The following is a 222538-nucleotide window of genomic DNA, read 5'->3' as shown; positions in this document are numbered from 1 at the left end:
AAAAATAAAGCGAACTAATTGTGATGGTAATTGTTATAAATTGAATATTTTTTATAGAAAATTTAATATTGAATTAGGTTAAAATAATTTCTTAACGTTCAAAGAGACAGCAAATAATCCTTGTATTTGTTGAAGAGGGAATTAAACCTGGATCGCTTGGGGGTGTCGCTTCATTTACATTGAAATACAAGGTTACTTAGATGTACATATATATCGATTATTACAAAATATTGTGTGATGTGGAAAGCGTATCATAGCAACGACGATTGATATCAGTTAGATATAATCTATTTATAATATAAATGTTTAAAATATATAACGCAATGAGTTCATTGTAATTGAAATGCCAGTCAGGAACTGTTTTATGCAGATTTATTAAAGGAAAATTTTGTTCAAATTAAGTCATCTTAGTTATAGAGTTACAAAGCAATTGAATTATTTAGAATGTTTTTTTTTTATTTTTTATTATGGACAAATCACATCTGATTGAGTTGCAGCAGATTGCGTTTTTTCATATCCATAATAACATCTCATAGCCGCTAATAACTTCCATATTTAGAAATACAAACAAACAACATGCTTATTACAGCGGCTATGTCTTCGTCGTATGTAAAAAGTGATTAATTTACAAGATTACATAAAATAATATTCCGGTTTTATCTGTATAAAATAATAATTTGTAATTTTTTTTTGAAACATTTACGTGTTTACTAAATAAAAGTTCTATTGTCATTTTATAGTTACTCAATGCATATTCTTATTCATGACAGAAGAGCGAAAATCGCCGACGAACACAGGACTTACTGCAGTTATAAATTGGCGGTTAATACCTTTCACAACAGTAGCGATACATAAATGTAAAAGTATCCAAGTCAAATAACACGATAACTTGTAAACCTACACTAATTGCTAATTCCGCGCGGGCGGAACTACGCAAACAGATAGATGTTTTTTATGCGTCTTCAACATTCATGTTACGTTATAAGTATTTTAATCTCCTGTAGAAATCTCTTTCAAGTCCAGCATGCTCAACTTGTTTGAAATTGAAAAACAAATTATTAACAGTTACCGAACCTTCTAAATATCCTTAGGAAAATTAACAATTAATTTGGGTAATACGTACAGATATTTTTACGCATATATTTAAGATTATGAATGGCAAATCTTACAAAAAAAAAAACAATTGAATTCAAATGATTTCACTTAAATAATTTTCTTGATTTACTTTGCACATTCTTTCAGAGCCGCTTTTTAAAACGAGTTACAGTTAGTTAAAGACTTACTTTCCAATGAGTTTTACTTTTGGCTAAAACTATAAAATCGAGCGTTAAATATCACGAACAAGCGTGAGCACAAACATGTAAAATCGATGCTCACTCTCGTGCGTACTGGACACGGATGTATATGATTGCCAACTTAATAACTCTATATCTGAAGATTACTAGTGAGTTTTCTTATTAATCATAAAATGCCATACCAACGAGGCAGTTACACAACAGATCAAACCAACACTAAACCTTCATACAGTATTATCAATCCCATAAAACGTCGACAGTGATTTTTTAAAATAAATTTCAACTATATAACATCGCAACCCGATTATGTCAAAGGAATTAACGACATATTAAAAAAAGAAAGAAATTAATGAGTTACTTTAAACAAATAAACTTTATAGCGGACTATTAAAATCTATTCCGACACCTTCGAGATCACGAATCGAGATAAAATATGAGTTATAATTATTCTGGTTTCGAATTAGTTTTTTTTTTTTTTTTTACTACGATGACGATGAAATATAGATGACATTCGATTTTGATGTTAATTACGTACGAGTTTATAAGATAAAACAGTACCACTTTATTATTTATTCGAAGTGCTAATAAGAAATTGTCAAGGAATTTAATCCGAGACGTCTATGATTGATACTACAGATTATACATAAAATATAGATTTATAAAAAGCTGTTTGTTTGGTTTCCTTTGATTCATTAAAATAACTTTAATTTTGCAATTTCTTTACATTGTCACATCTTATATACATAAAGCCATTTTTGTCCCAGTGATTACGGGACGATAGTTGCACATAAAAAATCGGTTACGGTCTCATTTTGAAGAGCTCCAGCCGTAGATTTAAAGAGATTTCTTGATTGCAATTTACTAAATTGTTACGAGTTAACGAACTACTACGACATACGTTGTTCTTTGTTTTGTGTTTTAATAAAAAATATTTAATAACTCTAAACTACCATAAGTATCGAAATTCCTAAAGAACCTATTGAATAAACGCTAAGTTTCGCGTATAAGTACTAGTATGTACTTATACGTGCCACTCCAGCAATAGCAATAAAGTTTTAAAATTTATAAATAAATTCAAAGGAGTCTTGGCTAATTAAGAAACAGTCTCTAAATGGGGACATGACCAGAAAAAAGTTGCATATCGCACTCTGGGACTTGGTAAACTGAAGATAAGAGTACTGGGAAACTGCTGGATTCGATGACCGAGCGGAGTTGCCCTGATTATCAGACCAATAAATTCATCATTATGACGGACACTTCGGACATTTAGAAAAACGTAAATAGGATTCGTTGAACTATTGGACACGACACATTACTAGACGTTCTGTCACGATTTCAGTGTATTTGCGGAACGGGTATTTTTAGCACACTCATCAAATTTAGTATGTGCCAAATTATCTTGGGTGCTTGGTGTATACATTGAAAAATCACCAATAACTATAGGCGGGATCAAATACGAACTCTTAGTCGTAATATTTGGAAATATTAAATTAAATTACAAATTTAATTATTTTCAATGAATTGTACTTTCAACGACTGCCATATCCATATTAACTTTTCTTCGAAATCCGCCTTTTGTACTCGTATTATTATTAAATGTGTTTTATTATATTTTAACACCACTTACCTCTATGTTATATTAGTAATTATCTAAATAAATATATATGCTTAATTGAATTATTATTTTTTTATGTACGTATGTGCCGAGTGTTGCTCACAATATTATAATTCCAAGACACTTGAAAAGATAGTAAAGACGAGACTGAAATAAGAAACTTATCTAAGCAAGAAAGAGAAAGAAATTATTTTGTTACTATTAACACATTAAATAAACTACAAATTTTGAACAACAAAAACGTCACAAATGTTCATAAAAAATATTAATTTATTTATCTTGACAAAGACTTCCAAAAAACAAAACAAATTAAACTTTTAAAAATGGAATGTTTTAGTTTTACGTTTTTACTAACTATAAAATTTAAAAAAATGTATACTTACGTACTGTTGTGTTCGGCAACGGGCGTGCGACATGCAGAAAATAAACACAGTATTAGTTCATTAACACGGTAACTTTCATGTTTATAAAAAATATATCCACAAACGAAACAGCATTCGAAACACAGCGTTACATGTGTTAACATAATACTATCCATTAAACTGATTTTAATCATTCCTTATCTGTGGTTACAGTGTTTTAAAACACTAGTCGTCAACCGCCACTTCGCGTGGAGTTGCCGCTTTAAATATGATTAATATGTAAACGTACTTAGGTCATTATTTAAACTAAAGTAATTATTACTAAACTTACATCCTATACTAGTACTAGGGGTAATTTTGAAAGTAAAAACTAAATGAAAAGTTCTTTTCGCTTTATATATAATAATCTATGCACATTTAAATGTATTTATGCCATGAACAGCAAATATTATATTCGCTGCAGAAGGAAGAATATGTACATATTTACATCGACATTTTCAACCAACTTGTAAGCCAATATGGCTCATTGGTTCGAGTCAATATTAACAGATATATAATAGGGAGTTCAAATACGCAATACTGATATATGAGATTGACAAGTGAATTTTAAATTCATCTCTTGCACAGCGGTAATACTGTGGTCTATACCTTATTCTTAAGAGAAGAAAATTACTAAGAATTGGGTTTTTAAGGACTAATATGTAGATAGATGTTATTATATTATATTACAGAGTAGGCAGCTGTTTCGTTGTCACCTATGCAATATATTTTCGGTTATCCAATGGATTTAATTATTGCTTAGCATAGCAATGTGTTATGTAAATCAAGTGTTTGATATGCTGAAGAATGACGGAGTGATGACAACCTTAAGATTAAGTCTTATATTCAATCGTAATTAAACACTTAGCATCATACTGAACAGAGAAACACGCAACGTGTGTTAGACTAAATCCTATATTTAATCAGACGGACCAACATGTGAACCTAGAATTATATTTATATTTTAAACATTAGCCTAAACAACGTCAGTGTTAAAGTTTATTATAATAATAACGATAAAACCTTTTCGTATTAAAATGATCGCTTTCTAAACATTCGAAATAAGAAAAAAAAAACTATTTTTGTGTAACTTTGATCTCGCTAAGGTATTTCTTTCCGAACACTATTTGGCATCTCAATATATTTATATTATGAAAATAAAATATACACACACATCATGATATAAGAAACTGACTGCTTTGCGTATACACATAGTTATACAAATCGGTCTGTTGATATAATAGGCCACCTGATGGTAAGTGGTCACCACCGCACATAATAATCGACGCTATAAGAAATATTAACCATTTATCACGCTAATGCAAAGACTAAGTATTGCTGTTTGGCGGTAGAATATCTGATTAGTGGATAATACCTATAAATTAGCCGAGATGGCCCAGTGGTTAGAACGCGTGCATCTTAACCGATGATTTCAGGTTCAAACCCAGGCAGGCACCACTGAATTTTCATGCGCTTAATTTGTGTTTATAATTCATCTCGTGCTCGGCGGTGAAGGAAAACATCGTGAGGAAATCTGCATGTGTCTAATTTCAACGAAATTCTGCCACATGTGTATTCCACCAACCCGCATTGGAGCAGCGCGGTGGAATATGCTCCAACCCTTCTACAGGCTGCTAAAGTAAAAATGTAATGGATAATACCTACCTAGACAGGCTTGCACAAAGCTTTACCACCTAGTTATTATATAACAATATATTATAGAATATTAAACAATGATTAAACAATAATACTAATAATTTTGCATTCTGTTTACAATAAATTTCCTTGCTTAATTTGAATAATGCAATCTAAGACATAAAAACGATATAAAACGGTTTACATTAAAAGTCTCTTAACATGGAAACACCATATTAAACTTTACCAAGTTCACTCTAAATCCTAAACACATTCGCAGTTTATCGTTAGACGTGTCAAGTATCGAACACCTGCCTACAAGTTCACCCCAATAAAGATAGGTATCATTTTTAACCTAAACTTTAACGCCTCGTATTCTAGTTTACGAAGTTTATTATTTGTAATGCTTATAACCAAATGTTTGTGACATCTGCTATTAAAATATCTACCAGTTTTTAATTAGTCAAATAAGCCAAGAATAATTAATAGGGCGGATGAAATATTACTTTCACTGAATGACGTAGTTCAATCTATATATATAATCACTGTACAGTCTGTCCCAACTTTTATAATTGTAAAAATAATATAAAAATAGAATATTTTTGTTTAGGTCTATATACGATGTTAAGATTTCATATTTATGAATTCGTTCCTTTCATTAAGTGTGTTTATCCTAAGTAAGTAGTTTGACGAAAACTTTTCAAAGATTATGTTAAAAACTATAAATTTAAGACACCCTTAGAAGTTATAAAAATTCGTGTTACCCGTTTGTAATCCTTAAAATACTTCAAAACGAAAATCTTGGACAACGTTTCCGGGTCAGACGGCAGCCGAATTCTCTAATTTATCGCTCGCTAACCTAATAAATTTACTGCGGGATTACTTGGCTTTTGCACAAAGCAAGCTTTATAATTTGTACGATATAAATCTTTACTTTTAAATAAAAACGCTTAGACAAATTTCAAAGAGGCCTACCGTGGGATGTTTGTAACGAGATAAGAGACACCTACTACTCGTACTAAACCGTACCCACTATTAATAAAAATTGACATTGATGTGAGATTAGTATATAAAAATATTAAAGTATGTAAGAAGGCTTGAAGCCTTATCGACGTAGGTACTTGTGCGAGTAATGTATTTGTAGTCATTAATATTATATATTCAATGGAAATTATCCTATTATTGAGAGACACTTGAAAATGTAGTAAAGACAAAACTACAGACAGTACTACAGAAATAAGAAACTTATCTAAGCAAGAAAGAGAAAGCAAATACTTTTGTTACTAATAACACATTAAATAAACTACAAATTTTGAATAACAGAAACGGCAGAAATGTACCTAAAAAAGATTAATTTATTTATCTCGACAACGACTACGAAAAAAAAAAAACAAATTATATTTTTAAAAATGGAACCTTTTAGTTACACATTTTTACTAACTATGAAATTCAAAAAATGTGACCAGTGGACACTTATATCTTTAACGATGATTACGTGCTCAGTTCCGGGCAAGCACTGCGACATGTGCTTAAGTAATTCAGAAACATGTGTATTTTCCCGCATTGAATTTTCATTTCAAAGGAACTACGTTAAGACATTTAGATGTGATTCTTTAAATAAATCATTACCTACATTTATTTCAATGCAGATGAAAATATAATCAAATATAATATCTCAATAGAATCCCTAAAGAACTAAATCGAATATTACATCTTTTTTTTTTAAACTAACATCCAACAATAGTCAAGTGAAAACGCACTAAAGTAACAGAATCACGTATATCGAACAAGTTTTTAGAGTCAATAAAACTATCCGACTTCCGTCCCACATATGACATAAAGTGTAAATTTTGTACAGGTTATTTTATTTTAGGTTCTTAAAGAGCAATGTTGTGTTCAGACAGGATGCAAGTTCAATGTTAACTCGAGTCGATGCCGGAGCGTTTTTGGAAATTCGTTAGGAATTCAGTTATGGCGACGAATTTGCCTTTCGTGGTTCCATTGTTGGCCGGTTAATTGTTTTCGCTTAGATGTTAATTCCTTAAAAGCAATATTTGAAACGAATTTGCTTAACGATATTAGACCTAATCGTAAAACTATTACAACTGACAGACATTCTTTCATATAACATTCTGACATATCACCTACATCGAGTTTTGAGTCCAAAAAACTAAACATACCATTCGCCTATAATTCTAAAATCCTTATTCAACTTAATTATAAGTTAGCGTGGGTAAGTGAAACATTAATAAAGAATGATAAATTACATTCACGACATTATATAGCTGACATACAGGATATATAAAAATAATTGTGTAAATATATATGTCTCTGCGTGTGTTATTTAATAATTAAAATTAGTAAGGAAATAAGTATTTAGGTAAAAATGACATTCTGCTTTGGATCTGATTATCTAACTTATGGAGGTTCTCTTAAGCACATGTGCCTCAGTGCATTTCCCGGAAATGGACACGTAGCCGTTGTTAAAGATCCAAGTGTTATGTACTTTAGGTAAGGTTGTGAACTGTTGATAATACAGTTTAAACGATTTAACTAGATACGTAACCTTCGCAACTAGGCCTGATTTCTGCCATCGCATTTGTTATAGGGTACGTGTATGGATTGTTTTTAATTAATCCCTTTAAATTAAACTTTTTTTTTAATTTGTGTTTTTGGTATTATTTCTTTTATTATTATATCAACATTTAGAGCAGTTGTCATTCTTATTTCAAATCAGTATTCTACAAAATGATTTGTTTAGTACCAAATCCGATTTATTTCAATAAATTTAAATCACTTAAAATCAGTAATCCTACATTATAGCCATAGGCATTCGTGTTATACGATTTTAATTCATCACTTACAAACTATACACTTATTAAAAAAATATAAGCCCGCGTCGTGTACTAAAATTATCAATGAAACTGTTATTTATATGACGTTTAAAAACAAATAATTCTTCGTATTTAAAGCCGTAGTTCAGTAGTATCAAGGTACATAAATAAATAATAATATAATAAATATTGGACAACATCACATACATTACTCTGATCCCAATGTAAGTAGCTAAAGCACTTGTGTTATGGAAAATCAGAAGTAACGACGGTACCACATACACCCAGACCCAAGACAACATAGAAAACTAATGAACTTTTTTCTACATCGACTCGGCCGAGAATCGAACCCAGGACCTCGGAGTGGCGTACCCATGAAAACCGGTGTACACACTACTCGACCACGGAGGTCGTCATAAGACATAAGACATTCAAAGCTATTATTTTCTAAATTCTAATTGAATATTAGTAAGTGTTTAGATGAATTCATCGACTTAATACAACTTTGTTTATTTAAAGAAAGAATAGAAGCCATTGAGGATGTAGTTAAAGTAATTTAAACAAGCACGCCATACCATACATTCAATACTTTTTCTGCGCAATTACGCGTCAGTGTGACCAGGTGTCGTGGAGCAATTTGTTCCAGTGTGAACAACTTCCTACCTCGGGCATATTGATTGCATTTGCTTGTATGTCAATTAGTATAACCGGGACGATGCGTCTTCAGCGCTAATTATCATCTTGTCAGTATATAGTTATGTCAGAGTGACAGGAAATTGATATGCGTATCGGATTTGATCGCGATTAAAATGAGACGACATAAGCCCTGATCTATGAGTATAGATTCGCCGTTTCGCTTAAATTAAACTAATAGATAAATTTCTAGTACTACCTATCGCATTGATTATAATACTACGTTGTGTTCATTATTCAAACACAGTGACAATATATCTACGATACAATTTGTAAGTTAATTTTTGGTTCGATATTTGTACTGTTTTAATTTTATTTAATTTCTTAGTCAATTAATTGATGATTAAATGAGTTTAATGTTATTTATTATATAAAAAAGCAGCTGACTGACAATGAGTCCGTAATTTTAATCCGATCCGATTGTATTCTTTTTTAGGTATATAAATAAATACGTCTCATCAAGATAATGCAGATTTGAGAGAAATTATGCCACGTGTGTAACAACCAACTCGTATTGGAGTTCCTCAAATAAGCTCCAAAGCCTCGTAAAGAAGTGGAGGCCTTTATCTAGAAGTGAAACATAAAATATTACCATAATGTGCTGACTTTAAAGTCGACTTTAATCATGCTGGTTTCATTAAAAAGTCATTACTTAATTGAAAATATATCTACTAGTAATTTTTAAAACACATCTATTAGTTTAAGTAATACCTCTAATAACTTTTTATCTTCGTCAGAATTTTTAACATTTATAAGCGTATCTTAATTCCAAATTATATATTTTTACAAAGGATACATAACATAATAACATAATATAATCAGCCTGTAAATATCCCACTGCTGGGCTAAGGCCTCCTCTCCCGTTGAGGAGAAGGCATGGAGCATATTCCACCACGCTGCTCCAATGCGGGTTGGTGGAATACACATGTGGCAGAATTTCGTTGAAATTAGACACATGCAGGTTTCCTCACGATGTTTTCCTTCACCGCCGAGCACGAGATGAATTATAAACAAATTAAGCACATGTAAATTCAGTGGTGCCTGCCTGGGTTTGAACCCGAAATCATCGGTTAAGATGCACGCGTTCTAACCACTGGGCAATCTCGACTCCTTTACAAGGGATACACTTGGAAAATTCTTAACGATATAACACCCCGCCTAGTTGCTTCCACTGGTGACAGGAGGGATGATTAATTCTTCGGACAGATAATCGGAATAGTGATTCAATGGGGAAATGCTAGTATTATCTTTTATATCATATTAATTAAGTAATCAATGTAATCAATTATTATAAATTAATAATATGCTAATGTCCTACGGCTGTGCTAAAGACCTTCTTCTTGTGCGGAGAACATTGCTTATTGCACCACGCTGCTTCGATAAGGATTGTGCACGTGTGATAATTTTATCCAACGTGCAGATTTCCTTACGAATTGATCCTTGCGCACAAGACACGAGATGAGAATTCAGTAGCGCTAGCCCGGGTTTGATCCTGCAATCTTCCTAACAGCTGTACTATAAATATATGCTACATATATTATATATGTATATACTATAAATAACACATGGTCCGTCTGAGTAAGCTATTAAACTAAGTACATTGATACTATATACTATCGCCGACGAGTTCGTTGCTGTTCCGGTATGAAGGTTGTATGAGCGAGTGTAATTATACGCCCGAGCGACAAAACATCTTCAGACGTGTCTAACGAACAGGTGATAGTTCTATCTAGTTGACACAAAAAATAAATATACTTACACCCTAGACGCCAGGATTCGACCGCATTCGACGGTGCATGAAAGAGAAAAACACATAAATTACTAAGATGGTAATTTTTTTCTAAACCATATATACATGCACAACTTTTCCATGTATTATATAGTAAAAGTTCTATGTATAATGGTTTAGTAAAATTTCCGTTTAGGAATAACAAGGAAAAAAATTTTGCCCCGTTTACTGATCTACTAATCTTGTAGGTATTTCACTAGAAGTAATGATACAGATGTACATCGAATCAGAATACACCCAAGTATGTATAAATATACTTGTCATAAAATTAGTCGCCATCGTCTAGCTTATAATCCAATTAGGCTTTATTTAACGCAACTTTCACTACGAACTGTCGGGTAAATATTCCGGTTATACAATCGAGTTAATAGGTTGGAAACCCGAGGCATTAATTATGATGAGATAAACATTGCGGAGAAGCAAAAAAAACCAACGCAGGTTCATTTTTTTTACTTATCTACATATATTTATATTAGGAATCTTTGCAGAACGCATTCTTACACACGTTGGTCTAGTGGCTAACTTAAGCATATTGCCGTCGGTCCCGTGGTTCCCGTGTTCAAATCCAGGGTCAAGCCAAGTGTCCTGCACCTGAACTCTCTCATCGGATTATGAAAGATCTTGGTCACTAGAATATTTGCTACGCAGTTGGCTTTGAGTATGGTCACATTTCCCAAATTCGCCTTGGAGTACATCATCATTGTCGAACGCGCTTATCTTGGAAAACATCAGCCCGATTTGTACTTTTTTGCATTTAATATAGTCCATCTATTGATGTAGGCTATGAGGCTATAAACTTTACTGCGACCCTAATGAATAGAGCATTAACCGTGAACATCAACTAATATGCTAAGCTAGATTATGTGTTTTGGAGTATATATTATAACTATATACTTGTATACTGTACACTGAATATAGTGACTGTTTTATAACTAAAATTGGCGATTCAATCTCAAGCTCTTAATAACATTTTTAATACATATAAGAATGTGGTCCATTCGTCTCTTTACGAGATACTTCAAGTTTATATTTTTTAAAGTGATATAAATTTAAAAAAATCGTCGATTTACCCATCTTCCCATGTGTTTTAGCATCTAAATTCTTACCGTGAAGGGATCCTGAAACGAGAAAAAAACATATAAATAAAAAATTTAAGTTTGACAAAGAATATTTAGTCACACGATGGATTTTAAAAAAATAAATATATTGCTCAGGCGTACACATTTTACAATATTGATACATTGAGATATATTATAATATTTTAGCTTTTAAATTAATTTAGCAATTAATTTGATATTTTATAAATATTCAAAAATGTCTTGCATAACGTCACAATATTTAAACGACTTACACGGTTTACAGACGGTCAAATACTAACTCAGCTACAGTAGTTGAGTTAGTATTAAATTTATTCAATGTCAATAATAATTTTGAATAATTAAATTAATATTGTTTTCATTATTTTTGAATACTCACATAATAGAACAGACACATTGAAACATATCACACACAACATAGTTACGTCACTCATATTGTTCTGATTGGTGACTGGAGTGCTGGTTACATATATATTGCGCACAGAGAACCGAAATCACGACTCAACTTCAACGGGGAAATGCTGCTAACATACTACCATACACGGTCATCACTAGCTTTAGTAAAATAGGTTTGACTTTCATACACTGACGGATTCGCCGTGTGAGCAGGTGTTAGATATGCGTATTTTTCTATACTTCTGACTCATTATAAAATGTTGCATACACGATCTATAGATACCACGTTATAGCGTAACAAACGAACTTATTAATTTATAATATTCTTTAGTATTAAATAATCAATGTAAAAAAAAACATGAACATTTTTAAAAAACAAATCAAATCAAACATATTTTATTCAAATAAACTTTACAACAAAGCGTTTTTGAATTGTCAATATTTCAACATTAACACCGTTCCGGAAAGCAGCCTCTAGCTAGAACAAAACGGCAAGAAACTTGCATAGGTACTCTTTTCAAATGAATATATTTAAAATTATAAAAGATATGTTTATCTACGTACTAATCAAACCGATACATTTGAAATTATAACAATACTTTTTTGATGAGCATACCCATTGCCATATGAGGCATTTCATCCGAGTAAGGTATTCAATCTTCTATCCAATTTATAAAGATGGTAAGTAATGGACATAAAAATCTATACTTTCTGCAAATCTTTGTAATTAGTTTAAACATCGATTGAATAAATATCACAATTATATCTTCGTAACGTCACAATAATTTATTTTTCGTAAATAATTGTGTGCCTATATAAAATCAGACAATATCGTACATTATAAACGAGGGGACGTAATTCATCCCGCTAATACTTTTATGTTTGAATAATTTAAAACATAAAAAGCTTTTTTAGTAACCAAAGCTATTTAAAACGACCTACTCGACTCGACGCTTCCAACACAAAAAACGACCAAAGAGACCGGATAGAGAAACGCAAAAAATAATAGGGACATTAGCACTTTACCTTTCCCCTTCGAAATAAAAACAAAACCTCTATGACCATTAAACCCTGAGCATCCCCATAACGTACCGAGCTCTCACTGAATCGCGTACTAAACTGTAAAAAAAATAATTTGACAAAAAGTCAAGACTCATTCCCATGGACAGAACGTTCGGCTACGTTTTAATACACCCATAATCTTCGATCGATGGAAATGAAATATGTAATGCGGCTAATAGGCTCCGACGTAGCTTCCTCAGCGGTCGAACCAATTTCGCCGATGGTAATACCTTTAATAATCCTATCATCGCCGTGCCGCATGTATGCGATGTAATGACCGCTATTGACGCCAATAATGCCAGTAATGCACCTTAATTCAATAAATCTATTTGAGTTCCGGTCGTGATCGTTTTAATTTAAAAAATTAAAGACGTGAATCATGAACAATTTTCTGGTGCAATTTAAAAATGTATCACGATTTGTATATAGGACGAATAACAGTCAGCATGGGAATCGTCGTCTAATCTCGTTAAGAAATTCAATTCGTACTCAAATAAATAAACGAATAGGAGATCCGAACGATTAATCTCAATCATAAAGCCGCGGAACAGTAAATAATTAGTCATCGAATGTCGTTACGAGTAATGCGTGTCGCCCGTGTAAATGATACTTTCGTATGAATATGAGCGTGGTGAATGAGGATTTCTAAAATAAGAGGTAATTTATTATAGAGAGCGTTGCAGGCAGTGACGCAAACACTCGTCGACAGATATTAAGTGTTAGAACACTGCATCAAAACGGAGCGAACTCGATACATTCGGAGATATCGTCTCTTTTGCGTGTGGCGTCCATTCGAAACTAGTTCATACATCAACCCGTTGACAAATAACTTCTCATTATTCTTACTCTCACTCTAGCTCCGTTAATATTAATACTCGATTTTCACTGTTCCATCGATGTGTTACAGATCGATAATCTATATAACGTTTTTGATAGATCGTTCGCGCGTAAAACTGTAAAAAAACACGTCCTCACTTCGATGTTTTAATCTCGCATTAAAGGCTCATAATTACGTCGTGTAGATCGGGTAGATAATTGTTTTTTTCGTGCCACGACTAAACATTGTGAATTTAATTGCGGGCCTGTTAGCGCGCACCCCGAGGACGTGTCGTTAATAGTGCGTTGTCTCTTCATTTTGTTTGAACGTTCACTGACTCTGTTATTTCGGAGCGACTAATAAATTGCGCGATGACAGGAGTCAGCTGCTCAAACGCCTCTGCACTCTTGCGTCCGTGTCTCATTCCTCACGTTCTACTCCTAAATTCTCTTATTTTATCAACGCTACGTTCAATTTTCGTTTCGTTCTCTCGCAATTCTATTTGTTTGCGTTAACGTTATAGTTGCGATCCGGTGATTCTGGTTCGCGAGTTTTCGCCTCACGATTCCTACATTACAGTTCTTCTAAAAAATAAGAACGGCACAAAAGTGAAGTTTATTATTTCAATATATTAATGTCGCCGCTGGCATTTTATATGTCTATCGTATGTTTACAATAAATCGATTTTTATTACTTGTTTTACATTTGAAATATTAATGGTCTTACAATTGATTAGCAGGTGCTCGTTCGGTATAATTTATATTACAGGCGGACGATTATTATGTTCTGTTACGCAAAGTCATGTTTCGCCAGTAGGCCTATCGTAGATCTGTGTGAAACGGCTTCGAAAATAATTCGAGTATTTTATTGAAATTGCTGTAACACCGGAGACAAGAAATGCATTGAATAGTTTATGCGGTTATAAATAAAACGTCGGTCCGGCTAGGATCGAAAGAAGATTTATACGGCTCGAAGTCGGAAAGCGCTTGACAATTGGCTCGGCACAAGTGCTCTTTGATTGACGCTCTCGACTCAGTCGTCTGTCATTGAAGTCGTAAATATTTATGCAATTAGGTCCATCTCAAACACAACTAGTTAATTAGATGCGACATATAATTTATGCAATCCTACTTATACAGCTATAGCAAAGTAAACTTGCTCCGACATGTCAATACGTAATATTCTACACATCCAGTTCAACGACCCGTTAGATTACGATCCCAAATATAATCTTAACACACACAAATATAAATGATATAAGCGTTTATACATCCGACATACAAACCAATAATGAACGCATTCGATTCGATAAAGCTTGAGATAACCAATACGTTTCCTTAAAAAAGGACAAAGAGGTGCGATATAAATCAGAGATATACGTATTTCTTTTTACTATCGTTAATTACAGAAGGGTATATATAAATAAGGGACGCGCCCATTGACGCGGCTCGAGGCGATCGCTGCGGCGCGCCGTGTCGCTACAAGAAAATGCACTTATGTGCCGCTCTGTGAAAAACTGTTTTCGACCGCTGTCGTCGGTTAGTTGCGCCAAGATCTGAGCTTAGAGTCATCGCCTTGGAGGTTACGAATGTAACCGACGTACCTGATTTAATAAATACAGGTCGGAGGAACATTAACTTTTCCGGCATTAGTTGTTTATACGTCGTGACGTCAAACTGACATTTCTTTTACGTTTGTTTTAGTTTTAAGTATTGCTTTAGACGTTGGGCGACATGTGGTCCGCGGTGGTCTGAGTAAAGATGTGACAGACGACGGTTATATCTTTATTTGGTACGAGGATCGACATAAATAAATAAATCGAAAGTCCATTCATAAAGACGTTAGAACGATACCGTTTCACTTTGTTAACAATTTTAATAACTCTATTGATACATCTATTATATTTAAAGTCAATTGTCGATACTATTAATATCGATTGTAAACATTTTAAAGTAATAGGTAATTCATATCACTCTACTCTTAAGTTTGGATCTTATTCCAGCACGTTTCAGAAACCGGTTAGCGGATAAAGAGATAAATTAAAAACACACAAACAAGGTAAATGATAACTTGATTACTTTGCGTGATAGTAGTTTAAACCTGGTTAGGGTTTAAACTACTATTTCTAACCACTGAGCCTACGCGGCTCAAACAGATTAAGTCATTTTTCTACCAATAATAAAAAAAACCATTAAAACACAACTATTGCATAAATAGCTTAAATACGTCGCGTGTGAAATCAATCTTGCAGACATTCGAGATACCGTACAATTATTAAATACAACTTAAATAAAATTAATACAAGAGTCCGCATCTTCCGAATACTACGAAGGACGATCCTCATATATTCGATCAAAAATTCGACCCATAAACCCGTCAGCGGGTGCATAAAAACAAACAGAAGTCAGTTTATTAATACAAATAAATTGTCTGAGCAGGAATGAATATCGATAAATTGAAAAGGTAAAACATATCATCGATTATAAGCAGCTGGCGGGCATTATGCAAAACGGAACAATTCAATGGCGGTAGCGGTTGTAATTGAAAACTATGCCTCGATACCTCGATTCCTCGATACCACGTCCCTTCCGCGCGTTCCGACCCGTTACCCCGTTTTTTCTCGATCTTGTCCCGTAATCGATTTTATCAATCGTTTATATTTTGACAGTCTTATGCATTTGTTATGTAATATGACATTTAAATCTATAATTTACAATCTGTATCAGATATGTTTATTGTATATATATAAAAGTTTTTTACGTCAGAAACGATATATCAATTATTTTTTCATAAATATTGATTGTGAAAATGAAACTAAGAAACTTGTAATCCATAATACTGAAGATATTAATTATTATTATCATAAACCAACAATAACCTCCTACCTGTTTGTTTAAGCTAATTTTCCATACACAATACACGGCTTGAGCCAAAGTTAGAGACTTGGTCGAAACTTGGCAATTTACATAAATCTAAAACTTCCTGACAAAGGCCTTATTAAAATCTCCGAAAGAACTTTAATTTGACTTGGCAGCATCATCGTTAATCTTCGCGGCACAACTTTTAACTTATAATACTAACAATATCTCAAGTTAATATTTCGAAGATAAATCTTGAGATACGTAGAAAGAAAAATCACATGATGATTAAAAATTAAAAAGCGTATTTCTTCAAATCAAACAAATTTTTTTTTTTTTCGTTTTTATTTACTATTCATTTACGCTTAACTTTTATTGTCAGTTAAATATTCTTATTATTTTATGACAGTATACTTCGCTAAATGTGTCTGAATTACTTTTTCATAGTTTTCTAATAATCAACTCTTAAATTTTATGGGTCAATGGCCAATACGTTGATACATAGTTTTTTAAATACCTTTGACCAGTAAATATTTAATCAGGCATCAAAGCAATCCTATTGAACTCGACTGCATTGAAACTCCATCAATGGAGAATTGATTGCGTAATGTGTAGATTGATGGATTGATGAAACTCATCAAAAAATATCTAGATATTTCGCCGTGTACTGACGACGCGATTAAGATAATTTAATTATGTACGTATGACTATTATAATATTTTTTGAGAATAGATGTTCCAATTAATTTTGTACGTTAAATAAAGAGGAAAAATTATAATAAAAGTAATTGTCCCAAAACTGGGCTAACGTCTCCTCTCCTTTCCACAAACACAAGTTAAGCACTTAAAAAAATCAGAAAACGTAGCTCAGATATGAACTCGTAATCTTCGATTGTGTTCTAACATCTGAGCCATGCCCGCTCCGTTACCGGCACATATGTATATTTATTTTTGAATTTATTATAAAAACGTAAAAGTAACTTCGTTTGCAATTAATGCAAATTAACCACGTATCGAAATAGATGAGACAATTGTTCGCCTGTTTACCCCATCTGTAGTTAATTTTATGTAATCAATTGATTGTCGCACTTAACCCGTCCCACAGTGGTTGAACGTAAATCTTTCTAAAGGGGCGTGTTCAAGACTAGATAAAACCGCTGCGGTGTTTAATAAGGACGCGTTTTGTTTTGAGAAAAGGAAATAGCTATATGTTTTTTTGTTATATTGTTTACGAAAATATTTAAAATATTTGAACACATATAACATAAATACTCGTCTATTTAACCGCGAATCGCACTAAAGTTTATTAAATTATAAAAAAAAATGTTTTTTCTAAAGCTTATGACACATAATTCATTTCGACGCTGCATGATATAAGTTTCTGAGTTATATGGTGAAAACAGCTAAAGCTGATAGCAGGAAATAAATATATGTATATTCATTTAATAACAATCAAATTTTATTATTACAAATGTTAATATTTTTATTTGCCACACAAACAGCGTTTCCGTCGCGGTAATAATTACTTTTGTGTACATAACATAATCTTTTATTGGACGGACGGTCCGTTTCGCAAATAAAAGTCCGATTCGAGTTTTCGTGATAGCGGTTATCTTTCATCTCGCTTGTCTTTGCATTTGCTTAAACAAATAGAGGCCTCGTCGGGTAGGCAGGTCCTAATTAAAAACTATATTCAGCCGTCGTATATTACACAGATGGTGGCCTCGAGCCCTTACTCACTCAGCCCGGCCACCTCCCAGTCGTTTAAGTGTTTATAGCTTCACTGTGCTACAGTTCCTTAGAAGCATTTTACGCGACCGCATAATGAATCAACCGCCTTTTTTATTTTCATAGATTGCCATCCGAATTCGTTATAATTAATATGTAAAACGCGTTACAAAAAAAAATACGCTATGTTTATTCATCATAGAAGCTAAACTTTCTCCGCTCCGAACTCAATATAACACAAGTCATTAAAACACTCGACGTACTAACGAGATAACAGGCCCGTGATATTTCATTCATAATCAGAAGCCAATTAAAGAACAAATTACAAATAGAATCAAACAACACAAAAATAATAACAAACAATATCGAATTGAATGTCCGATCGGTGGGTAATTAGAAACAATTGGAGATGCTGAAATATTGATGGGAGATGGCATCCGAGTCTTGTTTATACTGCCCGTCCCACCTCGTACTAAAAATGCGATCATATCTTTTATAATATAATGGGTTGCCGTGGCGGCACCTCCGCCGATAATTGTATAGAATATTGACGATGCGCCCTGTCTTTGCCCGACAAATTATGAACAATATTTAATTTAGTCAATTTGATTATAAATAGTTCGATGTCTCCTTATTATTATTAATAACACCTATTATAAAACTAAAATAGACTACAAATCAAATTAATATCGCGAGGTGAATTTTGATAATTTAATAAAAGGATTAAGTTAGGACAATTGATTTGTATCAAACTGTATTATAGTGTAGTTGTACGAAGGACGATAAGTATATTTTTTTTTTCTGTACAAACAAACACATCGATAACAATTTAATTATTAGTATGCATAGATGTAAGGATAAAACTCATATTGAATCGGGCCGTGGTGCCCGCCCGGCTTGATAAAGCTTAAATCAACACTCGAAGGAATTACAGCCGAGACACACTTCATCACGGATGCGACTAGTGATTAACTATCGCCGCCCTCTGGATCCGCTCCACGGGACCAGCTCGACACACCCAGCCATTCTCCGATTGTAACGACACGAAATGTTGGAACCCCGATTTAATTACGCCGTGCGAATTTTCGATTCATGTTTATCAACGTTATTTTATTCGAGAGATTTTACATTTTTTAAGTACGTTTGAAAATTAAACAAATTTGTTCTGTATTCGCCCATTATAATAATTAAATACTTTATTCGATCACTTTTGATAATTATTCATTAAGAGTATGATACAGACCGTAACTTCGTATAAAATCAACATGGCGGTCAATTGCTATAGTTATATTTTTAAATTTATATTTCGCTACAGGCCAAGTGGGATTGATGGTAAGTTTTAATGTTTATATTCGCCAACTAAACAACCACCAACTTAGCTCCTAAGACGTCCGTTATGCCTGTACACTGGCTCACTCACCTTCAAAACGGAACACAACAGAGCTAATCATTGCTGCTTGACGGTAGAATATACGCTGAGTGGCTACAATTTAGAACGGCTTGAACAACCAACCACAAAATTTATACCACCATCGAAAGTACCTTCTACCTAACCTAATTTATTTTATTCTTTCATTCAAACAATATAGTAAAGGCAATGAACAATGTTAATTAAGTACTTATTTCCGTAAATACAAAAGAAAAAATTTAAGACAAATTTTGTCTCAATATTGAAGGTTTTTTTTTTTATATATATAAACAATACTCTTTGCTAGAACTCAAAGCGGCATCATCAAGTAAATATGGTGTATTTGTACTATAATGATATTATTTTCATAGTGATTTAATATGACCGAATAATACTGAGTTTGGAGAATCGAACGTACGACTTATGTTATAATATGTGCAAAAGAGAGACGTCTGAAGAGTCTGAGCAATTGTCTAGTTCATTAAGAGTATCGGTTCAATTACTGACACAATCGACATGATGTCTTGGGTCAATTATTTGATAGACAGAGACCAACACTTGACACATATGAATATTTAGCGTTTTCAAATCAAACTGTCCAAATTTAGTATTTTTTTTTTATGATATCGGTAGGCGGACGACCGAATGGGCATCCTGGTGATAAGTGGACACCAGCGCTAAATATTAACCATCCCTAACGTCACAATGCGCCACCAACCTTGGGAATTAAGATGTTATGTCCCTTGTGCCTGTACTTACATTGGCTCACTCACCCTTCAAACCGGAACCCAACAATACTGAGTACTGCTGTTTGCTGGTAGAATATCTGATGAGTGAGTGGTACCTACACAGACGAGCTCGTACAAAGCCCTACCACCAAGAGAAAGTCCGTATTCCTAACATATAATAGTTAAAAAAAGTAACAGCCTGTTAATGTATCTTCTTTTGACGAGAAGGTTTGGGGCTTATTCCACCACGCTATCCCGATGCGGCTTGATGGCTACACATATATACAATTTTCATCCTACACACGGCTTCCCCACGATGTTTTCCTTCACCACCGAGATAAATTAAAATACAAATTAAACGAATAATGATGATGAAAATGTAAGCTCGGATTTGAACCTGCGATCTTCGGTTAAGGACGACGGTATTCTAGCCTTGGTCGTCTCGATATTAACGAAATATTATATAAAAATAAGAAATAAAACATGTACAATAAAAATTAGACATTGTTTTCAACTCGTCCTCCGATCGAAAACTTCGATACTGGAACACCTCGGAGATCCGATCCATTGTTACTGATGAATTGACGAGACGACATTTGAATTGATATTTGTCAAGAATTGACAGACGCGTGTCAAATAATATGACACAGAATATAACATATAAAGTAGAAGTACCGTTTAACGGTTGAAATAATTAAACATTAATTCCTAATTTAATTCAATATTTATTTGTAGACGTTCAGTATTCGAATAAGTAATTAATGTGTCAGGTAAGATTATGATTCGTTTTAATTATTTTATTTATTTTTGAATTATTTCAATTTATTATATAAGCAACATTGGTCGTGGTAATGTGTTGCATACATGGCAACACTCTCTTACACAAAACGGTAATAACCAATATATTTGTAGCGCTATTTTTTTTATATAATTTATAACCTATGGGTAATAAATTAGTGGTCTAAGGACATTGGCTCCGTTAGAAAAGATACCATTCTTTGCATCGCCAATGCGCCACCAACTACGATGGTATTCCCCTTGTGCCTGTAGTTATATTGACTCAAGAACCCTTCAAACCGGAACAAAATAATACTAAGTGTTGCTGTTAGGCAGTATAACATCTGATGACTTTGTGATATCTACCCATACAAGTTTACACAAAGTCCTACCATCGCGTTAAATATCTTCGTTTGATTTACAGAAGTATGGACATAATAAATTACTTAGACAGAGAGAAAAATATATTTTCTATCGAAAATGATAAAACTTCGAGGATTCTACATTAAACAGATCCAGATTTTGAAACCGTAATACAATTCGACGAAGACATGCCTATTGGTATTCTGACAAACTTTCGGACAAGACAATTCGTTTTAAAATTTGATTAATTAAAAGTTCCTGCAAAAATAAAGATCTTAAAGCAAGGGTTGCGGATTTCTTTTGTATCTTATAAAGCGAAGTTTTTCACTGAAACAATGCTCCAAATCCGCGGTGAAGTTTCGCGATAACGTACACGCCGCAGGCGCGGAGATCATCAACGATACCTCTTATAAACTTTAATCTTTTCAGTAAATACATGAAGGGGTATAACCCTGAAATACTGGAAAAGTATTTGAAAATAACCGCGATGATTTACTCTTAGAAGATTTGATTTCTTTTCAATGTACAAACGATTTAAAGAGTACGAAGTTTGAAATAGTATCATTGGTTTGAGTTTATTTTTAAATGGTTAAAATTTTATTTTCTTAATTATTGGAATATTGTCTTAAATGGATGATAAAATACATTTCATTATTATGATATTTCATTGAATCGAAATGTATGAATGAATTATCGTTATAAAATGACACATACTGTTAGGAGCTATGTATACCTAGTCTGCAATGTTCTAATATGTTTTTTCATAATGACAGTTTTCGACGGAATACGTGGCCATAGATATAAATAATATTTTTAAATCCGACCGCCTCTCGCGGCTAGCTTACAACATCGGACATCGATTTCATACGCCGTTCGGTCCGACAAATGGTAATTGTTTACTGACAAGACATTGACCGTAGCATCCCTAAGTGTGGAAATTAAATGCAGTGTTGACACTGTCTTGCCTAAAAAACGTAAAGCGGTCCTGTGGCTAAATATTTCCGGTCGGAATATGAGAATGAGGGAACATAGAGTGCGTTTGTTTTTGCGCACAAAAGTGTGCGCTATTATATTTTAGGAGCTGAGGGCTAATTTCTTTTTAGGACATAAGTAGTGGCAGAAATCTTTCAAGAAGATAACAACATCGTTTTGAAGAAATGTGTAACGTCGCCTCCAAGCAGTCTCTTTACTTATACTTATTAAAAGTATTATATATTTGTCTTTAAAAAAACGCAGATGTTATTCTCATAATTGGCGAAATTTATAAATTGAAAAGGTAGGTATATATTGTAATTTATCATAAGATAAACAATTTATAATATAATAATTTCTTAACTGATTTCTTGTATAGTTGAAATATGTTTGATAATTATTATAAAAGGGCACGAGTAGGCGTAGATCATCGAACACAGATAAAATTATTAAAATATAATACTGGCATCTTCGTTATCCTACAATTACACTTTTATTTTAAATTATTAAAAAAGAAGTGTTCCATTAAATATATATTGACTTCCGTATTGAAAATAGCGTACCCAAAAATGACTCTTTTTTTTTTTTATAACCGACACCGTTTAAAATTCGAACATGTTTCGAAATTAATTTCAAAATGTAAGAGAACGTGTTCGTTATAAAATAATATTGGAACTAAAATAGCTACAGCAATCTTCTGAGCCGGAACCTCGAGAGATTATCCGCCGTCGGATGTAACAATGGGTTAACATGGCAAAACAATGGACTGTCTTGTTTGAAAATTATTAAAATTTTATTATGATACTAATATAGTGATTTAATTAACGGCGTACCGAATATTACCTTAAGATAGTTTCGTCGTTTGAACATATAATTATTGTATTTCTTTTATAATATGTTTTGAGTTAAACATTAATACATTATACCATACCAGCATTAGTAAAGAGACTTTTGCGTATTTCGTGATCGTGATTATAATAAGTTACAATAACAAAAAACCAAATTACAAACACAGCTAATAAATAACACACACATGGAAATAACCTTTAATATCAATAATACAACACAAACGAACCTGCTTTATATAACAAATACGTTATGAGCGGAAAAAAAAAAACTAGTGCAACTCAACAAAACAACACAAATGCGTAATTAATTAGTTTTACGTATTAATATGTTGCAATATAACTCGGCATAATATCTTCATCTGATCACGCTAACGAATAGTATAGCCACACATATAATAATGAATATTTCGATTAACGCGGCAACCGTTCTATTAATGCTATATGATAGCAAAAATCTTATCGAAGAGATTACAATCAGAGACTTAGATATCTCAAGCGTATATTTACTCATATAACATACAATATACGAGCCGTTAACACTTATATACGATACACTAAGTACATGTACTTAATGCAGAAACGCTGTCTATAGAGATGTGTATCCACATTTATACACTTGGGAACATTGAGTATCAGAAATGGCATCGAACTTTACTTTAGCTGTCTCTCTTGTTGAAAGGCTGATTCGTATCAGCCTTTCAACAAGAGAGACATAGTTACATAGTTAAATGGATCGCAGTATGGTCGAGCGTAAATCAAAGTAAAATACAATAGTAATGTTCAGCGGTACCTACCGCTTATTAGTACCTAGTAGTTAGTGGGTGGAGCCTACTCACACAAACAGCACTATAAAAAATATATATACCGTAGTTGAGCTAATCAGAAGTTACTCATCTTCTTCTATTCTAGGATGGTAAAGCAGTCGCTACCTTGTTTCACGTGTTTTCGCTAATATCTTATTATATTTAAAAATATATATAATATATATGTGTGTTTTGAAAATCGTATATGCTTACAATAACTGGTATAAAAGCATTAATACTTCCAAGTAATTATGTTGCGAAGTTCGTCAATATTTTTCAAATTCAAATCGTTCCTTTATTATGTACTGAGTGGCTTACCCGCGAAACTTCGCACTTATTCAAAAGATTTTTTTTAGGAATTTCGAAACGTATGACAGGTTTTGTTTTGATTTCATTTAATTGTAAACTGCAAGTCCCTCATACTATACTCTTTCCTTATACAGCCGTAGTACCGTTCTCTAACCGACCAGTAACTATTCTCAGCTCTCTAAAATTAATTCTTTGTTAAATTGTAACAGTAAATTTTAATCAAGAATCCTCTTTATTTTTCTACACATCTACGACTCGAGCTCTTCAAAATGAGACCATAACCGTTTTTTTATGTGCAACTACCGTCCCGTAATCACTGGGACAAAAATTACGCTATTAATATATAAGATTTGTTTGCCAGATGCAAACATCCATATGCTATTAGATACCAATTCAACGATACCGTGTTCCGTGTCCGTGCCGTAATGAGGCCGCCGTACCGCGAATTCGGTACCGCCGTGGGCAAATTCCCGATGCTCGCACCTACCGCTGCAAGCGGCCTTTGCCAATTAGCCTTAAAATAATGTACTTGTTTTATATTTCCACCAGAGTGCGGCGTGTTCATCCCCGTACGCCCGGGGAGGTCATGCCGCTGCCCTCTCGTTTAAACACAGAAGTACCACGAGTACGTAATATAATTACAAAGGGACACGCTTGAACTTCGGTTACCGGTGTGCAACGTTTTGTGTGTAAAATGATCCCCATAATAATCTAGTGGAAGCGCGTTCATTAGTGTGTAGTATTGTCCCGGGTCGCGGCTATTGTTTGCTTAACGATGTCGGGACTTTAATTTACATTGTTATTAACTTATTGTATAAACATCTTAGCTAATTTAAGTGGCTTGTTTATCGAGAAACTTTGATATTCTCGTTATATTATACGATGTTAAATATGATTACGAGTTATCCTACGAAAATAGTCAAACGTTTTTATCGTTCGATAAATTTCCAAAATCATAAAACACTCTTAATGATTATCAAACGGCAAACACGACGCGACGTTGCATACTTTTAATACGCATTAAACGACTCCAGCCTATTTAAACTACAAATAACACAACCGCTCTGAAGATTTAAGTAAGCCTGAATAAATAATCAATTTAGCCCGGCCCGCGTGGCTTCTGATAGATAGCCACAATAGCGAGCGGATGATATATACGGCGTGCCGCGACGATAAATATTCCGAGACAAATGCTTAGAGCGTCTCCGGAGAGTTGCGGTGACACTAAATTTAAAAGCTTCAATTGTACAGAAATAACCGAAACACGGTTAAGATCTTTCGAAAACAAATCGTGTATCGGGCGTTCGACGACAATTGTGATTGACTGCGCAAGTGAACGTCACTAATATAAACAAATTAATAGGGTGCCAGTCTACCCGCGGTGGCGGATATAATTTAGACCGCTTTGACGTACGAGTGCGGCGAATGAGCGACAGCATTCTCTACAGGCTTTAAGAAAAAATAATTATTTGACGAGCTAGCTGTAAATCAGAGCCGCCTTACGCTCAGTTTCGACTTTATAACATACGTATCCTGTCTCGCCGTGGTGTCACGATTATTATGAAGGAAATATAACTCTTGCGTGATAATTTTTATGAATCCGAGTCATATTTTATTATACTAAATAGTTTTATTGTTTTATGAAATCGAATAACGTTTTGTGTTATTTTTATGCAACCGACTTTTAGTCTACATTATCTACGGCCATTAACATGTTACATGTGTTTAGGGGCGCCTTATCAGAACGGGGGCAATTTTAAGAATGAGTGTGCCTATAAATAAAGGAGTCTTTACATTAATTATGAGCTTAATTATGTTTGAATCCCTTTGATTTACAAGCCGCTCATTGCCGCCGCAAACGAATTGTAGTGGCTTAACCGAGTCTCGCGCTGCCTACGCTTCGTGGTTATAATTATTTTTGTCTTGACTGTACCGAACAACGGATATAGACAGAGATGAAAGTGAATTCAGACGTGACGACGCCTGTACCATTTGCAAGGATTAGCTCAGAGCGTTCAAAAAAACACGTGTCGTATAGTGCTCTCAGTAGCTCGCGTACACGTGCACAACATTTTAAATGGCAATATAAATATATTCCATTTTTAAATTACTAATATACCCCATTCGCATTGTAAATTCGAAATGATAGATGTTTCGTAAGAAATTATTTTCTAATTCGTGAAATATTTAGATATATTTCAATAACATGATAATGTTTTACGAATTCCAGACGGTAAAATATATGGGAAACATATCCAAAACGCGGGCTGTTCGCGGATTGCCCGGGGCGGGCGCGTGTACGCCGCAAGTGCCACGTACCAATATGATACACCCTCGTGTACCACATTGCAATATAAAATTCACTTTGAATCTATAATTTTCACTATTTTAGTTTGAAAATAAAAACTAATTCTTTACGATAGAAAAAAATATATTGCACAAAAAAAATTAACAAAATTTCGTTTCCGTGAAAAATATTTCAGAAATTTTGACATGTCATATGATATAGAAATATTTCTATAAAACAAAAAGAAATCCTAATTGTACATTACAGTTCAATTAGTATTTTAACTAAATCGTCCAAGAAAAGTTTAGGACTTTATTTATTATAAGCTACAGCTATTAGTCAGTAGCTTGTTAACCAAAATTTTATCTATTGATGCCAAGCCAAGCCCATTCACCATCTACGAAATAGACCGTTGGTAGCAACACGCCATCGATCATGGAGAGATGGGCGCAATCCTGAATGCGCTAAGGACAATCGAGCGTCCGGCCTAGCTGTGCCAGTATTTAGAAACAATAGCTGCGCACTGCAATTAGTTTATCGGATAGATGCTGGTCGAATGTGTCGTAAATCTACCCTCGCCACCAGGCGCTGTACGGGACGCCGTATGGAACCCGGTCGGTTAATTAATGTGCCGCGGTGAACTGGGGATTCGGTAGTCCCCAGCCGGCTTGCGTAAATTTTGCACCCATCTCCCTGATGTACGATAGCTCGATTCTGCCAAATTAAAACTCGACGCCTAAACACGCTGTCGGAGTATTTCGGGTCGGGTTAATTGGGTATCCTTTACGATTTCTGCCACTTCATGTAAATGTGTGTGTAAAATTGAAATTCAGTACTGTTTACTATATTTTTGAATCTAGTTTTTTTGTAAAAAACATGTAAAGCTTAACATCGGTCTCGTGCCATCGTTTTGGAAATCATCTGACCTAAATCAAAATAAGTATTTCTTAGTAATTATATCGCAGAAATTGTATTTATCAGCTAGATACAGCTCCGTAAACTGTAATATCTATGCACCAACCTCAATATCAAATATGTAAATGAATATCACTGTTACTAACATGACAACGCTGAGCCGCTATTTAAATTATCATAAGATTGTAATCAGTTGAAGTATTCAATGAAGATTCAATAAATATCGCAAAATATCCTGGTTATAAAACGTCATAATATTTAATAAGTAAATATATATTAAAATCTTAAGTCGTACGGAAGTTTATCGCATAATAAGTTTTATGGTCAGTTATTATGACCCAAATTCGAGCTGGGTTGAGGTTAGCATGTATTAGTCGACGGTAGTTTGTCATGCGATCACAAATCGTTTGAGTGACGGCTCGTCCGCCCTCATTATCCCTTTCTTCGTGTATATAAAGCAGCTTGCTTTCATGTTTTGCAATAACAAACCCAGCTTTATATCAATATCTACTTGGTGTAAATTTTCCTTAGCTGTTTCTTTATACAATTGCATATTTAATACTATTTATGCTAATTTTAAATTGAATAAAATTTTCTAGGTATATGTTCATTAAACTAATAATAAATCAATATTGACATCGATTAAATCAACCTTGTGTTATAAACGAATGCGGTAAACGATACTAATAATTTAAAACGCGTTAAGGTTAAAAAAGATGTTTCTAGAATTTTAACGGCCAATGCTAATTTGCACGAAACACAAATCCAAAGTCGACTCGAACTGTATTTATCCCCCATTCCGAAGTGACAAGCAAGCACCGAAGGCCGGAGTTACACCCACATGAAAATCCTTTCGGAAAGAACATAAATCGGACACAACAAGCGTACTCCTTTTTTTATCCTGGAAAAAAATCGTTGGAAATTCAAACATTTAGAACAGGTTTCTTGCCACCTTTAACTGCATAAAATCTTATGGACATTATAAAAATATGAGAACGCTTCGAAAGAATCGTTCAGTTCAAAACTTTGACAGTCATGTTTTCGAACGCATCTAAGCTTGTTCCGAAGCTGTGAGGTTATCAAGATGCACTCTCGTAATTCTCGTGTCAAATCGCGCTAAAAGTACTGACATTTGTTGTTTAGTTACAATTATTACAACGAAATATACTTAACACGTATTCTTAATTTAAATAATAATAATACTATTATAAAATTATTATTAAAACGCTACAAATATATCGTCCAACGAATCATCTCCCAAGTAGAAAAAATGAATAAATCGGAGTCATGACAAAAAAAAAGAAACGAAGGAAATAACGAATAGTCTTCAGAACGGAACCTCAAAACAAATACAAGGGTCGGTGACTATTAAACGGTCATAATAAAAGCAACAATAGCTTCAAATAAATAAGTTTCAATCGGCCACTGCCAACACCTCGACGTTGGCGCCAGAAACTAAATTACGAAGGCAATGAGAACGCTAACCTGTCTATTCTCAAATTTGATTGTAGCTAACATAACACACCCATGAACTCTTTAATAAAACGTCGGTATAAAAACAAAACTCGGCATATATGATTAGGTCGATACACGGGTAAGGTAGAGCCACTAAACAAACAACTATTACAATATTGCATAGTCACCGTGTTGGAAATCACTTATTGTGGCAATGACTTGCACTCACGCGCAAGTGCCTTATGCTACGCGCCTAGATCGTGTCCGAGACCCCCCGTTTAAACGGATACGTAATCTAGTTTCATTGTTTTACAATTTGTTTTATTTTATTCTTATTCTTGTCAATGTTTAAGTGATAGCCACTTTGTTTTATATACAAAAAAAATATATTAATCTGGTGTCAAATGTTTGTTGGTGTCGTTTTTCGTTAAAACCAAATTGGTTTGTATAAAACTGCTTATTATAATATAAGCTTAGTCTATCTATCTGTTTGAATTCAATAAACAATATATTTCGTTGAACGCATATAGCAGTTAAATGAAATTGACTTAAAAAAGTGATCGCTTAAATAGCTACGAAATACAATTCTCAACTTCTTAATAGCATATTTTTTTCGGGCTGTGTCAAACACATAAACATCGAGAGCCGAGTCAAATGAGGCGCGTAAATCTCATGTTGCATCGACTTGGCGCCGGCAATATTCGAAGAGTTAGCACAGCCATTGTAAACGACAAAAAATCTACAACAATACAACAAAGTTCGGGCCGTGCTCGACTACCCGGGGTAACAGGCGAGCGGAACAAAAGGGCTCAGCTTCGGAATCAGATTTTAAATGGCTGTTTTTATACATTTTCATGGAACTTTGACGAGAGATCTATGGTGTTATAAAGATTCATATTTTCGTCATTGATTATTCAAATATAACTTTCTAATCATTTAATAATAAATCTATACAACCTCTTTATTATCTAATGACGGTAAAAACAGATAAAATAATAAATGTTCGAGGCGGCAATGTTTATAGTAAATAATCCTACAATATTAAAAACAATAATTATGTTGAAACGGTCTTATGCTGACATTAAACGAGTACGGTAATTGGTCATTTTAGTATTAAAATATATAAATCATAAAGGAAAATGACTGTCTTAATTAGAGCAAAAGATGTCAGCGGTGTGGATGCGTGCAGCGTGCAGAAATAAATCACAGCATAAACTGCTTACCGCGACGAAACTCCCACAGTCGACTGGGCGTTAATAGCGCGTGCAGCCGAAATATTAGACGAATGTTTGGAAATAATTTTTTACTTTGAAATCGTATCCCGGCGTCTAAGCGAGGCCACGTGTGTAAAAATGGCCAAAATGTTATTCATATTAACACGAACTTCGGGTGAGACTAATTGGATTGTAATATAGCGGAGGTTTAATGCCGGCTAGACTTCTCTGTGGCCTAGCGTTTGGATATATTTTTTTACATTCCTGATTTAAAAGTACAAATAATTCATTGTCTTCTTTTCGCATTTCATACCAATCTAAATGTTTTATATACTAAGTCTGTGTAGTAATTTTATTTAATTGGAGGGTTTCAACGTTTGAAATCTCTATATATTAATTTATGTATTACGTAGAGAAGACGTTTGGAAAGATACCATTACTGTTAATCAGGGTTCGCGGATATATATCACGATGTATATCAATTGATTTTTTCCTATCTTCTGAACAACACTCATAGATCTATGCTTAAGGCCTGACTCTGAATGATTACTTTTTATGATTAGTCGATTACAAATTAATATTAAAATAAAATTAGTTGATTTATCTCACAAACAAATGAAGATATAATAATAAAAGTTACTTGTTTTTTAAGTGTTCATTAAAAATTTCTTTCTCGAATGACGACCTCCGTGGTCGAGTGGTGTGTACACCGGTTTTCATGGGTACGCCACTCCGAGGTCCCGGGTTCGATTCCCGGCCGAGTCGATGTAGAAAAAGTTCATTAGTTTTCTATATTTAGTCTTGGGTCTGGGTGTATGTGGTACCGTCGTTACTTCTGATTTTCCATAACACAAGTGCTTTAGCTACTTACATTGGGATCAAAGTAATGTATGTGATGTTATCCAATATAATAATTATTATAATTATTAAAGAATGTATTTAACATTTAATATATATAATGAACAAAATTGATCAAACACAAATTGAAGAAACATTGAATTGAAGAATAGATAGACTCTAATTCCTTTGTTACCTTTTTTTAATAAAAAAATGTGGTATTTCGACACTTGTATTATTTTACAAATTCCTTTCACATTTTTAAGTGTTTTTCTAATTATAGTTTTTTTAATTATATTTTCGGATTTTTGATATTTATTATAAAAATCGGATATTATCGAGCCCTGCTGTTAATCGAAAACTTATTATAAATATCAAATTGTTGTAATTTCTTATAGCCTTTGATTAAATTAAATTTTACGTATATCAATAATTCTAATATGAATTAATAAACAAACTAAACAATGGTCTAACTTTTGATAATTTAGAAGCTCTGTTACGGTTAGCACATAAATATTAGTTTTAATTGCAAATGTTCTAATTAATTCAATTTTTCACTGATTACCGAGTGTCTGAACATATTCGCAACATAAATTTTCATTGTTATGTTATTTTTAATGATTACTACGTTCGCGATAATTGAATTTTTTAACTTATATGCGATTTCATGATCAGTACACCGATAGGGTTGTAACTAGTGAAAGCGACGATATGATTAAATTATATAATAAATATTTTACAAATAGGGATCACATATAAAATATATTATTTTTATAGTCTAAAGCTTGTGATACGATATACCAAACTTAACGTCATACATAACAATCCAACAGATTATTATTATTTATGGCTTATTTAGGAAATAAGCAAATCGTCAATACGAATTCAGATTCTAACTTTTATTCGCAATATTCAGTCGTATAATATCAACAATAGCGTGAATTTTAAATTTAGAATACGAGTACCTAAATGGGGAAATATTCTAGAACCACCTTCTTTTACCGTTTTAAAAACACAGAAGTATATATACTGTTATACAACTGAGGTGCAATCGATAAAATTCAAATCAATGTATAAGCACTTACAACTTTTTAATAAAAAATATTATTCATTTGTAATGGTAGCCCTAGTCTAACCCTAAACGGACAGTCGTAAATCACAAATAATAACAAGAGGCTCTCCAACGGTTTATTGACTAAACAAACCTTCATCAACACAATTACATGGCCGTTAAGGAATAATTAAATAAACCCGATTCATCCTTTAAAACATCGACAAATCAAATACGATTTTTTTTTTTACGAATTGCCGTCTATAAAAACGACCATGGTCATTACCACTGAGTCAGACGCAGCAAAAAGATTTTATCTTTAATCGTGTTATCTTATTTGTAATATGAGAGTATTTTGTTTCAAGGGTAAGGTTGAAAAAATCGCAATATATCCTTATCTAGAATGGATTCATTTCACATTCCTGAACATTTTTCTATTTTACCTGTTACAAATATTTTTATTTTTTTTTATGTCAAAACACCACGGATGCGCGATCGTTAAACAAGACGTGCTGTTGAAATATATGTTCATTTACTAAAATGTTTTTAGTGAAAGAAGAAAATGATAATTTTTATTATTGACGACACCGCGAAGCGAAATTTTCGCTTTTAGTCCAAATGTAAAATTTGTTACGAACGAACACACGTTGTCAATTAATATGATGTTGGTAATGAAAGAGCGCACAATAAATATTTATAAATATTTTGCCGCTACGACGTATATTGCCGAGAAGTAGCGGCTTCGTTTGTCAACACAAAAATCATTTTTCATAAAGCTATTTTTTTATGTCATTTTCATTTTTATCAACAAATGTCATATATATTCAATCTAATAACGCAAGCCAATGGATTATAAGCAGTTTTAAACATTAAATTCGAATAGCAAAGCATTGGATAAAAATGATAATCGATCAATTCGAAAAGTCGAACATCGATAATTTAAAGAATTCCAAAGACTCGGAAACGGAGCCGGGCGTCCCCGCGGGCGGTCTTTAGTCAATTAATAAATATCAGAGCTCTTTAGATAGGAAGCAACGACGACATATTTAAGTGTCTCATTTCTGAGAGATACAAGCGGATCATATAATAAAAAATGTAGCAGGGACACGCACACAAAGACATTTCCACAAATCGATAATTCTATCATCGAGTAGGGCAAATACGAAAATAATCATCAAAGTGTTTTTTATTGGAGAGACGACAAATGTCAACCATCGTGCCTTAGTAGCAAACATGTGTTACATACTGTCTGACAATATTTACTGTTGCTTTATTAGTCGGATAAGAGAAAATGAAAACAACCGCACGAAATTTCAAAGCAGATGTTATAACCAATAGACTCGGCGACGGACTAATTGGAGACAAATTTGAAATAATACGGTGGATAATAATTAACTGGTCTTAGTTGCTCTAACATAAAGGTGAAGCTGGAACAAATGTTTTATATACCATAAAGCAAAAATTCCTACGTTTCGACAAAGAAAATGTATTAGTTACGACATTTTTTAAGTAAACACAGTGTTCTATAATACAATTTAAATTTAAAATTCGTTACCACTTTACTTTGCTCTATCCGACGAATCGTATTACTTTCGAGTTTAATGACTCTTAAAATACTAGTTATATAATAACTCGTATTAAGTCAGACGGCTATTATATATTTGCAGATACTAAAACATTTATAAAAAAGAATAGCATAAAAACAAAAACCAAGATAAGAAATCGCAGGAAGACGTTTTTATAAATCAACTTCACTCAAATAGCGAGTGCGCTAAGGGACAATCTCGGATCACTCTCATTAACTTTACTTAACAACAATTCACATATCCTCAAGGATGCCAATAAAATTCAAATCCAATTGCTCCGGGACTTGATTTACAACGAATCAATAAAAGAGAACGCTATCACCACAGATTTTATTGCGTATACAATAAAAGTAATGCACTCGAACCCTGGCCTAAATGCTCAAATGAAGACCTTAAGCAAACGTAAATTATAATGGATAATGGATGTATCTGATAAACAGTCATAAATACTGTTCTATTTAATAAAGAACTTAATAGTGATACTTAATAATTTAAACGTACTTAGAGCTGATATACTTGATGGATCGAATGAAAAACGAACAGAACGAAACTCTATTAACAATATCGAAGATAATAAATGAGGAAGTAACAATAAATAATTTCGAGAAAACTTGACCCCCGTGGTTATAGTTAAAACAAATGTAAATCGGGCCATCGATCAGCAAGGAATTAGCGATACTCAAGTTATATGACATCTATATATCAAGTGCGCGTAAGCATAAACAATAGTTGAAAAAAAGGGACTTGAGATATGGCTCGTAAAATAAAACAAGGGACGTCCGGAGATACGTCAAGATAGCATGCGGGGGGCGCGGGCCGGCGCCGAGACCTTCCCAATTAGACGCACACCTTTTGGACACATGCTCTGGTTCGGCGCTAACTAACGCCTAACAACTCAGGATGAGACCACTACATCCGTTAACGTTTATCACCTTTTTTCTGGAAATCTCTCCCGTTCTTTTATTTTTTTTTGTTTGTTTGCGCTACACTGACGCAAATTTTAAGTGGTTACTTGTTGATGTTTAATTTTTGGATACACATAAGTGACAGTTATGAATTCCTATTTTAATAAAAGATACCTCGATTTTGTATCATTGCTCAGTAAATTATTGTAACACGTCTATGTTTAATATATTTTATTAATCATAAATATTAACAAATAAGTTTGGATATAACTGATTACTACACTTATTTAAGATCATAAACAGCTATTTGATGTAACTGGATGGTATCATTTAAAACAAATGGAGAAATTTAATAAAACACCAAAAAGCGGATTTCATCGAATGAATGCAGTAAATTCTAGTGGTCTGGTAATATAAAGCTAACGAGCTTACCTTAGTACGAACAAGTTTAGAGTTTTCTTTGCACATTTTGGCAAGGGTGTGGTACTCGCCCCTCGCTGCGCAAAGTATCCACTGCTTCTGCTTCGAATCTAATGGTCCCGTTTCTTTGTGTTCCAGCTGTAACAAATAGATAGTCACATCCTGCGCATGTTGTACAACGATTTCAACTCTTAAAACTTATAATTTTTCATTATCCGAATATTCGTTGAGATTGAAGATATCTATGGTATTAAAAACTAATTCGGTAGATAATTTTTCAATACATTAATTACATATGTTTTATATCTATGATACACACCTACTGTCTGACATATGACATATAAAAACAAAATTTTGTTTAAAGTTTCGCGTAGAAAGACTTGTTTTAATCTTTAAACCCAAATATTAATTTCGAAACACAATTATTAGCTTCTGCTCTAAAAAGCGTATTTCAGGAAGTCAATTTTAATCCGTAAACATTTTCAAGTGTTAATATTCAATCTTCTTATATAGCGTGAGTGAATGTTATTAATTCTATTTGTTGGTTTGTTCTGTTACTGAAATGAAAGAACATTTTTACACGAATGTTACACTAATGTTAGCTATTTATTTTAACGCTAAAGAAATATGCTTTAAACAATCTTTTCTTTTTGTAATTATTAGGTTAACAGAGAAAATGAAGTTATTAATATAACTTTTAAGCGATATTGTTTTGTTTTGTTTTTGGTAAGCTAAAATTATTACACGTGGTGACATGTTCATATGACAAGTATTCAGTGTTGGACTGGATGAGAATATTTTAACTACAGACGATATTTCTGGCGCTTTGAATGTATGTTTATTAAAAGGGACTGTCCTGGCTGACTATCAACGCAGTGCCTAAACTATAGTAGAGAATTGATTTTTGGAGAATTAAAAAAGGTTTTAGCTGAATTCTGAATTTGAATTGATGGTGCACTCGCATCTTCAACTTTAAGGAGTCGCTCGGTTTTTGTTAATAATATTTAAGCGGGCTTCCAAATGGGCCACTTCATGGTCACTGGTTACCACATGCCATAGATATTAGCTATAAAAAATGGTAGCCCTACACACTGCCAATACTTCACCAACCTTGGGAACTAAGAAACTCTCCCACCCTTCAAACCACAACACATCAATAGTATTGCTGTTTGGCGGTAGAATATATTATATATTCTGGGTGGTACCAATCCAGACGGGCTTGCACAAAGCCCTAACACCAAGTTAAGTGTTATTTAGTTGAACAAAAAATTAACATGGTCATATAAATTTGAGGCAATGGAAAAGCGTGTCGCCCCGAAAAAAACACTTATATTAGTGTTTCATTATGTTTCCGTGCGAAATCGCGACATTATTTTATTTTATTATTATATAAATACATTCGTTATGTACTTACCGATACTCTATCTTCTTCGTCGACACTCTGAAAATAATAAAACCGATTATTAGGGACACAATAACATAATTTATTAAGAAAAAAAAAACGCTTAAGAATTTCTTAACGCGTAACGTATTTCGTATTTACTGTTATATAATTCTATAATATTCACTTGGTGGTAGGGCTTTGTGCAAGCCCGTCTGGGTAGGTACCACCCACTCATCAGATATTCTACCGCCAAATAACAGTACTCTGTATTGTTGTGTTCCGGTTAGAAGGGTGAGTGAGCCAGTGTAATCACAGGCACAAGGGACATAACATCTTAGTTCCCAATGTTGGTGGCGCATAGGTGATGTAAGGAATGGTTAATATTTCTTACAGCGCCTTTGTCTATGGGCGGTGGTGACCACTTACCATCAGGTGGCCCATATGCTCGTCCGCCAATCAATGCCATAAAAAAAAAGTCTTTAAATATTGCAGAATACTAAACATTTAAACTTTTTACATATTCTTTTCACAAAACTCAAAGACAATCAAATAAATGAAATAAACTCACTGCGCTGAAAACAAAAGATTAGGATTATAAATAAAGACGATATTTACATACATAATAAATATCTTAAAGACACATATAAATTAATCGGAACCTAATATTTCAAAATTAATAAATGAGTACTTATATTGTGAAAATAATATTTTGAATTAATGGTCAATAAATTCGAATTCTCCCGTCTTCAGGCTTGCGTTGCGATTGAAGCAGAGGACGTATAGTCACAAAGACCTTAACTTGAGAAATTTGACTATAGATTTTATTGTGAATGCTTTAAAGTACAAATTTAAACGTGAGTTGATTGATATAGCTACATTTGGTTGTGCGAGTCCGGGCGTGCGTTGCTCAGCATGACCACTTTACCACCTGTCGTTACATATTTATGTCTACACTATTGCCCTCACTGTTAGGGACTTCAATATTGACAAGATAACATCCTTAATGTGATGTGTTTGATTTAATAAGAAGATTAAGTTTGTACGTTGCCGGTTTTTTGGGTTCTGCGATAACGACAATTAACGACGAAGTAATACTGTCAATTCTCTTTGAGACTACTATCAATTATGATTTCTTAAGACTTTTTAAATTTGTGATACAATTGTTTATGTAATTTACAATAAAGAATCATAAAAATGATTACGTTAGCTGCAATATAATTAGTTAGGTATTCTAGTATAAAATTTTCACAAGGACTAGAATAGTTTTGATCGTATTGGTCTTACTTGAGAAATTTTATGCGCGTGCGTAAACTGAGATTGCTTCAATAAATGGTTACAAGACTGATTTGTAGCACCTACATAACAGCTCACTACGTACCGTGCTATCATACAACAAATCTAGCCGATTAACGAATAAATCAGGATTATACAACGTTGCAATTAAACGCTACTATTAATTTATCTACGATAAATTACACACAAAAACCTGTAAATTAGATTAGAATTTACACAGTATAATGTAAAATTACTCGAAATATGCAATAAATCTACATAACAAAAAATTCATACATAAACATATCGAACAGTTACATTTCATAAAATTAATTGAAAAATATTCAAGAATAATGATCGACATCATTTTATAAGGTGGGAATTAGAGTTGAATTGTAAATATAGAACTACATACATAATGTAAATGACAAAGTGTGGTGACTTAAAATTTACGAGAGAAAGAAACTCGAATGTATTGAAAGGAGTCAAGAGACGCCAGTGCGTCGCCGTAGGGACCCGGCGTGCGTGCCTCGCCGCAGGACGCCGGCCGCATCAGGGTGTGCGAAGCCACATTATGGTGGCGACGGCACGGTACGATCGATACACATCATGCCATCCAGCGTTGCTCATTATAATAGCTGACTTGTCGCCGCTGGAAATTTGTTTATCGGGATTTATTGGCAATACGTAACCAAAATTTTATGTGACTGTGATAGACTTCGTGAAGTGTTTGCAATTGAAGATCCACAGGCGAAGTACTACTTATTGACATTTAATTGCGTGGTAAAAGAAAACGATTGAGTTAACATATTTACAACTTACAGATTTTGTTGAAAATATTTTCTGCATTAGTAAGATTAATTTAAGGAATACTTTTAAAGTGATTTACTCTTTTAAATAATTCCAGTAATTAGTCATAACATGAGCGCGTTAAAGAAGAAACGATCTTACGTTGCTGACGTCTGACGTCGACGACGTATAAGAACAAGATAAGCTAAAACAACATTCATTCGACTAATCGCGAAACTATCAAAAGTAAGGGCTCATAACATTGATTTTGTTGAACATGTCTCATTATAGATAAAAAGAGACCAAATCCTCGCAAAGATAAGCACATGAAAAGGTTTGCAAACCACAAAAAATACATCGTTTTGAAAAAAAAAAACAAAAACAAACTTTCTTGTGCGGTACTTGGCATCAATCATCGTACAAGTATGGCGAAACATTTTTTCGTTTCACCCGATGCGAAAAGATCGATGTTGGAATTCAATTGTATTTCACGCCAAGCGTATTACATCTTTTATCTTTCAATAGCAGCTAATTCGCCCGTTCCTATTTCCATCGCATCGACAAGGCTCGTTGATTGTGGCATCCGCGTTGTTGATGGCTGCAAGTGATTCTCAGAGCCGAATAGCAGAGAGAGAACAATGAAATCGGTCATATTTTCCTGCCAGCTCGCAGCGGACCGTGAGCGCTTATCTCTCGGATCGTGCATAACAACTACCATGAGTTTGTTCAAAACGATGACGGCGTTACTTAAAAGGATGCTTATTTTCGCCAACCTCTTAATGCCTTTAATTATATAGTTTACTAATTAATTTAAGAATAATCAATAAGAATGATCAAATAAACCTACAATAAGTTTTACTTCATCTTTTAATTTAGTTTATTTTTTCTTTATTTTTTAATCTGTTACAATTTTGACAACTGGGCATATTAAAATGTATGCCCACAAGTAAGTCATTGCTACAAAGAAACAGATTATGTTAAATAAAATCAATATGATAATTAAATCCGATTGAAATTAAGTCATTGTAAGTCGTTTTTTGTTGTCATCAAGCTTGTTCGGATTCCTCAAAAAGAGGATAAAATTTGCAAACATTTAATCGTATTAACTGACTCAAAATTAAACATGAGACGTGATGACGGTGGCAATAAAAAGGTCCACTAAGTGCTAAGACACTAAAAACAAATTGAATTTCACGTTTAGCACTCACTTAGCAGAAGCTTTAAAACCGTAAGATTAAACTAGCTACTTTTAAAATAACTATCAAAGTTTTCGATTAGATAGTCAATGCTTAAGAATATATCTAGAGTACTAGTAGTAGTAAATTTGTCTATTTTAAGTAATGTCAATGTCGCTTCCTTGATGAACGTCAAATGGGAAAGTAATTTAAGAAAATGTGGAGTTCGAAATTGTTGTTTTCCATACAGGACATAAACATTTACTTGTACCTACATCATATCTCATTCGTGAAAAAGAATAACTTCTCAGTTTTTTGTCGGTTCTTCTCGGTAGAATTTACATTCCGAACCGACGGTGTCCTTACGTTTATATTAATTCTTTATGACGACAATTCAAAAGTTCTTATAACAGATTACTCGAAAAAAAGAATATTTTGATTTTAGATCGCAGATTTTCGGAAAAACCGACAGGAGAGCTTTTTGTTGCCCATCTGGGTGGGTATTAACTACTCATCAGTTAATCTATCGCCGAACAGCGTTACTCTGTATTGCTGTGTTTCGGTTTGAATGATGATGGAACTGGAGTAATTACAAGTAAGTACAAAGGACATAACATCTCAGTTCATCATGGTTAGCGGTGCATTGACAAAACGGAATACGGATCCAGAACGGTTAATATTTTTTACAATGTCTATGTAAAGTTGGGCCCATTTACCATCAGGTGGCTAATTTGCCCTTCTGTCTATTTTAAATAAAAAAAAAAATAGCAATAACTATTCCTAAAGTTCAAAAAGCCCTAAACACCCATGTGGTCAATGTGCATGACCTTTTCGAAACACTAATGGGCCACGTGCGTGAGGAGTCACACGACAATAACTGTGTTCAGACAATTTACCAGTCACGAGCCGCTATTCAATACACTATGCATCATGAATAATGATTGTAATATTGACTTTAAACAGTGTAATATTGATAGCGCAATATTCATTTGGGACGTTACTCCGGTCATGCAATTTCATTAAACTAAATTGTAATCCCTAGCTATCAGTGTCCAAATCAAATCAAAGTACATTGACAAACAGAGGAGACTATCAATTAGAATTAGAAAAACTAGTATAAATATTAATTCATTGTAATTTAATTACCCTTTAAGCAACAATGTAGTTGATATTTCACTTGTCGCTCATTCAAAGGAAGCGGATAAAAAATTAAAGTTTTACTCTCAGATCTTAAAGTATCCTTTTATAGCAGAGTGAAAAAAGACTGCACTTTCATAAAATCTTTGTGGATTAATTTTTCTAGAGTATTCCAATTGAAGAGCGGAAGCGACCGTCGACAGTCTATTTCAGTTTTGATTTATGTGTCAGGATCTCGCTCGGCCGGGTGGCAATGTGGCATATTAGTGAGAAACGGATTGTTTATAATTTATTAGCTTCCGCGTCAAACGTAAGTGAATATCGATATACCGAAACTCGTGTCGATCTTGTTTGAACGTTTGTAAGTGCTGCACTAATTGTTAGAAAGCCTGATTATTATTAACGTTTATTTATCATCGGATGACAGACATACTGATTAAATATTGCTACTGGAATCGTGTATATTTTAGATACGGTGTAAAGTTTAGAATAGTTTAGTTTTAGCATCGGTATGTTGACGCAAACAAAAATGTGTTTTTACAGCGGGTTAATGCATGCCCTCATCCTCTTAATAGGCTACATCGTGGCGTACGTTGTATAAAGCAATTGTAAAGTCCATTAGGTGCTGGAGGCGTACGCGACGCGGCCTAATATTTGTCATTAGGAGCTTTTGTTGTTTGCTTTGTAAGCTACCCTCACAGGGGGTGTTCCACTCGTACGAGCCAAAATTATTTATTATATAAAATTTTTGTTTTCGCAATGAACATCCCTCTTCGGTTATTTTTAAATGTGCCCTTTGGGTGTAGTCATGTATTATTTAGCGCTCTATGGGCTAGCTTAATGTTTATGATATTGTAAAGCCACAATTTGTCACGTTTTTAATAGAATATCGTATAAACAAGATAATATTCTCGTTTCCGGAGTGCCTTTCGAATATCGTTCGAGGCGTGTATTTAGCAATTTAGTTCACCTTTCCGATATCCCGGCGCGATCACGAAAAATGAACTGTCGATAATAATCAAATTCACGTCATTTTGACCGCCAAAGGGTCATGACGAAGGTTTTACAATTCAATTAGCTGCTCCAGGTGTCGACGGAGAGGCAACGTTAACCACAACGCAACATTTTATTATTCAAAAGAGTTTTATTAGAACAGATAACGATATTCATAGTTTTATTTTAATAATTTACAGTTGCCCTTTGCAGTTGCTCAAAGCCTGAATATTATTTAATATTTATAAGGGGCCATCTTGATAATGGAATGTTTAGAGACGACTAATAGTGAAACAACAGTGTCATCGAGTACAAATTATGATGTAGTTTACAATAATAATGGAATTATCCGCGTAATTATAGATTATACGCGACTCGAAACACAAGTTAATTTTAAAATAACCGAACGCGTTAAATTATAAATGCTTGAAATAAATAGTGAACGAAACGAGAATACGGATCGATACATTTAAATAATGAGCACCAATTATACAACGACAGATGAGTTATAAACACGTAAGTCTTAAGGCAACTAATCAAGTATTTAATAAAAAAAAAAAAACAATATTCCCATCGAAATAGCACGCTAACTTTGTTCAAAACAATTCTACTCATCGGATCGACGAACAAGTTACGACGTTGAATCATAAAACAGACAAAGTTTATCGCGAACACAATGTCACTTATCACGTCGTTATGCCTTAAATTATTCGACCACAGCCGGCTAACAGGTGCTCTGACCCTCGACTGAAGTCCCCAAAATATCTATAATTACCTCACTCGGGTAATAATTAGGTAAGTAAATAGTATAGTATAAGTAACAAGGTGCCCAATTTAACTGACGATTAGTGACTTTGAATTGGAAACATCTTGACTTCTGGATCACGGAAGGGTTTTGATTCTTGACTTAAGGCGTTAGAAGACAATCATATCGTTATACTAGTCGTCGCCCGGGTCTCCGCTCGTATTTTAGAGTATCGGTTGTCAGACGTTAGGCATAAGCTCGACTTGCTTCATATCACAGTTCATCAAATTCGGTTCAGTGACCGTGAGCAACAGACAGACAGACAGAGAGACAGAGCTGCTTTCGTATTTAAAATATTAGTATAAATTACTATATTGTTTTATCGATTGCATGTGCAACTACGTACTTCGTTAGAAGTAAAACTAACTACAGATTTTAATTTATTCTTCTGAGTAAAACCTAATTCTGTTTCGGTATTAGCATTCAATTTATGTACATATGTAATTGGACGAAATACTTAAGCTCATAAGTCTTATATATAATTAAGTATATTTTGATTTGTTTTAGCGATTAAAGTAATCGAATTGATCAATTGAAAACCGGTACTTATTATGATATTTGATTTCCTATAATTAAAAGAGACACGATAAATAATACATATATTGCATATGTATTTTATTAATTATAAATTAATATTAAACAAATTTCTAAACATGTTACTCTAAGGTTTTAATAGATATGCCTGTTAAAATTGTTATGTATTTTGTTAGTATGTAAAACATTGTGTTTTTATACGATCAATTAATATTTCGATTATTGGATGTTAATTTGACTAATTTGCGATAGCCTATCAGAAGCGTTCGCCAATCACAGCGAGGACTTGATCATAGTTGAGAACGGCTGGATAACGGGAGGCATTCTGGTCTGAGCGCTCAACGAGGACACAACTATAAATTGTTATAATAAATAATTATTAGAGAAAGTAATTACTTTGTTTAAATTGACTGACCTAAGACTCCGTTTATTACTTTGTTACTAATATAAATATCTCAAGAAGAGAAAAGGAATATGAAGAATCCCTTGATTTCTGTAAAACCGAAATCAATTTATAATGTAAAAATGAACTCTATGTACATTCAATGAGAATTCACTTTTCTAGATGTTAAAGAATAGTTAGAAACTATCTAGCAGTATATTATAAGATGAAGCTTTTACGGGTCGCTCAGCAGATGTAACATCATATTTGACGTTTATTGAAAGAATTGAGAAAAGCAATCATTAAATGATTAAATGTTTCTTAATATTATTACTACACACGGAATAAGAGAGCGGTGGCGAAGAGGGAGCATTCCTACATAAGTGAGCGTCATGACTCATGACTATCGGCATTATAAACAGCATTTTTTTCAGTCTGTCATCAAAGCACACCGATATACGTAACACATAAAATATAGTTATGAATAATATTTAGCAATTACTAATATGACTATTCGCGTCTACAATTAAATTGCAATTGTGGTCAGAATGAGGATAACAATATCCCAGGTTCGAACCTGATATTTATACATCGCTTGGCGCCATAAGATAGTAATGTAGAGTTAAATACTTTTTTTATATACCGAAATCGGAGTTTTAATTGTGTCTTTATATGTGCTTGTACATTTTATGGTATGTTTCAAACAGAGTAGTTCAAACATATCGAAATAAATAATATGATAATCATTGAATATTTAAAAAATAAGCACATTATGCTTACGTGATACTCAATAAGACATAATAAAATGTATTTTATTATTAATATTTTTTAATCATTCGTATGAGTGGCAACTCACACAATATACGGTAAACATATGTATAACAGCTCGAGAGATGACATGGCACAGTAATTAGAATTCATTAACCCAGGAACATTGGAAGTCCAGGCTAGAGATTGGCGCTTAAAGAAAAAAGACTCGGATAAAACTTGGTACAGTTTTATCATGTGTATCCAACACACCGCATCGGAACAGCATCACTACACATTATAAAATGAAGTCCTCCCGCCACGTCTGTATGCGATAAACTCAAAACTAACCAAACGGATTTTTATACCGTTTTCACTAATAAATTCAAGCGGAAGGCTAAAGTAAAAAAATATGTATACCCTCATTCTAGCCGTGCGAAGCCGGTTTTGGTAGGTGTTGTGGAAAAAATCAAACCTAGGTACTGTTCAAGAAAGGAGGCCGTTAGCTGTTTTAAGTGAACAACAACTCTAAAATTTCATTTCTTGTTTCTAAATGAAAGTGTATGCAATATATCATTGATGTATAAAATAAAAATTAAAAATCACAACATTTTATTCCAAACTGTCTTTAAAGAGGATCTATTTGAATACTTCTATAGCATAGCAACGAATGCATCCGTCCATTACCTAATTCCGTGAAATGATTATATAATTAGTTCATGGAATATCTACCTACTTATGAACATGTTTGTATTTTTTTAAACTAGTTACAATTAACTTAATAGAATTAAAATTTTTGTTTCGTTTAGCTATTTTACTAAGTTTAATTAGAATAACGACCGTTACATTTCAATTATTATTGCCAATAAACTAATATAGATATAACTCAATACAAGATCATAAAAACGATAAGAATTTTAGTATTCGTATTTGTTAAATCTCTTTCCCAAGTTAATATGATGTAATTATATTTTTGTACAGTAAAATCTACATATATTTCTTCTTTAATCAAAATTCAAGGAATGTTTTGTTTGTAATTTTGATATATCACTAATTAAATCTGTAAAGATTGTGAAGAGTTGAAAAGTAATATGACAATATGCTGACTAGATTTATAATCCCTTATTCCATCTCGATTCTAAATATGCCTTAGCAGTATGTTTACTAATATTTATCTATAATAATTTTTGTTTTAATATATTCATTATGAATTTTAAATTTATGTATGTGTGTGTATATCCAATATCAATTATAACTTTAATTAAATTTGTAAACAAAAATCTACAGAAAATGTCTAGTATGATCAAAGATATATGATGATTCCTATTAGCTCAGCTATATTGAACAAAAAGTTCTTGATTAATATGTCATAATTTATAGTACAATACTATTTCATTTAACTACTTAGATCCATTTAGAGTTTACTTTTAAACATAGACAACGGCTCCATTGGTGTTAAAAGCACCAAATTCACAAATCCATAGTGACTTTCTTATATAATAAGATCTTGAATAATCTAAGATTGTCAAATGTTGTTATTTTAATTTTTTTTATTCACAAAGTATTCTGCAAATGTGAAATATTAAAGAAATGACACATCTGAGATGTTATTTATTTAGCTTTATCCTCTTGTGGGTGGGAATAACCCATATATTAAAACTCAAATGAGTTTATATTTATATTCTTAAGACTTCACCTTTATCTATGAACAATATTACGCATTGCTGTCTGGCAATAAACCATCTGATGTATGAGCGGTACCTACCCAGCGGGGCTTGTTCAACGCCATACCACTAAGTAAAATAACATTACACAATTATTGAAATTAAAATGAAAAAAGTTATAGCCCTTTTTTAATTTTAATATATTTAACGAACCATTGAGCGTTGTTGTAAGCAATTCGTCTTTCTTCATGTTTGTGATATTAATACAGAATAATTAAATTTATTCAATACTGAGATGACAAATACTTAATTATAAATTTTTGTAACTATATCTATATCTATAATTTCAGATAATCTTTTCTTATAAGAAAACTAATAATAAACACAAACATTACATACTTCATTATAAAGGTTTCTCACTATGAAACTCACTACCGCCCATAGACAATGGCAGCACCATAAGCAATATTGACCATTCCATACACTGCCAATGTGCCACCAACCTTGGGAACTAAGATGTTATGTCTCTTTTGCGTGGACAAACCGGAACACAACAATATTGGGTACTGCTGTTTAGCCGTAGGATATCGGATGAGTGGGTGGTACCAACAATGATGGGCTAGCACAAAGCCCTACCACCAAGTATACAATATATACATAACTAACAGTATATGTTATATGAAATAAGTACTAAGAATCAACTTACCAAGTTATTATAGCTGAGTTTTTGAGACTTGATCACATCACTCTCTGATGCCATTCTGTTAAACATTTGCTTCCGCTCCTTAACTGATATTTTTTGTTCACTCTCAATGAGCATGCTCTCACTGCGGGATGAGGTCAATGTTGATGCCTCACTAATATCTGAGGTGTCCTCATTCGGAATAGACATTCTTGTATCTGAATTCAAACTTGGTATACTTGACCTCTTCTCCGTGATCATTCTTTCAGTAGACTTTCTTCTCGGATGTACTTTTGGAGGAATCTCGTCAGTCAATGTGAGACTTTCTTTGCTCTCATTAAGTGGTAGATCTATTGGAGGTTTTTGTGTATGAATTGTTGACGTATCTTGTATGATATTTGCAAGAATACTAAAGTCTTGATTGAGTTGTAGAGGTGGCGGTGGACGATATGGCGGTTGGCTATTATTATCTTCTAGTTCTACACTTTCGTTTGAAGCTGCAGCTGGTGGCTCTGATGTTTTAGTTTCAATAATTTCATCATTTTCCTTTGCACTATTATTCATATATTTCTTTTTCAATATCAACCATTTCTCATTATTTTGATTTTTGATAATAGCCAGTGCGTTGACATGTTTTTTGAATGTATTCCTGGCTTCATCTACAAAGTTATTTAGAATCGAATGTTAAATCAAGGTTTAGAAGAATTTACTTAACAAATACGCTTTTGTTAACCTTGGTAAGATATACTGTATTTCTACTACAATAAGTATGAAATTTGCATAACCTAATTAAAAGTTCAACGTACAGTGTTATCAAATTATTTTCACTCACCTCGCATGTCAGGATTCATTAAAAATACTTTGAAATATTTAACTAATTCATGATTTGTGACTTTGCCGTTGTGAGCCAACATAAACTTCAGTATTTCGTCAAAACTTAATTCAGCCGGAGGCGACATTATACAATTTACATGAATCACAGTAAAAGGTATCAAAACTTTGTGAGCAAAACTGTAAACGTCAAAACAATGTATTGTAGGAGTTTCGTAAACTAGCTGCGTTTCGTTTTACGTTTGACGCGTTGCGAGGAAACAAATTATCGAAATTAGAATTACCATGTATAAGTATTAAAATTGAGAATAAAATAAATCGCAATCAGATTTATTAATATACATATTAAATCAATGTCATTATTTTATTAAATACAAATAAAATATTTAAATAATTAAGTCATACTTATAAAGTTTTTGTTGTAATGGAACGCATTTGGATTAACGGTGCAAGTTGCAGAGTATAATATTATTAAATATTTAAATAAACTTGTAACGATTTTTACGATATTTTGTATATTATATATACCATTATTTTATTATATAATTTATTTTTTATTTTAAATAATTGCGAATTATTACAAAATTATCTAATAGATACCACATTTTCAATGCTTAAGTATCTACTTTGAATTAATTTATAAACTTAAATATGTACATAAAAAAAAAAACAAAATATCTGTAATTGTGAAAAAAATTAACGCTATTGTATCTGAAACGCATATTTCGAAAAGTGTTTACATAAAACATACCTACGGTCTAATATTGAAGGTATCCTCGCCGCCCGCGTTGAATTCTTAATGAAATTCCCAGTAAAACAATATCTTACATGGACACGAATTATCGTGACGAAACGATTTCAATGTAAGCACGTTGTTTATGTGATAGTCTTTGTGTTATTAAAAAATATATCTGTTTGAATTTTCAGATATTTTTGAATTATTTATATATATATTCCAATTATTACAAAAAATAGCCGACGCGGTGTATTTTTAAAACACCAAAAAAATATAGGTAGTTCTGTCTTGTTCGGTGACCGTCTGGAACGCATATGCTGATTGTTTAGTTTTCCGACGTACGGGTCGAAATGCTAAACGTTGTAGCTGATGGTAAAGTCAAAAGCGCTGGGCACCACACCTCTTAATTTTGATCTCATCTGTCATGATGAGTATTAGGTTATATAAGAACAGTACCATCAGTACCTAGATTCAGCCTTTGAACTTGACTTGAAGTCATTTAATAAGAAACACCTTTAAAACTCATTTAGTTTTTATAATTTTAGGCATTTATGAACAATTCATAATTATGCTCATTGTTGAAGGCCTATTGATAATTAGAAACATCCGTTGTCTAAACGCTTTTATTTATTTTTAGTAAATATTGCAAATACATATGTATTGTTGTGATCTAAATCTTAATCGATAAATATATCCTGTTGTGCAATTTATGCGGAAGGCGTAGGTATTCCTAAAACTGACCGAAAATTTTCTGTCGATGCCACCGATTCAGAAACATGTATTTCACCGGGGGCACCCTCTCCTAACTGTTTTTTGTAGATAGCTCACAATAAATATATTTATTAATTTTAAAAATAATATAAATATTGCGTTTTATACTTTCCAATTCGAACTAGTAGATTTAGAAATTGTTTACATCCGTTAGCACTTTACGGGCGATTGAAAAATAAAAAATAACAATTCGTGCGAAGTACAAAGTAACAAAAACTCCAGAGCGACAATAACTTAGATTTAGAGTACATTCGATTTTTTTTATTTAATAATAGCGAAATCTGTAAGATAAATTATACTTATAGAAAAACCAAGGTACCCATGTACCTTCCAATATAAACAGGAGAAATATAAATACTTTTTTTAATGACACCTAAGTACCTTATAGTTTTATCCAGATAAAACCATCCTCTCAATAAATAAAGACATGCTTTTAAAACATAGGAACTTAAGTGTGTATTTTTAAATATTAAATTATACTTAATTATAATAAAGACAACGAATCTTGCGAACAATATTACAATAATAATCTAATTGCGATATTAATTAACGCAGTAGAAACATTATAATTAGCCGCTTCTTCATGATTTAGCTTTGCTCGTGCCTCGTGATACTTCTGGGAAAAATAAACTGTTTTGATTTCTTGTCCGTCGTGTATTTGCCGCAGTGATTTTTACCACAGGTAATAATATATTTAGTAAACTCTGTAGTACGTTACGTTCACGTATAATAAAAATGTACTGGAGCCGTCTTTTTACACAATTTTAATGTTATTGTTATCTGAACCAAGGTTCTAATGGAAGCGAGAACCTTAAACGAATTATTGTGGGTTCAATCCCAGACAATCGCCATTTTTTTTTCATCCGTGTTTTCATGTACTAAATTAGTGCTACTATTTCATCTCGTGGCAGTAAAGAAAACATAGTAAGTAATACTATCTTTACCATAAAGGGAAGGGAGCCCTGAAATTTCGATACATTTGCCTAATCTTTAATTTTTTTCTATTTTAGATTGATGTAACCCAATAATATTTTTTCGTCTAGGTATATAGCAACACTGAGCATTAAAACCAATTTTAAATTTTATATTTTTGATTGAACAAAAGATCAAATTTTTTTAACTGGACATTGTGAATAAGACCTAAAAAGTACTCAGTCAATTTTTTACTTTCCGATGCAATGGGACAAACTCATTAGGTGTGCCATGATAGTGAGGAAACCTGCATGTTTCAGATCATATTTTACCACATGTGAGCCATCAAGCCGCATTGGAAAAACGCGGTAAATAAGCTTTAAAACTTTTCCTAAAGAGGAAAGGATTTTATTATAAGGTACAAAATCATTGCATATTCTTATTGACAGTTTAATATAGCATTGGAGGTGCGCGTTATAAACCTTTTACGGGATATTGAATCGTATGTGCATATAAATACAATTCAAATTTGAGTGATCCGAATAACGTGGTCGTATTTGATCTTACAACGCGCGGTTTCCACAAATACTAGCTCGAAGAAATTGAAACTTTATGAGTAGTAAAAATAAGGTGCAATATCGATGTTAAATAAGATTTTTCTTCGAGATTTAAAGATATTTTGTTTTTAAAAAGTAATAAAATAATTATCATTGCATAAGCGTAATTAGTATGCTGTAGTAACAGCTGTGAGTGATATTACTTTTTCAAAAACTAACTAGATAAGAATCGTCTTTTCTCGTGAGCGAATCAGTATAGCGTATCAGAATATTTTAGTAAAGTAAGTAAGTTTCTTGGAATGGGTACTAGTCTCTATAAACGTGGAAAATAAAAGATGTATACATAGGTATAATAATTATTTAAAAATATTTGGTCTGGCTCCAAAACTCCAAAGTATTGTAAGTTTTAAATATTCAAATAACAGTTTTTTTCCTTAATTATTAACGTTTCTCAAAAGTAAAGTTTATTTAGTAGGTATATTTCCTAGATTTTATAGTAATAAGTGTAATTACCTATTAACTTTGTAGGCTTTTTAATTATCTTTAAATAGCAAAATATTTTTGAATTTAATTAGTCCGAAGAATAATATTAAATTGCAATAAACATTAAAATTATTTTTTTAAATATTAGATTATCTGTACCTACTAAGTATACAGGGAATACCAATAGGCTATTTGACTGGTTTTTAAAATGCATATTATATTATTTAGTAGAGGTTAAGGAACCCTGTAAGAGTTGTTTTTTTTTAAATTCTAGTACATATTTGCTGAAAAATATCAAAATAAAAATTACATATTTAAATACCGCGCGAAAACGCTACTTTGCCAATGTGGCGCTGCAATGGGTTCGGTGACGTCACTTGCCTGTATTGTAATCTGTGGCACATATAATCCACATACAGTAGGCAAACGAGGTTAACAAGCAAATAATATCATCAGAAAGCCGTCCAATCAGGAGCGTTTTGTGTCACTTGACAAACGTTTAACAATGCATTTTTATTATAGATTTTTTGAATAAATTAATTATTATTTTCAACTTTCGTTGATAAATAATCATTTTTAAAATCATAATATATACTGATTACAATAATCGACACTTTATTTTTCGCATTGTCAAATAGCCTATTAGCTTTACTTCCACTTCAGTACATACAGACAACGCATTGGTTAAAAGGTATATTTTGATTATATAGCTAATATTTTAAAAAATATCTATATTATTCTATATTGTTGAAAATAAAATAAATCTTTTTTGGTTTAAGTTACACATTTGGTTCTATTATAAAATTGCATAGATGATCGAAACCGAATTTCTAAATTTAAATGTTTTATTATAAACAACATGAGTAAATAAGGCATTCCTATACGAATATACATAAGGAAATACCACCGATTGACTTATCATGAGATCTCAGAAACTATGACAGACATGAAATTTAGGATAGTCACTCTATTAGCTCATTAAGGATTTTTGATATTTCAAATTTAAGGGAATTTTTGTATTTTACTCGGGACAAGCAGCTAGTACATTATATCTACCTAGACAATAAAAAGAGCTTGTTGATTTTTTGAGGTTACATGAATTGAAGAGTTATTAGATTAACACCTACACCTTAACACATTAACATACTTATCTATTTTATTTAATTGTACATAATCAGCCTGTAAATTTACCACTGCTGGGCTAAGGCCTCCTCTCCCGTTGAGGAGAAGGTATGGAGCATATTCCACCACGCTGCTCCAATGCGGGTTGGTGGAATACACATGTGGCAGAATTTCGTTGAAATTAGACACATGCAGGTTTCCTCACGATGTTTTCCTTCACCGCCGAGCACGAGATGAATTATAAACACAAATTAAGCACATGAAAATTCAGTGGTGCCTGCCTGGGTTTGAACCCGAAATCATCGGTTAAGATGTAATTGTAGTAAATAATAACTAACTAATTAATTCCTATTCGGTAGAATATTCTTATAGGTACTAGATTTAGATTTATAATTCATTTATTTATTAGTCAACCATTCATTTATTTTTACTATTATTTGTACCAAATAAGAATATTGTAAGGCTATCGAACTAGCAAGAAATTAGGTAGTTACCCACTCTTTTACAATATTTGAAATAAAAAGTTATGTCAATTCAACAATAAAATATGTATAATTCATCCTGCCCGAAAGTCAACGAGTACGCGCTCCACGATTTTTTTACATCTATATAATCTTGTGTTGAATACCCCTATTTATGAACTGGCAACACCAATAAGTACATAGAATAACAAATATAAGTATATCACACACAATAAATCCTTCACAATAAATCAAAGCCATCCAAAATTGCTTACAATATAATTAACGTCGTAAATACTTAATGACATTTTATATTATACAATTAACAATAATATTAAGATATTCGTAAAATAAAATGAATGTAATTAAAGATTCAATAGTTCTTATACGAGCACTTTTATTTTTATTTATTTAATTAACAAATATTAACATTAAGGCCTTAATATAAAATTAAAAAACGTTACTCTACAAATCATAAACGAAACGGTGGCAAGAATGCCCTGTTGAATCGCAATTCCGATAATTTGGGCAAAAATTAACTAACTCTCCTGTCACTAGTGGACGCAATGAGACGAGGTTTTTATATTTTTAATAAAGGTTTTTGTGCTATTACTCCAAGATCAGCTCGAATAAAGGATAATATTTTTTATTTTGAAAACACATAAAACAAGGTACATCTATCAAGACTGATCGTGTTTTGTTTTGTATCTTCGGTTCTGTAGCGACACGTGCGTTGATTTGTGTCTATACATCTACTGATCTAGTGCGGTATAATCTTGACGGCTGACATTGAGAGGGAGTATCTCACTTTGTGTATGTAACACGCATCACCATATAGATTGCCTCACACTCCTTCGGATCCCTAACTTTAGTTTGTTAAATAGTAATTCACTGAAAATTGTTTAAGCGACGTTCAAGCTGTGTCACTTTTTAAAAGGATTTGTCGTTAAACCGCACACAGGCCTGCCTGTGTTTTAATTGAAAGAATTAAAATTAATAAATTTGAAATTCGATTTGTCTTTAGGTGTCTATAAAAAAATATATTTTGGGCTTAAGTACCTACTACCTACGCAATTGTACTGGCTATGTGGGACTCCTAGTTGAGTCTCTATCTACTAAAAACGAGAGGTACATTATCCGTTTCTATGGAACGGCACGGTAACCGCATAATATCCAGTGTTATCATTAGGCATTTGTATTTTCTACTATCTGTTTCCAGTGGCGCATACTACGTCCACTTTGTGTTCATTAAATCCTATTATTTATATGACCGGGTCAGGCCAGATCAGAGTAAAAATTCATTACGATAAGTTAGTTGTTTAATTGTTATAAGATAATAAGAAGCCAGATAGAGTTCTTTGGCATTTATGATATATATGTACGTGTATATACAGTGTGATAGATCATGTTGCCAAATTTTAAAAAGAAAACATTTTATTTCTCAAGCATTATTATACATTACGAGTTTATGGTTCGATAGCACACTTTGCGAATGAAACAATCGCTTCTTGGATATTTCTTTGTGGTATTGTATATATAAAAACAACAAAAAATATAAAAAAAAATTACCATCGAGTTTCTTTCGCCGGTTCTTCTCAAGTCTTATCCGAACCGGTGATAGTGTTTAATTTGATTTGTTTTTTATACGAAACGTAATGTATTCCTATATCGTCCTTTTATGTCTTGGAACACACACAGCACACAGACACACAACCGGCGCACGTGACTGAAAGAAAACCCTTTTGCGTTAGAACCATGCTGCTGCAACGATACCAATCAAAGAATCAGCCCAAGATAATCCAATACGTCAACAATTTATTTTATTCTTTGTGACGTATTTTTATAAAGTGAAATATATAATATAACACATTTTTATATTAACACTTGCGTAATGATCATAATCTCTTAAGGATTTTTTGGTTATTTTACTGAAATTATAACATTTAGTAAACTTGATAATACAGCTATGCTCAAAGTTGTGCAAAACGTAACCCGAACTTTAAAATGGAACTGCATTATAGTTAAGTTAAATGACTGTATAAAGACTGGTGTAAAGAGAAATCTCTCGAATATATTTTTTATATATTATTAAGTTGAAACTCTTCGCTTCTGAGTATCGACCCGAAGTTCAGCAGATGGACATTTTTCACGTGAATAGTAAAAAACAAGATGAAGGTAAAATGAGTATCCCGATCGAAAATATAATATAATATAAAAATGAATGAAACCACGAGGAAACGGTAGTCCGCGTATAAACCAAGTTGGCGGTACGTTGGCTCTCAGGAAATTTTCAATAATAGCTTGCGGCTTTTTACATTAGGATGCGGTTTTGAAATACATTCCATTATAGCCGCATCGTAGTTCATTATTCTTAGACAAAAAGTACCCCTTATTCGAACAGGGATGTAATTGGAACGATGATCTTGAAAAAAATATTTTTTATAATTTATATGATATTAATTGGGCATGTCCTCCGGCGTCGGCTTATAAAATCTCTGCTCTAATCCCACTCGTGGTGTAACGTAATGATCTTTTATTACTTTAATAAGTTATTCGGTTTAGTAACACAATACAAATAAACGATTTTTGTTGTTTATATCAGTATAAATTATTGAGTTAATTTATTTACAATAAATGATCGACCGAATTTCAGCCTCTGCTCACTGGTCAGCCTCGATTCCTAGGTACAAGTATGTATGCAAACGCAGGTGCACTCTCCATTCGGTCTCTCATAGTTCAAAGGTAACGACGAGGAGAGAAAGTGTGTAAAACAAGTTACCTACTTCATACTCGGACATTATTTTCAATTTCCTGTCAACAATATTATTAACATTTTTTTTGGATTTGTAAATTGATATCAAATACCTTACCAATTCTTTGTGAGTTTACTTCACATAAAGACTTGGGCACTGAAGGTAAGGAGGAAGTATACACTTGTCTTAATTCCATTGTTTTTCAAAATATGTGACTTATGACCTAATTTTCTTATTAAATTTATCGTTTAATCAATTGAAGAGAAGAAAGGCTTTAATTTGAAGACAATTTAATATCGAGAATGATTTACATGTGTAGCTGGAGATAGAAATCTATTATCAAATTTATATATATGAGAAAGGATTTAATTCAATTTATTATACTGACTACATAATCTGTGCCAAAACAACACTAGTTCTTTTGTCTCCTGAGACAGGTAACAGCATCAGGTTAGCTTATTTTTATCGAATTGCTTATTTTATTGTTTATGTACAAATACTTAATTTAGGATAAGGAATGAACATTTTCGTCGTCAGCCCGATTCAGCAGTTTTGGTATGACTTCATTAAAACGTTTCCTGGCATAAGATACGGGGATAATATAATCTGTGGAGTGTCGTATATGACGTTTTAATAGCGTCATTCATTGAGTTCTGGCTGTCACAAAGACAATCGTAAAGGTTCAATGATTGCGGAAGCGTCGTCGGCGTTAAGAGATCGTTCGATTACTTAATTCATATTTACACATATTAGACATCGGAGATATATCTATTTTTCTTACTATGTAGTACGAACCTTTTTTATTATAAGGTTTTTAAATTAACATTTTAAGTACATGGTATGTATGTTTAATCATTCTCAAGGCCGGACCGTAAGCTTAATGGGCCCTGGGCCAACACTACTTAGGGGCCCACCTAAGACATATCTGAACGTAGACTTGAATTAAATTAATTGAATAGGTTAGATTAATTGCAGGACTTGCGGGGCTGCAAACCCTACGAACTTTTTAATTTAATAAAGTTATGAATTCTTTCGCATTATCGTCTATTTTTGACTTTGACTTGACTTAGCTGGGGGCCCCTTAAATCCACGGGGCCCTGGGCTGAAGCCCAAAAAGCTTTGTAGTAGATCCGGCCTTGATCATTCTTATATAGCTCCTAAGTTAGTTATCACATTTTGAGATATATTGGTCTCAGGAAATTTGCTATCAAATAATGGCGTAAATGACTTTCAAAGGAAGCCAAAAAACGTTTAGTATTGAATGTTTTTTATTCGCAGAATTTCAAATTGTGTAAACAGAGGAGTGAGTATCTTTGCCGAACAGTAAAGATTGATAGCGTGCTAGGAAAAAAAAAATTGGAATTAGGTATTTTAAATAATAACCTTTTCATTACAATTTAAAAAACAAATATTAAAAATATCATCTACCTAATACCATACCTTGGTAGGCTCTTGGTGGTCTTAAAAGGCTTAAGGAAATATCACTCAAGTTAGTCTAAAGTTTATTATATTTTTATTACTTTGAATGACTATTAAGGGCCCGTCTATAATACGGAAAGGGTAGTGAACAGTAATTGTTGACATAACGTGTAAACAGCGGTAACTTACCGATACGAGACAAATTTTTTGGTCGTATTTTCACTGCATACTATAATGCGAAGTTATGTGACGTTTATAGTCACTCTTCCATACCCTAAGGCCGTGATGGGAAGCTGAGTGAATTTCGTCAATAAACTTGCTATCTTACTCTAAAATATTTTTTATTCAAGTCGTATTGGTAGTTCCCGTGATTGGTAAGCTCAGCATAAAGTCTCCAGTTTTAAATAATTTTATATGTAATGATATGAGTCACTATTTTATTCTAAAGGTGTGACCTAATTATAAGGGCTTATGCCCGCATCCTCTGTCACGTAAATTTGTGCTTATTACGTTTACTATAAGATACATAGCCATTAGCTAAATAAAAAAGTATCTGCTGGTTAATGTCAATGTTGAAGAATATATATATGGCAGAATGATATATGCATGCACCGGTCACGAACTGAGTTAAAAAAAAAAAAATCATAACATGAAAATTCAATGGTGATCGGATTTGAATCAGTGATCTTTAGTATTTAACTAACATTATGGTTTCTCCATTGAACTAATAATTATATTAGTCATAATTTTTTTAAATTCTTAAATAAAGTATATTTATAGTGATGACCGTAATAAGTGCATAGATACCATTAAAAAATAAAACTATTGATAATGAATTTGTTACCTCCTCACACGTGTTAACAATTTATATATAAGCCAAATATTTAATTAAAGAAGCTAAGGAAATTATGAGCACTTAAATGTTTTAAGTAGAAGATAAAGAAGATAATTCTAAACTCTGAATATACTTCTCATTGCTTCTACACAAGTTCGGGGAGTAGTATGTCATACCTTAAGAAACTAAGTACTAGTTACGGAGTTCTGCTACAAGAATCAGACATTTAACTTTTAATTGGCGGCTTGTAAGATCTTCCGAACCGAACTTCTAAGTGTTTAACTATGTCATGCGCTTCGCCTTTAATTATCAACGGTTTATCAACGGTTGACTAAGGTTTGATAAATGATAAATCATGTCTTCGAAATAACCATATTGGACAATATGTAGAAGAAAATTATTATGAAAATCATATGCTATCTCTCTCCAAGTCATTTTCATTACGATTACAATATGTGATTTATGATTTAAAAAAAACTTTATCGGAGTAAACAAATTTTGTAACCGAACTTAATTGTGTTGTAAAACTGATATTTAATATTAATCCGTGAGCCGTCCGGAAACATACGTCTTTATCACTGGTACATTTAAAATAACACATCGATGCTAAAAATATTTGTAATAATGATTTAAAACGAGTCTATTAATACGATTTTTGATATCTGAATACAAAAAAGTTTTTAATAACGAGTTATAACAGATTACTTTGATAGATTTAATAATTGCCATTTTTTCTATCCGATGCAAATTGTCACATTTATGATATTTTAATAATTATCTGTCTCTCGGTTATGAAGGCAGTTTATTCTTAGGCGAATGTTGAGCAGTTTAAGTGGGAAGCGTTTATGGAATATCGTTATGGTTTGAAACATTTTTCAACAGCTTTCCTTTGTATTTTGATATTGTAATACGAGAAGTTGATGTTTTGTTTTAATAATGTATACCTTCTGAGTTTTATATTTTAGTATATTTAATTAATTAATAAATTTAATGAATAGTATGATATTATAAGGATCTCAAATGTTTAGTTTTATTTTATTTTATTTCAATCGAAAGGATTCTAATTTTAAATACCAATCAAAATAAAATTGAATTCAACTATCATTCGTATTGTTATATTTGCTTCTATAAAGTCAAACAAAAAATATATATGTTGAAGTAGATGATTTATTTTAGTAAATTATACTTTTTTTTATAATAAGTATAAAATAAAGTAATGGAAAACTTTTTTCGAGTCGGAAAACAGTACCCGTGTTGCACATCTGAATTCTGAACTGAGAGACCTAATTTATTTCCTAGCTGGGTGGTTAAAATTGAGACCGGCCTAGACATGGTCGAGGATGGTCATGTTAGGTGGTGAATGGTCTACGTCGCTACGGCCATGTTGCGGACGGCGGGAAAACGCGGCCGCCCATGGGAGGCGTGAAGCGCTGAAGCGGGAGAGAGGGACGGCGAGATGGTAGATTCGGTGGAGTGAGAGGGACGGGCGCGAGGCGGCGCGACGCAGAGGGCGTACGGCCTCGCGGACCGCCGCACACTCCTGTTCCGGTCGCGTCGACGGGCGGCCGGGAACCCGCTCCTCGCCGTACTGACGCTGACGCTCGAACACTGTTTACGCCGGCTTTTCCTAGTTTCTGAATGCGCGCCGCAACCACCGGGCCGATTTTTCTCTCTCACTCGTATCTGACAGCTGTCGCGCGCGAATTTCCCGCCGAGAGAGTCAGGTCGAAAGTTTTTGGCGCGAAAAGCGTAGTGGTAGACGATGTCTCTCTGTGAACTCTAAGCTGTGGTTCGCGTTGCTAGATGAGTTACCCCATAATGGATGATTGGGAGCGGCATGTGACTCCCCTGCTCCAAGACATGGGGTGTCCGAATGAGGAGGCCCAAGATGACTTCTTTAACCAGCAGGACGTAAGTCTTAGTCACTCGAACCATTGATTTTGAACCCAATTACTCGTCAATAAAGTCTCATACAGGCTTCGATTATTTATCGCGATCGCATTGATTACCACTACACTTCGATCATAAAATATTAATAACATCGAAGTCGAAACGAATATGTTTCGTAAAATCATTCCAATGTTCTCGGCTAAATTTATCCGCACAATCTCTTTAACGGACTATCGAGTGTCGTAACGCGGTAAAAGTAAGTTAGTGAAGGATTTATCTAAGCAGGAGTATAACAAGCTTTACCTATCTATAGACAAGGTATTCAGACACGAAGGCATAATATAATAGACTATTAACAAGCCCTGAAACGTGTAACGCTGAGCAGAATAATTTTATGCGAATTATTGCAGTAAAAAACGTATAAGACTTGATTGATGAAGTGCATTCATTTTTGCGTGTTATAGAATAAGTAATAGGAATGTTTTAATCGCGTTAATTATTATTTTTGAATATTAGTTCTAGTTTCTGATAAGAAAATCATTCTTTAATAGATATAATTCGTAATTATGTAGCGTATCCAAAGCGCGTCTAAAAACTTGATGAGTGTATTCTTAAAGAAAATGTTTGGATGAAATTATTTTAATCGCTTAAATACTTAGTTCAAGCGTAGAGTACTATAACTATAAACAAAGGGTTAGAAGTACTGAAATTGAGATGTCGCTAATTAAATACATTGTATTCCATATATTAATTCAACGGAATATATTATTTCTGACACTGTTTTTTTATTTAACAAAAATACTTTATATCAATTACATACTTCGAAGATTAATTTAAAATAATCAGTTATATTTCCAACAGTAAATTGTCATTAGACGTAGATCAAACAGCAATGATAGTAACATTCGTTTATCTAACGGTTCTTACAAAAAAAACCTAAAGGAATCAAGCGAGTTTATACGTTAATACAAGTGTATAATTAAACACGCAATTATTAATGTTTATTCTAACACGTTTAGAAAATAAGAACGGACATAGAATTGCTATCTGATACATTAATTTAAATTTAATCGATTTTTATTTTAGTTAATTTGATTATTATAGTGTTTTTATATTCGAATTATTCGTTCTAATAAATTATAATTACTTGAGTAACATGAAAATAAATTTAATATAATATTAAAGGTTGCTTGATTAGTGTTAATTTTTTTTATTATATATTGTTTCGATTTTATTCGAATTTAATTTGTAATGATTTTACTGGTGGAGTTGGTAATTTCAATCTTAGAAATATTCTTAGAGATACATTACAAGACATGATTCGATAGCAATCCATATTTATTATAGTTCATGAGGTTAATTTTTAATTATTATTTAATAATTTTCGAGTTATAAATATTCATAAAATTGAAAAAAAAAAACAAAGTGATATTAACTTTTAATTTCTATTTTTTCTCTTTAGTCCTATCACTAAAGCATGATATATGTATATCAATACAGCATAATGATGGAAAATCATAGTATCGGTCAATACATTTCGTTTTCGTTGTAATTAATGTTCATCTAAATCTATCACGTCTATCCTATCTTCTAACTACAGATTACCTTTTGACAGTTTTTTAATAAACGCATTTAAAAAAAAAAGAAAAAGTCCGAGTGTCTTATCTCGTCATATTTAAATATTAATTCTGACACAACAAGAATGATCCTATTTAATTATTTATCACTTACATAGTCTTTTATTTTAACTACGTGAATTTTAAAGCTAAAATTTTGCGATCTAAAGTAATGCCATAACTTGTAAGCTTCTGTCCACAAGGCCGTTACTAATATTCCAATATCATATCCTGGTTTAAAATGGGCGGCATGGCATGTTGCCCACGATACAGTTGTGGGTTATGGCTTCATTGTCCAAGGCGTTGGAAGAGTCATGGTGTCAATTTGTCTTTACTTGGCCAATGTTTTTGGATAGAGACTTGGCAACTTGTAGACAACCTTTCTTGTACTTGAGCCAGAAATTTTAAGTTGTTTTATATAAATAGTTCCTAATATTTATAGAAGTATCTATGTCCTGAGAATATCTAATAATAATATATGTTCTTTCGTAAATACCAACTTTAGTTTTGAGGGCATTCATATGTGAGATTGAGCCTTAGAATAATATATAATATATCCGTTTAAAGAAGTAAATATGTTACAACAATTAAAAGACGTAAACGTACAATACCTTATTAAAAATATTTTTAATTTCACTGATGGCATAGATTTGCAAATATATATAAATTATTTTTTACACCAGAATCAGCATTGTTTCATCGGTATTTTATTCAACAGTCATCAGTGATCTAGTATGCATACAGGCACAAGGGATGTGTTATATAAATATATATAACCAAAATAAGTTGAAAATATTTCCTACAGGGCCCATGTGTATCAAGCAGTCTACTTATAATAGTATGACACGTCTCCTCTGTAAATAATTAACGTATCCAAAATTTTTATAGCGGCTATTTATGTAATACTTTTAACACTTACTAAAATAATCCTAAAAATAAATTCAACATAGCTCACTTCGCGTACAAGCTGACGTTGTCAAAACCAAAGTCTTAACCACTATTTACAAATGTTGATCAAATGCTAATACAATAATAATTATAAACGATATAATTCCCTCCGTTAATGATTCTCGTTAATCGACAGCGGCTAAAATGGAAACACTATTATTAAGTATACAGTTTCGATCTAACATAAGATAACTCAACCCTATGCGCGTACGTTTAGTTGCTGGAAACGTTGGAATATAGCCCTTAAATATAACACAATAAGAGTCATAAACACAATAAGGCTATGTGTACATAATTACAGAATATAACATGTAATTTCAGACTTTGTAAATAATAGACTATAACGTGACACTCGCACGGTGCGGCCTAATTTAAAATAAATCGTTTCTGTTAGATATATTATATAGCTAACACGTGTAGTGATGGACGATGAAATTTTAAATACTTTCTGCCGATAAATAAGACGAATAGTTATACTTTTATAATTCGGTCTTTAAAAAACATACCTCGACATTGATGGCTGAATATTAATAGATAGATAAATTTCATTTTATTTTTTATAGATAAGATAAAATATATAAATGCAAAAAAGAAATATAATGTAACCATGAAAAATAATATATAATTGTTATAATAATAAAATCTATTTGATTATATTATATAAGTTACATAAAATATAAACTTTATTGTTATTCATCTATTACCGAAGGCGACTTCAGGAGGGTTGAACTTGCACCATGTTAAGAAGAAGAAGTAGGAACTTCGTGTAGATTCTTTGTATTCATAATTATTGTTATAAACATGAGCGTCGGCGGGATTATATTCAGACCGGTGCATTTTCATGTTACACTACAACTTAATAAAATATAATCTATTACAGTGCTTCCATAGAGTTTTAGGTACATAGGTATTAAAATAAGACATAAACGTCAGCAAATCAGTCAATGATTGGATACGCGTTGTTTTGCATGCTAACCTCTATTGTAAAATACTCTTTACGATGAACGATTTATTGAACAAAATTTATTCAACGAGTTATTTTAAAAATAGAACATGTATTTCTTAATGTTAGTCTAATTATTATCCTTCTTTCCCTACCATGTCTTAACATGGTGCAAGTGCAACCCCTTGCAATTCGCCTTTGGTAATAGACGAATAACAAAAAAAGTTTATATATTATATAACTTTTATAATATAATTAAATAGATTTTATAATTATAACAATAATATGGTTATTATTTTTCATGGTTACATTAGATTTCTTTTTTTCATTTATATCTTATCTATAAAAATAAATGAAATTTATCTATCTATTATTATTTAGCCATCAATGTCGTTCACAAACTAATAGATGTATAGTTTCTTTAAAGTAATGACAGTTGTAATCTGTTCTCATACACTTATGTCTTCTAAAATTTTTAATTCTGCTATGTAGCTATTGATGATTCACGATATTTGCGTAATCCAGTGCGTACGACGGGCGTCAAGTATAAAGTTAAAGTATCAAGTGCAAATGGCTGAAGTACTTTCTTTAAACTATTAAACATAATTGAATAAACTTATTTGATACTCAGAACTTGACACGATCGTAAAACGTTGTAATCGCCTTGCAGAGAATACGCTATTTTGACGCGTATGATTTTTTAAATATTACCATTATTTTAGTAACTCTCTAATAGCACTTTTCTGACGTTTCACTTTCGAGTTCTGCATCTATTGACCAGATTGGTCTTACAAAATAGTTTCGTAAATGGAAAAAAGTAATTTGATAGAAATATCTTTAAGCGAAGCAGTTGCTATGATAGTACTTGCACATACAAAATTATACGTCGAACAGCACAATGTTAGTATTACATACGTATGTATATATTTAATAGCAATTATATTTCCTTGCCCTGAATTATAGTAATCTATGATAAAGTTATCGTCACACGAAAATGTTATATCGCGTTAGTAGCAGTTAAATTATTTTTATGAAAATCGTCCATTTTAATAATAATAATCTAAGTACTCTGTTAGAGAGTTCAAGGTTAGGCTATTGTTTGTGGAGAGGAGGTAAAGTAATATCCCACCTACTTTACATGGATGACTTAAAGCTCTTTGCACCTTCAGGTTCACAACTAATGGAGTTGCTAAAGGTAACAGAAACTTTTAGTAATTCTATTAGAATGGAATTTGGAGTTGACAAGTGTGCGGTTATGCATGTAGAGCGAGGAGAAATTATGGAATCTGACGGATTACAACTTTCAGATTCCATAAACTTTAGATCACTGTCCGCAAACGAATTATACAAATACTCGGGTGTGTCGGAAGCGTTAGGCATAAATGTGACCGACATGAAACAATCACTGCAGGAGCGTTTCTTTGGTCGTCTGAAAAAAGTACTCAGAAGTCTTTTGTCGGGTGGCAATAAGGTTCGCGCCTTCAATGGTTGGGTCATGCTGGTCTTGATGTACTCTTTCGGCATACTCAAGTGGACTCAAAAAGAACTAGACGCCTTGGATAGGAAAGTCCGTGTCCTGCTGACTGCATATCGGATGCATCATCCTCGGTCTTTGGTGATGAGATTGTATATCCGGTTTTGTTTTAGTTATTTTTAGTATGACACTATCTAGATCCTTTCAGCTTAAGAAATCAAACTCGAGGAATTTTACTAATAAAAATTAAGATACCCACATCAATTATAAAAAACAAAAACAATTACGAAAACTATCCACTAAAACATATCTGTTGAATATTTTGTCACAAAATAAACACATCATCAAACAAATTTCAATCGATAATTATCTTTTTGTTCCGCGTGTCTAGTTATTTGATCTAAGCGATTATCTGTGTAGTGTAAAGCGACTTAGTTTGAACTAGAATCGTAATGGAATTTGCATGCGTTGATCTATTCCGTAGGTTAGATACATGTAGTCTAATCGCCATAATCTCCTGAGATCGGATCAAGCCGAACTTCATAGAACGATGAATAAATAATTATGCGCTTTACGTTCGGGTGTTTTGTTAAATATTATAGATTAAAATAATAGTAATATATATATACAAGAATAATTCATATTGAGTATTTAAATAAATATATATATTAAAAATATGTCCTATCTGAATAATGACCGTGAATAGGGCAATATTGTTTGTAGCATAACCGTTAAATTGCTAGCGTGATTCTCTGAATGAGCCAGCTTCCAAGAAAACGACAAGCTTGAAGTCCAGCGACGATCTGCTGATGTTCGGAAAAATATAAAATATTAAACGCCAAAATGTGCAAAAGTAGAATATAAAAAAGGGCACGGGCAATTGTGAGCGTGGACGTTCTAAAATTAAATAAAAAAAAAACCCTTCACGTAAAAACGGAATATCAGTGACAGTCCCCGAGCTTCCTTCTTGTATCATTAAGAAAAACCGTAGTAGATGCCTACTTGGACAAGAAAGAGGTATAAACCGAAACACTAGGAACACTGTTTTTGCCCGGGTATCTGTAATCAAAACAGTGTTCCGTACCGGAGACCTAATGCTATGCGTATTTCAGAGAGTATTGCATGTAATCAGTGCCATTTTAGTTTTTGTACCTAGAGGCGTGGAACATTTTTCACTTGTTTTTTTTAATTACGTGTAGCACAAACTAAAGTTTTGGATCAGTTCCTTCATTAAATATATCATCATTCGGGTACTTATCCCTCAAGTTTTCCGTAGCTTCTGTAAAAACTATGATTTGAATTGAATTAGATTTAAAAATTACTTAACATAAAAATAAAATCCTATTAAACTATGTAGAAAGTGAAAAATGCCGTAAAACGGGTACTATCGAAAATTATCACGCAGATACAGCAGTATGGGATAAGTAGTTTGAGTTCAATAATATACATTACAAGAAAAAGAAAAAAAAATTGGTCAGAAAGGCCAGGAGTTTTCTAGAAGCATGCTCATATAACACTTTAATTTTGATATAAAAATATAATGTTACAAAACAGTACAATTTGTATGAGAATATGAGGTTTGGCTATATAATTAAAAAATATACTTATTTTATTATTTGACTTATGCGTGGCTTGACTTTCGTTAAGGTATATTTAAGTTAAATAATAATGCCAAGCCAAAAATAATTTAAAAAAAAAAACTATTTATGAAACCGTTCTTAAAGTTTGGTTAAAAGTTCCACGACATAGTCCAGGTTCCATTATTGGCGTCATGCATTCATTACATGCGTATTTAATTAAGATTTAAATGGACCAAATTTTTTTGGCGCAATTTATGCCAAACATATATAGTAGCAAAGTTGAATAAAGTATTGACAAGTAGCATAAAATTATCATATCAATTACCAGCGTCCACGACTGGGGTACCCAGACATTGTTGATACTGGGATTTGGATATTATTAAATATCAAAGCTTTTATGTTTTAATTTTTTGTCTGTAAATTGATAGTTTTGGTTTTATGAACATGCAAAAAGATTTTGTCAATGTACTTTTAGAAAAACGTTTTTGAAGTAGATGAGATAATAGCTAGAATTAATTATTTTTACGTGCTCGTTGACTTCCAGGCAGGATATATAACATACATATATAAGTAATTGTATTTAACTAACATGATTATATTTTTACATGTTGAAAAAGAGTAAATACTGAGTTTCTTGCCGGTTCTTCTCGGTAGAATCTACATTCCGAACCGGTGGTAGCTTTACTTAATATAGTCAAAAGTGTTTGTAAAAGCCTACTTGAATAAAGTATATTTTGATTTTACAAGTGAGATACTTTTGTTACATTTTGCCAATTCATTTTACAATCAAATAAAGAAAATGAAATCACTGTCTGCATAAGTAGATCCATTAGAATTAGAAATAATAGAGGTTGAATGACCCAATGGAAGCTTGTGAAAACGGGTAGATCTATTTCTAAGTCTTTTAGAATTCTAAATAGATTTCTATTGGCGCTTAGGGGATATGTTAAGAGTATATCGTAGGGATGTAAAAAAGGCATGTAATTCATTTCGTCGATGGCGTTGCATCAGCACAGCAGGACATAACTAATTGTTAAATGTATTTAAATAATTGCTGCATTTTCAAAGTATTTATTAGTAAATATTTAAATGAAATCTATTGACTTAGTTTTATACAGATTTAATATAATATCTAATAGTATTATCAAAGTTATTACTACGTTGTCATAATTAAACAAGTAATTTTATATTAATGAAAAACATGGAAACAAATACTGTTTACGTACATGTTGTTTCAAATTTTATACATAGGTGCTTGGACTATCTCATTACAAAATACAGTCCAGGAAAACTAAAACTAAATTGTAAAATTTTAAGAGTATCAAGTTGGAAAGACCGCTAAATTTTTCAATGCCTGGTCTAAATTTTAAGCTAACAAAGCCATCACGTAAATACTAAAGTAGGAACGAAAATAGATACATTCCTCGTTAAGGCAGTTAGGCAATTGCCTATAGGCAATGTGGAGGCTGTTAAAATACAGAAATAGTTAACCAATTAAAGAAACATAATATGACATAACTTTACAATTACTTATTACTAGAAATTGTTTTAGAGCTATGTATATATATTTTGATAAATGACTATGAATTACATTTTTTGCGGTTGAAGCAGAAACATCTGCAAATCCTTTGGCACCCAAATATAACATATTCTTCAGCCTAAATAGCAATATTTGGAACTGTTGTTTTCTGGTTTGGACGAGAGTGTAAATACAGGCACTAGGAAAATGACATCTTAAATCCCCAAGATTCGTTACGTATTGAAGATATAAGGGATGGTTCATATTTCCTGTTAATTTCTACAAGCATTGATGACCACGTGACATCAGGTGGCCCATTTATCAGTCCGCCTCACAAATTTAAATACAAAATACCCATTGTTTTCATTGTTGATGCTATCGATTGTCTTTATCAATATTTTAGTCGTGTACTAATCGTAAAACTCACTAGCAGTCCATATATTCTCGTTTAAGACTGCAGAATAGATTAAGCTGAGATTATTTAATTAGAACCTGGTAGTGACGTTCAGTCATGGCAACATCAGGTATCCTTCAAAGACTAGCAAGGTATAAGAATTCTGAAATCCGCATTAAATAGCACTCATAGTCCAATGGGATGGAATACCCAACTGGGGAAATATTAGTATCAGACTGGCGTACCACATTCCTCATGAGAGTGTGTGACCAGGCTGCTACTCAGTATAATTTTTAGGACTGTTTTGAATTTATTTGCCTGCGTTCACTAAACTGATCTGAACAATAACGTATATAAACTATTTTTATAGAAAAATAAGGTTCGAAATTTAAATTAATTAAAAAATATTAGCGCACTTAGTTAAAGGCATTAAGAAATCCCTCCGCGAAATAGCGTGACAGTTTGAACTGTTTTATATGATAGAAAATTTATTCACGGACCGTAACTTTACAAAAGCTAAGCAGTAATATCCTAAAAGAAATCGATAACAAGTCCATATTTTAATGTTAATTAATGAAAAGTTATCAATAATAAATTAAGTATTAATGCAAAAATCTGCATTAGTTATGCGTAAACTCCATTACTCCATAAAAAAATAATTCGGACAAGTTATACCGACATGCTTTTATTGTAGGGTTCCGTGGTGATAATTATACTGTATGCTGCTTATGCATGATAACATTTTAATCAAAATATTGTGATTATTAACAATATGATTTGTCTGACAGCAAGATAAAACTGCCTAGATCTAGTGATTATAATTATTCGATCGTACTTATAAATGGTGTTTAAATAAACCGTATACAGCTTTCTCTCTCTGTCATTATAGATGTGACATTCGTAAGAAGGAGACAGAGCATCATAGGTCGAGTCCTTCCAATGAATCTTATTATCTTTTAAGGTAAAACTTCTGAGAATTTGACTTTTCAACGAAATATTTATTTGTTATTTAGACAAATAATTATTGAATATTCATAATAAATATTCCCTTTAAACGACGAAGGAACCCTAATAGATAAAAACGTTAACCGTTTTTTTGTAATCGTAAATTGCAATTTATTTTTTTAATCGATATGTAATTATAAATGTTTTTATGTACGTACGTCGTTACGATTCTGTTTGTTGTTTTCAATTCTGCGTTGATTATTATAACATGAATTGCTGACACTAGTTAACTTATTAAACTTAATTAAAATTTGAATATTTAAAACTAAAATTAGTCATAGTTGAAAATTTATTTTTAGTTTCTTGTCGATAACAAGATCAAATAAAGATTGCATTGTGTGAAAAACTATAGCGGTTTTTTTTAAAATCAACAAATAAATCTCGTTATGAAGTGCTTATTAAAAATTCGAACGGAAACATCAAAACAAATTTCACGTAATAATACCGATGATTGCGATCGATTACAAATGGAAATCTACAATCGCCCCTTTGCAAGACGTTCAAAAATTACGACAACAATACACGCATGTTGTTTATCGTAAAACACTTGTCAACTTTTTTGCTGCGCGTGCGCAACGAGCCTTAAAGATCGCGTGATCCAAATGTCCGTTAACGAGTGCGTATGCGCTTGAGACTCCTGAAAAAAAGAGATATGAAACATTCGCTGTCATATCAAAACAAATGAACATATACTTTTTTACCGCGCTCATAGAGCATATCGATGAACAAAGCACGAACCGCTTAGGTGTGTTTTTGGGAAACACTGAACCTCTTTCTGGCCGATATGATTCCGCATATTTCATAGAACTACAAAGCCATTTAATAAAAACGAATTCACAAGACGTTCAATTAATATTCCATTCGTTTTTTCAAATGTTTGTTGTCTACTTTTCCTCCATAATCCAAATAAAAATATGCCATTTTTTACTTGAACTCATATGCTACGTATGTAAGAGATGCAAAAATATGCCTTATTTTTGCATTTTTTATATGGACCTAGAAAAGCTGAACTTGAAATTGTTGTCCATGATTTCCTATGCGCTGATGAGGATGAGTGAGCCAGAACTACAGGCTTAAGGAACATAGCATCTTAGTTCTAAGGTTGGTGGCGTATTGGCGAATAGTTGGCTGTGGTGTCCACTTAAAATCGGGAGATCAATTCACCAGATCACTTACGAAATTTATAATAAAAAATCCTTAATAATGGATACTTTCTAGCTAGAAATATAAAAGAAAAACGTAAAAATGCTTTCTAATTGCAGCGATGGCAGCTAACTCACGATAAGTCAATTAGCTCCTAGGAAATTTAATTATTCTTAATAATTCACAGAACCATTATACCTAAACCTTGGGGCACTTAGTAACGTCATGTGCCGAATCAATGCTATGACTTTATTTTATATCGAACTAGCTACTCATCCCGGCTTTACACGAGTACAAGAAGGGTCTATAAATATAACTTAAAAAGTAAAAATGTCGGCTTTCTTCTACTGTAATACGCATGTATTATGTACATAAATATTCCTCTTTAATGACTGTGTTTATTGATATTAAACGCACTAAAATCCGTTGCAAATTTTAATAGATCTAAGCGTACAGACACGGGAAGCAACTTGGTTTTATTTTATGTAGAGATCCAATTCATTTGGCGTCATTTTTGGGTGATACAATTACATTTATATGTAAATCAACTATTGGACATTTCGTCGTATTTTAAAAGTTTAGTTGTGTCTATGTCTGTATATCTATCTCTGTTTAAAGAATGGTTAAATTGAAACGCTTTTTTCTACTCTCTGTAACAAAGAACACGAATGCATCACACTTATAGTTCTATATAATAACAGTCTTTATTACTCGATAGCAGTTAAGGGCCACTAGCTGCATAACCGACAAAATACCGAATTCGTAATAACATTCTAAGTTATATTACTTCTCAAAGGAATGTACATTTTCTCGAAGTCTTTCGATGTCGCAGCGTTCGACAATTACTACCATTCCTTGAACTATAAAAGACGGGTTTGAGGTACGTTGTAATACTGTAAAATTAACACGTAAGGGCCATCATCTGCTGTGGGGGCAAAGAAAAAACGTATGTAACTGGGAGAATAACAATGATTTGTGAACCTTTAGTTGGTCATTACGAAGTTTTTAATTGAAAAAGATGACTTTAAAATCGTAACTGACGCCGTGTCTTATTCGTATGTGGTCAGAAAGCAAACGCTTTAAACAGATACTTGCGTCTAAAGGGCCTTATGCATTGCACGATCTCGTTTTCCAATAAAAAAACTAATAATGTAATTAAAAATAATTTCAGTTACTTTCATTTGCTTCGTCTAGGTGTCATTAAGCTTGATTTTAGTATCGCCAAATATATCTAAAAAAAAGCGAAATTTAATTTCCAGTTTTCTGACACTTTTGATTACTTTTGCAAGTCTTTGGTGTAATTTTGAATGCGATGGAGAAAAACAATAATAAAATATAGAAACAATATATTTTTTAAGTCTTTTGTAATATTTTAAAAGATTTTAACATAATCACAATGTATTGAAAATAATTATGTCTTACATTTATAATTTTGAATCGATTCAATTTTGTCTAAGCGCGAAATTTTCTGTTATTTTGTGTGCGATTTTCATATGACTGTGTTTCCTATGCCTGTGTGTGAATAAAACTGATAAAATATTAATTTAAAACAAGAATTCATGTTGGTATTGACATTAAATATATTTTATTAATTTCTTTTGAATTTCGATTCAAAATAAGTTTTGTGTACAAGTACCTCAATATTTCTGCGCTTTAGTAACCATTATCTGCGGACCATTTAAATTCATTGTTTTCACAATTTTTATCGGTTTTTATATTAATTAAATTCCCCTCACCTTGTCCTTTGAAGGTTTTTCAATGAATTGAATGAAACATTGTTTTGTTGTAACTTGTATGTACATTTATTTAGCGAAGTGTTAATAATGTATTCGTTGCTTTAATGATAGATATTATATTATACAAAAAGCATTAATTAATATGGACTTGTGGTATGAATATAGCAGTCTTTTAAAACGCTTTCTCGTTTACCAATAAATATTAATAAATTATCCGATATAATTATATTTGTTCACGTTAGATTTGTTTATCGGAGGTGTTGGTAATATTTTATATATTCTATATTTTTCTAAATGTGTAAATTATTTAATTTGTTTCCATTCTGATGGTAGGCCTGTGCAAGACTGTAGGTACCATCCGCGTCAGATATTGTACCTCCAAACAGTAATTATTTCGTTGTGTTCCTGTTTGAAGAGTGAGTAACTACAGGCACGAGCGATAAAACATTTTAGCTCCCAAATTTGGTTGGTTAATATTTACAGCGCCAATGTCTATGGTGGTGACCACTTACCATCAGGTGGCAATATAACACATAAAAAAACTAAGATAATAAGTCGATTTTGGCAGTCCACCTGTTAAAACCTAAAGTATTTTTTGTTTTAGAATACGTCACGATGACAGGACACAACTTACGTATGTTTTTGAACGTTTGTCGCGACGTTGACATTACGTCGACAGCAAGATGGTTTCATACGACGCGTAATTGTAGAACGCTTCATAATTTTAATTTCATTCAATTCCACGGGGTTTTTGTAATAACAGAAATGGAATATTAATAGTATGTGCCGACCATTTCTTCTATTCTACAAGAAACTATTGTTCGTTTTACTTATTTATCTTATATATCAGGCTTCAAAGGCTTCAAAGACTATATGAGAGTGTTGTCTGATAAAATGTATTATGTTTCGTTAGATTAAGCGATCCAACATGACCTAGTAGTTGGTGAACGTCAATCTTAGGCGAAGATTTCAGATTCAAGACAGAATTTTCATCTACTTCGTTTGTGTTTACTATGCATCGAGATCGGCCTTGAAGGAAAATATGTTTTTTTTTATGTAATAGAGGATAGACGAGCAGGCTCATCTTATGGAATCTCTTTCCATCATAACAGAATGTGAACATCGCCCATGGACATCTGTAACTGGGGCCTGCAGGCCTTGTCGGCGATTTAGGGATGAATATGGTCTTTTCTTAAAGGTTTATTGAGGAGACCTACTCCAGTGGGATGAAAATCATAACCGCACATGAACACACACAGTTCAGACCTTAGTCCAATAGTGGGACAGTCTGTCATTTTACTTTACAAGATTATTCTATATCGAAATATCTTCAAATAACCTCAAACAATCCATCCCTCAAGCCCTTCAAGTCCCTATCTAAGCCGCTTCAATAATTTGCATACAAATATGGAAATGTTGTGTTTTTAATACGGAACTGTAACAAATCTTAGAGTCGAAAGTCTTTCCGTGGTATGTATACGTTAAAACTTTACGATTCGTTAATTTTTTACACGTCCTTTGTTTTTAATTGTTAGCCGTAACTTTAATAGCTTCTGTTATTATTGCTAGTTTTATTATCTCCATCGGGACTTACAACATTCTTTTCTCATTATTCAATCAACATCTTGCATACAATCTATCTCCTATTTTAATATTTCACATGAAATATATTTATTAAGCCGAGAGCCGAGATGGCCCAGTGGTTTGAACGCGTGCATCTTAACCGATGATTTCGGGTTCAAACCCAGGCAGGCCTCACTGAATTTTCATGTGCTTAATTTGTGTTTATAATTCATCTCGTGCTCGGCGGTGAAGTAAAACATCGTGAGGAAACCTGCATGGGTCTAATTTTAACGAAATTCTGCCACATGTGTATTCAACCAACCCGACTGGGTTATATCTGTGTGATTTTATTTGTAAACCGACATTGCAACTTCTAAATATAATTTAAAAAATTCCCATTAAAAAACAACTGTATTGATCAAAGTAAATAAGGACAAATACCTTTAACTAATTCAACGGGAAATTGCTTGAGAAACAGTTCCTCAATTGGGAACCGCCACCTGTCTAGCGGGATCCGCACTTTAAATACAATACTTCTTGCAACGTCAAAGTTTATGAGCAAGGGTCTTCAGGTGCGTAAGTACTTACCATAAAGTGGACTTTTATTCCATTTCCTTACATGGCAGTAGCCTTATTGCAAACATATAATAAAAAAAAAAACATACGTCAGCCGTCATGTTTCGAAAATAATCGATTTTTAAAATTGATCATATAACATTCGAATAATTTCTGTTTAACTTTTTAATTTCATTAAATTCGTCACGATAAAGTTAAACTAAATTAATACCATTGCTATCGACGTACCAGTAGTAGTACCAGACGTCTTAAGTCTTATAAATCTTTATCGTTTCACCCTACGTGTCAAATAAAAAACAATTTTCACCGTTCACTAAGAAAGTGTTCGGCCGCCTCGACGATGCAACGAAGTCGCTTTAGACATGCGCATTTAAAATTACTTACAAAGTACGGGATAATTAAGAATGTATAATGTAACAAAGTTTTTTAAGAGTTCATTACGTATGAAATAGTACGTGAGAAGTTATATATATTTCTTCTCGTCTGGTTTCATACCGTTTTTTATTATGTTGAAGATGTTCAAGATAGTATAAAAATTAGTCGGTATTATTGTATCTTTTTTTCTAGTCGCGTTTTAACTCGAAGTGTTACCAAAGTCTTGAATAGAATAACCGGATACTCGAGTTTTTAGAAATCGGTATGAAAATGATTTCGATAACTTTATACAGAAGTTTGCTCGATGCAAGTAAGGGGTAGTTGGATAACATTATATTTTTAGCCAGTTTCAAACGAAAGGTCATTCTAAATTCAAAATAATAATCATTATAGAACAATAGTACATGTGAGTGACCTGACAGCATATAGAGTGAGAGGTCTTTATCCCGCTAATAGGCAGTGCGATAGAGATACCAATAGGTACGCAATGGAAGTGAAAATATTTTTTTTTACATTTCGATTTTTAGTAAACGAATTTCTAAAAAACAAAAGATATTATTCTCTTCAGTAATCGACTAACATTAAAATGTCGCGCCTCACTAGCCGTCTTATTACGATAATATTACACAAAACGATACCGAATCAAAAGAAATGATAAAAGTCTTTGAAGTATATAAATAAAGTGTGTAAATTCATAAAAATATAACGTTTGATTTCATGCCTTAGATATATTTTTTTTTATAAAATTAAGGGTCGATTTTTTTTTATGCGTTCGTAAATCGTTCATCCGAGATTGTGCATTTGTAATTGGAATGTGCGTGAAGGGTAATTATATAATACCATCAACTAACAATGATCGCGTTGATATAGCTGATAGATTCCGGCAAAAGTGGGATGAAAAGTGAAAACCGACGTAAGGAATTTTGACAAGAAATTTCCGGTAGCAGCATGGAGGTTAGATGTTGCCTTGGAAATCTTGTAAAGATGATCCAGGTCATGAACTCCTGGTCATAAGATTGAGAGAGCCAAAAATCACTTATGATATTGTCGTCAGTTCAGTTCTGTTGTCTATTTTTTCTGAATTTTCCTTAATAATGGCCGAATTGGCGTATGATAAAAAAATAAGCCTTACCAACATTCCAATCGGATATCCTATATTCTGACGATAGTCTGCCCCAGTAATTATTTTTTCTTTTGGAGTTTAACCGTCTAATGATAGAATGTAATTGAGGCGGTAAAATATCATACGAGCCTGTGTGTACATCTGCACGAAGCCTTATATAAACTGAAAGAAGTTGCATGAATAAATTAATTACGTATAAAATATCGAGCATGACTCTAAATGTCTCGGTGTTGGCGAACATGACAAATTAATAGAGCATTCTCTGACAGGACACATTAATATATAAACAGGCATTTTAAATAGCTAATTACGATAGTATTTTCCTTTCCGTCTAATGGTTAGTCTAGCACGTGTGTCCAATGCTTGGGCACCCGCATTTTCAAGAACCGGTAATTTAACGATATCCTATACCGAAGTGCAGCTGCGATACACTCCAATGAGTGTACGCTAAGGCTGAATAAATTTCATGTCCATCGAAATGCGTAATTTTTAATTTTTATAATAAAGTTAGGGATGTATCGTGTTACCTACAAGCGAGTTACAGTTGCCTCGATGGGTTAAAGTGACTAACATTTGAACTTCATTATGACGTTTCGATATTTTATTCCCAACATATTTTTTTTTGTAATTAAATCATTTTGGAGAAAAAAAAAAAATGTTTAATCAAATAAACATGTAGTTTAATGTTTCGTAATGCGTCATAGACCTATAGGTATTTACATACAATTTTTATAATTAACAATTCCGGGACTATTTTTGTTAATAATATTGGAATTCGTTTTTAATTCATTGTTGATATTTTGGACTATAATTATTTCTAAATCTAGAAAGAGTAAGTTTTAACAAAATTGGTAAACATTTTTTATTAAATAATATTATATCTAATTAATACAATCTCGTTGAAATGAATTAATTTACTTTTTAAACCTTTAATCTGCTATCTAAGTACCGCTTTAATATTTTAAGATAAACCTTTTTAAAAGCAAAATATTTCTATCAAAATGGGCACAAGTGTTATTTAATTCAGCTTAGTATATAAGACCTTTTTTGGAATATCAGTAGATATAAAAAAAAAACAAAGTACTTAATTAAAAATAAAGTTGTGGTTTGAGCACTGTCTAAGTACAGGTGATTGATGTCCTTCTGACCAATTTAGATCGATGCGGTTCTAATACGACCGGTGAGAGAGAACCGCAGGATAGACTTTACGCGTTTTTCGTCGCTCGGTAGTGCACACTGTCAATTTCCCAACTCAGTTGATACTGTAAATTTAGATTTAAATAAACAATTATATTGGCCTCATCTGGAATTCTATTCCGATTAACTATTTTCAGATAAACGATATCCAATATCGATAATATTATAATGTTGGTTTATGTCAATATATTTAATTTATTTCCGTGTATAACGTAATTGCACTGATGCGAAGCGGTTGCAGGAAGTAAGTTACTTGTATACGCGGAGTACGCGAGTGCGTTCGACAATTACTCTGGACACTAAACGATAATATCTAAAGACAAACCTTTGACAATATATATTTCACGATGTCAAATTAAACGAACGAAACACAGGCTTTTCTAAAACACCTGTTTAATATAATGACAGTTTGTTATTATTTAATATTCATGACACATCGACTTGTCGAGGAATGAAATTATTCGTCATGTTAATACACGGAGATATATTTCTATAAACATTTGATATCAAGTAACGTCAAATCAAGAGCCGAGATGGCCCAGTGGTTAGAACGCTTGCATCTATACCAATGATTGTGGGTTCAAACCCAGGCAAGCACCACTGAATTTTCATGCGTTTAATTTGTGTTTATAATTCATCTCGTGCTCAGCGGTGAAGGAAAACATCGTGAGGAAACCTGCACGTGTCTAACTTCAACGGAATTCTGCCACATGTGTGGCAACCAACCCGCATTCGAGCAGCGTGGTGGAATATGCTCCAAACCTTCTCAAAGGGAGAGGAGGCCTTAGCCCAGCAGTGGGAAATTTACAGGCTGGTAATTTAACGTTAAATCATTAAATTTCCAATTCGATTACGAGAATAAACTTAACTACGAAAAGTAATTCATTCATGTGAGATGTTTTTATTTATCATGTAGTTTTTTAATCCTAAATCGAAAGTATTCTTACACATGAAGGCTTGAATATAACATCACTAATGTTACGTTGAATAAGACTTATATGACAGACAGCTTACGCACATGACAGATTTTTCCGTATTGATAAATTGATGAATTATGGGGAACAGCGTGATGAAATCTCCAAATCTCATCCTTAACAACAGACGAGTCATTAACATGCTATGCAGTGATACTAAATTTTTTTTTTTTTTTTATTACCACTGTTTTGATTTCATTATGCCTATAATAGATTTATTACTGATGACGGATATATATTTTTTATTATTCTTGTATATGACGATGTCTCTCACGTCAGTTAGACGTGATGACGTATCGATACTGCACTCTAACCGCCCTTCGTCCTTCCTTCAGCTTAACCGATGACGTCACTGACCCGAGTAGAAAATTTCTATTTATGTACAATTGAGCTGTATACGTACTTCTTTACGTTCATTATGAATATAAGGTTTTACTTATGGCATACAGTTCAAATTAGTCAGAGATTAAGAGCCAAGATGGCCCAGTGGCTAATTCGCGTGGTTTTAAAGTGAGGATTGTGGTCTTAAATCCGGGCAAGCGCGAAAACGTTTTCAAGTACGTACATAATATTATGCTCAATAAATAAACATCTTGAGAAGACCTGCATTCGTCGGCTACATTGTGACCACGTACAAATGGAGCAACGCGATGGAAGCAGTTGCTCTTTAAGATGAAGATTATGTTTAATGGTGGGACATTGATTGCCTGTTATTTTAATGACTATATATAAATAAGTAAGTTTTACTTTTTGATTGCCATAAATCTATGCTATCTATGGAAATAGCTAACTTTATTTTATTGATGCCTTAAATATTGTGTTTCATTTCCAAGTTAAATTGTTTTATAAAATTTCGTTACTTTTAATATTGATATAACAATTGCAATACATTTGATGAAGCAACAGTGGTCCTGTGCTGAGTTTAAACAAAATCATGCTAGCCATATCTATGATGTCAGCTCGGTCTATATTTAAAACCACACTGTATAACGAGGAACTATGAAGGTACTACGTTCTTAGCAATTTTGAAACATACGTGAAAAAATATTCACGTCAAACATCGAATCTTCTTTTATTTTTGAAGTCGGTTAATGAGAGTGTAAGTTGATTAAAGTTAAAAAAATACTCTAGCCTAGTTCAACGGTAATATATTTTTTCTAATTGAATTGGTATTTCCTAACATTAACGCACTAATTTGTTTGTTTATAATTTTAGTAGTAATACTCGTATATCTACGTATAACAAAACCAAGCCGCTTCCCGCCGACTGAACGCTGAGATCTTTACATCATGCAACAGATTTTAATATAGTTTTCATCAATAAACAGAGTGATTCAAGATGAAGGTTTATATGTATAACAAAGTAGAGAAAAACCGTGAATTAAAACTCTCCGAGCGAGAAAAATACTCGTCGTACCCGTGCGAAGTCGGGACGGATAGCTAGTATTAAATAATTACAAATCAATAGTATTTAACTCTACTCCATAGTTATCGAGTTAAAATAAATTCTTGATTCAACTCAAAGTAATTATTGCCTTGTATTGATTAAAAGTATTTATTAGATATTGACTTTATTGACCCGTATTAGTTATTCGTTGATAAATTGATCGCTGGTTATAATTTGAAAACGGATTTGAAATACAATTTGCTAATTGATATTATTTTATCTGATCGGGACTAGTTGGAATATTGAATGTTTTAAGACGTCGATTTTTATACCGTTATATAAACAGGTGGCAATTGAAACGAGTCGTTTAATGGCTTTTAATATTACTTAAATATCGTCTTAGTAACGTTAATGTTTATAATATATGTTGTTTATGACTGACTTCATCCTGACTACAGAAGTGGGAATGAATTGTTACGAGTATATAATTATAGATACCTATCTAAATTAGTTCACTAAAATATTAGTGATTTATTTTAAACTAAACATCTAATTAGATTATCAGAAAATGCATTTGTTTTTATAAATACTTTATATATTAAGATTTACAACGCTCTTAGCATCTTTAAAAGATCAATATCTTTATTATTAGTTAGTAAATTGAAATTGAACATAAGATTCAATTAAGAACTCCTTTAAATAAATCGTTTAAGTTATTACATATGTATAAAAAATCAAGCCGAACATCGACATTTGTATAGAATTTACTTTATTAAGCGTACTTGATTTTTTGACAACGACACTCACGGATATAGAAAAAAAAAGTTTGTAAAACAAACCTCATCGGATGGATTCTGTCTTAAGCAATATCTAAACATAATTGATCTTAGACACGAGAAAGACATGCTATATTGTTGAGAATTGAGTTGTTTCAACTATTTAAGCAACAGCAATTGTGATAACGTGACAAAAAAAAATAGTTAATTTGCTTACACGCTATAAAGTATTATAATAATAAAATAATTGGAACGCTTAACGCTTTTTTATTCTGCTGAATTGTATTTTATTGAAACAGACCACGTCTTGGTCTGCCTTACAAGCGCCTAAATAATTACCCCCCTCAACTACTGTTGATCATGAGTGTAGACAATGACGACAAATTGTTGAAAAAAAGTATACATTGCGTGCAAATTACCTTACAGTCGGTAAAAGAATTAACATGCGATAATTTGTAACATTGTATTATATTAGTGTAGGACTTATAATTTATCCTTAACTCCCGTTTCTGATACATTTATGAGATGCACTTTTTTTTTTTTTATATTGGCAGTTAAAAGAAAGACAAAGGAATATGTTTTTAGAATCATACACAGTTCATGATTTGATTATTTTGAATATATGTAATATAATAATTCGTGGTAAGTGGAAGGGATAACTTGTTTTTATTACTGGTAGTAAAATATGGTAGAGCTAGCGGCATTTTTGTCAAATGGTCACCGCAAATATTAATTAATTAATTAATCTTATTATTCATTATAATAATATTTTTTGAAAGACACGCTCGGATGTAGATCCGAGTTCCAATACTGATTAAAGAATAATTGTAAATACTAACGTCTTTGTAAATCTGGCTATTTAAAGGAGCAACTATGTGAGTTTCTTCTCGCAGGAGACTGCTTTCCGAAACGGTGGTAGATTTGAAATATTGACTATTATGAATGCTTTATTGTAAAGTTTACTTTAGTAAAATACATTTGATTTGATTTGTAAGAATTGTAAAACAATTTTGACTCCATCAATGTTACGAATTGGTACGTGACATTCATCATCATTACATAGTTTAAAACAAAATCTACAAGCACAATATTAGAGAAACACTGATAATTTTAGAGGTTTCTGAAGTGATGTAAATAGACACATTTTTTGCTCTTACATTGCAAACGCTGGCAAAACACTACGAGATAGATCAAAATAATGTACTACAGTATTGTACACCTTAAAAAGGTCTTCAAAAAATTATATATGTCTATCTCTTGGGGATAGCTCACAACAATCATTTTTATCCTTTACTTTTTACGAGAAATAATAGCTTATTTTCGAAATTATTTTAAGCAATACAGTATTAATCCTTATCCAATTAGGTACCTTAAATACATTGTGCATTTAATATTGCCTATTACAGCATGTAATTTAAATGAATATTTTCGAAGATATTACAGATTTAAAACGCAGGGACATAGCGGTGTGTATTGTCTAATGACTGAAAAGCTGTGAACGTTGTAAGACATTCTGTAGTATATTTAGTAGCATTGCAATCATGCGAAACCGGGGCGGGTCGCCAGTTATTATAAAAAAGTAATGTTTTTTGTTTCTTTTATAAATATACCCACGACAAAAACCGATGTAATATGAATTTTACACCAGACGTAAATTACCGACTTATAATCGATCGCTAATAAGTGCCTATCTACTCATTTGTCGAACAAATATCTACCGAATAAATTTATATTTCATCGATCTAGAATAAAATAAAGACTTGTCATGTTCTAAATATGAATATCGGTAACATAGAGTCATCTTACCTAACCATATATAAATATCATAAAGCCGTGTCCGCACTTTTGCGATCAAGCTGTTGTAGATGTAGCCGTCAATTACTTAAGAGATCAAAATTCAATTACAACGTTAAACAAAACCAAGTGGTTGCGACGACGAATGCCTTCTAAAGCTATGAATTCACATGTTCGACCGAGTGTAATGAATACAACGAAAAGACTACAGACGCTTGGTCGCACAAGTATAGGTATAGGCTTTATATACGATGCCTCGCGTACGCCTTTGTTTTGCTCGGTTGCGCAGGTGTGTTCGATGCTTTAATGCTCGCGCTGTTCAAATTATCGAAGTGACGACACTGGTTAGTAAGAATTTATATTGTTAAGTATTGATTTCTAGAGAGTTCGATTTTAATACTAACTTCACACATAGACAATTATAAATAATAATATTATTCATCGATATTATAAGAATTAAAAAAGTTGGTTGATTAAAAGACACATTTTGTTATTTACGCATCGATTTTCGTTCTATAAATACCAAATATAATTTTAAAAATGGAACTGTGTTTAATAACGAATACAGAGATTATCTTACGGGGAAGTCTGTGTCAATGGATCGAATTATAAATAAACATGTGGAGTACCTACTTAACGAATAAAAAATTTTAAATATAGAACGATATAAATAAAAATTAAATTGACACATAGAGTGTAGAGATTATATACGTAACAATGAAAAGTAAATCGCTTATCCTCAAATTAAATTAAATTAATATCTAAAGGATGTAGAAATTATCTTAAGAACATTTTAAGATAGCTATGAACGTCAGGCTTAAGGCTCTACGATGGCCAGTGAACCTAATCCAAATTCAATTAATTCAAGAATAACAACGACTATAAAATATGTTAGGTACTCAATAAAGATGACTCTGTCGTATTCATAGTCAGTGCGTATTTCATTATAACCTTTCCGAGCCGTTATTATAACATTTAATACAAACGATAATAAGCCTGGTGTATGATAATTACGAAGGCATAAATAATTCAAGGGCAGGGTACACACACGCGACCACTTCCGGAGGCTCGTCCTAATTAATGCGTCTGAGACCCGTATATAATAAAAAATATATATTTATTATAATTTTTTTTAACGATAAAAGTTCTTTAACGTTATGTTACATTTGGTGAATATTTTAAATCGATATTATTTATTTGACAATAAAAAATAATAGTAATATCTGTAACTTGGAAAACGTTTCAGAGTAAAATTTTTTGAGCCGTAAATGATTGACTTAAATACAATATTTCAATTTCACTGTGCCCGCTCAGAAATAGTGGCACAAATATCTAAGTTCATATAATTGTGTTGTATATTGTAATATTCTTATGGTTAATTTTCATAATGTATAAATATTTCAATATTTTATTTTTAGAGCCAGTTTTCCGCCAAATTTTTGACAGCGAAACATTAACATCTAAAGTATGCATTAGTTAGTATAGTTGTAGTGTGAAAAACAATTACAATCTATATTGAATGAACAGTGTGACCAGCATTAAATATGTTTAAATATGGCTCTATAAAGATAAGTAACATATATATATTTACTAATTTGTAATAGATAATAATACCTACTTATAACGAGTGAACTTAAAAGATATATAAACATGTGCCTACATGCTGTTATAGACTTTTCCGTAGGCCTTTTTAACACCTACAATTTCCAAGTAAATTGTTTTGACGTATATCCGAAAAGTTTAGTCAGTGTTAACCATGTAGGCGTACGAAAATATTATTTGGATAAAACAGCGTCCTAGTTTATCGCATCTTCCGTATCAAAAGTGTTTTAAAAGAAGTAAACGGATACACGGAGAGAACAGGAAGCAACTTTAATTTATACCTACTCCTACTTATAAATATGGATTGTATGAGAAACTTCACTTCTCAGTTTAACTCTTGTTAAACTTAAAATATTATTATTATTTAAAATAAAATATTTACAAGAAAAAAGTACCAATTAGATAAATAAATAATAAAGTATAAGATAAATTTAATATAATTATATGCAATATTATAATATATTTTGAAATATATTACGTATATATAGATAATACAGTGAATGAATTATAAAAAAAAGTATTTTCTCTGATAACATATAAATATTTGACATAAGACCTTTAAGGGATACATCGTACCCGAGGTTCGTACTTAAACACCTACGCTTGATTTGAAGATTTATTTTGTAAGGTCACAAGGTTTAACGACCGAAGGCTGAGCCTCCAGTGTGTAGCGATACGGTCCTATACAGCGCCGCGCAGCGATTAAGCGCTTCTCTTTAACACGCAGCGATGTAACAAGACACCGTGCTCGAAGTTATATCTCTCTTACACATATTTTTATTGTGTAGTAGAATCATTGAAGAGCTGATGACATAAATATAAGCAAGTTGCAATATCTTATGACGTAGTATATATCATAGTGAGATAATCTACCCCCCCCCCCTATCAAAGCTAATGATATTATTACACGATTCTAAAAAATTAATCTTATTTAATAGAAATTGTAATTAGTTATAAATTATATTGAAAAATCATGTCAATTGATTTCATTCGTAAGAATTATTTTATTTTATCTTGTTGTTAAACAGAAATAATTTATCGATAATATTTTGATATATCGTAATAGTTGATCAAATTAACAATTAATTTAATCTTGTCATATAACAATTCAAAAGTGCTTAAAAGTAGGCGAATCAAGCATTTTTGACAGTCGTACTATAATTTTGATAAGTTGCTTTTAATACTAAGCAGGCATTAAAATGTTTTGAATAATCTCACGATTTTCAATTACAAGAGCAAGACATTTTCCACCTAATTGAAACGTAAACATATATAGCAATGCATAGCGCTGCATAGCCAGATATGGTGAACTTTAACAGGACATCAGCTTTACATTATAGTCGCTAACGCCTTGTCCAGTCGTCCATTCGAAAACTAATTGTGACACCTTTGTCCGCCTTTGTTACTTTTTATTCTTCACTCAGAAACTTTAAATAAAATGTAAAGTTCAATTTGTATTTTATGCTTTGAATAATAAACATCGTATTTGGTTCGTTTAGCGTGACAGTCGAGTATTTTATCGTTGCGATGGGAAAACGGCTCATTGCTAATCCATTGAGTTAATTATAAACCTGTCACATTAAGCAGGCTGCAAGTGGCCCATCGTTGGGCAAAGGTCTCCTTGCCTGGTAAGGAAGATTTGGAATTTATTCTAGAACCTTTACAGTATTAAAGACACATGTTTGCCTAACGACTTTCCTTGAAATGTATAAACACCGATCACGCATTCATATTCTTAATACCTCAATGTGTTTTAATACATATTTTTACTAAAATGTAATTAAATTGTAAAAAATATTTTGAAAGTATTACTTATTTATAATTTCTGCAGCCGTGATCAAAGTCAAGTTAACTAATTTGGTTTTAATCTCAATGATCATTGGTGGCAGCCGATGACGCAAAAGCCGACCAATGAGCGATCAGATTAAACACGGATTAGTTAATCTTGAGACTAGTGTCATTATTAAATGTATTCTTGCTGTATGTTATTATTGTATAACACTGAATATGCCGATGGTGTTTTTTACATCAAAAAGTAATCTATATATATAATCAAATTGGAGTGTCTGTTTGTAATATTAAAATAACCCATTTTTACTAAATGCATATGTATACACGGTACATATACCAAAATAACATTTTTTACAATTTTTGTCTGTCTGTCTGTTTGTTCCGGCTAATCTCTGGAACGGCTGAAGCGATTTCGACGGGACTTTCACTGGCAGATAGCGGATGTAATAAGGAGTAACTTAACTACTTTTATTTTAGAATCATATATAGAATAAAAATAAAATCACGCTATAATATCCAAATAACTTAAATTCAAGTTAAGTCGCGGGCACACCTAGTAATTAATAAAATTGCTCATAAGAATATTGTTAAATAAAGTTTACTTAGATTTCAATTTCCAGTTAAAAAGTGAAATAAATTTGGAATTTGGTTTCACCTACGTAGCGGTTTTCGTTGGCTCAAATTTGTACCTAATTGCAAGTTTGGCAATTATCCTGATATCTTGGAATTCAAATTTGAAGTAAAGTAAAAATAATATGTTATCGAAGTAAGAATCAAGGAACATTGACAGGTAAATGATGACAAAATTCACGATATTTTTGACACTGGCAAAAAAAATTTAGAAACTTTGTTTATTTTTGTAAATTTTTTTTTTACTTTTTTATACTCTATTCTTTTCGAATTAAATCAAAATAAATTTTTCGACAAATGCCATAATCTAAGTTAATAAAAAATATATTATTTTAGTAAATGATAGATTAATAAATTATAATTGCCTTTTCACAAATATATATTATCAATCGATAAAACACACCGAGCGAAATATCGATTAAATTAAAACAAAGTGGCCGTCAAAATCAACTCAATATACAATCAAATATCTTCCTCATAATTTTACATTCATTCATAATAAACAATTTATTACAGAATGAGAAACAATTAACCGTCCGGATATTTGTTTTCTAATCGATATTAAAATCGATAATTTTATAATAAAATGCGACGACGGTGTGAATGCTTGATATACAAATTCATTTTATAAATATGACTGACTGATAGCCCCGACGAGATAAGGCCAATTAAAACAATTCCATCAAAATATTTTTGTGTTAGGTCATCCACCTGCCATGGTGTAATTTATTCATAAGCCGACGGCGCGCCAGGCGTTTACAATCGAGTTGAATTTTGTGAATTTGTTGATAAACTTTATCTAAGCGTTATCGGCTTTAATTCAAAATGATTATTTAATTTTGAAATTTTGTAAATGCGGTTTCTTAAATTAACATAATATTTAAATAACATCGATGAACATTTTAAATATTTTTCTATATATTTGTTTTGGTTCAATAAATATATAAACTCAATAATTAGATTTACTATTTAGTTACATTTGTTAATAAGTCAACTTTTTTATAATGTTTAACTAGAAAAACAATTTACTTAACCAATATACATAAAGGTTATACCAGAAGAAGCAAGCGGAGAAGGGATTAGTAACTAGTATTAAAGTAGCTCATCTGCTTCAAATTCAGACTATTGATATGCCAAGCGTGACTGACATATTTTTATTGTATTGTATTATGCAGTCTAGTGTATTGTATTATATTATGATATTACTTTATTTTTAGCTTTATCGGAATATTATAAATACCTTTTTTTATTAAATAAGAACCTAGTATAATATACAATGTATATATATATTTTAAACAATTGTTCTAACACCATACATCGCGTTTATAAAGTAACTCATATATAATTTTTAATGCTAAATTTATATAACTGTAGATTGAAATGAGCACTCAGAATATTGCATAATTTTATAGTTTTTTTTTAAACGCGCGTTTTTTTTCGCGCTGTGCACCAAGCAACCTTACGAACTTTCGGAACTGCCTATCAAGTATTTAATTCATAGCGCATAGAAGTTTTTATCGATCACTTGATAATAATTTACGATCGACGATTTATAAAAGGTTTCGTGAATATTAAATTCGAATATTTTGTATCAAACGATCATTTTAAAGTTTGATTTCATTTTTCGATATCTAAATGACTTATTCTTAACACTTGTTTGATGATTTATTAATTCTAAACTCTGTTGTAAACATTTTTAAGTACGTTTATATTGAAATAAGTTTCTTTATTAATTATCGTGTATACTTTAAAGAATAACTGCTGTTTAATATATGACCGTAATAAAATACATACATTGTCATAAGTTATATTGAAATTCAAATTAATTTAATAAAATTTAATAATTAGACACGCCACGTTATAAGGGGTGATACAGACGATTTTTTTTTTTTTTTCGTTAATTATGTATTTTTTTATGTACATTTTTAATGTTCTTTGTTTTGTTATGTTTAGTCAAATATTTACTGTATTCATTTACACCCGTCTTTCATTTATTCGTGTTTTACTTAAGTCTTTGGTGAATGAAGTCATTGCAATGGATAGTTCATTGATCTCGAACAGATCCATGGCACAGACTAAGAGACAAAATATTTATTAAGAGTTTCTGAGACATGTTAACAAGGAGTTATTTTAGCTTTAGTTTGAATGCTCACTGGAGGACCGATGAGCGTTCAGATTAAAGCTATAATGCTTAATCTGACTTTGATCAGCGTTTCAGAAACTAATGTTTATTAAAATAAAAAAGTGTTTGTGTTTTTCTTTAGCAGTAGAGCTTATAATACAAGCAGGTACTTACTTTTATAAAATACTAGCTATCTGTCCCGGCTTTACTCAGGTACTATTAGGGTCTATAGCTAACATTTAAAAAAATCGTTGTTTATTTTTCCGGCTAGTAAATTTGTGTTTCCCAGTTTTTCTCTACTAAATTATACATATAAATGTTATTCTTGAATCACTCTGTTCATGAAAACTCCATTAATATTGCGTAGTTTAATAGATCTAAGAGTACAGACGACGAGAAGCGGTTTATATTATGTAGAGATGACATAGACTATTTTTCGAAGCGATTTTAAGCAATACCGCATTAATCCTTATCCAATTAGGTACCTTAAATACATTGAATTTAATAAAGATCAATATGGCCCTTTACAGCATGTATTTTAAATGAATATTTTCGAAGATATTACAGATTTAAAACGCATGGACATAGCGGTGTGTATTGTCTAATGACTGAAAAACTGTGAACGTTGTAAGACATTCTGTAGTATATTTAGTAGCAGCATTGCGGGTCGCTAGATTTATTATATTTTAAAAAGCTGGTTAGCACTCTAGAATTATATTGGAACTGACGTGACGGACATGTGCATGTTGGAAAACAAGTATGCAAACAAACGGAAAGAAACTTTTGCTTTTTGAGAAAATTAATTAGTAGTTAATTTTTACCAAATCAATAGTTTGCTTTTGTAAATGAACCCCAATGATAGCATAAAAATCTTTGTTACCAAGGTAGGAAGCGCATTTGGAATGTCAGAAGTGCTTAATATTTTTAACAGAGCTAAAATCTATGGGCGACATTGACCACATACCAGTGAAATTTGCACGTCCGTGTAATTGGAGAGTTCTCTTTGGTAGAATGCAAACTCTAAACCTCAGGTTTACATAGTTATAAACTTTCTTAATCATTAAAAAGTGATTATTTATTAACTGATGATATTATTGAATGTATTCTCATGGGATTTCACAAAACCAAATATGTATACTATTTGACGGTAAATTGTCAACTTCGTTCATTAACACTGGGACTCTATACCCACATGGCTATTGTGTCCCTTCTAATTTCTATGTATTTTTAGTTACACTGACTCATACTGGAATACTCGTGCAATATGTGGCGTGTGGTACCCAGCCGGGTAGTAGACCAGTAGTAGAGTAGGAAGTGCTTTACACCAAAAAATTTAATATTTATATAAAATTTACCATTTTTACACTATCAATTATTTGAGAAATATTTCAATGATATTATTTTCTAGTAAAATATTTATCATGAAAGTTTAAGCTGGTCACTGGCCTGTTCAGATTGATATCGCTAACTTATAACGATGGTCAACAACGCGTACACACGCAACGAAAACTGTTTACACGATATTAAATACATAACAGCAATATATTTAAACGAGTCGCTGTGTCCGCAACATTGTACCTTTTATAACCCTTTAAAACTAGCGTATATTTTGACTGAGCTATCAACATGCAGTTTCATTAATCAATCTAATCATTAGTTTCCGCCTTATGAACACACAAATGGACGATATTTTAAAAAACGTTTTGTATTTGAAATTCGAATACATAGTTATATAATTTAGAGATGGAATTATTTCATATTATAAACAAATCAAGAACTACCAATTCGAAATGAGTTATAAAGATAGTCCATTTTAAATATAATTTATTCTAGAAGGTTCTACCAGCACATTTGATTCATGATTTTGAAAGATTAATATAAATTTGAAGCACCGACTACTAGCATAGTAGATACTTTCCAACGACAAAATTAAAAACATAATTAAACTCCTGATCGTGAGGAGTGAAGCAACCACAATATATGTTGCAAAAATGTATGTTACGCTTAAATGATATTTTGGTGTGGATAAAACCGCGGAAACCACCTAGTCCTGTGCCACGATATAACAAACTTTTATATAATTAGTTCCCCTATAAACCTTCCAGCGTTTTGGAGTAACATGCAAGCAAACAAACATCCGATTTATAAGTATTATACCTTTATTATGAACTTTGTTTATTTCAAATAGCTTTGTTTTCTGGTTCGTTTAAAAAATTGTTTGAAAGAAACCGATTTCTACTCTACCAGGTTGTTGCTTTGTGCTAGCCCCGGGGGCACCACCCACTCATCCTATATTCTAGCGCCAAGTAGTAATATGTAATATAGCTGTGTTCCGGTTTGAAGGGTGAGTGCCAGTATAACTATACGCGCAATGGTCATAACATCTCTGTTCCCGAGGTTGGCGTATTGGTCCAATCTTAAATTAAGATTATTATCTTATTTTTGTATTTATAATGTGTTAGGGTTAATCATAATATGGTTTTCATCATTTCTTTAACGGATTATAAGGTTTTTAATCTAAGAGTGTTGGGATATTTATGTGATTTATTTTATAGCATAAAGGAAAAACATTCGGACGTTGGCGTCAAAATAATATAATTAATTAAAGCATATTATTTAATGACATTCAGACTAAAAAAACAATTTTAAAAATGTTTGTCTGTCTCTCTCTTTATTTGTTCTGAGTGATCTCGGAAACGGCTGAACTGATTTTGAACAGTCACTGATAAACTCAAACTCAAATTCCTTTATTCAATACGGAAGCATTACACTTACTTATTGAGAGTCAAATGAAACACTACCACCGGTTCGGAAATGAAGATACCCTGACTTGAGAAGAACCGGCGAAAGAAACTCACCGGGTCTTTTTTTTGTGGCTACGTTACGTAGCTAATATTTTTGGGAGTAACAGAAGCTATATTTATTTTTAAAAAAATAGAATACCACGATATAAAAATAAAACCAAAAAACTCACTGTCGGACCCCACTAGTTAATAATAATTAAGCAAAACAACAGTTCGAACAAATATTTATACATAAGTATAAGAGGATATTTATAGCTGTTGTGTGTGTCCTGTTCTATGATATTTGAATAAAAACATTGTTCCTGAGTTGGCGCATCGGATAAAATACGTGGATCCCAAACGAATACGAATTCAGGTTTACCAAATATGGGCATGGTTATTTACTTGACGGTTGAAAAAATCTGCCTGTTCCAAATAAAATTGTACCAAACGTGTTTCCAACTATTAACTATAGAGAGTTAGAAATCTACGTGTCACTTACTCGTCCCTTTAGTTGAGAGTTAACCGGATACTCTAAATAATTATCATTTTTAGTATGTTGATAGAGCTCTGGGCAAACCCGTCTGGGTAGGTACCAACCACTCACCAGATATTCTACCGCCAAACAGCAGTACTCAGTATTGTTGTATTCCAGTTTGATAGGTGAGTGAGCCAGTGTAACAGGCACAGGGGATATAACACCTTAGTTCTCCAGGTTGGTGGCGCACTGGCGATGTAAAGAATGGTTATTAATTCTTACAGCTGTAAAGTCTTTGGGCGATGATGACCACTTACCATCAGAAGGCCCGTTCACCCGTCCGCCTACCAATATAATAAAATGAAATGAATAAGATTACAATGAACTAAATAAATTTATTTTCATTTTCACTACAATTCGCATTGATCGAGATAAGGCAAACAGAAGTTTATCTCAAACATAAACTATTACTAATTTAATTTGAAAACACAAATAGTCACATAATACTAAACATGGTTTAACGTTAACGGTGATTTAAATATAAGTGTAGTTTAATTTATTTATTTTTAAACGAATATCGCGGTTTCGAATTTGGAGTTATCTAATTATTGGAATTCGAAGGATTGATAAAACTTGCCTGTTCAAAATAAAATTGTACCACACGTGTATCCAACTATAAACTACATAGAGGTGGAATTTTACGGGATCACATACACATGAACACTAATCATACTATACACTCAGAAACTATAATAATATTAGTCGATGAGAATTTTTGTAACGATTCCAATTGAATGAAACTTAAACTTAATAAAAATTTAAAACAAAAATACAATACGCAAACATTACCAGTAACAAAAACATTCACTTACGTCAAACACAAAGTGAAATATCTACGATCTTAAATTTCATAACTCGACGAAGACCGATGCTAATCTCGAAAACACGAGACCACTAACTAGGCGCGTTTAAAAAAAAAAAAAACCGTTCAAAAATAATTAAAGAAGACTTTGTGCCAGCGAATGTATTGTAAACATATTTTAAAAAACTCCTACCCTGTCTGAAGTGGTTCGCTAATTACATAGTATTATATCATACAATGTTATTAACCAGAATAGAGTCGGACGAGATGCTAAGAAGCGTTATAAAAGTTGGAACAAACTATGGCGTTACGATTGTTTGTTGAGTTCGAAGGTTTCGAATTATTCATTCATTATTCATGGTTTTTAATTAGGGAACAGACGTTACAGTGTTATTATAATTATCTCGACTGTTATTATCAGCATTAAAAAAACTTGTTGCATCGTTATTAATCCGGTCAGTTATGGTATTGATTGCTGTGTATTGGATAATTGTTTCGTTTATTTATGAATTTCATTTTATATACGTCTATCTAACGAAGTTTTCTTTACGCAAATTAATGAAATGTGTGTATTTGTTATCTGTGGTGATTATAAGTATTTAATGATCGTTTTTATAAATTTATTTTACGGTATTTAAACTTTATAATACTGTATATTAGTGGAACAGATTATAATATCGTACATTAAACTTATATGCGTATAAACAAAGTTACTCACATAAATAACTTTACAGTACACATATAATATTAACGTAGAAACGTAAAGTAGTGTATAATTAACATATAATTTGTATAGCAGTTGCTCCACATTTTCCAGACTTTTTATAAAATGTCACAAGCTGAAGGACGGCCGTGTCTAGATTTTTACACTTATAACTAGATAGATATGTTTTAAAATACAATGTTTACTTTTCGATGTATAACGAGTCGACTGTAATTTACATTGAAAATAACTACGTATATGATATGAATATCATTTTCAAACGTATTGGTACCATATCAATTTCGATACTAAAAAAATATATCGATACTTTATAATATATCGAGAATATTCGCACCGTCGTCGTCACTATCTCGATAGTGTTTCGGTGTATTCCTTGTTAAGTTAATGTTTGTAAATAGCCCACTGCTGGCCTTACGTCTTCTGTCTTTTATTAGAAGATACAGAGCTCATTACACCATACTTCACCAATGCAGGTTGGCGGATATACATGTGGCAGATTTTCATCCGACATATGCATTTTTCCATACGATGATCTACACCACTGAGCCGAGCATTATACGCACACAAATCTAATAAAAAAACATTGCGACGCTTGCTCAGGTTTGAACCCGCATTCTTTGGTTAATATTCACCTTCCTAGCCACTGGGCCATGTTGGTTCTTGTTTGTAAACAGGCAAAAATAATCTTCCTAAAAAGTGGCTAATCCAGTCCAACAATACAATAATTAAATACTTAAATTACCTAAAACTACCGCAACAAATCAAAATAAATAATTAATTTACGTTAAATATTAAAAATCAAACATGTGTGTGAATTTGTGTCAAACGATCAAAACATTTATATTCAAATTATTATCAGTCTATCTGTCTTTAAACGTCTTGTCTTACGTATAGATACGTCGACGGAATATCAAATACTTATAGATGAATATCTCCAAAAATGTCACATAGTCACGTAAAAGAAACATTGTACTCTAGAAGACTTCTGAGTACTTAGCACATCGACTAAGCGTCACTTCCTAAAAACGTTTTTGGTCGATTCATGCGTATCCTTCTCACGACTTGAGCGTACATTAAATAAACTCGTTTAGCGGCAAGGCCACGACATTAAACGCATTAACTAAGCATCCTTAAACACGCCAGCTAATTACTGTTATTATAAATCGATATCGAAAACACAGGAGCCAATAGAGCCAACTCTGACTCGTTCCATTATACTTGACCCGGGGCGAAGTCGCCGAAGACAATCCGACCAAGTCGCCCGGGGCAGTTTTTATTTGAGAATATTTTCCTAACTAATTAAAAGCTGAAATAAGAAAAAAACCCTGTTATCGAAGTCATCGACCCGCTTTGTGTAGCGGCCACCGGAGCAGCTTAGTTCTCAGTAATTAACTAAAATCCAAGCATCGACGCCGGCGCAGACGAACAACAAAGGCAGAAAAATGCATGATTAAATTGTGCTTGAACCTCGGGCCCGTCTAAACCTTGCCTTTTGTAATGAAATATGTATATTTTTTTATTTCATTGTATATTTATTTATAAATAAAATGCATCAACGACTATTAACGATTGTTAGCGATTCCGGCGACAGATTTATCTGGAACACTTCTCACCTACTTAATTATCTCTAAAGTTATTTATAATTTAATTATAAAAACGACGTGACAAATACAATTTCATTTCATTTATTTCGAAGAATAGGTAGAATCGATATTTTAAAACAAAATATCGATCATATTTTGTATTCGAAGAGAATAATCGATTTTTCTATCACATTTATTCAATAAAAAAAACAATTGTTCGAAGATTGAGTTCTATTTATATCTCTACTTACCAGATCAATAAACCGTTATCACGTAATGCAAATACATTCGTTCCTCGTTCATTCACTAAAGTCGTATTTATACAGCATTGTTTCGAATAACGATCGATCAAAAGTTTCGTAAAATGTTCTTAGCGGGTAATATCTTTACCGATACCAGTTTTTATCTCATCCTTTATCACGATATAAATTCAGATAATTAAGTGATGTGACAAAAAATTGAGGCGTGATGTTTTTTCGGTCCGTCGATTTTTATAAAACTAGATGGTAATGAATGAACAGAGATAAGAAGGGATACTGCGACATATAGGCCTGGTGAATGAATAATACTGGTGTGTGGGTTCACTGAGAGCTGTTCGTTTTCTTTTTTTAAACTAGACGTCTTCGAGTTTCGAATTTTACTTTTTAAATTGAATTTCTGTTTCTTAAACAAAGAATTGTGGAAATAAATTTATCATTCTTTTTTTAAAATCCTTTAAATACGACTGGTATAAAGACTTAACATGCAGATTCGTTTGTATTTGTTCTTTTAAAAATTATAGCATTTAACGAATTTTAAATTTTTGAATGTGAATATTCTAAATTTGAATTTTGAAATTCGTAATCGAATCAAATGATAACTTGCAGTCGGTGCGCCGTTAAAAGGCTTTAAAGCAATAGGTGCACGTGATCTATGAAAGTTACCTTGAGGTTAAAGATTATCCGTTTGTATATTTCTGAATCGCATTTAAATATCTCGTGTTGATAATATCATCTTATTTGAAATTCATTTAACTTGCGTGAACAATTTGCAACTTGAACTTTTAACACGGTGTTTATTTTAATAAGTTTGAGAACGTTAATAATAAAAGTATATTTAATAGTAAATGTTTATTTGAGAAAATTAGAAATAGAGATGATAAGTGTTTATAGCTTTATCAGATTTAATGTTATAAATTAGAAAGTGTAACTGTCTGTTTGTTTGTTCCCTCACAACTAAGCTAAATAGATAGAAATTAAATTAGACCTAAAGGGATATAATAAGATAATTCTAGCAATATATATAAATTAGAGGTGAAAACGCGGCATTCCAGACTAAAGTTATAAATATATTTTTAATACAAAACTTAGTAAGTCAAAATCAAAATCAAATATATACTTTATTCGAGTAGGCTATTACAAGCATTTTTGAATCGTCATTTAACAAACTATTTAAAGTAAAGCTACTAACGGTTCGGAAGATTCTAGCGAGTAGTACCGGCAAGTAGTTACTCTTTTTCAACATCTAAAAATACAGTCATGTTAGTTAAATACAATTATATATGTATGTTATGTCTTAAGCATTACTTATAAAAAAGACAATGATGTTTTCTTAAGTTCCTTTCTGAGAACTGAGGTGGTCCAGTGGTTAGAATGCGTAAATCTTAACCGGAAATTACTGGTTCAGACCCGACCATGCATCACTGAATTTTCATTTACCCGTTTTGTGCTGATAATTAATCACGTGCTGCGTAATCCGCCAACCGTATTGGTGCTGCGTGGTTGCACTTTTACGTCTTTTAAAAAAAATGTGATATATTTCTTAAGTAACGAATAACATTATTTGATTTATCACATTTAATTGCTTTTAATTGTTACAATCCCTTTCGTAAATAATTATTATTCAATGCAATATTATAATGAGCTAAACACAAAACTCATTATAACAACGCGAATCAGCTAAGCGAAAAAACTAAATAAATATATAAATATTGGTAATTGAAGTTTATTATTGTTTTTCTTTTAATATATTATAAAGTGTGTATTATAAATACATTTATTAAATAAGAATAATACCAGATGGTATACTAAATTATTTCACCTGCCAAATCTTGCGGATCTCCAATTATAATTCTTGGAATAGTAACGCGTCTTCTAAATATTATAATATTATTCTAAACACAGAATATATTAAAGGACTGTTGTTCTGCAGAATGTTGCCGAGTTTGAGAGTTCAAGATTATGCTCCGGGTTAGAATAGGCTATGGGGTAGATTATTGGGTTGCAGGGGTATTCTCAAACTGGAAACTTTGAGGAATTCTGTTAATTATAATTCGTGTGTAGCTTTCTTTACATAGAAATAGCGATCTACGTGATCAGCAACTCAACTTTGGTGTTGGTTATGTCACGTGTTGCTTGTGCCGTATCACAAGATTCTGGTATTAGTCTTGCCATTTCTAGGTACCTGACGTTACTTCTTAGCTAGGAGTCCTGCTCAGCTCGATTTTAGTACTATTATACGAATATATCAAATTTATATTGAATAATAGAAACATCTCTAAGAATGATAAAGCTGAACAAATGAGAGAGATCATAAAAATATCATTATCTCGAACTGTTACAATTAGAATATTACTCTTCGGAATGTGCAACCGTTATCACTAGACCTGTGAAACTAACATTAACCTTACTATTAAACATTGTTCAATAAACAATAATCTAAACTATTCATTCCAATGTCAAATTACTGTTGATAGAAAGAGACAAATAAATGTGTCGTGCATCCTCTCTACAACATTATTTATAATACAAGTTATGATTAATATAAAATAATTTAATATAAATTCGTCTTTAACTAATTTATCACTGTATTAATATTTCGATTTAAATAAACAATTAATCAATTCCTTCGACGCCTTTACAAGTAACAGTTGCGATTCGATTGGATGAGAGCTCAGCGTTACAAACATAAATACAAGCAAACAGCGGATTACTTCGTAAGTATGTTACCCGTCTCACTGCAGGTACGCGTTAAACAAATACGCTCTAAATAATCCTTCCGAATATAAACGGGTATATATCTATATCTGTTCGGTCATAAAATCGTCACGTTTTTGTTTTTGACTTGCGGTTTCTTATTATTGAATGTTTTTGCGGTTAAAGTGTGAAAGATAAACATACACATTAAGTCGTCACATCAGTAAGGATGTGTATTGAAGTTAGCTAGAAATGTAAATAATACTTACTATCATGAAGTAAACGCGTTTTTACTTTCAATTCAGTTGATTTTCTGATATTAGCATTTTTTTTTGCATTAGCAGCCTGTAAATTTCCCACTGCTGGGCTAAAGGCCTCCTCTCCCTTTGAGGAGAGGGTTTGGAGCATATTCCACCACGCTGCTCCAATGCGTGTTGGCGGAATACACATGTGGCAGAATTTCGTTGAAATTAGACACATGCAGGTTTCCTCACGATGTTTTTCTTCACCGCCGAGCACGAGATTAATTATAAACACGAATTAAGCACTTGAAAATTCAGTGGTGCCTGGGTTTGAACCCGAAATCATCGGTTAAGATGCACGCGTTCTAACCACTGGGCCATCGCGGCTTTTTTTCTGGTATATATTATTATTATTTTACGTATGTTAATATTATAAGGTTTTTATAAATATAGCCTATCCTTAAGTACCTACGTTCACATGAACTCAACAAGGAAACTTCTTGATTGATTTTTAATTGTTCCTAAATATTCCATCGTAAGATCCAACACGCAATCCTCGATACAGTTAGTTAATCTAATCAAGATTTAAAACAGTACTTACGAAAATAACTAGCAATAATACAATGCTAACAAAACAGTTATACTTGAACGATCGCCGATCGGATACGGACACGTGTGTGCGTACCCACAAATCGATTTCGTATCTACATTTCGCTACACGTCACGATAGTATAAATACTAGAACACAGGTATACTGAAATGAATCTCGTAGCGATAGTAATAACGTACATAACACAGTAGGGGCGACACGGCAGAATCGCGTCATGTGTAGACGGTCCCACGTAAAGATGTAAATGCATTCTCATCTTAGAAAGCTTCGTGCGACTACCTATGAAGGTTCTAGATGGATTTTTTGTTTTCAGTAAGTGCATGCGGTGGAGCGTCTTCGGACTTTTTTCTTAGAATTTTATTTCTGGATGGAAATTTAATAACGAAATCGGATGTGTGTATTTTACTTGGTGATAGGGCTTTGTGCAAGCCCGTCTGGGTAGGTACCACCCACTCATCAGATATTCTACCGCCAAATAACAGTACTCTGTATTGTTGTGTTCCGGTTAGAAGGGTGAGTGAGCCAGTGTAATCATAGGCACAAGGGCCATAACATCTTAGTTCCCAATTCCAATCTTAGGTGATGTAAGGAATGGTTAATATTTCTTACAGCGCCTTTGTCTATGGGCGGTGGTGACCACTTACCATCAGGTGGGCCATATGCTCGTCCGCCAACGAATGATATAAAAAAGAACGATGTTTAATTTACTTCTAATCATAAAATATATTTTTTATGTATATTTTTTAATAATGTATTTAGGCGGACTAGCAAATGGGCCACCTGATGGTAAATGATCACAACCCCATAGACAATGGCGCTGTACGAATATTAACCATTCCTGATATCGCCAATGCGCCACCAACCTTGGGAACTCAGATGTTATATCCCTTGTGTCTGTAGTTACACTGGGTTTGGGTTTGGAGGGTTCAAACCGGAAGACAATAATATTAGGTATTGCTGTTTAGCGGTAGAATATCTTATGAGCGGGAGTAGCAAACCAGTCCAGTACCAATCAAGTAAAACAATAATACGTCTACATAATAACATCCATCCAATTATCTATTACTGTATTGTATAGTCGTACTGTAGTGTATTTCCCAATTATACATTTGGGAATTATTTACATAACATGTAATATTCTTAATAAACTTCTCAATCAGAATAAAATTAATTTAAAATAAGAAATTAAAAGTTAAACTATCATTTATAATTTGAAATTACTTAATAATTATAACTTAACACATGTCCGTAAATATAATTACTTCGTTCGAAACATCTCAGTATCGTTATTTCTTATGTAACGTTACATAATGCAACAAAATATAACATATTCTTGTGTTTTAACACGATAATAACTGTTGTAAACATAGCAGACACGTGTAAAGCGATATCAAGAGTGACGTCATTTCCGCCACATCCGGCTGAGTCGAGCGTTTTTTTTATTAAGAAGATAGTTACTGGAAAGAAAAGTTTAGGCGCGTTTTGTACTGTGTGAAACGAATGCTCAATTTGACGTTTATATTTAGATTCAATACTGAATTTGGCTAAAATTATTTGCTTAGTACTAAATTCCATTAATCGTTTATGTATGTTACTTTGCAGATAATATATAGTTTAATATTCGAAACTGATTAAAAAAAAATTACTGGTAGAAGGCTAAATTATTCCTCAGCGAAACTTATATGATCGTTTCCTTTTTTAATTAATTGCAATCATGCAAAGTCGGGGGTCGGCTAGTGCAAGATGAATTTGTGAGTCGGCTTCGATAAATAATCCGAATTCATTGTATTATTTTTTTATAATTTGTTGATTTTGAATTCGTCGAATTTTGTCATTCGAATTCTGAACTAGTCCAGTTCCACAATAAGATAATCCAATCAGTCCTTATCATCTTCAACCGTCAGATTTGTTTTAAGAAAGAGAGGCGTCATTTCGCAATACCAGGAATCTGTATTCGCTTTTGATTTCATATCGCTTTTGTTGCTACACTATAAAGTTCCAAGCGCTCCATCTGCAACTCTTCTTCTTGTAGAAGACTCAAGCAACAACATAATCGTTAAAATTATAATTACTATGGAGTTAGAAAACAATGAATACTTTATGAACGTTCGACTTAGTCGCTCTGTGTGAAGCGAACTTTATAGACAGATGCTCGCAGTTTTTGCCCCCTTTCAAGTGATGCGGCTACTTGACCCTCCCATTTCCACAAGCAAAGAATCAGTCTTCGCCCATAAACTTCCGATTCGGGCACCCTCATATTTCGCGTTAGATAAAACAGATTTTTTGTTCTTAATATTTATTATTAAGTTTACAAACACTTTGAGGGTACTATATATATTTGACAAGAAAAATATGGAACAGTTTTGATATATCTATAGTAACATTAAAAATATAACATAACGTAAACAGCCTGTAAATTTCCCACTGCTAGGCTAAGGCCTCCTCTCCCTTTAAGGAGAAGGTATGGAGCATATTCCACCACGCTGCTCCAATGCGGGTTGGTGGAATACACATGTGGCAGAATTTCGTTGAAATTAGACACATGCAGGTTTCCTCGCGATGTTTTCCTTCACCGCCGAGCACGAGATGAATTATAAACACAAATTAAGCACATGAAAATTCAGTGGTGCCTGCCTGGGTTTGAACCCGAAATCATCGGTTAAAATGCACGCGTTCTAACAACTGGGCCATCTCGGCTCATCATTAAAATTAAATTATTAAAAATGCTAAAGTAAAATCTGTATGTCTTTTGCTCTTTCACGGCCAAACGTCTGAACCGTATTTGATTAAATTTTGTTATGGAGAAAGCTTGAGCTCCTACCTCCTTGATCGGCTAAAACGCGACCGAAGCTCGGGCGACAACTAGTATTCAATATATTGGCACATTTTCTTTGTTAATACGCGTAGACGGACCGCAAGAAATAAACCAATCATTTAATGTTAAACTTGAAAGGGAAGCACAAAGATATATAGTTTTGTTTGTTAAAAATAAAAATATAATATAATAGGGTAATAAATTATATAAGGTTTATATCTTTATAAATAAATAAAAGGTTATATATATTATTGTAAACATTTTTTTTTCTTGTAACGAAATTGTGTTTTATTATAAAGTAAAGGAACAAACAGACTTGCGCAGTTATGCGTATCGTCTCCCGGGCCGATTGAGTTATTTCGTAAGAAAAAACACGAATACACGTAAAACTCGATCGTGATATGTCAGAACGTTATAAGCGACATTTATTTCAATAATTATAATATATAAAGCGTTCACGCATCGGAATAGCGTGTGAGTCGGTAAAATTTATTTCCAACAAAATAGCTGAGCTCGGAAGCAACGGCCACACGTGTTCGATCGACCGATTGCAAAGTGTATTTAAAGTAATTAGCTCCTTTGTTATGCAATATTGTAATGGTGTTTACTTGTTTTAAAATGTGTTAACGGATGTCGGGTCGCATCTTGTCTAATATTTCCTTCCATTGTATGGTGAGACTCGCACTTTAGCTATACTCGGTTACTCGGCCTTGCTTTATCCGGGAGAAACCGTCATTTGTAAACATGGTTTTGTCAAAAGAACTAAGAGCTCATTAAATATTCATTCACTAGCGACGCGTCGCGGTTTTGCTCCACTGGAATTTCCACATTGCGTAGCTGTAATGTATGTAGTTTCAAAGACATCGAAGTCTATTTTAGAACCATAGGATGCAGATGGACACGTCATTCAAATTATATTATTAATGTCGAATAGAATAGTAGCCTATTCTATAAAGGTTCGGGGTATATTAAATCTTCTATGCATTATTCCAACCATCCCTGGGAACACTTCGCTGGTTGGCTGGTTTCCCTTTAAACAAACCTAAGAGTAATCGAGACGCTTACGTGATCATTGTATTGACGCTCTTAAAAAAATTGAATCAGCTCTAATGACCCCAAAAAGTGAGGTATCTGGTTAAGAATTAAACATCAGCAATGTGTCTTTGTTTTCTTATAACATGTAAAAGGTTATAGTACACCGGCTCAGTGGCCTTTAAAAAAACACCTTAACATAATATCAATTCTAAATCAATGTTCAGCGATGGAATATTGCTGATGAGTTGATACCAACGGAGATGCTGTTTTTTTTTTATATAGTTTAAAAGTCGTATTTAAATGCAAAGTGCTATGTGTTACGTTTTCACTTCTGTAACGTGTTTATTGCAAGCACTTTGTAAATAAAGTGTACATCGTAAGTGTTTGTTAACATTTGTTAAATGATTGATATGTTAATTAATGTTAGTGTGTTTTGTTTAGAAATAATGAGCGCTGACTTCATACACAACTTAGTATAATTAATGGCTTCGATCTAAAGATAAGTATGGCATAACCGATATTAGGGTTAAGTTACATTATCTGTCGTTAGGAATAAAGGCTGGTTCGCACTATGTTGAATTATATATTTTTTTTTTTTCAATTTTTTATTATTTAAGTAAGTACATATATTATTTGTAGATAGTTTTTGCGTAATATGGTTTTACTCCAAAGTACCCTAAAAAAAAGGCGTACAATTGACAGAAAAGAAAAAGTATTTTGTCAGTCAAGTTGCACTCGAATGTTTTTTATTTTATTTTGGCACAAATAAAAGCCAAAAAAAAGATTTAACTGTCAAATTGAATCCCTATCGCGCGGAAAGAAGTTTCGTACAAAATTATCTAATAAATATTTATTTCAATAACTCTATCATTATATTATATTGTACTATAATTGAAGTTATGTTGAATTAACGTGATCTGAAGTCTTGAAGCGACTATTATAATTTATAACGTTTAATAAGATAAGTTGCCATTAACTAAATTTAGTGTTACTTACAAAAATTAAATGTCAAAGAAAAATGTGTTTTATTTTATTATCGTATCGATTATTATATCGAGTAAACGCTACAAGTGCGCGCTAAGCTTTACGCTATCAAATGTACTGGTTTTATATAATTAGGTTAGAGCCTAGTATTATATTTGCCGTTAATTAAATACCGGTTTAAATTGGACGGTTCAAAATTGTCTCGAGACGGTCTAAAGCGATATGCGCTTCAATAATTCTACTTTTATAAGAATTTTCTTTGTTATATATTCCAGGGTGAGTGAGCCAGTGTATTTCACAATATAAACCTTAGATTCCACGCTTACCGACCAATGAACACTTGACTATCGTCATTTGATACAGAACTAACTATTGACAACTTATTTGATATCTGTACTAAAATTATAAGGACTTTTTTTAACGTCATCATTTCGGTTCGGTTTTAGTTGATTACCTTTTGTTGCTCAACAAAGTAAAAAGTGATGATGAGGTGTATCTTAAATACATAACATTTGATATCGAAACAATGAAAGTCGAACGATTACAATTTCGAAGTAACCGATCATTTAAATATATATATTTTTTAAAATTTAAATTTTAAACGTCGTAACATTTTTCCTTTGCCAGATGATGTGACGTTTACAAAATGAAATATTTTCATTGTATATATTCGAACGTAAATCGAAATCATATTTAAATTCATACGAAACATAGCCGACAAAAACGTTTCAAAGACACGACGTACAACGTGCCTGCGCCTATTCTACAGGCGAATTCAATTAACTGTACAAGGCACGGGGGCAATAAATTCTCTAAACAATCAGAATTCGAGCGGTAATATGTCCGTCCGTGCATACGCACTGCGGCCAACTGTTTAATCAACGAATAAACAAGACAATATATACCCAACGGTCGTGTATCTATGTGTGCTGAAAAATGTAAACCCTGTTACGCAAGGCATGTGAGGTGGAATTTTAATTTTGATTTGAATATTTTCATGTTTCGTTGAAGTATATTTTTGTTTCGTTAGTATGTTTTTGTGCGGAAATGTTTAGGTTGTGAACTCGATTATTTTTGTGTACATAAATGTATTTTATGCATAAACGAAAGGAATATTACTTGCGTCATTGCAAAATGAAAAAAAATGTGTTGGTATTCTTTATGTATTTAATTTTTCTTTGTACATCAGTCACTTGAAAATCGATATGAAACTAAAACTATCAATCGACTAGGAATCTTCCATAGGCTATTATTTTTTTAAATTAATCGACTCTACCCCCTTCCTTGCCCAGCACCAGCTAATTTTAAATAGGAACTCTACATATGTTGCGTTTTGTATGCGTATTTTAAGATGGGCTTTATGTCTGTTCATAATAATTTCGGGCTAATAAGGTTGCCTGCATATGTTAGATGAAACTCTACCATTGATCCAAAGAGAACTGGAGAAGCACGCTGGTATAAACTGCGAGAAACTAATTTCGTAGCCGTGGCAATACCGTATATAATACTTATTGACTATTTTAAAAGGTATTCTGATAGGTACTGAATTATGTCAAAAATAACTAACAAGAAATTGAAATAGGAATTTCTAAAACGTCGTCTTTTTGGTTTGAATCAGTACTTAATTAACACTACTTAAATTAAATAGTACAATTTTTACACAACGATAGTGAATATCATCTATTTGCCCACCACAAAGCCTAATTACCCTTTGTCAAAGTATAACTTACACTACCGAATGCTAGTCAATACATTGGATAAATGAAATGATAGTTATTGGTGTAGCTGTCTCAAATTTATAGTCTATGACAATTGACCAATCACCATATAGTTTTCATATTATGTCTTTTTTCAAGAAGAATATTTATATACAGTCCACTTTGTTGACGCGGAAATACAAATATTTCTACACCATTCACAAGATCGCACTGAAATTACAAACATATCCACACACAGAGCAAAGACAAATTAACGACTTTGACATTGAACGACGCGATATCATTGGCCGAAATCGCGAATAATTTAAAATATTAATTATGGATTGGTGAAAACATATTTTTGATTGTCGTTGAAGCTGTCATTGGAAGTTTGGAAATTAAATAAAACTCTACATAAGTAGTTTTGTGGATTGCTGTGTTCACATGGTGGAAGGCTGTTGTGGTCGAGGCTACCGATCATGTATTCTATCGCCAAGCAATACTTAGTGTTTTTGTGTTCCGGCTTGTTTTGGGGCAAAGGTTTACTGCGAGAAAAATAATATAATACTTCATTTTTCATTGTTTATATGCTTTTTATTTTATAGAACACATAACAACACTATCAATAGAAGAATTACACGTCACCAAATACTGATCATCGATTTATGGTTAGAGAAGTAAATAAATGCATTTATAGAGCAATATTGCACGGTATTGTTTATAATATTCACTTGGTGGTAGGGCTTTGTGCATGCCCGTCTGGGTGGGTACCACCCACTCATCAGATATTCTACCGCCAAACAGCAGTACTCAGTATTGTTGTGTTCCGGTTTGAAGGGTGAGTGAGCCAGTGTAACTACAGGCAAAAGGGACATAACATCTTAGTTCCCAAGGTTGGTGGCGCATTGGTGATGTAAGAAATGGTTAATATTTCTTACAGCGCCATTGTCTATGGGCGGTGGTGACCACTTACCATCAGGTAGCCCATTAGCTCGTCCGCCTACCGATAATATAAAATATATTTATATATATCTTACAGAGCAAAACAAAAGACTGTTTTACATGTTTCCTCACAAGAATTTTGTACTTATTTAGGAACTGTTCGTTTACAAAATACGAAACTTTTTCTAAAAAGTTAAATTTATTTTAAGTGAGTGAAATTACCTTAATAGCACAGGAGACATGACAAATTACGTACCGCGGCTGTAAACGCATTAGCAATAAATAATAGAGCCTTTCTGCTGTCCGTAAAACAATAACTCTTTCGCAGACGTTTAGTAACTTTAAGTATTTAATTATTATCAATTTCCGTTTACAGTTGTTATCTTTTAAGGGATTATAATTAGTTTATTTTTATATTTGCATTTAAAATATGTTCTTATAATTGTCGAAGAGCGTGTTCTGTGATCAAACTTCTTCCTTACCATGAAATGTGTTCTTCAGCGCAATCACTACCGATCTCTTGTTCTTCGGTTACCAGAACCACGGTCTTCCACAGTCGGGACCCGACTTCTTCTTCAGGGCATCGGACCTAAAAGACGCGCTATGTTTACCAATCGTCGTTTGCTTTACTCATTAGTAATAAAAGCTGAAAGACAATTACAAAAAAAATCAAAGGCAATCTCATTTCAAATTTTATTATATATATATTATCGCATACAAGTCTCTTAACATTCAATATAATCTAACAAACCTTCCTACTTTTCTCGCAAATACATTTTAAATCCTAAAGAAAATACTTCACATAAACAATGTTTACACGTCAGCGGCATTGTGAGACACGGCCATTGTTCAGTCACAAGGCACGGACTGACGCAGAACAGCTAACAACTTGGGAATGGCATCTAAATTAAACTAGAAGAATTGCAGCTTTGTTTCCATTTTAACTCGTTCGTTTCAAGTGAACTAAATGTAAAATTAATTTATATCTTGTTTGAATTTGCTCTTACGTAATTTTGGTTAGCTATTCACTAATTACATATACCTGATTAAATTAAGATACGTTTTATTCCGTTTGCTGTCTAGCTGGAAAAACTACTGCGCACAGAAGATACTGTGTATTTCGTTCGTAAAAAAATAATAACTTGACTCGACAAGCGTGTATTTTATGATCTGAATAATTTAATTTATATTCGCATTTTCATTTTCGTGTTTTTCTTAAATTTATGCGAAAACCAAGGTCAAATTTGAGTGCAACGATTTTTAATGTAACGTAATCGGTCACGTGTCCCGTGTCATTTTTCATCACGTGATTGTTTCAGGCATAATCCAATATAAACTGAGCCATCAAATACCCGATACTACTTCTGACAAGGCTTTCGTTGAAAGTTAGAAAAATCTATACATGGCCAATTAACCCCGAGGCACACTGGACGCTAAGACAGCGTATCGCTCCTCCGATCCTGTTATCTGATCCGTCGTAAAAATTAATTGTATACACATGTTAGTAAATATCTTAACGTTTAGGAAGTCCGTTGGTGCGACGCACGCGAACATACGCACGTTAAGTTATTAATAAGGCTTGAACAACAACATCGTCGATGCTATTACAGCGCGATAACATATTCTGTGCGTTTATTATTTATTTTTTTATGATATAAGTAGGCGGATGAACAAATGGGCCACCTGATGGTAAATGGTACACCATAGACATTGGCGCTGTATATATTAACCATTCCTTATAACGCCAATGCGCCATTAACCTCGTGAACTAAGACGTTATGTCCCTTTTACCGGTAATTGCACTGGGTCACTTATCTTTCAAACCGGAAAACAATTGTTTGGCGATGGTGACCACTCACCGCCAGGTGTTCTATTTGCCTGTACGCCTACCTATATAATAAAAAATATATTTTATATAAGTCACCAATAATTCTTAAAACTCTTGTTAATTACGTCGGTGTAACCGTCAGTGAGACTCTGAATTGTGAATATAAAGGTTTTTAAGAAAGTACCAAATCAAATTCCTTAATAAATATAGAAGCATTACAATTACTTATGGATTGTCAAATTTAACACCACCGCCGGTTCTGAAATACAACCACCCTGATTTGAGAACATCCGCCGAAAGAAACTCTTTTTTTGTAAATTACCAATATTTGATTATAAAATTTGAAACAGTCTGAAATTTACAATGATAGTACAGTTAAATAAATATTATATTATTTAAAAAAAATACAGAAGCTAATCAAGCTTAGGTTAGCCGTAAAGAAAACTAGAATTCATTTTTAATTTATAAATCAAAATATTTTATGTCTGGTGATTTCAGCCGTTTGAGCGTAAATGATAGACATTAATATCATTTACAATATATGAAAAAAACTAGGTAGTTATAGCTCGCGGCTTCGCTTGTGTTGTAGGGTTTTTGTCGTGAGGTGTTTATAGGCTTTAGTATGCCTATGTCTTTCTTTACAGTTCAACCTTGTCTCATACAAAATTTCATCAAATTCGGTTCAGTGGCGTGCTCGTGAAAGAGCAACGGACAGACTGATAGAGTTACTTTCGCATTTATAATATTGGTATTGACTAGTAGGGCGTGTCTATGCATAGGTATTATTCGGGAAACTTCTAGAAAGTTTTCGATGAAGTTGAAGATGAAGTTTCTATAGATAGAGCTCAGCAAAATTTATACTCTATGTACTATGAAAATTCAGTAGCACTTGTTTGGGTTCAAACCCGCAATCAGCGCGTTAAGATTCGCGTATTCCAACCATTAAGCCATTTAGATTCCTTTATGTGTATTCTACGATGCGGATATATGTACAACAAAACCATAATATATGAATTCCTGGAGAAGAGAGCCGAGACGGTCCAGTAGTTAGAACGCGTGCCTCTTAACCGATGATTATGGGGTCAAGCCCAGGCAAGCAAAACTTTATTTTCAAGTACTTCATTTCGCTCGCTGGTGAATGAAAACATCATGAGGAAACCTGCATGTGTATAATTTCAATTAATTTCTGTCACATGTATCCAACAACGCACATTGGAGCAGAGTGGTTCTCCAAACTCTAACGGCAGAGGAAGCCTTAGTTCAGCAGTAGGACATTTACAGGGTATAGATGTTCATCGTTTTCCTGTCGTTGATTATAATAATGTTATCTATTCATGAAATATTTTACGGCTCACATTTATATAGTTAAACATTTTTATTAAATAAAAAACACCAAGAGCATTCTATTATTGAGTGACTAAGACCTTTCTGAGTCGTTTGGAAATAATGTCGATGTTGTATTGGTTTGGTCTTAAACTAACCCAGTCATTATACCCTCCCAGTCTAAGGGCGCCTATTTTTGACGACAAAAAAATTAACAGCTACTTTACATGGCGTTAGTTTTTGCGTTTCCTGCGAGAGAGCGTCGGCTGAACGCCGTCACATATTCCAAAAATGCGAAATTGTCTCAAATTGCTTGGTATTAACGATGACAGATGTCTTGGCGCCAGCCTTAGGTTCTGTACACGCGATAGTACACCTTATTCGTACGAGATAAAGTTCAATATTATTTGTCAATAATGTGAAGATTGAAGTTATATGGATATGCAATTAGTGTCAGTTTTTTTCTGTTTATATGTTACTTAAGCAACTGTGATCATTATTATGCAGTTGCAGAGATTACTTTAAGAAACACACACACATACAATTATATATTAATGATGTAATTTTGAAAGAAGCTACTGTTATATCATATCTCAGAAAGTAGGTACTATTTTTACTTACCGAACTGAACCTATCCTAAAAATGTAAACTAACAAAATATTTAGTGTTCTGTTGTAATTTAATACACCATTCTCAATATTAAGAAAGTGTCCAGGTTTATTATAAAGCAACGATCTTGATAGACTTTAGTACATTTGATGATGTTAATAAAATTCTGAGAAAACTTGCATTTGCCGATATTCGCATACAAGAACACCTACCGATCTTTTAAAGAAGCAGCATGGTGACGTCCTCAACCCCTTCTACCGAAGAGGCTCTTTGCAAGAGACTTAGTAGGGTAGATATCGCATGTTTATTAAATTGTAAGAAAACGCACGAATACGATGACGTCAACACATATATTTAAATATTATTATAAGCTAATTTTAAAATTAATTACAGGTAATTTAAACAGTATGTAAACAGCAACATAATTACTCACTGACGGTACCTGGTGATACTTCCATTGACGATTACTTTAGAAGAGTTTTTACAGTTTACAATTGCACAAATACACTAACAAAAAAATAATACTAGAGTCAATATTGTAACTAAGAACAATAACTAAATTATATATATCTATATTTAATTTGATAAATACTTCACCGGCTGTAACCGGTTTTATCCAGTTATTTATCCAGGCGCTATTTTAATATTCAAATAATATAAAATAATTAGTTTTATTCAACAATGACATTCACAGACATAATTCTGCTATGATATTATTATATGTGTGTATAAAATTGTGTTTTATTCAAACATATGGGGTACATCGCCTTGTGGGTTAAACTAATATAATATATTGCCCTTCTGTGCGTCTAAAATGTCAAGTAACGCCACGGGCGGTCGTTATGCGTTTAGGCAGAGGGTACACTTATAGTATTATTTTTTGAACGATACCAAGTATTATTAAATGCTAGTTGTTTGTTCAGATGAAAGTATACAAATATAATTTTTAAATTTACATATTAGAGTAATATAAAAATATGAATATTTATATAAAATAATTATGTTATAAACATTAAAACAGGATTTAGAGTCTAAGTATTTTATTTAACTCATAATTATGTAGGTTTCCTTTTTAAAATTTCCATCGCGGCCGAACATATTAAATTCAGCCGAGTTTTGAACCAGCAATATTCGGTTAAGAGTCACATATTTAACCACTGGACTATTTCCGTTCTCATAATATAATAATATGCTTTATATTGGTTATACCTAACAGGTAAGCTTCAAATATATTACTTGACAAATACAAAAACAACAATTGCCATTTATACAAATATTTTAAATGCGAAAGTAACCTGTCCTTCTGTCTGTAAGTCTGTTATCTTTTCACGTTTGAGCCGCTGAACCGTTTTAGATGAAATTTGGTAAGCAGATAGTTTGAATCCAAGGGATGGACATAGGCTAGTTTTTAAATTAAACGATGATTCAACATACGTGTTGTTTCAACTGTATATACAAGTAATATTTACTTAGTTTAGTATGTCTGAATAATTCAATAACGAAACATATTTGCTCTTATATATGTAAGTTTTGCCCGCGTCTTTCCTCGTGGGGGCAAGTGTTAGGTATAAATAAGTAGCATCTGTCCTACACGATACTTAATTATACCTATACACTACTACACAACATACTAACTTCATCAAATTCTATTCAGTTGCTTAGCCGTTTAAGCGTAACATACAGAGTTACTTTCGAATTGATAATATTAGTACAGATTATTGAATTCGTCTGTGATTTTCAGATAGTCCTTTAAATAATAAATTTACTTTATACGGTTCTGCAGTATTTTTATTCATATCTGTTAGATTATTGACAGTCAATATTCAACTTTTACGTTTCTATATTCAAAATAAAAATATATTCGATTCAGGTATTTTGAATTATCAATTTACGGGCCCAACTTTGACTTAAAACACCGATAATTTGAACTAAGTAGTGACTTCATTACGATAATCAGTAGAATTATTAAAATTATTTTACAAATTTCGATTGCTTTCCTGTATGCTATTAGCTGAATCCTCAACCCATTATCAGTTCATTCCATATCAGTTAATTAAGGAGAAAGCCCTTATAGATTAGTAAAACACAAACGAATATACAAAGTTATATGTTTATATTTGTTATTTGTTCCTCATTAACGGTGGAATATTTAAACGTCTTATCATTCGCGATGTACGATCAGATAACAGGATTTATTACATATGTATCAGTTTCGCATAATTCTATATTAATATTAGATGTTATTTTAACAGTAATCATATAATTATACTTTGCCTGAATGTATTGCGAATACGTTCCATATCATTGTTATTTCATTGTGAACGTGGACGTGGAGACGTTTTTCTTGTAATGCCTAACTGAAAAAATTTTATACCAGAAGATGAGATGTGTTTCGGAGAACGTTTTGGTATATAATAAGTGGTCGAGAAGGACGAACTCTGTTAATGGATTTACTTGTAATAAATTAGTAGATAAAAAATATTTTGAATCCATTTTTTTTTTTAATTTTTTACTTAGATAGTCTGGTTTCATTGAATTGGACGTTTAATTAGATTGTCTGGTCACTAGCATCAAAAATATTTACGTGTAAAGTTTCAGCTTGAACTGGTCGGAACTGGTTTAAAACAATTATAAGATTTGATCCATAGACATTAGCAGGTGAAGTAAGAACAAATGCTTCAAACAAACAATTTATTGTTGTGTTATTATCTTATTGATGCTATCAATCAAAGCTTAATATACAATCGGTCCTTCGAGCCTTTTCCATAATGTTTAAGTTGCTTTGAATCTAAGATTCAGCTAATAGAAACAGCGAAGAGTCCAAGAAATTGTTCGATTTATGAATTATTTAAACGATACCTTTATTCGAGTGTGTATAGTTTTACAAACTTCGTCCGTCGATATCAAATTTCTTTCCTCGTTAAGTAAGACGGCGGCCTTGGTTCTTTTTTTAAATTTAAAAACAGGAAAGCAACCGCGCAAATCGGGCCGTATGATGGTATAGATATTTAAAATAACAAGTATGTGCAATGTCATTTCGCTGGTCTTGGTGAGATTTGAAGATTATTTAAGAGTAATTTAGAGATCTTGAACAAACAATCAATACGTCATATTATTGGTGGACGGCTAAACCACGTGATAGCATATGATCAACACTACACACACAACACCATGAACATCGGCGACGTTCGACATTTTAAGCATTCCTTATATGTGCCGTCAATCTTCGGAACTAAGATTTTATGTCCCATGTGCCTTTAGTGACACTGGTGGAACACAATATTAAGTATGAAATGCTATCTTAATCGTTTAATGTTACGCCTTATATGTCTAGTTACACTGATCCCCTCACCAAAACTATAGCAAGTATTTCTGCTAGGCGGTAGAATATTCATACCCAGACAGGGTTTGCACAATACTTTAATAAAACAAAATTTTAATAAGTAAGTTGTTAATTAAAAGTTATTTACAATAACTTTACTAGTTTTAAACTTAGTCTATGCTCGGATAAAGTACCGACGTTAAGATTGCCCGCTGGTTTCCATTTGCGGAGTGCTTAGCGTATAAAATACCATTATTATTGAAGGCCTGATCAACAATAACATTACATATATGACAAGAATGTTGCTAATATTTGTAGCTTCTACGTAGTAAGTTTTTAGACATCTGCTGTCGGATGTTACTGAACAAATAAACGCAATTCTTTGTTCCGTTGTCGGGTTAAAACTTATAATTAGTAGAACTATTAATTAATTGTTGACGTAAATAATTGAAGTCCTGTTTACAACAGTAATTGTCGAAAGTGTATTCTCTTGTACAACTAACGTTAAGTAAATCGGAATCGTTGTCTACACGAAACACGTTCTCGCAAAATGCGTTGCAATCAAATCACAAAATTCAATATTAGTATTGTTCTTATTCTAATGAAACTTCCTTATTTATAATTGTTGTTGCCTTCCGAGGCACACGGGTACGGTCCACGTGATGGCAAGTGGTCACCATCGCATGTGAGCGTCAGCAATACCAGGGGTACAGCCAAGCCGTTAGATTTACTTGGTGATAGGGCTTTGCACCACTCATTCACTCATTACTTATTCCAACACCAGTAGTTACTTAGTGTTGATATGATTTGTTTTTGAAGTGTGTGTGAGCCTGTGTATTTATTACACATACATTCTTAGTTCTCAAGGTTGGTGTCATGTTGGGGACGTAAGGAATTGTTAATTTTTCTTACAGCGCTACAAACCTGCGACTTCCTCTAAAAAGGTGATAAATAACTATTAATTACACGTACTTAAGCCCTTATTAAAACCTTATTGTATCATCTAGTAAATAACCACTTGTAACAATAAGCGCGAACTGTTATCCCCCGAGGGTGTGCACGCGAATTCGTCCTATCGAATAATTATTTAAACGCGAAATAAATTAATATACGCAACGGTGTAATTGAGGCCGTGTGTTATTTACTGTTTATTTATATGATTATGTTTAACAGGATTATTTGTGTGTTAATTAATCTTATTCGGTATCTTTATGAATGATCTTACATTAAGATATTGAATGGAGGTTTGATCTAAACCACATAGAGATTTGTAACCTTCAGAGAGGTGTCTATACTAATTATAAATACGAACGAAACTGGTTTCAACTTCCAATTGCTTAACCGATTTAGATGAAATTCGTTATGTTGATTGTTTGTTTGGACATAACATATTTTTTTTTATTTCATCCCTCGAACTGGTAAAATTGGCGTGTAATTTGTGTCCTAAAAAGTTTCATAAATTTAGCCGTAGTAAAGCTAGTAAGTATATAAAATATTAATTCTAAACAGCAATGATTCCTTTTTAATATTTACTTACATTTGATGAAATAATGTGTCACTTACGCCATTCTTAAAAAGATAGATAACTTCTAAATGCTACCATTTTCAAAGAATAACAAAGAAATGGGTTCATTTGATTGGTTTCAAATTAACTTACAAGATATTTTCCACTAGGCAGGCACTAAAATCAGTTGATCCCTTTCTAGTATACTCGTATCCTATAGAGCAGAGACATTATAATAGAAGTAATTCTATCAGTTTTTATAGTACTGAGTAGGTATTCCTGTTTGGCGATAGAATATTTGATGAGTGGGATGTACTCAGACGGGCTTGCACAAAGTTCTACCACCAAGTACAAAAGTTACCACAAAGTGTACAAGTCACAATAAATAAATATGTTATAATATATCGATTGTGTTTATGGTATATCAGTTTATAACAATGAATTCGCATTTCTAAGCTATCCACGTTTAATAGCTATCACGGAACAGGTCCCCAATCTACGTTCTGACTTCCTTACATACGTATTTTACGAGTTACAAGGAACCAATAAGGATTTAATCGTATCAAGGGAAGTCTATTGTATTGTGACGTCAAAATGGCCATTGTCGTCAGTGACGTCAGAGGTCCCATTGTTGTCAGATGTGCTATCGACAATCGAGTAACCGATTACCGATTACGAGTAACACGAGACCTTTAAAAGTTTCACGGGATTTTGTATCGTAAATCGTTGGTATAGAGACATATTTTGCTTGACGTTTTTTTGGTTCTGTAATTGTGTTGTGAAGATTTGGATTTGAATTATTTTCACCGAACAGGTGGTTTTAGCAGGAATGAATTTGTTGTAATATAAATGTACAGCAAATCAATATTAAAATATACTTTATTCGGATACACACACAAGCACTTTTGAATCGTTATTTTATAAAAGTATAAATTGATTCAGATTGTGGTTCCCAACGAGAACGACAGTTAAAAAACTTAGTTTATATTCACTCTTTAAATAAATTATGTTACACATATTATTTATATGATAAAATTAAATTAATATATCCTGTATGAAAACCAACGAATCATAACATAATACTATGCTATATCTATATGAACGAGATTAGGTATTCAGAAAAAAATAAGTTACTTATGCATACTTTTTGTAATGTAAGCTTTAAATTTATGAATTAGTTTAATATAAAAATGTTTCATAATGCTTAGAAATCATTTGTTTTTGTTTTTCCCCTTGATCCCTTATCAAGTATACAATACTCGTGCATTTATCAAACGCAATATAAAATTCGCACTGGAAATCATAATATAATTATTTATTTGTCTACTGATAGTTATAAGAAACGCCATAAAATTACAATAATAGTAGTCTAGTACATTGTAATATACCATTACGGACGTTTAAAAAAAGTATAATTAATAATCGCACTACACTCAATTTTAATGAAGATAGAAATTAATAATAATACATCAGATACAACTCTAAGAACGCCGCTAAATCAGTGTTTTAATTAAATTTTATTTAATAATATTGTATAGATCTGAAAAAGTTGGCACAAACGTCTTGGTTAAAGATCATTAAATTATAAATAAATCGTTTAGATAGGTTGTCATTGTAAGACAGATATATTGATTTCTGCTATTGAACTTAGTCTCTAGTCTAGGTCTTATTTTTAGTAACCATTGTTACCAATTGTTAGGGTTCGGATTGCGAATGTATTTAAAGCTAGTTTTGCTGAATCGATTTGTCAGAATTTTTTGGTGCTAGTGACTCTACAAAGTTAAACATTAATTGTTATGTTAGGCACAGAAACATTTTTATAAATATATATGTTAATCTAGTTGTCGCTCGCGTTTTAAATGTCGGTCGTCAGCTGTTAGACAAAAAAGCCTATCCCTTCATGGCGTTCAAACTTGCTTCCTACTAAATATCATCAAAATCTGTTCAGTGGTTTGCCGTGCAGATGCAAACAGGCAAACAGATAGAGCTCCCTTCGTATTTATAATATTAGTATAGATGAAAACTGTTTTTACTAATGGCCCCTTTTATATTGACGTAATAAAAACTTCAAAGGATTACTAAAATAAAGTTCTAGAAATCGTACCATCGTTTCATTTACACGAAATAAATATGTTTGTAAATAAATAAACAGCTTATTTAATATAATCATCTCTAGCCTTTCTTGTAGTAATATAGATCGCTTTATTTATTGTAATGTACTTTTAAACTTTATAAAAACGTGAACGAGAAAAAATCTATCAGCTTAACCCGTATTTTCTATTCCCATTTTAGCATCCACTGGTCAGCTGTCCTACCCGCATCTGTGGAACTGTTATTAGGGGTCCGCAGGCTAACATACAACACATCTCTTTGATTATACTTTAAAAGGTGTATCATAATTTCTGACACTTTAGGTTTTGAACACCGGAGTACTAATTTTGTTGCAGTTTTTTTTTTTTTTTCGTTGAGAACAAATTGATGTAATTTGTTATTACTCGCAAGGTACATTAATTACATAAAAAAATATAATTTTCTTTTTATACGGTATATATTCATTTTGTCTTTATAAATTAATATGGCACAGTGGTCAAAACTGCTTATACAATGCGGGTTCAAAATGGAAAAGTTTTTGACGGCTTACATATATTCTGTATAAAATAACATTTTTGCATTGAAGTAGCGTGTTTGAACGCCTAAATTTATACGCCATTACCTTATGAGGATTTAACTATAGTTCGCGTAATGATTGCCAATGTATTTAATCGATATAAATTTATCGATACATAATTGCCGTAGAAATTATTTTTATTTTCATAATTAATTGGCGTACGTACGTAATTTCTTATGGGATCGATAATTCCTGCCGCTTGATTGATTAATTAACGTTATTCATAGTTTTTTTGTTGTTATTTTATATATTACTTGTTCGCCTTATAGGAACAAATTATTTAGTATTGAGACACGATGTAATTATAAAATTACAAACTATGGGTAATATGCTTTCGTAATAATGAAACAAAAAATATTTTAATTCGTTTTGAAATAAATATAAATTTCACATCCAACGTTTTTATTATTCCAACTAATATTATAAATGCGTAAGTTAATTTGTTTGTTACGATTTAAATATTAAGCCGATCATCATGAAATTTTGCAAATAAGTTGTCTGGGGTGCCTACAAAATCGGGTACCTAACATCTACTTACACACGGGCAAAGCCGCGGGCTAAAACTAGTCATATAATTAAGTTTCAGTCATTAATACATACATATTTGTTATGAATACTCTTAAGTAAATTTACTTTACAAATTTTGGTACTCAAACATTTATATTGTGCGTCAATAGAGAGTTGAGGGCCTGGTGATTTGAGGTACAGGTTCCACCTTTTTTAGGCACGAGGTTCCGAAAATATATGATCATATAGCTGATGACTTACACTTGTAGGTTCTCTTTGCGGAAATCCATTCATACATTCGTTCATTATAAAATGTTTCGTATTACTTATATAGAATTTGTACCAAATACATTCATATTTATATTAAATACATAGATATATTATTGTACGATTTAACCAGTTATAACCGGTTTATTAACTTAAATGAACAACGTATACAATAGTTTTTATCATTTTTTCTAGACGATTTAACAAAATATTTAACAGCTTCAAAAAATAAGATAACGAGATGATTTTTTTACACGAACTAGACGCGTTTTGTTTAATAGATAAATTATTATATACTTACATATATATAAATATAAAATAACTTTTTATGTATAACGAATCTCTATCTACCTACATATCTACAGTGAGCTGTGACCACGGACGGTACAGTGGATAAAACTCTTGAATGACCTTTGATTGCGAGTTCAAATCCGGGCCAACACCGTTGAATTCTCACGTGTCTTTCATAATTTATATTTGGATTTGACGTATGACCAAGCCGCAACGTCGTGGAATAAACTCCAAGCCTTCTCAAAAAAGGCGAGCGTTTTTAATTCCAACCGTGGATTATATAGGTACACGCTGTTATGTATTTTAATTTTTTAATGAAAAAAATAATCATGGATACTGTTTTATGATAAAATTTATTTATTTTATAATAAACAAAACACAGAGAGCACTAGATCGATATCGACAACCGTTTCGTAAAAAATTACTAAATATAAAAATCACTTGTTTATCTATGGTTCAGTGGTTGTTACTCTCACGCTAATAACAATAACAGCTGGTTCGATTTCTACCTGACTCATGATTTTCATTTATTTGTTTTTGTTTTATTCACATCAAATAAAATATTTGGTTAATGAGACATGTATGGTAAGTGGTAGGTTTTACAATTTTTATCAACTAAATTCATCTAGCTTTGGTAGATCACCAACGGCACATGTTAGCAGGTAGGACTATTGAATTATGTTTTAAATACATATCCTAAGTTCAGTAAAATGTACTATATTCGTTAATTTAGTACCTACCTATCTACGTCAGGCTAAACATGCTCTACTTCTAAGTTAATAAACTTTTTTTCTAATATTAGAATGTTTTTCGTAACAAATCTGTTACCATATACAATATTTTATTAGATATAAATTTTCCCAAATATATATATATATATATATTTCAATGATATAATTAAACTATAATTTACCAATGAACCCCCAAAAATTTTTAATTCACATACCGAAATTAATATTATATAGTATATAAATAAATAAATAATATAAATAGGTACCTATTATATATACTTATTTACATTCAACAAAAAATAAATACTTAAAATAATAAATATTACCACTTAATTCAATAACTGAGTCTAAATATATAATTCAAGTATGATATTTATGACACACATTACACGTAAGTGGATAGACTGGTACATATTCAATAACAATATAATATAAGTACATAAATATATATAATTATTATAATATTTTTAAAATTATTGATACCGTTTAATATTTGTTTTATTAAGTTAATTTGACCTGATTATTAGCTATACTTACCTGAGTAAATTATATTTAGAATCAAATATCTACTAATTAATGTAGGTAATTAGGTACCTAAATTCTTACACCTGTGTGCGTAAACTAATATTCAGTTCGTTACTCCTTTCAATGTTAAGAGTTTAAAATAATTTTATTACACGCTAAAAACTTATTTTAAAGTTCGAAACCACCTTAAGCTGTGTAGGTATTATTTCAATTAATAGCCTTTATACTGACATTACGTTCAGTATAACGACGAATATAAACACAGGTAAAAACTAAAATTGATATTCGACTCGACGGCGCTCCGTAAATCTGACAAGGTGAAACATCTTGTCCTCGGCCGAACCATTTTTTGCCTATAAAGATTTGTTTGCTCGTACGCCTCGCGACTGTCTCGCCGAAAACCCATAAACATGGACAAGTCAGATCGACTCTGCCGCTTTTTCCCCCACCCGAACATAGGCGGCGACGTTTGACGGGGCGTGGACGGGTCGTGGTGGGGACGTAGCTACCAATACGCGGCCGCCTTTCCAGTCTGTGTTTCGAGAAGGACAGAAAAGTCGTTTTGCGATTGGTTGATAACGGTCGGCGCCGCCTTTTGGGTGGGGCTAAAATCGCTCAGTCCTACGGCGGAGGGGCGTTTGATTTCTGGCGCGCGCCAGTCTGTGTCGAGAATCGTTAGCGTGAAGGTGTCGTGCCGACGAGTTGCCCGGCATGCTAGCGCGCAGCTCGGCTCCCTGACGCGCAGGATGGCAGCGCGCCGCGCAGCCGCCGCGCATATAAACAACTGTGATAAATTAACTTAATTTTTTTCATAGACGTAGTATAGATAACCCGTCCTTGACTAGACTTTGAGAGACAGTGTTGTGTGAAGCCGCCCATATGATCGTCCCTATGGCAGCGTACGCACAATTCGGCTATTCGTACCCATCCGCCTCGCAGGTTAGTAATATTGCTTTTATAATAAACCACGATAAAGTCGAATGAACAGATAAGTATGTAAATTAGTCGTTCTAGTCGTTTTATTAAGTAGAGTCCGTGATGATAAAAATTCAAGCAGTTTGTCGTTAAGTTATAAAATAATAAACTAATATTAAACTTAAACGGAACAATAAATATGGTTTAGTAATAAAAAATGAATATTGAAACTTTATTATAAATAATAAATAGTATAATTTATATGTAGTTATAGGTAGTTTTTATAACAGTAGTTATGTCTCTACATTAGTTTATGCAACAGTCATTATAAGTCTCCGACGGTCTTCACGTAAGTAAGTTATTAATAATAGTATGGTTAATTATAATTTGTATAAAACTTAGTTATGTATGAACAAAGTTAATAGGAAATACGTTAAGATTAAATGTAGAGACATTTGTGATGGATTCATTTAATCTTCCAATTTCAAATAAACTTAATTACTTAAATGATTCCTAACTATATATTATAAAGTCAGTTTTATTTATTATATTTATATAAAGGTCTAAACGTTTTAAACAGAAATATAGTTTTTATATTTTGTGTTAGTTTATTATTAATATATTATAAATATATATATATTAACAAAACACAAATTAAATTAGATTATAAAATACCTAATTATTAATTTGAAGATAAAAGTAGGTGCATTTAGTTTGAACTTCTGACGCAAAACTTAAGATAATTATATATTCAAATAAACGTATATATAATTTAAGCTTAAATTTGAATAATTATAATAAAATTTACATCAACTTAATATCTACATTTGTTATTTTCATTTAAATTTATAAATTAAATGTAAGTACTTGAATATATTATTATCTGTAATTATATACATAAATTATTTTATTAAACTAAACTAGTTTTAGTAACATTGTATAATTGAGTTGTATCTTTTAATATTTATTTTTAAAACTATAATCATTTTGATTATTTACATAAGTAACTATTAAACATTTAAAGTAGAACGTTAACATTTCAAATGATTCAGTAGAAATAAACTGTTTAAATATTTATTGACATAACGGATAATCTTAAAATTAAACTAATATACTTTTTTATTAAGTAAATATATTGACATAGGTTGACATGAACAATAAAAATTTATCAGATACCTATAAATAATTTTAATAAAGCTATTTTAAACATACGTACTCTTTATAAAATACTATTAAGTATTTAATAATAACATATAAGTACAAATGCTACAGGAATGTCTTATTGGGATTTGATCCAATTGAATGTGTTGAATTTATTAAACCTTAGTTTTCTTAACAAAGTATATCATTCCTATTAACTATTGTTGTAAGATTGTTTTTAATAAAAAATTGAATGAATTTGATAGTAAATATTGTTTTAAAATAAATAATTTAAACTGATAATGAATCGATTCAATGAACAAGTATTATTATATCGTAAGTAGGTTTAATTAAGAATATATTTTACTCAATAAAATTATATCTCTAAACGAATACTGGTATTTTTTTTTATTATGACTATGAGCACAGGTATTACTGCTTAGAGCATAGTTTAAGTAAAATTCTAATTGGTATTTTTAAATAAATATTTTTTAAGGAGGCAATGATTGTATTGTATTCATCCAGATTATATTGTCGTTAGCACGTATTAATATATATAAATAAGCAAAGCCGTCGGTCTAATATATATAGTATATCTTGTAACAATTTGTATTAGAAAGTTAATTTTTTAAGTATGTTTTATATGCAATTAAAACATTGTCGGTATGTTTGTAGTTTTAAATTTACCAATGTATAAATATAGATAAGTAATATTCACTTAAATAATTGTCAAGCGAATATTAATTAAATTATACTTTTCTGTGTTACTGATTATTTATTATCGTATTTATTCCAACATAGATTGTAATAATATAATATTTATATTTTTATCTAAGACATAGATAATATAAATATTAAAAATAAAAAAGAGGTTTTTCTAAAAAAAAAGTTAACTGTAAAACAATTGTCTGAGATAGTTAATGGACGTTTATTTCTTTAACTTCTGAACGTAAAGATTTCAACGCGATTTGAACGTTGAACCGATAATACTTCGATACGTTTTTTGGTTTTCGGTGTACGTACAGCCTATCTCACATACGTTGTGTATTAAACATTCATTTGAAAATTGTGAAACAATTAAGAGAAGATGCACATTATAACTAATCACCGATAAACACAATCTATAGATCAAGCCATAAGTTACCAATACTTAGAGTTTTCAAATAGTTAGTGAAAAAAACGAATTGGAATTATATAATATTAATATTCCAGTTGGCAATTTTAATTATAATCTTTGTATATTTAATTAGATCATTTATTTAAAAACTTCTCAATTATGTAGGTACGTCACCGTTTTCATTTATACATTTAATCGAAAAATTCTCGATGTTTCTGACACACGAGTATATCATGGCAGGAACGCATCGACTGCCAGTCATCCAGATATATGACAGTAAGAACTTACGAAATATTTATGTTTTTAATTACCTCTGTGATCTATCTATCTCATAACACTAAAAATGTCTAATTCCAAATTTAAACTTGTGTCGTGCAATTTAATCTGCTATTATGGTAATTATTTATCCGAACGGAAGTGTTATTTTCCAGTGCTTCGGAAAGCCGTCGCCTGCATCTGAGCGTTCATGTAAACCGATGTCCCTGCGTCTCAACCCACTCGCTCGTGTTAATTTGCTGTCCCATCAGATTATGAAACTGACGGAATGCTGCACCTGTGCTTTGCAATGGGTAACCATTGATGCTACCCGTCGTACAGTTCAATATTGATTTAATACAATACGTATGTAGAAATCATTTTATAACTAAATATTCGCATAAAATTAACATTATGCTCAACGAATAACTTACATAGTAATCTATTAAATAACATAAGCCTGTGCACAATTAGTTAATCGATTAAAAAGTAAAGTTACACCCTGTTAATGACCCACAGTTGGGCAAAGATTTATCCTATTAGTAGGATTAGGAGATTAAGTCACCATGCTCCTTCATCGAGGGTCGGTAAATGGAAGTAAATCAAACTGACTTTAGTAGAACGCTTATTTTGTTAACGATATATGTATGTAAGTTATTTTTATTGTTGAATATATCGGTCTAATATTAAAAAAAAATAGGTATATTTTATTTCTGTCTCAGATTCAATCGCCGTAACGGGAAATAGCTCATTTGAGTTACCTATATCCGTGATTGGACTAACTTACCATGCCATACCATAAATGAAACTTTTTTTAAAATAGCTTTGCATTCTCTAAATTTGGAGAAAGTCGTAAGTAACCCATGAAGAAATTGATAGGATTGTATCAGAATTATTAGAGATTGATGTCTAAAATCGTCGTCGTCGTAACATTACCTAAACAGCCTATTTAGAATAAACGTAATCAACGAAAATTGCTTAAGCTAAAGTATGTAAAAAACAGAGAATTAAATATAATTAAAAAAATAATGTTATATTAATATACTTCAAGGAAATAGCTTATTAACAAGTGGTTAAAGTTATTTAGTAAAATCTTCATGGTGGGATTATGAAGTTACCGAGATATTTCAAAGTTCAACGTGGCCTCTTGAACTTTGGGTTGAGATGACAAAATTTGTCAGAATGTAATGAGTGCCCGGAATTAAGATTATATATGGAATAAAATTCTAATTATAATATACCTACTTTGCTTCTAATTGATGATGATGATGAAGGAAATTAAACAACGATCATGGGATTTTTTAAAGTACAGATAATTAATAATGTACATACGTTGAGAGCAACATTTTTATATGTCATAAATCCTAATAGATTTACTTGGTGGTAGGGCTTTGTGCAAGCCCGTCTGGGTAGGTACCACCCACTCATCAGATATTCTACCGCCAAATAACAGTACACTGTATTGTTGTGTTCCGGTTAGAAGGATGAGTGAGCCAGTGTAATCACAGGCACAAGGGACATAACATCTTAGTTCCCAAGGTTGGTGGCGCATAGGTGAGGAATGGTTAATATTTCTTACAGCGCCTTTGTCTATGGGCGGTGGTGACCATTTACCATATTTATATATTTACGTAGTTTCAAGCGCTTTTTTTTTGCACGCGCCCGCTAAGCAATTACAGATATTTGTAAATATCCAAAGTGTCTAGAGAAAACATTGATAAGTCAGAGTAAACTTAAAGAGTTGATAAAAAAGTAACAATATTTAGTTCACGATAGTTTTAATTTAATATCAAATTCTACATTTTTTTAAATATCGAATTTTACGTTATATTCAAAATAAAACCTAACAACGCTTCAGATAAAAATAATACTCAAACTTAAAAAGAAACTGCAGAAGAAACGCAACGGGTATTTGAATTTTTTAAATATAAAACTCATCAGCGAGCATAGACAATTAGTTTAATCTATATTAATAGATAAATGTGAAAATAACTCGGTCTGTCCGTATGTTCAAACTACTGAACCGAATTTGATAAGATATGAAGCAACTTTGAACCGCCATGACGGATATAGGCTTTTTGTACTTAACACCTAAGGACCAACTTCAAAAACGCGAGTGAAGTTACCGACACACCAATAGCATATATTTTAACGTGTACGAGAACGAGCGCGGGGCTTGATGACATATATATCAACATATAAAAATAAGGTTTAGTTTTATAAATAAATATGTTTTGTATTTCTCTACGTTGTTTAGCGAGTATAGTTCCGAAGTATTTCTAACGATATCCCAATGCTTGTTTCATTAATACCGGCTCGTTCAATCAAACACCATCACACAATACAATATGGCTGTACAGTTTGAATCACAAGTGCTATAATTGCTATTTAAAAAAAAAATACGTCATATTTTTAATTAATGTACGTATAATTGAGACTTCAGGTTGTAAGTCTTTAAGATCAACAGCGACTTGAAAAAAAAAACGGTCTATTGACATGTGTCGGACAATTTTAATTATAAAGGTATGTGGTTCGATCACCGAAGATAATATTCAATTTAGAATATTATCATGTAAGTAGTACTTACAACTATGCGTTATTCAGAAACAACATTAAAGGAAGACTGAAATGGTTTAGATCCATCGAGTTCACATTCCTACCCGTATTATCCCGTGAAATTGAAGAAATAATTGTCTTAAATTGATACAAAAAAACCGCAGAATCGTACCGGCTAGTGCAATATATTGGCAATACATTGGCAAAAGTAATGAGATGAGATGAGACTTCGTTCAAAAAATTAATTTAATATGATGTATTGTACTCGTATGTACGTACGTTGCATATGCATGAATGATCTCTCAGCAATTTTCCGTCTAATTGAACGAATGTAATCGACCATTCGACTTCACTCAATGCAGTTAATTCTTAATGGCGTCCCGATATGGTTATGCACAGAACATGGTAAATTGAAAATGACATCGACGATACTGGGAACGATCGTATTAACAGTTTGACATATTAAAACGTATGCACCATTCTGTTAGGTGGAATCGAGTTTTTATATAACATTGTTTCTGTGTATTTTAAATCAGCTTTTGGCTTTGTATCATCGGCGTACGTTAAGATAGATTATATTTAAGTGTTGATCACGTAAATTTTAAGTGACATTGATAATTAATCAATAATTATAATTTTTTTTTTAAATATAAATTGCGATACTTCTGTTGTAAGAACTGGGTTTGTTTTTAAATTATCCGTAGAGGTTGTTTCATGTGATAATCATTTAATAAATATAAATATGACACAATACATTTTGCGTCATTTTATCACAAAAACACAATATAAAATATGTAATTTATAGATATATTCAACAAAACGCCATTGTATTCAAAGTCCCGATACTAGTCAATACGTATTCAACATACAAAATGTCTGCTATGTATATCTTATAAAAAAAAGAAGATCACGAAAATTCTCAATTACTTTGTCAAAGACTAATTACTAAATAATTGTCTCGAAATAATTAAACACTCGTATAACTTCCGACGAATTCCACGCTCTGTGTATCAATGCTTAGAAAACCAGAGGTATTCAAGTCTGCATTCCGCGTTGAAGTAATGAATTGTGTTTATAACTTCAATTACATAGTTATTTATATAACTTGTTATATTAAGGGACGATCTTTTCATCAAGAAACCTATAGCCTTATAGTAACGTCACATTAAATACTAATTACTTTCCTTATTCATTTAAAGCTGCTGCGAATAGCCTAAACGACTCGGACGCCATCTATAGTGGGCACCTAGGTATAGAACAATATGCCAGCAATGGTAACAGCAACTCTACTTGGTTTTAACTTAATCATGAGTTGCAACAATATATAACATGCACATTTAACATTTTTTTTTAATTTGAAAGCCTTCATTGTTATTTCATGGATACCTTAATTTTTAATAACATAAATAGTTTTCTCGTTATGAAGTAACAAACATACAGACATACATGTTGTAATACATATATACATACTACATAAGACAAATAGGTAAAATCAGTCAGGACTGTGACTAAATCTAATCCCTATACTTAAAGGCTTATAACACTTAAAACATATATTAAATGGCAATTAACGGCTTTACTATATATGTAGTTTAGAGGGGGGGTGATTAGTTAAACGTTCCGTATTCCTTTTTCGAATATCCGATAAATGGTGACAGATAGAGAAAACATAAAAAAATAATCTTGGTTTTGTATTAAATGTCTCTTTGCTAAGCAAAGGACTGTAGCTTGAGGCTTGGAGCTTCTTCTAACTTATTTAATGAGGTCGGTATAACTTATTTAATACACGTGTAGCATATTTCTATCTGACATATGCAGGATTCCTCACGGTGTATATCACGAGATTTGTAAACACAATTAAGGCACATTGACCCGCAGTCCTCAGTTAATGTTCACGTGTGCTAACCTCAATTTGAAAACGAGAATTAGGAAGTACTTTCTTAATACAATTTCTGTTGGAAGGTGACGATCAAACGGATGATCTGATTGTAAGTGGAAATCCCCTTCCATAGACATTTTCTTGGTACGAAGAATACACTGGCTAACTCAATCTTCAAGCTTTAAACAGTGCGATAACTGATGAAATTGTGAAACTATACAATACACAGGGCCATACAAAGTTGACGCCATAGACACGAAATGTCAATTTTCTAAAAAAAATCACATACCGACCAAATAAACATATCTTTATTTATTTTAAATCAAAGTAATGCACTATTTTTGTCTGTCGGTATACGCTTTGATTTCTGGAACTACTGTGGGTTATGTTATTCATCCAACAAATAACTGTTTATTGATCAATGTGTATTGATTTCTGAAAAGGGTTAAGGAATACAATTTATGGATATTCTGTGTAAATTAGCGACCGTTATTGTAATGTTGTCGAATAAGTCAAAAAAATCCTGCCGCCTGAGAGCTTCAATGGCGTGCGCTTTGAAAATTGACAGAATTATATGAAAATAGTGACCAGTGAATTTATTCTTATACTATATAGCTAAAATATATACTTAGTGTAAACCGGGTAAAGCCGAGAGTGTCGTCAGTTGATAAATAAAAACTAAATTCTCGGTTTCAGCTTCTTCGATATCCTTAAACAGAGACATTTCGCTTTTAAAAAACTACGTATATGAATGTGCATAAATTTGCACTAGCCTTGCTATTTTTTTCTCGAAATATGAACACGTAATGAATTATTTATACGAAATTACTTATCTGTATGAAAAATGCAACTTTTTCCCCCGTCTAAATATTTATGCCATTCATTACACGAGGTAGTTCAATAATAGGACACCGCTACAAATTTCTACAGCGATCGTTTAGCAAATTGCTAATAAGTGAGAATTATTATACAGTAAATAATGTTTCGACCAGTAGTCGAGCAGATTTCAATCGTGCTTGAGTTTCAATCACCAATAACAGCTACATCACACCCTAAAACCGACCAATAAAACTATGTTCAAATGAAATACAGAACGGCGAAATTATTATCATTTTGTGCGGACGAGAACGTCGTGCGTAAAGTGGACCCATTTATCTGAAAATCCGGTGGGAGGTCACAGCGAAGTCCACAATAAAAGCCGGGTCCGGTAGCGCAGTTTAATTGAGTCCTCCGACCTCATAATCCGACCCTCCCGCCCCTCCCGCTAAATGTTATTTATAAGCCAAACTCGAAACGGCCGCCGGCCGCTACCTCCGTTCGTTTTAGCCTATTCCGAACCGCTCGCTTCACGAATGCTCCACGGTTACGTTTATTGGTTTTCACGGCTCGATCTAAATAATCGATTCGCTATTATCCCGTTGCTCGCGCGCTTGTTATTAAACTTGTTGATAATTTAAGATGGTACATGGATCTCAAATTGCCGCGTCGCGTCCGATTACTTTTCCGCGCGCGTTAGATGTGTTCCGATCGATCGATTACTCGACGGTTTTCCATTTAATTTGTTCCCGATGTTCGACTACGGCGAGCACGGACTTGCGAGCGTGCGCGGACGTGTGAGTTTTTATTTACCAATATTTACTTCGTACGGTTCGAATAATTGATGTTTATAGCTCGATTGTCATTAAAACGAATCCATTATTCGGGCACGAAAAACTATCGCGGTTAATGTTTTTAATGATGTTGCGTTAACAATTCGATCGAATGAGTAATTAAACGAGATGGCGAATGACAATTTTATTTTTTATGGCTCGACTATAATGCATTAACATACTTTTACGCTCGGCTGGATGCGAACGTTGCAGAATTAATACTCGATCGTCGGCCATTGAACATGTGGCGAGGCGAGCGTTGTATCGCAGGAGCCATAAATGCATTACCCATTGCGTATTAACTGCTGGGAATTCGGCCATTGGAATTATCGACGCAATCCGCCTGACGATAATTGAATGGAATCGCGTTAAATAACCATTAATTGTTGTTGCGGGCGCGATTGATATTTATCAGCGTGATCGTCGCCCTGGGCGACGCGGGACGCGATGCACGAATGTCTAATACGTACAGTCGGCAACGAAGGCTCGTTTTGCATTGTTAACTATACACGTTCATGAATAAGAGCGCCAGGTGTACCCGTGCGCCGTGTGCGTGGGTGGGTGTACGACGCACGCGTCCCGCCGTATCATTAGGAATGCGCTGTGCGGTTTGTCGCAGGCGCCACGCACCGCCACTATCGTGACAACTATTGACACGTATTCAACTTCTCGATTAAGGTATTGTTTATAATCGATAATATTTGTTCGTAAATATTAATAATCAACGTTTAATATGTCGTGTAATGCATTTCATTAAATGGTCTCATATCGATATACTGATCTACGCTATCGGACATACCTATTATCGATTTCTATTCTCGGTTATCGAATTGATATTTATATACCTATGTTACATTTTCAAAAGTCATAAATGTGTAATGCAGCTTGAACTAGGAACATTTTTTATATATTTTTAAAATATACATCAACGGCACTTGGTTCTGATGATTTATGATATGTATGAATATATTAATTTTTTTTTTTCATTATTTATTTTACAACAATTCTCTGATTAAGCAGTGATTAATGAATCTCAAACAAAACACGCACGTGTCGCTTTAAATTGAAACGTTTGAATTACTTTATGCACAGACAAAACTACAAGTAGGTAAAAAAAAATTAAATGGGCGTTAAACAATAGTTAAATAAAGCGTTGACGCGTTTAGCCGCTTTACAGCGAATAGCCTGCAGCGGTTTATAGATAGAAATCAACTGATAAGCTAATTGTAAACTTTAATTATGTGCTTATTCGATATTAGCCATATGAATAATTGAGAATTTGATAAAATATAATCTATATTTTTTAATGGTGCTCAAATAAATATAAACTTTCCGATCGTCATTTATATCGCTATAATATAAAACACAGTAGCTTGGTATTATTAATATGTCAATGATATATGTCAAGAAGCAAGAAGTGAGACTTTTATATATTTGCTTTTAAAATAACTTATTAATACTTCATATTTTATTATTTATATCAGTAGGTATGTCTACATACAATGTACGAACGAATTCATTACGAAACACGATACGGATCTGTTAATTTACAAAATTTCTTTAAACTCGAGTATAATTTTCTACCGAGAGTAGTATTTATTGTTAGTTATGTGTAAGTTAACCGGGAACCCGCTCAAATTAAAATACGACTCCTGGACATCGAGTGCCTAAAAAACAAACGTTTAAAGCAATCATTATAATGAATGGTTATCGATTTGTAGCGTGCCTCTTAAGGACCAACATTTAGTGCCCAGCCGTCGGCTATACCTAATCTATTCGGCCCTACCGTCACGATACCAAGTTATCTCCGTCCTCTTATAATTTGGGTAAATTCGTATAATAATATCTGATAACGATCTAATTATTATAATGATCTCTTTAACATATCCCGTTGTTGGAGCGAAATCAGAACGTACGGAGCCAACGCCGAAGTGATGGTGTTATGAAATAGACATAAGTATTAACTGTTCTTTTAAAATAAACACATTACAGTGTTCACGGCCGATAGTTTTTACGACGTTCGTTTTGAGTGCTAAACGAGATTTATTTGATTTAACTGCGCTAGTAGCTAATGTTATACGATTCATTATATCTGATTGTATTAAATGCGCTCTCGTAACGTAGTTCCGCGGTACTACGTGTCTACATAATACCGAGACACTGAAAATGTTTGAAATCGTGCGATGCAAGCGTGAGAAATGCGAGCTGGAGTTTTAGTGTTATGATCGAGTCGTCGCCGTGGTATAGTTCCTGGGACTAGGGACTAGGGTTTTCTGATATTATAATATTTAGTTAAACGGTTTTTATAGCGGAATCGTTCTGATTATTCGCACGCAAGACTAATTTTGTGTTTTTTTTATACATTCCATAGTTTTTAGATTTTGATTAACATTGGATTGCGTTATAATAGTTTTTGGGACGCCTAGAGCGGATGAATGACGTCTCGTCTACATTTATAAGTATAGGGAATTATGGTTACATATTTTAGCACAAGCGAAAAGTTTAGTTTAGCGGCGACATACAAAAGTCTGTTATACTATACTTTGATGTGTACAGTACAACTCAGTGTAACAGTTTGTGTCATAAACATTACTCAAACGCGTTACATGTAGAAGCGTTGGTCTTATTCAATTATTTTGACTCAAATCCCGTTAAATTAAGTTTAACTTTCAAATGATTTTTTAATCCATTTCTAGAAGGACGATTGACAAATGGACCGAGCCATAAATAAATAGAAAAAATCGCCAAATTTTTACGTCAAAGTCCATACCTAAAAATACTTATATTATTTCGTTACGATAAGCGAAGTTTAACATAACAATGCGACTGATGTGAAATACAAAATCGTACATTATTTGTTCGTTAAATATATAATTATATACATTAAATAAAACAGAAAGTCATTCAAAAACAGAAGTAATTATATATGTAATATATCTAGTCGCAACGTAATGAGATAATCGTCTACATAATAATTGCGTCCAGTACTTTTAACAATTAAATAGAACAAACTCGTTTAGCAATACTTATATAATTATTTATGTCCTTTAATAATAACAACATGTAACATTTTAGTAAATAAAACGTCAGTTTATTGTGTCATCGTAATCCATCAGTTTCCTCTATTCGTTGCAAAACGCAAATCGATTTTCAATCGTATCGAATTAATCTTCAATTATTATTATCGATTTTTATGTAAAAATTCGAATCCAAATTTTAAATTATCTACATGCTAATGTCCTTTTGTTTGATATAATATATTGTTATAACCGGCTTGTGTGCGCTACGCGCCAGGTTAGAGCGCGATTTATATTCGTAAATATTTGATAAGGCTGGACGACACGGCTGGACAGTAGGTAATGTCCGAATCTCATCAAAGATTGACGCCTCTGAAACCCTCGTTACCTCCAATCCAATAGATTCGCTTGGTGCATATGGAAAGAACCACGCCTCCCTTCAATTAACAGTACATTGGAAAACTTCTGTAGTTTTAGGGGACAGCTCAAAGCGCTTAACGGTTATTTTTTATTTATTTGGAAAAGTGCAGGTGTGCGTTTCAGTTTATGTATTTCATGGACAGTTTGGATTGTTCTTGTTTGGCTGTATTTTTTATAGTATGTAACGGGAAACATAAATGTAAATTAATATGTATAGATATTACAAAACAGTTTCGGTTCCTTGTGTGTTCTAGTTTATTTCATATAACTGTAAATCTATAGGTCGTTTACACTCACAAAAAAAAATGACTAACAGTTTAGCTAAAAATATTTTGTCAATTAAAAGAAAAAAAATTTTTTCGCATAGTGCAAAATCTAGCGTGTGTGTGCTTAACACACACTACAACGCACACTCATACATTGACACGACTAATATTAATAAACGAGGTACCAATGAAATTCCTACTCAGTGTCGAGTAATCAATTTAAAAAGGTCTTAACTATGATATATGTAAAGTAATCGATCAATTAGATATAATTTTAAGTACAATTACCGAATTAGCTCTAAGTAAGGAGTTGCTTCAAACTATTCTGAAACTGTTTTTTTTTTTTATATCAAAATCATTATCTATTTTAATTACAGTGACATAGTGAAAATATTGTAATAACATAATAAACATAAACATAATCAGCCTGTAAATTTCCCACTGCTGGGCTAAGGCCTCCTCTCCCTTTGAGGAGAAGGTTTTGGAGCATATTCCACCACGCTGCTCCAATGCGGGTTGGTGGAATACACATGTGGCAGAATTTCGTTCAAATTAGACACATGCAGGTTTCCTCACGATGTTTTCCTTCACCGTCGAGCACAAGATGAATTATAAACACAAATTAAGCACATGAAAATTAAGTGGTGCCTGCCTGGGTTTGAACCCGAAATCATCGGTTAAGATGAACGCGTTCTAACCACTGGGCCATCTCGGCTCTTGTTTTCTTACATATTAAAAAAAAAAAAACATTCATATTTGAATCTGATAAAATACAAGATAGGATACCAACCTTGCTGGGATTAGCGCAGTATTCCGGTTCTGATAATGTAGTTCGATTCTTTTGATTTTTGTTTTGCGTTTCTAGTTTAATATCCTGTGCAATAATTATATTCAACAAATTAATTAATTATAAATCAATCCTGTTCTCAATTAGTGTTTTATCTCGTGATTAATTACTTTAAGAATAATTCTGTACTCAACGCGGTATTTAGATTCCATTGCGCAAAGTAATTCTTTTTTGCGATGTCGATCGTCTTGTGAGTGATTTTGAAGAGTACTATTTTAATTGTTTCGAATGTTTTGATTTTGATAATAATTTGCTTAAAAAAAACTTTCCTTTTAATTGTCTCATCTTTCCTTTTTTAAATCTATACTAATATCATAAATGCGGAAGTAACTCTGTCTGTTACTCCTTCACGTTTAAACTGTTGAATCGATTTCCATGAAATTTGGCGTGGAGATAGTTCGAGTACCGGGAAAGGACGACGGGTTTTCTTAATCCACCCCTCGAGATGACTGTTTATATGTTAATCGCATGGGTTAAGCCGCGTGCTCAACTAGTTAATTAGAATATAACTAAAATTATTATGAAATAATTAAATTTTCAAATCGGATATAATTAGCGGAAACATGGAAAATTATTATCAACTGAAACAAAATATAGATACCATTAGACATGAAGCAAAGACACTGGTTTGCCGACAAAGGAGACCGGACATCGATTTGAAGATCCTTATTTTAACGAAATCTTATCTTTGATTCGATAAACTATAATACAAACAATGTTTTTGTAACAAAAATTATAGTTTAATTTTAATATTTGCAATAAAATAATTTATGGATGTATTTAATTGTATTGTATGTAAATATTTAACTAACATAATGTATTTCAAATGTTGAAGTAGAGTAGCTACAGAGATTTTAATAAAATGATAATCATAAATATAATATTAATTGATTTTTTAAACAATAAAAAATCATTATTCCGACTAATAATTACTATATTATTTATATATTATTATTTATATATTGAATTTTTCTCTTAATCCAGTTAAGGTAAACAGGATCGCTTAACATACGAGAGGAAGTGCCATAACAGTTTCTACATAATATTCATAAAATAATCTGAGCAAACTTGGCACATCCAAATGCTTTAATAGCGAAGCAAATCTGTGTTCACTTGGCACAGTTGAAAGCCATTAAGCAAATACGAATGAAATTTGAATGTTAAAGTCCAAAATTATAATTGATATTGACAAAAGGAAAAAAAAGCGAATACCCAACCAGACGATTTTGAAATGGGCATGAAATTCGCTGAACTTGTTTTAATAATAAAAAAAAAGCAAAGTGCTTCGTGGCACACGACCTACAGATATATCACATCTATTAAAAGTCGACTTCACGCAACCCGATAATAAAAAACCGAAAACTGGAAAGCGTTAGCGTAAAGCAAATAAAAAAAAAAAAACACACGCTTTGAATACCGCACATTTCCACCCCTGTACACATTGTTTCCACCCTATGATATCTAATATACGCCCACATAAAACATTAATCCGTTCCCCTTTCTTTGCACAGAACTTTTCATTTGACAGATTGGTCTAAATTAGTAGAGTTTTTTTTATTTAATTTAAGGGGTAATGGATAACTGAGTACTGTTTGCGTTGTCACGAGACTTGGGAGTTATTGGGGCTATTGTTGACACGGCCAGTCGAGCATCTTACTTGTCCTGTTTGACGTTGTGCGCTTATTTGATTTGATCATCCCCCCTTTTTTATTAGTTTTCGCTGTAAGTGTAAATAATATTTCTTCGAAAGTTCGAAGTAGTGAACAATGAATGATTTTAATTATTTATCGTGAATATAGATTACATTTATTAATTACTAATGGTTGGTATTAGCATACTGACAGACACAGAGTTACTTTCGCGTTTATAATATTATATAGATTATATATATGCATAATAAATTATAAGAAAATATAGAACATATTCTAAGAACGTGTGCGTGTACACTTATTTTAATTTTTTCTTGATTTCTAAGATGTTCATGTGGAAGTTTTTGTTGAATGTTTCGACTTTTTGCATCACATAAGTTCCCGTTGACACTGACAGAATATTTTTCAAACTGTGTCATATTATGTCAGTTTCAAAGGTTCGTATATCTACTCCTGGAGATGTGATAATAGAAGTTATAATTTAAAAAAATATATATAGTTTTAATTTATACTTTCATAGTTTTTTGGTATAGACGGTTCAAAAATTTACTATTTAAATACTAAATGTTCAATATTTGTATAAAGGGTTAAGATTAGGTAGGCTGTTTGGTGAGGGTTAACTACGTTGTTTTTCCTTTCTTTATTCAATAAAATCGATGACTTTTCTCTCGTACAATATTATACATATCCAAGAGAACTTTCAAATTTGCATTTTTTCAACGCTACAAGAAGTTAGCTATATATTATAGTTAGTTTTTTCTCTATAAATTATTGAAAAATTGATATAATTATTAACTAACACCGATCCGTGAATGACTGCATATTCTCAAACCCAATCTAAGTTACAAATTAATACTTAGGTGAATGTAATGTATGTAAATGGCTCTATAAATAACCGTAGGTGATAATATAAAACTCAGTTATACTACACGATATGGTGCGTTTGTGAATGAATATACAGTTGTAGGTGTGTGTCTTGTGAGGAAAGAGATCGATGCATTTATGCTAAAATTAAGTATTTTTGGTGAAATTTTTGTTGCGTTCATTGCCGCAGTTCAATAAGTATTCCATTACAACGCGGTCAAGTTACGTACAAACGAAAATGAACTTAAAAGCAAAGTGTTATGAGCGAAAATTTTGTACATCGCGTGTCATATGTCATCAGCCTCGCTTATCACGATTGACAAGGAAATCAGAGATACTAAATATCGATGTATTGAACGTAATAACATTGCGGTGTAATGTGTATAGTTTGAAATAACTAATTACAGGAATACACGCTAAATTCTAGTTAAACCACAGTGTAGAGCGCTCTCGATACAATAAAGCTTGGTGAACGACCACAGACAATGACGACATACATTTTTTTTTTTTTATAATTTATATTTAATGTTCATTTGTAATAAAATTAATGTATTTTATGTTTTATACAACAAAGGAAATAATGCATCAGGGCCGAATATTATTACTTGATGTTTTATTTTTTTCATGACATTTAAAATTTAATATTCTCATTAAATCAAACGAATGCTTAAAAAGCCTACACATATATAACATCAAGTGATATTTTAAAGTAATTAAATTTGTCGTGTTACTTTATATTATTAGTATTTACAGGAAAACGTATTTCGTTTAGTGCTTCCCTGATAGTCTGCGTCGAGCGCTGTGTGGTTTATTTCTACCGCAACTGCAAAGGGTTATGCTTTTAATACGTATCATGTATACCGCTTTAGTATCAACGTGAGGACTGATTTACACAAACGAACTATTCTCAACTTAGAGATCTTAGAAGCGTCCATTGGTTATTTCACTTTTACGCCGTAAACACTGACGGGTAATTGGCTTAATTTTTTATTTGGTTTAATATGACTGTCTACTCAGAACAGGTAATTATATTTCTATTTACTTATTATATTTTTTGCACCGTATTCTCATATTATAGCAATCGTATGAGACTGTATTTAAGTATTAAGTCAGATTTTGCATAATTGTTGAATATATTAAAAAAATATTCTTCCGTCAAAAACTATTTTCTATAAAATAAATTTAAAATATTGTGTTTATCGCAATGATTATATCGTTGTGTATATTCTGTGGTATTGATAGTGCTTGAACAAATATGGCCGACGCTGGCGGCCGGCACTTTGTAATTGTAGCTGTTAGGCGCGAAAATCTCGCGTCGGTGAATAGACTCCGATTTCACCAGACTTCTCGTTACTGGTGATCTTTAATTACTATTCCCTGGTCTGACTCTTCGCCTTGATTTTAGAAGATATTTCATTTATATTCTGTTGTTTGTTTTATTAGTTTCGATAAAATGAATATAAATCCTCTAAAAATAGCATCAAAGTGCGAGTAATTTAGCACATCTTCGAAATCACTGATTTGACAGATTTAAATGAAATCTTCTAAATTAATACCATAGTCAAAGACATCAGTTATGTATCTGAAAATAGAAGTAAAAATCAATTATTGGAATTTTTGTTTTTGAATTTCGATCATAGGCGTATACAAAAAAATACCTTATTAAACTTATAATACTTATAGGTATCGTTTGAATACGATATGTTAATCTTAAGAAGAAAATACACTAAGCATAGAATTTCCTTTTTAATATATTAATAAGTACTAAAATCATCAAATCAACCGTTTCCTTTGAAACCAATTTCACTTTGTTTAAAGAAAACAAGTTGCTGTCCTCCAACGAAGCATTAGTGGTTCAAGTGGGGTTCTGTGTGCACAGTATCTTATCCTATTATATTAGACAAACTCTCTTTATTTGATCAAATCTTTTGACGTCCTCTGGACCACTCAGTTCCCTTTAATCTTTCCGAGGTTTAAGTATATCGGTTGAGTAAATATATTTATATTTGTCATATTGAATTTGTTGAGTCCAAATGGTTTACGATATAAAATTTCTCGTTTGTCTTTTTATGAACGATGTGATTGATATTCTTCGCGGTTTAAGATGAAGGCTGAAGAGTGGGAGGGAGAGGATTCATGTTTATTGTCTTTAGTATTTTAAATTATTTGTGTTGTTTTGTTTATAGTCACAAATGATATAGTATCTTGGTGGCCAAAGTTGGTAGTGCGTTGGCGATGTAGAAATGGTTAAAAATGCTTACGGCGCCAATGTCTATTTTTTGGACATTGAACAGTGGTGACAACTTACACCAAGCAGCATTTGCCCGTCCGTGATATATGTATATTTAACTCTATTATTATTATTAAATTTTACAAAGACAATTTTTCAACTAATTATAGTCGTCGAAAACTCTTGTTTAGCTTTATCATGAATATGAATTAGCCAAGAGAACAAACCTCAACTTTCGATGAGATTTTGGCTCCACAGAGGACAGTTAGGTGGATCACATCGCCCCTTCTTCGCACACTGTTAAATTACATACAAATACGTGAAACCTTTATGCTAATACTCGAATAATATCTAATATGTATTACTATAAAATTATCAAATAATTAATATACAACGTATTCTTGAATAAAATTGTAATTAGGCTTATCTATAGTTTGTTTTCAAACGACAGTTGTTTTTAACTAAACACGGATACACATGTTTTAATTTGTTCCTTGGTCATTTATTACGAACTAAATACACAAATGTAAATGAATGGCTAATTATAACTTTTCAAGGGTGTAAACTCTGTAGGTATTACAATTTGTGGTTTTTTTTTTTTGAGGATCGTTATGAAACGCAAAAGTATTATCTTCACGATAGCGTATAGTAAATTTACTTTTTTATGACGGCAACATTTTTACGTTCTAATTTTATGTTAGAAATCGCAATTCAGATTAAAATACTCTTTGGAACGTTGGTATTTTGTGTTTAAAAAAATCGTTTTATATTATCTATTATAATTTATTTAAAAATTCCAATTGAATGACATTTAATTTTTTGCGCGTTAGGTATATTAAATATTTGACAAAATCGGCTTGAATTAAAAGCACTTTAAGCGACAAATGTTAAAATAAAATTTAGATAATGATAAGAAATTGGCGATATCGAGGAATATTTTTATCGTTTAGTAAACGCACACCGATTGTATTTATGTATAAGAGGAAACGAATCTATCTAGGTCTTTTATTCGTGTTAAAAAGCCGATAAAGTAAAAAATAGCAATTAGTATATCTTTGAAATACAGACATAGAATTATAAGGGGGGCGATGCACGCGACGTAAACTTCAATCAACTAAACCTTCGACTGGCGATTAATTATGACTATTATATCTAACACCAGTTAACTAGTAACAATACTGACCTTAGTTATACTTTGGGCTATCTCGAAGCTCTAATTTTTTCCTAGATGGCACGCATAGTGTCACCATACGCAAATATTTGATTAATTAAACTATTATACAAGTCTATATGATAATTCATTCGCCAGTCGGTTTTAACGTTTTTCCAGATAGGTATTCATTTACTTAACGTAAACGTGAAAAACGTGAAAGTTTTCATTTATTATAATTACTATGAACGTTATAGTCAACGAAATCAAAGACGTGAGTCATGAGTTCAGTAATTTCCTATGTATTGGTACTGTGTCATGATTAATGGTGTTAAAGTTGTCAAGTGCATCATGTAAAGGTAATCACTTAACAACGAGTGGACCTGATTGTAGGTTTTAGTGTTAAAGTGTGATTGTAAAGTACCTATTAACTATCCAATGGTTATGTGATATATGATGTTGCATGGGTGGGCGGTTTGGCAAACGAGTCCCCTGATGGTAAGTGGTCGCTGTGCTGCCAATAGACAGTGGTGAGAAATATGCCTAATGCCAACCTTTAGAAATGAGAAGTACAACCTACAACCGGAACGCAACAATACTAAATATTGTTGGGTTATAATAATAGATAGAATATTTTTTTTTTACGGCATTTGTTGGCGGACGAACATATGGGCCACCTGATGGTAAGTGGTCACCACCGCCCATAGACAAAGGTGCTGTAAGAAATATTAACCATTCCTTACATCACCAATGCGCCACCAACCTTGGGAACTAAGATGTTATGTCCCTTGTACCTGTGATTACACTGGCTCACTCACCCTTCTAACCGGAACGCAACAATACACAGTACTGTTATTTGGCGGTAGAATATCTGATGAGTGGGTGGTGGACCCAGGCGGGCTAGCACAAAGCCCACCAAGTAAATACATGTAATCTATCCCGATTATGAGAGAAATTTTTGGACTGTGTCAATAATTCGTCAATAATTAGTCAAGTAAATTATTGTTCATCACATTGTGGTCAAAGAAATACCGTTCGCCGAACCCCTATGAATCCGATCGCGATCAATAGATAAAGTCTGGTTTTAATTATGAATTCATATAATTTCCTGTGTTGTTTTTTTTGTCCATTACAGTTTTAACTGCATTATATTATTAAGTCATCGAAAGGCGATACGATAGTGATCGGGAAACTTGTTTTAAAAATATTAAGTCTTTAGATTGGACACCTCCGATGTTATCTAACACGCCCTAGAAATTGTATTAATTTGCATTTAAGAATAATACGTGAAAGCGGACTTGTTTTGTCGTGTTAGTTGTCAACTTAAATAAAGTAAAGAATTATTTTGACCGAATTCAGAAATTTTCACCGTAGTGATTAAATTATTAGGGTGATAACCGAGTACCGTTGAACTACAAACGTTATGGTCGGTCGTTTCGTTTGATATTTAATTTATTTATCACATTGGACAGAAGTATTATTTGTTATTACGTTTCTTAAACAAGATTTGTGTTCTTGATGAAGTTATCGCCTATTTTCTTGGAAATCATACATAATCATTTTATTATTATTACAATTGAGCCGAGATGGCCCAGTGGTTAGAACGCGTGCATCTTAACCGACGATTTCGGGTTCAAACCCAGGCAGGCACCACTGAATTTTCGTGTGCTTAATTTGTGTTTATAATTCATCTCGTGCTCGGCGGTGAAGGAAAACATCGTGAGGAAACCTACATGTGTCTAATTTCAACGAAATTCTGCCACATGTGTATTCCACCAACCCGCATTGGAGCAGCGTGGTGGAATATGCTCCAAACCTTCTCCTCAACGGGAGAGGAGGCCTTAGCCCAGCAGTGGGAAATTTACAGGCTGATTATGTTTATGTTTATTATGTTATTACAATATTTTCACTATGTCACTGTAATTAAAATAGATAATGATTTTGATATAAAAATCTTAATATATGTAGTGACTTAAGCACGTGTTTAAATAACGCCTCGTTATTAAACATGATTCATATACTAGGCGACCTAGATTCAGACCTAGCATAATACAATAGAAATAGAAAGTACGAAATGGGCATTGAAGGGTTAAAACATTTGAATTAAGTTATAAAAAAAAAAAAACACTCGATTAATAGGATTACACGCATCCATACACAGAGTGAAACTGATAGACTTACTAGGTACACACCTCGCATACGTAATTCGTTTACAGAAAATACGACTCTATTACGTGCGCATTAGAACGAGATTCGAATGTAGAATTTTGTCTATGTAGGTGACGTCTAGGCAGGTGTTGCGTGCCGCGAAACCTGCAAGTAGTTTGGCATGGTTTTTGTTACTTATCTATTAAATACTAGCTATGAATTTATAATCGATTCAAACAGTCCGCTTTTATTATACTTACCGCGTTTTCACTTTTAAATATTTTATATTCGGGGGATTTAATATTTACTACCGAGGGCGTTTTAGTGCCCACCTTTCGTTTATTTTACGCTTTTATTCATGACGTATAATTAAATAGCATAATACGATATTGTCAAAGAATTAGGTTAATTGTGAAATTATTGCTTAGCCGGTGTAATAAACTTTGTTTAATACATAAAATTGTTACGTGTTAATGAGGTGTGCGCCGCAATAGTCCAGTTTCCTCATAAGTTCTACAAACTCATCAACATCAAAATACATGTATTGTGATGTTTAAATTCCAAAAACGCATAACGTAATACATGAAATTTAAATAATAAAAAACGAAATAATTCGATGCGCACTCGTACATTGTTACAACAGTCAAAATAAATACGAGCGACCAATTAAACTCTGATCTTTGAAATGGAACGTTCGATGATAAATTTGTCAAATAAATTCAATGTAAGGCCGGCGCTTCCCAAACTTTTATGAATACGTTATAGATTCAAACGGCCGACGAAGTCGACGAAATGAATATTATTGTGCTTTACAACCGCTATTATTTACTTTTATAAGGTGTTTAATGGTTTCTCAAAGTTAACGATACGTTTTGAATGTGAATAAAAGTTTTTGTCACGTCGACTTCCTAGCTCACTTCAAACGATGTGTGTTGACAAAAAATACTGTTATGTCCGCGTTGACCACGATGATGATGTCTGCTCGACACTTTTCTTGAAAATAATATCGCTAATTGATTTTTTAATGGACTTATTTTGAATATATTTAAAAAAATAAAAATAATGTTATGGATGTTGAGAACTCTTTTTGTTTGTGTTAGATTTTCAATATTTTAAGATAAAATAATTCTAAAAATTTACATTCTAGTTCTTAAATCGTTACATTTCATTAAAGTAGTTAACAAAAAAAACAATAATATATTCTTGTGAATAACAATGTGAATATAAATTAATTAATATTAATATTCCCCTACCCCTCCTTAAAAACCTCTGAAATAAATGATAACTAACATTAAATATTTGATCGTAAAAGGTTGTTTGTAAACAAATATTTTTGTAATTTTTTTAGTTGCTGGTGGGCAGCAGCGGGGCGGGTAACGGCGGAGCGGCAACTTCGCCTGATGGAGGCTCAAGCTCCGCGCCGCCCCTATCGCCTGGCGGCTCTGGGGTAGTCGGAGGTGCCCTATCCCCAGGCGCGGGAAGCCATGCCAGTACCCCTGCCGCATCCTGCTGCGACACGCCAAGGCCTATCATCACCGACCCAGTATCGGGACAGACGGTCTGCTCCTGTCAATATGATGGAGCCAGGCTAGCATTGACCTCGTATCCAAGACTATCGAGTGCAGCGGTTGGTGTTTACGGGGCCCCATATCCATCAACGGATCAGAACCCATACCCCAGTATCGGCGTCGACAGCTCAGCGTTCTATTCACCATTGGTGAGTCTACCTTTCAGTTATTTACATAATATTTGACTTCGTATAGTTTTCGTAAATCGCTGCCATCAAATTTAATAGCAAGTTGAACAGAAAATGAATGTCGGAAAACACATTCGCTCGGAAGATCATACCATATATTTGTAGCGCCAGCTTGCCACTGTCTAATCCAAGATAATGTTCGGTTCTGTTGCCAAAAGTAGAACAAACAGGGCCTGCAAATTGGTACGAATAGGTCGTTTGCCGTTTGGCCATATACGAAGCAAGGTTTATCGCTCTCTGCGATACTTGTTTAGTTCTGGCGTAGCGTGCGAGCGTCCAACCGGTCCGTGGGCGCTGGGCCAGAAAACCACCGACACCTCGCAGGCCCCGCCACCGCCCTGTCACGAAACATTAATATTTAAACTTGAAAATAAATTCGAAAAGCGACCGCCATTATTATACCAATTACATTCTCTCCGACCGACGTTGGACGTCTGTGTTTTTCGAAATGAGCCTGATGCTTAATTTTTTCGGAAGTGCCAAAGTTCTTTTTCGTTAGCGTCATAACATTACTCTTGCGGTTCTCGAAGAGTGTCGGTTTGGCACGTCGTCTACTGGAAAGGGGGACAAATGAGCGGTTGCCGGCCGCAGGATCCTTAATCCCTATAAGGGGCGTAGTCTAAAAACGTAATCCCCGACTTAGGTCCTTTTCTCAATAATAAAAAGTGCAATTGAAAGACTATTGTAGAGCGATTCGGTGTTATTCGTTTTTATGTGATTTCAACTTACGACACGGAGCACATGTGAAATCCGCTAAGCCCAGAAAATCCTATCAGACGAAAAGATGATCCGGTTTTTGTCAAGTGTTAAGAGGAAGTTCTCGGCTTAATCTCCAAGTGTTGAAACGCGATGGAGAGAATTATTTCGATGCTTGAATTTTAGCTACTTTGGATTAATTTCTAGATCGCGCCGCAGATAATAAGCCCGTGAAATTATGATTAAAATATGAGTTTATTCAACTTGGTAATTATAATATCGTATGATAACTCGTGGTAGGTAATTGTGGATGCATCCCAAATCGCCGGCAGTGAGATCTCTATCTGTCATTGTATTTAACGAGGTATGTGAGTACCTACGCTCTGTGACCCTGTTCAGGTTTAATAACAGGTGTTTAAATGTATGTATACTGTCATTGTGTGCGGTGCGCTCATACCTAACTCACGACAAGCCCGGCCGGTTCCGTGCAAGCGACAATTTAGCGAACAATGCCGACGCTTCGCCACAAATATACCGAGGCTGACTTCGTAAGTCTTCAGCGTGGTTTAGACGAAACGAGATCTATTTGTATAAGCGTAAGATTGAATTTCCAATGACGACGACCGACAACCATTGCCGGTAAAAATATTCAACTGCCATTTTAGTACACGAGCGACTCCGGTGGCGCCGTCTATCGTGCCGGAGTCGGTAACAATACGCAGCGCCATCTTTTGTCTATTGTCCGCTTTTTATAATCAATAAAACGGTGTCGTTTTTTTGCTGCTTTCAACATTGTGATTCATTAGCTGTGAAATTAGCGTGCACGGCTTAATAAAAATATTACGTTGTACCAATTATTTCTTAAAGATTCTTAAGCAATTTTGAACGAAACCGTTTCAACAAGTAAGTTTTTAAAATACATTTAGTTCGTATAGAGTGCATTTTCTCGAATTTCGCGATATACGACGTTCATAAAAGTAGTCTAGGTAATAAAAAGCGGAAAAACAAACAGTTGAGATCAAAGTCAAATAAAGAAATTGCCAATCGAGTGAAGTCCTACTCTCATTGGCCGACGGAAAGCCGCACTTTATAAAAGCAATTTCAAGACAGTGCCTTCAAACGGAGAACGCGTCTAAAAGTTTATATTACTTAGGTATTTAATACTTGGAACTTTAAGGACCTTTTAAAACACAAACATTTATGTAACAATATATGAAAAGGTAAAACGGAATATTTTAATTTCATGTTATAATTTTCCTTTTAAAAATTATTTTTGAATTTTTAAGTGTTTAACTGATGTCTTGTAATAACTTTTATCGACATTGAGTAAATGAATTGGTTTCCATTTGAACTCTACAACCCTTTGAAACGTTGAAACCACAAGCCAATTACGTCAAATTAATCTCCCTAATTAAGGTTAATCATTAATATCACATGTTTGTGATAATAACAAAATTTAATGAACGCTTTACATACCTTTGTCAAATATAAATTCCGATTGGATTTCGTCCGATTGAACCATTGACGTTAATCGGCTTCCGACGGCGTTTAATTTGTTATTAATAAAATTTAAAACAGCTACACTAACTTGCAACCTATCTATATACATTGATAGTCCTGACTGATTTGATGGCGAATCTCATCTACGTACAAGATATATTAGTTTTCGAGTACGAGTACGTAAACAGAGCTGCATCGTATTCGTAGTCCATAGTCCACTGGGACGACAATTTAATATGAACGAAGACAGATCAGGTGCAAGACCAATAGCATTACCTTTATGACGTTACTAGTCAGATAGCCTCAATATTTATTGAGTTGTCCTGCGATTTAAACTCTCTACCTCAGGCCATTTCGCAGTACAGGCTAGCCACTAGACCAATGTGGTTGTTTCATGTGATTTAAATTAACGTAAGTAATGAGCTACTGATTTTGAAATAAGAAGAAATTTTTAATGGAAACTTATCAAAAATTCAAATGGTTTGAAATTGTAGCATTAACTATTTTTTTTTATAGTAATAGTTATAATAGAGACAAATAATGATCCCGTGTGATTGGGCATCATATTTACAAGCTTATTAACTTCAGCAGTGTGATTCAATCTCTGTTTCGTTCGCTTTTGGATGTACCATTTTTTTTTTTTTTTATAATTATAATTATTATAGTCCGTTATCGCATGTGATATTCTGATATTTCACGCTCGTGTTCTGCGTTGAGTTTCGAGTTCCTTTTTACAGATTTCTCTACAGTCGCTGACGAGCCAACATTGGTTTGCCAACTGAATTTAACATAACTCATATAATTGAGATGAAAATTTGGTGATGGTATTAGAAATCTGTTTTTTATTATATGTTGTCAAACAGGCGAATAGGCCGCCTGATGATAAGTGGTCACCACCGACAGACATTGGTCCAGTAAGAAATAATTACCGTCACTTACGACGTCGATGCTCCATTAGTACATCACATATTCTACCACTTAAGAGCAATACTGTGCAGGGCGGATCTACCATATGGCTTTTTGGGCTTCAGCCCAGGGCCCCGTGGATGGGGGCTCCAGCTAAGTCAAGTCAAAGCCAAAAATAGACGATAATGCGAAAGAATCCATAATTTTATTAAATTAAACTGATCGTATGGTTTACAGTCCTGCGAGTCCTGCAATTAATCAAACCCATTCAATTAATTTAATTCAAGTCAACGTTCAGATATGTCTCAGGTGGGCCCCTAAGTAGTCTTAGCCCAGGGCCCCCTAAACTTACGGTCCGGCCCTGATACTTTGGTACCTATCCATACGAACTTTCCCAGATCCGTACCACCAAGTAAAAGTATACTAACTCTTCTAGTATACTTACTATTGTAATTAGTTTCATATTGAACATACAAACTATTTATATGTCTATTTTATGTTTATTTTAAGCTATTAAGTTCCAAAGAAATTTAAGAAAGTAACAAACTTAATTCATTCATTCGAGTCTAAACTCAGTGCTTTGTTCGAAAGTATCAGTTCATTTCATTATCGCGTCCAAATTAAACGTTTGATAACAAAAAAAAAGACTGTCCCCGGCCGACTGTAAAAAGGACAAAACGCCAATCCAAATATGTCACTAATCTTAAGTCAAGAAGTTTAGGAACAACGAGAAATTCAATTAAGGGGTGTAAGAGTGAGATGGAAGATACGCAGGAGCTGTGTAAGAAGGAGATGGTATTATAAAAGTGAAGCGAATCAGAATTGGAAATAGCCTTTAGGTGTTAATTAGAGCCTTATTAAGCTGTCTCCTCCCGGTGGGTGGGCTGACTCTTTCTTCATTAATCACAAAACCTGGTCTAATTATTGAATTTCAATATGAGTTCATCTGAATGTATATTTGTATGTTTAACAATGTCTCTGTCTATTTGTTGATAGTTTGACGGGTACTTTTTATTATCATAAATGCGAAATTAACTATCTGTAGATAATTTAGCTGTTACTTCATATTTATTTAATAATTCTTCTGTAAATCTGCATTTGTTTACATATTACTGGTTGAACTTGACACAAAATATCTGGTTTAATATTAACGTATACAGCCATACTTACTTTATCGTTTAAGTTATCTGTAGGTATATATTTAATACTATTATTAAATGTAATTTAATTTTAAATATTTTTATTTACAATTGAAAAACGATGACAAGATTGTTTTTTTTTATTTTATATATTTACACAAAATCTTGACAACGTGTATAGTTTAATTTTCGTCTTGTTGATGGTTGGTCTCAAGTCCTGGCTTCAAATCCCAGGTTAGATCAAATTAAAATTAATTGAATTTTACTTATAAGAAATTCAGTTCTGCCTTGATTTGGATGATGGCACTGCTTAAACTATTGTGCCTTTAAAAGCACGCAAAGCCTGAATTCATTTCAATCGTGCATCTTCATCTTAATCATAAGATATAGAATCTGTACTTGCACACACTATTATGGTATAATATCTCTTATACAGTTGATTAGTAACCGTTGAGATTGGCCAAAAAGGCGGAAATCAGTCAAGCAAAGAACATCATCATCACTAATATTTAAAGCGAATCAATGCCAGCACGAGTATAAAAAACTGTATGCTTAAAATATCCCGACGATATTAAATAAGTATCAATATCCACCACATAAGAAAAGCCGGCGAGATCGCTCCGAATAAAATAGCGATTTCTGACTATAGCCACATAAACATCTGTGCGAGACATCGGGATCGAGTATCAAGATTAATTAATCCTTAAGAGCAATAAAGTAATTATTGTAATTAAAGTAATTTATTGTACATAGTATCTAGATGGTGCAAATGTATAAATAATGTTTATATTTAACAATCGAGGGTCTTAATTACGTTATAAGAATATTTATTTTTTTAATTTTAATCGGAATAGTCCAACTGGAACTGCAAGAGGCTTTAAAGCTTACACGGATATAGCGCAACGACGGAAACAAAGATTTCTTATGGTTGTAATTACATTGACTCACTCAGTACACAAAACAAAATAATTTATTATTTCTGTATGGCAGAATAATTTATGCGTGGGTGGTACATACTGGACTCGCATATAGCCCTACCACTATTGTACACACCATATGTTATGTATTAATAAGTACATTATATTTTATGATTTCGAAGGTTAGTTTGTACTTTTCGCTTACAAATCGTTAGCCAAACGTCGAGCATAGGAAACGAAACTTTATTTGTTTTAAAGAATTATTTTAATAAATTAGTATTTATAGAAATGTCGGTCGATTATAAGTGGATATTTAATGAATTCTACAGTAATATTACGTATTTTTAAGCGTGTATAAATATTTAAATACAGTTTAAATATTTAAATAAAACTAGTATTATTTTCTAGTCTAATATTTATAACAAAACGTTACAAATAAAATATAATTGGAAACTAAGCAGGCTAACCGCTGAGCTCCGGTCTATTACACAAAATATCTGTACGTGGCATCTATGAGCCTCACCAATTAATTAGGACTCGCGACCTTGCCTTCTGAGTAATGGCCGAGTTTATTTTATTTCAACACTAATTAGCCCGAATGGGACGGCAGGAGGACATAAAGGCGGGTTTCCTGAAATAAACGCGCTAAAATTAAAAGTGTTTTATTTTGTTTTATTTTCGGTTGAATTTACGTCTATTGTTTGAATATGTTGCAATAATACCTTCGTTAAAAAATGTTTAAATTATAAAACGAAAAATCACGTCGGCTTTTTTTTTTATTTACTCACAACTAGGCGAAGGTATGTGTTTTTAATGATATTTCGAGACAAATCACATGCATGTTGCTAATAATAATATATGCAGGTATATATTATTTGATTAAATATTTTTCGTAACAGGTTATATGACGAATATTAATTATATGCATATAAATATAAATATACAGCCTTATAAACGTGTGTTTGTTTAGTTATGGTTCAATTAGTTCAATTATTATATACTTTTTGTGTCGCTTAAATTCCACAAGTACCAATTTGTTATAAAAAATGAAAATAATCTTGTTGTCATTTAAAATTAACATATTATAACGTATTAAAACTACGCAATCAACACCTTATTTGACACCTGTAACTTTGAGTAATTTTATTTGACTCCGATGAAATTTCAAATTGGACGAAGAACTTATTTATTTCAAAGCGAGTTTCGATATGACAGTTTATATTCTAAGTAATAATACTTTTATAGGGGTAGGGAGAAGTACCCACATTAGTATAAATAACGATCGGATTTCGGCGAAAAGAAAATAAAACACCAAATACCAACGTATGTATGATTATAATGTTTAGTCTTATCTCTTTCTTATATATATCTGCTATATATATATATATATATATATATATACATATTTTATATAAAGAATGAATATATATATATATATTCATTCATTCTTTATATTCTTGCCTTTTGAACATGATATATTTACCTCTGCTAACGTTATAATTATAATTAAGTTTATTTAAGTCTCATGTCTCAGACATGCTATGTAGTTGCCGACCCGAATATTGTATTAAGAAATAAATATTTAAATTTGACGATAAACTTTGTACTAATTCGTAGTTTGACGCAAATACGAAAAACAGGTTTAAGATAACGTAGATACGAAAAAAAAAGCTGTCTATCGTGTCTTTATTTATTTTTTACGTTTGAGAGTTTTTACTGATGGATTTAATTTTAATTCGAGTGCAGTACGATACTAACTTGCCCTTAACACTTGCACAAAATATCCTCAACTTCCATGATCAGTGCAGCCACGAGCGCGGCTGAGATAAATGTTTCAAAGAACATATGTTATTTTTGTAATAATAATCTGTTGAGTGCTGGTATATATAATATAAATATAACATCGGCCGCCATTGCTTCGATATGATGCAATAGGGCCGGTGAAACGTGGGTGGGCTTATCGCAGATACATCGACAATTTGACATAAATGCGTTAGATTATATGACAACCGATAAAATGTTGTAAGGGACCGCTCCGCCGTGATTGACACGCCGTGTGTTTACATACAGATATACCGACGTACACTTCTGAATCGTTATCTACCGGCAGACACATAAGCGCTTCGACGTTATCCGAGCCCGAAATACATGGTTCCACAAATAAAATCTGTCAGTTCGCAACGCCTCGGGCGAGTTCGGCGTAATCGTCTACAAACAATGACCGCCCCGCTACCCTCGTCTCACCTCGGACGCGTTAATTGCTTCGCAAATATACTCATCTTCGCACTAAACGTTTACTTGCCGACTTTAATGACTGGGCAAACAAAGCGGTCGCGCGGTCAGCCGACTCCTGCGGTTCTGCCGCTAATAAATCTCCGGCTTTTCCCCGATTTCCCGACGTCCCGACGTCCCGCGGCGGACGCCGGACGGCGGAGCGCGCCCTCTCCGCGCCACTCTTATAAATTACCTACACGGTTTCACCATAAATCAAACGATGGTCGAGCTAAATGCATTTACTATTGTTTGGACACACTTCGCACCGAAATGTTGACCACAGTCGGCATGTTATGTCGTAGATTTGCGGACGCAGCGCTTCGCAGGAAATTCGTAACGACCCTCCGCCGGAATCGAGGATATTGCGAGCGTTCCGCAAGGAGACGCGCATTAATCGTAATCACGTAGGACGCGACCGATCGGAAGTCGACTAATGTGCGCTAATTGAAACCGCCGAAATTAAAACGGGAATAAAGACGTTGTTTTTAAAAGCAAAGCATAGTAATTATATCGAACGCGGCATTAGCGCGGACAACAGCCAAAAGGTGCTCACAGACCGTTATCTCGGCCGGAAGTTGAAAAAAACCCGATCCAGGCGTAATTTTCGTCCGCGAGCGGTCGCCGAGCATTAGGATAAAAAACGACTCGTCGATCGAACTTGAGATAGCTCGTAACCGCGTCATTTCATTTAAGTTTGTTTTAGGATTCCTTTGTGCATTATGAATAAAACATGCCCATAAATTATGTCAAATGCCTCCCTTCAACGGTGGGTCACATAAATTTAAATGAATGTTTCGTCTGTAAATGACCCAACCCTAGGCAATGAAGCGACATACGACAAATAAATAATAAAAAATTACGCGCGTAATTTAATTTTTCAATCAAAACTATCGACGACGCGCGGCTCTCATTCATACCTCATTACAGAGCACAGTGCCAAATATGTTTTACTTCTCTTGTGCTGTATTGGCATACATTTGTTATGTTTATACGTTTATAGTCTAATGTTTAAATAATGAACTGATTGAAGCGCGTTAACAAAGATATATGTGATTTTAAACATGAAAGCTTTTATTAATTAGCATCAATGTTCAGAAATGATCAGTCATTTATAATGATTTATTTTGTCATTTTGCACAGACCTAGTTCACATAACACTGCTAGTGTATTAATTCTATCTCAGTAAATTATAAAAATCTATTCATATGTAGTAATGTATGTATCTATTTCCGCTGACGTTTTGTCTAGGAAAACCTACAAACATTCAAGTTCATCAAAAGGCGTGACTTACTTTATCATCTTAGACAAAAGCAATAAATTCTCATGTGCCACGGCCACATGTGCACGTGCTCCTTGGAGTAGCACGGTGGAATAGGTTCTAAGCGATTTTTCTAGCAGTGAAAACTACGTGCTGTAATTGATATATTTTTAAATTTAAATCTTGATAGTTTGACTTGTGCGTCATTAATCAATCGCCTCGGTAAGTGAGTGAGCAAATGTAATTAGAGTTTGCTTCGCGTTGACAGTGTAAAAACTTATTCGAAAAATTAAAAATATTATAATTAATCAGAACTAAAAATTACTACTATAATTTCAACACAAATGTTCTTCGAAGCGATTAATAAGTTAACCTATTCGAAATTTTATCGTATAATTCGTATAATCATATGACTTACATGTTAATTATTCGGGTGATCAAAATTAGACGCTCTTTGTTATAATGAAACACTTTCTAACGTATCATCTCGACTGTAATTAAATTTATAATTACATGTATTTCTTTTTCATTTCCGTAATTGCAATGGTAACTTAATTACCTTTGAACAGTCATTTATGTAGTAAATTTAATTTTATAAATGTATTTTTAAAAAGAAAATGATAATTAAAGTTTTCTTGTCGGATATAATATTATTATTTTACGACTGCTTTTTTGATTCAGTTCTTGATATATGATTTTACCTTAGCACGTTTTGCTTAGCACGTAGAGCAGTTGGTTCTGTGTCTTACCACCCGAGTGGTATTCGGTGTCTCGTCGTATAATAGAAGAAGAGAGTGCACCCGTGTTAGTGCACATACTAAACTCTATAAAATGTGTCGTGCAGTGGTCCAGTCACGGTCAGGAGGACATCGTCAATTATGAATATTTTTGTTTATGTGAAATTATTATCGTGAATTGGTCTGATATGAATCGAATGATCTTGAATGGAAAGTAAACTACTGCTCATATAGGAGACTTTTACGGTAAACAAAAAAAAAAATTGCAATTATATATTTAATTTTAATTTATTCAAGTTTTTAATTTATTCCATAAAACATTACGCGCTTAAACATATTTTGCATCGTAATTAGTGAAATCGAAACGTTTATTTCTACATTACGTTCAATGTTAACGTATTATATTCTATTCCGTGTTAAGCGAACAAAAAATACCGTTGCTGTAAAAACGAAACATCAGACTCGCTTTGACAGTAATATACATACATTCAGCGCAGAATTCGAAAACGCATTGAATAGTTAAAATTTATAGACCCTTATAATATTATGACACCATAATTGCTCGGTGTGCCTATTCCAGGACCACCGGGGTACAGAGACCCAATTTGGAATAGAATAAATGATCACGTCACAGGCGACAATACCGTCAATGAAGATGTCGCGCTAGACAATATATTTTTTATTATCAGCGGAAAATAACCCGCGTCGCTTCGCATTTGGTAAATTTCGACTGCGTTTTTTGCGAGTTATTGTAGCGATTCGGACAGATGTCACGGCCAGGGAATCCAGGATAACAAAGCGCCCCGGGGGTGCATTGTGCGCTCCCTCGACCCCCCCGCCGACCATTAACACTGACACCTCAACATTCACTCCACTATCAAAATAATATATTAATTTATACAATATATTTATAACGCTCTGTAATAGCTATCTCTAAATGGTTTTTAATGTCCTCGTTTTATTGGTAATTTATACGTTTCCAGCCGTTCACCCTCTCGGCGGCTATTAGAAAACGGGCCCGAGTTTTTATTTCAAGTTATTAGTTCGGATGGTTGAGTTTTCGATTGATTATATTAGGTTGAGTTTAACAGGTATAATTTGCGGTCGGTGGAGCGGGACGCTTCGGCGGGTAGAGGTGACGGAGTCGGGTTCGGCATGTGCGGATTTAGATTGAGGTGTCGACGAACGTCGTCGCGGAGGCGCGTCGGCGCGACGAATCAATCAGATAGACTCGATAATTGATCGCGTAGACCGCGTCCCCCGCGCCCCTGTCCCCTGCCATCCCGCACGCTCTCATTAAAGACCTTCTGTTGTTTGTTCTCCTAATTAAAGCGGAGCTTTATCGGTTTCGGGGTTCTAATTGATACGATTGCGAGAGTTTACGATCGTTGAATGATCGCGACGTGCTGCGTCGGTTTGGGTGTAACCGTGACCGCGTCCTTAGCTCCGATTGACTCGTTTAATCCTGGTTTATTGTTTATTTATTTACGATTACCGACGTCCGGACGCGGGATATGTCTGAGCCGATAATAAAGGGTTTAATTACTATCTGGCATAATTAAACAATTATAAAACTTAAAAGAGGCTAACTTATATTATTATTAATATGTATTCAAATCCCTTGTATTGTTATTGTTTTATATTTTAAAACTCGACTAATTTTTCACGTAGCAATGAACGTAAACCGTGACGATTTCATTTAGTGTACTGATTAACGGTAACCAATAAAATTCTAACGAGAGAAAACAAACAACTTAATTTCCAATATCGAACGATTGCGATAAAAACGCGCCGTTAAAAAACTTATTCGATCAGTAATACAATATCACGGGTAATAAAATAATATTAACCCGCCGAATCGCCTTCACATTGCGAACGAAGTGGAAAATGAGCAATTTTGTTTAAATCACAATCTAGCGATTCCTTGATACCCGTGAAATTGCCGTAACGATATAAATGTTAAATAAAACGTAAAATAAAATTGTTATGCTTCCACAATCAAATAATTGTAACATACCCAAGAGCCGGCGCCCGTTGACGCTCATTTCATAGCTTATTTGGGGGAATGTTTTATTGAAGTTCGCCACGTCGTGCTCCTCGTTGACGAATGTAGACTCTAACAGACAAGCGATAAGATCCAATATCGCGTCCAATGAAGCGATTGCGTCACTACCAGCATGAAATGACTCTTTCGTTTCTGTTTTGTCTTTATCCACTTAGAGTCATTTTTTTTTCTACTCGCTACAATTCACTTTTAGGTTTTGCAAGTCGTGCTCAGTATCATTATTATTTTATAACATGAATAATACAGCACTTTTTAGTTTTAAGGGCACTTACCCTCGGCTTGCTGTAAATAAAAAGATAACAGCTGAAAGTTTTCATTGTATTCATATTTTGTGACTATCATTTTTTTTTTATTGTTACAAAGGATTCGTTAATATTATTATTGAAATATATTGATATCTGTGGAATATAGCTTCATAATGAGTTGGCATATTTATGTTTGTAATATTTTATATTATTTGCGTTGAAAAATAATCTGATTATATATAAAAAATTTTAATGTATATTGTCATTGCTCTAAATGGTTTACGTTATATGTCATATAGGTTTAGTATTTTTTCAAACAGGCATCACAAAAAAGTCCTTATTATTATAGATACGTCATTCTGAAATTGTAATACTATATTAATATTTCTTACATTTGTATTGCGATTTAATGACCTTAAAAAACATAGCTATTAGACATCTCTCATATTGTTATTTTAATGATTATTAAAACTATATGTTTACAACTGTGATTAGTAACTACAAAGAGTGGGCGGCCTTACGTGGTATTGTAGGTACTATTTACAAATGCTATTACGACAATGAATAATAATCTGATTTCCACTTCAAGTGTCGTCATATTTTTGCCTCTAAGATTGGTCGAAAAAATACCTGCATATATGGTCTTCTAAATAAGATCTCATAAATATCCCAAGAGTGACCGAAGAACTGTATTATTAGGGAAACAATTTGGAGTTCATATCGCCAATCTGGCTGGCGGATTGGTGGAAACATACGTGTCAGAGTTTCATCCGACACATGCTGAATTCCGAACGTTTTCCTAAGCCACTAAAAAGAAACTCAGTGACGCAATATCTTCTATACGTCTATCTATTCTAATTAGTGACGTTTTGGAATGCCTACCTGAAGAAGCTGTTTAACAAAAATACATAAAACTTAAACCAGAAACCGGAGCGCGTTTGGTATATAATATTATTATATAAGTAACAGCGTTTTGCAGTGTCACGCTCTTTAAATTTAGACGACGTGACAAGCGCGAATCGTATTCTTGTAATATAATAAATTGACATAAGTATTGTAGGAATACTTCGTTCACGTCAATTTAATCGGTTGCTACTTTATACGAGACCAAAGAGGTATTATGTACTTCACTTAAAATAAGGTAAAGTTAGCTGTTGTATAGTTATGGTGCTGTATCTATATGCTGTAGTTTTCGAAAGTGATTGTTTCAAAGGAATTACAGAAACGATGTAAGATGTTATGTCCCATAATATCTTACTAGTGACGCAAGTAGGTATACTCTTCTGACTGCGCCAGGGACCACTAACTTACTAGGATTGTTAGCTCGTCAAGTAACTAATATTTATGAAAAAAAAAAATGACAAATGTATATAACAAAATTATGATAAATTATTGGTGACTACTTACAATCCCAACAAAACGAACGTACGGTTTGAAATTAATTAGGACAATACGTCAAAAAAATTGAACTTGTGTACCTAATATTCACATTCACAAGCTGAAACTATTTTGACATAAAAATATTAACCAAAGAGGTTAATTATGTTTGTGAGTTGCTAGTGGAAATAAAAACTTACTTTTATATTTGAAACACATTAATTAAATGCGGCACGATCGTAAACTTATCAAAAAATATACCTTTAAAAACAAACTTTGACAGTTATTTTTAACTTGTAATTATATGTTTTTCGACAGCGTATATGTGTGTACAAGTTTTTTTTTTTACGATTAAATATGTTAATTCTAATATCAGATGAAAAAAAGTAAAGCAAATCCTTAATTCATTTACATCAGTATGCAATTTATTTTTGGATTCGATAATTATTATTTCGTTAAGAAATTATTTTCGTAATCGGAATCATGTTTTGATAAAACAAAATTAAAAAAAAGTTCGTACTTTCAAAGCTAAAAAAATACTTTTTAATTTTATTTTCACAAACCTCATGGTATTAATTTATGAATAAAGTGGAACCTTAAAAATAAAATATTAAGATATTTTTATTTAAAATTGAATCCAGTAATATAAATTTAAAGAAAATTTGAATTTTAGGTATTCAATAAATTTCAGTAGGTAGCCAGCGCTTGATTAAAGCCTCACCTACAATCCCAATGAACCAACACCCACCAAATCGGCACTTGGCGCAAACACGAAAAGGCTTCATTATACGCAGTTTATGAAGCAGAAAATGCATACAATGGAGCTAGTAAAACGACCCTTAACTGCCAGTCGGCCAGTCCTGCCAGATTTGGATGATGAGTGGCACAGATTTGGCATTGGCACCGACGGCGCGGCGCCTTCTCTCGGCGCCTGCGAGGGTGGTTTATGAACCGTCAAATAACTTATCACTGGTTTAATGCAATGAAATTGTGATTACCGCTCTGATCATTTCAAATTTGATTTTTTCATTCCGTTACAGGATAATTGTTCGATTTTTAAATTACTAATGTATTACTTTTTTAAAATTGACATTTGGTTTAACGAAGTGTTAAATTGACGAAGATCATGTACTTATTTTTATAAAATAGCTGACATATTTCAAATCTTCATAAAATAATGAAATTTATTATTGTATTAAATAATTTAAAAAAAAAAAAATGATACTAAAATTTTCTGAACCCATCCGATTCGAATTCAACTTGAGAAATTTTGCAACGAGGTTTGTTTATAAATCTAGCGAGCCGTGTGAATAACGCTAATAGTGGGGCCGGCCCCTTCGTACTGTTTATATTTATTTGGGGCCGTAATAAGGCCTCTGGCGCGCTGACTCGAAAACTGTGCAGAATTGATTAAAACATTGTTAGATGCAGTCGTACGGAAGAGGGGTCAGGATAAGATTTTTAAAGGTTAATAAATGAGGTTTATCGCACTGTCAAATGGAAATAACCTTTATATTAGCGGCAGTCATTAACAGATCCTAAAACGCATACGTAACGACGATACGCGGTTCGAAGTGCGTGTTCTGTGTTGATTGTTGATGTTTTATTTTATAGTTGCTTAATATATTTTATGAAAGTAAGTCATTAATTCACAAGAATAATTATTGGAATCGAGAACTTTTCTATGTATTAAATACCTAACATAGATTAATATTGCGTTAGAATAATTATTATTTTATTAGAACTATATTTTTGTAAATTTAAATAACGGTCAACATTTCCTTATTGACTATTAATAATTTTACTACATATATATTTAACATTATATTTAAAAAATGATAACCTACTTAATAAGTACATGAATAATATAATCATATGTGGCAATGTCTGTCATAACATAAAATTAACTTTATCGAAATATAATCAATCGATAAGGAAAATCTAAATATACAAAAAATAATGAAAACATCATAATCCCATTTCCTACTATGATTAATATCGTGACGGCGATGACGCGGTCATTATTAGCCAAACTTACTCAGGCGGGCACGTGGCGGGCAAGGGACTCCATCCCTCACAGTTAGGGCACGTCATGACCACGAGGAGCTCGTTTTTACATCGACCCACAAAAGAGTTGCGAATTTGTCACTGGCTTATTTTGGGGGACAATGATATAAATTAATGATGCAGTCGCGAAATCGGGGAGCAACCATTTTTCACGATTAGATGTGAAATTCCTTCGCAATGAGAAAAACTACAGTTCATATTGTTTAATCTTAACTAATGGGATCATGGTGAGAGGGACCGGTGAGTCTCTAGGGGTCTACGTGAATATTTCGAAATATTAACACGTTTGCACTTATTCATCAGTGCTTGTAAAAATAAATAACAATAAGCGGTGTTCTTATCGGTACATTTACCTTTCCTAGTAACCGTTTTTTGTCGAATAATTGTTCGAAATTCAAAAACAAATCTAGACGTTCCACGTTTGAATTCATAGACTGTATACTTGTATGGGGTTTTTAGGTGGAAATTCAACCGTAACTTTTTTAATTAGATACAAAATGAATAAGATAAAAGTTTATATAATACTATAGGTAATATATAGGAACTTAGGTACAAATAGACATGGCCTCTAGCTGGAAATTACAACAAAGTAATAGCACTAAAACCTTCTTAATGAAAAATATATATAAATACATTTATGGTGATCGGTCAACCGGTCTCGAAGTCTATTTATCTAGACAGCATTTATAAATAAATAAGATGAGTGTACAAGCAATATATATGTACGTATATAAGCGTCGTAAACCATAAATATTGATATATTTTAATTTAAACTTCAACACTAAAAATTAAAATTTTTTATTCATGGCGGTGGATGGTCGGCCAATGACCATACATGGTCTGCCTAGCTATATAAAGTAAAATATAAAATGTACAAACGAATTCTATAGTAATATACGGTTATATATTGATTATGAGTAGGCTTTTAAAGCTCGGTGCTTAAACGAGACAGCGCTTTAAACGAAAGGGAAAATTCGATAAATTTTTGTAGTTTTCTACCCTCACGGGTGAGATATTTTCGTGCATTTCAAATGGGCGGCACAGCCGATTCAATACGACAGAATCATTAAACTGATTTCACATTTAGAGAATATACCGATCAAAATAGTAAAAAAAACATACGTACTACGTAAAGTACTTTACAGCTTTGTCAAAGGTTTAAAGTAATCTTAAATTGTTATACGCGTATACAAAAAAATTAACAATGATTTTATTATAAACTGCTTGTCAGCCGCGGGTACGCCCGTTTCTTAGGGTCGGTCGTAGGTTTTAGATACAAAAAAAAAAATAAGTTTAGTTAGGCAGACAGATAGATAGAGTTACTTTCGCATGTATGTATTATTATATATTTACATATTACATTTATATATTATATATAGGTGTTATTTATTATTTTAATATTGACTTTTTATCTAATAGGTATAATATTTTATATCTCTAAAACAAACAAAAAAAACGCGGTTATTTTACAAAAGTATATATTTTAAATTATAACGTACAATGGTAAAGAAACGATTGCCTTCAGCCAACAAATAAATTGTAAACAAACTATTATTAAAAAAAAAGAAAATTGTACTGAGTGCCTTTCGCCGTTTCTTTCAGATATGAAGTACTTCTTTTCGAACATTTTAGATTTCTTGAAAATCAATAAGTGCTTCTATTTCGTAGAATGATTTTGACTTGAAATCTCACCTACAAACAGCATCCGTTTCCCACTAGTAAAGCGCGCGAATATTATTTTTAGCGGGCAGCTGTTACGCAAAATATATTACAAAACAATTGTTCGAAAATTAGAACATACAATTTTACTAAGAGGCTTAATAAATCTTTAATTTATTGCGTCTGAAGATATTTAGAAGTTATTTATTAATGTTGTAAGCTGCCACGTGAAATTATAGTAGTCTTTTGTAATGCCGTCAGCTTGTATAACGGATATTATATTGTGATACAATAGTCGTGATTGGGCCATTGTTTCATATTTTGACATCGCTGCTGAAATTAACTTAAGTGACAGAAAAAATAAACATACTATAATATCACGAAGTATGCTAAGCGACGTCTCTTACGCAGCCTATGTACCTACACTTGAGTTTTAGGCGAGTTCTAAAATTAAATTGGAAAAAATAAAAATCAGAACGTTACTCTTAATTTAAAAAATATATATACGAATAATCGTAAAGTTTGTTTTAATCACACGAACATATTCCAATTTCAAAAAAAATATTTAATAAATACATTCAACTTTAAATAATATTTTTATTTCTTTAGGCGTCGCTCCTTTGCTGTACCTTTAATATAATTTCTCAACGAAAATTATCGATAATTTTTTTCAAAACGTTTTGTCCACATCTCCTCCGGCGATATTTCAAAGCACTTAATAGGCTACAATTTGTCGTTGTTATAAACAAACGGATGTCGGTTATAGTTACCCTATTATCCTACCATGCTAATACAGTATTTAATGACGCTTAGAGACCTGACCGTCTTATTAGTAAGTGTGGAATAAATTGACACTAATTTATATTATGTCTCTTTCTAGCTTATTCTGTAACTCGTGTTTTAGATAGGGAGGCAAAGGAACGACTTGACACCATAATTATTTAACGTCATTTGATTATTAGATAATTTCATAATTATATAATGGCATGAGTAAAATTATCATATTTTTAAATTTAAAATTTTTTACTTTAATATAAATTTGAATTTATTAATATTTAACTTTTTTGAAGATATTTTTTTTTCGTCGTGTCCTTTATTAATATAAAAAAAAATTAAATAGTTTGTCACGTTTAATAATAATAGCTAAAAATAAGAACCGTTTTTATACGAAGGTTAAAAATGGGTACCTAATTACTGAAAATGACTTATATAATATTTAAAATATTATAATACATCAATACACGCTAAAAATATTCGATAGAAAAAAAGCGTTCGATTTTAGTTAACATCGATATTGCGTCAACATAACGAATAAAGTATCCGAACGTTTAGTATTACAAATATATTTACCGAGAGATTCCAAAACACAATCTATCGATTTTCCAATCCGCAACAAACGACATCAAATGATCGAGGCGCGAAAGAGGGTGGAAGGCTAACAATGCATCCTCACTCAAAACCGGGAGAAACAAATGTATAGAGAGGTAGAGCTCGTTCCGAACACCACTCCATATTCAGGATACCTTACTTATAAAGGACCAAGGGGCTCCGGAGACAAGGGATTCATTCCCGGGACAAATCATTCACACTTTTAATTTAGTTGCTCCTAATGTATGCGAATAACTCCAAGGGCTGTATAAACCGACCCTCTTATTCACTACGGTTAAACAGCTATCACACATAGGGTGCGTAGAACTTAATAGTTCGTCCCCCCCCCCTGCGGCCCCTCTGGCCCCCGTGGCCCTCTCCCTGGTACATACATTATGCAAATACGTTAGTGATATGTCAGTACACATGGGACGTTTATTGTTGTTACTCAGTTTATCTGACTATTGAGTTAACTTTAATTAAATTTAAGACGCATTTGTAGGGTCCTTTGACTGTATTATGTTGTGATTTATACAGTTAATAGTTATTTATTTAGCTTATACTCATGATATTTATTTACATTAGTTCATTTAAATGTTGGAAAGATGAATTGTATGTGTCAAAGTAGGTATCGTCGGTAATATTAACGCGGAGATGTCGATACAGAATTTTCGATAATGCTAATATTTGAAAATGTTAAAATAACATTTGTGGACATAAGAAAATGAACTGCAATATAATTTAGTAGCATAATTATGATTTAAAAATATGATATTGTATTCGTAGTGTCACATTACTTCGCTTGAAAAAGATTTTCCCTCTTTGTAAGTCATCGAAAATCCTATGGGAATTTGAAATAAATAACGACTTGGAAAATGTTACAGAAAATTTGTTTGTTCGTTCCGTTCTTACGGTAAGAAGGCAATTTCTGGATACTTTGAAAGAGATATTCATAATTGTTTGATGCTGATTAAACCACGTTTTATTTTAAAACTCCGTTTTAATAGAAACTTATCGTGTTCCTATTTAAGACACCGACATTAATCAATTATTTGTCATAATAATGTAGTCAAAACTCGGCTTAACGTGTTCTTAGACTTAAGAAAATGTTCTAATTTTTTTCTTATTATGATAATGATATATGTGACATTTTATTCTTAAAAGTAACGGATTTCAGCTTGAGCATGTGTGAAACTATTATAGCTTAAAGCGCTTGACAAATTTCACGCTGTTCGTGTGTATTTATTTATTTTATATGAAGTGTTGCTTAAAGCGCAATCTTAGTTAACACATTCTTGCAAAGTACTTGTAACCCTTTGATAGTTTAGCCGTGAAGGCGTTACGAACTGACTTACCTACTTGCATAATAGATTTACTAATTTGAATATTCCGGCACTGTAGCTTATAACGTGTTGCTTTTCAGAGCAACCCGTACGCGCTCAAGGAAAGCGGCGGCGAGATGTCAGCGTGGACGTCAGCGGGCCTTCAACCCTCCGGCGGCTACTACCCTTACGACCCGACTCTGGCTGCGTATGGGTAAGTCTCGTCTAATCCTTATTCCCATTGCGTACTCCCTAAGGCCCTTTGGAGTAAGATAACGCTTGCGATAGTACACCCTCGATACAACGCAGTGCGAAGGGCTCATTTCAATTCAGCGGATTTTATCGCTTGTGCAGATGCGTTTTGTTATCGGGTCGGAGTTTTCAAATTCATTTGGTTAGGTTATTAATATATATCACGTGTTTCAATTTGGTTAAATTATAACATCGATACACCCCTCTACATTTATAAGGGTCATCACTATTTTGTTTTAGTGTTGTGTTGTGTATAAACAATGTTACAAGCATATTGGATTCGAATTTTATATCGCAAAAAGTTAATATCAAAATTGTTTATTCTTAATTGTATTCAATTTTCGTAAAGTATTTAAATTACTAAAATGGGTTAAAGACTAAAATTGTAATAATTTAATTTCTTTTTTTTCTGCATTGTAAAATATTTTATCTGAAGTTTGTTGTTATATTAAAAATCGAACATACACGGAAATATCAATCAAGTTGTCTATTTCTTCACAATAAAATATAATAATAATTGGAATAAATTCCTACATGTCTTGTCTTAAGATATACCTAAGCTCCACAGATCTTCACGACAGACTTGAATAGATCAGAAAAAGAAAATATATCGACGTCTCGTGGTGTTTATTAACCGCAAAAACGCTACCAAGTTGAGAGACACTCTAATGTCAGTACCATTATAACTGTTAGAACCGTGTCTAAGAACGTTCCATCCTAGCATCATTATAATTCGCATCTCGTACATTTCCCATGAGTTCCATGGAATGTATCGTTGATTGAAATTGTAAAATGCTAATGTATAATCCTTTTCAAATTAACACGGCCAGACGGAGCGCTAAGTGCACGCATCGCGTTTGGCGGTGCGTGCTTGCCGCGAGGGACGGACAACTTATCACTCCCGGTTTTCCCCCATCTCGTTTCTTTACACGACCATCAGCGTGTATGACAGAGACGGATGGAGCATCCATTCCGCGCTAGGCCCTGATTAATTCACAGTTTTTCTTCGAAAAGCAATCGCTCGACGCGTTCCGTTGACGTTTTCGGCAAACATATCGGCTCGCAGACGCGGCTACCACGTTCTGTATCGAGATTTGAGCCTGCACGTTATGTAAAGCTGCTGTCACGAGATGGCGCTCGTAGCTTCGTTCGGGTTGTACCATTTAGACGTAAACTGTTTATGTGTGAAAAAAATAATTTTATAATAGTACTTATTACGTAAGTATTGCTACACATAGCCATAGTCACAGCCGTAGTAATTACATTCCACGTAGTTGAAATCAGTTAGTGTGCTAACAATTAATTATAGATCCTACCTAGGTGACATTATTTTATTGAATACGCTAATATAGTTTAATAATAACCGTTTCGCACAATATAAAAATAAAGCAATTGAATCTGTGCTATTGTGAGATGTCGAATCGAATATATTTTTTTATAGTTATTGCACATTTCGAAATCACGATAAAGATTGCACAAAACTACGACACGTTCGTACGATGGCTGATTACAATGGGTAAAATAATCACAATTATCCCGTCATAAAAAATATGATTCCTTTCGTAACCGCTGTAAGCTAATCGTTGAACATGCAATCGTAATGTTTATTCATTTCGTTTATTAAAGACGATCGTCAGCTTGAGAAATAAATAAAAAACACTCGCGCACACACACAATTTGCGTATTCTCGTTATCAGCTCGTTATTTTTGTGATTCGATTATTGCAATTGACAATTAGAAAATAGTCTGTGAGAAATAAACATTCGTCAAGTTTTTGTACAACAACATTGTTGTATCGTGTGTTCCGGTTTGAAGGGTGTTTGAGCAGTACAGGCTCAAGGGACATAACATTTTTAGGTTGCTCACGTAATAAATATTAACCATAAATATTTATTACAGCGCCAATATGTATGGTGGTGATCACTCAACATCAGATGGCTCATTTGTGTCTACTTACTTACATTTAATAATAAATAAATGTAAAATGAATAAATCCGTATCTATAAAAGGATTTTTTGAATTTTCAACTTAAAGGGGAAAATGGGAGGGTTACTTTGTATGAGTCTCACCCGTAAGAAATCAAAACGGAAAACATAAGGCGTCATATCATAGCTAACAATTGAAATGAATGTTGTCCTGACATATTAACCCACCGTTGTAATTAAATAGCATATTCCAATCAATATTTGACATCATTCTCGTGTATTTTTTATATTCAAATACGTGTTTATTTTAATTTATTGAATCCAAAACACTAAATCCTGTAGGAAATTGTATGTCATTATTTAACAAAAAAAACTATTATTTCTATTCGAATAAGACCTTTAATCAAATTAAACGAAAGTCAATAAAAATATATTTATCACGTAAATTTTTGTAGGTAAGTATACTGAAATAATCACAAAATGAATAGAGTTTTTATACGAGAACAAACTCAAAATTCATAACATAACACGATCGTGAAATATCAGAATAATCCATGCAATATCAAGTACTTATAATTATTTTTACATTTAAGGAATACCTAGTCATAATCACGTATCACCTTAAGTCATTTTTCAACATATCATGGTCGAAATACGAAGTGAGTTCCTACGTAATAACATTGTTGCGTAAATAGTAATCACTGTCAAAATGTTATTCTCTGTCATTATACTCGTACAAAGAGAAACTGAGATCGTTCCTTTTTTGAAATCGGTTAATAGTTCAATCAAATTAATGGCAACAATGGACTCTTATGTGAACAATATAATATGTATATTAGCAAAGTAACTGAGACGTCTTGGATCTCATTTTCATTCAATGAATCGAGTTTCTTTTTTCTTATTTACTCATTCAAATTAATTCAAGATGTCTATGGATTTCGCTGTTGTATGAGCAAACTAGATATTAGTTTGTATTGGCACATTCTATTATGACCAGAGTTTTATTATCTTTAAAAGTTACGTCTAATTCAATCTAAGACGTGTAATTATTAACTGAACGTTATTCTCCTCTAAGTCTTTAGTCGCAATAAATTGTTGGTGACGCTTTATTTTTAAACGAAGAATGCGAACACATTCTAAGTTTAAAAAATAATTCCAAACAATTATTTTTTTTTTCAAATAGAGACATTAAAAGCATATACAAATATTATACCATTGCCTTAAAATTATACGTAATTATAATAAAAGATTAAACGTATTATATACATCTATATATACATATTTAACAAGCATTTTCATTCTGTTAATTAACCAAATTAAAATTAACAAAATGTTTTTTTTTTTATTATTCACTTGGTAGTAGGGCTTTGCGCAAGTCCGTCTGGGTAGGTACCCACTCATCAGATATTCTACCACCAAATAGAAATACTTATTATTGTTGTGTTTTAGTTTGAAGGGTGATTGATAACTGCAGGCTCAGGGGACATACCTAATATGCTACTTCCTAAAGTAGTATAGTATGGCACAGTGGTGTGATGAATGGTTAATATTACTTGTGCCAATGTCTATGGGCGATAGTGACCTTGGATGGTGATGGTGGCTTACCCGCCCACCTGCCTTTGACATAAAATAGGTATACATATATATTAGGTACTTGTCATGTCCATAAATATATATTGTATGTAATATATACAGGGATTTTATAGCTTTTTCCAGGACGGTTGTATTGACCTTTACTTAAGTAACCTTTAATTGTTGTTATGTTTAAAATTACCCGTATCACTTAAACCTTTTATACTCATTGTCATAATTTTAATTGTATAATTAACACTTATTGACCTTTGACGTCTTTTTTTTTCAAAACAAAATTTTGTTGAATATTTAACATTTTTTGTATTATTAATAATATAAATTAGTAAAATCTACAAAAACATGTAATTTATGTTTTTCAGGTCAATAGTCTAAAATCAAAATTTGTAGAGGCACATAGAGCTATGTAAATAATATTAATATATACTAAAATCTACTAAGAAACGCTAGAAAGCGTTAATGCGTCTGGAATATTTTTTGTATACATTTCTTTTTTAGTCTTTCAGTAACGCAAAACATAATACATTGAGGTAGTATATTATACACTACTCTTTAAAGCTACGCAGTAATTGAAACAATTAATATTTGTTGTTTTCCAGTTTGAAGGGTGAGTTAGTATGACAGGCACAAGGGATATTACATCTTATTTCCTAATATTGGTGGCGTATTGGCTATGTATGAAATGGTTAAATCTTCATGCGGCACCAATCCCTGGATAGTAGTGGCTTACCATCTGGTGGTCTACCGATACCGTATAAAAAGTAATTAAAGACATTATTTTTTAAACCTTCTTTTCAAATTAAACTTTTTCAGCTTTTCGTGTTAATAATATGAATATGTTTTAAAAACCTCGTATGTATAATAAATAGATACGTACGATCTAATGAATATTTAATATATTTTGTAATATTATCTCTAAAGTTTTGGTTTATCGGGACAGATAAAATTGTTTCAAAATTTTATTAATTTAAAAATATAAGTATTATTCATGACAATTGCAATTACTCTGATATTATAATTGTAATATATATAATATTACTAGTATCATAATTGCTACACAAATCTCCTGTAACGGCAAAGATAACAGCATATAATATAATGAATAAATAAAATCTCTAACGGATGCAATGAATATCATTCCCACTAATTTAATACCGAAGTGTCTATCGTTAAGATAAACATCGGGTATCTCATAGGACTGTCATAACAACATATTATGTGGACGCATCAATTAAACGCTCCGCGGCGCACTTGAAAATTTATCCGCTCATGAATCACGCTGGAATTGGTCAAAAATAAGAAAAAAATCAAAGTACATCACAGCGAAGTTATGCTGACAATTCGGCTGCGCTCGACTTAATATATAGCAGGCGGTGCGTTACAATCTAAAAATAATTAGGAGCGACATTAATTTTTATGCGTAAAAAAGAGAGTGATGGCATCGGGCGCGGCACACGGAAATACACGGAAATACACTGATCTATCGCTCCCGACACCGGTCGAACGTTGCATAGAGGTTGATCGAACGACGCCTTACCCGCATAACGCGAACGTTTGTGACAAAAAAAAAACCGACCATAAAAATGCACATGTAAACATTACTCATTCACAAATTTAATCGTTGTGTATTCATACCGCAGCGAAAAATTCAAGTGTCTCATAAAACGCAGCCGAGTAATAAGTTAGACGGGTCGAGTGCGCTGAAAAGCGTAGAATAACAAAATTTGTCGGCGACGTAGACTTCAGTGGAGTATTGTTAGCGTATTATTTGGAACAGCCTGTAATCTGCCACGGCCGCCGCGCGCCGAAATGAAAAATTACTTGGCTATTTTTAACAAGTCTCGAGTACAAAAACCGTACAAAAATTAGAGAAAAGAGACGAGAAGCACTTGTACCGCACCATTGAGATCAAAATAAGCAGGAAATTACGTCGCTCGGGGCTCCCGGCTGAGGGAATTATTTGTGCGCCAACGATTTGGACCGTTAAATTTTAAATAAACCAAATAAGGAACGGTCGTTAACGAGACGCGTCTCTAAACGGCGCTTTTCGGGATCATTTTTTACTCTAACAAATATCGTGGGCGCGCTTGATTGAGACTCAACGTGACGCGTCGCGTCGACTCGATCGCGGCGATAAATCTACGCAATGGGGATAGTGCGTTAAAATCGGATGTAATTGTTATTAATCGATGTGGTGAGGTATCGGCCCCGGCCTCGACGAGCTCCGCAGGGAATAATCGAGTGATCGAGGCGTAGATGTAAATCGTGCGATGTTACGATTGCTAATTCTAATCCGTGCGAAAGCTCCGCAGGGGAGGGATGTAGGAGGTTGTATTACTTATTTACGCTGGTACATAGTTGAGGCGGGAGGGCACGTGGGCCACAAGCCCCCGGGCACGTAAGCCTCCGATACAGGATTGAACGCACTCAAATATGTAACGTTCACCCCGACCGCCCGACCGCCCGACCGCCCGACCGCCCGACCGCAACCGTTTCCAAATACTTGTCTATTCAATTTTACTCTATTACGGCTCGTTTTACTCGATTTTTACGATATCTGTTTTTTATTGGATAACTTAAATATACGATACGAATAAATATAAAACCTTCATTGTGAATGAGCATTAAAATATTTTTTATAAGTAAGAAAGATTGTCTTTGCTAATATCCCAACTTGTCTTATACATATAATTTAAACGTATATACTTACTTCACATGATTTAAATCTATCTGAAATTTCGAATAATTTGCAAAACCAAAATAAACATAGTTCTTTAATGCACACCTCTCTTGTAGAAAACGTACCTACATTTGACAGTGGGCTGAATCACTGAAATTAGTCTAATTTTCTTTTTTATAATTTTCTCACATTTAAGTATAAATAGATATGAGTTTCAGTCTTGATAGATTAATAATGAGTTATCAATGAAACTATAAGCGCAAGAACATTTAAATATCAATTATATAAGATTAATTAAATTGACAGCTACCGTTTCGCCGCAATGTTGGTATTACTGAGGAGAATCGGCAAGATTTTATTATTTTTCTCTTACATTTCTCTAATTTTACGTTTATTAATTTTTCTTCTTATTCGTTCTATCATCTGTGTTTGATAGTTTAATTAATAATGCAATTATAAATGCACAAAATTCACCCGCGTCAAGGTTTCTTAGGTCTCGTTGGTAACGTTATACCAAAGCCTATATACAACATCACTAACGGTCATTTCAAAAACAGACAGATTTTTTGTAATTGGATTGATGGGTAAGATGCCTGAGATTAACGCATTTAATAAACTTATCAGTTTTATATATAACTACTGACCGACTTACCACGAGTACAGTTTATTAATAAATAAAATTAAATTGTATGATGTAAATATATTTTATACTGTATCGTAGTCAGGAATAATAAAACTTTCCATCAGTGTATTTTATAGTCTTTCATAGTATATGTTACATAATTAATTATTAATGTAATGACGATAATTTTAAAAGTCATTCGAGTGAGCGTAGGACAAAGGTACATTAGTATTCCTAATTAACTAAAGTTCCACCAAAAAGTCTTCGACTTGACAATCCTCACAGTATTCTTGATTTTCATTACGACGCAATACCTTGACAGAGTTCGAATTATTCCTAAAGTAAAAAAGTAACACCTGTAACTACCCCGCCGCTGAAAAGGCCCCTTGAGAAGGGGGGTATGGTGATTCCACATGAAGTAAATTTTCAACTGACACATGCAAATCTTTTCCTTTACAGTCGAGCACATAAAACGTGCACATAAAAATGTAACTTGCCCGGATTTGAACTGGCTATCATAGGTTAAGATTCAACTGGGCCATCTTAAATTATACCTTATATAAATTGAATTATAATATTATTTGAATAAAAAAAAACCCAGTCAAAGTCTTGAACTTCCACAAGATAAGTTCTAATATTTATCATTCTACACATCCAATCATTCATTCGTTCTCTCGCTCGGTTACCGAATAGTTAAAATCTTTTATACTGTTTAAAAATGTGTCGTTTAATCTTTATCATTTGACACCATAAAAATCTTAACTGACAAACTCATTGATTTATCCTTTGCGACGTGAAAAATCTTTTGTGTAACTGTTTTAAAATTAAATGTCACTTACGTCGTTTTGTTCCCAACAAAATGGAAAGGCGCGTCGAGAAATCTATATTAATTAGACGGTTTATTGTTGTCTCGCAGCGCCTTAAGCGCTGATAGCTGAATCCCATGAATGAAGCGTACGGCGTTAAGCGCTGTATTTCACGTTTTAACCGCTGTCTTCGCCTGCTGTAGATTTCTGAAGAGCTTATTCGTGTAAAACTAAAGCGGTCTGGTTTCAGCGGCTTTGTGTGGGTATGCCTTTGTCAAATACATTAATACGTTCTGATGTGCTTTTAGTTGAGTGTTTTTGTGACGGACGCTTAATTAATAGATATTATTTTAGATCGTGCGCGTTTTACTTTAATACTCTTAAGGTTGTTATAAAAAATCGTGTATATTTTTCTATAAATAAATTGCATGAATAATTAAATAATTTATACAAAAAAAAAAAATTGTGCATTTCATTTGAACTGTAATAAATTAATTTATACAAATATATCGGCCATTTTAATTAGTTTTTTGAAATTCGATCGCGTCACCAGCCTGTAACCGGTGTCCGCGCAAGATGGCGTCCCTATCGATCGAACACTTACGCCCATATTCTACCCACGCTTGCGCTGCAACGCCCTGATGCATCGAGGTGCAAAATCCCGCCCTCGACTGACAAACTAGTGTTAATTTTTTGTTGTTTTTAAACTATCACTTTTTAAAATTCGAAGAGTCTTAAAAAATAAACACAAACATAGTTAAAATTGTAGTTTACTTGAAATGTTTTATTTTCCTCGTATGACACAACAAAATATTTATCCATGAGGATTTATTATTGTCTATTTTATATAGCGACCGTGATATTAAATCAAAGCGTCACAACACCAACAAATGGTTCCACAGTCGCGAATCTCATTCGTATCACGTGCGGAAACGATTGTCGGAGTTATTCGATACTAAGCCCTGCAACCGCCTCACAAGGTAGCAATTTGGGTGTGAACGTAGCAGGTCGGGACCATTTTTTAACTATTTTCACGCGCGGAACCTATTTATTGGGCCCTTTAGACCGCGCCTTTGTCATGTCGAGAAAATCGAAGTCAGGTACGCTCCGCCTGGGGGAATGGAACGTTTCGCCACAATTACGTTCAGAATGTGGATGCAAATGGCAACGTGGGTTTAAAACTGCTCTCGACGCGAAACCGCCGCAGCCGGGCTTTATTTTTGCTGCCGTTACGTTATCTATTGCCTCAAATAAAACGCCTATCTGTTACGAATTGAAAAGTCCTTTTATTGAAAGCTGCGAACATTCCGACGTATTTTTTATCAACGCTAAATGTTTGTTAAATGCACGACCGCTGGAAAACGTTTTTGACATTAACTCTTCCATGTTTCCCTTTTGGGTTCGTTTTCAAAGCTTTTACATTTCGAATGTTTATTACTTCTATATTTTCGGTTACATTTAAATAATTTTACGTGACTAAATGAATTTGGAAAATTCGGCTCGATGTAATTTTATTTTTATTGTCTGTTGCGAATTTATGAAAGGCCAGAAGCGTTAATTTTTAGGTATATGGATAAAGTTGTGTTTGTCGACAGATATGGTGCTGGGTACGATTTAGCAGCCAGGCGAAAAAACGCGACACGAGAGTCGACCGCTACGCTGAAGGCGTGGTTGAACGAGCACAAGAAAAATCCTTACCCGACTAAGGGCGAGAAGATTATGCTCGCGATCATCACGAAGATGACCCTCACGCAAGTGTCCACATGGTTCGCGAACGCGCGCCGGCGTCTCAAGAAGGAGAACAAGATGACGTGGGAGCCGAAGAACAAGACCGATGATGACGACGATACAATGCTCTCCGACGAGGAGAAAGAACAGGAGGATAAAATAAAAACTAACAAAGGTTCGTTGAGTTCGATCTCTTTTCCAACATTCGACAGTCAATTTCCGAAGCGGTTATGCTAATAGATCGCTCGTCTAGCTGAGGCAACGTGCTCCGACTCGGATTGACCGCCGAATGTTGATTCAGTCTCGATGTTTCAATCTGCGCATATATACTTGTAACCATGCTGCTATGCGACTTGTATGTATACCATTTCATTTGATCGTTGATGTGCCTCTGCGAATGCAAATCGATTGTGCCAACTTAAGTATGTACTTTATTGATGCGTGTCATTTCAAGTTCGGTTCGAGACAGTGCTGAACGCTCAAATTGCTTTAATTTTGTCGGTGTATAAATCGTCGAGTGAATTGGCATAACCCGGTCGAGGGCCGGAGGGTGTGCGGGACCCGGAGAGGAGGCCGGGGGGGTGGGGAGAGGGCGTGTGACGGGAGGGGGGCCGGTCTCAGGCGTGTAACTGTGCGTAACCGCTCCTCGCTGCCGGATTTCCTATTTGTAGTAAAGTGGGCGGCGCCCGGGCTCAAATTTCATATAACGCTTCTTCCGTCTGTAGGTACAGGCCGACGGAGGTCGCATTCAGCGCGTCTGACGATCTGCCCTACTTCATGTTCTTGCCAAAGGATTTGTCGGGCTCGTCGATCGCTTCTTTTATGACATTCGGTTGAACGTAAGTAGGAACGGTTCGGGGGATTTATAATGTTTAGCGTTTCAAAACAATATCTCTTTCATTCCTCGTTCGTGAATGGAAAATTTTTTAATGCGTTCGGCAGTAAAATACAGACGTGGGGTGGTTTAGCGCGAAGTGGTTTTTAGTTGCGGTTGTCAACGTCATAAATAAGGAATTGTCGTGGTCGATTCGGGATTTCGAAATTCACGGGGTTAATGGATCGGGGGTGCGTCGCGTCACGGCTAACAATCGCCATACGTCGTATAATGAAAACCACTTCGGACAGAAGTGCACTCGGTACGCGCGCCGCCTCTAACGCCGCTCGGGGTCATAAAATATCATATAATAACAGGAGTGTCGATGTCAATGAAACGTTAACACGTGTCATTCACTAGAAGAGCCATTCTTTAAATCTTTAGACGCATGTCTACGCACCGATCATACGAAACTAATAAAAAAAAAAAAAATTAAATTTTAAATATCGAAAAAAAACCATCGAGTATCTATCTTGATATAAATAATCTAGTAGCCAATCACAGTCAATAAAATAAAATATATGAAATAAGTCTAGTATAAATTAATATAAGAAAATTACAAATACATTTCTATTTATGAACAGTATTAATATATACACTTTTATCTCATACTAGTGTAGGTGTAAATATATAAAATGAATATTAGTTCACGTATACCTCTTAACAGTTAATTAATGCAATGTTAAACGAATTCATTTGTTAATCTTAATACCGCCTACAGATACTGCAATAAATACCGTAATATATAGTCGAGATTTCTCACACGTTATGAATATTCAACTATTAGAATTTATATTTATATTTAAGAATTCTAAACACTAAAACATAGCTTACCTAGAAAATGTATATATTTATAAAGCAAGAGTGTTGTTAGCTTTATAACTTCAAAACATAATATATAAATAAAACAATTATAATTTACATTACATATATAACTTCAAAATAAACTCAACTTAACTATAACTTCAAAATAAATTCAATATGAACAATTTATATAAATGTTATAGCCATAAACCCTTCCAGATAAATTTATGAAATTTTATCGAAAAAAAAATGCTTTGGTGAGGGCGCCCTGCGGTGGCGTAGCGGCACGTGTCCCGCAATTTCCACGCCTTCCCGTCGGTGATGTAAAAAAAAATACTCCACACAATGTTCGCGTAATATTAACTGTTTCTGATGTTGATGAAAAGTTACTAAATAAAACGACTTGTATAAATAGAATTAAATCATTCTTTTAACATAGATCTCCTCGGTTATTAAAACGCGTTATGAGTCTAACGTTATACTACTAAAATAACTAGTTACACGGAGTAGTTCACTATCAGTAAGTGCGGTTTATAATTTGAATGTAAACGTTAAGAAAAACAAGTCATGAAGACTCCTTGATGTTAACTTTCCACAAGTTAGGAGAGTTCCACTAGAGTGAGTGGAGTTTTTAATAAACATAAGACAAAAATACCAATCAAATGACTTCCAATCGTTCAATTTCATAATTTTGAATTTGGAAGTCCACCTGGAATTGGTGGAATTTGCTTCAACGATTCCATAAGCTTTAACTAAAAAATTATTCGATTACCAACATTATATAATATTAACGTTTTAAATGTAATAATTAAAATACAAGATAAATAAAAGTCTATTTGAAGAAAAGATTATCCACGCTCATCAAGAAAACATTTTATCTCGCGTAATGACCCAAACGCAACACAAACCCGATCCGCCTAATCTTAATCCGACAATATTATTGCATTTCCCATCGCCTAACCAAACAAACCATAACACGCAGCGTCCGACACGCTTAACCATTCTTTTAGCGAAATGTCAATGTTCGCGACGTGTAATATATCATTTTAAGTCGGAGCAAACAAAGCAAATATAAAAGCTTTCACACGCGATCCCCGAAAGTCGTCGGCAAACAAACATCGAAACTATCCCGGGCTAAGCCACTCATGAATAGAAGCGGTCCCCAGCTATGAATGTTAAGTTTCGTCGTGAACGCACGCGTCGCAAACGAAATATTAATCCGATGCGCGTTAATGGAAACCGTGTAGGCTCTGCAAACAAGTGTGTAGTTACTCTGTGGACGTCGCTCGAGGAGCAATAAATTGCAGCGACCTCGCTCGGAGTGCAGTCGAGTGCAGGGAGGTCTCAGCGTCCCTCTGGGCTGTGACGAGTTTTTATTATGTCTCACTCACCCCCGGGTTCGATGACTAAAGGGAAAAACCACTTCGACTAAAGCTTGGTGCACGCTACGATTTCCACGCGTTCGCTACGTTCCCCGAGAGTCGTGGTTTGCATACTGGGGTGAGGTAGGATCTGAAATTAATGGGCAGGTTACACTCGGGTATCGGTGCAATTGGATAATGGAAATTGATCCGTAATGCGCAATCCAAACCTACGAAGCGTGTGCTTTTGTTTTCTTTGCTCGCAGTTCAAGCGATCGGCATGTTGCGTTCGTAACTACAATAACTTATCGTACATTTTCTCGTTCAAAATATTTCTAATTATGTTTCACTTGATTCAATTTAAATCACGTTAACGAAATTAACTAACTCCCATCGTCATAGATTTAAAGCAAATAAGCGACCCTAATAATTTGTATAGAAATTAAATTAATGAACACATCGAACGTATTGCGCGAATAATACGTTACGAAATCATCCAATTCCCGCTTATCTCCCGCCGTTGTGGGCCTTTATTAGATTAATACAATGAAAATTAAAACAATTTGCCGGATAAATATCTTCGTGCGGAGTATCAGTGGCATCCCTATTTATCCCTAGTGAAGGGCAAGCCGGATAACCCCTCTTAAAAGCTAGGAGCAGTCAGCATTAAATGGAATAAAGCGAATGAAGTCGAGCGGTCGCGCCTCGCGCCCCCGCTACGACTCTGAATTTCATTAGGCTCCCGAACCCTCTGCGCCCCCAAAAGCCACTTTACAACGGAAAATGGTATTATGATAATACTTAGAGCCTTATAAAATTTTGCTGAATAAACATTTTTGTGTAATTGTACAATAATACAATTTTTTAAAATCACGGATAATGTTCGGCTCAATTTCGTAACGGTTATGAAACTGGCGAAAATTTTTAACGTTTTATCGCTTCGTTATTTTCCATCGACAGCGTAAAAAGTAATGCAGAAACATCCACGGGTATAGAGAAAGGACGGGAAGTGAGGTTGACCATTAATTGTGCGGGTCGAAGCTCGCATTCCGCGGAGACGAGTGCGGTGCCGCGGGGGAGTCGGGAAATGCGAAATAAATGCTCGGCTTAAATACGAAAGGGATCGGCATCGCCCGCGGCAGGGGAGTCGCGCCCCAAAGTGGTATTTTCACTTCGCTAATCGGATAACCACTTAACGAATGGGTCACTGCACGCCAAACGTATTTTCACACGACTTACCCAGAGGGATGCCGAAGATACCGCATCTTACGAGAGAAAACTTACGTCCCCGGTGTAACGGTCACGTCGGATACGATGCGGACCGCATCGATTTTGAGAAATACGCAATTTAAGCTCTCTCTATTGACATTGCGTTAGTTATAGCATCGGCTATTGCGACTAATCTGATGTCGATGCTTTGTACTTTAGCGTATTGTTTGATTTCGGATTATGATATGAGCTCACGATTATCTTTACAGATGAGGAAAGGAAGGGCGACGAGTTACTGCAGGGGATGCACAGCCAGCTGCTCGGTTATGGAATAAAGGAGGAATCAAAGCGAGGAACTTCAGACTGTGGAGTGCCAATACCGGCGTCCAAGCCGAAGATATGGTCACTAGCAGATACGGCAGCTTGTAAAACGCCACCACCCGCTGCTCAGCCCTGGCCGCAGCACGGTTATGGACCTGGACCTGAGCGAGCTGCAGCCGGCGACGGCAGTTCTAATGGATTCGCTTTACCCGCGACAGCGGCGGCCAGTCCGGCCAGTGGCTCTTACGGCCGGTACGGTGGCTTTCCTGGTGCCCAGTATGGAGGCCAGCACCCATGCGTGCACCCAGCTGCCTTTCCTGATGTTCAAACAGACACTCCACCCCAGACGCCACCCAACATGAAGGTGCCCAGCGTAGCAAACCCGCTCGGCAGTGGTGGTGGGTCCGGATACTGCTTCCCACGGCACCAACAGTCACCGCAGCGTGACCCCTACCACAACCCCCACCATGCTAATAACCACCAGCCCAACCAACATCACAACGAGGGTTCAGCTGCCTTCAAACCCTTTTATAAAAGGTAAATATACGATCACTTACTAAAGTCGTAACGTTAAAACTCGTATTAAGGGATAGACTATGAATCTTAAAGAACATAGGCTATTAAAACGATACCCGGTGATTGATTCAAATTGTCGAGCTAACTCGCCGCTCATATGCAAACGAGGGAAATCGTAAATGGACGATCGTAGTAAAGATATCGATAGGACCATAAACAGAGTTGCGGTTTAGTAGAGACTTGAGCTGAGTGTCATGTCGGTAATTGAAAACAATGGAGGCGCGTCGAGGCGGAAGGGAGCGAGGGCGGCGAGGAGAGATTGCAATCTTATGTCATTTGTCAGTGTCAGCGCGCACCGTACACCTACGGACGCTGCTGACCTGCCCAAATTACATGTCTCCGTGATGCGCAATGTTTGTATCGGATCTCATAGCCCGCCATCAATCAAACGCTTCATTCATTCTTCATGAAAGAATATTATAATAATGTACTGTTAGGAACATCTTTGTTACCAAAAAGTGTATTGTACGTCTTAATAAGTTTAGATACTTTGAGTTTATAAAAACAGGCCATTTTTTGTTTTATTTAAAATAACTTCGGACTATGGCGCAAATTATATATTTGACTTTGATACAAAGTTTGTTAGGTACAAGTTTAATAAACTTTTACTTAAAAAAAATGACATACAAAATAGTTTGACCTCTAGCGGTTTAGGTACCAATGTCATTAATATCGGCTATGTTTAAACGAAGTCATTTTAAATAAAATAAGAAATACAATTATAAAACGTAGTATGATAATTAAAACACACCTTTTATTATGTTTCGTGACCATGAATGCACAGATTTCGATCGTGCGGAGGTGAGCGTCGAGATAGGGTCGTCTAGTGACATTTTTCTAAGAGACGTCAAAGCATTTCTTAGAACACACCGCAGAATCCTCGCCTCATTACAATAAATCGCGTCGTCGACGCCGCCGCACACGGAGGCATCGCCAGGAATTCTGTATCGACCGAACACTCACAAATTCACATCTATAATCTTTTGTATTATTTTCGATTTCACGCCTTTTTGCCAAGCGAATTCCTTGACGCGAAAATAACCCCTTATCGCGGCATTCTTTTAAAGGAGCCAAAAAGAATGCTCCGAAATCGACGGTCCTCGTTTTTGACTTAAATAACATACCTGTATCGTTTTTATTTAAGCAAGTAATATTAATACCGAATCAAACCCTCGATGCCCTCCGCAGCCTCCCTGCTCAAGTCAATAAAGTAATTTAAATTATAATATTACGTTACGTTTCGCATCCGAACTTAAAACGTTAAATTCGATCAATATCGTGTTTATTGTGCCTCAGTTTCGAAGATTACACGCATTGTAATGCATGACTCGATCAAAATACGTTGGTAAATCATCATTTCGTCCGTAATCCGGGCACACCTAAGTCTAATACCATTCACTAGAGTTCATTTGAATAATACAAAGCGGGAATTGTTCTAAGGGTAAAAAACGTTAATTTATGAATGTACAATGAGTATTGTTCGCGGCGGCGTCGAGTCGGCGCGGGCGCACGGCAGCGAGCTCCTTAGCGAGATAACGTTGCCGGTCGTGCGTGGGCGCGAGCTCAATGGGCTCTCTTCATTCACAACACTACCTCCACATTAAAGCCGCTTTAATTTTTTTTTACCACGACGCCCTAATCTTCCCTCTTATCTTTCGATCCTCGGGTCCTTCGCCGTTTCATTCAGGCGCGGGTCCGGCCGACCCGTTCGACTTCTTTTTTCATTGACGCCATACAAAGTTTAGATGACCGCGGGCGAGGTCAAATTTTTATTTCTTTCCCATTTCGGTTTTCCGGTCCGAGCGATTCGTTAATAAATTCTCAGATAATGAGACTGAACGTTTCGTCACCTCGTCTCGATTGCTTCGGGATGTTTTTTTTCGGCCGTTACGTGTGAACGCGGCGGAGGGCTCCGGCGACACTGCGATAGAATCGAATCTGAACGGACCTTGTTTTTTGGTCATTTAAATACCGCTATTCTTTTTAAGCGACCCTTTCTGTTCATATCTCGTCCCGTTCGGAAGCGTTATGAAAATTTGTATCGATCGAAGGATTTTAATATTGTTTTTTTTTTTTATTGTTGCAGGTAAGCCGAGTGAAACCTGCGTCGCTGCTCCGCCCTCGGCTAGGGCCTGTTGAAATGGTCACAGTGGCACAGTGTTTCCTATACGATCGACGAAGCGAGCGATTAAGAAATTTTGACATGTCCGTACAGAGACGAGACGCGTTACAATGTAAATTAATTTCATAAAATTCGGTTATCGTGTAGAATAATTATTTTCAAATATCTAAATTAAAATGCACAGATTATTGTAATGTATAAAGTAACTTGTTGATTTGTACTTAAAAATTTAATTTCATGTGATCTAGATAACGGTTGTCCTTAGAAATTAAATCATTGTATTGAAAAAAAAAAAACGGTTGCTCAGTATTTTTATAGACATAAGAATATTCTGAAAATAATATCCAATTTATTTATGATTCGAATACACGAAATGCGCAATGACGTGTATATCTTGACTAGCCATTGGATTTAGTGAATTGTACATTATGTTTAATTTTAATTGTCAAGTACGTTAATATTAAGGAATTAAAAATGTTTTCTGAGTTCTTCCAAATAAAGAGTTATATTTGTAACGATACGAATGCTTATTTCTGAGCTTATTTTACGCGCCCGATTTTACTTGATGTAATATTAATTTTACAAACCGATTTAGAGTCGATCTGTTAATCGTGAATGTCATTGTAAATAGACGGAGCTGTGTAGATTTTCTATATTATTTAGTTTCACATCAATTGTACAAAGTAATTAATACTGTTTTTTCCACATCCCGCGTCGTATACGTCGGATTTATAAATATTGTTTAAAAGTATTATTAGAAGTATATGTAAATAGGTTTATTCTGAATATATTTTATTTTACGAAATCGATCGCAATCACTTCGATATATCTGTATACAGTTGATAAATGATTTTTCAACTTCAACGTCACTTTGGTATCCTAAGCGTCCATTTGAAACAACTTGATCGCATCTAATACGATAAGTACCGCTGTCGAATTACCTCCGCGTACCGAAGTATCGAAGTATATCTGCTTGTGAAATAACAACACATTTGTAAAATTATTATTATTATGTTTCATCGCGTTCGAATTATCCTTATCATTAATATTTAAATAATCATTAATGTTGCGATTGTGTTATTATTTTTTTTTTTTTCTTTCAAATATTTTTTATAATTATTATGTCACTTTATTTAGTATTATTTTTAAACTGTGTATGTCAAATGGTGCATTAGTCAGGTGTTTATCACTTACGTTTAAGTTTCCTAAACATAAAATATTTATTATAAAACACTTGGGCAATATTTGATCTCCGCAATTAATACATTTGGTCACCACAACACATTGAGGCTTAAACGAACAGCATTTCATCGAAAACTTTAAACGTGACCAAAATCGAATACATTCGCTTAATATTAAATGTTCTATATAGATATTTATAGAATATGTACCTATTAATTATTATTATAAGTAAAATTATGTAACGATTGTAATTAAATCTTTATTTCAAATTATTTTATTTCATTTCACCCTTCCAACGACCGCACGAAAACCTGTATCATTATTAAATAAAATTTCAATCATTTGGTATTTCACTTTCAACATGAACTTAAGCACTATTGATAATATCTCTAAGAAGTTTGTGTTTTAAATAATTAAAAAAAAAAAAAACAATTTGAAAAAAAAAACAAAATCAATTTCAAATACGTCACGTAATTCTCTTCTTTATTAAGTATAAAGATTTAAAACAAAGATAAGGAAAGAAGCGGAGAGTTTAAGGAGTTTCAATGTTGAATAATGTTCAAACAAAATGAGAAAAAAGTCGATAATGAGCCAGTAAAAGTCCGGGAGGGTTGCTCCCTTGCCTCTTAACTCCTAAACAATACTTAAGAGTTAATAAAAGAACCACTTTTTTAAAGAGCGCCTCGAATAAGGAACCCTGAATTCGGTTCAGTTAATTTGGTTTAATTAAGGGAATTTAAATTAACAGCCAATGGTAGTGTATCGGATAAACTCGTTTACTGGTTAAAGTAATGCTATGTTGGTTTGTTAGAACGGTTCAAACGTTCTACTAAACGACGATAACGTTAATAATAAAACTGTTGAAGTAGATACTAATGCACGATTGCCGTTGGTTATTAGAGGATCGATAATGATTTTAAATTAAATTCTGAATTTGGTCAAGTCGAAACAAATATTAAAAAATTCATTACAATTATTAAAGTTATGAAAAGTAATCAAAAAGCTGATAAATATTTACGATTGAGAAATTGTTATTGAAAATTACAAATAAGATACGACGCTGGACAATATAACAACAATAAAACAAATGCTAAACAAATATAGAGCGGAACAGCATTCAGACGATGAACAATACGAAAAAAAAAATTACGATTACCTACTTTTTAAGGACAAGCAAACGTTGATGTCCGTCCAGAAAGCAATAAGCAGTGATAGTCGAACAAACAAAACCAATGATTGATATGCTTAATCAAATCCCTAAATAGCAATTGAATGCGTAATAAAATCTCCAGTACTCATAAAATCGTCATAAACATTGACAACACAAATAGCGGCTAATAATCTGCGGGACCAATCAAATGGCGCGGTCGATTCGAATATTTTATAGTTTACCTTTATGGTATCAACGAGATGAGCATTGCGGATGATTGCAGTAATAAAACTGTTTGCTTTAGTTCTGGTCTTAATTAGCTTATTATATTTACTCGTTGATTTGAATGAATCTTAGAATTGTGTTGTCGGTATATTCTGAGGTGTTGTAGCATCATACGGCGGAATATTTAGTTGCGCGCCATGTGATTTATTTCTCAAGTACGAATAGTTTGACTGCGGAGTTAGTTTGTCGTCGTAACAAGTTTCCGGCGAGGCTCGCCAGATGTCGCACCTGGTTCCAACTTTCTACTACCGTATGATACGGTCTTTGTTAGTTAAAACTGCAATTAATGCACTTTTGTTAAATATACGTAATAAATAATATTACATATAGTTTCAATATGATTATTTAATAATCACAATGAAATTAAACGGATTCATTACATTTATATTTGTTTAAAAAACCATATGGTTTACGTAAGTACAAACCAAAGTCCCGGATGACCATGGACGCAAAACTAAACTATAGAAATAAAAAAATAAGACACACAAAATTGAAATTTAGACGCTTGTTTTCATAACTACTTACGTACCAAAGAAGGATTTGGAGGAAAATTGTAGAAACACGAAAAATAAAGAGAACAATTTATAGCACCAAGTTAAGTTTCCAAAGTGAATATATTCCTTGACCTTGAATAATTCAGCCGACTTATAATCTTCGCCGATAAATAATCAGTCAGTACTTTAATAAATAAATTACTATTGATGGTAAAAAGTTTTGCAGTTAGTATTCATTGATTTCTGACAGTTTAAATTGTTATTATAAACAAAAGTGTTGAAAAGAGTTTCCTTTTAACCTTTAAAGGTAAATGGTAACTTGGCTACTTAAAGAAGTCTTACAATTTTTAACTCTATCTCATCGATTCCAACAAAGTTTCATTAGTTTTCGAACAACAAATTAATAGTTTTGTTAGTTTTTAGGATTGGATATACGTATCGCTGTACACTAAGTAAGAATTTATGTTTCGCTTGTGACGAAGCGACGGCATTCGTAATGTAAAAAATAATGTATAAATATTGTATTTCATACGTCGTTATAATAAGATAAAAGTACTGTTATAATTCCGATAAATTATTGTATTTATATTATATTTATATATTCATTTTAAATAGTTAGTTCGGTAACACTAAATGACTTTATATGAAATTTACTTAATGTTATTATTTATTCTTAAGCGAATCGTTGGAAGCAATTCTAAATTCGTAATTTGAAAATTATATACTTATAGCTTCATTGTATTAATAAATAAGTTTGATAACTATAAAAAACGCGTTTAAGTTAGCCGAGTATACTGAAATGATCGAGTAAATAATTTCGAATTGATTTCGTAAATAGAAAACTAAAACTCGTTACTTTACGTTTGAAAATTACTGAAATATTCAAGGTTCATCCTGGTTAACCTCAAGAAACGGCCAGTTAGCGGGACCGCGGTCCAACTTCGAGTCAGTTTCCGTAAACCGCGTATTCGAGGTTAAATTATATGATCGTTTGTGCGTCATAATTTATAAAATCATAAGGACATTCAATACTATTAAAAGTATGCAATTTTATCCGATATGATTATACTACAATTTTATTATAAAAATGATCAAACCTAGTAACTATTCTTTATTGGTTTTACGCTTTGATGATAGTTGCGATTTCTACCAGGAATATTTGACAAGAAATTCAGTAATTTCTTTTTAAATTCAAAATGACACTAAAATAACAGCCAGTGCTAAGCATTTTACCTTCTTGGAGAATGTTTGGAGCCTTCGACTTTAACATTTATTATACGTTTTTGTGAAATGCTATGGGCATTTATTTTGACATAGAGGTAGCCTGTGTGACAGAAGTCGCGAGCAACAACTAGTTCATTAATGATACTGAAGTTGTAAGTTGCAGTAAATCTAATTGCAATTAAATATTTACTGATCTTTCAGTGTAATATTAAATATTATATCAGTAGTAGATTTATACGCCGCTGTTTGATTAAAAAATATAACACATCAGTGTGCTTTAATCGGGAAACACTTATTCATTCAAAAATATAAATAACAAGTAGGTATTATTCGTTCATAGCATTACCCATTGGCAGGGAGATGTTACGTATATTTTTCGAGGCTAAAAGGCTAACTGATATTCTGACTATAATCTATGATTTTGCCAAATTTCATTCAGATCCGTTCAGCTGTTCTTGCGTGATCGTGCTGCAAACATCCATCTACCCAAGTTTCCCGTTTATAATATTAATAATATATCTGTTTACGAGATGTCCTTAGCTATGTCAATTTGAAGGAGTTGATTCGATAAAGTTAAGCATTTAAGAGTTGCAGTGCCCCAAAGATTTCGCAAAATCCCTGCCTCAGAGCATAATATTATTACTATACGAAGTCGCCCTCTAAACAGGTATCTATGTTTTGTAGACAATCAATTAAGATTATTGCCTCAGCACTAGACAATTGTCCTCAACGATTCGTTTATTAAAATGATTTTTATAATTTGTAATTCTTTTAATAATGTGTTTAATTAATAATTTCAAGTATTTCCTTAAAATTGTAACGTGTTATACATTAGATAAGCCATATCGTTCTGTTATATAATATAAGATATGAAGATTATTAATATACCTAATTACTGTTAAAATATTTACAATGCGAAAAGCGTGTATGAGATTATTGCACATAATTTGATTGCATAGATTAGTAATAAAAACACTGTTTTAAATTTTTAATGTCTACGTTTAATTTGTTTAAATTTCGTTATATTTATTTAATTAGTACGATACAGACTAAAAATAGATAATTTTGTATGCACAACAGAATCATTAGTTCGACTCTCGAAAACTAAGCTATCCTTTGTGATTGTAATTTCACTAACTGATCAATTCTTCTGATTAATCCCCCTGAAGAGACGGTCGTTCTTGTCAAAGGGTCAATGCACTAATACTATTTTATTATATTCCATGTTTATCAAACCATAAATAAAATTCTTGGTAAAAAAAATATGACAATATTTAATTACTCGACAAATTTAAAGAGTCATAATTTTAGAAGCAACTGATCGATCGATCTAATACACTCACAATTAGGCGACTAAGATTTATTATGATGGTATTCACCTGCGTCCTGAGGGCTTCTAATCATATGTACCAGATTTTCGAAGACGGGCAAATGTTATTCATACGCCCACATTTATCACGAACCCTTAGTTTTTCACACTTTGAGCAGCACTAGTAATAGTTCCCGACGATTCTTTTTTTAAAAACAAACGTCTTTTTTTTTTTTTTGTTATTAATAATATGCTTAATTTTTTACTTCCATTTTTAAGTATTTCCTAGTGTAAAAAGAGGATGTACTATATAACTCAGGATAAGTTTTATATATAATTGTGCTGATATTACTGAGTCTATTATAATATATTCTCGCACAGAACCATGATGCTATGAACCGATAGACCAAAAATATATTCTTCTATATATTATGTGCCGTAAAGGCAACGAAGATCAAACAAATATACGTATTTGTTATCCGTCGGGAATTTCTTATAACTGGTTGAATTAATATATCATAATTTACAATAACCTTAACGAAAATAACTTGTTAAAACACAAAAACAAATGCTATTTTTATTGCTTACGTGACGTATAAATGTGTCTAATATTTGAAACGTCATACAAACATGTTATGTGTACTGTCCGTTAACTATTAGTATATAAACTATAAAAACCGTGTAATTGTATACTTTCTAACAGACGATGGAAAGGACGGACGTCGATTTTTTTTAGATAGGGATAAAAATTGCTGACGCGAAAACTATTTCGCTCGGGGCTGAAGGCTGCACCTTTCTGCCTAATAAATCAACTTGGCGTAATACACTTCTATATGCATGGTTCTTTCTCTTTATTTATTACAAGTTGTCGCCCCAGGGTGCGCTCGTGTCGAATCTGAATATCTTTGATTTCATAATCCGACATAAAATACAAAAATAGTTGTAAAAATAATTATGTCAGAATTGATTAATTTAAACTTGATTCGATTTCTATATTTGAAAAACGATTCGTTTTGCTTACGGATCATCGAGCTGTTGTTGAAATTTTTCGAACAGCATCTATTAGAATCTATTATCTTCAATTGTCAACCTTAGTAAAGTACAGTAATTTTCCGGAAATTATTAATTCCTGGACTAACAACTTTTCTCCTTTTGATGAGGCTTGGGGCTTGTTTCAGCGCACTGCATCAGTGTGGAATGAGCTCTCAGAATTAGTGAATACGCATGTGACAGATTTTCATCATAATTTCAAGACATACAGGTTTCTTCACGATGTTTCTCTTCACAGATGAATTATGAGTAGAAATTACACACATGAAGTTTCATTGGTGCTTGAACCCGCAACCATCGTAACCGTTTCAAATCCTTTAACTACTCCGCCATCTCGGCTCACAATTAGCCTATTATAGATTATGCATCTGATCTGCGAGTAATCAATCTTAATAACGACTAATAAACAAATCGGTTCTTGTCCAAACTAAACGGTTAGTAACGTATCATATGTGATCATAGCCAATAAAATGAATGCGAAAGTGACTTTGTTTATTTGTCTGTTTGTAACGCTTTCACGTCTCAAATATTCAATCGATCATCATTCAATTGTACCGACACGTTGTCACTGGTTTAGAAAAGGACACATACCTACCCGTCCCGCTCTAACACGCGGCTGAAGCCGCGGGAAATTAGTGTACTATATTTGTATAGCTCGTTCACATATCAATTATACAGTAACTTCTTTTTTTTTCATTTGCAAGCGTTTAATGTCCCGAGCTCGAACCATTTTGATGGACGACAAAAAGTCAGGTGCAGTGGTCACCTTTGCACGTGAACATTGATCAATGGGTTGCCAGCCATGAGACTTAAATTGCAGTCATCATGGTACTATTACGCTGGTTATTAACTACTTTTAATACACGCTGTTTACACGAAGCTCATATTTACAAAGTTGATATTATTTTTATACTTATAAAAACTTATTACGATAAAACATCAACGTTTCCTACAAGGAATTTGTAGTTAATTTTATAATATAATGAATTCATTCATTCATTCATTCGTTGAAGTAGTTCGTATCTCTATCTTTATTCGCGATATTATCAAGATATATTAAGCTAAGAAAATTTGCTTGGCCGGAATTGAAGCCGTGTCAGATAAAGAGGCAATGAGGCGCTTGCTTGAAAAAAAAAACAGTGTTCAATATAGTACGTAACGTACGCAAAGACGTTTACGTAAACTTTTAATAACTTTATTAAAATTGGACGTAAACAACTAGAACAAATGAATATAGAACAGAACAGTTGTAGTATGTAGTTTAACTGATACTGTTTTGCTTGATTAATTTTATATTTGGAATTTATAATGCAATCTAAGATACACACACATGTCCGTGCGGAAATGAAGACGAAACCAAAAAAATCCACTGGGCCATCTTAGCTCTTAATATATATGGATCTACATTTACAGTAAATTACTGAAAAGTCTCCAAAATTGGTTAAGAGATATTACTCAAAAATCTACAGCGACAATTATTTATTAAACTAACTTTGACAATTGTAAGAGACTAAGAATTACTATTTTAAAAGTATCTCCAACATATTAAAAAAAAATAAACAATTAACCGTGTTTTAAATTTAGAACGTGTGAAATGTTATCATCCAACCAACCATCCATCCAACTAATCCTCTATCCTGAAACATCGGAGATAAAAGAAGTAGGATATATGAAATCAGCATTAAACTTTTTATGAAATAGACAAAAGAACACCTTCATCATGATCTAAACCGTCTAAATATATTTTATCAATTAATTATAAATTCAAAAATTTCACTCTAAAAGCGCTTGAAGTGCCACATCATAATCAACTTACAATTATTGTAAAGCGCTTTAAATCCAAACAAAAAAAGAAAAATGGAAAGCATAAAAAGCATAAAAAAAAACACATTCGTCTGCTACCTCTACAGAATCCGAAAAAGGCGTGAAAAATTACCGTCCGAGCGTCCAAGTATCGTGATCATCTCGATAGTAACAGATTCCAGCTTACACATCGCAGATAACGGGAGACATGACGTGCTACCATCGATCTAAGGTCGTCCGTCTCGGCTACTTATTGGATGTTATGATAGTGACCACTTCTTGTGTATTGTTAACCGACATTAATAAATTGAGTTATTTTTGTGTATGTCGTATCTACAGCATTAGCTTTGAATTTTTTTTTTTATTTGGAATTATATTTTTGTAGGTAATTTTATATACTGTTAAATTATATTCAAAAGTTTACAGCAGTATTTTTAAATGATATATTTCGTTGTTAACATCTAGTTAAGGTACTAATTGAATCTTCAATCAAATCAAAATATACTTTATTCAAGTAGGCTTTTACAAGCACTTTTGTATCGTCATTTAACAAACTATTTAAAGTAAAGCTACCACCGGTTCGGAATGTAGATTCTACCGAGAAGAACCGGCAAGAAACTCAATCTTCCGTTTAAGTGTGTATTTTAATTAATAAATAAACTTACGACAGTGTTTATTATTCTTTTCATAGCACTTTAAATCAATTCTAATGATTACACAGCGATACTTTGATAAAATCAATTTGATAAACATAGGCCTTCCTTTATTATGAATAGGATGTTATCAAGCGAGACAAGTTTCAGTAAAGCTTCAAGATTGTCTAATTTTGTGCAATGAAATATTTCTTTTATTTATTTCTTATAAAAAATTATATTATACCATTGTAGATAGAATTTTGCCAGAGATAAGTCTACGATAAGCAAGTGCCAACAAGAGCGAACAAGCAATGACCTAAGTTTCTATTCTATCGGATATGTAAACGAATATAGTACAAAAAAGGGATATGATGGTAAAAAAAATAGTGATTTTATTTTGATTTGATCTTAAAATAACTTCGGCGATATTTTTGTCAGTGACGTCACGCATCAGCTCTTATGATTTGTCGATGTACTTAAAATCTTTCAAATGTATAAAGTAGCCACTCCTCCTTACGAGTCCCATTTTCTGTCATCGTGACCACGATGTCCAGGCCCGATCAATGTTTAATCATCCCCTGTCACTCACGTTATTCGAAGGACGAAGATTTGTCTCATTAATATTTCCAACGGAATCAAATATCGAAGTTCGGAATACTTTCACGGAGGCGTCAATGGATTCCTGAGGGTAAGTCTCTGATCCGACTTTCCACCGCACTGATTGCTCGATCGGAGTATTTCAGAAGATTTCGGAAGATTGTTGAATTTAATATTTAATTTTACGTGCTCTATTTTCTACGTATACTTTTTATCTGTCTTTGTTGATTCTGATTTTGATTGTACAGTTCGTTCTACTCGTAATACCTATAAAAACTTAAACGTGAGATAATAATTAAACTTATTTCAAGTGTTCGAATTTCAATTTGTCAAAAATTTAAAACAGAAACAGGGTTTGTATATAAATAAATACAATCGTCTTCGTTACATTTTAAAAACCTTAAACGATACCTTGAAACGTTTTCTTAATAATCATTGTATCTTAATAAAAAGGGAACATACTCGAAGCGGAGTTTAATCGAAAGCAATATATATAAGCTGGTAGCCGAATAAAAAAACTAATATGCAACATTACGAAGAGTCCGCGCTACAAATATATCATCAGCAGGTTTCATTTACCAGTATGGAGGTTAAGACGTCGGCGCCGCGTAGTCATTCTCTTCTCACGGAGCAACACAGGTCCTGATTTAATTTTCACATTAACAAAAATGGACAAGTCCATATAAAACAGCATAAATTGAATCCCGTCGAGTTAACGTCGACCCTTACGCCGCGAGCGCGTACTAACTAACCAATATATTTCGTACGCATCACAACAAGTTTGTAAGCGATGAGTTACGATGTAACTTAGCTGTCAATAGCGCGGCATAAACTCCTCGGACGCGACGGAGGCAGCTGTCATCGAGGGTCCCTCGGGTCTAAGCCCCCGCGGTCGAGCCGAGACACGTACGGTCTAATCCTCACCTACTCCGCACATAAACCCATCTAATTGATAATAAAAGGCACTCGGAAGCGTGCGGTTACATAACACTATTTCGCCCGACTCGCTAATCGATTTTTACGACACCTCTAATTCGATTTCGTTAAGCGCCGCTAAATATTGCTTAGCGCTAATTACGTTGGGGGCGCATGGTCTTCCTCTCGATCCGAATCGATTCTAATACCCACTAACTCAAATCGGTTACACAAAGCCCCGAGAAATAAAAGTTTAATGTACCGAATTATTGCGTAAAAGCGCCGCAAGATGTATGACTCTGACATTACAGTTTGGGAACGTCGCTTCCGGAGAGCGAAAAATTGTTCGAAGCTAATTCGAAATCATTCGTATTTGACGGAATATTTTACTGCGTTTCGATTGATAGTTGAAAATAATATCATAATCGAATATGTAAAGATTATTAATCCTTGAACCGAGTCATTTATATATTAAAACGTTATTCAATTTTAATCCGAATTCAAGCGACATTAGTCATATAAACAAACACAAAAGAAGCACGGCCAGCGAGCGACATTAGAGCCTTATGTGTATATATATTTTTTTATTTTGACCCGTCCTAATAACACTGACAATATATTTTCGAAAACATCTTATTTCCTAGTGAATGAGTATTTGTTGAGACGGTCGGATCGTGTACAACATAATGTTATTATAATTTATGTCATACCAAGCAGGTGAGGATATACGATGGGGTCGTTCGTTTTATGAAACATGCCTGGTAAGGCGATTTTCGTTGTTTTTTTGTCGCTGAGATCGCATCTATCACACAGTGGGCAGTGGGCACCGCTTTCTACCTCAGGTCTTTATTACAGCAGTGATTTCCGGAGTAACGTCAGTGCACTTTAGATACAGCATGACCGGTTGATTGTGAGCCGATACACAAATAAATATCGCTATTTTAAATTGACGGCCGATAAATCAGCGTGAGAAATAGGATTTTTAGAGTAAATAATGAGACAAATTCAAGGAGGATATATTAACTTACTTCATCGTGAATTTATTTATCGAGTTTTAGATTTTAGAATGAAAAATCTTTCATATTTTTATTGGACATAAGATTTATCATTGATAGTCATTAGTCGCCAGTGTCTAACCGTCAAATGTTTTAGATATGTCGTTACTAAAACCAAAAGGTAATAAAAACAAACTCAAAGTCATTTAAAGACAATTCGTATTATTCTTATACTAGTCAAGCTAATAACATTATATAGGTACATACTATCATTATAACAATTGCATTGTTTTTAACTAACACGTCTGTTGTTCAACATCGTAACCAAAATCCTATACAAAATTTTCTTTCATGATTTTTACGATTGACAACATATATTCTGTGTAATGTATTACTATTGACTGACGGAAAGAACCAATAAGAGACACCGTACAGTTATTTGTCCCCGTTAAATTGGTCCCAAGGTATTGTCTTATTTGGAAATATTTTAACAGACCGCCAACGTACTCTGTATTGCTTCGTTCTGGTTTGAAGGTTAAGTGAGTCAGTTTGATAAAATATATGAGGGGTATAATTTCTTCCAGTGCCAATATCCATGGATGAAAATGACGTATCTTGGGTATTCGAAAGGATACCCAAGATACGTCATCGTCAAAAGGAGTTAGACGACGGGCGAATGGGCCACCTGATGGTATGTGGTCATCTATAAACATTAGCGCTGTAAGAAATATTAAACATTCCTTAATCACCAATACGCCACCAACCTTGGGAGCTAAGATGTTATGTCTCTTGTGCCTGTTACTCACTCACCATCCAAACCGAAACACAAGAGTACTAAGTATTGACGTTCGACGATAGAATATCTAAGTGGCTGGCCCAGAAGGGCTAGCACAAAGCCCTACAATCAAGTTACACTAGGTAAGCTAAAATACTGTTCAATACAATTCTATTGTATATAAAAAATATTTGACCGTTGACTTCTTACTATTTAGGTAAACGAACGATAGTCATTTTTGATTTATACATGAGGACTGTGGACAAGAATACAACGTAATTTAGAATTGAGTCTTTCACATGAGAAATTGTGAAACTTTTAATGTTTAGGAACATATTATAAAATTGTATCTACATGTAGGTAGTCCTAATTTACTCGAGTGCGGTTTGACGGTACAAAAAGTTCAAGAATTTGTAAGTAAAATAATTTAAAACAATTGAAGCGCTAAAATACGTTTTCTTGGATTATATTTCTGTTTACTTATAAATCTTGAATCCTAATACGTGCGAATATTTTTTTCTGAATCATTTATAGCTATTGACCATACTGGTTACTTCAGCGTCACCTGTGAGGGAGGAGGGGCGAGTATTTGAGTCGGGAAATGTGAGGACTCTAAGCGAGAGGAACGTTCTGAGAGTCTCTTGGACGGGTGCATTCCAGCTTAGTATAATTCCAGAATGAATAATGAAATCGAGTACGAATAGTTTAATGAGAAGGACATTTCAAAGATGCTATATTTTGATTTGCTATTTGAATAGTCAGATTTTAATCGTCTTATATTTTGCTTAAAACTGTAAAAACATTGGTCATACGCGTACGGATTAAAATATTCTGATCTTAATCTTTATACTTAAAGATTTAAAAATCTTAGAATCGTGATAATATCTACATTTAACATATCATAAGCAAGAAAATTTTACTGTTGATACGGTTTCGTTTAAGTCTTACAACTCCCACACTTGTTGTTTACCGTTAGACAACAATACAATAATATATTGCAGTGTTCTGATAGTGCGAGTGAGACAGCCTGATTAGAGCACAAAGGACAGAACATGTTAGATACAAAGATCATTGTTAGCGTTAAGATTTTTAATGCAAATGTTTATGAGAAGTGACAAATACATTTTAGTACGAGCATTTGCCTATCTAAACTGCTTGGGCAAATTAAAAAAAAAAACACCGCACACTGAAGAATAATTAAATGAAATTTCATCTATGATATATAAATAAACAAACGAACTATCATTCAAAGCACATAAACTTTGACAACATAATCGAAAACCAATACTTAATATGTGGGAACGTAAAAATATAAACGAACGAAGCTAATAATTCCAAAGACAATACAACGTTTACTCAATGACTATAAATTTCGCGATCATCTAAATAAGCGGAACATTTGTGCAATGTGGTCGCTTGAAAGCGCTTGAGCTATCTTCGTAATGTAAGCTATAATTATGCAGCTACGATATGAAACAGCTGGATATTCATGATAAGACAAATACGCTTAAAAAATAAATGTTACCTTTTTATAGTTAGCATGTTGTTAAATATTTAAATACATTTTTCATAAATTGTATTGCACACAAATATGTGAAGCGTTCATAGTGCAATGGTTTAACGCAAGCGATGTAAAAAGTTGCACGTTCGATTCTACCCCTTAAGTAAATTTGCCATCTTGACAACATTAACTATAAGAATTAAAAGAAAAAGAAAAAATATTATATTTTGTGTATGAATTGTATTTTCTTTATGCCACGGTGTTTTTCTTTTCATTGAAAAGTCTCGGTCAATTACAGTTCTATACAAGTAGATAAAAAAATAAACAATTATAAATTAAATGAGCAATTACCAATGTTTATATTTATATACAATTTACAAAGAGCGAAGTACATTATAACTATTTAATGTTATAGCATAGCTCGCTGTAAGGAGTACGCTTAATATGATCCGACATCGACCACCGTAAAACCGTTTTGTATTAAGTCAACAAATGCAAAAACCATTCGACGGACATTTGTTTTCAAGAACAATATGTTACTTATATATGATTATGTATAAAGTCATATATGATCTCGTTCGTTTTTGGACTTTATAAATCCATTACAGTATCATACACGTTTTTGTATAATTTCTTATCTAAGTCTGTTAAACGCGACTATAGCTAAAATATCAGAACAATTTGAATAGTTACTTAAAAATTGTATGTAAAGACTGATATTAGGGGACACGACAGTTGATAGAGTCATCGTTTTAACATCTAAGTACAATACCAGAGTCCATAGGGCAATCCTTTGAAGAGCGTTCATTTTCTATAGTATTTTTTTTTCATCGTATAGTTATATATGGATTGTCATGCCATTGAGATTTGATATAGGCTATTGATACTATACTAACTGATATCTAACAACCAATACGCTAAACATGTTATAATTAAACTTACCATTACAAAGAAAACGCGTTGCCATTAACTATCAAAACGTAAATTAATACAAAAGCTTAAAGGGAAATAGTTAACACCGAATTCATTCCTAATTTACTATATTCGTTCTGGCCGTGATTCTAACGGCAAATATATCTTTAGTTAGTTCGTGTAAATGTTTAATGTGGAAACAAGAGTTGCGACACTTAATCCAAGTGCAGAAATCTGTAGAAAAACTTCAATAAGAATGAGTGTGATGACCCGCTATTAAGATTGAAGATATGTTTATACTAATTGATGCTTATTATTATTAATATACTTCACTTGACGTAAAGTTATTATGCTGGTTAGTTATAGACGCGTTTATATTGATAGTAGTTGTTAGATTTATACTGTATTTTTATTTTTGTAGTTGTTTTCGGTCACTGTGTCACTTGGGGATTCGGTATTAAAAAGTTCAAAGCAGCTTCATTTCAAATTTCATAAAATTCGTTTCAGGCTTAACCGTAAACGAGTAAAAGATATACTCTCACATCTAAAATATTAGTATAAATTGTTATTTAAATACGTTTTAAAGGACACGGTAGTTTGGCTTCAAGATTCGGTGTCCACTTTGTAATATACAAACATAATATATAATTATAAATTCAAACTCGACGCATATAACTTTTGTTCACAAACGTTTATAAATTTAATCAAAATCGTATGTATGTATGTGTATATCTATATATAGATAAAGTAAACTCGATTGATCAATTTTATCTCATATATTAAATATTAATTGCTCGACGTACACAGACGTTGGTACAGTTGTACTTTAGTATCTTATTGTACGTAATTTTTCCTTTTTGTCTTTGTGAATCACGGAGCGTTTTGTGTAGTTGTGCCGCGGGGGGTCGGGACCCCCGTCGAGCGTTCCTCCCTTCATCGACTCGGACAAAAACACAAAAATGTAAACAAAAAAACTCACGGGTGACAAGTGAGTTTTGTTTGTAATGTTTGTGTGTTTGTTCGTATGTTTTACGATTGATGACTTAGCGTTCTATGATTATTGTAATGTTTTGACTAATACGTGTAAACAATGCAGCTATTTCTATTCATTAAATATATTGTTACGTTCGATTGTACAATATCAATAATTATTATTATAAATAAGTTTTAGAAAATAACTGTGGATTAAGTTATTATTCTACAACTAACTACATAAATGAAACATACTTAGAACAATTAAATGGCTTACAGTTTAAATAAAAAAGATACGTTTGGTGTGCACATCATTTCAAAGGAATAAAAATTAAACATAAGTATTTTTCACACCAAACCGAATATCGAATTACAATTCACCGTATTAGCGTCCGTTCACGATTTCCTTTTTTTTTTTTTAAGAAAAAAACCGCCAATCATTGAATAAGTGACACTTCGGGCACAATATCATTTTATTACTAATGTATTTGAATGAAAACGTACAAGTTGACAACATGTGTTGTCCTTATCTAGTGAGATCGGACGCCCCGTAGAGCGGGACTCAGACATCGCTTACTTACATAACCTAATGGCGAGGTATAAATCAAGTGTATGCGTGAAAAAACGACAAAAACTTTGAATAAACAAAATTCATGGAAATGGGAACAAATCGGACAATGCCCGGTGCCGGTGGTCTGAGACAACATCGCGAATACGTCGCGATATCGGAATTTTATACTAGAACCGGCAACAAATGCTTCAACATTATTTATCTTCAGATATTATTAACATTTAAACAAGACTAGTGCTCGAAATTCAACAACAGATGAAAACAAATGGTTTAGCGTGTTACATATATTTTTCTAGTGCGTTTTTTACTCTTTTTCGTTTTAAATTTAAACATCGGTCAACACATATATGTAATAGAGGAAATACTGAACTGTTTTGTCTTTGCCTGTTTATAAATTCACATTCCAATGGAATGATTCCAGTAGGCAGTTGGAATAGTAACATTTTTAAACGAACTGTATTTGAGAATCGATATTGTATTGAAGCTCCATATCTTAGTGTAAAATGATTGTTATCCAACGGTACATTGTCGATTGTAAGTCGACTGGGGTCCGGCCGAGTGACGTCACAGGGACGCCAGTCGTCGTCGACGTCCCTCTGCGTTGACCCCGAGTTGAATCAATCGATTATAGAAATAATATTCATGTAAGAGTATTCGGCTTACAAAAAATACATAAAAGGTATTGGTTCGTTGCCACTAAAACAGTTGGCAATTTCTATATTTCAACAGTCTTCTATTAGAAAGTTACCAACAATTACATACATAAATTACAGTATTCATTTTTTTTAGAAAATTTAATCCTCCTCTTTTGTTTACTTTGATATGATGTAAGGCACAGATCTTGCGGATCTGGAATGCAAACCCGGAGCAGATCAATTAAATATGTACGGATATTTTTTATGTAAAGTAACTCTTAGTTCCGGTATTTAAACACGGCAATGTCACTATCTCGTACCTCGAAGAGCACGTAAAACCGTTGGTCGGGCACCTGAAATCTTTCCGGTCGTGTCGGATTTGATTCCCATGGGATTATGATTGAAGGAATAGACAGGCCACTTGAGTTTGCGCACAAATTTGGGCGCTATGATATATGCTGCGTAAGGCAGATCTCAGTTGACGTTATTATAACGATTCTTAACTTATGTAAGAATACTCTCGTTCTAATGAATCTATACCAAACTAGTATTTGATTATCTTCAAGATACTGCACATTGTTTCATATGAATCAACGTTTGGTAAGGCTTTGTGACCGTTTCTCGATCGAAAGAAATGTCCTTTACAATATAGTCGCGACTTTATTTTTTAATATCGCGACATTCAGCTATCACCTCGCAGTTTTTCACTAAAATTAGCTTAGTATTCGTAAAGGACTTTATGGTATCTGATACGATATGTAAACGTTTTAAGATAACAATTTCTGTAATTCTATAAGAATATATAAGAGATTAAAAGATAAAATATATTCTATATCAAATGAACAATATATTATTTAATAAATTTAGCAAAAATAAATATCAAAAATAATTTAGAATATATATACATATAACAAAATTTAAAACATTTGTTAAAAAACAAAAATAATTATGATCACGGAGCATGTATTCGTTGATTTTACATTTCAAAGATTGTGTGTACTAGAAATACTTATATATTTATGAACTACTCATTTTCTTCTTGATTATTTACTTCTTCTACATTCCTAAATTATGGGAACTGATTTTTTAAATTTACTGGTAGGTGTTAGGAAATTGGGATGGCAGTAAAAGGTCAACACTGCAGAGAGACATTGACGCCGTAAAAAAAAATCACCATTTCTTACACTACGATCTAAAAGTACTCTAGTCTACACGAGCAATGAATATTGCGTTGTGTTCACTGTAAATAGAAATTTAGTCTATATAGTTAAGGAGCTATCAACAAAAACATACATTCACAAATCACTAGTCCATATTCAACGCAAGAATATTTTAATCACATCGGTCTCGAGTGTTTATTTAAAAATCTGCAAAGTAATGATAACGTGATAAAGATGCGAACACACTAATGCGATTAAGGGACGAATTAAACTCTCCCACGAGTTACAAAATAAAGACGACATAACGGCCCTTTCAATTGAGTGTAATTCATAAAACTGAGCAATGCTTTGATATGAAAATTCGTAAGCCCCGCCACGCGCTAAGGGTGACTTTGTTTGACTTGTACACACTGCCTTATATTGTGTTATTGCTGCAGATAATGAATAAAAATGTATAATACTTGAGCTAGTTTTACATGATTGAAGAATACATTTCTATTGCCTAACAAAATTAAAGTCAGTCTTTTTGACATCATGTGTTAACTCTTAAATATGATCAATTTCGTTTTCTAATACATTTTGCGGTAGTGTATCTGATGAGTGGGTGGTACCTACCCATGTACATGACCGTACCACCAATATATATGATGTTTTTCGACCACTAGTAATTATTATTTGTCATAGAATAATATCGATACGTATCCCGCGGGTTTGTTGTAAATTACAATTTATCGAAGATTAATGATAATATACTACTAATAATCGTTGTTAGGAATTCTGTAAGTACGTATGACTTGTATCTTCGGAATGTTTATAGCTTAAATTATGATTTATTAAACGACATCGTACAATATTTGTTCGGAATTTGGATTGTTCAGTTGAATTCTTGTTTGCTTGTGAGATTATTTATATCGATGTAAGTTTAAAAAAAAACAACATAATTTGAAATTAAGACACTTACGCAACACGATTTTAAAAATGTATCAATCGATATATTTTTTTTTATTTCTAGATTATAATGTATTTTCTCTTGGTACCTCTGAGATTGTCAGTTTTACTACGTAAAGTTAGTTGTGGTAACGGAACGATGTCTTCAAAGAAAATGTTAGCTAACGTCTTTCATGTGTTACAATGTCTTTAAACGTCAAGTCTTTAATATGATTTGTGATATTGTATTGATGTATGTATTGTTACTATGACAAACGCCTTCATGCAAGTTAAGAAAAAATAGCATAAGATTTTTATTTGAATAGTTTTCGATGGGCAAATCCGTCAGTTTACCGTGTACAATAAAATCTAATTAAGAGACGTTAATCTTAGCCGATCGCGATTAAGTCCAGCCAACATCAATAGAATTAAAAAAAAAAAAGTTTTTTATGTTTTACTTTTGCGGACTCCCATAGACATTAGCTCTGTACGAAATATTACCACACCAACCTTGGGAACTAAGAGTTTATATCTCTTGTGCCTGTAATTACACTTCAAGTCGGAACACAAGAATACTAAGTATTGCTGTTTGGCGGTAGAATATCTGATGAGTGAGTGGTACCTACCCAGACGGGCTTCCACAAAGCTATCCCACCAAGTAGAGTAAATGTAATTCATCTCCTGCTTGTCGGTGAAGATGGAAGACCAGGTGTGAGATATATAGTACTGTTTAGTACGGTTTAAAATAAACTTAACAAAGAATATTTTAAATTATTACTAGCCTCAGAAAGCAAAACGTGAAAAATATTGTTTCTAAATTTAATATTTATATACAGTGGAAGGGAATCGACAAACGCGTCATAATAACCGGACGTCATACAAAGCGTTTTGTGAAAAAAAATAAATGCTTATGTATTTTAATAGAGAAACAGTATGTAAATATATAATAGTAAATCCAAATAAGAATTGCGCGTAATAAGTACATACGACACATGTATGTTTGTACAAACATTTTTATTTTTTTAATGTAAGTAATCTGTAATTTTTGTCTGCTTCTGTTTTTTTTTTTTGTAATAACAGTCTCCAATACTATTGTGTATGGTCATAACCATGGTCAAATTATAATTTTCAATATTCCTATGAACAAATCTGCAGCCTTTAATGCGGTAGTTAATGGTTCATCCTCGACTTATTTTTCCCCGTATGTGATGCGTGACCTTCGAGTGACAATTACTTAGTTTAAAAACAAAAACGTGCCGGGTGCCGACGTCGCCGGGAATCAACGAACATTACCGAAGGTGTAAAGAATCATGTCCGTCATTATAACCGGACTATTAAAAATGGGTCATAATAAGCGAACTGTCATTATAAGGGAAGTCATTATATCCGACTTTTTTACAAAGGATTTTATATGAAAACCAAACTTCATAGTGTAAGTACGGCACAATAAACGGTTGGTCAATATAGGCGGAGTTATTATAAACGGATTCTACTGTATTTCAAAATATATATAAAAATATTTTATCAACATGGACGATAAAAGGATTTTTAGAAAGTTCTGATTTTTAATTAAATTTTCTATTGTTGGTTTTTCGTTTGACTCCGCGAATAGAATATATTTATTTAGCAATAGATGTATGGAAAAGTTACACGAACTCTCCAAATATTTTTGATGGAAACTAATATTGAATTAAAGCCTATATACACTATGGAAATTCAAAATATACGGGACCATTTATCATGTACACACGTATGTTATTTTTTATACACCTAACCTAACTACCTTGGTACCTACTGTATTGGCGCGAAAGCGTTAATTCCATGGCTTTGGTATGGCCTACTTTCTAATACTTGATTAGCACAATTTACTACTCTTCTAAAAGAATTGCATCATCAGTTCGTATGCAGGTTTTATAGAGATCTTTTCCACCCCACCGCTGAGCACAAGTTGAATTATTATAAACTTAAATTAAGAACAGGACGACATACGAACGAATGGGCCAAGACATTGGTGCTGTAAAAAATATTAACCATTCCTTATATCGCCAATACCTCACAAACCTTGGGAACTAAGATGTTATATCCCTTGTGGCTGTAGTTACACTGGCTCAATCACGCTACAAAACGGAATATAACAATTCCAAGTATCGATGTTTGGCGGTAGAATATCTGATGAGTGGATGGGTCCTACCTAGACCGGCACACAGGCCTACCAAGGAACATTGAACATATAGTTACAATATATTCGATTTAATCTATACACGAACTACGTAATCGAAATTAATTGTGATAGGTTTGACATTGCCCTGTGTCACCTGTAATTGCATTATATATCCGTAAATATAAATAAATTGGACGAAGCATTTTCTTAAGTTAAAGTCAAGGCATAGGTATAATCCAATTCCGCATTACTGCGGCTTGACAAACATACTTACGCGTCATCTTAGTATATTTACATTTAAATTCGAATACGAATTATTGATACTATATACCCAATTTGTTTTATTTTTTAAGAACGTATTTAATCGTAAGGAGATAAAAAATAATTAAGATTTACATACTCCGAAAAATTGTTAACTCTATTTTTTTTTTAAATATAAAGCTAGCGCTTTTCCATCACACCAGATGGAAAGTGATGATACAGCCTAAGGTGGAGTGCACTTGCCTAGAAGATGCCTATTCACTTAAAACAGTAATCGACTTAACTACTAGACCCACTTTAATTTTACTCCAATAACAACATTGCTGACAATCAAAACGCCATTTTTTCACTAATCCACAATGAATAGCATAGATTCATGATTTCGACCAATAACATCACGTCAATTCAGTGTCAAAGTCGTTCATGTGTCAACTCGAGTTAATTGGTATAGACTATACATTTGTTTAAGAACGTATTTAGTTTATAAGGTTTAGTTTCGCTAAGCATATCATTATGTGGACGCTATTGAGTTATTATTGACTAACAATTAAAACAAATCCAAGATGAAATCACAGTCATTAATATTAGTAATGAGCGACGTCACATCATAACACGATGTATCTCGTCACGATCAATGACGTATCGTGTTGAAGTTTTTGGTAGAGAATAGTTCTGGTGTGTTTCGCTGGAAGTGACATAAATATTATTAATTTCGAGTTGCAATTTTTGTTTGAGAATATAGTATACAGAACATAGTTTCGCTGAATGTGATTTTAAATTAGAACTGTGCGCGATGTTAATAAAATTTCAAAGTCGACTTTCAAACGTTTTGTACATAGGTATAGTTTCTAAATGAAACGTCTGTGATATAAAAAGTTTCACGTCCCTCACACATAGTGTCTTTGCAAATTTTTTTTATTAGTTTACATAAATGTAACCTTGGCTTGGCTGTGTATGTGCGTTTGAATCGATGGTTTGTAATAAAACTCAATATTTTATTAGATAATGGATCAACTCAGAAGTAATTTGATTATATTAAACGCATATTAAGTCATGAACAACAATGATTGATTATATTCACGATTACTGACGAACTTATATATACATATTTATGTTAAGATTAACTTAATATCAAAATAAAATTTAATGCCAATTCCAAGGCTAATAGTGACTTTAAAACGCTTATTCGAAAGACTCGGATTCATTCTTGGTTACCTTAGACGGGAAACAAATAAATATATAATATTATTATTATTATTATTTAGCAAAACTTTATGGGTCTTTATAATTGCCGATCAAATCTGATTTAAAATGTCGATCAAAATTTAACTATTCGTCTCTGACTTGTTCGATTCACTAACTACTTACGCGTACTCGCTCCACATTCATATACTCATTTACTTAACAATTTAATGACATATCTAATTAAATCCCAAATTGTAAAGTACGAATAAAACGAGCTGCGACCTCAATATATTTACAGCATTATTATTTTTTATCATTAACATATCAAACGCCACCTGCTGTACGTTGATGGAACTGTGCTAGAAACCTTGACACAACTACTATCCAAATAACTCTATAAAATTTCAACTCAACCGGTTGAATGAATCACGTTCTTAAGAATACGAAAGAAAAAACTACTAATTATAATACATGTTTACATGTCTTATCCATTTAAATTGTAATCTTTGTAGGACATGTCCTTGACTCTGAATATCATCGATCATTCCGATTTATACTATCGTTAGCTATATTAAAACCTAACCACTGTGACAGCTATTATCTGCCAAATAAAATTAAACTCTATAGTCGAGTCACTTAGTTTTAAATCTCGTTGCAAAGATCATCATCTTTGATACAATTAGTACTTTACCTCTTTCACCCAAAACATATACTTAATAAAATTAAAAAAATGTTTTTATAAACTTCGGATTCAACGAATGTTTTAAAAATACTATAGTATATTATGATTTTTTAAATAGAAGTCAACGTTCGTTTTCAAAAGAGATTTTAGTAACACGATAACATTGGAGATTATACGTAAAGTTACTAGTTTATTATTAAAAAAGTATTATTAATTTCAATACAGATAATTGAACGCCTTTTAAAATTTTATAGCAACAATATCACGAGTCACGAGACACCGCTTTCCGTTAAGGCGTAAGAGATATTACTAAAAAAGCTTACAAAAAGGTTTTCAAGATCTCGTAAAGGACTAGAACGTGTTGAATAAACTTTATAAGACCCTTAAAGAACAAGGATTGTATTTGACAGGAATTTTATTAGTTGCGAACACGGGTATTGGGGCTTGATGAGATAACATCTCAAATATTTGGTTTATTTTGGTATTTTTTTTTAACGAGGTACTTCTTTTGTTTTTGATATTATTCAATTGCAAAATTCAACATAATCTTTAAGGAACGTTTTTGTGTTTGAATATATAATAAAACGAATTACTTCTTATATGATAAGAGAACCTTGGAACGAAACGATCGCCTCCAGATAGAATAATAATTTAATTGTGAACATAATTGTTGAAAAAAAAATTTTTAAGTAAATGAAAAGTCACGCTGAGATTCTTTTGCCGGTTCTTCTCGGGTGGTTTTCTTTCAGAACCGATGGTAGTTTTTACTATCTCTCTGACTATCCATAAGTTAGTGAACTTATTTATTGAATAAAGATTCTGACTTTATACCTTAAGTTTCATTTTGGTAATTTAGCATGCCTTCAAATTTAATTTCGTCTACGTAAACTACGTATAAATGAAGTCAGATATTAATCTTATTTGCAATTATTTAACAAAAATAATAAAGGATTCGTTTATTTTGAACAAAAATTTAAATATTTAAGCGTATGTTTTTTAAGCAAACACAAGTTTTTTTATTCGGTGCTAAATACGAAGTATGTATGAATATGCAAACATCTTGTCCGACCCGAAGAATAAAAAAAACAATTAAGACAATTTTAACATCTACCTGTTCCCTAAAGAACAAAGACAAAAGATTAAAAGACGAAACGGATATAAAATTTTATTATACATGTTTGCAATTTTTATATCAAAAAAGATCGATATTTCGGTTTTTTATTATTTTACAACAGTTATTACTATAAACAGACTATATAGACTACATTACTTCCGTTTCTAAATTCGAAAATGTATTATCTTCTGTAATATTCTTGTCTAACAGGCCATCGACAAAAATGTTATTAAATATATGATTTAAAAAAAAAAGAACATTGTGGCTTTTTAAAATTGGAATAGTACACAAAATGTTAAGTAAACAAATATCGCATCTCCTCCCACAATCACGAACAAACGTTACACTGGAAACAAGTACACAAATCATTTACGACACCACGAAAAAAATATGATATACCGAGGTCCGCAACTGGTGATGTCTCTCTCAGCGTCACTTTCTGGCCATGTCATGATTTATTCGTTGGCACAATAGGATGCGCATTTAGAAATTAAATGGAATGTTTGAACTGCATTTGTGATTCTCGCCTCCAGTGGTCAAGACACCTCCCGCGCGGACACAACGCCATCACTCACATTCGAGTATTGTCGAATATCTTCGACCGATATTATATGCACGAACTCAATTCACGGAACTCGGCTGTATCGCAGCGGAGAACATTCGGACATGTAAGCAAACATCTTAATGTTTACTAATGAAACATTTCTGAGTACATTGATTGATGACTGCACTCGCGCGGGTTTTGTGTATTCTCGCTTTATTCTATTCAGGAGACGCTGCAGGGAATGAGATACTGCGTTGGTGGCTCACTATTGTTCGGCGTAGGACATTTCGGCGAGCGTTTTCTGCCTTTATTTTTTGTTTGTCGAGTGGGTCATTTAAATTTTATGCGTATTTTAGCGAACGATACACATCGGATGGGTTTCCATTAGGAGTGAATGATTAAGTCGATGCGAGGGTGTTCGGGGGGCCGGAAGTCCCGAGGGAGCGTGTGAGGGCCCGAACGCCTGAATGTGGTGCAGTGCTTGTAATTAACTCCGCTGTCTGAGCATTATCTTAGCATTAGATCGTCGTCCCGGCAACAGGGCTTCTGCAGACATCCGTACGACGTTCGGTGACAAACCGATGCCACAGTGCACACCAAACTCGTACCTATTTAGACCTGTTTAGGCGTATTTTAGCTTACAGTTCTCGATCGTATACAGACGTACTAAGACACCAACGCAAGCGTCTAGTGTTCGAGTGATTGATTTCAGATCGGGATAGTGCATTAGGAGACAAATTGTAATATATGACAAAGACGAATTGTAATGACCGTTTAACCGTCGAAACTTTGGTAGCGTTCACGGACCTGATATTTAAGAATGCTCATTTGACGAGATATTTGAATATTCGCTCCGTTGTTTGCTCCTCGGTCCTATGCAAACAAAATAAAAAAAAAATGTCTTTTAAAGTTGCCAGCCGAGATTGGCATTAAAGAAGGTAATCATGTTAGTGCCGGGTGGGCCGGGTGTCGATCTCATTGTCCAGGGTCGTCGGCGCCCCCCGCAACGATTCGTTGCTTATTTAATGGCACAATGCACACGTAAACATCTAAATAACTTTTGTGTGACACTTCTCCCCAACCCTCTAATTTTACTAAGTAGTTATCTCTGTGTAGGGAGGACTGGGAACAAGCTGATTTCGCTTTCGCGGTTTTCGTATGAGATTACTAATGCTTGTGACGTTTAAAAGTATTAAAGCCTATTGGCTGATTCATAAGCAAAAGATTGAAAGGTCAATTGTGAACCAATGTGCATCCCTTATTCGAGAAATAAACATACGTATTTAAATTAATTGTGTTGATTTATTTTTAGTTTATCAGGACTATATAACTGTTCTGATAAACTCAAAGCAAACATAGCGACAAATACTGACCTAAGGCCAATATACAATAAGCTAAAAGTCTAAGTAAAATCATAGGTGTATTAAGTTATAATTCTTATTATTAACATACCAGTAAGTCTATGCTTGTTGAGCTTGAATGACCCAGTGGATACACTTGGATCTTCATTGATGGCAGCGACTTCAAATCCAAGTACCAATGACGTTTCTTATACTTAATTTTTGTTTCTAAAATTCTATCTCGGCTGTGAATATCGTGATAAAACCTTCATGTTTTTATCGATCTGCATAGATTACACCAAGACACTTGACTAAAATATATAGAGAGAATTACCCACATACACCGGCTATAAGGTACATAAACTGACTTTGTAGGTACATAAAAATTACAATGAGATACGAGCGGTTCCCAAGGCAATAGAATTATTTAATTCAATTAGTCAAAAGATTTTTTTTCACAAAACCTCGTAATGATGATTTCAGCCTAAGCATAATATGAATTAAACATTCAATGTAATTTCGAAAACTCGGAGCTCATGTTATATATTCAATTAGCACGTTACTATTCAAATATTATGTTGTAATTATTTTTTTTTATCGTGTTATTATTCATAATTAGACGCGTTGATTCTATGCAAATGACGCAAAGATATAAAAAACTATTATAAATAATAATCATCATTAAACTAACAAAAACTTACGTGAAACAAAGATACTTTTTTGTATTACGAACATAATACCAATCTATTCGTATCTTATCTTTTGTTTTGGAATAATTTTAGATCTTTATTATTTTTTAATTAGGACCATACACTTCTTGATGTACAATGTTGATATAAATGTTAGTACTGTTTTAATAGTTAGCGTTAACTGGACCTATTATATTTAAAACTTAGTAACGAAAACCTCTTTTTGACTGGAATCGATCAAATTATATAAAAAGTGATTGAGATCAGTGGGTCTAGTCGTACACGATGTACGAGATGAATCTGGCAGGCTTTAGGCATCGTTGCACGCGGACCCCAACCTGCGCCCTGCGTCGACCCCGGCCTGCCAATCTCCTGTCACGGCTTACGCAAAACTGACAGCCACCCAATAATTCGTTACGAAAATGTGTTAATATCAACTATCGCACACAACACTTTCATGCTCGACAACGCAAAATTAGATTAGCGCGATGACAAAAGACACATCTGTAGTCGAACGGCGCTCGTCATATTTTGACAGGTACCCACTGCCCACATACACGTGTACGAGCTCGCGAACTCGCATCCGACGTGACAATGGAGATGATTTCACGCGGCGCGAACATGCATCCGATTGTCGCGAACTTCGTTATCTCATAGCATTAGTCTGATATTGAAAAAATAATACGTTCGGGATTTGACGGGCCCCCATGTGTGCACGGCAGCTTCCTTTTGACGCTACTATAAACGAAACAGGGATGATAAATTTATTTAATGTATACAAATGTTTGGACATTTTTATTTTGCTGTCGTTTAGACGTAGGTTTCATAATTTAGTTTACCATATGTTAAGTCGTTACGACGCTTTGAGTAGGAAGTGGAAAAAATGCTTTACGAGATGTGAGAGTGAGTATGACAAACCGCTCGGTTGCCGTGTGTCATGCTGACTGTATCGATCTGTGTATAGGTTTTTGTTTGCGCAAAAAGTAATTGATATATGACTATACCGAATGAACCGGGCTCCGTATCTCAATTATATGGGAACCTAAAATCACCGTTCTAATACATTATTCCATATTTAAAATCGTACTGTATTCTGTTTATTTTTTTATGTTTTCACTTCATTCAAGCGTCTAGAAAGGAAAAAAAAATGAACGCAATTGATAGTCCTTTTTTGTAACGTTTTTGTTATAAATACTTTAAGATAATCTTTACCCGTTTTATATATTTAAAGTTCATTTCGATTATGATAATGTTCGGTTATTCATAATATGTTTTATTATTACAATAAAACATTATTATATTAACGTATGATTATTCTTAGATGGACTCGTTTGTATATTTATAGTTAATAACAAACTCTATCTGCAACTAAATGCAATTAATTGTATCCCATTTAACTACCGACTTTATTTAAGCGGCAATTTTTTTGTTAAAAGCATTGTTAAATCCGAACTCGGTTAAGGCGATGGTGAAATAAAAATTTTCCGGTTCATTAACGCCTCAAATGGGGGGGTTTTCTTAATCGATCTGGTTTGATAATTATTCACAGGGGGGGTATATAACGTAATTATTGCTCAGGCAGCCCTTTTTCCTTGTCTCCCCGCTAATCACCGCGGCGCCCGGTGTAGATGACGGGGCGTCTCACGTCTCCCGGCAGACTGAACGCGATGACAGCATTTTAATATATTTCGCTATATGTAAATTTTGATGCAGCTGTGATATTGAGGCGTGACACGCCGCCGATTTGTCACGCTCTGCGCGAATACATTACAAATTTAAAAAATGTTATTAACATCAAACGTTATTTAATTGTATTCTGTTAGTATTTAACCGTGAATTGAACACGAGTTCTATTATACTAAATATATACATACATTTAGAAAAAAAAGGAATCATCATTGAGTATCTTCCGCCAGTCCTTCTGGCATCTCAGATCTTTCTATCTGAACTGACAGTAGACTTTTTATTATCAATGAGTAATCGTCATCCTTCCATACGAATAAAGATTTTCGAATTATTATGAGTACCTATAAAGATGATGGAAAACTATGATATATATATTAATGAAAACAATATAATAATGAAAATGAATCCAATAAAAGAATTAATATAATATAAGACGTACATAAAAAAATATTCTTTTAATGTTCGTATTATGCGCGTACGCATCCTGCGATACTTGTTACGTTTATTGTTCGCGCTTGATGGTTTCTGATATAGTATCATGACCGTTAAATATGTGTCACGAAATACATTACCGGTAATCAGTAATTACTTACAAAAAAATTGTAGACGCATTGAAATGCACGCCGAGCACGGATACCGTAACATTAGCATTATATAGACAAACGTATGTCTGTTGTAAATAACTTTTGTCTTTGTATCTTGTATTTCGTCTAGTTAAACGTTTACATTGTAACCTTTACATATAGTAATAATTAATAATATATCTTTATATGCGAATTATCACTGACTCTGATCGCCAAAATCAAAATCAAAATATACTTTATTCAAGTGGGCTTTCACAAACACTTTTGGATCGTAACAAAAGTATATAAGTGAAGCTAACACCGGTTCGGTACGTACGTTCTAACGAGAACAACCGGCAACATACTCAGTGGTTACTCAATGATATATATGTATAATATCTCTAGTACTCTGATTGGTTTAAATTTTAGGATAGTGACTCATTATACGACGTAAGTTCTCATTACTAAATTATTTTTTTACGATCATTACCCGTACGCAGTCGAAAATACATTAATAGAAGTATGTTAGGGGTATTTGCTCTAAAAGTTCCTAGTTTTTACTTTTGCATAGCCTAAATTTTAAATACATAAGTCTAAAGTATAATATAAACAGTAACACTGTGTACCAACCCTAAATTTATAATTAGAACGATGTTTAATACAATGTTTATATCCAAATAAAAAAAAAATACGAGCAATAAATGATAAAAATGTTCAAGATTGCGGCAAGAATACATTGCAAGTCTCGACAAAGAAACAGTAAATTAGCGTTATCTCTAAATGCATAAAAACCTACGGGATGAAAGTAGATTTATATTTGTTAAGAAGTTGTTCGTCTTCATAAGGCCCGACGTTTCATTTCTGTCTAGGCCGACAAGTGCCTCCTTCTACCCGGCTGGCTCCCCTTGTTATGCATAAAATTTTGTCTTATTACTTCCAACTTCGCCATTATATTTGACGGGCCGAAGTTCCTAAGTTATTTTGTTATTAAAATTTTTGGTCGACGCCGTCGAATCTAGTTCGAATGTAAATAGAAATTAAATTATAAAGGGAACTTATTTGATTGAACAAACCTTCTGATTCGTGGATTAATGTCGGGAACTCGGTAGACAGTTTTTGTTTTGCTCTGAATAGCGCTCAAATAAGGACGACCAAATTGGATTTTATGGTACGAATGTAAATGTATAAGTACTTTTCGGAGTTTTCGTGAAGTGTTATATTGTATACATTTTTAGTGTCGATCATTTGGTATTATTATTACTAAGCAGATCAAAAACATTATTTTATATAGATGTTCTAAATAAAAAAATCTGTTATTTATATTTGTTAGTCCTATGACAAGTAGGACTAATAAACTACCATTGATAATTTTTAATACTAATTAGTTAAATGTAAATGAAACTTTAGTAATAAAGTATTATGTTTGATTTTTTTTTATTACTCAATGAAGCCCTCAGACGAATTTGTCAATATATATTCCAAGACGGATTAATGAGTGACAGCAGCCAAATCTCGTAGGTAGAGGTAGCCTTGATTGGTAAAAGGTCAATATAATTAAACTACAGTTGTAGTATATTTAGATAAGTAACGAATATAAAAAAAACTACCACATTAATCGTATCAGGGAGATAAGAGATTTGACTAGATGTACGATTAAAAATGTACGCTAAACGAGCAGACCAACGCAGCAATGGTCTTCTATGGTGTGGCGTACAGCGTACACGTAACACGTATTATGTAATTAATATTGTAATTAAAAGAAGTATTATATATCATTTGTATATGTACATATATATAGAAATTGATGTCTGTACGATTGTTTGAACGTTTAACCGATTATCATGCAAATTAGAACATGTATTTTTTCAATGGGATAATTTTAATAATATCTATTTTGTTGTAACTCGCCGCTAGATGGCGTGACGGCACTTTTGTACCCTTACAGCGTTCGCGATGACAACCAATATCTGCTAGGTTTAGATATACTTATATAATTGTTTGAGACATCACTGAGTTCTATGATTAATACATTCTTATCCGATAAAACTGCTATTACTTTAATAACTTGCTTTGGTGTTTCACGTTACTTATTATTTGAACGGTTTTTTTTAGTAAAATATTAAATAATTGAATGAAATCAAAATATTCTTTATTCGAGTAGGGTCGTAAGGCGTTTTGTCACATTATAGTATTCAATTAAATGTAACACTAATTCCTGTTCTACCTTCTCCTCTACGAGAAGAACCGGCAAAGAACTGAGTAGTTAACTACCAGATAGTATATTATGAGTTTTGTTTAGTTCAAGTCGATTTAATTCGAGTAATCTCATATACGTTATTTAGTATTCTGACAAGATATCGTTAGGGTTGTGACGTGAGGGTTTTGTTCGTAAACAAGACCAGATTTTAAGCTATAATAATATTTATACCCATATCCATCGGAAATATTCACAAATGAGCAAATACACCAATCGTTGATATAACTTCGCAGTAACCCTGTCGGATGATGCTTTTTATGCCACATTATGGTATATGGTCACCACCGCTAATAGACTTTTGGGCTGTAAGTTATACTAACCAAATGAAGCTAAAGCGCCATACTTGGAAATTAATATGTTATATACCGGTACCGTGTACCAGTACAAGGGTCATAACGTCTTACACTGGGTCACTCAGCCTTCTAAACGCAACACTATAGTACTCAGTATAGCTACGGCGACAGACTTCACTCAGATAGCCACGCACAAACCCCTGTACCACCAAGTGGAGTTGATTTTGTTTTCTGTTTGTATAATAATGGTATTTCATAATGAAAACTCTAAGTAAGAATAATGTATAGGATAAGCGTCTTCACTTCTCGAGGAAGTTTTTTTTTTATAATAAATTATTACAAAACAAATATTAAATCGTTTTGCAAATATGTAAGTAATATGAAGTACAAAATTGCTCATTAAAATACCCAAATTGTAAGTTAGCACTGTGAGTGCAGAATGAAAATTTTGAATATCGTATAAAAAAATCCGTGGCACTTTCAGCGATATTTAAATACATAGCTAATAAAGACGTCATAAACAATTATTAAGAGCGCAGCCCTAAACCAATGTCGCGAGAAAATTAACACTACAGTTTACAGCTAGGTCATTCCCACCACCCATTCTCTGGTAAACGATTCTTAAAGCATTCCATAGCGTCAGCTGCAAAGAAATAATTCGACGTTCTGTTTTAAAATTTGTAATCATTTCAACACTTTACGACTCGTAGTCCGTTTGAGAAAATTTTGATACCCTCATAAACACTGTAATTGTTAGTATTCGAGTTAATTAAAAATAATGAATTTAAAGCTTTGTCGTTCCGAATCGCTTTGTTTAGTGCTGTTGTTATTATGATATAACTTTGTTAATAAATATAATATCTATTATACAATATTTTCATATAATTGGAGTTTATTTCGTATCAATTATTGTTTTATGGCTAACATAACAAATACTAAGCAATTATATATAAAAGAAGGCAGCAATGCAGCGCGTTATTTAGAAGGTTTGAGTATATACAATTATTATTAGGCAATTTGTAAGTACATGTTTTTTTCAGCTAGTGACGTCACGGACATCAATTTTATGTTCTTGTATATGAAGCATTGACGTGCGATAAGTTATCCTTAAAAAATGTTAACAGATATATATATATTTTATGACCACATAAATAAATACTAAGAAAAATTTAAGAAGATTACATTGTATTTATATTAATGAGGAAAGGGGGAGATTTGGACTGCAACTAAAACCTCTAGTTAATTTATTACTTTCAGTAGAATTTATATCAATAAATCCAAATGCCGTATCATATGAGAAGCATCTGCGCTCATTATAAAACTATATCACGTCGATAAATAAAAAAAAATTCAAAGTCAAAATATTTTCCCACAGCGATTAAGTGTATCCGCAGCACAAAGGGCTGAAAATGGCATACATTGAGTTATGAAAACAAATACACATTATGCGTTCGTACGAAATCTCGCACAACTAATGACGTTAAAAGCGAGGGGTAAGAGTAACAATGTTAACAGTCATAGTTCGACCTCACTACTATGGTCCTTCAATTGCAACGACAAATTAAATAGGACATAGTACATTGCGTGTTCTGCCTAGCACGAAATACTCTTTACATGTTGTAAAGCGTCAATGAACTTTCAAAAGATAATCGTTTGAATTCGTTTATATTGATACAACATAATTTAATAGAGGTTTTCGGTATGTGTGCCAAAACTTGGGTATTGCCTCCATAAATACCGCCACGGGGGGTCTTATGGAACAATAGCTACGTATACGCGTGTTAACATTAGTCTCATACTTAATTCCTTGTTGTCCTAACTCGCTTAAGAGGTTGCGACGGCGTGTTAATTAAATAATTACTTTAAATAATAACTCTTAGTGTAGTGGCTTGGCTGTAAATATGGTTTTAACTGCTTGTGTGCACGATGTTGCTTATTAAATGTATGTTATGGTAAATAACTACAGAATTAATTTTATTTTTGATACACATATTTAAATTGTTTTTTTTTGTTTTTTAATAGTTGCTTATGCCGAATTTACTGTAACTGAAGACTTATAATTATATTTGAACTGCACATTTTTTTAAATTAACACCAAACAATAAATATAAAAAAAATATGTATTACAACAACGACTTAAATATTGATTGAAGCAAAAAGAACGTTGTGCAATAAAATTTTCTTTTTTTATTGAAACAAGCGCTCGAAACTTAATTAACGAACGTTCTAGCAATTCCTTCCACTCGATATGGCGAGGCATAATTAAACTAGCTCCGAACAATACCTAGATCAGAACCTAACAGAATGTAGGATTAGAGAAAAAGTCAATGTAAAATTTAATGGGTAGATATCTGTGTACATTTAACTTGAAAGAATCTGATGAAGATCAATGAAACAAGACATTATATCCTTAAGTAAGATGTAAATTCGATTGAAATTAGAACGCTATTATTGGCGACATAAGTCATTTTTGCTCTGATTATGTTTTAAGGAGGCCTATGGTTGATTCAGTTGTATGCCAGAGGCGCACTTGAGATGACTCGCGTCTATAATGTTCACAGACTGCCTCAGGGTTTTGTCCATTACATAAATATTTCTCTTTTGCGTATTTCAACATGTATCCTTTGAATTCGGGTAGGAAAGCACGTGCCTTTTTAGAAGTACATCCGTTTGAATTTAATTTCAACTTACTTTTAATAAAGCGACGTATTTCCAAAGGGAATTGTTATAAATAGAGAGAATATTATCACAAAATATCGTCACTAAATAAATTGTTATTTATGTTTAAATATTGACCTGATGATTGAGCAGAGATTGGACCTAGACATTGGAGTACCGAGGCAGTAATTAATATCACGATATTATGATTAAATACATCAGACAAAAGATTGCATCGGTACGAGGTACCGTAGCAAATAAGTATAGTTATTAGATCATACGCTGATAATTTATTTTGTATTATTAATATAAAAAGTAATACGATTATTAAAATGGTGAAATATGTATTTATCGCTCCAAACAAAGTGTCGAGTTCTAGTCAGCAAAATAATTATGTGGCCGAAGGTGTCTTCAATAGTAATCATAGTGAGATGACAGACAGACAGAAAGAAAAGAAAAATCGGAACAAAATATATATAAGTCCTTCAACAGTAAAATTTACTATGTGCGAGTATTTCAGAACGTTCAAATGAAATCAAATCAAAATATACTTAATTCAAGTAGGCTTTTACAAGCACTTTTGAATTGTCATTTAACAAACTATTTAAAGTAAAGCTACCGCCGGTTCGGAATATATATTCAACCGAGAAGAACCGGCAAGAAACTCAGTGGTTACTCCTTTTCAACATATACAACATTTAGGAAATAATATTTATAATATTTGTAAGAACAATGTACCTACTTCAAACGTTATATCGAATTTTATAAACTTTTCCACTGAAAACTATTTTGATACTAACTTTATGACACAGAAAAAAGAATGTTGTTCAAATCGATCATACGATTAAAATCGACGAAATGTCAACGCAGCTATCCGTTAAATCTAAATAAACAAAATATTTTATTTTTAAGATTTTGTATTTTGCGTTTATGGTGTACAATAAAGAATAAATAAAATAAATAAATAAACTTAATTAAGTTAAAACACGTACAGGCTATATAGGTTATGTTCTGTAAATTGCATATAACATGTTTATAGTAAAGTTGCAGTTGTAAACACGCACAAGTACCACATGAAAACATCGTAATTACTAACTTCATCTATAGAAGTGTACTTCAGTGAATACGTTCGTCCTCTTCACTCACTCAATTAACGTCTATGTGGGACAGAGATGAAGTAAATTAACTAATGTTCAGTCATTATATTTTTATATAGTAATTAACATTAAGAATGAGTACTTGTAAAAATTTAATTATAATATGTAATGTCAGCCTGTTTCCTGTTCATTGTTGATTGATATTTAATATAAAATGATTGTGAGGAAGTCTAGAGATCGTTAAACGTATATTCTATAATTGCCTTAGATGTTTCAGTACGTTCTTTAAAACAATAGAAATATGTAAACTTATTTCAAAGCGACACTGAAGTGAACGGTTTCGTTATAAAGTATAAATTCTAATATACTGTCTTTTGTTTGTACGTTAAGGCGTGGCGTTTCGAGCCTGCCCCAACACCTACATCTATTGACTTTCTTCCGTTACCTTCTTACTAATAACAGCAACGTACATATAAAATGTATCCCTAAAACGATAATTATAGAATTCATTTTCGATTGTATTAACGACATCATATTTCGTTACGCGGCATAGGCCCTTCTTCTTAAATAATAAAGCTCTTTGTACAACTTTCCCTCCTTGAGTTGTAAAGCCTATCCGGTAATTAATATTCATGGAGGCTCGAGGCGGAGGGTCTTGTAATTAATAAACTTATATGATACTTTTGTTTACAATGTCACTTCTGAAACGGGGGCGTTTGTGAGCGCTCGCCTTCATAGACCGCCTTTCAACTGTGGCTTAGACGACTGTTAATGTCTGCCTTTGTTGTGTATTTTACAAACAATAATTATGTATTTGACAATATTATTTTTAAGTTTACTATATTTTTGTATTGTAATATTGATCATTCTTCATATCATCAAGGCACCACCATCGTTGGGATGTGATGTTCCTTGTACTTGTAGTTACTTACCCTTCAAACCGGAACACAACAATACTACGTTTTGGTGTTTTGCGTTAGAATATATGATAAGTGGGTGGTACGAACCAGGACTTGCACAAAACCCAACCACCAAATAAATATATTACATATGTTATATGTTAAGATATCGGTTCATAACCATGTAGTTTAAATATCCCACTGCTCAGTGGTAGCTGGGTTATGGTTTTTTCCTCCATTAATGGTAAATACTTTTTCTTGACCACGACACGCCAGAACTATCAGATTTCAAACTGCTTTCTTCGGTTAAGATTCACTTGTATCATCTTGTAGATCTCGGTAATACTTGATAATTAAAATTACATTTAAAAAAAAAAATCGTGTCTATATGTTTATTCCAAACATAAATTATATGATAAATGCGAAAGTAACTGACTGTCTGTAAACCACAGAACTGAAGTTCATAAAATTTGCTATGAAGCAAGCTGACGACTAACCTCTAAAACTAGAACGAACCGCGGTTGACGCCTAGTAATATATAAAGTATACACTAAACAAAACTCTTATTATAACATTATTAATAATTCAAGTTATGCAAGTTATCTGTGCTAATTCCATCTTTGTACTGTTTAATTCAACATTATTTTAGTGCCCAGCTTATATGGGCCCGTGGTTCTCTACTTCTTAGTTACAGGCTAGTTAGTTAGTCATTGGCCCGCGTTTGATCTCTCACTGGTTTAATTTTGCGTATCCTCAGACTATAAGAGGAAATAGGGAGTCTTGTTAGCGTAATGTGATGTCTCCTGCGCAACCGACTAGCTGCAATTGATATTCATTATTTGTAAAATTGAGTACAGAGTATACTAAGTAAGTTTGTTTAGGACACGGCACAATTGAAAAAAAGTATCAACAAACCTGATTGAAAATGGATAAACGAAGTGTACAATACTGAATCTTAAAAAAAAAAACACAACAAAGAGAAAAATATGTACCATTAATGGTCATACACATTACTGTGGTACAGAACCATGCAAGGTGATCTATTTTTAAATTATGTAGTTTAAATAAACGCGTTACATTTTAATAAATATCAAACTTAGTTACAAGTAGATAATATTTTAGTACAAATTTTAAACATATGTAAGTGCATTTTATTGCTATTCTTTCTTGCAGCATTGGACACAGAAGCTAATTAATTAATATATAAAAAAAAAAGAAAAGTCGTAGTTAACAATCTATACTGTATTACTGGTTATGGGATAACCTGAATGAAATTTGAAGATTACACAGCATGCAGAGAATAGACGTAACCGGTGTAAAAAATAGTGTCCATTTTAAATTTGTAACATAATAGTAAATATTCTTATAGTCAGCATTTAAGAGTTGAGTTCCTCAAAGTGTAGACGGTTATCAAACATTACGTATATTTTTCTTGAGGCAATATGTTTTAGTGTAGAATAATCTCCTATCGTAGTGTTTAGTCAGTATCTCGCATCCGTCCTCTAAAAGTTAACATAAAAACGAACCATATAAATTAATTCTTCATATCAAAGAGGAACAAGTATCGTTTAATTTAATTTGAAGGCTTAAGTAATTTGACAAAACTTCTGTAATAAAATTATCGAACATTGACCGTGGATAAACAGCGAGAGGTTGACGGGGAATCGAACGTGCGACCGGACACAAGTCCCCATGTTAATACACGTAAAACGAAGATTATCCATAAAACCCACAAAAGGTGCCGAGCCGTCTTCATGATTCTCTCGGGTCCGGTTACACAGTAAAATAAACATCTGATCTCGAATCGCAGTTTAAAAGTGTCAACAGTCAATATTTATCCAAGATTTCGTCATCGTTCGATACGTTATTTAAAATTTATCGTCATTTTCGTAAACATTCAACTTGCCAGTAACATTGTTTTGCGTTCAGGTCTAGATATAAAAGCGAATAATTATGCAAATTAAACACGAAAAAGAAAAAAGGATAGGTCGTCGAGTACCGCGAGTCTGTTTCGAGACGCACATAAATGCTTGGATGCTAATAAATTTGCATTGCTTATTCATCAGTGAAACGCGATCCCCAGCAAGCACTTAAGCACTTAGCGTAAACACATCGATTCTCAATACTCGGCGAGCTCCCGAGGGACCGAATGACAATGTAAAAACGCGACGAAGCCGAACGCTGCGCCGCGTGATTCACTTATTTGCTCTCCTGTGTGGTGGACGAGCACCGCCAGTTAAACTAGGGTTAAGATTGCGGAGGGTTTGCCCCGGCTTTATAATATTATAACGTGTAAGGAGTAAAAGAGTCGCTCTTATCTCCAACACGAGCCCGATTCCTGACCACTTTAATGGGAAAAGCATGTTAGAATTAAACTAAACAAAGACGACGCATCAATTAGGGGCGCTCCTTTTTTTTCTCCTTTTCCAAAAAAGACTTTTAAAGCTTGTACGTTGACCGAGATGCGTTTGGGACTGTTCGTTATTTTTTACTGACTCATTTGATTAGATCAATCTCAATGATTCTTGTATGGATTTCAATTAAGCCGATAAAAAGATAAGTGGGTGCAAACATCGGCCTTTGTTGCTTTTAGTTCTTTTTTGTAAAAAATATTCATATATCAATCGCATTATATCGATACCCATCGAAATCTTAAGACTTATGGACAGTTTATTTATAAAAACTCCTTATGAGATTCGATATAAGCCAAATGAATACGTCTAAATTTTATGCCCAAAAATTATCGTCATAACTTCAGAACCTTTTACATCTCTGGCATTAATGCTTTTAGTAACAACTTGTTAATCCGTTTTAATTAATCCCTATTACTAAAAGGAGAACCGAGTAAAAAGCGCAAATGCAATCACAATGCTGTTATTGCGTCATCAAGTTTATACGTGAACGCCGTACAAGGCTTGATCATACGAAAAAAATAGGCCATAAAGAAGACGATAATACCGGTGTAATCAAGAGGAAGTAAATATGGGGAACGTATTGACGGATCGTAAAGTTAAAGGATTCGAAACAACGCAAACTGCAAGCAGTTTACGACGGCGACCGAACCGCTTTTATTGTTGTTGTAAAACTCAAGATCCATTATTAATTATTACAGACATCATTAATCTACTAATCTATTTAAGGACGCTCGATAAGAATCTCATTTAAAGTATTGAATGAAGAGTGTCCGTAGTGGACTCGAGATAGGCTTAAATTGTCGCAGACGGGCAGGTGAGAAGTGTAAACATTGTTCGAGGTAAAATAGATCTAATCTCGTTGCGGTAGAGGCGTGATTAGAATGTAAAAGTGGATAGGTTATGACGTTAAGGGGTTTTCTGATGCGAGTCTGATTTATTACAGGTTGGTGTTTAAACGACAAATGCATCGAAACAGATAGGAGCGACATGTCGGACAACGGAGGACCGATGTCTACCTATATAGGCGGATACACCCTGTTATCCACTTAAAATATATCGTGAGATATGATAATTATTATAAAAAATAATTATTTACTTTTTTTTTAAATTAACGAGCATATATTTCAAGAGTTACGTCGTTAGATGAAAGTAATTATAGTTTTTAAACATATTAGACTTTTGGTAAACCTATTTTGTATTAGTCTTATTGTAAATGATGTAAAAATATATTTTAAATCAATACAAATGAAATCGAATACCAAATGTTTTTATTAAAACTTTATAAATATCAACTTTGTAAACAAAGTCACGAAATGTCTTAAGATTAACATTCGTCTAATCTCATGTGTGTCCGAGGGACCCAAAGACCGGATGAGGATTTCTTTAGGACATAATCTTTACAACAAAATTGTGATCAGATCGTGCACTAACGAAGCAACAGGAACACGTAGATAGATTAGACCAATGGGAGTATAAAATTTTGGACATAAATCTTCCTAACTATTGTTTTTAAACGGTAATGGTCATGAAAGGAAAGAGAAAGATAAAATCTTTTTTACGTAATAAATATGTAACGAGGTTTCCTTATTTTAAATGTAAAAGATCACAATTTTTTTTTGAAATATTTGTTTTTATCTACTTTCTAAATGACAAACGCCGTTCAATGAAATTTCCACTTTTAAAAAGCTGAGACAAACCAAATCGTATTTTTTTATTGAAATTTGACAACATATGACGTAATTAAATATCAAATCCATAAATACATATATAATATAAAAGTAAACGAACAGATATTAAAAATAAAAAGAAATTCGATAAACAATGAGTTAAAATTTGCAGATATTTTATACCAAAAAAATAAATAGTTAAAAATTAAAACACAAGTCTCAATTATTACAAACATATATAGAACTAATCTTTGAAACACTACACAATTGATACATTTAAAGTAAAATCAACTGTTAAAAGTACGTTCAACTTATATAAAATAATAACTCAGTGTATGACGCAACGAACGTTCTCAATGTGGGGGTGCTGCAGGGCGCTGTACTGAGGCCTCGTCTCTTCCTATTATATGTGCTGTAGTTATACTCGTTGCCGTCGACCCTGCAGCTCTTTAAAGCCCGGTCATCACTAATTGGATATTTTCAAGTGTACGTTACAATTCTACGTCGGAACAAAGCAAATTATGCGTGTGTTTGCGGTTAATTAAGCTTTTGGGTAATGCGTTTACTTTTATTTTAAACATCGCTACGCTTTCGAAATTTTAACGCGATCTTTAAATAAATTAAGAAATATTATTTTGTTTTAATTTACTATGATACATAATATAAAATTGATAATGGATTCGAAGATATATTGAGAATGGAATAATGTTAAACAATGTTGTTTAAATGAAATTCATTTGATTTTAACAACTTCACTTCACTTCGAATAGAGTCAAATAAAAAATATTTCTATACTACTGATTAAAAGTGAAAATTTAATTACGGAAACGATATTATTTGTTACTAAATATTTTTAAAGAAACTGTTCTTAGCCTTAAGAGAACTGAGCGGAACTATACCGTCACAGGTTCTTGTAAACGCTGCCACCGGCTTAAAGCAATTTGCAAAACTTCGCAGCATCGCTGAGTCCACCCATAGTTTCAATCTCAGAACATTAAAATAAACTTATAAATAGAAATGGCTTGTAACGGATGCAAGTGATATGAAAAATATTAATATTATTTCAAAGATATACATAGATTTAATATAACTGTAATATAAAGTACAATATATACTAGTCACTTTAATAAAATTGAAATTTTCTCTTACTGTAATATAAAGTATAAAATATATACTAGTCACTTTAATAAAATTGAAATTTTCTCTTTCTTATACTTGGCTTAATAATTTAATACGATAATCCCTTAATAAGCAAATACTGTGTTATGAATTATCACACTGAAATTAAAATCAAAATGTTGTCTACTCTTCCCTGGTAGTAGGGCTTTGTGTACAGATACCGCCAGTGTTCCGGTTTTAAGGGTGATTTAACTTAGGCCTGATAAGATTCTTCACATTTTAGCTCCAAAGGGAGGTGGCGCATTTGATTTTTTTTTTTTATGTTATAGGGGGCAAGCGAGAAGGAGGCTCACCTGATGGAAAGTGATTATCACCACCCATGGACATCTGCAACACCAGGGGGGTTGCAGGTGCGTTGCCGGCCTTTAAGGAATAAGTACGCTCTTTTCTTGAAGGTTCCCAAGTCGTATCGGTTCGGAAAAACCGCCGGCGAAAGCTGGTTCCACAGAGTGGTTGTGCGACGCAGAAAATGCCTTAAAAATCGCGCTGTTGTGTATTTTCGGACATCTAAGTGGTGCGGGTGAAATTTAGAATTTTGACGAAATGTCCGAAGGTGAAATTCAGCTGCCGCGATTAATCCAAACAATTCCTCGGAATATTCCCCGTGAATAATTCGGTAGAAGATGCAGAGTGATCCAACATCTCTACGCAGAACCAAAGGATCGAGCACATCAGAAAGGGCTTGATCGTCGATAATTCGAGCTGCTCTACGTTGGATACGGTCAAATGGAAGGAGCTGGTACTGGGGAGCACCCGCCCAAAGGTGAGAGCAGTACTCCATGTGATGCCGAATTTGCGCCTTGTATAGTCTTAGGCGATGAGCCGACGTGAAATACTGTCTTGCCTTGCTGAGCACACCAAGCTTTTTTGATGCCAATTTGGCTTTGCTTTCCAATTGACCGCGGAACTGAACGAGGCTCGAAATGCACCGTCGAAAACGACCTTGATGCACCGATCTGCCAAAAAGCTGATAATCCAATTGCATAATTTCCCGGGAAGCCCATAGGAAGGAAGCTTCGAAAGAAGCGCTTTGTGCCACACGCGATCGAAGGCCTTCAAGTAGGATGCAAAAAAGGACCGCATCCCATCCCAATCTGCTGACTTGTAGTGCCACACACGACGGCAGCCCACGAAACGCGTTAATTCGCGGATAGTCGTCACAATCTACACGCAGCCAGATAATCGATAGGTCTTGTCCTTCAAGGCTGCCGAGGCGTCGAGAGCAGATATCATCTCTGACGTAAACGCACACCCCAGCTCGTGGTACAAAGGAATGTTCCAATTTATACCCGGGGTAGGAAAGAAAAGTCGTATCGGCAGGAGAGGATATCTGGGTCTCGGTAAGAAAGAGCAAGGCTGGCTTCGCCGTCTCGAGGTGAAAGTGAACGGCGTTCAAGTTGGAGTTAAGTCCCCTTATGTTGCAGAAGTCCACAGTGAGGGTGGTAGGGGTTGCCTTATGATGCCTGCTCCGCTTGCCCCGAACAGTGGCGAGCGCAAAATTGACCCCCCCCCCTAGA

General features: G+C 33.1%; 2 protein-coding genes across 3 annotated transcripts; one reads left to right on the top strand and one right to left on the bottom strand.

The window, feature by feature from the left end:
* Positions 1-11326: 11326 nt before the first annotated feature.
* LOC135194660 (uncharacterized) lies at positions 11327-47694 on the bottom strand. The gene is made up of 5 exons (XM_064220404.1): positions 47494-47694; positions 46686-47320; positions 36512-36538; positions 35110-35235; positions 11327-11380 (listed from the first exon to the last, which is right to left on the bottom strand). The coding sequence occupies exons 1-5, from the start codon at positions 47618-47620 to the stop codon at positions 11357-11359; spliced, it is 939 nt and encodes a 312-aa protein (XP_064076474.1). The 5' UTR covers positions 47621-47694; the 3' UTR covers positions 11327-11356.
* Positions 47695-59095: 11401 nt separating this feature from the next.
* LOC113403981 (homeobox protein araucan-like) lies at positions 59096-180691 on the top strand. Of its 2 annotated transcripts, none has more exons than XM_026644689.2 (6): positions 59096-59452; positions 142433-142801; positions 162472-162584; positions 171841-172148; positions 176491-177079; positions 179205-180691. In XM_026644689.2, exons 1-6 carry the CDS (start codon positions 59345-59347, stop codon positions 179206-179208), a joined length of 1491 nt encoding a protein of 496 aa, XP_026500474.1. In that variant the 5' UTR covers positions 59096-59344; the 3' UTR covers positions 179209-180691. The 2 variants fall into 2 exon arrangements, with proteins under 2 accessions (XP_026500474.1, XP_026500475.1); XM_026644690.2 differs by lacking the exon at positions 59096-59452 and adding an exon at positions 119655-119921.
* The last annotated feature ends 41847 nt before the right edge of the window (positions 180692-222538 follow it).

Source organism: Vanessa tameamea, chromosome Z (genome assembly GCF_037043105.1).
Source record: "Vanessa tameamea isolate UH-Manoa-2023 chromosome Z, ilVanTame1 primary haplotype, whole genome shotgun sequence".
Classification (NCBI taxonomy): domain Eukaryota; kingdom Metazoa; phylum Arthropoda; class Insecta; order Lepidoptera; family Nymphalidae; genus Vanessa; species Vanessa tameamea.
This window is presented reverse-complemented; position numbering and strand designations above follow the sequence as displayed.

Excerpts from the sequence above, each read along its gene's own strand:
- LOC135194660 (XM_064220404.1), bottom strand. The coding sequence starts at position 47,620 with ATGTCGCCTCCGGCTGAATTAAGTTTTGACGAAATACTGAAGTTTATG. Across the intron at positions 36,539-46,685 it reads AACTCAGCTATAATAACTTG|AGTGTCGACGAAGAAGATAG; the intron begins GTAAGTTGATTC and ends TATTATTTTCAG. Across the intron at positions 35,236-36,511 it reads ACGAAGAAGATAGAGTATCG|CTGGAACACAAAGAAACGGG; the intron begins GTAAGTACATAA and ends TATTTGTTACAG.
- LOC113403981 (XM_026644689.2), top strand. The coding sequence starts at position 59,345 with ATGAGTTACCCCATAATGGATGATTGGGAGCGGCATGTGACTCCCCTG. Across the intron at positions 59,453-142,432 it reads ACTTCTTTAACCAGCAGGAC|TTGCTGGTGGGCAGCAGCGG; the intron begins GTAAGTCTTAGT and ends TAATTTTTTTAG. Across the intron at positions 172,149-176,490 it reads TAAAATAAAAACTAACAAAG|ATGAGGAAAGGAAGGGCGAC; the intron begins GTTCGTTGAGTT and ends TTATCTTTACAG.